The 211,684-nt window shown below is 37.5% G+C and overlaps 14 protein-coding genes across 22 annotated transcripts; 4 read left to right on the top strand and 10 right to left on the bottom strand.

Annotated features, from left to right (window-relative positions):
* Positions 1 to 13,429: 13,429 nt before the first annotated feature.
* On the bottom strand, positions 13,430 to 25,973 carry LOC306844044 (protein sel-1 homolog 1-like). Of its 2 annotated transcripts, none has more exons than XM_079375884.1 (21): positions 25,355 to 25,973; positions 25,178 to 25,221; positions 24,612 to 24,783; positions 24,106 to 24,273; positions 23,715 to 23,820; positions 22,038 to 22,200; positions 21,761 to 21,814; positions 21,610 to 21,669; positions 21,198 to 21,279; positions 20,690 to 20,844; positions 20,508 to 20,564; positions 20,346 to 20,414; positions 20,155 to 20,232; positions 20,004 to 20,066; positions 19,838 to 19,925; positions 18,874 to 19,022; positions 18,629 to 18,794; positions 16,852 to 16,926; positions 16,190 to 16,362; positions 15,533 to 15,661; positions 13,430 to 15,429 (listed from the first exon to the last, which is right to left on the bottom strand). In XM_079375884.1, the coding sequence occupies exons 1-21, from the start codon at positions 25,425 to 25,427 to the stop codon at positions 15,223 to 15,225; spliced, it is 2,331 nt and encodes a 776-aa protein (XP_079232010.1). In that variant the 5' UTR covers positions 25,428 to 25,973; the 3' UTR covers positions 13,430 to 15,222. The 2 variants fall into 2 exon arrangements, with proteins under 2 accessions (XP_079232010.1, XP_079232011.1); XM_079375885.1 differs by having other exon boundaries at positions 13,605 to 15,429; positions 25,178 to 25,218; positions 25,355 to 25,562.
* A 282-nt stretch (positions 25,974 to 26,255) lies between these two features.
* LOC306843753 (activator of 90 kDa heat shock protein ATPase homolog 1-like) lies at positions 26,256 to 31,529 on the bottom strand. The gene is made up of 9 exons (XM_079375405.1): positions 31,028 to 31,529; positions 28,527 to 28,717; positions 28,178 to 28,260; positions 27,974 to 28,091; positions 27,795 to 27,886; positions 27,474 to 27,599; positions 27,237 to 27,338; positions 27,070 to 27,121; positions 26,256 to 26,823 (listed from the first exon to the last, which is right to left on the bottom strand). Exons 1-9 carry the CDS (start codon positions 31,105 to 31,107, stop codon positions 26,660 to 26,662), a joined length of 1,008 nt encoding a protein of 335 aa, XP_079231531.1. The 5' UTR covers positions 31,108 to 31,529; the 3' UTR covers positions 26,256 to 26,659.
* A 2,544-nt stretch (positions 31,530 to 34,073) lies between these two features.
* Positions 34,074 to 43,862, bottom strand: LOC306844021 (SERTA domain-containing protein 2-like). 2 transcript variants are annotated; one of them, XM_079375843.1, is made up of 2 exons: positions 43,330 to 43,862; positions 34,074 to 38,039 (listed from the first exon to the last, which is right to left on the bottom strand). In XM_079375843.1, exons 1-2 carry the CDS (start codon positions 43,479 to 43,481, stop codon positions 37,334 to 37,336), a joined length of 858 nt encoding a protein of 285 aa, XP_079231969.1. In that variant the 5' UTR covers positions 43,482 to 43,862; the 3' UTR covers positions 34,074 to 37,333. The 2 variants fall into 2 exon arrangements, with proteins under 2 accessions (XP_079231969.1, XP_079231970.1); XM_079375844.1 differs by lacking the exon at positions 43,330 to 43,862 and adding an exon at positions 39,229 to 39,361.
* Positions 43,863 to 44,640: 778 nt separating this feature from the next.
* On the bottom strand, positions 44,641 to 49,788 carry LOC306843979 (cell division cycle-associated protein 4-like). 4 transcript variants are annotated; one of them, XM_079375755.1, is made up of 4 exons: positions 49,681 to 49,782; positions 48,152 to 48,176; positions 47,590 to 47,676; positions 44,641 to 46,873 (listed from the first exon to the last, which is right to left on the bottom strand). In XM_079375755.1, the coding sequence occupies exon 4, from the start codon at positions 46,864 to 46,866 to the stop codon at positions 46,000 to 46,002; it is 867 nt and encodes a 288-aa protein (XP_079231881.1). In that variant the 5' UTR covers positions 46,867 to 46,873; positions 47,590 to 47,676; positions 48,152 to 48,176; positions 49,681 to 49,782; the 3' UTR covers positions 44,641 to 45,999. The 4 variants fall into 4 exon arrangements, with proteins under 4 accessions (XP_079231881.1, XP_079231880.1, XP_079231879.1 ...); XM_079375754.1 differs by lacking the exon at positions 48,152 to 48,176 and having other exon boundaries at positions 49,681 to 49,788; XM_079375753.1 differs by having other exon boundaries at positions 47,590 to 48,176.
* A 1,299-nt stretch (positions 49,789 to 51,087) lies between these two features.
* Positions 51,088 to 59,534, top strand: LOC306843634 (uncharacterized protein). The gene is made up of 14 exons (XM_079375217.1): positions 51,088 to 51,351; positions 51,500 to 52,188; positions 53,409 to 53,504; positions 53,624 to 53,857; positions 53,985 to 54,144; positions 54,236 to 54,367; positions 54,556 to 54,651; positions 54,764 to 54,892; positions 54,998 to 55,099; positions 57,051 to 57,170; positions 57,310 to 57,405; positions 58,395 to 58,499; positions 58,753 to 58,842; positions 58,935 to 59,534. Exons 2-14 carry the CDS (start codon positions 51,616 to 51,618, stop codon positions 58,958 to 58,960), a joined length of 1,959 nt encoding a protein of 652 aa, XP_079231343.1. The 5' UTR covers positions 51,088 to 51,351; positions 51,500 to 51,615; the 3' UTR covers positions 58,961 to 59,534.
* A 168-nt stretch (positions 59,535 to 59,702) lies between these two features.
* Positions 59,703 to 65,031, top strand: LOC306843779 (E3 ubiquitin/ISG15 ligase TRIM25-like). Of its 2 annotated transcripts, XM_079375446.1 has the most exons (12): positions 59,703 to 60,564; positions 60,676 to 60,771; positions 60,891 to 61,124; positions 61,467 to 61,626; positions 61,708 to 61,842; positions 61,940 to 62,038; positions 62,254 to 62,373; positions 62,506 to 62,598; positions 62,921 to 63,037; positions 63,114 to 63,209; positions 63,824 to 63,931; positions 64,114 to 65,031. In XM_079375446.1, the coding sequence occupies exons 1-12, from the start codon at positions 59,992 to 59,994 to the stop codon at positions 64,197 to 64,199; spliced, it is 1,917 nt and encodes a 638-aa protein (XP_079231572.1). In that variant the 5' UTR covers positions 59,703 to 59,991; the 3' UTR covers positions 64,200 to 65,031. The 2 variants fall into 2 exon arrangements, with proteins under 2 accessions (XP_079231572.1, XP_079231573.1); XM_079375447.1 differs by lacking the exon at positions 61,940 to 62,038 and having other exon boundaries at positions 61,708 to 61,761.
* A 1,476-nt stretch (positions 65,032 to 66,507) lies between these two features.
* Positions 66,508 to 75,407, bottom strand: LOC306844232 (leukocyte elastase inhibitor A-like; the record flags this gene model as incomplete). Its single annotated transcript, XM_079376203.1, has 6 exons — positions 66,508 to 66,915; positions 67,690 to 67,741; positions 68,519 to 68,592; positions 68,872 to 69,009; positions 74,681 to 74,800; positions 75,270 to 75,407. 6 exons carry the CDS (start codon positions 75,405 to 75,407, stop codon positions 66,508 to 66,510), a joined length of 930 nt encoding a protein of 309 aa, XP_079232329.1.
* Positions 75,408 to 76,594: 1,187 nt separating this feature from the next.
* LOC306843833 (leukocyte elastase inhibitor-like) lies at positions 76,595 to 78,786 on the bottom strand. Its single transcript, XM_079375517.1, has 7 exons — positions 78,550 to 78,786; positions 78,284 to 78,462; positions 78,019 to 78,156; positions 77,819 to 77,936; positions 77,537 to 77,679; positions 77,197 to 77,364; positions 76,595 to 77,087 (listed from the first exon to the last, which is right to left on the bottom strand). Coding segments are annotated over exons 1-7 (1,161 nt in total). The 5' UTR covers positions 78,551 to 78,786; the 3' UTR covers positions 76,595 to 76,673.
* Positions 78,787 to 80,563: 1,777 nt separating this feature from the next.
* LOC306843834 (leukocyte elastase inhibitor-like) lies at positions 80,564 to 84,255 on the bottom strand. The gene is made up of 7 exons (XM_079375518.1): positions 84,065 to 84,255; positions 83,486 to 83,664; positions 81,959 to 82,096; positions 81,697 to 81,814; positions 81,432 to 81,574; positions 81,132 to 81,299; positions 80,564 to 81,039 (listed from the first exon to the last, which is right to left on the bottom strand). The coding sequence occupies exons 2-7, from the start codon at positions 83,651 to 83,653 to the stop codon at positions 80,632 to 80,634; spliced, it is 1,143 nt and encodes a 380-aa protein (XP_079231644.1). The 5' UTR covers positions 83,654 to 83,664; positions 84,065 to 84,255; the 3' UTR covers positions 80,564 to 80,631.
* A 7,905-nt stretch (positions 84,256 to 92,160) lies between these two features.
* LOC306843786 (myosin light chain kinase family member 4-like) lies at positions 92,161 to 115,490 on the top strand. 2 transcript variants are annotated; one of them, XM_079375458.1, is made up of 14 exons: positions 92,161 to 92,392; positions 107,705 to 107,792; positions 107,964 to 108,321; positions 110,720 to 110,952; positions 111,035 to 111,140; positions 111,407 to 111,500; positions 113,327 to 113,436; positions 113,546 to 113,687; positions 113,781 to 113,851; positions 113,934 to 114,062; positions 114,142 to 114,294; positions 114,392 to 114,470; positions 114,621 to 114,669; positions 114,986 to 115,480. In XM_079375458.1, exons 1-13 carry the CDS (start codon positions 92,261 to 92,263, stop codon positions 114,663 to 114,665), a joined length of 1,740 nt encoding a protein of 579 aa, XP_079231584.1. In that variant the 5' UTR covers positions 92,161 to 92,260; the 3' UTR covers positions 114,666 to 114,669; positions 114,986 to 115,480. The 2 variants fall into 2 exon arrangements, with proteins under 2 accessions (XP_079231584.1, XP_079231583.1); XM_079375457.1 differs by lacking the exon at positions 92,161 to 92,392 and adding an exon at positions 106,189 to 106,831 and having other exon boundaries at positions 114,986 to 115,490.
* A 6,360-nt stretch (positions 115,491 to 121,850) lies between these two features.
* On the top strand, positions 121,851 to 189,341 carry LOC306843927 (GDP-mannose 4,6 dehydratase-like). Its single transcript, XM_079375664.1, has 11 exons — positions 121,851 to 122,101; positions 127,734 to 127,778; positions 129,949 to 130,036; positions 130,961 to 131,070; positions 144,196 to 144,388; positions 144,476 to 144,580; positions 151,201 to 151,328; positions 177,615 to 177,733; positions 177,967 to 178,063; positions 188,100 to 188,168; positions 188,262 to 189,341. Exons 1-11 carry the CDS (start codon positions 122,009 to 122,011, stop codon positions 188,322 to 188,324), a joined length of 1,110 nt encoding a protein of 369 aa, XP_079231790.1. The 5' UTR covers positions 121,851 to 122,008; the 3' UTR covers positions 188,325 to 189,341.
* Positions 189,342 to 192,146: 2,805 nt separating this feature from the next.
* On the bottom strand, positions 192,147 to 195,260 carry LOC306843789 (forkhead box C1-B-like). 2 transcript variants are annotated; one of them, XM_079375462.1, is made up of 2 exons: positions 195,070 to 195,260; positions 192,147 to 194,972 (listed from the first exon to the last, which is right to left on the bottom strand). In XM_079375462.1, the coding sequence occupies exon 2, from the start codon at positions 194,946 to 194,948 to the stop codon at positions 193,647 to 193,649; it is 1,302 nt and encodes a 433-aa protein (XP_079231588.1). In that variant the 5' UTR covers positions 194,949 to 194,972; positions 195,070 to 195,260; the 3' UTR covers positions 192,147 to 193,646. The 2 variants fall into 2 exon arrangements, with proteins under 2 accessions (XP_079231588.1, XP_079231587.1); XM_079375461.1 differs by having other exon boundaries at positions 192,147 to 194,975; positions 195,070 to 195,239.
* A 5,778-nt stretch (positions 195,261 to 201,038) lies between these two features.
* On the bottom strand, positions 201,039 to 203,712 carry LOC306843799 (forkhead box protein F2-like). The gene is made up of 2 exons (XM_079375473.1): positions 202,368 to 203,712; positions 201,039 to 201,525 (listed from the first exon to the last, which is right to left on the bottom strand). The coding sequence occupies exons 1-2, from the start codon at positions 203,320 to 203,322 to the stop codon at positions 201,359 to 201,361; spliced, it is 1,122 nt and encodes a 373-aa protein (XP_079231599.1). The 5' UTR covers positions 203,323 to 203,712; the 3' UTR covers positions 201,039 to 201,358.
* A 5,264-nt stretch (positions 203,713 to 208,976) lies between these two features.
* On the bottom strand, positions 208,977 to 210,462 carry LOC306843811 (forkhead box protein Q1-like). Its single transcript, XM_079375485.1, has one exon. It carries the CDS (start codon positions 210,304 to 210,306, stop codon positions 209,404 to 209,406), a length of 903 nt encoding a protein of 300 aa, XP_079231611.1. The 5' UTR covers positions 210,307 to 210,462; the 3' UTR covers positions 208,977 to 209,403.
* Between the last annotated feature and the right edge of the window lie 1,222 nt (positions 210,463 to 211,684).

Here is a 211,684-nt window from a genome sequence, read left to right as displayed (position 1 = left end):
TTTTTTTTTTTTTTTTCCTTTTAATTCAAAAATTATAATCTAGGACGTGTCTAAAATATAATAGGGGTCAAATCTCCATTGGTAAACTGACATTACTCACATAAATCATCCACACAGATGTCTTCTTAGTTATGAGGTTCCTTCAAGATCCCATGCATTACTCAAATAAAAATGGCTTTGAGCACAAGTAGATCATGATTTCCACTAAAATATCTGTACAGTAAAATATTAAAGTAAAAAACATCAAATTGTAGTAATTTAGTCCCTAATAAAGCAAAATGAATGGCAGGCTGTTTGGCATGAATCTTTGTGTTGAATACCAAACAGAAGTCGGTCAGTAGTGCCTGCTATTCAAAACATAAAGTAATTCAATTAGAAAGGGACTCCATTAAACATTGGCATAGACAGTAAATGATGGACCTCAGGGGAACCATATGTGATTATCCCACCAACTAATTTATTGAGCACAGTAAAGATGCATTAGAAAGAGAGTGGCAAGGGATGAAAGAGAGTGAATGTGAGAAGGAAGCAGATTATTAGATGTGGGAGAGCATCATGCAATTACGTACTACGCAACATTCACTACAGCTCCTCTAAATGTTGTGTAGGCTTTCAGTTCACATGCAAAAATGTGATCAAATGTTTCTGCTTAATTATTTGTTCACCACTTATTCTTTTATGTTTTAATAGGGTGCTTTGATGGAAATATGCTCTCTTTGTTAATTGCAATACGTGAATAAATATCCTTGTAGCTCATGAAAACAATATATCAGCCACTCATTGTGTGTCTCAACAAACCATTCAGACTTCATTTATCATATTATTCGTAGGTGACACAGAAAACAAGGCTCTACCCTAGTGGGCTCTGATAATGTGCACGTTAGAGGCAGCTGTTTACACATTTTACCCCTGTTGGAGAAAAATATATTGAGTTAAACAGATACATTACAGAAAAGCAAGACATTCGAGGCGGCAGATATGTTGACCATTGATTTCTAATGAGAAGATAATGCTATTTCTCTATTCTGGACACACTAAAATTGAATGCAAATCGAACAGTCAGTAGGAGTACGAGTACGTGCTTGTGATGTATTGCATCTAATTTCCTTCAGAGAGGAAACAATGTATGGTTTCCTGTTTGTATCAGTTTGAAATGGACATAAAAAAACGTACCATACATCACATTTGCTCCTGAGTTTTGCAATAATTTTTTTTCCCCAAGTAATTAAGTTCTATTAAAATGCATAAATTCTACTTTTTGTCCCTGTGGAAATATATGCAAAACTGTACGGTGCTGTTTTATTCAGTCATGCATGGAAATCAGATTTATTTTATAATGTACATGGTTGAACAAAATGAGCAATTTGCTTAACTACTTTCCCAGAAATGCCCAGAGGACAACATACTTATGTGGAACTAAAATGTTCCATTCATCTACCAAAACCCTGTAAGAATGATAATAATAAAAAGTTCAAATTTTTCAAATAAATGCTTATTTTTGTGATCGAGTTCAATTATTTCGGATCATGATAATAAGTTAGCCATGAAAAGCAGTTTCTCAGAGCTGAGTTAGGCAATTACTTTTTAAATGTAAAAAACTCCAATCAAAAGAACTCCCAGTGTGCAATAAATAAATAAAAAATAAATAAATAACCTCATATTCTGAGACATCTTCATTATTGGTATTGATCAAGGCAATAGCTTTGTATTAGCTGTCAGTACAGGAAAGTAAATAAATCTATAGTATATGTACAACACAAAGCTCCAAAAATATTAGTCCTCCTAAACGACAGTGCTTAACTGCGAATTGGTTAAAGGTAAACTGATAGGGTATTCACAAATAAGCCTTCAATTCACTTGTGATCTCAGGGATAGAAAAAAACAACAACCGAGTGAATTAATGATAGACATTACGTCCTGTGGCAAAATATAAACACCTGCATGTTAGTTTCTTTGTTGTGTACTTATTTTTAGAAAGGCTTTTAAATAGAAAAACAGGCTAATATTAGCAATTCACTGACAGTTCTGAGGTATAAAGTGGGTCAAAGCACATCCACTTTGAATGATAATAATACTAATGAATATGCAGCACTCAGCTAAGTTTGGACAAATGCAGGCAGAATCAAAGAGACTGACAAAACATGAACATATTTATTACATAAATGTGAAGAAACTACCAATATAATTGCATCGCTATAATTAATTTAACTTATGCTTGTTTAGTTGTTTCCAAGAACCCATAGGAGCTGCTAATTACAACTATAAAGATGGCTTCTTTGATTGGTAATAGGATAATTAATAAAAAATAAAAAATAAAAACACAAAGAACCTTTAGCTGTGTAGAAAAAGCATATCTTGAATGAAAATTACTTTCAAAGAAAAAATAGAAGGAAAACAGGTAAGTGCCCCTTCTGAAAGCTTTATTTGAGAAGACCAAAAGCACTTCTCATGTTGCAGCATCCAAAGCAATTATCTGATTACTGTGGACATTAAGAAGCTCTCAAACTGTTTACTTTTCACCATACTCTCAGAAGCAAAACAGCTGTTCTCAGTCAACATTCAGTTCTAGGCTTAATGAGTTTATGGTATAACCTCTGGCCGTTTTTTTTCAAACCATCCAGAATTAGCTTACACAGTTACCTTTCATACCTAAATTAATTATAGCAGCATTACGCCGAGCTAAAAGTGGCTTTGTACCTGCTCTTGTGCTATTTTGGTTGGGTATATCAGAAAAGGTCATCACATTAGCATATATTTTTCTATTCTGAGGTTTTAACATTACCATTTCCATTGCATAAACTCTACAGAGCAATTACACATGATATTGACTCTAACCAAGTCTTCATATTTTGCCAACTCCAATTTCCTGTTCATTTTTGATAACTTATTTATCTTTTACTCCCTCGTTATCAGTTTCATCATAGATCATCCTGCAGTGGCTCAAGTCTCAGAATAGATCCTCAATGGATCAAAGCAATGATATTAAGCCCAAGTGGAACATCGGGTGGGCAGACATGATGTACCATGATACTCCATATGGATGTCCTACAAGGAGGCCAGATTAACAGCCAACCACAGTGAAAGGAAAGCCAAGATGAGGTGGAGAACAATTAGTCTGATGCCAGCTGACTGGGGCATCTCAGGAAGTGATGTGCCTGACTTTGCAGCACTGGGTCTGGTGTAAATGTAAGGATGACTCTGGGATTTGTCAGTTTGAGCAGGAAAGATACATATTAAAGCACATATTAATGGAATTAGCAAGAAAATCCAACACATCATATAGTGACATAATGGCATAATAAAATTACACTAATAATAATTTCTTACCACAGGGGGGCAAATGAGCTCAATAGGGTTTGAAAAGCTCTCCACCATGAACTTCTCCCCCTCAGGTTGAAACTTGCCACACGAGAAATGAGAGAAAATATTTGATTTTAAAATGACATACTATGCCTGTATGTGACGTATAATCAGAGATTGTACTGGTAAAATACCTCAAATGTGCTGCACTGCACAACAAAATTCAATATTTTTTTTTATTCTTTAATATTTTATTTAATTATTCAGTTTTCTTTTCTATTCTCTTTTATTATTTTTCTTTTCTTTTCTTTAATTTCCATTTTATTTTAATATTCTAAATATGTTAAATTATTTGTATATTTTATTTTATTTTATTATTTTATTTTGGAGCTTTGTGAATTTCTTCAGAGTTAAAGTTGTTACCATGTTGTTCCACAGTCCCTTGGCTAACTCCTCATGCCCTTTCATGGTGAAGTGGAAACAGTCCGGAGTAAAAAAGCTCATATCAATCTTCCCATTCTAAGCAGAGACAAATATAAAGGAACTAATTCTGAACAGCACATTTAATGGAACATTTACCATTTAAACCTTCATGCAAAACTAGCAGCAAAGTGCCATAAATTACATAATTAATAAACAGTCAGTGGTCACTACTCACAGGGAGTCTTGGAGGATCTGCGTGTTTCAGGAATGGCTGCAAAACTACAGCAAAGTCATTCTTAAAGAAGCGGTCAGTGTGCAAGAGCTGCTCCAGTGCTTTCTAAGACAAAAGCAATGTCATTCAGCATCTGCAAATTACAGATTGATAATATAACTGCGTAGATATCTGTGAAAACAAACACACCTGGAATTCTAGATTGACTCCAACCAGTTCCTTCAGATCAGCAGATCCTGCAGCTGGCTTAACCAGACAGGAGCAGAATGACCTGGAAAGATCAGAGCATAGGATAGGATATGAGAGAAATTATCCTGTAGCACTGAATGAATAAAGATGACATGCCAACCATCTTGAGCAAAACAGGTTGAATGTTGTTACACATGAACATTTAAAGAAAGTTTTGATTTAATGATTCTAAAAAAGTAACTAAATATGCATTTTCCATGTGCAATCATCATCGATGACACCCCTTTCTCTCTTTGCTCGATAAAGCTTGATAAGAGCTCGATTTCATTTCCTGTACCTTTGGAGCAGACATCCTGGCGTGGGCTTCTGTACTTCCCTCAGGGTCTCCATCGGCAGTATCTGGACCACGTTCACTATCAATCGAGGAACCTGCAAAGGTAAATTAAAAGAAAATGTTCAAAAATATACTACAATGCAAAATAAGTTTATTCCTTGTTAATATATTTTAAAATGTAATTAATTATTCCAGTATTCAGTGTCACATTATTCTTTAGAAATAATTATAATATGCTAATTTGGTGCTCAAGAAACATTTCTTATTATTATCATTAATGATGGAAACATTTGTGCTGCTTAACTTAAATACATTTGTTTTCAGGACTCTTTGAATAATAGAAAGTTAAAAAGAACAGCATTTATTTGAAACATTTTTTGTAACAGTATAAAAGTCTAACTTTTACTTTTGACCAATTTAATATATGTTATAGTACATTCAGTTCCATAAATTTACAAAAAAAAAAAAAAAATGGATGAGAAAATAAATCATATTTTGAAAATAATTTTTCTGATCAATTCTCAGAAATTACCTCATTCATCAGCATTTCCAAGGACACAGTCATGTAATGGACAAAGTTCTCCACCGAAAACAGGGACTGTGTGTATAAATAGAGAACATAAATTTAGAGGCTCCAAAAACGCACTCCTACAGGACAATGTCTGAATACAGAATACACCGACTCTTTAAAGGTCACTTCAGCACTTTGACTAGCCTAGAACTGCCGTTTCTTAAAAAGCAAACACATTTCAAAGCACTAGGACAACTTCTCATGAGAACAATGAGACATGCTATTAATGATAATCTTCACAAGCATATATATGTTCACAATCAATTTAACGTTTATTTAAGCCTCCTCTAGTTTCTGCTTTGTCATTGTGAACAAAATTTGTCAATACTGTAGAAGAATCTTCTGTCTGTTGTTTGCCAAAGAAACAGCTTTGTAAGTAATGCCTTGTCTTTGCAGTAATCACAGATGTCATTCATCCCAATTAGAATGGTCAACAGTTTCCAGTCCTCATCAAAGTCAATATCCTATAGCAAAACATGGGGAACATAATCACAATAATGCCAAGATTTCACCATCTGTATTTGTAGGAAACAGCATATTCAAAAGCACTGTAACAAAATAATACACTTACCTCGTATGTTTTCAGTGTATCAATCAAATGCCTGACTTGTTCAGGAAGATTACTAGGAAGACAGCAAAATTCATATCATCAGCTGATAAAATGAAAAATATAGTTAAAGTAAAAATATCTTGATGGCATATTTTCAAGTGTTTTATCTTTAATAATCATTTATGCAGAATGACTATTGATGTACTGGCATTTACAAGGTGTTGTGTCCCGTTACAGCCAGGTTAAATCCAGTCTCGCAGAGGGGAGCCGGGGTCCCATGGACCGTCTTAGTTGGGGCAGGTCCCACTAAATGGGGGTTGAAGAGTCGAATGATGTCTAAATCATAAGCACAGAACAGTCTGGGTCACCAATGCTGTATGCTTTGGTTTGTATGGTTTGTAAGTGCAGAATATGACTGACATTAATGCAAAACTACATACTTGCCAGTGTAATGACATCTTGAAAGGTTCCATAGCCACCAATGCTGTTAAAATAAGAAATAATCACAATAAAAATTTATTGGCAAATAAGTCACTTTATTTCTAAAAGTAGTAGTCAAAGAAATCAAAAGCAATGTTAATATTAGTAGTACTATTACCTCCATAATATTAGTAATACTATTACCTCCAAGACACGTGACGAAATTCAATAGGTATGCCAAGAACTGTGGTTGCATTTGCACCAATTGCTGTCTACAAGTGAGAGAATTACTATTATTAGAGATTATTATTATTATAACTTTATTCACCACACACCTGTATTATCAGTAACTGCATTAGTTATAAATGTGTTCTTATTTTGCTATCTGCTTAAAGGGGTCATGAACTGCCTTTGATTATTTTGTACTCTGAGGTCCACTTATAATGTTATCAAGATTTTTGCATCAAAAAACATCATTTAGAAGTAATAGGCTAAACAGTTAACGATGTAGAATTGGTGGGCGGGGCTAAACTGTTAATGTAAAATTAGTGGGCGGGGCAAAGCAGGCAGCACTGTAGAAGCAGGTGTTGATCTGCACAGGCAATGTTTAGCCACACTATTACGTAATAGAGTGGTACATTCCACAAGCTGTCGTTTTGGCAGGCTGGCTTCAATATAAACTGTTTTTAGACTAACAAAAACGTTTTGAGTTCTGAAACTTACAGGATGTTTTTATAGCACAATGACCTCTTGTATGTCAAAAGATCAAGGGAATTTTGGTTTCTCAGTTCATGACCCCTTTAAAGGGATACTTCACACAAAAATAAAAAATCCATCATAATTTACACACCATCATGTAATTTCAAACCTGACTTTTTTTTTTCTGTTGAACATAAGATATTTTGAGAAATAGTTTTTTTGTCCAAACAATTAAAGTCATGGTAAAGTCAATGGAAACCAAAACTGTTTTTATATTCCACAGAAGAAAGTAAGTCATACAGGTTTGGAACGACATAAAATGATAACAGAATTGACAGTTTTGGGTGAACTATCCCTGATGTTAGTTTTTGTCCCATGATTTTGCCTCATGAGTGAATGTGATTAAATATAGTGTATAATTAATTCTGTTGTCAGCTAACTAATGAACAGTGGTCTTTAAAACTGAAAAGGAAAGAACCAATAATCACACTCACCGTCAATGAATCCCCAAGGGCAGCGATAACTTTAATATCTGCAGCCTTCACCAGCTCAACTACAATAGAGATACAGCGAATCAGAAGATCAGATACCAAAACATGTTCTAAAGATTCTGCTGTAATTAAGTTTGCATGTGGTACAACAAGAGCTAACATTTATCACCAATGATAAACATCAGCATCTAGGTAAAAATGCCCTCACAGCCTCAAAGAAAATCTGAAAAATCTAATTAAAAAACTGTCCCATTCCTGACTAATTCTAGCAGCATGAATAATCAAGTTTGACCGTATTGACTTTAGATCAGAAGTCTGCATTCATCACACAATGAAGCACTGACCCTAGACCAGCCTACCTGAGGTGGGCACAGAAAAGGAGGGGCTCATGTCAGGACATGTGAAAGGTGGGTGTTTGAAACTGATTGGCCTGGTCTTCTCAGGAAACTCCTGTAACAAAATAACATGCTGGTTACTGTGAGGTCACAACTAAAACATCATTCAGGCCACGGACCACACGATAGACCAAACGGATACAATGTTTACATTATGATTTATAACAGATAAACCAAATGGAATGTTGTAGCCTCATTGAGACTGTCAGCCCAAATCCGATTTTTGTGCAAATCCGACTGAAATCCGATCATATTTAAATAGTCTGACCGGCAACGAACTACATGAAATCCGATTTGTGCAAATCCGTTTCAAGCTACATTCGTATGTGGTTTGGAATCCTAAAAGCCTCGTTCAGACTGTCAGCCCAAATCTGATTTTTGTGCAAATCCGATTGAAATCCGATCATATTTAGATAGTCTGAACAACAACGAACTGCATGAAATCCGATTTATGCAAATCCGTTTCGAGAACACAAGATCAAGGGGGCGTGGTTGGATCTAGATCCAACTCCACCCACCTTACATATACCTAAACCTACCCGTCTCCACCCCCTGATCCCTGAACCCACCCCTAAACCTACCCATCTCCACCCCTAGATGTGGATCCAACCCCGCCCCCTGGATCTTTGTTCTGCAGTGAGGGGCTACTGTTGCGTGACGTTACCAGGTGCTGTCCATGGCGGTGGTGCTGAATTGGTTGATATCAATGGCTCGAGAATCGATTATTCATTCTATGCACGGGCTGCTTCAGTGCGTTATGTGAGAAAGCGGTGTTCTTTATAAAAGAAGTGTTGATTTTAAATAAATACACGGAACTCTTTGTTGTCAGAACGCAATAAACTTGTTTAAGTTTTACTTTGCAACATACACCACGTCAGGGAAGAAAACCAAGAAAGAAAAATATATTAAATAAAATATATTCCATCACACCACATAAAATACTAGCGGAAAAAAACTTACATGGGACACTGCTTAATAATTTGACAGCTTTTAACAAAAGAAAAAAAAACATTCTGGTGAGAGTGCTTTCCAACAAGAAGCACTTCAGAATAGTTGAAATTTCCTTTACCAGGACTCATGGGATCTTGTAAAAAATTATCCAAATTGCAAACTAAATCTAACCCTGATATTTTATATAACTTTGAAATGAGTACGAGAACCGGCAACCTCACGTCCAAACGTATCATGTGTATCACTAAATGGCTATTTTTAAGGCTAAATTATATTATCAAAATATATTTTCCACAGTGTCTTAATTTATTCTACAACCAGGGGTGATTGCCCAGCAGCTGCATCATTTCATTGGTATAAATCACTAATACCGCAACACAACAAACACTCACTTAAAGGATTATTACGAACACCATACTAATACTGTGTTTGACCCCCTTTCGCCTTCAGAACTGCCTTATTCCAAGTGGCATTGATTTAACAAGGTGCTGAAAGCATTCTTTAGAAATGTTTGCCCATATTGATAGGATAGCATCTTGCAGTTGATGGAAATTTGTGGGATGCACATCCAGGGCACGAAGCTCCCGTTCCACCACATCCCAAAGATGCTCTATTGGGTTGAGATCTGGTGACTGTGGGGGCCATTTTAGTACAGTGAACTCATTGTCATGTTCAAGAAACCAATTTGAAATTATTCGAGCTTTGTGACATGGTGCATTATCCTGCTGGAAGTAGCCATCAGAGGATGGGTACATGGTGGTCATAAAGGGATGGATATGGTCAGAAACAATGCTCAGGTAGGCCGTGGCATTTAAACGATGCCCAATTGGCACTAAGGGGCCTAAAGTGTGCCAAGAAAACATCCCCCACACCATTACACCACCACCACCAGCCTGCACAGTGGTAACAATGCATGATGGATCCATGTTCTCATTCTGTTTACGCCAAATTCTGACTCTACCATCTGAATGTCTCAACAGAAATCGAGACTCATCAGACCAGGCAACATTTTTCCAGTCTTCAAACGTCCAATTTTGGTGAGCTCGTGCAAATTGTAGCCTCTTTTTCCTATTTGTAGTGGAGATGAGTGGTACCCGGTGGGGTCTTCTGCTGTTGTAGCCCATCCGCCTCAAGGTTGTGCGTGTTGTGGCTTCACAAATGCTTTGCTGCATACCTCGGTTGTAACGAGTGGTTATTTCAGTCAAAGTTTCTCTTCTATCAGCTTGAATCAGTCGGCCCATTCTCCTCTGACCTCTAGCATCAACAAGGCATTTTCGCCCACAGGACTGCCGCATACTGGATGTTTTTCCCGTTTCACACCATTCTTTGTAAACCCTAGAAATGGTTGTGCGTGAAAATCCCAATAACTGAGTAGATTGTGAAATACTCAGACCGTCCCGTCTGGCACCAACAACCATGCCATGCTCAAAATTGCTTAAATCACCTTTCTTTCCCATTCTGACATTCAGTTTGGAGTTCAGGAGATTGTCTTGACCAGGACCACACCCCTAAATGCATTGAAGCAACTGCCATGTGATTGGTTGATTAGATAAATGCATTAATGAGAAATTGAACAGGTGTTCCTAATAATCCTTTAGGTGAGTGTATATGATTGTGGCAGGAGGGGCGAGTTTTCTTGCGTCATTGCTGTTTGCGGTTTTAGCCTATTGCCAGCGCCCCTGGGCTATAAAAACGGGAACATACGTGCTACCTGGGATGCGTCACTTGGTGAACCGCTGCGTCGTACGAGAGGTACACTCTCTGTCTAACGTATGTTTCAGAAACGCAGATTTGTTTTGAGAGTGATTCTGTCTTGACTCTATGAGTTTTATTGCCGTGCCACTCGTTACTGTCTATACCAACCGAGTAAAGACTCTGGAGAAGGTAGGGAGAATGTTCTGTTAAATTCTCATTAACTGTTTTAATCGTGATATACGCATTCTGGAAACGTTGGTTGATTTGGGAACGTTGTTAACTCGCTCCCTTTCTCAGCTGTGAGAATCTGACGGAGTTGCTGGATCGTTGTTTTTCTGCACTGGCCTTTGTCGGAAAGGCTACAGTTTTGTTGGCTCTTGATAAAGCATTAATCCCCTCGACGATCTGAAGGTATTCGTTTATGCACGTACACATTGCGATGGGAGAGAAATCTAACAGAGTAACACTCTCGCTTTGTTCATAGGTTTGGTGACGGCCTGTAACTGCATTCCAGTCGGGGTGCTCTGCATTCGTTTACAACTGCAGTGCTGTCCTGTTTCCAAATTTCATTTTTGTTAACTTTTCTCCTTTGTTTTAGTGTTTCTGCTTGCTCTTTTCAGTTGTAATTAGGGCCCGAGCACTGGTGTGAGGACCCTAATGGAATTGCACCGTTTATTATTATTATTCCGCTTCTTCTCCAAAGTGAATCACACTTTTGAGGGCCTAAACATGCTCCAAAACTCATGAAACTTTGCACACGCATCAGGCGAAAATTGACATCTGATATGCGTTTCAGAAGTGCCTGTGGCAAAATGGCTCGATAGCGCCACCTATTAAATTTCAACGAAGTGCACCTCGAGCTACGTTTCACGTACACGTACGAAACTCGGTATACACATGTAACATACCAGTACTTACAAAAAAGTCTCCTGGTTCAATATCCCAAACCCAACAGGAAGTCCGTTATTTTGAATTTCCTGTATGATTTTTGTATGTCATTTTCAGGCCTCGTACTTTAATGAACTCCTCCTACAGTTTTAATCGGATCATCTTCAAATTTGCTGAGTGTAATCATAAGGCCTTTGTGATGCTAAACTGCAAAGATCTTGAGTTTTTGTCAAGGGGCGTGTCCCTGGCGGCCTGACAAATTTCGATTTTTCGCCATGAAACAGGAAGTTGCTGTAACTCAGGCAATCAATGTCTGATCTGCCCCAAACTTCACACGTTTGATAGGTGTTCTGTCCTGAACACATACCCATGTCCATATTCAGATATAGTCATAGTACCACCTGCTGGCAACAGGAAGTGACGTGTTTAACACTGTAATGGACTCCTTGGAGCATATTAAAAAGTGTCAGCAAGTGTTAAATATGCTGGCAACATGCTAGAAACATACTAGCAACACTTAGCTAAGTGCTAAAGCATGCTATTAATGCAGTGAAAGAGGAAGTTGCTGTAACTCAGGCATGGAGTGTTCAATCTGCCCCAAATTTAACAAATTTGATAAGACTCCTGTTCTGAACACATCTAAAGGCCAATATTCAGTTATAATCATACCGCCACCTATTGGCAGCAGGAAATTTGGCATATATAAATGACTTTCACATATTCCTCCTATATTTACCACTCTAAAAGCATATTGCCCGCTGTTCTCTGTTTTCCTATGGCCACGTAATGGCGGTGAGCCTGGGTGCGAGGGCCCTTTCATCGCTGCTTGCAGCTTTAATATATTTTTGTTTTTAGAGTTTGAATCGTTTATTTTCTCTTTTTCTTTCAATTTTGATGATACTTTTGTGATCTATATAATTTGTCTATATAATTAGTTATAAAGTTTGTATTTTGTTTTCTTTGATTTTCCTTTATATATTTGTATTTTGTTGGAATTGTGGTTTCGTTTCAGTAATTATTTATTTGTCGAGTCATTGGTTGCAAAATTGTATTTATTTGGTTGTTTTTAACTGGTTGATTGAGCTCGTAAACCAACCCAGTTCCCAGAGTGTTTATTTGACGTGTATCCTCTTTGTTGTGGCAGGGCCTGAGCACCAGGGGCAGAGGACTGATTCTATTCTAGGTGGTGGTATCTTCCTCACAGTGAGCAGTGACCATCTCACCATGTGTTGTGACTTGTCTTAATATTTGTCTGTGTGTGTGTACACAGTGGAGTGCAGTGATTCACCTGCGGGTAGTGTGGCCTAATTATCCACCTCTACTGGTAAGTCCCTGGCCCTTGACATGTTTCAAAACTCTGAGTGGCCAAAACTCTGAAACGAATGTTTCAGCATTTGTTTTAACATTGTTTTTACTCAAGATTTGTCAGTAAAGAGATCATTTTTGTCCGGACCAACCTTACGAAAGTATGACTTAAGAAGGTATACTTAAGAACGTTTCGAGAAACACGTATTAACGATAAGGTACAGCTTAAGGTATAGCTTAAGAACGACGTAGCGTTAAGAAGGTTTCGGGAAATGCAGCCTTGGTTTTTTCACGATCGGATAGCTATCCGATCAGAAAAAACACATGAAGTGTAAACAGCCCCTCAGTTATTCAAATCAAATTCCATCTGGATATGCACAAAATCGGATTTGGGCCGACAGTCTGAATGAGGCGTATGGCCTCATGTGACATTCCAACATGAAAACATCCTTGATGGTCAAAACATTTCCATTACAAATACACAAACGCACCTTTCTTAGCGCTTCCTCACTATAGTGACTGAGTCCTTCTTCATATTCCAGCCTCCACTCGTCACCTTGGGAAAAATATTAAGATCTATAAGCACTTTAGACTTAATAAATGTTGAAATATAACAGTCCGGCTTCCACTGACTAGCATGGAGGCCTTAACATAGGTCCAAGCAAACGTCTTGTTCCTTCATCCCAGGCCAATCTCACACGTAACGTGGACCCTGCGCTCCAGCTTATCTTCCCAGCTCTGGATGCTTCTAGCACTTACCTTTGACAGGACAGAGGGCTAGCAAGTAGGTTGCCACGGCAATGAAAAGCCACTCCATGGTGGAGCGTTTCCAAGCGGGTCAGCACAATGGATGTGCGTGCAGAGAGAACGGGGCCATTATATCAGTGCCCCTTTATCTCCCCCACCCAAAATAGCTGAGTGACGAAGTTCAGGCCCACCAACATAAAGCATGATCCAGGCACACATGCAACTGCCAGAGGACTGGTGACCATTCACAACTTTAGAGAGCTTTAATAGAAACCGTGTCGCACTGGGGCCTGGCAGAACCAGACCCGCAGCTCAATGCAGATCTGGACCAGGAGAGATGTTGTGCACACTGGATTTGTGTTTGGACTGAACAACATCTGTAGGTCTAATTATATTAAGAAAACCAATTACATTCAGCTGTGAACCCATTGATTTTTATTAGTTATTAAGAAATATTGCCATTTGAAATTTGAATTTGCCATTGAAAATGTAATTATTTCCTTTTTAAGTCTCATCCATTGTTATCTCAGTATTATGAGCGGTTTGATTGACATGGAACAGAGGAATCTGTTATATTACTTTCAAAGCGTCAAACCATTGCTGAATTGTGAGAACTCTGCAAAAACAAACTAATGCTCTGGTGAATCTTCACAAGAAAAACTTCTTTACAGCCTATTCACATACATATGCTTACATTACAGATTTTTATTTTTTTTTACTCACCAAAAGTTGTGGTATTGCTATATTACCTGAAACGACAGACACCATTGCCAAATAATCAATAGATATTCTAGACATGCTCACAATTTAAATTATCTGAAATATTTTTCCTCTGAAAAAGAACCTAAAACTGAGATTTAGCACACAAACGGCCACATCCCAAAACAAATGGATCAACTTCAGGAATTCACAGAGCTACAGATCTTACACGCAGATCATCAAAAATATTTCAGAGCGCCTTCAATGTATTGATCTTCAAATAAAAAAAAGGTGTCTTGTAATACCAAAAACCGAGCATTATAGCCATAAAGAAACCCATTCATCAATTCAAATATTTTTCATGTATGCAGAGGAATTTAAATCCCATTTTGAAAACTTTTGGAAAGGTTGAATGACTAATGATGAATGAGGTTTGAGGTAACTAGAGCTTCAAAAATCTGAAACATACTGGACACCAGCCATAATTGCACTAAATTAGTATCATAAACACCCTACAGAGACACTTTTGTAACAATGAAAGGAAGTCAAGGGCAGTAGTCATCTGAATGATTCAACATTTGGCAAGGTGAGCGTTTATGGCAATAAAAAGCCTTATGAAAAATTTCTAACCTTTTATTACCGTTTAGTTTATTCATATGTAACTGTGCACATTTGAATTGAGACAGTGAAATCTACATCTATGTGCTGGTGAAAACTACTTTTGTCCAAATACTGACATTATAAATAATTTCTGGACTTCTGGAAAAAAATCTGCTAGCAAGCCACTTAAATGAAAGCATGCTGAGTATGAACTTTTTACACATCGAATTCAGAGCACAGTCCACCTCGCACTCTGCGTCTCAAAGAGGCATGGTGTCCAAGTTTGAATTTGTACCAAACTTAAAAAATAAATAAAAAAAAAAAAATCTGAATGGGTTGCACAAAATAGGTTCGACCCTTGGCTTTTAGCACAGTGGCAAGCAAAAGCAGAAACAACTAATGGAGTTCATTCAGCAATGTTGACGTTTTCCCCCCCACATAGTGAGTGTTGATTTGCACAAATGTTATTTCACCTGGCAAAACCCTGAGGCGCACATTTAAGATATTGTAGAAGTTCATCTAGCTTATCCCCAAGCCACAGTTAAAAGACAAAGGAAGGGCTGGACAGGGCAACAAGAGTCCTGAAAGCTCTTTTGGGGTTAACAGGATTAAAGACCACAGCAGGTGAAGGTGTCAGCGGCTGTCCCAGGGAGAAAGAGACTCTATTGGGCCTCAATTCGTTCTCCTGTAATCCTTGTCCCATTTGGTCACCTCCACTCCGATTCCTGCTCTCTCATTGTTCCTCAGGCTCTCCAGCTGGCTGCTCAGGCTGGGCTGGTGGTCTAGGGGGCGCTGGAGGGGCTCTGGGTACGGCTTGGTGCTGTCTCTGCCGATATGCGATTACTGTGCCCAAGAGCAGAGCAATGACAGTCATGAGGTAGAGATCCCACTCTGGACCCAGTAACTGGTCAAGATCCACCTGAGATATAAGCTCCTTCAGCTTAAGAAAAAAGAAAAAAAGATTAATGTTATTGGTTAGTCCTTGACTTGAGGCAAATCAGATTTCAGGTGGATTCTCACTGATGGTCACGGATGTGACTTACATTAAGATCTTGCAGATACTGTAGTGCATAAATAAGGCCCAGCTTGCACAGGGCCAGGAACACAGGAACTTGGGCGTCAGGGCTGGCTTCTGCAGCCATGTCATAGAAACGTTTAGCCAGATGAATGTCCTGTGGAGGAACAATTAAAAAAATTAGAGCACTGTATACATTACAGATTAAATGTGGTCAGTAAAGAAAGTTTTTAGAAAGAAATTAATACTTTTATTCAGCAAGGATGCATTAAATTGATCAAAAGTGGCAGGGAAGACATTTATGATGTTACAAAAGTTTCCAATTCAAATAAAGGCTGTTCTTTTGAACTTTCTTTTTACAAAGAATCCTAAAAAAGTGCATCTCAGTTTCCACAAAAATGCTAAAAAACAAAATGTGTTTCAAGACTGATAATAAGTTTCTTTAGCACCAAATTGACATGCTGGAATGATGATTGATTTCTGAAGGATCATGTGACACTGAAGACTTGAGACTTTGCAGTCACAGGAATAAATACATTTTAAAATATATTAGAATTTTTTTTTGTAATTATGTTACAATTTCCTGGTGCATAAAAGACTTCCTTCAAAACATCTCACAGACCTAAAATTTTTGAACGGTAGTGTGCATGTATTGGTTGTACATAGTTATGCATGAATATTTCACCTGTTTAATACCAAGGCCCTTCTCATGCATATAGCCTAGGTTGAACATGGCCTGTGCACTGTGCTGTTGCTCAGAGGCCAGACGATAATGAATGACTGCAGTCTCATAGTCCACATCAGTGCCATAGCCATAGAAATGATAGTCACCCAGCTTGATTCTGGCCACTGTGTAACCTGATAACAAAACAAAATGTAAACCAGATACTGTTACAGAGGTCCTGGGTGTTCAACAGCTTCATAGAGCCTCAAACTATTTTTAACAATATGTTATAAAAAAAAAAAAAGTTTTATTTTTGCAACAATGATTGTCTGACTTTACATTATCCTGCTTATTACTTAGATATGTACCAAGTGAGTAAATAAATGGGCATGATATATAGTAAAATTGCATATTTGATCAATATGTAATCAATTTTCTATAAAGAGTGATATGAAAGTAATACGAGTATGACAAAGATTGGTTGCCAGAGACAACAATAAAATAGCAGCAATGATACTGGAATGTGAGCCAGCAGGATGCTGTGAATGACCAATCAGAATCAAGTATTTGAGGGAGCCATGTAGTAAGCAGTTATATTTGTCTCACTATAATGGTTGTAAGGTCATCAAAGCACTTTGGCATTTTGCTAGAGTGACTGTGTGGGTTGAAGAGAACAATCTAACCTTGAGCAGCTGCTCTGGTCCAGTGGAGCAAAGCCCGTGGGAATGTTTCATTCTCATTGAAAATCTGTGATCCCTCTGAAAGACACAGAGTCAGATTTATTATTACAATGTGAAATGACTTAATTTAGCTGGGTTTCAATCTGCCAAGGGACAATAAACATGAAGGGAACATCTTTATACGTAGTCTCTCAGGCTTTCTGTGCAGAAAGTTCTACCTTCACAAAGATTCTGTGACCTTCTTTTAAGTGTTTCCACATATTTAGACATGAATTTCAATAACTTTTTTCCCAGTCATTTAAGATCACTAATAATTACGCATTAAAGAGGTCATGAACTGAGAAATCCCTTGATCTTTTGAAATATAAGAGGTCATTGAACTATAAAAACATCCTGTAAATTTCAGAACTCAAAACTTTCTTGTTAGTCTAAAAACATCTTATATTGAAGGCAGTCTGCCAAAACGACAGCTTGTGGACTGTACCATTTAATGATGTAATCGTGTGGCTAAACACCACCTCTGCAGAAGGTGATCCACACCTGCTTCAACATCGCTGCCTGTTTGGCCCTGCCTACCGATTCACGCGCATATTGTAAAAAGCAAGAGAGAGGTGAACTCAGGTCTATGCAGATGTCCAACAATAAAGATGGCTCTGAAGGCAACAAGGCACTGTGCTGTGCCACGCTGTGGTGAAAACAGTCTTTGCATTGCCTGCCTTCCTTCTGATCATGACATTCGGAAAGAGTGGATGAACTTTATTTTTAATGAAGATCCAGACCGCGTCAGTAAGAACTTGGTCCTTTGTTCACTTCATTTTACCATGGATTGGTTTACAAACAAGGCACACTTCAACACAGGATTTTCAGAAAGACTGAAACTAAAAGACAATGCTGTGCTGGCTATATTGGATCCGACACTAATGATGTCACACCACAACTGTTTTTTATTACATGGGCACTCTTGCTTTGTCTGTTATTATTACAGATCATTTGATATGTACTGAGTATTTATGCGTTTTTAACCTAAAACACAGCAGTGTCTATGAAAGATGTGTGCTGTCAAACATACACAACTATTAGCCAATCATAGCAGTGGGTGTTTACTTCAGAGTCTACAATCCATCACGCCTATTCAAACAGAACGGTCCGATGAGGGGGGTTAAAAACAGGGGAGAAAACAGCCTATTACTCTTAAATTATTCAATTTGATGTAAAAATCTTAAGAACATAATAAGGGGACCTCAGAGTACAGTACAAAGTAATATAAAAAGGCAGCTCATGACCCCTTTAAAACATTTTTTTAAAAATCATACAGATGTCTATGGCAGTTTTTCCATTAGCATGTCAGTGACAAAACATTCATTTTAATTGTAATAATTTCTTAAAAGTAACATCTAGCTGATTAACTAGCAAAATCATTTGAATATTTTGGAGCAGAACAGGAAATAATAATTATATTCTCTTTAGAAATACATCCATGACTTTTCCAGGCCTAACAATTTTTCAAATTTTCCAGCTTTTCATGACTATAGGTGGGAAATCTGTTCTTTAGTACAAATTTCAGATTATTTTCAGGGCAGAATGGGAAGGTACAATATACATAGTTTTTTTTATCATTAATTTTTTTAAACAATGATGTTTTAAAAACAAAATTCAGATTAAAAGGCAGATGCTGACTAACTAGTCTCAGACCAACTTTTGGCCTAATACCACAATTAATATGCATTCAGGTGTTGGAGGATTGGCGCCCTCTGGTGATAGTGGCAAATCACTGACTCACTTTGATCAAGGATGAAGGCCACATTGCTCTGGGCGACCTCATAGCCCTGTTCGGCCAGCAGTAGATACTGTACTACAGCAGAGTCCACGTCGCCCTCCTTAAAGCTTCCATATGCTGCCATGAGTCTTTCAGACCAGCGGCCTCGCTCACACACGTTCTTGAAGAGCTGGTCTCACACACGTACATGGTAAGCTACCAGAAATGTTTTTTTGAAAAATGCTATGCATGATAAAATAGTGTCTCACCTCCACTGCAGTGTGGCAGGAGCGCATGACCCCAGTCCCTGTGGCATGCATCTGAGCTAGATTATAGAAGGCTAGGATGTGACCCGCTTGAGATGCCAGGTTAAAGAATTTAAGAGCCTGCTTATAGTCACGCTTCACCCCGATTCCATCTAAAATATGAAGAAAGTGAAATTCATAAATACACTTTCATACTCTCAACACCCACCAGCTGAAATGACTAACACACTTTTCAGTCCGCAATGTTCGTCAAGATCATGTCAAAGCAGAATGCAGGTGGGAGTTTGTCATGGCAACAATCACCTAGGCAACCAAACCAAAAGGAGTTAGCTGTGATTTAAGATCAAAATAAGATAAATCGCTATTGAAGTGGTGGAAGAGTGAGCTAGACAGGCAAGTAGAAAAAGGGAAAAGAAAAACAGAAATATATCCTGAAGCAATATTTTCAGAGCAGAGCTTGAAAAATTCACAATATAAATTTTCATGGCTTTTCCATACTTTTCAAATTTTATTTTAAAAATGTCTAAAATAAATACATAAAATATCCGTAATATTTGTTGTTATATTGTGAAATGTGTAATGTCAATAATAATAATAGTGCTTCCCAGTTCTATATTATGAGGCATGTGCAGTGTAATTGTTGGTAATATGCACACTTCTGTATTTGCAATAAAAATATGAGTATTAAACTTCTTTTGCAAATTAATGCATTATTTAAACTGTCAAAAATATGTATATATCAAATTTACCTCAAATTATGTTTTCTGGTGTTGTGGAATTTGCTGTATTCTGTGGGAAAATATTCCATGGCCTTTTCTGGCTCAATAAAACCTGTTCCTTTGTGTCAAAAATGGCTGCCTATTTTTCCTTTTGCAGTAACGGCAGGTAAATTAAAGCAGCAGAAGTGAAGGGGAAAAAAGAAAGCAAATTATTTCACAAGCAATCTCTCTGTCTGACACACACTTACTGTAGTACATGGTTCCCAGCTGCAACTGTCCATCCACCCAGCCTTGCTCTGCAGCCTTCTGAAAATACTTCAGTGCCAGGTCATAGTTCTGCAGGATCGAGAAGAAACAATGACTCAAAAGATCTTTGAGTGACTGCATAATGTTCATCTCATCTAGGAAACTCACCACAGGAACACCCCTTCCATATAGGTAAGCCATACCGAGGCCACTCTGGCCAACTGGATTTCCCTAAAAAGATGCCAACAGTTGGAGATTAGAGAACATTTGACAATTAACAGTTTCTGAATCTTGACAGGAAAGAAAAAAAAATTCTCACCAAATCGGCAGCCTTTTTGAAATAATGCAGGGCGGTGTCATTGTTCTGAGGCACATACTCACTGCCTTCAGAGTACATCTGAGACAACAGAATGAGAGTTAGAGAAAGAAAAATGGACACAGAGGTTGAACAACAGTGAGATCATTTAGCTACAGTCCAGGAAAAAAATAAGGTACTTATTAAGTCTATACCTTTCCAAGGAAGGCCATTGCATGCGTGTTCCCTGCATTTGCTGCTTGGTTAAAGTACTCATATGCTCGCTGAAAATGACAAATAGAAAGTAACTATAAAATCATTATTTCAAATTATTAGAAGAAATGCACATAAAATGGCAAAGTAAAAAAAAAAGCTACCTGATGATTCTGTTCCACACCTCGTCCTCCATGTAAGTGTAACTGGCCCAGACCCACCTAAACATTTAAATGTGATAGTAATAATCAAAAATACAAGTACATAAGGCCAAAAACTGCGGCAGTGATACAGTCCATGTTCAAAGGGTGAAAATCTTCTTACAGACAAATTAGTTTTATTCTACCTGTGCCTGCACATCTCCTTTCTCAGCCAAGAACTGGTAGTACTGGATTAAATCCTCCTCTAGCATTCCACTGCTAGAACCAGGATTTTCTACTTCATCTAAGAGCCGGATCCGCTGTACTGCACTGCCCCCTGTCAGGGATACATCACTGGCCACTAATAAAAAGAACAAAAATCTTAGGTTACATTGATATTTTGACATTAAGACTTAATCCTCAATTAGTTCAGATATGGATAGAGTGAGAATAACTGAGCAGTACCAGTGATTATTCATGAGCAGTATGAGTGTAATTCAAACCAAAAATAAATTTCTACAGACATTTCATAGTTTTATGGTCACACTGCACTGCTCACGTGTAGGATTTAAGTCACTAAACATTTCCTTATACAGACTGGGAAAAAAGGCGAGTGGCGACCAGGGATCCAGATAGCATCTTTTAAAAGATGCTGTGCTTAAATTCGATATGTTTAGACATATGAGGACTGCATATAAATGTGACAAGATTTACCTTGATTGGCCACTAGTCTGTAGTGAGTGAGCGCAGATTCACAGCTCTGAGGAACCCCAACACCTCCCCAGTATCTGTAGCCCTGAAAAAAAATTATGGCATTTAGCAGACGGCATAGCCAGGAAATGCAGGCTAAACACAATCCTACAAAGCACCAATGCATTAAGAAAGTAGTCATGGATAAATTATGGTGCCACAGGATCTGAGGTTTCAACTTTGCTTCATGTAACTGAGCCAACGTGTCGGTCAGAACTTCAATAGATCCGGAGGTTTGTTTAGACACTCAACTTGATATATGCAAAGTCAAATAAAGACTTGATACATACGATAAGCAAGCCATCAAGTCTAACTTCCTGCGTGGAACAAGATCCTCCATTGTTTAAAATACAGGACAGAGAATCATTCTTCTTACCAGAATCATATGTGCTACTAGGTTTCCACCCAAAGCTCCAAAGGTGTAGTACACCAATGCCTGTAATTATATGAAAAACAGCATTTTCATTAAACATTCACATTTAAATTAAGCAGGCTGTGCTTTCTAGATAAATGTCATTACAGAATACCTTTGCTTGACTTGAGTTCACCCCTAATCCTGCAGCATATAGGAAACCAAGTGCCTGTGCGAACACAAATTGAAAATTGGTTCTCAATGTAAAAAGAAAAAAGAAAGTAATGATATAAAAAGGAATAAACTTTTCCTGATGCAATAGTACAGCAGTGATATAACCCCACACAAAGCTGCTATTCTTAAGAAATGGCTTGAAATGAGTCACAGGACAAAAAAAAGCATCAGTATTAACATAGAAATATGACACTTAGTTAATAAACAGTTGCTATTACAGTCTGGGCTTTAGGGGAGCCCTCCAGTGCCAGCTTCTCAAAGATCTCCTTCGCCTGAGTAATGCTCTGAGGTAAGTAGTCTCCAAACAGCATGGCATATGCCACCTTCTCCATGGCCTTGGCATGACCCATCTCTGCAACTTTCAGGAGTCTGTCATACAACCTGTAATGCAGAAATAAATAGAAATATGAATATACACTACTGTTTAAAATTGTGTGGTTGGCATGTCTCTTATGCTCACCAAGGAAGCAATTATTTGATTAAAACACTTTAAAACCGTAACATTGTAAAATATTGCTACAACTTTTGTTACAATACTTTTTTACTATTTTAATGAATTTTATAAAATATTTTTTACTCTATGACAAAGCTAAATAAATTTTCAGCAGCCATTACACTAAGGAAACTGTTCTAATATGCAGATTTGGTGCTCAAGAAAACTCTCGTCGTCATCATTAATTTTAAATACAGTACTTTTTAATATTTTTGTGGATACAAGTTATTTCTCAAGTTCAAAATTAATTATTTGATATAGAAATCTTTTAACATTAGAAATTCCATTAATGTGATTAGTTTAAGAATCCTCAATAAAAAAATTTTTTTTTTTAAAGTATACCTTAGTTCAATTGTACACGTTAATACTTTTGACTCCAATACAGAAACCAAAACTGTCCTACACGGTAAGTAAATCTAAAAAAAAAAAATAGCAAAAACTGTACCTTCAAACCCATTCACACCAACAACAATAATAACAATGATAACTATAAAGGTATAGTTTAAATTAGTGGTCGACCGATATGTCACCAAGGCCGATATTTGACATTTTTGAAATATCGGCAGATAAGTTTTTCTGTTTGGCCGATGCGTTCGACGCGGTACCTTTATTCTGATGGTGCTGAGAGCAGCAGCGCCTGAGCACACAGCTCTCACATTCTCTCTGACTCCCTCTCCCTAGCTGTGTTGTTAACAGTTCTGTCTAACACAGATAGAAGTCTGTCTAATAATCAGATAGAACTGTTAAACAAAGGAATTAAATGTATACAAAAAGTATTATAACCATTGCTTTTAAATTATTAGTAACAAAGGCAAACATTATACTTTCTCGTTTGCCGACAGCATTCCGCAAATACACATTTATATCGTTTTAACAAATCTTTGAATGACTAATGGACATTTAATTTCACAAACCTTGCAAACTTAATAGAATCCAGTTGTGAGAACTTATAAAGTGTGCATTTGTATCCTGCGTGATCGCGTGTGGTCTGCGTGTGTGATCGACAAACTTTAAACTCGCGATTTCACATCCTGTTGGAATTACTTTAACAACAATTTTTTCCAACCAATGAATGATAAAAATTAACAGAAAACCACAATCAAAATCGGCCAATCAGAATCACAGCCTACTTGACTATTTAAAGCAGCAGATGACAGAACTGCAGCTTGCGCTTGTCATAAATAACTTCCTTGTTGTGAATGGGCCTTTAAGGTGCAAATATTCACACTTTAGGTGAAGGTAAGATACAGAAGTGTATCATTGAGGGTACTGCACAGGCTACAGACTTAAAGTACAGTTTTTGCACATTTCTTCAAATAGTGTAGGTTTAAGACATAGAAATAATAGGAAAACTGTTGAAATAGCACTGCATGAAAAATATACATGGCTCCAGAGCACTCACTCTTTCTTCTGGCTCCTTCTGTTGGTGCTGTTAATCATCTTAATTGCATCCTGATACTGTTCTTCGGCCTCTTCCACCAACCGCCTCTGCTCTGCTTGCTCTTCCGCTGTGAGGACAGATACATTACACATGCATCTGGTGTAACAACTGAAAGTGCTAAAAATCACAATTAATTTATAGTGCAGGTAAAGTTAGCATTGATCTTTTCATATCTAGGCAACTAATGCAGAAGAGTAAGAGTAGTAAAAACATCTTTCAACTAACATACCAAGAACTCTTCCGCTTTTGACTCAAGTAGTATCATATTTTGTGTAGACCGTAGAGTCACAATATGGAACAATATGATTCATTTTTACAATATAAAGTACGCTACCAATAACAGCTCACTCACTTTCACAGAAGCCCCATTTCTTATCAGTGTTGTAGTTGTATGTTGTGGCACACCACAGCCTCCCATCTCCTCTGCCTTCAGTAGTGCACTCCGCATACTCTTTCTCTTGGAAAAGAAAAGGAAAGATGCAGGGCTCCCCAGAGGCTGTTCCACCAATTGCCACTGGAACTATGATGAACACCAATGAGAAAATGACACAATAACCAGATACTTTCACAGGAAACACACTACACACTTGTGAACGCATGGGCAAGCAGGTTTCTTTTCTCAATAAACAGCAAGCTGTGATGCGGAGCGCAACAAAGAAAGATCTTGTGCTGTAAAACCCTAAACTAAGTGACATAACAGTATCAAAACCTTGAATGTGTGAGCAAAAGATTAGCTACAAGCTACTAGTATAGACATTAATAAAATAAAATGCTAAACGTACAGAGAAATCTATAGACAAAACCTGAATACTATATCTTATTCAAGAAGCAGCTGCAGACCCATCTGGATCTACTCACCTTCTTTATGACTCTCCACTGGTGGAGGAGGTTGACTCGGAAGGTCTTCCTGTTCAACACCCTCAACCTCACTCTCTACTCCAGTGTCTGTTGTACTGCTGTCGGCCTGGGCATCTTTAGTGACATACGCATGTCCCACCACAATTTTGGAGCCATCATTGTTATCTGTGCTCTGACCAGACAGAAAACATGGAATAATTAGTAGATAAATAAAATAGTTTAAAATAAAATAAATGAGTGAGTATGTATATATATTTTTTTTACTTTTTTTTATGTATGTATGTATGTATGTATGTATGTATGTATGTGTGTGTGTTAGAGAGAGATCTTTTTGTACATGAATGTATACACACAATTAGTCAATATCTCTCAATATTTCCAATATTTGTGTGTATACGGTGATGTTGCAAAAAAAAAAAAACACATTTTAAATTTTACATTGAGAACATGGAATCTAATTTCTTTTCTCAAAATGCAATACCATGAATCACTAACACAAAACACTTCTACCCAACTGTATATTAAATGGCTCTGATAATATGTCATGTGTTTAAACGCTGTATTACCTGAGACTCACCACCCTCTGCAACTCCATCATCTTGAAGTACTTCTGCAATCAAAATGCCAACTCATATACACTTTATTCACAACACGTTAACATATTAAATGTAAATGTTAAACAGCTTCGTTAACGTCTAAATAAACACATTTTCCTAATAATTGAAAAAGAGCCTCTGACTCACCACCAGCTGTCACTTCCAAAGTCACAGCTAAAGCCAGAATAAGGACCAGACAAGACTTCTTAGTGGGATTCATGTTGCCAGAGTGTGCAAAACGCAATGGACTAAAAATCTGACTTAATTAAACCTGCACACTAACTTAACTGTCTGTTGTCCTAGCTAGCCATTTAACTTAGCTATATAAATCTGTCAGTGAACTACACCTGACTGCATAACCGACTAGCTATAGAACTTGACCAGCGAGCCAGTCAACCAGAAACTTCTCCCAAGAACAAAAATGGTTTATAATAAAGCAACCCATTCGCATATACGTGACATTAACACCCTTACCAAAGCATTTTGAGCTAGCAGCTCAATGTAACTAACTCAGTGACAGCCTGTCTAACACAGCTAGCACAGCTAAACACACAACACTTCCCAGAGACGAATGCCGTGTCGGCGCGGACCATGAAAACATTCCCAGACGACTTGCGGAGCTATGTTTCCAAGGCACCAGCAACGTTTATAAAATTCAACAACACAAAACAGTTTACCCGTCGTTAGGGTTTCTCGTGTTACAGAATAGCTATTTCTGTTCACTAACCGACCCCCTATTTCCTAATCCGCTGCTGCTTCACCAATCAGGAGACGGCATCGCAGATAACAGCCAATCGCTGTGCTCCAAGAGTCAGTTGACCAATCAGATGCGCACACACAAGAGTATCACGGCGCCTGAGATACGAGAATGGAGCAGAAGTGTACACGACAGTTTGCAGGATGCGGAAACGCCTTTGAACAGCTGACTCTCTCTCAGCCGAGTGTGAAATAAACAGTATGGGAGCTATCAAATATTATATTATTGTTAGAAATAAATATATTAAATAGTCTACAAATATTTGTATATAGTCCACACTCTTAAGCTATAATGGTTCTTATAAGTTAAAACATTTATTGTTTTATTACAACACAGATTTGACAAGGTATCATGAATATATAATCAATTCGCTTCATCACAGACAAACATATCTTCACTTATAAAATACTCAGTTTTAAATAGTTCATTTTCTATATCTGGAATGCCCAGACATAAAATTCAAACATACATATTACATTCAAACATGACAAGCTCTAATGCAAATTTAATAGCAAAAAAAATTAATTCAAGCACCTATTTTTCACTGTAAAGGCACAGATGTTTGTGGGAATCCTGCAGTTAACTAGTGCAGGCAGGAAATACAACAAGTGTTCACAGGTGTTTTTTTTTTTTATCTATTTGTATTATGTCCCAAGTTTCTGGCATGGCACAACATGAGCTTTGGCTTAACAGAGTCATGCTCCATAACCAAACGTCTGTTTAATGGCATCAAAGTAGTATCTCTGCCAGCCCTCTTTCATTCTTTCCTCCTCATTGCTGGGAACTCCTCTGGCCTCCACAATCAGCTCGGTCTCACTACCTTGATTTACAAAGTTTAAAATGAGAGTTGCTGCATGTCCTGAAAGAGAGTTAGAAAGAAATAATAACTCAGATTAAGAAAACCGATCCAACAACAGTGATGAACATTGGCCATAAACAACCAACAATGAGCAAAACATTGCATAGACTTTCCTTAATATACAAAACAAATAATATTTAAAAATAATAATAATAATATAGAAAAATATTATGATTACTACTATTAAAGTAGCATGTGGGTTCATAAAAAAAATACTATATTAATATATACAATAATAAACCATACCAGCTGGCCAACTTGAAAACCTCCATTTCATGCCAATTTTCTGGTCTGGAATCTGAAAGAGAAAATTTTGTGTCAATATAAAAAGTGGAATTCTCACCAGATAAATCAAATTAAACCAAATTAATTGATTTAACAGTTAAAAATCATTATAAGAGGTTCATTCATACCAGTTCTTCAAACTGCCCATAAACATTTCCTTCCAGCAGCCGGAATTTGCCACCTGAGCACCCATCCACAAAGGCAGCAAGGTGTGTAAATGCTTGTACCATCTACATACATGGAAAAGGAGCAAGTGAGTTCAGCATCAAATAATCTATGCATAAAGAACACCTGGATACATACACATTTATTGTTTCAACTGCATTTGTATGGACTGACAGGACAAGAGAGGAGTTTATTCTGACCTCTTGGTTTAGGAAAACCCTGTACAACTCTTCTGGTGAGATAAGAAAGGTGTCTTTCATAGTCAAAGATACTGTTGAAATTTTAACTCCAGTGTTGGGAGCATTTTTTGTTGTGGATGATCCAATCTGTGGGGGGATCAAAACATATATACTCAATTTTGATACAGAGCCAAAATATTAATGGGTATTAAATATCATTTTCCAAAAACAAGCATGAAAATGTGTGTGTGATTGCAACTGGCATGAAATACAGGGTGAATGTATGACCAGCATACTGACTAGTATATATTTATGTTACCAGAAAAATTAACAAGAACTTACTTGGGTTTTGTCTAGTTTGACCTTGGCTTGTGTCTCCTGATTCTGTTTGTTGAGTGTGTTTTCTGTTGGTAAAATCATACCCTGAGAGAACTCTGTAAAAACAAGTTACGAGAATGTGATGACCAGCACAAATAAAACAAAGCAGAAATTACTAATAGATGACAATTTAGATCCATCACCTGTTTTGAGATGTTTGACATAGTTGCCCAGTGCCATTCTGATTTTCTTGACTCCCTCCTTCCTCATGAGGTCAGTCAGAGGTGTGTTTGGCTGGTCTTTACAAAGTCTAACACAAATCTGTACAAACAAACATAAGTTAGATTTTCATTTAACATGCTGACTCGTATAGAAAGAGTCTGTAATTGGGAGAGAGGTTCACTTACATCTAAGTCATCCATGTCATTTTCATCAGAGAGATTCGGTATTTCCACAGTGCCTTTATATTTAATTCCCATTTTATTTGTACCTACAGTTAAGAAAAAAACATGTCTTTCATTTCACCTTTACATTCATGCATTTAGCAGACGCTTTTATCCAAAGCAACTTACATTGCATTCAAGTTACAGTCTTTACATTTTTTCAGCTCTTGCTTTCCCTGGGAATCGAACCCATGACCTTAGCGTTGCTAGTGCCATGCTCTACTATTTGAGCTACAGGAAAGCTCAAATAGTAGAGCATTCAATTATTATGTTCAATTATTATGTTGTGTGTGCAAACAGAACTTTGACTCACCAGTCCATGAGGCTTTAACAACCCACTCATAGAAGTAGATGAGTTTCCCTTTGCGGTTGTTGATAGAGGCCTCACCATCTATATTGGTGATGTCTGTGATCTCACATGAGCCTTCTTCACCCTCTACACAAAGCCCAAGAAGGAGGCTATTTATTGCATCTTGAGACCAGCTTGTGACATCTCTCTCTGTCCTGTGGTATACGATTAAGAAAAACAAACATTTATAAATAGTTTATTTGATAGAATTAGCATATAATTCACATTTCAAAAGAGAACTATGCAACTACTAATTATTACAGTTTCGCCAAATTGTACAGGGGAGTAACACAATTTTATTTTGGATGCGATTAATCGCAATTAATCATTTGACAGCACTAATATATATATATATATATATATACACTGAACAAAATTATAAACGCCACATTTTTCATGAGCTGAACTCAAAGATCTAAGACTTTTTCTATGTACACAAAAGGCCTATTTCTCTCAAATATTGTTCACAAATCTGTCTAAATCTGTGTTAGTGAGCACTTTTCCTTTGTCGAGATAATCCATCCACCTCACAGGTGTGGCATATCAAGATGCTGATTAGACAGCATGATTATTGCACAGGTGTGCCTTAGGCTGGCCACAATAAAAGGCCACTCTAAAAGGCCCCCCCAATACAAACTCGCTGTCGTATGCGCCGATCTAGAGCATCCCAAAAATGCTCAATGGGTGACATGTCCAGTGAGTATGCCGGCCATGCAAGAACTGGGATGTTTTCAGCTTCCAGGAATTGTGTACTGATCCTTGCATCATGGGGCCGTGCATTATCATGCTGCAACATGAGGTGATGGTCGTGGATGAATGGCACAACAATGGGCCTCAGGATCTCGTCACGGATCTCTGTACATTCAAAATGCCATCAATAAAATGCACCTGTGTTCGTTGTCCATAACATACGCCTGCCCATACCATAACCCCACCACCACCATGGGCCACTCGATCCACAACGTTGACATCAGCAAACCGCTCACCCACACGACGCCATGCACGCTGTCTGCCATCTGCCCTGTACAGTGAAAACCGGGATTCATCCGTGAAGAGAACACCTCTCCAAAGTGCCAGACGCCATCAAATGTGTGCATTTGCTCACTTAAGTCGGTTACGACGACGAACTGCAGTCAGGTCAAGACCCCGATGAGGACGACGAGCATTCAGACGAGCTTCCCTGAGATGGTTTCTGACAGTTTGTGCAGAAATTCTTTGGTTATGCAAAGAAATTGTTGCAGCAGCTGTCCGGGTGGCTGGTCTCAGACGATCTTGGAGGTGAAGATGCTGGATGTGGAGGTCCTGGGCTGGTGTGGTTACACGTGGTCTGCGGTTGTGAGGCCGGTTGGATGTACTGCCAAATTCTCTGAAACGCCTTTGGAGATAGCTTATGGTAGAGAAATGAACATTCAATTCACAAGCAACAGCTCTGGTTGACATTCCTGCAGTCAGCGTGCCAATTGCACGCTCCCTCAAAATCTGTGGCATTGCACTGTGTGATAAAACTGCACATTTTAGAGTGGCCTTTTATTGTGGCCAGCCTAAGGCACACCTGTGCAATAATCATACTGTCTAATCAGCATCTTGATATGCCACACCTGTGAGGTGGATGGATTATCTCGGCAAAGGAGAAGTGCTCACTAACACAGATTTAGACAGATTTGTGAACAATATTTGAGAGAAATAGGTCTTTTGTGTACATAGAAAAAGTCTTAGATCTTTGAGGTCAGCTCATGAAAAATGGGGCAAAAACAAAAGTGTTGAGTTTATAATTTTGTTCAGTAAATAGTTATCTATATTAACACTCTGTCTCACACATGTGTGTGCATTTGAGAGAGCAAGAGATAATAAAGATAACTATAATATAGATAATTATATAATATAGATTACTTATTCAGATAAGTAACATTTTACACATTTCAAATGGGACAATTCAAAAGTCATACTCAGTTTGCTTTTCATCAGAACACCCTAAGTCTAATTCTGTCTCACATTCATGTACTTCCAAAAATAGACTGTGCCAACCCCTCACATTCAACTACAGGACATTCCAGAGGCTTCTGCAAACACTGGAAAAACTAACCTAATGGCTGTAAGAATCAGACGTAGGCACTATTTGTAAAATATAAAACAGTTTTTACGTTTTCTGTGAGGTGATATGCCATTCTCGATTCAGTCATTTCTAAATCTGTTTTTATACACAGTGTTTGGCAGCACATTGAGACAAAAATAGTTTAAAATGATCAAGTTAAAATGGTCATAATACTGAAATATGTAATCAATAACATAATACCCCCCCCCCCCCCCATTCATGTATGCATTTTAACCCAACATCTAGATTAATAAATATGAAGTTGGAAAACAGAATTTCATCTATTAAGAGACACTTCATACAGCTCTTTTAACACAAAGGGCGAAATAACTTGTGGTTTACACGCTGTTGCCGACATGCACGTGTTACATACCAGTGCCAGTTATTGACATTTGTCGCATCTGCTCTTTCTTCCACAATCCAGCGTGGGTCTCCCTCTCCCCATTTGGCCATGACAGAATTTAGGTGATTTAAAAGAATTGAGATGTTCCGATAAACTGCGGATGCGGGACAGTACCGCAGGGACTGACAGACATAAATTCGTGAATTACACAATAAACGTGTGCTGTAGGAGCTCAGCTGATTTGCTGCGTCGATGGAGTAGAATAATTCATGAGATTATGTACAGGACCAGTGAGTGAAGCACCGAACGAGTATACGCACAAAACAAGTCTCTTAAGGAACTCTGAAGGAGGCAGGGAGAAAAGATTCAAAGAGCAGTCGAGAGGTTAGTTGTCCGCTTAACTAGCCCCCTAGACCTTTATTAAGCCCCCATAGAAAGTCCCAGAACCGGAACTGGGTGAAGAAGCTTCCTTTAGAAACCAGAAACTTGCGGACCTTCTTGGCCAGAGATCTTCATTACCTAAGTAAAAAAATCTCAACTTTCGACTACCAACCATCTCATTTCTCTATTGGCCTGAGCGCTTAATTGTTTTGAATGTGCATTTATATAGTTTAGCTACTTTATATCTTAAAAGTATAGGCTATATGAAAAACAACTGTACTTCAGCTGTAGGCTACTACACGTGTACTTTATTATCCTTATAACTGAGTACTTGGTCATAATTTTAATTACAGTGTTTTTTGATATTGCGCATTACAGTTAATACATTTTAAATGTTGGCCTACTAAACTGTAGCTTCATTACAAATCCGTAATTATAAATATATTCAAATACATATCATAAAGGATTTAATAGAAATGAGATGACTAGACTTCCCCATAAATAGCCATTCATATTTAGCAAGATTGTACAAGCTTACCATTGTAATAAAGAGCTACCAATGGTTTTATATATGATTACTTTGGTTTTAATACACATACGACAATTAAACTTGTTACTATGCACAAACTATGGTAAATATTCCTAGGGAAATTAAACACTGAAACCATTACCTTACTTCAAAATTGATCTGTTTTCTTTTTAAAATGTTCTGGTATAAGAAGATCCCAATACAAGTGTGAAAATGAGATGTGTGGGCACTGTGGGAAGAATACAGTCTGTATGATACTGAGATTTTTCACTTTTAGCCGTCAGTACATGAGTATGTCCAGCAGGTGGAGTCGACTTAAAGAGAGCTGACTGATCTTTGATCCTCTGGCCTTCAATAAGACATGCTGTTGTATTAGAAAATGCATTGATTCTTTAATTAATGGCATTTGACTGTCATTAACACACACTGTAATCAAATTAGAGATCTTGCTTTTGATGCTGTCAAAGGAACATGCCTGATCACCCTTTGGAGTAAATGGCCTTTCAATACAAATCTGGCCTTAAACTACAAAAAAGATATAATAGAAATGAGATGACTAGACTTAGTCTGCTATTTTTTCCATGGATCTATTTGTAAAACATTAGAATTCATACTCTAAGATGGCTATCTGGAGGCTGTCTGCACTTGGATCGAATTGCTCGCAACAAACAGATGCATTTTTTATTTTGCAATTTTGATGCTATTAATACATGCTTTTTTTTCTTCTTTTTTTTTACTGAACTGACAAGTTTGACATATCAGAAATAGTTTAGTCTTAGTTTAGGCTACTATGGTTATATGATTATTTTATAACCCTAACACTCCTGTTCTGATACTTGAGGTGTAAATCTAAAATATCTTTAAAAGTCTTGATATTATATGTTGTTTAAGGGTTTGCCATATTTTCTATATATTGTTTTGCCAGGAAATGTATTGTGTAAATTAAAAGTACAAGACAAAATACCTACCTAAATTGTTTAAATGAATATAAACAGAGTATAAACAGTATAGGCAAAGACTATTCTTGATTCCTTTTGAACTTTCTGGAAGTAAATAGCCAACGTAGGAAATCAAATGAATTATTCAGAGCAAACTGACAGGTGAGCATCTCATGCACTCCATCAGATCTGCTAAAGAGGAAAAACGTGTGTAGTTCTGCTTTGTGTGCAACATTATGTTGTAAAATGAATACATGAAATAATGTATAGCCTTGGCACATTGTATAAAAATCAATCATGCTCATAATTGTTCAAATGAATATAATTATTAAAAATAAACAATTTTTTAATCAAATGAGACAAAAAAAATGTTTTTACAAAATTTGTCAGCCAGCCAACATTATAAAATAAACTCTAATCCAATAAAAAAGGCCTACTATCAGATGTGCATCACATTTACTTCACAATCATGTTGCCATACCACAACGAGGAAGATTTTGAGAGCCATATTGGTGTTTTCCTGTGTCAGTCAAATTTGTCTCCCACCCCTCTGCTGACTTTGTTGTTCTGGGCAGTTACTATCAAGCATAGCAAACTGCAGTGATATCCCAGGAGGAGTGCAGCTCTGTACCCACCAAACATACAGACGGAGGGGCACACAGTATGAAGAAGAACCTGGCATTTGAAATGCTTAAGCACTTTTAAACACCAGCTGTTTGAGAGAGAAAAAAAATAAGAAGAGAAATATGTCTGAGACTCTCTATGGGGTGGAGAGCAGATTTCTTCATACATGTTGCATTATTAATGCATCTGTTTGCTGCAAGCAATTCGATCCAAGTGCAGACGGCCTCCAGATAGCCATCTTAGAGTTGGAATTCTAATGTGTTACAAATAGATCCACGGAAAGAAAATCATTTTTAAGTTGCATCATGGTTGAAAATCTCATCTTTAATGCAAAGTTGCTTGTTTATATGAGGCTTAAGTGATAGCCTTTGTATCACACTTTGATATACCATTTATGTTTGTGCAGTATCTGAAAGATTGTATATAGTTCAGAGAAAATAAGTCGCTCTTCATATGCATTTCGCCTGTAGGGGGCGATATATGTTCGTATTTTATATATTTTTAACTGCCTTGTTTACTCCATATTGACTGTCCGTTTTATTTCACTTAAAATGTGTGTTTGACTGGTTGTAGATCTCGAGTAAATACATAACACGCTTCCATTTCCATTTTTTATTTGACATACTGACCTGCTACAATGTATTGCATAGAATATGACTGCAAAAGAAAATGCTTTATTTACAGACCTCACAAAAATCTGCGGTCAAAACAGATCAAAGGACAGTTTCTGGGGAAGAAGAAAACGTAGGGTGTAAAGTCGTCATTAGAAGAAAAAAAAAACCTCCAGCCATTTATTCATTCAAAGATATATAGGCCTACTACATTGTATCATTTGCAATTAGGCAAGACAGCACTTATGCTCATATTTTCATATTGCACTTGGGACAAAGTGACATTTTGAGGTTTCATTACAATTTCATTAGGATCATTCAAATAAAAAAGGTTCTCTTAAAAAATAAATAATTGCCAAATTAACAAGATGAGGTGACGTTTAAAGCTTGCTGTTTTGTGCCTCACAACCAACAAATTTGAGAAGGACCATGATGATACAAATTCTTGCTGCTTTTTGTATTCTCTGTGCAACCGGTACATCAAACGTACCATACATTATTGGAGTAAGCCGTTCACACGTTTACAACACAGTGTAAACCACTTTTCATTGCTGCTCTATGATATTACTGCAATACATGCTCCTAGACTAAAGCATAATGAACGTTAGTTTAAAACCACAGGCTCCTGGGGCTGATTATTGTGAAACAAATGTCCTTCAGGAGACTGAAACTCAAGCAGCAGGAGACATTACATTTAAATGAGGCCGACAACTGAAAGCTCTCCTCCTCAACCACTTTAGCATAAAAACGGTTTAAAAGCTGCCTAAATAACTGCCTGGTCCAAAGACAAGTGAACACACCGTAAAGAAGATCCCATCGTGGTCATAGTCAGCACAGATCAAAACCTTTACAAATAATTCTAATGATAAACATCTCTCATAATTCTGCATTATATATGTACACATTATTACTAAGAAGAGGAGGTGAAGTACAATTCACACTTCAAAAAACAAATAAAACCTCCTAAAGACCGAAGTCTACTGATCGTATCTCACTCTTAAATAAAAGCAATATATTATCTCATGATCAGTAAACAAAAAACCATCAAAACGCAAGTAAAATATATAAATACAAATATATATACACACACACACAACATGAATAAACAGGAAAAGAAACAAACTGATCAAGCCTAAAAAGTTACACTCATTAGATCCACAGCTTTCAGCATTAAAAACAGGTGCTGTTGTAACACCGATGGTCTCGCCGTACAATCTCTCTGATTTATGGTTACCATCTTACACGAGCACGTTTCCTAAAATCTGAGTGTAAACTTTGCAAGTATCAGGTTTTCTCATGTGTTTTGTGAGCGGGATAGGCAGGGTGAGGCGTCTGCGAGTCTGAGTATGAGTGTAAAGTGGTACGAGCACGTTAGTTTCGACCAAAACACAAAAAAGCACTTCTCTGCTGCCAACTCTAATGCTGTAGTTAGTATTTTCTTAAATTATATAATTCTCATTTATTTTAGTTGGAATGTTTAAATTTAACTCAAATTCGGACCATAATTGTTTCAAGCCACTAATGATTAAAGTGAGCTATCCATAGGCAAGGGAAGACATTCCACCATGAGCTAACAGACCAAACTGAACCGCTTCCACTTGTTATTCTTTTCCACATAAAACAGAGAGAGAATAAAGCTCCTCCCTTACACTAAAACGATTGGTCGGGAGGAGCTCAAAGCCCCTTGGGGCCTCACTGGGGGCGGAGCTTGTTGTGAGCGCACCAATGCGAGAGCACACATACCAGCTGTTGTCAAACTCTCAATGTAGCGTTCACCACTAGCACGGCTCTCCACGTGACAGGAGCTGTTTGCTTTAACCCCCACCCCCTTAATCTGGCTCTCTGGTTCTTCCCCTCCCCCTGTTTCTGCCCAGTCTTAATGGAGACAGCAGCTTGTGGCTCTTTCGCATTCAATTGCAGCAACTTAAATGTTCAGTGGATGTTAATACAGGTCAAAAACCAAGGGCCTCGCTCTGGTCTACCACTGCACACATTTGAGTAGTAACTAATAACTAAGTTGTAGTGGAAATGGCTAGTGATGAAGGAAAAAAGTAAGCAGCTGAGACATCAGTTCTGCTCCACATGAGTAAGCTTGGACATTCAGAAATGGTCCTCGAGACATCACTAGAGGCATCCACAGACATCCACGATCAGCTTTTTGCAGTGTAGATCACAATGAAGGACAGTAGAGAGATGTGGACCCACATTCGGGTAATGGCTTCTTTAGAGGACAGAGGATCGTGCTAAACGCTCCAAAAAGTGGCAAACAACCCACTTCAGAAGCGTCATGGGCGTAGAGCAGGAAACTCAGGCAAGTCTATATGCGGGTCCACAGTGTGCAGTTCATCGTCGGCAGTCTTCATTCTCCGTTGTAGGCACTATGTTCATAAGAGGGATTCGACAGTGGCCGTGTGTCTGACAATCATGTACGTGAAAAGTAGAAATAGCATTAAATTCCAAGTGATTAGAAAATATAGATCACTTTTTACGCAAGCAACAGCTCGTTCTGAAACCAGAAACATTTCAAAAAGAAAGTTTTGAATAGAAAGATATAGACAAAAGCCTTTCTACTACAGCTATAGCTTTGGACTGAATCCTAACATTTGAGGAGAGGCCTTCCTGTGAACAGAGAGCCATACATAAAACAATCAGCAGTTTTGAAAGTTATTGGAGAGAAACCATTAAAATACAGTTGTAACAACGACAGTCTTTGTATAGAGAAAGAGCTCTTGGTATCTTGAGAGGTAGTGTGAGTGCTGCATGTGCATGACATGATCTGATAATAATAATTACCGACAGTAAATGTAATGCTTCAGAATACAGTGGAGATCACAAAAAATAAATGTCTTTTAGCTCATCAAAAGCTACGGAGCATCCGTCACGATCCACTTTTCTTCAATCTCATCCTTGTTTTAAATACAACTGAGTCACGATCCAACATAAATAAGCGTCAATGGTAATACTTTGTATTTGTTTCCGAAGTCCCTGCATATTCATATCTTAGTTTACTTAAATATGAAGGATGGCAGCGTAAGCTCGACCATCTGTAAAGTCTTAAAAATGTGCATTTATCCTACAGTGAGAGTGTGTCAGGCAGTTTCCTTTTATTATATATAAATATATCAGTCCTTCGTATAAAAATAGATAAAATACTTGTTTGTTTTTTTTTTAAAAAGAAAACCCATTGTATTATTCATTTCCCATAGAAAACATTGGGATGGCTGAATGAGGACACTGTGGTGCGAGCCGTGGTTCAGGAGCGCACCAGGATCTCCATGATGTGGTCCAGGTCGTTGATGTCTGAGAGACAGAGCTGTAGGCTGCTGTTGGATGTGCAGCTGGAAAGGGTCTTGAGGCCATCGTCCACCCCGCTGCTTCTCTGCACAGGAAACGCCAGGACAGAAATGTCAGAGGAGTCGTACATCGACGTGTCGATGTCTTCAAAGATGTCATCCAACGGCAAGTCTGTCAAGTAGCTGGTGGAATTAGTAATCTCAAAAGAGCCGAAAAGCGAATCCGACGACCTTGTGTCGTCCTCACCAGCGAGGGATGGCAAATGTGTCTCGTTTTCAGTGCCGCCCAACTGGACCTCCTCATCCTCAGCCGTCGTGAAGGGGAATGAAGGGGAGAGTGGTCCGGTTAGGGGTGGAGGACAATCTAAGGGCACAGGTGGCACGTCGGGGAAGTGGCGTGGGGTGGAGGCGTGAGGGAGCGAGGGGCCGAGCAGGACTGGTGGCACACAGGTTTCCCCCTCCTGTCTCATCTCCTGCTGAATCTGGCGGAGGGTGTTGGCCAGCAGGACCGAACGGTGCAGGCTGGGTTCAGCTCGCTGCTGGCAGCATTGTAGCTTGTCTAGACACAAGTCCAGCACCAGCTGCCTCTGCTGAGGGTATGGCAAGTCCTGGGCAGGGTCCTCACATGTGCTTAGCTTACGTTTCACCCCCCGGCCCAACATGTACCTAGAGATGAGAAAAAGAAAGGGAAGTTCAGAAAAACAGAACAGGAATGTTTCACCTTGCAGTGAAATGAAATATTATTTAAGGGTGCATGATATTACTCGTATTTCAAGCTAGGGCTTGTTGTTCACTGTCACCTTGTTCACTGACAAGCTACGCAATGTCACGTTCATAATCGCAGATGAATCGCCACAATGATAAAAAGGGTGTGGGAAAAAAAAATAGTGTGTTTAATGGATTATAATGTTGTTTAGCTGACAAAATGTTAATACTTGACATGTTTCTGCATGTTGCCTGGATGACATGAGACTGCATCCATGTTCTACTGATTCCTGCAAAGTTCACTGTGCGGTCAGCTCCAGTTGTTAACATTGCATAGACTAAACCAATTGCAAATTTAACAGCACCATGACCATCGTCTGTGCACACAAGAGACTATTGCTGCACTCTGTTCTTGACAAATACTTTCGCCTTGAAATTTGACTGTTATCGGATACTTGACTGATAACGTGAAGCTTTAACTTGACAGCTCTTTCTCCTCCGACACCCTAAGCGGGACTTCCTGAGAGGTGGATGCATTAGCTCAAGCTCCTCCTGGCTGCGACTGCAGTACACTTGAGAATAAGCTCATGCTTCGTTAGCGCTCCCTTCTCACAGCGGAGGAGGATATGCAGCACAGGAGCGCTATGCTTACTGCTGCAGCTTCTATCCCGATTCTTACAAGCAAAGAAACCTCCTTCAAGATACACTTTTAAATTCCTAAAAGGGGTTTTTGCAAAAATTCTATTGAAGAACCTTTTAGTGAACAGTTCTTAAAAAAAACTTTTTTTTTCTTAGCGTGAAGAACAACTTTAATAATCTAGAGAACCTTTTTCACTATAAAGAACTTTGTGCAATGGAAATGTTCTTTGTGGAACTATGGACCCGTCAATTCTAAACAGTAAAAGGAAGTAGCCATTTTTGAGCACTGACAAATGGTTTTCTAAAGCATGCAATCCCATAGTCAAAGCTACTATTCCAAGCCACAAATTTTGTTTGGGCCATACGTTCATGCACAAACAAAAGCGAAATGTGGCTTGTGGGCGCATGATTTGAATCCCGACCATAACTGCTCTGTCAGATAGTCGCCTCGGATCTGGAGAGCTGGAGTTTGAGTGGAAAGGGCTGTAAATGTGAGAGACTGTCTATCCACCTCTGCGCTCTCTGTGGTGTAGGCGCCCCCCTCCCTACATCCATCACTCTGAACGAAGGCAGACATCCCCCGCAGGTCTGGTCACTGACTGCTCTTCTCTACTGCAGGGTGCACAGGAAGCTGCAGGAGCAAAGAAGAGCCTCTCGTGTTCAGAAATGAGACAGATGCATTAGATTGTGTAGTCTCAATCCCACCATGTACAAAAATGTGCAGTGTGTTAAGTCTTAGTTTAAAGCAATAGATACCACATTCAGTCATGAACCTAACTAAAGCATGAAGGGAAGAACTTCTTTAATCAAAGAACAACTAACACCATTTGCATCAAAGCAAGTTTGATTAAACACTTTTAATGCCCGAAAACAGCCTTAATGCGTGTGTGTGTGCATGCATGGGCTGCAGCGCTCAAGTGTGTCACGCTGGGCTAGCGGTTATATAATCATGCACGCTAGCAGAGCGCACTGGGCTCATTCCTGCTCAGCCCTATAGGTGCCGTTCCCACAAAGCAGTCACAAGGCTTCAAAAGGGACATTTTGTATTCCTGCAGATTTCACAGCTGAATTCCAGCAAGAGCACATGTACGCTTGGAAGAGGGTCTGCAGCCTGTCTCTGTCAGTAACAGAAAGCTATAAATGGAATGCGAGCGAGCAAACCACCACGACTACGAAAAAACAATATAATCAAGAAGACTATGACATGGAAGAGTTCATATTACATATGGTTTATCATGCTTATGACATCAAACAAGTGTTAAAGCTCGAGAAAATGGTCACTGACTAATTTATGCATTCAAATGTGCATTATAAAGCTTTTTTGAAAGAAGGCAAGCTGAACAACTTCCAATTTGAGTTGGTCACTATAAAGTCTTGCAGCTTTAAAGCAGCAAGGCATGATTTAAATTGGGCCCCTCTGGTTAGACTGGCCTCTGTGGTCTGCTTGCCATGGCAACAGCGGTGGATGAGAGGCTGGCGCTTGAGTGGCACACATAGTCTGCTGCTCAAAGACAATAAGCACAACTACGGAGACGACCATCAAAGTGGGAGAACACAATGGGATCCATAGAAGAGGCAGCATTGCAGTAGAGTATGCTGCGTTGCATCACTTCAGGTCTGCACATATACATGATGGTACTTCAGTTTGTTTTTCCCCTGGTGACTCAAAGTGAGGCGGACCATGGCAAAACAATGATACCAAATTTTATGAGCAAAACCAATGTGTAGAACTGATTTTTAATAATTGTTATACAACTGCTGTTTGACACAACTACTTAAGATTTAAACAATATTTAATTTGCTAAATTAAATCAAATATTTGTTTCTTACTTATTTTGAGGTGCTGACTCCAAAAATATTGCCTGTTTTGCTTTAGCATGTCACACTCCCTCACAAAATATATGCATTTCTTAACATTTTTGCTTTTAAAAACCAATTGTAAGGTGAAGAACATTCAACATGAATATACAATATTAGATTGTGTACTATGCATTAATACAACATTAGATTTCAAAGTTAGAATTATGACCCAGGATTTTTCCTACATCTGTAGGAGTTTACTACATTTAGTGACAGAAAATTACAGATTTTGTGGAAAGTTCTTAATTGAGTATTTGAACATTTTTCCACTCCTTTACAGACTAAGTTAAATTATGTTTTGAATACTTTTGTCATTAAACCTTTTGAAACCTGACAGCTTTATTATTTTAGCAAGTGGAAGTTTTTATTTTGTGGGAAAGAAAAAAAAAACTGTATATGATGGTGTACAGTACATGATGATGACGACATTTTTTAACTCAGCATCATCAAATTAGGTAATATTAGGCCTTTTTGAAAATCAGCAGACACTCTTAAAGATGCAGTGCTTTGTAATAATAATAATAATAATAATAATGATAATAATAATAATAATAATAATAATAATATGTAAATAATTTAATACATTTGATAAGTAAACCTTATTAAACTTATCATATATTTTTATTAGTGTAAAGTGTTGTATCAATAACAGACGGTTACACTTCTATAATGAAGGCGCTATGTGCATAAGTGTTAACATTAAGTGTTTTACAGACCGTCAAGTTATCATTCATACTATCTGTGCAACACACATAAGAGGCTGAACAACTAAGAAGTGACTTTATAGTGCTGCTTTCACTTACAGCAGCACAGCACCGCACTGAATAGCAGCCTAGCTCCACACAAACAGATACATCAGTTTCACTGAAGGTAGAGAGATAAGGACTTAATTTCCATCACTGTGTGGTTAGTACATAAAAAAAAATGAATAGAAGAATACAAAGTGACAGACAGCACTGAAATTATCTTTAGTCACACTCTGAGGACAAGATAAGAGTTGCTTCAACTCATAAGCCAGCTTAAGTTATGATACTTCCTGCACGAGAGCAAACCAAACTGACGTGGTTGAGTCATTTTTCCATCTTTTTCTCTTCCGGTTTCCCTCCCACTGCCCCAGAGGAGGCAGTCACGATAAAGAGGACAACAGGAAAGTCTTTTTTTTTTTTTTTTAATTAAAAAAAAAAAAGCCAGGAAAGAGAGAGGGTGTACATGAGCCAGAGCAAGCAGGAGCATCAAGAAAGGTTAGTCTGCGAGAGAAAGTGGGAGGAGAAGGAGAGATTGAGTTGAGGAGTGTAAGAAAGAGCACAGGGGACTGATAGAGTAGGAGGGAGGGAGTAGGAGGTGAATGCCATTGACAAGCCGACTAAGTCTCGAATAATGAACCACTGGGTAGACAGGCCGGATGTCTTAGTTTGGGCAGCTTTGTAACTGGGCGGCTCCAACAGACTGACGAAGTGACTCAGGGTGTTAGTCATGCTGACAGACGTGAACACACGCTCATATGAAGCCCTCTTGTCTTATCAGTCTTTGAGTCAGTGGTGAAACCTCAGTCTAGTATAAGATTCAGATTAATTTTATTCATTTAATCGGAATACTTGCATGTATTACATGCTAATTATTTTCTTAGTAGTCAAGCTGCTGACAACCCTGCTTTACATTTGATTACAGGCCTCTAATGAGCCATTAACTCTTTCAAGAAAAAAAAAACAAAAACAAAAAAAACAACGGTTAACCTCTTTTCAAGAAGTTAACTGACTGTTTGACAGCTATGAGAGAGCAGAACCTAGTTTAGGCACTACTGACTTTCTGTTTACTGCAGAAACCGACAGTTATCATCTGCAGAAGTCAAATACATATCACAAACCTGTACATTTCTTTAAAAACCTAAAGGTGACACTTGTTATTGTTCAAGTGAATTATCCACAAAATACACAGAAGTAACCATACTACACTTCAACTCTTACAACGTAATATATCACAACCAAATAAAGTTTGTCATTTTTTAAACTCCACATACCTGCTCCTATCAATAAAAACAATGGCTTTCGCTTTCCGAAAGGCAGCTGAAACTGCGCATATCTTTAAATCACTCCTCGAATTTTTCACATCCTATGAAACACATACTCATAAAGATTCATGTAAAATTACACATTCATTCGAATTATGAAACTTTTTAGTAAAACAGAAACCTGCATTCATGCACTCTTGGCTTTCACTGTTGCTTTAGTTAGACATGTTTGGGAAAAGACGACTGAAATATCCTAACGACATACTATAGTATATGTATGTATATATGTATATATATATATATATATATATATATTTTTTTTTTTTTTATAACAGGTTTGCTAGAAAACCATCCAGTCACATATTACGAATGTACCCAGAACGTTAGTTGGGTCCAAACATCAGTGTGGCAAAATCGATCCCGTTACGCAACCGAGACCACGTACGACCTACAGGAGAAAACGCAAGGTACCAAAGTTTCTGTTTATAGTCTCACACACAATGTTCCAGATATAAAACTATACATTATTTTTGCTAGGACTGCTCCAGTTGTAAATAAACTGGTGTGAACGGAGTAACAGCTAACGTTACACAAGTTCAAGTATCGTCAACATAAACTCTAGTTGTTAACGTACGTAAAGCGGGACCGTAGTGAAATGTCAAAAAACAGAATAACTAAAAGGTCTTCTACCAAGCTCAAACGACATCCAAATAACAGTCTGTGACTAAAAGTAACGTTAGTTACCTTAACGAGGAAAGGGCACCATCTCCTCCGGCGGGCTCAACTTCCTTCTTCACAACAGCGGACTCCACATCCAGTCGACACATAGAGACGGTGGGAACTCCGTTTTTTCTTTTCATGGACGCCTCGAACGCTGTGATGTCCCCTTGACCCATACCATTATGTTTGGCTCAACCAGTTGCTTCGTTGTTTAGCGTTTATTACAACCAACTACTCTCGCAGACATGCGCGCGCACCGCTAGCCTCCGCGGCTAAAAGCTCACCGTGATCCGCAATGAATTAGCAGTTAGCTAGTTTGTACTTGGTAAAGTGCTGGCTCTGTCTATATGGAACTACGAAATTAAATTACCCAAGATCCTCGAATGACCGCTACATTCTCTTGACTGATAAAAGTAAGATGCACGGTTGTTTAAATCGGCCGCCGAACTTCGCGTTGAGCTTCTGGTCCAAATTCTGAACATAATTTTGCGCAAAACTACGCGACCGATCGCGTCTGTACGCAGGCACGAGAGGAGAACTCGCTATACTGTAGAATCAACGGGAAAAGAACTCAGCTGATTGACGGTCGTCAGGTGGGAAGGCTGTGATTGGTCGAACGCGATCTCAGACCCGCCTAGTAACTGCCCCTGATTGGTGGAACGCGTCTCTGCCCCCTCCTCTCTAGTCTATCACATTTGTCCCCCTAACACGCCCACAGACCGAAAACGTGACCGTTTGGAGCACCGGCTACAGGACTACGGCACAAACTGCACGTTTGTGGCATTTCATATCTTTTTTGCCAAGCATCCCGTGTCTATTTTAAGAAAACCAACAAGCATCTGAATACTACAGATGCTAGACTTACATTTACTGTAGAATTTTTCTAAACGATGCTTTGCAAAGCTGATTTTAGTGGAGTCTGATATAATAGAAAATAAAACCTCCTCACAACGAGGCATAATACAATATTTTCTGACATCTAATAATATCTGCGCGCAAGCGGAGGGATTTAAACATTGACGTTCATTTGAGTCACATCTGCTGACGTCACGTGTGTTAGATTTCGCTACGTGCAGAATGAAACCTTGACACGGATTTAAGAAGTGGAGGTCTTACTGTACGTTTGCTCTCTCTGGTAACATTTGAAGTTTTGTGCATGTTTCCCTGGCATTATTAATAATTAATTGGTTTTCTTGCTGTATCAATTCTTCACTAAAATGGAAACAATATAGCATGAGCATTTATAGAGATTGATGACCAAATTTGATGACAGCTGATTTCCTTGCATAGTTGATTGCAGGAGTAAAAAAAAACACACACACAATTTCATAAGTTGTACCTTTTATTAAAAAACGTTATAAAAAAAGCTACAATGCTCATATAAAATGTTTATACTCTATACTAGTTTAAGATCATACAATAAACAACATCCTCTTAGAATTTAAGTGTGAGACGATGTTGAAGAAAACCATTATCAAAATGTAATAACCTATAATTTGCACAAACATAGTTTATGCAAAAATTTAGACAAAACCAAATAATATATATATGTAACAACTGGGGGAAAATGTTGAGCAAAATAAATCCGTCTCTTGTTGACTGATTCTTTAGTATAAAAAAAGAATACTGTACTAAATGCATTTTAAACACTTCATACGTATAAAGTGTGTTATGACACTCAATGCATAGAACTAGACAAATGCCTTCTCGTTACAAGGGGTCTAGAGGACTAATAGACTGATATACTTAAGCCAATCACCAATATTAAAACAGTTAACTTATTTAAAATCAATACTTTAACCAGTAATTGGTGCAAAACAACTTAAAGCACTAATTCTGTGACCGATTTACTATGTGCAAAAGGATTTTGTGAATCAGGCCTATTAAGTCCTCTAGAGTTAAAAACCCACCCTGAGTTTGACCACAGCCAACACTCACCGTTTGCAGTAAATAAATTAAATAAATTAAGTCACAATATAAAATGGGTTGGCCCCATTATACTTCATTTGTTGATAAGACAAAATATAAGAACTTTGACATCTAACAACAAACAAAACCTACGGCTGAGCTGATTGACAGCCAACTGCAATCAAACCTTGAGAGGAAAAGAAAAAAATACTTTGTGCAAATGAGCACATAAATGTAAAACATGCATCATCGTATGTATACTTGGTGCCTTTTGTATATTGTAGTACTGAATTAAGTTCCTTCGATTTATGGATTTTGATAAACAGAAAACTTGAGTTGTTGCACATAAGAATCTAATCTCTTCAGTTAAAATCAATTTGTAGATCATGTACACAATGTACAGTAACATATTACAAGAAGACTCTATTGTAAAAAATATATAATTTATATACACATTTAGACAATCTTTTGTCTCCTTATGAAAATATCCCAAGCTTTACAACTTTTGTATACATCTTGTTCTGCTCTCTGTAGTGTCATGAGTATAACAAATAAATTAAATTAAAAAACAGCATGTCTGGACAGACAAATATAGAAAAAAATCATTAAAACATACAAAGGGTATGCAAATAAGATGACTATGGTCAGCTCATAAAGTCAAGGCCATCCTTCAAAAGACATCAACTCTTTTCCCTGAAAGGACTCCAGACTTTACTTGCTTTCCATAAGGAACAGAAAAGCCAGTAATATTAAGACAAGCGTGTAAGTCTCTGAATAAGGTCGAACCTAAGAACCCACAATGATTTCCATGATGTGATCCAGTTCATTGAGATCAGAACGACAGTTCGGGGTGGATACTATGGAAGGGGAACTGTGTGATGTTGCCAAGCTGTCAAGGAGGTCATAAGGACCCATCTTGGGTGCGCTCTGCATGCCGGTCAGCATGGTGTCCAGATCATAGTAGGAGGTGTCCACATCAGAGAACAGCTCCTCAAGAGCAGAGTCTGGACCCGGGGAACCGTTTTTTATTTCAAATGTTCCAAAAACTTGTCCAATGGTCTTTGGACTCTCTGTAGAAGCCCCATCCTCAGTGTCTATCTCCTCATCTTCTCCTGAACCAAGTCTAGAGACTTCAAGGGCCTCTTCATCACTCTCTACACCACTGAGCTCACTCTTCTCCCAGCACTGGCCCATACGCCCTGCCAGGCACACATTAGAGACAGGATCGCTAACTGAAACAGAGCACAGTGTCTCATCAGCTACCACCTCCTCTTCACAGCAACCTTCGTAGCTGATGACAGAAAAGAGTTTAGGTTCTGCATCCTGCTCTCGCGACCTGCAAAGGACCTCAGTGGCCACCAAGCGCTCAGAGGGACTCTGGCCTGGACCGCAGAACGCTTCAGTGACCATATGCCAGCTGCCATCGTGGGTCATCTCCTCCTGAATCTGCCTGACTGTGTTGGCAATGAGAACTGAGCGGCAGAGGTTGGGCTCCACAAGCATGTGGCATAACTGCAGCTTAATAAGGGACATGTCCAGCAGCGACTGCCGTTGCAAGCTGTACGAAGATGCCACCCTGGCACCTACCAGGCTTTCTTCGGATATCTCTTCATCACCATCGGAAAACTTACGCTTGGTGCCCTTGGAGAACATGTTTAGCCTACAGAAAAGAAAAAAGGCATAGCGGTGGTCAGTTCACATTCATCCAGTTCAGTTCAAAATCAAAGTCAATCCTGACCCTGTTTCTTAGATCTGTAAAAATTCTCTTTACATATATTTAAAATGATAAATTGTTGCGATATTGGAACTAGAATATAAAACCAATAGAAATGTTAATGACAAAGAATGAATTGAAGGAAAATCCTTCTATGAAAGTACATTTGAGTGCTTTCAGCCTAACAAAAACAACAAATTCAGTTAAATTATTCTTTTAGAACATTTAAACTATATAAAATGTGTGCCATGAATGTCTACGTATATATTTAAAAATAAAATGGATAATTAACTATGATGATTACTATGACATTTTAAATGCTATAATGGACCTTAGTAATAGTCTAATATGATTGACTATGGATCAAAAAATGCTTAAGTCTAATTGAAAATTATTTCAGCAGGAACAATAAACTCCTACGCTTCAGAACATCAGAATATTTTTGAGGCCAAAGATCACATCTTACATTCATAGTCAATCCACAACCACCTAAAGTATGCATAAATGCATTTTAAATGTAGATCTTTGCACATGACGGGAATTTGAAGATTATTAGTCTACTTTAACTCACACTATATCAAATGACTGATTTAGCTAATAAAATGTTGGAATTGTGCTTCAAGCCTTTGAATATAGATAAAAATGGAGGTGAAAGTAGATACCCCAAACAGAAAGTCTAATGTGGAGAGCCACAGTACTGAGACGAGGACTCCCTGTCTCCGTGGCCAGCCAACCAGGGTTACAGGAGCCTAAAAGTAACAAACATGCATCCAATATAGGAAAAACACATGACACCAACCAGCATGACAAAGCACATTATCTGTCATCACACTAGCTCTTGACCGACTGAGTGTTTGTGAGGGTGTATGCGACTGTGTGTGTATGTATGTTGGGAGGAGTAGGGAGGGGGCACAGGGACCTCTGATCGGCTACATATACTGGTGGGTAGGTGAAAGGTGGGGAAGACATAAGACGATATCTAAACAATGGTAATGAATTACATTTTACACATCAAACTCTATGCAAAACAAGCAAACCAACAAATCCATTGAGTGCAAGCACACAAAAAACCACCACATGTATTGCAAAGTCATTTCATGTTAAGAGGGATGACTTAACATAATGGAGATGATTTGCTTGACAGTTAACCAAGATCACACACAATAACTTTAAACCCATAACCACACTGTTAACCAGATATTAAGGGCATGGTGGTGTGCCTACCTGAAGCATGGGTGACATCCCAGCACTGTTGAAAAAGAGACCAGAGTGCAAGCTGACACACATCCGCTGCAACTAAAACTACAACCAACATTTCGTACACCAGCACTGCATTCAGTTAATAATAGAGTGCCGCAAGAAATTAGTCCTAAAACCGGGAAACGAGATTTTTGAACCTCGGGTGCCGTCATCCCGAAGTCAGTGGGTTTTTGATTAAACACCTGAAATAAAGTCTGTGGTTAACACAAGCTCAACATATTTCACGTTTTATTTTGCAACATAAAATCCCACTCATTTTTTTTTTAACTTGAAAAGCTCTAAATGGAACTTCAGAGGCATTAACGGTATTAAGGCGAATATCTACTTACAAGGCTACTTTTACAGCCTTGTTGTGTTTATACTTGCGCTCTTGAAAAATATTCTAACTTTCCAAATTGTTGCCTTTAAAGATGAAAAGATTTGGCAGAAACTCACTGGTGGTGACTGAAGTCCTGCGGCCGTGGTGTAGTTTGTTTATATAGATTTCTATTTCGGCAAAGTTGTTAATTTGTGATTATTATTAAAGATTATAATAATGAGCAAAACATATGAGAATCATAAACTTTCATTGTTCATATAGCTTATTTTTTGCAAGTACCCAGAAGTCTGTGCGGAAAATAGTTTTGGCTTTTTTTTTTCAAGGGAACAAGTATGATGCTAACTTCTAGATTGGCCTACAAAAATATGTCATTCCTGCAGCACTCTATATCAGAGATTTTTATGAGATCTCCATGTGCTCTTATAACAGTTTGATGAATTTGATGAAATTAGAATTCTACATTGCAAGTGGTGGCACAGAAATAATCAAAAGAAATGAATGAAGATGATGAAAAAAATCAGTAAACAAATCTTCCAGTAGCTGGAGTCTAAATAATCAAAGTTACAGAGAAGGGGTAATGGATAATTCATCCACAGTGAACGAATCATACAGGCTCCACCCAGACTCCACCACTTCCCCTCCCCCACCGCACTGACGTGGTCAAAAAGTGCGCTACTGGGTAAGTAACAAAATAAATAAAAACCAGTGAAATAAACACCCAAACTCTTCATTCGAAGGTTCGATGGACAATAATCCACTAGATAAATATAAAAAGGAGGTTACTCACAGACTCCCTGACATGCGAGACGGGGAAAAAAAGGTATAAACCTCTCTGTTGAGACGACAAAGATGGAAGCCATTTTGATTTTTCAAACGGGTCCGCTGGCTAGTCAACTTCGCCAACCCCAAACAGCATCTTCAACTGTTCCGAACGCTTACCGTGTCGAAAAATGCACGTGAGAGCGAAATATAATTTGGAAACACACACATGACATGTAAAGGCAAATAACAGGGGCGGCTAAACATGGACCGCACTATCACTTCCGCAAACATGCCGCTTTTCGAAATCGACCGCGCTGCGATTTAACCATCGCGGATCGAGATCATCTTAAGCGGAGCGACTACATAATACAGATAGTATTCAAATCGCACATGCCAGTACACTTAGACTTACCTCGTGTTATTAGTGTTCTTTGGTGGCGAGCGTCATAAGCGTCTGTCGGCCGGGTTTAACACTGAAGCTGCAGCTGCTTCGGCCTCCAGCACAGATTGCAGTGAGAGCAGACGCTGAGCAGCTGCAGCAGTGAAAGGGCCGAAGGGGGCGGACGCTTGCTTCTTGATCGACAGCAGGCCTTCGCAGGAACGGGGAGCCCCGAACAAAAGCGTCTGTGATTCTACCCTGGGCCCCAACTTCAACAATGCACATCTTGTTTTGGAGGCATCTTAAAAATCAAATGGACACGCACGAATTTATGATTTCTCTAAGTAGCTACACACGGAGTTATTTAGCGGTCCGATTTCTCAGCCGTTGCCCAAAGAAGAGTTTAATGGATTACATGCAGAAAATCATTCATATTTGAAAGATTCACATTTTATTCAAAGTGAGTTATACTGATGGCAGTGTCAGATATTAACGTTGTTATTAAGTGGCAGTGTTTGCGCCTGATTTTTATAGGTCATTTTTTACATTTATGACTGTTTTCTTTTTATGTCCTGTAACTAATAAGAGCACAGTATGTTAATTGTGTTAATTCAAACCTTGAAATTGTTTCTGTATGCTGGGGTTTACAGACATTTGAGAAGCAGTAGGTGATGTTGGAGGAGATACAAACTGTAAAACTATAAAAAAAAACTGTAAAAAAATAAAATTATTATTAAAATATTTTTTTGGTGTGTTTGTTTTTTAAAGAAAAACAACTGTAGGCATATTATTATGCGTTGGAAAAAAGATGGAGATTTTCTGACTTTATTTTGTCATTTATGTAAAATTTCAAGACAATCAGATTAGATTATATAATAATTTTTGATTCAGTCACTTTTACAGTTCAGTTACCAGGAGTGTAGTAAATTATTTTTTTTCAAATAAGCTTAAAAAGATTATAGTGTAAACAAATTGTGAATTTGAATTCTGGAAAAATAAAAAGATTCTAAGTTTTCTTAGGATGTGAGATGTTTCATTGCTATAATACTGTGGAGTTGGTATCCGATACCTCTGCCTTAAATGGGGTCAAGTCCTATCAGTTGGACTTTTTTCAGCAGTTTGGGGAATTTTTGTTTCTCTGACCCTAAACTGCGGTGTCCCCTGGGCTCCATTTTGCTGACAACAGGCAATAGTACAGGCCACTTAAATCAAATGACATTCACTTAAATTTCTCTTTTAGACCTACCTAGAAAACATTAAATCATGGTGGGAGAGAATTCATCTCCGGACTTAATGAGGCTGTCAGTGCATCTACACGCATTTGATTTAATCTGATTATTCGACACTAAAAATCTGTTATATACTTTGACAGAGGAAGAATGTTCATGGTCACATGAAACTGAATCAATATTCATTATACTCTGTTCAGTGCCTCCATCTAGTGGCTAAATTAAAAGACGGATACGCGCTCAGGTCTTCGTTTACTCATTATCCCCGAATTTTATTCTTTTTACTGCACTAGGAGTTTTCTTTCTTCATTTTTATGTGTGCACTTAAAACTGTACCTCAATATTTGATACACAATTACATTACGACGAGCATGTACTTTGAACAAACAATTAAAGCCAGAAAAAGATCAAAGGTCAAAATTCCGCAGACGCTTCCTGTCACCTCGTTATGACGCACGCAACGAATTGTCACCAGGTAAATACACATTTTTCTTCAGTTCTTCGCATAAAACTGTATTTATGTGTTGTTTCTATATTTCAGAATTATTATTAGCCTATTATTTTAGCTTTGAATCATAGTATTTGACCAATTATTTTCTTTCACTTTCACTCTCTCTTTTTAGATTACACAACGCATAACTTTTCTAACCAGAGCGGGTCCTTTGATAAACACCCTTTTGTGGAACGACAACATCAGGACAAATCTTTTTTTAGTTTCTTAACCAGTGTTGGCAGCAAAATGGCAGAGGCCATACTCGGAGATCACGACCAGTACAGCTGCTCAATATGTTTGGAGTTGTTGAGGGATCCCGTGACAATTCCGTGCGGACATAGTTACTGCATGAACTGTATCAATGAGTGCTGGAATACAAATGATCAGAAAGGGACCTATAAATGTCCACAATGCAGACAGACCTTCAATTCAAAGCCTCCACTCAACAGAAGTACAGTGCTTGCCGAAATAATGGAGAAACTGAGGAGCACAAAGCTGCCAGAGTCTGCTCAAAGTCTTGCTGGACCTGGAGAGATTGCGTGTGATTTCTGTTCTGGTGAGATGATCAAAGCTGTCAAGTCTTGTCTGGAGTGTCAAGCCTCTTACTGTGAAACACATGTACAGCACCACTATAATGTCCCTGCCCTGAAGAAACACAAGCTGGTGAAAGCTGCAGTCATTCCAGTATGCCCCAAACACAACAAGCTCCTTGAGGTTTACTGTCGAACGGACCAGAAATGTGTCTGCATGCACTGCTTATTGGATGACCACAAGGGCCATGACACAGTACCATCTACAATAGAGCGCAACGAGAAACAGGTGAAGATGTCTATCATTTTATTTTTTCTTTAATGACTGGTAAGGGCTGTCAGTAGTTTAAAACAGGGGTCACCAGACTTGGTCCTGGAGGGTCGGTGTCCTGCAGACTTTAGCTCCAACTTGCCTCAACAAGTTTGAGTAGGGTTGGAGCTAAACTCTGCAGGACACTGGCCCTCCAGGACCAAGTTTGGTGACCCCTGGTTTAAAATTTTTTATTGCAATTAATCACACCTTTTTTGCATTGAATCGCTATTAATCGCACTCGTTTCAAGAAAATAAGCATAGGCCAATAGTTTAGCACATTCATTTTGTCATCATTCGTTATATCCAGCAAAGTAAGCCATCAGATTGAAAGGTGATTCACACAAAAATGTATTTTCTGTAAGCTTTTTTCAAAGTAAATGTAGGTGTCTTTACAAAAAAGTACTCTTAAAGACATTAAAAGGACACCAAATTACCAAGTGATATAAGGAGGCCTGTAATTCATAAATTTATGCATACTAAAGCACACATGGACCATTACAGACATTCACAGTGTATAGTAGGCCATGCGTACAGTGCAACAGCAAAGTGCTGTTCACATTTTGGACAAGTCCAATTGCGATCCCGAACATAAAGATGTCAAAAAAATAAAAAAAAAACGTTACTGACTTGACCTGACCGTATATATCTAGTACATGGATCCATTCAGAATGACTAAACACAGCAACATACACATGATCAATCAAAATATAATCCTGAATGTGTGTGTGGAAACAACGTGAATGTAAAATGCGTTTGCGCATAAATACCATGTGTGTACAGAGCTCACATACATGGTTTGTTTGCACATCAATATTACAGACTTGTGTCCATCCTTACAATACAGCACCCGGTACGTCATCACAATCGTCCTTACCTTGATTACAGTCTTCATTCTGCAAAACTTTACTAGTGAGATGCTGGTCTGCTTTATCCAGCCTAGAAGTTTGTGTATCATTTGGCCATAGAGCGGTGGGATGTTTTGACATTCAGTTCAGTCTCTGTTTCACACGGAGTGTGAAATTATGTAATGTAACTATATTTTGAATCCTTACTGCATAAGTCGCTTTATTGCTTTATCGCATTGCATAATGCATTAACTTAGACAGCCCTACTCATAACATAAAGTAGTTACAAAATACATTTGACAAATGTTTTCAGTAAGATTTAACAGACTGTGACTTGTGATTTTCCCTTAGATAAAACTCACACACTCTCAAACAAAAGTCAAGCAGACAATCCAGGCAAAAGAAAAAGAGCTGCAGAAGATGAAAATGGACATCACGTCCCATTCAGTAAGTTCTGATGTAAAACAAATAGCTTTCACAGTTATACAGAATGACTTGGTTAATCACTGCCATGTTGGATCTTGTAATTGTAAACAACATTTTTGTTTTGCTTTGGTTCTCCTCAGGATTCTGCAAAGAAGGCAGTGGAGAACAGTAAGAAAGTCTTCAGTGAATTAGTCAAACTTATTGAGAAAAGAAGCAATGAGGTGATTGAAGAAATAAAAGCTCAAGAAAAGGCTGATCTGGATCAAGGCACAAAGCTACAAAAGAAGCTAGAGGGGGAAATTACTGAGCTGAAGAAGAAGGAAGGAGTTCAAGAGGATCTTATACAGACAGAAGACAACATCCAATTTCTTCAGGTACAAGCACTATAAGTAATACGATTATATATTAGAAGCAAGAATTATGAGACATAACATACTGTTCAAATATTGCCAGTTCTTCTGAAAGTTATATGACTTAGTCCTTATATATTTTCCCCCACAGAATTACGAGTCTGTGTCCTCTTCATCTGGATCTGACGAGTTGCAGAGTTTCTCATTTCAGCCATACTGCTCTTTTGAGGATGTAAGAAAACTTATATGTGAACTTACTGGGAGACTTGAGACTACTTGCACGCAGGAAATAAGCAAAACAATTAATAAAGGTAAAGTAACAATGATTACCATTTAATGACTTCTTTCATCTAATCTTATTTGTGAGTGATGAAATGGTTCAATGTAATCTCTTACTTTTAGTTTCAGATTTGTCCGCAAAGAGGCCTCCATTTGACATTGTAGTTGGAGACAGAGTCCGTGTGAAGCCATCTGTTGTTACTCCAATGCATAAATGGGGATCGGTTACTCACTCAAGTGTTGGTGTTGTGAAAAGTGAGAAAACTGACAGATATTGATTTGTATTGATATAAGGCATGACAATTCCTGTTATTTACCACAATAAGTGAAATTATACACACACAAATATATAAAACTGTAATCTCACTTAACGGTTACAGTACCACAGAGTGAGAAAATGTGATGGTTTACATTACTGATTTTTTTTGGTTATGCTTCTGCAGAAATTCAGGGTGATTTGTTGACTGTAGATTTCCCCGAACAAAGAAACTGGACTGGTGCAGTTTCAGAAATGGAGAATGTAACCGGTGCCAGTTCAGGTAATCTACCGTATTCATCAAACAAAAACATGCTAAAAATATTTAGAACATCTAACTGTTAGAATATTACACATTGCATCTGAGCAGTTTTTTTACATTTTACTTGTTTCAGATTTGTCAAACAAAAATGGTCCATGTGACATAAATGTTGGAGACAGAGTTAGAGTGAAGCCTTCCATTACCACCCCAAAACATAACTGGGGTAGAAACGTCACTCATAAGAGCGTGGGTGTGGTGAAAGGCAAGATCTGATTTTTTTTCCCCACACATACTACAAGTAACTTGTTATCAAGCAATTTCTCACTAAAGTATACGTGTTACAATATGAACTTGTTTTTTTTTTTAGACATTAAAGATGATGACAGTGTGGTTGTTGACTTCCCTGGACATGCCGACTGGAAAGGGATTCTCTCTGAAATGGAGCTAGTAACTAATGATGATGAGATTGGTAAATAAATGTTTTACCATTTAAGTAAATATTTTAAGCTTCAGCAGAAACGCTCTTAAAAATAAAGGTTCCAAAATATTCTGCAGTGAAGATTCCATGAATATTAACTGTTCTTCATGGAACCATCAATGCCAACTTTTATTTTTAAGTGTGAATATGACTTAAAGCAGTACATACAGTGCCCTCCAAGTATTGGAACAGTAAAGACAAAATTGCTCTGTTGGCTGTGGAGTCAAGACATTTACAAATATGATTAAAAGATGAATATGAGACAAAACTACAGAATGTCACATTTTATTATTGGGTGATTCAACACATAGATGTTTTACCAGCTAAGAAGATCGGCACTTTTAGAGTTTAATCCCTCTATCTGACGTGAGCATAAGTATTTGAACAGTTGCCTCACAGGTCTTTCTAAGTGATCAGCTGTGTCCTGTTGCATAAATTCTTCAGATATTAAAAGCAGGGAATGTGTCGTATCAGTTATATCCATTACTTCTGCATTCTGAATCTTGCATTCGATGATGACACACACAAACCAGGATGAAGATGAGGGAGCTGACTTTGAGAGAAAAGCAAGCAATTTGGATGCTAAAAGAAAAGAGGAAGTCAATTAGAGCTATAGCAAAAATAAAGGGCATGGAGAAATCAAGAGTTTGGAAACCACCAGCAACCAACAACTACCTGATCGGCTGAGAAAACAACAGTAGTTGATGACAGACAAATCATAAAAACTGTGAAAATGAACCATAAAAGACGTGTCTGTAAAATCACCAACAACTTCCAGAAAGCTGGGGTGATGCTCTGACAATCTACTGTCCTCAGGAGACTTTGACACAGAATTACAGATGTTACACAGCAAGATGCAAACCTCTGACCAGCACCAAAAATAGAAAGGCAAGATTAGAGTTTGCAAAAAAGCACAAAGGTGAGCCAGAAGAGTTTTGGAACTGTATTTATGGGCCGTTGAAACAAAGATGAACCTTTATCTAAGTGATGGGAAAGCAAAAAGGTGGAGAAAAAAAAGGGAACTGCAAATGATCCCAAGCATACAGCCTCATCTGTAAAGCATGGTGGAGGTGGTATCATGGCATGGGCATGCATGACTGTCTCTGGAACAGGCCCTCTCAAATTTACTGATGACTTAATGTATGATGACAGTAGCAGAATGAATTTGGAAGGGTACAAAACCATCTTGCCAACGGTTACCATTATTCAAGAAAATGCCACCAGATTCATTGGGAAGTTCTTCATATTGCATCAGGACAATGACCCAAAACACCCTGCCAGTTCAGTCAAGGAATTTATAAGGGCAAAGAAATGGAAAGTCTTAGATTGCCCAAGTCAATCTCCAGATTTAAATCCGATTGAACATGAATTTCACCAGCTGAAGAGGAGAGTAAAGGCAGAAACTCCCCAAAACAAACAACAATTGGAATTGGCTGCATTAAAGGCTGGGAAAAGTATTTCAAAGGATGAGACCAAGAGTCTGGTGATGTCTATGGGTCACAGACTCACTGCTGTGATTGTGTGCAAGGGATCTGCAACTAAATAATAGCTTTTAATCTTTTATATCTGTCTTATGTTCAACTATCCCAATATTTATGCTCACATCAATGAGTGGGATGAACTCTAAAAGTGCTGTTCTTATTATTTGGTAAAACATATGTGTTGAAACGGCTAATAATAAAATGTGACATTCTGTAGTTTTGTCTCATATTCATCTTTTAATCATATTTGCAAATGTCTCGACTCCACAGCCAACATAGCAATTTTGTCTTTACTGTTCCAATACTTATGGAGGGCACTGTATCTATACTTTAACAAAACAGTTATCTGTCTGTTGAATGAGGCACAAAGTGTTTAAAACAACTACACTTGATCCATGATAAAATAATCTATAAGAGTCTTTCATCAAACACTCATCTTGGACCTCCATGTGATATTTCAGGACCTTCAAGTCTGGACTGCATTATTAAGATTGGAGACAAAGTTCATGTGAAGCCGTCTGTTGTTACTCCTACCCACAAATGGGGAGCAGTCACTCACAAAAGCATTGGTGTTGTTAAAAGTAGGAGCACTAAATTTAATAACTTCTATTAGTCATACAAATTATGAAAGTTGAAAGAAAATTATTATTGTCTCCCTGAATGTAATAGAAATAGCAGCATACTTTACATTAATGATTTGTTGTTTTTTTGCGTTTGCAGAAGTTCAGGGTGACTCTTTGACTGTCGATTTCCCTGAGCAAAAAAACTGGACTGGTATAGTTTCAGAAATGGAGATTGTGGCCAGCGCTGTTTTAGGTAATTTTTACTGTATTTTAAGACATGGCCATTTAAATAATTGCAGACAGTTTCTTAGCTGCAGCTTAAATGTTGTGTTGTGCACTTAAGTAAAATATTACAGTAAGCATTTTCGCATTTGTTTCAAATTTGTCAACAATAAATGCTTCAGTAGACATTAAGGTTGGAGACGAAGTCACAGTGAAACCTTCAATTAGCACCCCAAAACCTAACTGGGGTGCTGATGTCACACACAAGAGTGTGGGTGTGGTAAAAGGCAAGATTAGTTTTTCCTCAAATAAATGATCTGTTATCACAAGCAATCCGCACTCAAGTACAAGCCTTAAAATATGAACTTGTTCTCTATTTAGACATTAAATATGATGACAGTCAGATTGTTGATTTACTTGAACATGCAAATTGGAAGGGAATTCTCTCTGAAATGGAACTAGTAACCAATAATGACGAGTTTGGTAATTATTTTCAGTATTACAGTATTTCCATGACATTTAAGTAGCAGCTATTCAGCAGAACTCTTCTTTCAGACGTTCGTGACGCTCCTTGCATTTCAGGATCTTCTAGTCTGGACTCCAATATTAAGATTGGTGACCAAGTTCGCGTGAAGCCATCTGTTGTTACACCAACGCACAAATGGGGAGCAGTCACTCACAATAGCATTGGTGTTGTTCAAAGTGAGAGCAGTAACTGACATAGATTTCATTACTAATATTAGGCATCCTATCTTCATGCATTGTGCTTTTTACCAGAATAAATGAAACGATGCAAGATTTTTTGTAGGCTCAGTGTGTGCCACAGAAATTCAGGATGAGTCTTTGATTGTGGATTTTCCTGAGCATAAAAAATGGACTGGTTTAGTTTCAGAAATGGAGATTGTTACCAGTGCTGATTTAGGTCATTTCCCCATGCATTTTTTTTATCTGTTTGTACTTTGTAAGTGAACATGCTTTCTGTATCTTAATTTTCATATTTGTTAACAAAAAATTTTTCAGTCGACATTAAGGTTGGAGACCGAGTCAGAGTGAAATCTTCCATAATTACTCCAAAACATAACTGGGGTGGACATATCACACACAAGAGTGTTGGTGTTGTAAAAGGCAAGATTTGTGTATTTTTTCTCAAAGAAGAGGCTTGAGGAGACATGAGATTGGAATAATTAAGATTTGTTTGTAATAAAAGCTACATTTATTTGATCAAAAATACAGTAATATTGTGAAATATTTTTACAATTTAAAATAACTTTTCTATGTGAATATACAGTATTTTATTGCACACAGTATATGTACATTTAGTATACATAGAGTTGCTATTGGAAATTATTTTAAGTGGTTGTCCTTCTCATCTGTCTAGATATCAAATCTGAGGATGTGATTGTGGATTTTACGAATCACAAAAGCTGGAAAGGCATTCTCTCCGAGATGGAGTTGGTAAACCACACAGGTCAGTTACTTAAAGATGTTTTTTTTCCTGAATTAGTTTTTGTTTGCCACCAACATGCAATCAAAATCTTAAGCCTTTCTGTTTTCCTACAGACGCTGACATTTCAGGATCCTCCTAGATTGCGAGGATGTGACTGTGGACATTTCTGCTTACCTTTTGCTTTTGTGAATGAATTTTTATCACTGAAACTTGTCTATGTATTTATTTGTAAGTTCGTAGTCATGTGAACATGAAAAATGCCTTACACTTATGGATTCAGCCTGACGGTTTTCATACTGGTCTCCTTCACAGTACAGGAGAGTTATTTTATTAGACAGAAGCTTACATAAAAGGTTCATTAATTCAGGTGTTTCAACTTCATTTGCAATAGCAACATTTAGTTTGACTCATGTATGATTGCATTTTGTAACTCATTTGCTAGCAAGGGTGTTGCAATTAGAAGGAATGTTTCTATACTATAGACATTGATTTTTTTATTAACTGAAATCTATTTTAGCTCTGGGAATGAGCGCATACTCCAAATTACGTTTCAGTCTCGCTTTAATAAAAAAATCTAAAATAATTCATTCTCAATTTAATAGTAATAAATTGCAAATATCCTGTCAAAATACAATACACACAAATACACATTTTGTTGTTAAAGTAGTCATTTTTGTCTTTTGATTTAATTAAACTGCTTGTTTTGTATATTTCTTCCTAGCTGAGGTTGTCAATTAAGGAATCATGACAAGCTAATTCTTATTACAGATAAATTAGTTGTGTTGACCACACAGTTTAGTTTGTATGCCCTGCTGATTTTCATGTTTGACAAAACTACATTTCCCACCACCCTTTGTGGCTGCAAGACAAAAATGCTTCCTGTTTCTGCCAGGAAGAGTATCCTAGGTGTCGCCATCTAATGTTGATACTGAAAACCCCTAAAGATCATAATTCAAAGATCTACGACCATTACTTACAGCACAACGGTCTCTGTTATGAGGAGAATACAGAACACGTTATTTTTTACTTTTCCCAAATCGCACGAGCTCCTATATATTTAGCTCTGTATTTGTACAAGTATTACGATTCCTTGCTTTCACTTTCATTCTCGCGCTTCCACATTCGCTTGCGTCTATGGTTCTCTTCTAACACAAGTAGGTTTTAGCAGACATGGCAGAGGCTATACTCGGAGATCACGACCAGTACAGCTGCTCAATATGTTTGGAGTTGTTGAGGGATCCCGTGACAATTCCGTGCGGACATAGTTACTGCATGAGCTGTATCAATGAGTGCTGGAATACAAATGATCAGAAAGGGACCTATAAATGTCCACAATGCAGACAGACCTTCAATTCAAAGCCTCCACTCAACAGAAGTACAGTGCTTGCCGAAATAATGGAGAAACTGAGGAGCACAAAGCTGCCAGAGTCTGCTCAAAGTCTTGTTGGACCTGGAGAGATTGCGTGTGATTTCTGTTCTGGAGAGATGATCAAAGCTGTCAAGTCTTGTCTGGAGTGTCAAGCCTCTTACTGTGAAACACATGTACAGCACCACTATAATGTTCCTGCCCTGAAGAAACACAAGCTGGTGAAAGCTGCAGTCATTCCAGTATGCCCCAAACACAACAAGCTCCTTGAGGTTTACTGTCGAACGGACCAGAAATGTGTCTGCATGCACTGCTTATTGGATGACCACAAGGGCCATGACACAGTACCATCTACAATAGAGCTCAACGAGAAACAGGTGAAGATGTCCATCGTTTTTTTTTCTTTGACCCTTAACCAAATTACAAAATGCTATTGACAATTTTTTTCAGTAAGATTTAACAGACTGTGACTTGTGATTTTCCCTTAGATAAAACTCACACACTCTCAGACAAAAGTCAAGCAGACAATCCAGGCAAAAGAAAAAGAGCTGCAGAAGATGAAAATGGACATCACGTCCCATTCAGTAAGTTCTGATGTAAAACAAATAGCTTTCACAGTTATACAGAATGACTTGGTTAATCACTGCCATGTTGGATCTTGTAATTGTAAACAACATTTTTGTTTTGCTTTGGTTCTCCTCAGGATTCTGCAAAGAAGGCAGTGGAGAACAGTAAGAAAGTCTTCAGTGAATTAGTCAAACTTATTGAGAAAAGAAGCAATGAGGTGATTGAAAAGATAGAAGCTCAGGAAAAGGCTGATCTGGATCAAGGCACAAAGCTACAAAAGAAGCTAGAGGGGGAAATTACTGAGCTGAAGAAGAGGGAAGGAGTTCTAGAGGATCTTATACAGACAGAAGACAACATCCAATTTCTTCAGGTACACTGCTTTAAGCAAAAGTTTTATGACTGCTTATCAAGAGTTATATATTATTACACACTTTCTGAAGTACTTTGACTCTGATTAGTCTATGGTAGCATTCATTGGTGAGATATTTCCTAATATTTGCTGTCGATTATGGCAATGCTGTATATCAGTCCGCTTATCTGAAACAGATGTTACTTTCATGTCTCTCGTATCACACTATGGACCCGCTTTCTCTATTTTCCACTCAAACACAACTGCCATCTTTTGTCTCAGTTATCAATAGTAATGAAAATGACCTTGGAATACTTCATTATTATTATTACTGTAATATTAATGTTGAATATTTTTCTGCAGAATTCTGAGACTCTGTCCTCTTCTTCTGGGTCCGATGGCTTCCACAGTCATTCTTTTAAGCCTTGCTGCTGTTATCCGGATGTAAACAAACTGGTCTGTGAACTTAAAGTGCAACTCGAGAATATTTTCAACCAGAAAATAAGTGAAACTGTTCAAAAAGGTAAAACTACTATGAGTTACTTTCACTGGTTGTATTTGATTGTATCTCTGAGTGATGAAATAAACTTAAATGTTTTACCAGTTTCAGATCTGGTCATAAAGAACCATCCAGTCTGCATTAAGGTTGGAGACCGAGGTAGAGTGAAACCTTCTATTAAAACCCCAAAATATGGTTGGGGTGTAGGTGTCACACATAAGAGAGTGGGTGTGGTAAAAGGCAAGACATGTAGTATTCTCATAAACATAAATGATACATTATGTTGCAAAGCATCACAAATGAGCATGTGCAACACACTCACATGTTCTTCTTTCAGATATTAAAAGTGATCAGAGTTTGGTCATTGACTTTCCTGAATGTACAAGCTGGAAAGGATTTGTTTTGGAAATGGAGCCAGTAACTGATGATGAGTGTGGTAAATACACAGAACAGGAATAGAATGTTTTCGCATCTAATTAGTAGCTACCCAGCAATAATCGAATAAGGAGAGCATTTCTGCTACAGAAATGTGACATTTACATACTTGAGGATACTATATTGTTTTAAGCCAGCTGTTTATCTACAAAGTGAGACATTTGAGACTGCCACATCAGTAAATCATAAGATTCCGTACTATTCACTGTATTTCAGGATCTTCAACTCTCAACTGTAATATTAAAATAGGAGACAAGGTCTGTGTGAAGCCGCCTGTTGAAACTCCAAAATATCTGTGGGGTTCAGTCAGCCACAAAAGCATTGGCAGTGTCATAAGTAAGGACATCATCTACTGTCATTAATCTGACAGACTGACACAGTTATTGTTGAAAACCTTCAGCTATTATTTACAATCAATCATATACAGTATTTGGCTTTTTAAAATAATAAATGTTTTCTTCTCTCTAGATGTGCAGAGAGAAACTGTGACAGTAGATTTCCCTGAGCAGGAAGGCTGGATTGGTGAAGTTTCAGAAATGGATCTTGTCGGTGCTGATTTAGGTATTATTAACAGAACAATTAAATCAATAGTAAAATTTATATAACACGTATATTTTTAGATGCCTGTATATGTTGATTTGTTATATAGAATTTAAATACTTTAACCACTCAGTGTGTGTCATTCCACACAGTTAAGTACATGGTTTTATTAAGAAAACCCATGCACTGGTATTTATATATACAGTATACGAGCAAATATTTCCTTTTTCTAATATTTATTTATTTTGTTAAGTTTTATAAGCATTTTTCACACTTGAATATTTTAATCTAGTTGTAATGTAATAGCCTAACTCTATGCCTAACTAGTAACACTACTTCTTAGGGTCTCCCAGTCATGCCTGCTTCAAGATAGGAAACAGAGTCAGTGTGAAGTCTTCAGTGAAAGATCCAAAACATGGATGGGGATCAGTCACTCAGAACAGCATCGGTGTCATTAAAAGTAAATACACTCCGCATATGTCCCTGATTTGACTAAATTCTAATGGGGTTATTAATGACTTTCTGATTTTCGGCAGGAATTCAGGGCGAGTCTTTGACTGTGGATTTCCCTGAGCAAACAGATTGGACTGGTTTCGCTTCAGAAATGGAACTCATAAACAGTGATGTTTCAGGTAATCTGAAGGATATTAGGACATTATTAAACAAATACCTGTAAAAAAAAACAAATGCCATCAAAGCAGAAGGATAGCATATTATTATATGTTTATTTCAGACAAAATTAGCCAGTTAACCCTTTAAACGTATCGCTTCATATGTAATGCCGTAGTTAAGGGTTAATTCATTATCAACCTGCTATGGTTAACTGACTCTGTTGCTGTGATGTTTATTGTCTCTATACAAGCCATTGGATTTATTCTAGTGCTATTTTAGTATCATAAACATACCATTAGAGTTTTTATTAATATTTTGAAAGAGTTTTTTTCTGGTTTGCATTTCATTTTAGTTAATGTTTTAGTAATTTTGTCGTTGTTTGTGTTTTCTTTATAGGTTTTATTGTTTTGATTTTAGTTTTAGTTACTTTAGTTGTTCAGCTAAATTAGGAATGTTGCCTTGGCAATTGTATGAATTATATGAAACTTCATTTAAGTTAATGTATATTTAATTTCATGTTACTAACATTTTTTATGGATTTCATTTCTGTTTTCATTTTAGTTTAATGTAAAAACCCTGAGCCATTCCTCCATGTCTTTTAAATTGACATTGCAAATATTCCTTTATAATTCAGAAGTGCTCATTTTAAGGCCTGGAGTGAGGGTCCGTGTTAATCCCACCATCAGCACTCCAACACACGACTGGGGAAGTGTCACCAAGCACAGCATTGGAGTGGTTGTAGGCAAGTGTTATTAACCTGTTAGAATCAGCTAAAGAATTACAGTATTTAAGTCACAGCTAGCATTTCCTATGTTTCGTAAGAGTCAGTGGCACTTTTTGGAATATAGACAATAGATAATCACCAAATACAGAAATGTCAAAGGATATCGGTAACAATGTCTTTCTTCGCAATATCTTTAACAGCTATAGATGGAACCAAAGTGACTGTGAACTTCCCTGAGCAGTCTAACTGGACTGGCATCGTCTCAGAGATGGACGTTGTACCTTAATGATGATACGAAGCATCCAGGAGCTGTTCACTACATTTACACTGTGCAAGGGTTTAAATAAATGTTTAGGGGTAACGAGGTTGCGCTTAACATCAGGGTTTAATGCACAGATTAATAATGCCCACTGGGACCCACGATGACCTGACCCTTACGGTCTCAAAGAACCTATTTTAACTGTGAAACAGTTATTACATAAACATTTTTAATTCACATTGCATGAAAAAGTTATATTGACATAATATATGCTAATATGTATGCTTTTATGTTTTTTTTTGTTAATTATTTTAGAAATTTCATGCTTCTTCAACTGTCCGTTCATGTTGCATTCCCCTTTCTGCTACACTTAAATAGGGGTTCATAACAATGTGCTTTTGTAAAGCCATTCCTGTATGTTTTAAAGATATAAAAACTCTTGTCCTGTTTGTCACCTCTGTTCTAGGTTTTGTTTCGGTTCATTCTTCTATTTTGTAAATTGTCACAGGGTGTGTCACAGTCAGCTCCCTAGCATGTGAATCAGTATATTGTGTACATGAATCCGGTCACTGAGAAGGACCCTGGCTCGCTACACCTTGGGACAGTGATTACTCAATTTCCAGCAACATGACTACAACTATGTAGCCTATAACGTTGTAAAACATCACTGCTGTTATTAATCAACATCAAGCAGGACCTATATCTTCTTGATATTATTTCTATGCTCTTTAAACACATTGTTCCGTTACGTATCCTTTAGCTGAATATTAATTATAAATTGTAAACTAGATGTGTTCAATAATGTCTAGCAATGTGTTTATGCTGATATATAATAAAAAGTTTGTCTTTTAAAATCTTCTATTGTGCATCGTTACATTTCGTTACAAATGGTTGCTTTTAACCCAGCATTTTTTAGTGTATTAAGTTCCATATTGACTACAAAGTATTGCTACTTGCTTACAAGGCCCATTTGTTTTTCTGCTTCTACATCAGGATACCCAAGGCAATTAGAGAATATGGAAGCTCCAGTCTAGCATCTGAGAAGAGATTATGCAAACCTCTGCAAGGACCTTAGATTTTCCTTACATAATCAGATTACTTTTTTGAAGTAACTAGCAAAGTAATGTATTACTTTTAAATGAACAAGAAAATATCTGAGTTACTTTTTCAAATACATAACGCAAGTTACTGTGTTTTCCTATTGATTTACTGACACCTTTCCTGTCCCCATATTGAGAGAAATTGGGAGTAAGTACAGAGGCATTTTCTTCAGCCTGAGGCTTATTAATTTCATTCTTGGTGTGAAAAGGGCCTTTACGGTCACCAAAAATATAACTTGATTTTTCTGTTATTAAAAATACATAAGCAAGCCCAGCCCAGGTGACAAAAAGTAATGCAAAAGTAACAATGCATTACTTTCCATAAAAAGTAACACAATTAGTTATTTTTTTTATGAAGTAACGCAATATTGTAATGCATTACTTTTAAAAGTAACTTTCCCCAACACTGATCATTGCTTTAATCGAGTTTCATTACTCCTGCATAAATAAATGCATGATTTTGTTTCAATATTTTTATTAAACAGATTCTAAAATGACAATATATGCATGCCATACATGATAAACAACACAACCTGTAATTTTCTTTTTTATAAATGCATGATTTGTAGCATCCTAGAACTGTACATTTCTGCCATATGGACATTACATTAACAGTCACCTCTGATAACAGATTACTCTAAATTGAAATTGAAACATTTTCTGCATAGCTGCTTTGAAATGTGTATTGTGAATGCACTAAATAAACATGAATTGATTTCTGAAAGATCATGTGACACTGAAGACTGTATTATGAAAAATGCTGCTTTGCATAACATAATTTTTTTTACTGTATTTTTGATCAAATAAATGCAGACATGAGCATAAGAAACTAAAACTAAAACAAAAAAATTCTACATTATTCTAAGCATTTGACCATTGTTGTTTATATTTTCTGAAACAGAAAAATACACAGAGAACTCTCTTTTTGTGCACTACTTGTGTTCTGAGTCTGTCAGCTCTACATGGATTCAGCTGCACAAAGTGAAGTGAAAAGGGGATGACTCATTGTAAAAGACAATACCCAGCCTATATTTTTCCCTAATTTAAGGTAAACATACAACTGAAAGGGTCATGCTCAAAACCAAAATGCATGGCTCTAAAATTACATTACAATAAATGATCTGGATGATCTGATATGCCATTTGTGAACACAAAAACAAATGAAAATTGTATTATTTTGTTTGCTTATATATATATATATATATATATATATAGAAATTCTTAATTAAAAAAAATTAGGATGGGCCTCTCAATCTGCCAAGGAAGAGGATGCTGTTAGTGGGGTTGTGCCTGATGAAGAACATGAACGGATGATCTGCTGTGAAACTTTCTGAACTGCGGCCACAAAAATATGTAAAGCCTGCAGTGGCTGCTGCTGCCTCAGTGCCTTCCTCATTCACCTCAATAAAAGCTTTGTGAACCACTGCTGAAATGAAGAGACCACCTTTACTGCTCATGCCTGTCAGATCAGCCTTTGTTTCCTGGAACACAGATATCATACCCATCTCTTGCAGTATTTCTGATAGGGAGCTCTCAATCTCCAGCTTGAACTTTGGCAAATGGACTCTGATATCCATCCATGTGCCCATTTTGTCTCTTCTGGTCCAGTCAAGCAGCTTGTCAAGGGTCAACTCGCTCTCCAGCTGTTAAACACACAGACATACAAACGTGGTCAGAATTGTTAGTACCATTGGTAAATATGTTCAAAGAAAATAAACCCGCATTATAAATCTGAAAATAAACCCACATTATAAATCCTTTTGAACTTTTATTAAAAAAAAATAAATCTAACATTTCATTGAACTTAAACAATTGAAAATGGGGGAAATCTCATTATGAAATGTTTCTCAAATACATGTTGGACACGATTATTGGCACCCCTAGAAATTATTACAAGTAAAATATCTCTGAAGTATATTCCCATTCATATTTACAATTTTGAGCACTCCAGGGGGATTATGAACGTGAAATTATCCAGCCATGGCTTCCTGTTTCACAGAAATATAAATAGGAGGGAAAACAAAGTCCAAATTCCCTTAATCATCCATCACAATGAGAAAAACCAAAGAATATATTTCTGATGTGCAGCAAAAGATAATTGACCTTCACAAATTAGTGAAGTGGCTTTAAGAAAATTCCACATTTTCACCATCCGGGCAATAATTAAGAATTTCCAATCAACACAAAATGTTACGAAACTGCCTGGAAGAGGACGTGTGTCTATATCGTCCTAATGCACGGTGAGGAGGAGACTTTGTGTGGCTAAAGACTTTAAGGACCACAGTTGGAGAATTGCAGAAAATAGTCTCGGGGTCAAAAAACCTTATTTGATCAAAAAATGATCAAACAGCACCTACATCACATGTTGTTTGGGAGGGCTCCAAGAAAAATTCTACTAGCTCATCAAAAAAACTAACTCCAGCATATTCAGTTATCAGACACGACTGGGACTTCAAAAGGGACTGGCTTCTATGGTCGGATGAACCTAAAAAAATGAGCTTTTTAGCAGCAAACACTCAAGATGGGTTTGGTGCACACAGGGATAAAAAGTACCCCATGTGTACAATGAAATATACTGCTGTATTTGTGATGTTGTGGGCCTATATTTCTGCTGGAGGTCCTGGACATCTTGTTTAGACACATGGCATCATAGATTCTATCAAATACCAACAGATAAAAAAAAAATCTAAATGTGACTGACTCAGTTAGAAATCTTATAATGTTTGGATCTTCCAACTGGACAATAATCCAAAAACAAACTGAGCACAAAACCAAGCTTCTGCTATGGCCATTCCAGTTCCCTGACCTGCACCCCATAGAAAATGAGTGAGGTGAACTGAAAAGAGGCACCACCAACATAGAGCTGGGATTCTAAAGGGTCTGGAGTGATTCTGGATACATGCTGAAAATTATCATGCCGTCTAATCAGCATCTTGATATGCCACACCTGTGAGGTGGATGGATTCTCTCGGCAAATAAGTGCTCACTAGCACAGATTTGTGAACAGTATTTGAGAGAAATAGGCCTTTTGAGTACATAGAAAAAGTCTTAGATCTTTGAGTTCAGCTCATGACAAATGGGGGCAAAAACAAAAGTGTTGCGTTTATAATTTTGTTTAGTGTATAAAGCAAATAAAGCTGAATGTGATTACCCTATTATTCCCATCCACATTCTGATAGATTTGACGTTACTAAATTCTCACTCTCTGTCTGCTCTTCCACCCATTTGTTAATGAGCTGTCATTACTTGTCAAATGCTCCAATGAAGTTCACAGCCTGAAGGTCAGCGTGGTACAGCTTCAGAGTGGAGTCCAAATACTCCTGCAAAATACACACAATAAAAACAGAGTATGCATGAAAATGTCACATTATTACAGGCAGAATAGAGCACCCTCTAATGAGCAAGACTGGAGAACAATACAATGATTGTTGTTGAATTTGATTATAAATAAAATATTTGATATTCTATTGATGTAATTTAATTAATGTGGTTTGCATGGTTCTCTGAGGCCCTCATTGCATGTGCAAAATAAAAATTATTCACCTAAACCGCAGAAGCCCTTGTCAAAATGTTATTCCACATCTATGAAATGGACTCACAGGTAAGAAGGTGAAGGTTTTCTCTCCATAGAGGCGGTTGGCCAGTTTGAGGATACAGGATGCTGATGGTTTGTTGATATTTGAGGTGAGGGTCTCAAAATGAGAATGAACATCAGAGACAGAACTGAAGGACAAAACCTGAAAAATACATTTTACAAAACCCCTCAAAAACCTGTGACACTGTCACAAAAGGTCACATTTCATATTCAATTACAAGGTCACAACGTATTCAATTACATAATTACATTTTAAATACCCAGTCATACAAGTAACACCTAATAATATGAAGAATACAAATAAAAATTATTTCAGAAATAAAAAATATCCACAGTTTTCACGTTATTAAATTTGTACATTATTCCTCTATATCATACTGATATTCGTATTTAATGCCACAGTTTAATGGGTAAATTATTTTATCAGAGAAATTCAACAAACACACACACACACACACACACAGTCAGGCTTTTATTTGTGCACGTAACAAGAGTCAATCTATGTGGAATGTGTTGATCTCGACTCGTCCGACAGAGCGTCTTTCACAGGGTTTTGGCTGCTTTATGCTTTACGAACCACCAGATGGCCTTGTTTTCGACACGCGAAGCTTTGAATCTTTTCCCGGAACAGTCAGAGGAAAGCTTTTTTTTTTTTTTTTTGATGAAAGGAATCATGAGTTTAATCAATCATTACTTGAAGCAAATACAAATAATAAGTACAAGTGAGACCAAATGAGAATGAGATATTTTTCTTTGCTGACTTATAAGAGCCAAAGCATTTCAAGAGATGAGGAGGAGTAGTGGAAGAGCACAACAAAACTGTTTACCACACTGATCTGTGAAACTCTTCCCACATTTATCACATGACATGCATATGGCTTCTTTCCAGTGTGGATCCCCATGAGTCTCTTAAGGTCCATTTCTATTCTAACCCTAATCAAACACACCTGAGCATGATAATCAGTGTCTTCAGAATCATTAGAAAATCACAGGTAGGTGAATTTTATCAGGGTTCGAGTTAAACTCTGCAGCGCATTGGCCCTCCAGGGCAATATTTGAGGAACCCTGGTCTATTTTTTCTTGAAGCTCTTTCCGCACTGATCACATGTGAACGGCGAGTGAATGTGCATTTACTGCACTGATCACATGTGAACGGCGAGTGAATGTGCATTTACTGCTGTTTGTTTTTTTGCATTGGTCTGACCAGATTAATCTCATGTGACAGTCGTGTTGGTGTGAACAAGAGTTAAAAGATACCAATCAACCACTGTCCTGTCACTCATCATTGGTTTCTTGAGCTGCAGATGTGGTAAGATGCATTGTTTACCTTGCTGTGTTTCAAGAGTGCATCAGGCGCGAGTAGTGAAAATACGGAATGGAGTTTAATTTATATGGACTCTTAATGAGCCAAGTGGAATGGATTTGAGGAGGCAGCAGCGTGGAAGTCAAGGCTGCAGCTAAAATGCGGAATGGATTAATTTGGGCATTCCTTAAGTGGAATTGATTTGACTGACGGCGCTCTGGGAAGTAAAAAGACATTACGCCGCTGATTAAAGACGGTAAAAGTGAGTGGGTACAATTTCATCGAAATTAAATTTGGGTGGGTCTCGTCTCAGTAGTTATGTTAAGGTATAGGGTAGTGTTCACACCTGTCCTGGAGGACCCCCTGCCCTGCACATTCTTGCAGTCGCTACTAACGAGCTCATGAGTGGAGTCGGGTGTGTTAGATGAGGGAGACATACAAAAGGTGCAGGGCAGGGGGGCCTCCAGGTTTGGGAACCTCTGATCTAGAGTATGGTCATACAGAATAAGGCTTCAATATGTGCTTCATAAATTCTAATAAGCAGCCAATATATAGTAATATGCATAATAATAAAGAACTAGTTAATAGTGAATTGTGTTCCCTAATCTTAAGTGTTATCATATATTTGATATACTAGTAGTTATTCATTGTGAAATAGTACTTTTTTAGTAGGTCTCAAACTCCATTCCTGGAGGGAATTTGCAAATTAATACAGCAATAGTCAGGGTTACTGTGAATAGGAATCATATAGAAAGAACGAGCAAACCTATAAAGGAAACATTTTTATGAGTGTTTGAAAATGGGACATGGTGTTGAAGTGATGCTTAGATGCTTGGGGTGAATTTGCTTTTCATTTTCTCAAACTATACAGTAAAAATATTTGAATACAACAATAGTCAGGGTGACCGTGAATTGGAATCAATTGAAAGAACGAGCAAACCTATAAAGCAAAGATTTTTATAAGTGTTTGAAAATGAGATGCAATGTAAAAGCCATATCCACAGCCATATCGCACCTGCAGCCCAAGACCGGTTGCCCACTGAAGCTAAGCAGGGTTGAGCCTGGGTCAGTACCTGGATGGGTGATCTCCTGGGAAAACTAGGTGGCTGTTGGAAGAGGTGTTAGTGAGGCCAGCTGGGGGTGCTCACCCTGTGGTCTTTGTGGGTCTTAACACCCCAGTATAGTGACGGGGGCACTATACTGTGAAAAGCACCATCTTTCAGATGAGACGTTAAACTGAGGTCCTGACTCTCTGTGGTCACTAAAAAATCCCATGGCACTTCTCGTAAAGAGTAGGGGTGTAACCCCGGTGTCCTGGCCAAAATTCCCTCCACTGGCCCTTATCAATCATGGCCTCCTAGTAATCCCCATCCACTTGATTGGCTCTATCACTCTCTCCTCTCCACCTGTAGCTGGTGTGTGGTGAGCGCACTGGCACCGTTGTACTGTGGCTGCCGTCGCATCATCCAAGTGAATGCTGCACACTGGTGGTGGTTGAGGAGAGACCCCCATATGATTGTAAAGCGCTTTTGGTGTATGGCAATACACAAATGCGCTATATAAATGCATCATTCATTCATTCATTCATTCATTCATTCAAAAGTGCTTATGCACTTTTATGGGACGTGATTTAAAAGTGCAAGGATACACTTGGATGCTTGCAGTGACTTTTCCATTAATTTTCTCCAAAACTATACAGTAAAAATATTTAAAAATTATTACAGTAATAGTCAGGGTCACTGTGAATAGGAATCAATCGATAAAACGAGCAAAAATGGGTAATGGTGCAACTGCTATAATGCACTTTGTGTTTTGGATTGATTTTGCCATTTATTTTCTCCAAAACCTGTGGTGGCTTCTGCCAGTGCTATGAGGAATCATTCTCAGAGTCTTGGGGTTTTGATGCCAGAATTTAGATTTTATTATCAGAGACAATGAAACCGAGAGACCCTGCAGTGAATCTCCCGAATCTGTGTTTGTTCCCTCTTAAATACAGTTTTTGCCCTAAGGCGGGTTCTATACATTTCCTATATCGTTATTGTTATTAGGAAACAGTCTCCATCTGCAGACAATAGGCCCCAATTTATGTTACGTTAAAGGAAGAGACCCTATCATGTCAAAACAGGATGTGCAGCTTTACCTTACACCATACGTCTGCACATTCCATTCTTCTGCAGGCCTCTACACATACAGGCAGATACAATTTTTTAGTAGTAGAATAAGTTGATACATAAATGGCTATTTTCACATTGATTACACTTGATTAATTTGTATTTTGATTAATAAAACTCTTCGACAAACCATACAGTAAAAAGACTTGACAATTCATACAGTAATAGTCAGGGTGACTGTGAACAGGAATCAACTGAAAGAACGAGCAAACCTATAAAAGAAACACTTTTATGAGTGTTTGAAAATGGGACATGATGTAAAAGTGCAAGGATACACAGATGCTTGTGGTGAATTTGCCTTTCATTTTCTCCAAAACTATACAGTAAAAATATTTTAAAACTATTTCAGTAATAGTCAGGGTCACTGTTAACAGGAATCAGTTGGAAGAATGAGCAAACCTATTAAGGAAAGCTTTTTACGAATAAGTGCTTATGAGAAAGTGTGAGAATGCACATTGAGTTTTGGAGTGATTTGCCATTAATTTGTACAAAAATCATACAGTAGATTTAATTTGAAAATCAATACAGTAATAGTCACTGTAAACAAGTATCAGTTGAAAGGTACACACACAGCCTATAGTAACATTGATAAATTATGTATATTAATAAATGTACAATACAAATGTTAATGTACAAAAAATTATGTATTCCGAAACATTAATCCAATGTTCAAGTCATTAAAAAAATCGTGAAATTGTATTGTCATATTATAAAATAGCAATAAATACATATTCTGATGTCGCTTTATGGTCTTTTTAGGGTTCAATTAAGTTTGATGTAGACATATTTTGGGTCAACCTGAACAGCAATCTATTGAAAATATGAGCAAAAGTACAAAGGAAACGCCGTTATGACAGCTTCTTTATACTCATTTTGACCGCTCCCTGCATCCTTGACCGCAGTGTCATACGATATCTTGCATGGGTTTGACTAGCCCATCCAACACTCATCAGAATGAGGAAGAAAAATTTATTTTCACAGAAATGTACTATAGGCTACAGAGAGTCGTGTTGGTAAATAGCTTGGCAGCAATCTCAATCATTTTACACTACAAAAGATGCATGGGCATTCATATACACACACACTGAATTCCCCTCAGCATCCATTTTTATCTGGTGTAAAAAAAAAAAAAATAATAATAATAATGGAGTTGCTTCCCAGATAAAGGTAAAGTAAACGGCCCAACAATTTCTTAAAGTCACCAACAGAGGTCACTCAACCGTCATTGAACAAAACACACCCTGATATATGCACGTTGGTCACTTATACAGTTGTCAAATCCTGGTTTGGTTTTGTTCAGTCTTTGTGGGATCAGAAGATCATCGTGATGGTCTGCCATTTAGCATGCATTAGCATACTGGCAAATCATACAACCTAGTGAAATATTGATTTGAGATGCTATTAAACATGTCCTCTAAATCTAACTTATAAAGATGAACCATTCAGTTTAAATATCAAGCCAAAGTATAATGGAAAGTAATAGGAAATTAATGAGAGGTAGATAAGGATTAGCACCAGTGTATGCCTTATGTGACAATGATAAAGCAAAAAATGGAGAACAGCAACCCACACACACGTACAAATTATGGAACTCTAATTAGTGCAGTTTTAATACAAATATCATGGGCAAACAATTTTTAGTGTAGCAAAACCAAGGTTAATTTGTGGTTACCATGGTTAGCCATGTTTTTTTTGTTTTGTTTGTTTTTTTTATAGTAAAACCATGGGTAATTTTCATAAGGGTTTGCCTGTTATACATTCCACTTTCTGAAACAAACATTCAGCTCATACTTAAAAATTTGACTCTATAAAGGAATAGCCTATTACTACAAGTAATCTAGAATGTGGAAACAAAAACAAATAGTGTGAATTATTTCATAAAATATTCAGAGCAAAAACAGATTTTTTTTTTTAACCTATTTTTATGCATACACTATATGAATTCCGTCATCAGCACAGTGTCTACTAACTCGCAGTTTGCACATGCATTTTTATTTTTTGGCACGAAGTAGTGAAAAAACAGAGGATTGATGAGTGCTTGTGTGAGGGGAATGCCTGCAACTCAAAGATCAATTTTATCGTTCAAAACTTCTGAAGAGAAATAGTGCTGACACTGGACAAGCCTTTCTAAAGCACATGTGTCAAGTGCATGTCTTCACAAAGGCTATCAAAGACTTTGGGGTTAAACAGAGAAAAACACTATCTTTCTAGGATGGGCCTCTGAATCTGCCAACAAAGTGGATGCTGTTACTGGGGTTGTGCCTGATGAAGAACAAGACGGGGTGATCTGCTATGAAATGCTGAAATTCTAGTCAAATGGCACAGGCAAAAACACAGACTGCAGTGGCTGCCGCTGCCTCAGTGCCGTCCTCATTGACGTCAATAAAAGCCTTGTGGATCACTGCTGAAATGGAGAGACCATCCTGACTGCTCATGCCTGTCAGATCAGCCTTTGTTTCCTGAAACACAGAGCTCATACCCATCTCTTGCAAAACTACTGATAGGGAGCTCCTGACCTCCAGCTTGAACTTTGGCAAATGGACTCTGATATCCATCCGTGTCACCATTTCAGAATCAGAATGAGCTTTTTTGGCCAAGTGTGTTTACACATACAAGGAATTTGTTGTAGTGACAGAAGCTCCACAGTGCAACAGAAAGACAGCAACAGGACAGGACACAGATAATAAAAGAATAACAACAATTAGCCAAAAGGCAATGTACAAAGCAGCAAAAACACAATATATATAATATAGACAACTAATATAATATAGACAACTAAAATTTTGTCTCTTCTGGTCCAGTCAAGCAGCTTGTCAAGGGTCAACTCGCTCTCCAGCTGTCAAACACACACCCACACATATGCTGAAAAATAACAGCACCAAACTAGTCTAAAGCATCATCAAAACTATCCATGGCACTTTTGCTGACCTTCAGAAGAGGGTCAGAGCCATCCTGAGTTTCGTTTGGAAGAAGGATCAACATGCTGAGCTCCTCCTGTTTATATGGCAACTCCTGCAGTTCATACTCTGGGATGTAGCTGTATGGAAACTTTTTCTCCTGGTACATCATTTGCACAGGCTGGCGCTCATTTTTATTGAAGACAAATGCAGTCATTTCATTTTATTGCCTATTTTGGGCTGGGTAAGAACATTGTGTAAAAAAACAGTGACCTTCAGTTTGCATATGCTTTTGCACTACTGACACAAAGTGCAGATCACACCTGGTTTATTTTAAATGGCATTTCTCATGTGTCCTGCTTTAAATGTGCATCCAGTCCCCATTGAAGTAGATGGCATTAACCAGAACTAGTCGGTGTGCTCATTTACCACACAAGCCTGAAGACAATCTTTAATTTTATCTGGAACAAAAAAATATTTTGTTGTTTCATTATTCATATTGTTATGAACATTGGCATTAAATCATAAGCTTTTGTGTTTCTCACAGTTGAAGGGGCAGTATGTAATATTGGCAACAAGAGGTTAAAATAGGTACTGCAGTCCACATTCAAATTATTGAAGAAATTTTTTTTCCGCCCCCTCTTCATCAGAGTCAGACTGAGGACACATAACAGGAACAAGCGCAATTGACAAAAGAAGGCGACAAGCCTAATACACTGTAAGTTGTGGCCTAATGGTTAGAAAGTTGGACTTGTAACCTGAAGATCGTGGGTTCGAGTCTCAGGTCCAGCAGGGATTGTAGGTGGGGGGAGTGAATAACCAACACTCTCAATACCAAAACTTGTTTTTCAGAGAAACAAGTATATGAACTTATGTTTCTTAAATATCTGTGAAATATTATATTTTTAAACTTTAGTGCAGTAAAAAAAAAACTGCACTATTTCTGCATTAAAGTCATGACTTTCATGAAATATTTCATATATTACATGTAGAGTACCTACATCAATTCTTTATCACACCTAAAGAATAAAGGTAATGCTAATCTTAAACATTGCCATCCACATAATTTTACATTCACACTGATGTGATGAGGGTTCATGTTATTAAACCCCTCACTCTCTGTCTGCTCTTCCACCCATTTGGTAAAAGAGGTAGTTATTCTTTTACTTAATTTTAATGGGAAAATACAACACATTTTGTGCATTACTTGTGTGTTGTTTTGCCAATTTTTAAAACTTACAGCTTCCTTAAGACAAATATACAATTCAAAGATCATTTTCAAAACACTGATGTGATTAAAGGGAGATTCCCTGACTTTCCTAATGCCATGTGTGAAGACAAGAACAAACGCATATTGTGAAGTTTATTGATTGAAGTTTATTTATTTGATAAAACATTCACAGAAAAACATAATTCTTCAGTTGGGTGCACATTTCTAGAATGGACCTCTGAATCTGCCAAGGAAGAGGATGCTGTTAGTGGGGTTGTGCCTGATGAAGAACATGAAGGGATGATCTGCTATGAAACTCTGAAATTCTAGTCGAAGGGCACAGTTACGCACACAGATTGCAGTGGCTGCTGCTGCCTCAGTGCCTTCCTCATTGACGTCAACAAACGCTTTGTGAATCACTGCTGAAATGAAGAGACCATGCTGACTGCTCATGCCTGTCAGATCAGCCTTTCTTTCCTGGAACACAGATATCATACCCATCTCTTGCAGTATTTCTGATAGGGAGCTCTCAACCTCCAGCTTGAACTTTGGCAAATGGACTCTGATATCCATCCGTGTTGCCATTTTGTCTCTTTCAGTCCAGTCAAGCAGCTTGTCAAGGGTCAACTCGCTCTCCAACTGTTAAACACACACACACACACACATGAAAAATAACATACACAGAACCAGAACTATTCGACAGGATCAAAACTATTAATCTTTTCTGGATCAAGGCAATTTTGCTCACTTTCAGAAGAGGGTCGGAGCCATCCTGAGTTTCGTCTGGAAGAAGGATCAACATGCTGAGCTCCTCCTGTTCATATGGTAACTCCAGCACCTGCAGTTTAGACTCTGGGATGCACCTGAAGGGGAACTTTTTATTCTGGTACATCATTTGCACAGGCCGGCTCTCATTCTGATTGAAGACAAATTTCATTAAATCAAGATATGCATATAAAATTGGTTGGTTATATAAAAAAGTGCATGTGTGGGTGTTGGAAGAGTTACTTAGAAGTAACTCTTGCAACAGTGGGTAAGCACTATCAGTTGCCTTATGCTGTTCCACTCCAAAAAAAGGTGGAAAGTACCTGGTTTATTTTAAATGGCATTTCTTTAGTTTTTCTTGCTTTAAATTTGTGCATCCAGTTCCCTTTGAAGTAGATGGCATTAACCAAAACTAGTCGAGTCATTCCAGTCACCATTCCTGGCATGAGAAGATCTTTGATTTTATCTAAAAAACACAAGTTTTGTAGCTCATTTTATATCTGTTTTTTTTTTTTTAATATGTATACACGTATCAAGTCCAAAATTATTCTTTCAAATCTAATTTTATTTATTTGTAGAAGAGCTGATGGAGCTGATCTTCTCACTCTCTGTCTGCTCTTCCACCCATTTGTTAATGAGCTGTCGTGACTCGTCAGATGCTCCAATGAAGTCCACAGCCTGAAGGTCAGCGTGGTACAGCTTCAGAGTGGAGTCCAAATACTCCTGCATGACAAAATAAAGGTGGTGTCTCAGAGCACACAGACAGCTTCAGAGTGTCTCATTACTGATGGCAGAATGGACTCACGGGTAAGAAGCTGAAGGTTTTCTCTCCATAGAGGCGGTTGGCCAGTTTGAGGATATAGGAAGCTGATGGACTGTTGATAGTTGAGGTGAGGGTCTCGAAATGAGAGTGAACATCAGAGACCGAACTAAAGGACAACACCTGCAAAGAGAAAGACAGATAGGTAGATCTAAAAAACATTATTTCATTTTTAAGTTAATTAATGTACTGAAAACTAAAACAAAATTAAAATTAATAGCACCAATGGTAACGTATTTATTCCTCATACCTTTGCCATTTCGTCAGATGTCTCTCCTCGAGCTGCTAAGTAGACCATGCTGAGCGCCGCGCTGATGCTCAGAGGAGAAAAGAACATGTTTCCCTCAGCATTGATCTCGCTCAGAGCCCGATAGAGATCCAGAGCGAAGAGACTGTTAGCACGAGAGAGACCCTCCATGACTGATGACACTGCAAGAAACACCAAAACAACAATTGTGAGTATCATACTTTATGCAACCTTCTATCAAGTCACTAAATATAAATGTAGTATTTTACTTTCTATAAACTATGTCCTTTCGGCGTAATTCAGTTGTCCTCTTTGTTGGTTCGACAGCTTCCACTGCATACGTTTGTAGACAGCGCGTTCAAAATATTAATTTGATGTTGTAAAAGACTGTAATTATATTGAAAATGTTAAATAAGAATGCGTTTAATAGTGCGCTGCACTGATTTGGTGTTGTTGCTGCTGTATGTTGGGTTGAGTGCTGACTCCGTGTGCTTTTATGATGTCTGCAGAAAACAGGGCGTTTCTCAATCAGTAGGCGTTTTTCAACCGCGATAGGTGCTATTTATTTTTCTGTGCAAATAGCATATTTTTTAGCGATAGATACTATTTACACTAAGTGCAAATAGCAATGGATTCTATTTACACTGTTACAATAGCAAAATGTTCTGCTATTTATACTAGTTATTGCAAATAGTGGCAATTATGTATCTGCACCTCAGTATTGTAGTAGCTACATTTTAAAACAGTATGCAATAATACGCAATAATAACGTATTGAGTGTAAATTATAGTTCAAATTATTAAATGGATGCCACCTTATTGGAGATTGAGGTCTCTGCAGAGTAAAAGAGGGCGTTTCTGAATTTGTGGGTGTTTTCAAACTGCTGGGAGTTTCTCAATCATACAAACAAAATGATCTCCTTTACCTAACCCCACCCCTAAACCTACCATCACTATGACGTCAGCCAATCAGGACACATGGTCTAAAAACGCCCCGATCTGGTAACTCCCATTACTTTGCTGCAGAGACCTATACTTGCCTTATTGGGACAATTAAAGCCCTCCCTCCCTACACCCATACCCGATACTTTTATTTTCAACATTTTGATTATTTCCTTAATTTTTATTGAAATTTAAATGCCTTTCTGATGCGTTATGAGATTTGAAAAGGGAGAAAAAAAAAGTTAGGTAAAAGGCGGGTTGGAACTCGAGTCTATCGCGTCAAAAAGCACGCGCCTTACCATCTATGCCACTAAAACAAATGTGAAATAAGCGTCTTTTTTCTTTTTTTAAGTGTTGACTTTCCCAATCACACGTTAGTGTGCGGAGTTAGTGTAAATAGCCTTTGCCAACAAGGTGGGCTATTTGCACTTAGTGTTAAAATGAACCCTCAGTGGGTAACTTGGAGCAAACTGGATAAAGCGGTTGAAAAACGCCTATAGTTGTTCGAAATCGGCTAGGATTATCTGTAACATTCTATAGATACACAGCCTGCCCTAAACCTTGCCACCTTTGCGTTTGACCACTTCTCACATGAAGTATTTCCATTGTTTGGCCCAAATGTTCAAATAGGCTCAAAACGACAAGTGTGTGTGGGTCGAATTTTTGCTTACCTGATGGGACAAACTTGTAGTGTTGTATAATCGCAAGTAAGGTTTATAAGCATTTTTTTTACGTTTTTTATTTGTATATATATATTTTTACACATTTTGATTTTTAAAATGTTGCACTTCACAACACTTATAAACGTTTGTTTAGTAGACCCCATCTAACCGATTATGTGATGTACTAGTTGTAGTGCTTATAACTGATAAAAAGCAGTGGCAAATATTTTTATTAAAAATACATAGGCTATTCATCATCTCTGTAACAATACAATATGCAACACTTTTCATTTTACTACCAAATTAGGCTATATATTAATTTAACTTAGCTACACATTCCTCGACATCACACGATTTTTGGGCATGTGAGTTCCTGAACATGATAAATGTTGGGATATGCTGTTGATTTAGTGTGTTAACAGCTGTGTTATATCTATTCTTTAGCAGACAGCCTTGAGATGTCAGCCTGCCTAATGACTGCACTGAATTCTGATTTACTTTTTTGTCCTTTGCAAAATATATTTTGTGATAGTCAATAAAAGCATTATCAAAAATGTGTTGCATTATGTGCCATAATTTTCCACGAAATTTTTCATCTCAATCCAAATCCAAGAAATTATTTTTGTGTTGCAGTGCACTTAAAAACAAACAAACAAACTGAAAAAAATAATACAAAATGTGAATTATTGACATCTAAATACTAGTATTTATTGTTTATTTTAGTGTTAGATAGACAAACATCACATATTTAAGAAGGGCCTCTGAATCTGCCGAAGAAGAGGATGCTGTTGGTGGGATTGTGCCTGATGAAGAACAAGAAGGGGTGATCTGCCATGAAGTGCTCCTCTCGTAACATACATAATGCCACAATGGCTGCCGTAGCGGCTGCTGCCTCTGTGCCTTCTTCATTTACATCCACAAAGGCCTTGTGGGCCACTGCTGAAAGGAAGAGGCCACCCTGACTGCTCATGCCTGTCAGATCAGCCTTTGGACCCTGAAACACAGAGGTCATCCCCAAACCCATCAATATGTCTGCTAAGGAGCTCTCAACCTCCAGCTTGAACTTTGGCAAGTGGACTATGATCTCTGTATGGGTGTCCATATTGTTTCTGTTGGTCCATTCATGCAGCTTATCGAGGGTCAGCTCGCTCTCCAGCTGTCAAACACACATGGACATGAGTCTCTGAATGTACACAAGATTACAATATTTTCAAGTCAAGCAAATCAGTATGAAATCTTTTTGCTGACCTTATGAAGAGGGTCAGAGCCATCCTGACTTTCCTCAGGAAGAAGGATCAACATGCTGAGCTCCTCCTTTACGTATGGCAACTCCAGCACTTGCAAGCAGTGGTCACAAATATAGTTGAAGGGGAACTTTTTCTTCTGGTACATCATTTGCACTGGCTGGCGCTCATTCTGATGGAAGACAAATATACATACCAGTGAGAAAGTGAACATGAAAAAGAGTATGACCCTCTATCAAGTATATATGATTTTGTATAGTATAAGGACAAACCACTATATTTGTACAATATTTTACAAACAGACCTGGTTCATTTTAAATGGCATTTCTTTAGTGTCTTGAGCATTAAATTTCTGTAGCCAGTTCCCTTTGAAATAGATGGCATTAACCAGAGCTAGTCGGGTCATTCCAGTTACCATTCCCGGCTTGATAAGGTCTTTGATTTTATCTGAAAAACACAAGTGTGTGTTTCTGACTTCACATCTGTAAACTTAATAAAGATATTCTATCAATAGGTTCAAACCGATTCATTAATCTGAAATAGAACTGTTTATGAACTGATCTTCTCACTCTCTGTCTGCTCTTCCACCCATTTGTTAATGAGCTGTCGTGACTCGTCAGATGCTCCAATGAAGTTCACAGCCTGAAGGTCAGCGTGGTACAGCTTCAGAGTGGAGTCCAAATACTCCTGCAGGACACATGACAACAATCAGCAAAAAAGACCTCAAGAAAGACCTATAAATTGTGAAGTTAAACAATAATGGATGGAAAAGAATATATGTCTAGGGTTTAGCTTCCAAATGTCTTTTTGTTAAAGGCAGAATAAACTCACAGGTAAGAAGCTGAAGGTTTTCTCTCCATAGAGGCGGTTGGCCAGTCTGAGGATATAGGAAGCTGATGGGCTGTTGATTGCTGTGGTGAGGCTCTCAAAATGAGAATGAACATCAGAGACAGAATTGAAGGACAAAACCTAAAAAGAGAAAGAGAAGTAAACATATTAACTGTACTTGTTTACAAAGGAGAGACTTTACTAAGAGTTTTACAAAATTTACCATATATTCATTATATATTTCTCTTTTATTCAAAAGTTAAAAAAACGATCAGAAACATACAGAAAAAGCTAAGGGTGTGCACTGAAGAGCCTGTTCTGAGCACATTTATTACAAGGAGTAAGCTAAATGTTGTCAGAGACTGAAGTCTGTTGTCCAGACAAGCATTTACATACATTATCTAGATGAGTCTGAAATTAAAACAAATGATGGCAGCAAAAGCAAAAAAAATTTTGTGGCTAAAATTTGGAATGTCTTCTAGTTGTTTTCAGTTGTTTAGATCTGGATGTATTTGACTGTTTATAAGCTCCTTCTAATAGAGCAGCTTGAAAGAGTGAGAAAGAGAGGTATGTGCAGCTGTGATCATTTGTTTACACTACTCCAGCTCTCCCTCTCTCTGTTGAGTCAGTTGCTCTCTGGTTGTACTCGTACCACAGTCTGCATGTGCTCTTTGGCTAATCAAATCTCCTGCTATGTCTAGGTCATCAATAAATGTCAAATGCTTTGCATTTGATTTCAGTCTAAGCTTGCAAATATACTTTCTAAGATGATGTATGGTTGAAGTCAGCATATAGCACTGCAGTGTTTATGCAACTTGGAACATTTTCATCACGTCTATATGTTAGTTAATATGTAACCGCTGTGGCTATACACAATACTGTAAGCTATAGTTTTGCTATGGTATTCACCAGAGTACTGAATGACAATAGATTATTCTGAATGAGAGCACATTTTCTGCAGTAAAAAAAACGCTTTGGGAATTTTCTTGAATTGGCCTCATCCATGGATAATTAACTGAAATGACAGGAAGAATTCACTGAATGATAATGTCAACTCAGACCTTCACAGTTACCCAACAAGAGTCATTTCAAGACAAGTCGAGACATAAATAACTGCAACATTAATTTTTAGTTACATCTATATTTTCTCAACCCTAAATTGTATTAGGCCTAATTTATTAACAAAAGCATTCTCGACTAAACTCAAAGAATGCGATGACACTGTGAACGAAAGGTATTTTTTCCACTAAATCTTGCTTAAATGAACTTGCCAGGCAAAAACTCATAACTGTGCTATTGTTTGGCTGTGATAAATGTATCTCAGTATTAAGCTCATACTATGAGCAAATATTTACCCTTTTGACATCTGGGCCTCACCCTATTTTTCTCTTTCTGGTTTTGGGTTATGGTTTTGTTTTCTAGTTGGATTTCCCAATCAAGGATTACTGTAAGTGTGCAGAATGTAGCCTATGTGTAGATTCACAACTGACAAAAAAAAAAAAAAAAAAAAATGCTTATTATACCTCATACCTTTTCCATTTCTTTGGCAGTGTCTCCTCGGGCTCCTAAGTAGACCATGCTGAGCGCCGCGCTGATGCTCAGAGGAGAAAAGAACATGTTTTCCTCAGCATTGATCTCGCTCAGAGCCCGATAGAGATCCAGAGCGAAGAGACTGTTAGCACGAGACAGATCCTCCATGACTGATGACACTGCGAAAAAAGATCCGCATAGTTTATGCAACCATCGTGAAAATCCATATAGCCAAGCGCAATATTTTCACAAAAAGCAGCAAAGGGTATTGAGCAGATCTGGAGTATAAACAACTGATATGGTTTATTAATGTCCCGCGTTAGTAGCCTATACAAAAATATCTTTAGACTGCTGTCCGTTCTGATAATATAATGTCCTTTTGTTTTAACATATAACAAATATGGCCTATAGCCTAATAATATGCTGTAAATATTTCCCTCGCGCGCAGAAGTTTGGTTACACGTCAGAGAATAGCTGAGAGAAACACGGAAGTTGCACGTATATTGGCGTTTATTCCAATGGGAAACGACACTCCAGTTCTGAGCACCTGTTTTTGAGAACAGATTAAGTATCACCTACCTTTTATAAAAGATGCTTGTCCCAAAAGAACGTCTGAGTGAAAGACAAACCTGCCCTAGAGTCATGCAATATAAATGGACCAGCAACGCCCATAAAGCGCAGAACAAGCTAGACAGGCAAACTGCATTAGTTTGACATATCACAGGTGAGTCAGTCTCACACTCCCCCACCCTTTTATTACCTTTTCATGTGCTTCCCTTATTTTACTGCATAAATGTGCAACTTTTTAAGCAGATAAATTCAAAAGCGAGTGAAACAATTGTTGGAATGTTTGAGTGTGCTTTCTATGAGACAGAGAGAGAGAGTGGACAATAGGAAATACACTTTGTTTTGTCAGCAACACAAGGCAGATGCATTGAATGAATGTGACCGCTCGGGACTAATCAGTTGGACTTTGTGCATAAAGGCTGAGTCACACTGTTGGATCAGAGGTTCTGCCAATAAAACCTTGTCAATGGCCTTTCACAATAGGGGCTGTGTTTGTGGAGGAAGTGTTTGTCTGAAATGCTTCTTTAGTTCTGTAAATGCATCAAAAGGTTCCTTTTTTCTTGATTGATATATTGAGCATATAGAGTGTATTGATTTCTTCAGGTTACATGAAGTTGCTACCTTAAGAGATAACACCAATAAATTGGCATGATAAGGAATTATGAATGAATAAATCAGCTACCTCACTATCAATGTCAGTATCATCTAATTGCACATTAAGTAGTACAGATTCAGCAATCAGCTGAAACTTGGAACTTGAAAGTTGCTCCTACACACACACACACACACACACACACACAACATTTCTTATTATTATCAATGTTGAAAACAGTTATGCTATTTTGTGTAATATTTTCTCAGGATACGTTGTCGAACAGAAAGCTCAAAAGAGCAACATTTATTTGAAATAGAAATCTTTTGGATCATTATTATAAATGGCTTTACTGTCACTTTTGATCAACTGATGTGTCCCTGCTGAATAAAGTATTAATTTAAATTTTAAAAATCTTACATTGCGTAACTGCGCTCGCAGTGACCCGAGTTCAGTTCTCGTCTCGAAGTCCTTTCTCGATCCTGCTTCCCTCTCTCCTCCCAGTGCTTTCCTGTCGTCTCGCTATAAAAGGCATAAAAAGCCCATAAAAATAACTAAATAAACTTTACATTATTAAGCATTTATAGTCTAAACTAAACCACAGATTTTTTTCCTGAACATTATTTTTAAGAGCTGATCGAGTGCTGTAAGTATACACATACATTTAACATTTAATATTAAATAAAAAAAAATTAGGGTTAGTCCAACCTGAAATTAAACCTTTTATAGCTCTCATATCTGATTCTCCATTCCTCTTATTTTAACAAGCGAGCCTGTGGTCAGTTACAACACTAGCATTTAGTATGGACCTGGAGAGGCACGTCAATGCACCATTTTGAGAAATCTGAACATTGACATAACAGGGTTATGCAATAATATCTTTTTTAGAATCACAGGGTTCAACATTTAGGAGCACTGTTTAAAGGCCCCTGCACAATGACATTTGTGAACCACTAGATGGCAGAATTATTCATGTTTTGTAGCATGCAGGCATATATATACTAAAAAGGTTTTTTTAAAAATGAGTCACAAAACATTTTCTCCTTTCATTTTTAATTTTACTGTCATAAGAACTTGTTTTTACTAGTTTATTGCATAAGCAATAAACTAGAGGTTTACTCTTGGTTCTGTGTGTAGGATACTATGTTTTCAAGTTCAAGTTGAGCTTTATTGTCATTCTGCTACATGTGTGGACATATAGTGGAACGAAATGTCGTGTCTCGCAGGACCACGGTGCTACATACTAGTTAAACATAAGATAAACATAACAACAATGCAAGTATAAGAAAAAAAAAAAACAATAGAGCATCTGACTATAGACAAAAATAGACCATCTGACTATACATATACTATAAATACTATAACTACTATACTTAGTTGCCTAGACATACGCAAACTGAGACTGTACAAGAACTTTACATATATATTGTACATGAAATTGTGGGGAAAAAAAATTGTATATATATTTCGTACATTAAATTGTTGTGCAGATTAAAGAGAGATTATGTGGGAACACAGACAGACAATCACTCACAGACACACATTCAAACACACGCCATTGCTGCTCTTGAATTACACACAGACAGCAGCACTTACATGTCATATTGAGGTTTAAATAAAACTCTTCATGTCAGCACCATGGTTTGCTGTTTCCACACCTCACACTGCATGCATACTTTAACCAGAGTGTGTGTGTGTGTGTGTTTGGTGTTTGGTGTTAATTAGCTCTAGTATGTCCCCAGAAGTTAGTTAAACCTGACAACCTCCCTTTGGGGACATATGGGGACACCCCCAACTGGTAATTTAATTCATAAAGCAAATAGCATTTTTGACTAATAATACAAAATGCAAATGTTTTCTGTAAGAGTTAGGGCTTGGAAAATGAGCATTGTGTAACAATTAGCTTCATATAAGGCAATGGAAATCTATGGTATGCCCTCATTTAGATACCTAACTAAATGTGCGAGTATGTGTATATAAGAGGACAGAGAAGGAGGGACTAAAGATCATAATGTGGCTCTCTGGAAGTAAGAAGGGAATGGTTGGCTATGAAAATACTGTGTGTAACATTGCTCTGTGGCTGACAGACAAGCAGGCACACACACAGCTTCCTGAGTGTACCAAACATCTGCAAATGTACTGAAACACTTGCCCCACCAACACACAGACAGACAGAGATACACTCAGACACATGCACTTTCCTTGACCTCCAAACAACCAAAGAAGTGATGTTGCAAGCATAAAGAATGTGTAAATAAATACAAAACAACATTAATATTAATAATAATAATAATTATAAATTAAACATTTTAAAAGATGACTTTTTGTTACGTGACCATAAAAAGTCAGAACCCTTTAAAATGTATTACATGCTCATACAAGTTTATGAAAAGACAAGAGCAGCTGCAGTTTGGCTTTGATCCTGCTATTTTCAATGAGAACACAATCCATCATATATACAACACAAGTGCCAGCCCATAGCATAGCTAACCTATATTTCAACACAATAAAGGAATCTTTATAGCTTTAACTACAGGGACACAGAGTGAGAAGAGATAATCACCTGTTGAACTGACTCAAATAAGCCAAGGAGAACAGAATTTGACCCGGTTCTTCTTTCTGGTGGTCTGTCCCACTAGATTTGCCATTCTCAGTGGCACTAGTAGATCAATTGTTATTCATCTACAGATGTGGATTCGCCATTTTGCCTACATTTGACCTCTACCTCGAACATCATTATTGAAACAGCACTGTTGCAAAAATAGGGCACATTTAAGTCTTAAAGACTTAGTCCATGAGGTGGTTTCTCACTGACGGTTCAATCACAGCTGAAGGCTATAAATAAGATGAGTGACAAGACAAAGGTTTATTAGACTTCAAAAGTCAGGGAGTGGGCGCTTCAGACTGAATTATCTGAATTATATATAGGAAAATATTCTTTCCAAATATTTCAATTAATATTTAAAACAATCTTAAAACAATTTTAACCTTGAAATATCAGTTTTAAAATCATTTTAATGGTACACTGACTTATAGTCATGACTGTTTTGGGAGTGAACGGGTATGAAATTCTGCAAAAAGGTCAGATTGCTTTATGGCAATAACACTTGTAAGGCTATTCACTGTAATTACGACAGTGATACATTTACGACAGGGAATTTCACTTAACTGTAGGGAAACTAACAATAAATAAAATGTTATGCCCATTAGATTATGTTTTATTAACGTCTACACCTACCCCAATCCTAAACCTACCCCTTACAATAATGCAAAATCAGTAATTTATTGTTATTGTTGTTATTATTGTTGTACAGTGTGACAAAAATCACGCAATATTGAAGTGCGCATGCCCAGTAACCACAGCCTTCTAGCCTTAACCAACTGTAAGGGGCTCCAAAAAAACAAACAAAAAAACAATATATATATATATATATATATAGATAGATAGATAGATAGATAGATAGATAGATAGATAGATAATATGTACACACACACACAAAACAGTTGCTTTAAAGATGTGTATTGACTCAGCTAACTTAAGTTCTGGTCAGTAAATTCCTCCCCAACCATCCTCATGCTATTTGATTAATAAAAATAAAAAAAAACATTTATGGGATTTTTTTTTAACTGACATGTTTTTAAATCTGTTTTATAGTAAGTACCGGTAGATACAGAATTTTGTATAATTTCGTAGAAAGATTTTGTTGGTTTTTACAATCATGATTTCCCTTTACTCTCCACATAAACACATACATATACACAGGAAAGGGGAACACATGGCACTGAAATTCCACACCCTCTACAATAATATGTTTAACCCCCCTCCCACTCCCTGCGCTTCTCACCCCCCCCCCCCCCCCCCACACACACATCCCTCCATCCCCACGACACATTTACACTTGACTCGTCTCTGACTCTGCTGATCCATTCCCACATCCCACAGACTCTCTCTCTCTCTCTCTCTCTCTCTCTATCTCTCTCCTTGCTTATTTGACCGTGTGCCACTTACACAGTGTATACTATGCACACAAGACACCATGTCTGAGGCTGACTGCAGATTTATGGCTCAACATCCTTGATACAGACTGTGTTTTACAGCAAAAGGAAGATAAAAGGGAAAACCTCAATTGGAAGGACTTGCCTACCCGCTTAATTGAATGTAAGTGGAAACCAAATTACATATCACAGTATGGTATTATAAATATGCTACAAAACACTATAGTAAGATGTACTGCAATCATATCTGCTTTTATTGAACGTAACAGCTGCTATGGTGTTGCATTAATACTTTAACTGTATCAAGATACATGTGTGTTGGTAAATGTTTGTGCTGAATCTAGTAAAAAGTACATTGAAGTATGTATAATTTTTCATTGCACTGCTATTACCATTAGGCAGCTGCAAAAGTGATGGTGTGTTGAAGATCAGAGATTAAATGTTCCCTGGTGCGTCTGTGTATGAGTATAAAATAGCTCAGCAAGCTTTATAGTCATTGTATTTAATTTCATTTTACAACATCATTCGTCAAGAAAATTTCAACCCATGTGTAAGATTTAAACCCATATGAAATATATTTTATTTAGGCAGAGCTTTAAGGTGATCTTTCCTAGCTTCCAAACTCAAATGTTTCCTCTGCCATGTGTTAGCAAGTGAAAACTGTCAGTCAAAAATAATTAAGCTGAAGTGACGTCAAAGAAGTGACGTTCCAAGAAACAAGCTGCCAAAATCTCACTGAGTTCTTGGCTAGGGGTCCAACGTAATGATATATTCTCTTAGGGCCCTATCAAAGGAACATCCTAACCCTAGAATCACATCTAATCTGTTTAGTTACCATGTCCATTTCATTTAGTACCTAATTTAAGACAAAATCTGTTCATTTCTACACAGATCAAAAAATTTACTTAATGTCCTGTTAAGTGATGCCAGTTGATACATTTTGGACATTTCCAAACTCATAAAAACGGATTCAATAACATCTATCATATTTTTCCCATATATGGACTCCCTGCTGAAAAATCGCTAAGCTGATTACAAAGCAGAAAGGCTCTCAAAAACTTCTGATTGGATACAAAACAAATCTGACTGCAGCCAGCAAATACTTGTTATTTTACTGATTAGAGAGACTAGGGTGGTTATAAAGATTATGTATGTCTCCAAGCAAAGTCTACAAGGAGAAGGGAAAATGACAGATTCAGTAATATAACCATAATCAACGCTGGCTTTTTAGAGGCGGTAAGAACTGAAGAGATTTGAAAGGATTTAAAACCGACTCAGAAATGACTTCTTACAGTAAGATATTTTATTTAACCAATAGCTAGCCATGTAGCCATATAACAGTAGTATGAGTTCATTACATAGGGTTAGCTATTGTAAATGGTCATTTCATTATGGATTGTGTAAATTATAAACCATATGGGTCGCCAAAATTAACGTCTTCAGCTGTAAAAATAGTGCACATTCCACTTAAACTGATTCTCTTAAACCTGTGTCTTGGTTGCATTTCATCCACAGAGGTGCAGAGCTAATAAACTGTAAACTTTTGTAGTGTAATTAAAAAAAAAAAAATCAATGTTTACAATTACTCAAGACTTACCCACTCAGATGACATCTTTGGGTACATCAGTGCCGCAAACTACATTCATTTGTGCAGAGCCGTAATAAATGCTGGCACTGATAATCCAGGCACAAACATTTTATTTTGTTTGATAACTGAGATTGTCTTGGGATGTGCGGACAGAAAGTCAAAGAGTTTGCCTTTCATAACTGTAGCATAAGCCATTCAAAGCCCTTTAATTGAGACTCTGTAACACTGCACCAGAGAATATAACAACAAGGCCAGATCACAGTACATAGTCACGCACCTATTGCACCATACCGGAAAAAAAAATCGCTATTATGTTCGCTATTAAGATGAATGGAAATAAAGTTGAAAAATACAATTTTAGATTTTCCTCCTGCAAATCACAAATATTTCATAGGATTTGTTCACTGCTCTACATCAAAATATTTGTGTCTGGAATTATGGAAAGAGACCTAACGTGAACCTAAAATACAGTGTGATAAAAGGTCTCCAAAACTAACAGAGAGGAACCGACATTCTTATGTCATTATAGGGAATGATGCTTCACCACAGGCGCCAGAGCTGATTGAGGCTTGTGTCTGGTTTGAAAATAGAGCGCTGTTCTTGTTGCTGGGGTGTCCCTGCCCCAAGAGGATCACTCCACTCTAGGACTTTCTGTTACCCCAGGGCATGCAGATGGATCAATGTGCTATGCACAGAATGGCATCTCAACTGATCCCTTGGAAAGAGAACAACACACTTAGTTCTTATGAGAGTAGGTTGAGGTAGAGCTGATGTCTAAATGCAGCCTAGATCATTGGTGACAGATTAGGTGCATAAATTGTAGGATGAGTTATGGGAAACGACAAGCTTTTTTGTTACAAGTGACATTTAAAAAAAAAAATATCATATTGCAATCTATCTATATTTTTAGTTTGATCATCTTTTTGAGTCCCACTACCTTTTTTTATATTTTTTATACACATTCATGATTCATCCATCACTCACAATCACACTGTAGTCACACTTTTAAACAAGGTATAATAATTATTTTCTCCACATATGTAGAATAGTCTTTCAAATTGAGGGTCACCACCTGGCCTGAGTGTGTAAATCTAAAAGCACAAAATGACCACCTGACCCCCATAAAACTGCTTATAGCTGCTAACCTCAACCCACTCCAGACGTCAGCACTGACCTGCACCTGCTCACTGACCCAGCACACGTAACCATGGTACTCATACACAAATAGTGTTATACATTTATTACCAATCTGTTCATGTGCGTAATGTAGTCCAGCAAAATAACTTTTTACCATTATATCTAAAGCAAGACTAGATGGACAGAGACTTTTAGATGTAGATTATTATCCATGCTCCTGGACCTGACTTTTCCTATATATATTCTAAAAACAAATAAAGTTTTGTCACGTTCAATAAATGATGTCTCCGTTTCCATGTTAGTCTGTATATTACTCTTTCTGCAGTTACATCGTTACGCCAGTAGGTGAGGGCAAACCTAATCATTCACTCACACATTTAACATTTAACCCAAAACAAATGCTGATTCATTATGAAACAAAACTAGTGACTTGCTGAATTTAAGCTACTCATTATTAACTTGATGTTTATTGAAGTGTTGTATCCGGAGTCATTAACGGTTCAAAACAGTGTGTTATGCTGCTTGATATTGCAAGCTAGTTTTTGTTATCATTATAAGTGTTTATTGAACTTTCTTAATCTTCTAGTCATTTAATCTACCTGCACTATAGGCTATTAATGTATTGAAAATCTTACATATTAACAGAAGTTACGCCTTGCAAAATAAGGTGGATAAAAGCAATATCAATCTAATAAAGCTTGTGTATCAGGATCAGCTGGCTTTAAGGCCTATTGAGTTTTCCCCCATATTGACTGATTGGTTGATTTTTAATATTTTCTCAATTTTTAGCTCAGAAGACAATACCAAGTTTACTGCAGACAAGAAGAGGAAGTGTGCCACATCTAGTAAAACAGCTGCTGCCCATCCATGTCCTGCATTTAATAACAACAGAGCCATGGAGGGAGAGGAATCACGGGTCAAGGACCTTGGCATGGGTCGACTTGCAATTTTTGGCCACCTTGAACGAGTAGAAAGAATGCGTTGCTACTGGGAACTCAAACATGTCCAACTAAAGACCCTGGAGCAGGTAACTCTCCAAAAGAAAAAAGATACTGACAGACATGCTCATTCATTCATTCATTAAAAAAAAAAAAAAACCTTCTGGAGGTTAATTTGAATGAACAGATATTTTGGTTAGAAGCCAATCCTGTGTTGTGCATCAGAATGTGTACACTACTGTTCAAAAGGTTGGGGTCAGAAATATTTTTTATTAATATTAAAGAAATACTTTTATTCAGCAAGGCATATTAAATGGATCAAAATGCTGTTCTTTTGAACTTTTTATTCATCAAAAAAATTCCACAAGCATATTACATGGCACATCTGTTTTCAGCATTGATAATAATAAGAAATGTCTCTATACACACTAAATCGGCATATTAGAATGATTAGGTTGACATTTTAAACATATTCAAATACAAAACAGGTATTTTTTGCAATAATATTTCACAATACTCTCAAAAATATTAAGAAATCTACCAACCCCAAAAGTTTTAACTATAAGTTGTACATTATTTGAAGCTAGTTGTGTTTTTTAAATAGGCCCATAGAGGGAGCTGTATTATCATGAATCACTCCCATTATAACTGAAGACATTTCTTGTTTGTTTTTGCAAACTGAGGACATGATTGTATGTGGTATGTGACAGCATATCACAATTAATTTGAAAATAAGTAGAAAATTATTTCAAGTTCAACTTTCTGTTGAAACGTTTAGCCTATAGCCTACTTTCTTCACTTACAAGCTATGCCATACTTCTGGTTATTTTTATAAAGATTGCACATGCACACATTAACACGCAGTCTAACATACACATGCCAGCACACCCAAAAACATTTATCAACTTTCAAAAAAGTAGCAAGGTCATGTATCATAAACGTGCTGTGGCACACTGTGTATGTTTACTGGCCGTCCAGGAGGGGGCGCCAGGTCATTTAATATTTTACTACTTCCTGACTCAATAGGGCTTACAAAACTAACAACAGTATGTTTTATGACTACACCTGTGGCATTTTTATATTATATTATAGTGGGAATATCCCTTTTAAAATACAATGCATATATCCACTTGTTGTTTTACATAATTTGCTGTATATTATGTATTTAAAGTTTTTTGTGGGTGATTTGACATCCGTTTTCACAAATTTTCTCTGTATCTGAGCATAGTTAAGGGAAACTTAAAGAGAATGTGTGTATAATTAATATGAATTATTTTATTTTTTTTAATTCATTTCTTGTTTTTCTATATTACTGTATTTTTTATATTACTGTGTATTGTGACTGTGTGCCAGGTGAACAAAGTCAGAAAGTAACTCAAGAACAGCAGTCTATCTAAATCAGATCGCTACTGTTACGGTTTGACCCCCAACATATCTCTTATTGCTTTGTGAGTGTGATTACACAGCTTGGTGTTTTGAATAGCTGTGACTGTGTGTTTGAATGTCATCGTGCACGTGCACATATCTCTAGTCTGATTATAGTAGTCACACATACTGAGAATCTATGACAAGTTGCCATTTCTCTTTAAAATGCTCTCGAGTATCAGTGTACCTTAGATATGCTGAGTATGCTGCTCGCATATGGATGTGTCAGATTATACAGACCATGTGCCATTCTCCCCATTGTGTGTGTGTGTGTGTGTGTGTGTGTGTGTGTGAGAGAGAGAGAGAGAGAGAGAGAGAGAGAGAGAGAGAGAGAGCACTTTAAGTGCTGTGTCTAACGTTAAAGGATACATCGAGTTCTGCTAACTGCCCTCCGTTTCCTGTGGAGCTAGAGATCCACCTGTCCAACTCTTGTCTCACTGACTGACAGATATTTTGCTCCTTATACGGAGGGGAGATAGAGAGGTAGACAGACTGCTAAAACAAACTTAAGGAAAGTTAAAAAGAAAAGGCTGCAGTTGTGAAGAGGCTTGCTGGGTATGAATGTAGGTGCCATGGCGAACTTCTTGCAGGATAAGGACCTTTGGATTGTGGGAAGTGTGTGCTTGGTTGCATCAATCCTATGGAGACGATTTTGGAATTTATTTACATACAAGAGGAAAAGAGACAGTTCACCAGAAAGTGCATCTATTGACATTCAGGTACAATAATAATGTCCTTATGAATAAAAAATAATTATAGTTAATTAAGTTTTACAGAGAAAATCCATTTTTAGACTGGGGGTTTATCTGAGAGTTTGGTTGAAAACACCTGCAATGCATGGATAGCTATTGATGTGCAGAAGAAAGATTTAAAAGCGAAATATAATGATGCTATTGAGGATTTGGCCAATTTCAAAGACTCCTCTTAGATATATAGAGGTGTAAATTTTGTTTTGATATGAAATTGGTTATCTTTGCACTTTTTCACAAAGCAGACAGTTTTGATGACATTGATTAGAATTCACAGGTGATTTAACGTGATATATAGAATCCAAGTGCATAATGTGTGCTTAATATTGACTCAATGTGTTTTATAAGTTTTTATTTTTTTCCATGATATGAAAAGTAAATAAACTAGACTTATCATAGAACAAGTGATGTAATGACATAGGCCTAACACAACTAGTCACATAACAAAATTCAAAGAAAGACTTCTTACTAAGAACACTTGACCCATGATTTTCGGTATCCAGCTATGCTTAATAAATCAATTAATAGATTTCTAAATTGTCACAATTATAATAGCAATATTTTGAAAATGAAATGACTAAACTAGACTGCTAATATAGAGTGAAATGCAGCAAATTCATAGAAACATAAAGGCTGTAAAAAGAGTGAAGGTGTACTGTGATTCACTGTCTTCCTTCTCTCGTGTTAGTTTTGACACCATTGTAATTTCAATGATCTGCCATCCTACCCAAGTGGCATTCAGAGCAACATGTGTCTCAACCACAAATATTGGTGTTGCTTTTATAGAGCATGAGGTAATTATAACTGACTCATTATTGGTAGTCATAAAGTCCTGCTAGCTGATTGCTTTGCACATTTTACAGTCTTTTTAAAAATTAATAAAGGGGATTGATAATTTACTTGACTTCCCGTCATACACTTGAAATGAGGTCATTTCTTAGATATCACAATTTTGAAAGCATAGTTCACCCTAGGGTGAATAGGGATAGCGATATGACCAAACTCTTACGTCACGATATGAGTATTTTTATTACACGTTAATGATATATAGTTGTTTTTTCTTAAAATAAGGTCTTTATGATATCCACATTTTTGATACCATAGAAATTTCATAAATCTTGTCACCAGTGTCAATATCACAAAAAAAAGAAAAAAACAAACAAAAAAAAACCTCAAGCTCACTGTAGACAAATAATCAGTCAGTGATTACATAAGATGCTAAACACATAAGAACAAAAAAAGAAAAGAAATGCTACATTGTATAAAGTAATCAAATGTACTGTATAAAAACACTGCATGTTCTTCACTGTGTAAATATATATTTCTTCTTATTAAAGTTACAAAAGTGATTTAGTCTTGATTTAGTGAGAGTTTTTCTCTCCTTTGTTGTTTGATTAACATTAATGACAAACAGCAGGAATATATACTGCTGTCACTTTAAGAGCTGCCCGGATCCAATATACTGTTACACATGTGTTTTATTTCTCAGCTGTTTGCTTTCACTTAAGGCCTAAATTACTGTCTTTATGAGGATGCTTGCAAAGACGGGCATTTTGATACAAATGTGTGTATTTAGGTGATCAGTTCAAGGCATATAAAGTGGCAAAAATAACTATGAACACCGTCTTTATATAGTGAAATGAGTTCTCTTTCATTGCTGATTGCGCTTCAACAGCTTAAAGTCCCTTTTTTTAAAACTGCAATGTTTATAACGCATGCAAACGATAAGTGTTTTTGACCACGTAGCACAGAAACATAACCGCAATAGAGACGATAGTCCAAAATCTCTACAGCTGACACATTTCTACTGGTTAATCATGTTTACAGGAATGTTGACCAGCCCTAGTTCACACACAAATTACATCTACCCACATCTACTTATCCTCAAGTTGTTCGAAACCTATATTCTGAAGAAACTATAACCAAACTGTTGAATCTAAGCATGGACTTGGATAGTATAGATAAAAATTAAAATAGAAGTCAATGGCTACCAGCTGTTTGGTAACCAACATTCTTCAAATTATCTTTTGTGTTTTACAGAAGAAAGAAACTCGTATTGGTTTGGAACAACTTGAGGATGTCTAAATTATGGCTTTTGGGTGAACTTTTAGGAACTTAAAGAGGAGGACAATCAAGCAATAACAAGATTCTTGTTTGCATGCACAATATAGGATACAGATAAATATTTGGAATTTAAATATTACAAAATAAAAATCTACTTTATAGACATTTGATGTTTAAAACTAGATGGATGACTAATTTTGTGATCATATATATATATATATATATATATACAGTTGTGGTCAGAATTATTGGAACCCTTGGTAAATATGATCAAAGAAGACTGTGAAAATTAACCTGCTTTGTTAATCCTTTTGACCTTTTATTTAAAAAATTCACAAAAAGCTAACCTTTCATTGGATAATAAGAATTTAAAATGGGGGGAAATATCATTATGAAATAAATGTTTTTCTCAAACACACGTTGGACACAATTATTGGCACCTTTTTATTCAATACTTTTTGAAGCCTCCATTTGTCAGTTTAACAGCTCTAAATCTTCTCTTATAATGCCTGATGAGGTTAGAGAACACCTGACAAGAGATCAGAGACCATTCCTTCATCCAGAATCACTCCAGATCCTTTAGATTCTCAGCTCCACATTGGTGCTTCTTCTCTTCAGTTCACCTCACTCATTTTCTACAGGGTTCAGGTCAGAGGACTGGAATGGCCAGCAGAAGCTTGGTTTTGTGCTCAGTGACCCATTTTTGTGTTGTTTTTGAGGTTTGTGTTTGGATTATTGTACGGTTGGAAGATCCAAACATGGCCCATTATAAGATTTCTAATAGAATCAGTCACTTATTGATTTTTTATCTGTTGGTATTTGATAGAATCCATGATGTCATGTGTCTGAACAAGATGTCCAGGACCTCCAGCAGAAATATAGGCCCACAACATCACAAATACAGCAGTATATTTCATTGTACACATGGGGTACTTTTTATCCCTGTGTTCACCAAACCCATCTTGAGTGTTTGCTGCTAAAAAGCTCATTTTTTAGTTTCATCTGACCATAGAAGCCAGTCCCATTTGAAGTGCCAGTCCTGTCTGATAACTGAATATGCTGGAGTTTGTTTTTGGATGAGCTAGGAGAATTTTTCTTGAAATCCTCCCAAACAACATGTGGTGATGTAGGGGCTGTTTGACAATTTTTTTTAAGGTTTTCTGACCCCGAGACTCAACTATTTTCTGCAATTCTCCAGCTGTGATCCTTGAAGAGTCTTTAGCCACTCAAACGCTCCTTCTCACCGTGCATTAGGACGATATAGACACACGTCCTCTTCCAGGCAGTTTCATTACATTTTCTGTTGATTGGAAATTCTTAATTATTGCCCTGATGGTGGAAATGGGGATTTTCACTGCTCTAGCTCTTTTCTTAAAGCCACTTCACTAATTTGTGAAGCTCAATTATCTTTTGCTGCACATCAGAAATATATTCTTTGTTTTTTCTCATTGTGATGGATGATTAAGGGAATTTGGGCTTTGTTTTCCCTCCTATTGATATTTCTGTGAAACAGGAAGCCATGGCTGGATAATTTCATGTTCATAATCACCCTAGAGTGCTCAAAATTGTGAATATGAATGGGAGTATACTTCAGAGATATATTACTCTTAAGAATTTCTAGGGGTGCCAATAATTGTGTCCAACATGTGTTTGAGAAAAACATTTATTTCATAATGATATTTCCCCCCATTTTAAATTCTTATTATCCAATGAAAGGTTAGCTTTTTGTGAATTTTTTAAATAAAAGATCAAAAGGATTAACAAAGCAGGTTAATTTTCACAGTCTTATTTGATCATATTTACCAAGGGTTCCAATAATTCTGACCACAACTGTATATATATATATATATATATATATATATAAGATACATTTAGGATTTGTGCCTTTAATGCGTAAAAATTCTGAGAAGTGTACTTTATACAGTATGTGAAAATCTCTGCTACTCTGATCGGGTCTTTCAGAGGATTTCACTCACAACCCCCCAAAAAATCTATTTTACTTGAATGTAATGTTTCCCGTAAAAAATGAAGTAAAGATAAGCATCGACGTGTTAGGAAATGCTCAGAAAATATAGTGTTACTCCTGAAATAATCTGTCCCTTGGTTTAGAACGGCATGTGCTAATGTGAAAATTCTGGCTTAACTCAAGTTCCCAACTTCTTGTCTTCGCATCTGATTTAGAGGTGTCTGAGGAGGTGAAGAGGGAGGGAGGTTCATATGGACAGCTCTGCATTATGAAAGACTGCAAACTTGTTAGTTAAGTGTTAGGTGTCACCATGCGACCATGTACATATTGAGAGACATCTGCCATCTTTTAGGCCTGAGTTTAAGATTTGTGTATTTGATTTGCATATATAAAAATGTTCATTCATTTGGGTTGCACAGTTTTAACAATAATTTAAAAATCTAATAAACTGCATACAATACACTGCAAATACTTGTTAGTCATGGATGAAATGGGGAAAGTCTCTGTACTAATAAACTAAATGTGTTTAAATGCAAATTAACCAAGTTTATATATTTATCAATAAATCCAATTTGTTTTAACCTCATACATTTAATTAAAAATCTCTTGTTCTACAGCTAGCCATAGTTTAACCATGCTCATACCATGAATACATTGTTTTACAATGAACAGATTTATGCTAAATATAAGCAATTTGAATACATGCATTTAGAAAATATGACTTGTGTCATCTGTGATTCAACACAGCAGCATCAACTGCATTCATTTAACATCTTTTTAACTATATTACTAGATTTTATTATCTTACCTAAGTCATAAGCTGCAGGTAATTGTATTAAATTATGGATTTCTTTGACTTTAGGTTTTTGCACCTTTATCATGTTATTCATTGCATAAAACTTTAAATGGAGTTGTATTCTGAAATAACATGAAACCAAGCTTTATTTTATTTAGCTGTCTGCTGTTAATACTGGTGATGGTTCAATTGCTTAAAATAAGGTTATTAATCAATATTTTTTGTATTACATATAATATCACCCCATATCTTGAATTAAGTTGGCCACATTGTTTTTTTAGACATAAACCTTAAGTTTATTAACTTAAGAAACAATTGCCAAGTGGATAACTTGGGTAATGAAAATATTATATTAATTATATTATAATATTAAGTGAATATATGGTCACTAAAAACATGTCTTAATATCTAAGTAATTTTGCTTCTAAAGTACATATTTAGCAAATGTTTACTTGTAAATCTTAGCATCTGTAGGGATATTTTACTGCAAAATAAGACAAAAATGCAGTGTACTCTTATTATTGAAATCCTATTTTATGACAGAAATTATGGAAATTGGTCATGAAATGGAGTCAGGAGGGTCTGTTGGATCCTCTTTAAATGCACGTGAGGCAAAGCTGTTGTCGTCACCTGAAGTGAGTTCATCAGTTTCCCTGGGACTCCCTCACGTCAACATGTGCGCACGCTCAGCCAGTCCCAACCACACTGAGAGAACAGGGGGAGGGGAACCCATCAGTGACCTTCCTGGGATGGCAAGTTTGAAGCGAAAGAGAGGGAGGGGAGAGAGGATGGGGGGCATTTTGTTACCTCCCACCCTGAAATAGCCTCCTGCGCATGCTCTTTCTATATATGCATACATTGACATTGAGATGCAGCAAACACACTCTTGTGGTACATGTACACATATATGCACACCCACACAGTTTTAAAGTTCTCTGCTTGCAGTTTCTAGTAAGGACTGCATTGTTGGTTACTGTCACACCTGTACATTTGTTCTCTATCACACACGCAAATGCACATTCTATGGCCATTGCAGACATTTCCTTTTGCTTGTGCCAGCATGACGAATCTAACACATTTATAAGGGGATTAGTTTTGAGGCATTAAAGAGGTGATTGACACTCAGTCTCTTCAGGTAGTTAAAGAGGTATTCAGCAGCAGTCTGATTTTATGGGCTGTCATCACCTTCAGACCGGTTGTTCTGGAAGCACAGCTGTCATTCAAAGACAGAAAAACAGTGTGTTGTTATTTAGTTGAATTGTTGTTATAAAAGCATGAATCGATATTGTATATGCATCCTTGAGGTTTCTATTAGGTTCCTACAAAGTAGATTTCTGGCATACAGCTGTATGCAATTTCTGCCCCCTTGTGGTTTATCACATTAACTGTTACCGGGATAGTTCACGTTAAATGAAGCATTTACAGCACTTTCCTTCAAGTTGTTCCCAACCTGTATGACTTTATTTCTTCTGTTGAACACAAAAGAAGATATTTCAAGAATGTTGGTAACAGATCAGTTTACAGAAGCCATTGACTTCCATAGTATTTGTTTTCTACTAATGATTACCCTAAATATACTAAAATTAATTTGAAATACATTTATTTCATGCTAAGTTTACTACAAATACATTAGCATATTTATGTGCTTAATAAAAAATACTTTGCAATTGTACTTTTGGAATAATAATCTGATTTAAAGTCAACTAATGTTGTGTTTAATGCACTTTAATTGTTTGGAAGTAGTGCTGAGGTCCAACTAAAGATATACTGAAGTATATTTGATTGCGCTAAAGTGGATCAATTGCAAGTATACTTTAGGTACAATTTAAATATAAAGACAGATATTGTTCAAAGTTCATACAATCTTCATCACTAGTGACATTAAAACACATGTTATGCTTAATATTAAGAATTGTGCATTGTGCACAAGTGATACTCCAAATAAAGTTTAATTATAATTTGTATATCAATAAGTCTCAATTGATCTGTCAATATAAATGTTAATAGATTTGAACTATACTTAGTATAAAAATAAATATATTTGAACTATATTACTTTTTTACTAGGGTACCGTCAACTCTTTGGCTACCAACATTTATGTTTGGAATACACTGCATGACTTTTGGACAGATTTTTGCCCTGATTTACAGTCTGGATGGACTAGAGTTTATATATTTCACATACTGTAGTATATTATGGACACAGACTCACACTGTGATTTTTTAACTTCACACAATGATTCCATTCAGTTACAGAATATCACGTTTAATATTTTAGAAACAAGGCAGTTTGTTGTGTTCAGTTATGTCCTTAATTGCTTATTGTATGATGCCCGGATGATGCTGGTTAGTTACCAGTCCTAGGGATGGCAAAATGCAATTTAGGTTTGCGTGAGAAGAACCAAAATTACTGACGGAGTTTCCTTTAAAAATCTGACCCCTTCGTATGTTGTTTAATAATTCCCTAGTAGTTGACTTTATTACAGATACAGCAGTTGTATTTGATATTTTGATTAATGAAACATTGGATGTATTTGACTTCATGTTTTGTTATAAATGTAACTGTTGTTTAATGAATGTAAAAAAATATCTGTACAGTGCTTATGAAGGTCTAAACCTATTTTACCAAACCTAAAATCATGGTGAAACACTAATGTGATTATCATATCATATGATAATGTGTTTTTAAGATCCGTTCGTGTATTTCTCAGATGTTTAACATCTTTTGTTGCAGCACTGAAGTTATGTGACATCTGCTGTGACTGTCAGACAGTTTATACAATCAGGCTGCAGCTGCTAAAGTGCATATTATGTCTCTGTGTGAGTCCTGTTTGTCATTCTACACATATTCTACATGCTATATAATCCCTTGCGCTTTGCCCATCTGTGATCATCTCTTCAGGCCCGTCATATCATGTTACCCCATTATGTAACACATGCCATGCCATTACCTTTTATTCCCTCTTGTTAAATTTCTGTTTGTTTATCAGCCTCTTTCCAAGACATTAAGGAAACATGAGTGCCATACACCGCCCGTTAATATAAGAAATATCAGCAAGTCTGAATATATTTGCAAAAATACAGTAAAAACAGGAAATATTGCAATTCAAAAATAACTATTTTCTGTATGAATCCATTTTAAAATGTAATCTGTGACGGCAAATATAAATTTTCAGCAACCATTAGCAGTCTTCAGTGTCACATGATCCTTCGCAAATCATTCTAATATGTTGATTTGATCGTGTAGATTTATGCTAAATCTTTCCAATGGATAAAAGTCATGGGTGAGTGACAGTCCCTCTGATTGAACCCATGCGCTTTATGCAGCGAAATGCATTTCTATTGCAAAACACATTCCAATATAATCATGTCTTCATAAATGACACCTCATTCCATCTCCATGTGAGACTAGATGGTTTTGTAAGCAGTAATTAAATCACAAATACACACAGTCTGGCATGTACATACAAACTCTCTCCATCACACAAAGGAATGTGAGCACTTAGTCCCTTTTTAAAAGCTCTTGTTGTCAGAACGGTGGAGCTCACGTCACATTATCAAGTTCCCATACCAAAGGCGCCACCAATCCTCTCGAGATTACTGTTCAGCGGCTAGCTATTAATACATCAGCCAATCAGAAAACAAACCATTACTTCTTCAAGCAATCAAGGCCTATCACATACAGTGTGACACACAACGATCCAGGCTAAAATAAGATTATTGTATGCTTAGATATGTTATCAGTCTCTCTGCCTAGCTGTTTTGTTAATATTTACAAGCTATGGGGTTACAGTGTAGCGTGTGAAAAGGGCATTTAGCAGGACTATATCTATCTGTTTATGCTAAAAGTATACTGTAGCACCTGTCTGTGGATTGTCTTAGCTTACTGTCATTCTCTTTACTTGTGTGAATGATTTTAGCTGATCCTTTATTAAATTCATATTCCTTATCGGTGTCAATGTGACTAAAAGAATGGGTAGACGTCAGATTTCTGTATATGACGAACAGGAAGGTGTTGTGAAAAGGTTGGCAACTATTGGACAGTTCATTGCTGACAGGCTGAAAGATTAGTGTGGAAAAGGTTTTGCATGTGTTATGTGAGCTAGAGGGGCGCTGGAATGATTTTAAAGGAAAATTCCTCGTTAGATATTAAGTTAAGCTCTGTTGACAGCATCTGTGGAGCACTGTTAATTGCCACAGAAAATGATTTCTACTCACTCTTTATATATTTTTTTTCATTACTATGGTTTTTGATTTTTAAGGATTTAAAAAAAAAACATTTGATATTACATTTTTGAACAATAATTTATATCTAATGAAGTATTTTAAGCTGAGCATAATTATTTGGTAATACCTTTCAATAAGGTCCCATTAGTATATGCATTAACAAACAATAACTTTATTGAATTTATTGATCTTTGTTAACATAGGTTAATAATAGTCCAATTGTTCATTGTTAGTTCGTTAGTTCAGGTCCATTAAATAATATTAACAGATAATATTAACTTTTTATTTTAATAATGAATTAGTAAATGTTGAAATTAACTAAGATTAATAATGTTCATGTTAACTAATGCATTAGACAACAAATGGAACCTTATTGTAAAGTGTTACCAAATATGTATAGTGATTGTAGAAATATCCATGATTTTATTCAGGATTTTCCAAGTTTTTTAAACTTTTCCATTTGTTGATGCTAAAAAGCATTTTATAAATATTACATTTACAAGGAGTAATTTTAGTCAATTAAATATTTTGAGCTGAATATAACTTAAATTTAGAAGAAATATTAAATCATTTATTTATTCTAGAACAAATAATAAATAACTGGAATAAATAGCCACTAGAAACTGTAGACTGTTTTAAATGTAATAATTTCTGGGACTTTTTAGATTTTTGGAAATCACAGTTTTAAAATTACTTGATAATATATTATGTATAACTGAACAAACATCACAGCAAACATTTGAATTTCTGTCAACATTTTTGGTGTTGAAACTGGTTTGAGTTTTCTCTCAGAAATTGCTATAGTAATCCTCACAATTAAATAAAAAGAAACGGCAAATAATACATTAAATTGATTAAAGGGGTCATTGGATGCCCATTTTCCACAAGTTGATATGATTCTTTAGGGTCTTAATGAAAAGTCTATAACATACTTTGGTTAATGAAGTATGTTATAGAAAAATATAGGGCAGTCGTGGCCTAATGGATAGAGAGTTGAATTTGTAACCCGAAGGTCGTGGGTTTGAGTCTCAGGTCCGGCAGGGACTGTAGGTGGGGGAGTGAATAACTAACACTCTCTCCACCCTCAATGGAGATGACCCACGACTGAGGTGAGACCCTTGAGCAAGGCACCAAACCCCCAACTGCTCCCCGGACGCCGCAGCATTGGCTGCCCACTGTTCCGGGTGTATGTTCACTACTGTATGTACACTTGCACTACTGTATGTACACTTACACATACATTGTACACTGTATGTACAATAGCAGAGCACAAATTCTGAGTGTGTGGCCATACTTAGCCACACACCATTTCCCCCCTTTAAAATTTCTGTAAAACAACACCCTTTTTACCCTGTCAAAATCAGCTGTTTTCAGCAAGCCATTTTAGTCCATGTTCCTTTAAATGCTAATGAGCTCTGCTGACCCTGCCCCTCTCTTCTGTGGGGTGACTAGCCGTTCACATGATACTGTTTACTTTAGCCGCGGAACTTGCTGACTGGCACATTATTAGGAAAGGCGATTTGCAAAGAACCACTTCTTCTGTAGGTGAGGCTGGATCGCGAATGATTCGCACGAACTTAAACGCATTTAGGTAGATCAGGGGGCTCATTACCTTCAAAAACAAAGGTAATCCATTGTGTCTTCAGTGGCTCAGATGTCGGGAGTAAATGGCGACTGCTATGTTCAATATTACATCCAACATCAGAACACCTCAATTACTTAGGAGCCATTCTTGTCTACATCTGCTCCGGGGTCGAAACAATGGTGGACTGTCGACAGCTCACTCAGTGTGGGTTAAGGTAAAACACTAGTGCCAGTCAACAATCATGGGAGGCATCTGAGAATGGCTTGATATGAGAAAGGGGAAATGATTTAACGAGATAAAAAAAAAAAACCACTGGGTGGATCTTTATCATTATAGATTGGTTGTGTACACACACTGCCAACACACATTTCAGTTCAAACATCTTGTAAAAGTGCATGTAGCATGCGATGACCCCTTTAAACATGAAATTTTGAAGTAGAAAGACAAATAGTCTTTGCTTATATAACATACTCTACAAAACATAGTCTTTGTTTTATTTACAAGTTTAAAAGCATTTTTCTCATGCAGTTCAAATTCAGGCTCATGTAGATCTTCGTAGAACAACAAGACAGTGGAACCATGTTGAAAATAGTAGTCTGAGCCATTTCAATATCCCAACAGCTATTCTTTCCCAGTTTTTCAATAGACTCAGCTGTGTGCACCTGCTCTTGTTCAATCACACATCTGCACTTGGCTCATTGTGGCTCATGGCGTTCTGGAACAAAGGGATCAGAGTTCCATTCAGTAACATATGAACATAGTCCCTTCATCAGGGGTGTTGATTGTCAGGAGAAATTGTCATTGATCAGGAGAAATCTACTGGTTTAACAGTCTTTACATTTAAAAGATCTGTCAGTGCCGTCGATATATATCACTCTTTGAGTCAATCAGGCTCTTTTTCTCGCACCCACTCTGGTTTCAATGTTTTCACACCTGGCTCTAGGATTCACACTCTAATCGCACACCACAGCCCCTCCTCCAGAAGATAACAGCGACATTACATTGACCACTCACACACCGGCCAATAAGAAGAAGCATGCTGACCCCTATAAAAAGCATCGGCTTTGAAGCTGAAGTCACCAGACAGAGAGATAGCAAGGGAATGAGAAGGGGAACAATTGAACTGTAGGTTGGGAAGCATTTTCAAGAGGACGTGAAGAAAATAAGCGAAACTTCTATTTGTTTTAACTTGTTTTAAAGTGTCATCATGAGCTCTAATCTTGTGAAGTCTCTTGCTCGGGTTTATGACCCCAAACCACTTCATGCTCAGAAACGATCGAACGGTGGAAGAGCCACAGCAAGAAGAGCTTCGCTTTATACCTCAAACAAACATCCATCTTCATCGACTTCTGATCAGCCTTCATCAAAATCCTCCTCGACTTCTGCTCTCGTCCATATTGAAGGACAAGTCAATGATCTGAGTGATAAGATGGACAAACTTCTCGTCCTGCAGGAAGCGTCTCTGAAAAGACTGGATAACATCAGTCAAGATCAAGGCACAGCTGCAGGTGGACGAGGCATGGAGCAGATGTTGTGCGATGTGCGTGTTCTTATAGAAGCTGTTCGAGAGAAGGAGGAACAACAGGATCAGCGATTTGATGCTTTGGAGCAACTGGTCAGCGGCATTCAGCAGGTTGTCAGTTTTGTTGCTGAAGTGTTGAAACACTCAAGATTGGCCGATCTCTTGAAAAACACACACTCAAAATCCAGCGGCAGGGTGAGTTTAGTGTTTGAAATGACTCATTTGGATACATATCTCAAGTACAGTTTAAAACATTTACAAACTACAGTGAATGAATGAGCCAAACACATGAACAAAAACAAATTTTTTCAGTATACAAACAATTATGTGCAAAATTAGCATTAGTAAAATCTGTGAAGCAGCTGACCTAAGGAATTAAAAAGAGGTTATTGTTGCACAAATGTGGACTTATGTACAAGAGAGGAAATGTTTGCTACTTTCTTTTTTTGTTTGTCTGTTTATCTTACCCATGAATTGTTCCCATTTGCTTTTTATGTCTGTGAAGTTTGTTCTTTATCTTTGCATAAATATTGAAAACAAAAAAGTTGGATGCATATACAGGCTACATTAAATGTTCTTTTTTTCTTTCTTTATTGTCCAAATTATTTCTTTGTCTAGCTGTGCTGCATTTCCACCAGGGGCTTTTCTAGAACATGCGTTGCCAGGTTCATTGTCCTCGTCATTGGCTTGAGCCATTTATATAACAGATTGACTGATGACATGATGAGTGATTCTCAGTAGCAGCTCAAGGACGCAACTGTGCATTCAACTCATAGCAGATGATTGTGTGGGATCAGAAATATCAGATTCATTGCGCGTTAACAGCTCAGAGCATTTGAATACATGTACATGTCACAGAAAGCAGGTATTTTTATTTAAAGGTGTGTTAATAAATTATAGTCTTGTTTTTTTTTCTAACACTGGTTAGACTGTAACACTGTATTATTGTGACACCTCACTTGTGGCCATATGCTTATACTTTTCATAGATGCCTTTGTCTTTTGATCATATTTTCTAATAAATTTTCTCCTCTTTCTTTCTCTGCTGTTGTTTTTTCTCTCTCTCTAGTTTAGAGAAAAGGATGGGAAGGAGAAATCTAAAGTGTACCAAAAAGGTTTAAAAACCCAGAAGAAAAAGAAACCACTGGATGCATCAGGTGAGAAAAAACATACAGTAGAGTTTAAGAGCCATTGAAGATCACATTGAAAATCTAATTGTAATCTGTAAATAAACAGAATGTTTTTGCATTTTGTCAGATTTAAAACAAAGACACATTTGACATGAAATGAAGAAGATTCTTTGTTCTTTTTACTAATTTATTTTCAAGACTTAGTCCAGCCTGCTTTTGAAGAAGTGCAGAAGCTCAACCAACAGAACAATCAGCTTTCTCAATGCACGGCAGAGACAGCAGTCAGCACAGCTGCACATCTGGATCTTATTGAAGAAGAGCAAGAAGGAGAGAAATATAGGGAAAGAAAAGATGACAAACAACAGGATGCAGTGGAAGAAGAGGCAAGAGAGCAAGAAATTGTTGCTGAATTATTACAGATAAAAGAGGAGGATAAAAAGGAGGAAGATGAAAGGTTAAAACAAGAGGAGGCTTTATGGTTATCTGAAGAAAGCCAGCTAGCTGCTCTGAACTCATCTGGCCAGAGAGATGAAAGCATTACAGTCACACCAGAAAGGTATGTCCTGGATATTTTGTTCAGCAAATGATTTTCAGATGTGAATTTGGTTAAAATAAATTGTTAATATGCTACGACTAAATTGTTTCGTGAATGTAAGACAAATTTTTAAATTTTAAATTTTTTTAAATAGGTATCTTATTCTCACAAACGCAGCATTTACTTGATCAAAATACAGTAAAAATAATAATATTGTCAGTCCTCTGTTATGTGTGTCATGTGTTCCTGCCTCATGGTTCCTTATTTGGTTTGTTGCCCTGCCTTGTTTGGAGTCATTAAAGACTGTTATTTGAGTTTACATCCTCATCCTCATCCTCATCTCCATGTTCCTGTATCCTCCTCGTGTGTACACCGTAACCAGTCCAAAACTGTAAGCGGCGCCCCTTCACCTCGTTTTGTTTTGTTCGTTTTTGGAAAGTTCTTTTGTTTTGTTCCTGTTCGTCAGTCAAGTTCATCGGTTGCCGCTCCCTCAAGCCCGACGGCCACCGCTTACTGAAGCCCGCCGGCCATTCTGATGTCAAGTCTGCCGGCTGCGGCTCTAACAAGCCCGCCACTGTCCGCGGCTCCCTCCTTCACGCCGCCGTCCGTCCTTCACCCAAGCCCGCTGCTCGCGGGAGATTGGCGCCGCCGTCCATGGCTCACCCAAGCCCACCGTTCGTGGGAGATCGCTACCCGCCGTCTGCGGCTCTCCCAAGCCCGCCGTTCGTGGGAGATCGCCGCCGCCGTCTGCGGCTCTCCCAAGCCCGCCGTTCGTGAGAGATTGATGCCGCCGTTCGTGTAAAATCGCCGCCGCCGTCCGCGGCTCACCCAAGCCCGCCTGCAGGTCTTGTGGCAAGCCTGCCTGGAGTTAATGTGGCAAGCCCGCTGCTGACTCAAGCCCGCCGGCCGCCGCCATGAATCCAGTTCCCTAATCACGCCCAGGAAGGCCGTTCCCAGGTCCCATTGATCCAGTTCCCTAATCTCGGCCAGGAGTGCCGTTCCCAGGTCCCGTGGATCCAGTCCACATGTCACGGCCAGGAGTAGCGCTTTTAAGTCTTGTTGTGCCCACAGGAACATTTTAATCACCTTGTCATGTCAGTCTTGTTTTGTCCACGGAGACTGCCCCTCCTGTCGCAGAAGTGGAGGCGGTTCCTGAGGGGACCCTGTGAGGGCCCCTGAAGTCACGTCATGCCCAGAATGGACCTCAGCTTCCAAGCTTAGCCCAGGAGGGTTTCCTCTTCCTGTGGGCTGTCCTGTCCTGTTCTGTCCTGTTTGTTTAGCCCTGAAGGGTTCCGGCTGGAGTGGCCTGGCCGAGATACGAGGCCACGGCCACAATCTCCACCTGCCATGGCCTCCAGAGCTCCCTGCACCGCCATGGCCTCCAGAGCTCCCAGCTCCGCCATAGCCTCCGTTCTGTCTGTTCCGCTCTGGAGGTCCCGTCCTGTGATCCTGTCCATGTCTGTCCTGAGGGGCTTCCAGAGCGCCCACCCCTCCTCCCCGGTGGAACTGTTACGGCGCGGTACGCGCCTTCCGCGTTATGTCAGTCCTCTGTCATGTGTTCCCACCTCATGTTTCCTTATTTGGTTTGTTTCCTGTCCTTGTTTAATGTGATTATTAGTTTATTCTGTTCAGCTGTGTTTTAGTCATTAACCTGTGTATTTAAGTTCCTGCCTGTTCAGTTTCGTGTCGTCTGGTCAACTCGTTACTCCCCGGTATTCCTATCTGTGTCAGCCTTGCCTTGTCTTGCCCTGCCTTGTTTGGAGTCATTAAAGACTGTTATTTCCTGTATCCTCCTCGTGTGTGCACCGTGACAAATATTGTGTACTGTTATTACAATTTAACTTTTTCTGTTTGAATATATTTTAAAATGTCATGTATTTCTATGATGGCAAAGCTCAATTTTCAGGAATCATCCTAATACGCTGATTTCAAGAAACATTTCTTGCTATTACCAATGTTGAGACAGTTTTGTGTAATATTGTTGTAGAAACTAATACATTTTTTCATACACTTTGATAAATAGAAAGTTCAAAATTGATTTTACAGCATTTATTTGAAATTTAAATCTTTTTTAAACATTGCTTTTAATGTCACTGTAATTTTTGATCAATTTAATGTGTCCTTGTTGAATAAAACTTCTTTTAAATGAAAAGAAAATTACGTTAAAACTTCTTTAAAATTAAAACTTCTTTAATTTCTTAAAAGTCTCACTCCTCCCAAACTTTTGGCGGGTAATTAAATAGTGTAATTAAATAAAAAAAATAAAAAAGTATGCCACAATATACATATTACATTTAAAATTTTAAAACTTCAAAATATGATGGATTTATATAATGAATTATATTTTAAAATATAATATGATACTAACATAAGTGATTTTATATTTTATACCTCTCTTTTAATTTATATATTCATGTAGCTGTGAGGAGAATCTGGAAATAACTTACAGTACTAAGAGGCATGTTACTGACGAGAATCTGACTGATGAACTTAAAAAAAGAGTGGAAGAGGCGCCGGAGGAAGAAGATAAAGAATTGAAGGAGGAAGAGGAAGCAGGACTTGAAGCTGCAGAGGCAGGACCAGAGAGACCAGAGGAGGGGACTGAAGAGGAGAAGAAAAATGCAGGACCAGTAACTAACGAATATGTCATTGGTAAGAAAATGGTTGTAAAGTGTAAGAATAACTGTAAATATATTTCCCTTTTAGTAGTTACATTTCCTAATCTTTTCTGCAGATTCTTCCGCTCCTCCTCCTGCACCATTTGAGCACCGTCTAGTGACAACCAAAACCCACCAGATTACAAGTTACTACACTATCAATAAAGAGGAAGTACTTGGAGGGTGAGTTAGTATTTATGTTGCATCATATTATATTAGATTGTTTTTACATCAAAGGAATTTTTAAAGTAGGATGCCTGTGACATTAAACCCATGATTGCTAAACATTTTAAGAGCTTACAGGACACATGAGAGGGGAGAGGGTGGGATAAATACCTAGACAGTAAATACCTAGAGACAGGAGGAGATTACAGTAAATTTCCTTTGTGGTATTAAAAAGAATGTGTAAATTTAAAGTGTTTTTTATTGTCTTGTTTTGATTTCAATAGAGGACGCTTTGGTATGGTGCACAAATGTGTTGAGAAATCTTCTGGCCTTATATTAGCAGCCAAGATCATCAAAGCCAGGAGTCAGAAAGAGAAGGTAAATGCCTGTGTCTATTTTAAGACATCATTATTGTTTTTTTTTTTTTTTTTAAATCACCCAGTTAACTTGTGGACCACTTGGTGTCCCACAACAGTGATGTATACTATTATAGTATTGATTAATATTTTGAATTAGCTTTTATTTTTGGAAAGACAAAAAAAATTCCAGGGTGCTCAGGGAGTTCAATGAGATATTTGAAGGTGCTCTTTAGGGAATTCAAATGGATGTAAAAAAGAGAAATCCAAGGCACTCTTCTTCAAAATTATTTAAAAAGCCTTTATTATACTGACTATTTCATGATAGAAAATTTAAAAGACATGGGAAGAAGCAACCCACGCGTAGCAGCGCAAAACGCCTTCTTCAGGGTGTGCTTCCCAGACAAACAGTTTCCCCTTTTGTGTAAACTAGTTAGAAACACCTGAGTGACATGGTAAATTACCACATGAAGCATATCAAAACAATCCACTAGGTGGCTGGCTGTGAATGTTCACATACAAAGAGTCCACTAGGTCAAGTAGGTGGCTACATTGTAAATTAAGCCCAAAGAAATATAGATATATACAGAGAAAATGATCACAAGAAAGGACTGAAATCTATTTCTTCATTCAACTCAGGGTACACTGTGGCCTGTAAATCGTATATATAAAATGTATATATAAAATGTTTCTCTCTGTAAAAGTCATTTTAATCGATCACCACCCCGAATGTTCTTTTTGATGTTTCTAAACCCTCAACCATTAGGCCTTCTGGATTACTATTGTGCACATTTTGAAAGTGTTTTGCCATAGGATAATCCAAATTGGCTTTTCTAATGCCATTTTTGCGCTCCAATATTCTGTCTTTGAGACGTCTCTTGGTCTGGCCTACGTAAAAGCATCCACATTTACATGATAACCTATATACCACAAAAGTAGTGTTACAATTAATGAATGCTTTTATGTCGTGCATCTTATTAGTCTTGAAATCACAAAATTGTTTGCATTCTTTAATGTTGGAACAATGATTGCACGACCCACATTGTAAGTACCTTTTAACTGTCTGTGAAGCCAAGTAATCTGTTTTTTGCCAGGAAGATGACTTTGTGCTAACCTATCACGTAATGTGGGAGCCCTCTTAAAGCTAATTTTTGGAGGTGCAGAAAACACTTCTCTAAGCACAGGGTCACTCTTAATAAGATTTCAATTTGAGTGTATTATCCTTTTTGTGGGATTGGCCAAAGAGCTATATTTTGTAACAAAATTTTGTTACAAGCCTGGTTTTGTTTCGTTTTTTCTTTTTCTGGAGTAGCTCTGATCTAGGAATGGACTGGGCTTTCCTGTAAGCATTATGTACAATTTAATGTTAAACATGACTTTGGCTTGCACTTCATATTCATTGTAGGTATCACAAATACGTCTAAGACGTTGGAACAGGCCAAAAGCTATACTGTTTTTAAGCCAATTTACGCATGGGTTGTTCTTCCCATGTCTTTTAAATTTTCTATCATGAAATAGTCAGTATAATAAAGGCTTTTTAAATTATTTTGAAGAAGAGTGCCTTGAATTTCTCTTTTTTTAGCTTTTATTTTTGTTTTTTTCAGTTTTAATTTTAGTTTACGTTTTAGTCGTTTTAGTACATTTAGTAGGATTTTTTTAAATATTTCAGTTTTAGTTATTTCCTTATTTTCTATTTTTTAATTTAAATGTTTCATCTATATTGTTAATTTTATTAACATTTTTTCATAGTTTTAATTTAGTTTAGTTAATATCAACACTGGTCCTCGAACCACTGCTTTAAGACCATTATAAATGTATTGGGATTTTCATACAAATTTGTGTTGTCAGGAGGTAGTAAAGTGTGAGATTGAAGTGATGAACCAGTTAAATCATGCCAATCTGATCCAGCTCTACGCCGCCTTTGAATCTCGGCATGAAATTATTCTAGTGATGGAGTAGTAAGTTACATTCGCAAACACATCGAAGTTTCACACACAGACATCCTCTCTCACTGACTGAATCTCATTCATGCTTTGTGTATTTTTGTGTACCCTATGTACCCCCTAGTGTTGATGGTGGAGAGCTGTTTGACCGGATCATAGATGAGAACTACAAGCTGACCGAGTTGGACACAGTGCTGTTCATCAGACAGATCAGTGAAGGGCTTCAGTATATGCACAAGATGTACATATTACACCTTGACCTAAAGGTACCAAACACATTCTTGTTAATAAAATGCATTTTAACAGCTGCATAAAAAAGGACAAGAAGTTTGAAAGGCCTGTGTTTACTCTGTTGACAGCCTGAAAATATTCTCTGTGTCAGTCGACAAACAAACAAGGTGAAGATAATTGACTTTGGGCTTGCAAGGAGGTTAGTATTTGTTTCTGTGTTTACACTGTGTCATGTATCTACTGCTTTTATCATGCCAATTTGTTCTTCATCTTCCTTTCAGATATAAACCCAGGGAAAAGTTGAGGGTGAACTTTGGCACACCTGAGTTCCTAGCTCCTGAAGTCATCAACTATGAATTTGTCTCATTCCCAACTGATATGTGGAGTTTAGGTGTCATCACTTACATGCTGTGAGTCCATAAACATCGATGAACAATCATATAATACCAAAAGGAGAGAGATTTGTAAAACTTGTGTTTGCATGTGTAGGCTCAGTGGCTTGTCTCCGTTCCTGGGTGAGGATGATAATGAGACACTTAATAACATCCTGGCATGTCAGTGGAGTTTTGAAGAAGCAGAGTTTGCCGACATCTCTGAGGAGGCCAAAGACTTTATCTCACGCCTGCTTGTGAAGAGCAAAAGGTTTGTGTGTCCTCAGAAGTTGTCTAAGTCTGACAAATCCTCTATATTTAATTCTGAAAAGTGTTTGTGTTTTAATGCAAGTCTCTTTTTTGTGCAGTTGGAGAATGAGTGCATCCCAGTCCCTGAAACACCCATGGCTTTCAGACCCAGCGCTTCACTACCGTCTACACCATAAAGTTAATAACAGCTTTGAGTTTAAGGCTAAATGAGTGCAGTAGTAAAATAATGCACATTAAAATATTATATATATATATATATATATATATATATTATATTATATTATATTAAAATGCAAATTATAATTAATCAACCTGTTTTTCTCACAGAAAAACAAGTGTCACTCTTCTCATGCGCCTCCTCCAGAGGGATAAACAGGTAAGATGCAACTTGAAATATGTATGGATAGTTCACCCAAAAATGAAAATTCTGTCATCGTTTACTCACACTCATGTCATTCCGATCCTGTATGCCATTCTACTTCAAAACACAAAAGAAGATATTTTGAATGTCCGTTGATAACAGTTTCCTGTCCCACCCTTTTTTTGTATTCCAACATTCTTTAAAAATAACTTCTTTTGTGTGCTGCAGAAGAAAGGAAGTCATAAGGAATGGTAAATGATGACAGAATTTCTTTAAATGTTAAAGTAATAAACATTCTGTTGTCATATCCTTAATTTAATGTTTTCTGCAGAAGTGATCGTTGGCTCTCTTGATGCCTTGGTGACACACTGGACCAATACTGTTGTACCTGAACAACAACACATCTGTTTAATATTAATGGCTCTATGACAAAATTGCCCTGTTCTCCAGTCCTGGTTTAAGTGGGTTTTACACTGACCAAAATGATAAAATGCAACACTTTTGTTTTTGCCCCCATTTTTCATGAGCTGAACTCAAAGATCTAAGACTTTTTCTATGTACACAAAAGGCCTATTTCTCTCAAATATTGTTCACAAATCTGTCTAAATCTGTGTTAGTGAGCACTTCTCCTTTGCCGAGATAATCCATCCACCTCACAGGTGTGGCATATTAAGAGGCTGATTAGACAGTATGATTATTGCACAGGTGTGCCTTAGGCAAGGCAAGGCAAGTTTATTTATATAGCACATTTCATACACAGTGGTAATTCAAAGTGCCTTACATAAAAGAAAGTTAAATAGTCATTAAAAATAATAATCACAGCAATAAAAACAAGGAATTAAAAATAATAATAAAAATAAGACATTTTAAAATGATATAGAAATTCATTTAAAATTAATTTAAAACAGTTAGAATAGAAATGATTATACATAAAATGCAGTGCAGTCAGTTCGGACGTAGCACACAGTGCTCATTCAACAAATGCACAGCTAAACAGATGAGTTTTGAGTCTGGATTTAAATGTGGCTAATGTTTTAGCACATCTGATCTCTTCTGGAAGCTGGTTCCAACTGCGCGGCATAATAGCTAAAAGCGGACTCCTCTTGTTTTGTGTGAACCCTTGGTATTTCTAACTGACTCAATACTAATGATCTGAGTGGTCTGTTAGATTTATATTCAGTGAGCATATCAGCAATGTATTTAGGTCATAGGCCATTGAGTGACTTATAAATGAGTAAACGTACTTTAAAATCAATCCTAAATGTAACTGGAAGCCAGTTTAAGGACCTGAGGACTGGTGTGATATGCTCAGATTTTCTGGTTCTAGTCAGAATCCTGGCAACAGCATTCTGGTTGAGCTGCAGCTGTCTAATGGTCTTCTTTGGAAGGCCGGTGAGGAGACCATTACAATAATCCACCCTGCTGGTGAAAAAAGCATGAACAAGTTTCTCCAAGTCTTGACTGGAAACAAAACATCTAATTCTTGCAATGTTTTTGAGATGATAGTATGCTGATTTAGTTGCTGCTTTGACATGACTACTAAAACTAAGGTCTGTCTCCAGAATCACCCCAAGATTTTTGACTTGATTTTTAGTTGTTTGACCCCTAGAGTCAAGGTATGCATTCACCTTGAGAACTTAATCTTTGTTTCCAAATGCAATGACTTCAGTTTTCTCCTTGTTTAACTGAAGAAAGTTTTGGCACATCCAACTATTAATTTCATCAATGCATTGGCAGAGGGAGTCAATGGGGCTATAGTCATTTGGAGATAAGGCTAGGTAAATCTGGGTATCATCAGCATAGCTGTAATAGACAATTTGGTTCTTCCTCATTATCTGATTTAGTGGGAGCATATACAAGCTAAACAAGAGCGGTGCAAGAATTGAGTCTTGTGGGACTCCGCATGTTATGGTCGTCCACTTAGACTTATGCTCTCCTATACTCACATAATAACCTCTCCCTTCTAAGTATGACCTGAACCATTTGAGTGCCAACCCAGAAAGCCCGACCCAGTTTTCCAGTCTCTCTAGATTAATGCATCTCTTTCTGACAGAGACCGATCTAGATTCAGTGGTGACAGAGATCAATAGATCAAAGAAAATACAGAAGTGATCAGACAGTGCCACATCCTTAATAACAATGGATGAAATGTTTAGACCTCTACTGATGAGTAAATCTAGAGTGGGTCCATGCACATGCTGACTCAGGTCAAAAGTGTGTAAAATAGTTATAATTTCTTTTGTAGTTTTGATTTATGCATTATCTATGTGAATATTAAAATACCCTGCAATAGCAAAACAGTCAAACTCTGAGAAAATCATTGATAACAGTTCTGTGAGCTCTTCAACAAAGGCCGGAGAATATTTTGGAGGCCTGTAAATAATGATAAACAGAGTGCGTGGAGCTCCTTTCAGCACAATACATAGGTATTCAAAAGACAAATATTGACCAAATGACACTTGCTTGCATTGATAAACATCTTCAAACAGAGCAGCTACACCTCCACCTCTCCTAACAGTTCTGCAGACACTTCTAAAATTGAAGTTAGGAGGGGCTGTTTCAGTGAGGACTGTTGCATTGCAGCTGTCTTCTAGCCATGTTTCATTTAGAAACATAAAGTCCAAGTTGTTTGTTGTTATTAAATCATCGATCAGAAATTATTAATTTTTTTAGTGAGCGAATGTTTAAAAATGCTAACTTGATGGAATTACATTTTGTCTCTAGAGCAATCTTAGATTGATGCATTATAGGTCGCAGATTAGATGGGTCAGCCGTACGGCTTGAAAAAGCCTTAGACTTTCTATCACGTGATAAAACAGAAATAGAGGAGGCTACAGGTACACTGGGTTCCCGCTTGTTCTGTAAACATTTGTGAATGTTGCTGCTAATATAGCGGGGGCCCGAAACATATCACTGAGAGCTGTTATCAGTTGTTTTTTGTTCACCTACACCAGATGGAGGAGGGTTTGGGCCCTGGCGTTGTGGCAGCGGCCGGAGAGCTCTCACAGGAGGAGGAGGGAGAGCTGGGCCTGCAGTCTTTGGTGGTTGGGGGGCCCGCTGTTTTTTAGTTGATATCTGGGGGCTTGCAGCGAAAGAGTGGGAGAGTTTGGTCCCAGCATACACTAGTTCCTCTATTTTCTGTGAGAAGCTTAGAAGTAGAGATGCTGGAGAGAGGGATGATGTGTCTGGTGAGATGGGCTCTGGCTCTGGTGTTTCCGGTGGATGTGATATGTTGTCCTGGCTTCCCTGGCTGTTTTCCAGAAAGTCGTCATTGGGTGCTGAGTCTTGGAGCTCTTGTAATACATCACAGTCTGCATGTGATGAGCTCTGTGGGCAGGTGGTTGTTTTGTCTGCGTGGTGTTATCAGTGTCCTTGTGGGATGTGTCAACCACATGATGACTCGAAAGCTGATATGAAGTCCTGTGGTCACTAATATTCTGTCCAGGTGTGTGTGTGCCATTCAGGCTGAGTGGATTGACACACACTACTGAAGGATGACGGAGGGAGAAATAGATATTGTACTTTAGCACTCTTGCACCAAGTTTGTTTCGGTGGAGGCCATCCAGTTTAAACAGTTACCTGTGGCCCCAAAAAAGATTGAAGTTGTCGATGAAGTTGACTCCTTTTATACTGCAGGTTCTTTGTAACCATGTATTCAGCCCAAGCAGCTGTGAAAACATGTTAGTTCCCCTTGCTGGGAGTGGTCCACTGATGAACGACTGAACTTTGAAACTGAGTTTCAAAGAGTTCACTGAAATCCTTCTTAAGGAGTTCTGACTGCTCTTTCCGAATATCATTCTTCCCCACATGGATGATGACTCGATTTGCAGTCTTGTGCTTCATTAATGCTTCAAATCTGTTCTCAAGATGTATAGGGGGTGGTAGAATACCAGCGTTTACAAGTCTTATCATAGCCATATCTGGGGTAGAGGATGCTACGGCAGCAATACGAGATATTCGTGACAATCTGATGTCTCGAGTGCCTATGGGTCTTGCTCCCTGTTTGTGCCATCGATTAGTCTGTCGATCAGTTTTGGCTTGTTCCTCTAAACTTTGTTTAAACTGTTGAGATTCACTAGATTCACAGGACTCACCGGCTGTATGTTGAGGGGGTCAGTGATGACAATCTGCTGTGTATTCCGCCTGTTTTGGAAGTCCAGCAAGTAACTTTGTTTCAAGAACCGCAATCTTTGTAGAAGTCTGTGGCAGTTCATGCAGCAAGTAGATTCCACGAGAGATTCCATTTTCTCTCGTCTCGGCTGGCCACAATAAAAGGCCACTCTAAAATGTGCAGTTTCACTGTATTGGGGGGTCCGAAAACCAGTCAGTATCTGGTGTGACCACCATTTGCCTCACGCAGTGCAACACATCTCCTTCGCATAGAGTTGATCAGGTTGTTGATTGTGGCCTGTGGAATGTTGGTCCACTCCTCTTCAATGGCTGTGCGAAGTTGCTGGATATTGGTAGGAACTGGAACACGCTGTTGTATACGCCGATCCAGAGCATCCCAAACATGCTCAATGGGTGACAAGTCCGGTGAGTATGCTGGCCATGCAAGAACTGGGATGTTTTCAGCTTCCAGGAATTGTGTACTGATCCTTGCATCATGGGGCCGTGCATTATCATGCTGCAACATGAGGTGATGGTCGTGGATGAATGGCACAACAATGGGTCTCAGGATCTCGTCACGGATCTCTGTACATTCAAAATGCCATCAATAAAATGCACCTGTGTTCGTTGTCCATAACATACGCCTGCCCATACCATAACCCCACCGCCACCATGGGCCACTCGATCCACAACGTTGACATCAGCAAACCGCTCACCCACACGACGCCATACTCGCTGTCTGCCATCTGCCCTGTACAGTGAAAACTGGGATTCATCCGTGAAGAGAGCACCTCTCCAAAGTGCCAGACGCCATCGAATGTGAGCATTTGCCCACTTAAGTCTGTTACAACGACGAACTGCAGTCAGGTTGAGAACCTGATGAGGACGACGAGCATGCAGATGAGCTTCCCTGAGACGGTTTCTGACAGTTTGTGCAGAAATTCTTTGGTTATGCAAACTGATTGTTGCAGCAGCTGTCCGGGTGGCTGGTCTCAGACGATTTTGGAGGTGAAGATGCTGGATGTGGAGGTCCTGGGCTGGTGTGGTTACATGTGGTCTGCGGTTGTGAGGCCAGTTGGATGTACTGCCAAATTCTCTGAAACTCCTTTGGAGATGGCTTATGGTAGAGAAATGAACATTCAATTCACAGGCAACAGCTCTGGTCGACATTCCTGCAGTCAGCGTGCCAATTGCACGCTCCCTCAAAATTTGCGACAGCTGTGGCATTGTGTTATGTGATACAACTCTACATTTTAGAGTGCCCTTTTATTGTGGCCAGCCTAAGGCACACCTGTGCAATAATCATGCCGTCTAATCAGCCTCTTAATATGCCACACCTGTGAGGTGGATGGATTATCTTGGCAAAGGAGAAGCGCTCACTAACACAGATTTAGACAGATTTGTGAACAATATTTGAGAGAAATGGGCCTTTTGTGTACATAGAAAAAGTCTTAGATCTTTGAGTTCAGCTCATGACAAATGGGGGCAAAAACAAAATTGTTGTGTTTATAATTTTGGTCAGTGTAACTGTCTGGTGGCTGTCGTCTTATGAAAAATTACTACGTACAGGTAATACTACAGTGAGTTGGTCTTGTATGTGCACTTTATAATAGGCCAGGACTGGAGAAAGTATGTAAATGACTAAGAGTGCAACAGAAATCATCATTCATACTCTATACGCACAAATATATCGAGTCTTATGGTAATATTCTGTACATCACTGGTTTATGGTAACATTTCATTCACGTAATGTTTGTGAAGGCATTAGAATTCACACAGGAAAAGGTACTGTATTTTACACTTGAAACTCTAGCACCCTATAATGTCAAAATCCTGCAAATTATCATTTTTTAATATCATGTAATTTCTGCTGATTTTCAGGAAGATGTCAAAATGTCAGAGTTTGGAGTTTGTTTGTATGTGTGCATGTATCTACTGTTATCTGATACAAATAACCATGACCCAAATACAGCTCTCACTTACAACATTTTATTCAATAATGTCATTTAGAATGTCATTTAGAGGGTTTCCCATAGGGCAAATGTATTGTGCAGAATGCTTAGGTAATGCTGCTGATCTCTCACAAGTTAGAAATTTGAGACTGGGACACTAGCTTAAAGACTGGCTGTTTTTGGTCTTGCTCACTCACTCTTTTTTGGTAGATGTCTCACCTTCCATGAAGGCAAAAAAGAAAAAGAAAGAAAAAAACAGAGCACTACCTACAATTGTATTGTGTGTTTTTGTGTGGTTCTATATATAAAGATACTATTTTGTTTTGATCATCTTTTCTGATGTTTACTTGAAATGCTTTCACAGAATATTAAATGGAGTGAAATATATTGTACATCAGCTGATGGCTTACAAAGTAGTTTTTAGACACTAGGATTCTAAGTGAAAGCTGAAAAACCAGGACTATCACTTCATGACGTCTAAGCATTAATAAAATATTTATTTATTTTTATGTTTTGATTTCAGTTTCTATGTATGCCATAACTGGATTGAGGAAAGCTGAAATATAATGGCTCATAAACTACTGGGAAAATACAGTAGATATAAAAAGATATATTGTTGTACTTGTAAGTGCTTTATGTTGTGTACATGCTTTAGAATTTTAAATATTATTTAAATTAAAATATATTTTGAACAAACGTTTGATTGTCTTGTTAATTCATTTTATCTCTTCTTGGAGCAACGACATTTAAGAAGGTTTTTTTTTTTTTTATCTACAGCTGTGGCACAATTAATCATGTAAAAATGATGTGAGCCTAAAAAAAACCCTTTAGTGACTAAAACCAGCTAACAGTCTGGCTTGACCAGACTGAGATAACAGCAAAGATCAGAAAAACAGCGTAGACTAGTTGAAGCCTTTTTTCAGTAGTGATTTAGTCCAAGGATTTATTATATAATGTAGGCATATTATTTAATGCTAACAATTATTATTAGGTATGTAATAATAAAGTGAGAACGTAAAAAGTGGTTTGTTTCATTCCTCCTGAATCTTGATTCCTTTAGTGGGCGCTGTGACACATTTACACCCCAAGCCTTCAGGATTTCTCTCCTCTTTGTTTTGTGGTGGGTACGTCACTGTCGCTCTGCTCTGTGATTGGCTGCTGAGTGCAGGTTCCTGGTGTGTCGTTCAAGCAGCTGGAGTTTCGGATGTATTTGCATTAGTTTATGACAAACGATCGCGCATAGTGGATCCAAACCTCACAGATACACTCCGAACCGAAACCAGCTCCGGAAAATGGCTCAATGTGCGGCGGCGGCCAGTGGCGATGCGAACGGAGACGGCAAGACGAAGAGGAAAGTGGCCATCATTACAGGCATAACCGGTCAGGTAATGTTACCGTGAAAAATCGTCTCAACATATGCGACGCGATGGTATATACGGAGAGTTCAGTTAGAAATCAAAAGTCTGTCATGTTTAACGTTACTCACCTTTATTCTGTTTCAAATGCGTATGACATTCTTTGTTCTGTGGAAAACAAAGGACAATGACAGCCTCAGTCACCATTCATTTATATTAACTTAGAGGAAAAGAGATGTGAATAAGTGACCGAGGCTGTCAGTCCCTTGCAAGAGAGTGAGTAAATGTTGAGAGACTTTTATGAGACAGTTTCATCCAGTTTTATCCTTGACACCTTTGCTCACTTGCTTTGTGGTTTTTGGTAAGGTTAACCATTACAACGGTAGTTTTTGCTAAAATACCACACGTAACGTTAGTTGTCTCTATAAAAAAATAAGTAAATAAAAATATTATAAGTAGGCTATAGAAGTTGTTTTTTTATGTCACGTGGTTATTTCCGGACTTACAAGTAACTGACAACTAAGCTTAGCGTACAAGGTGCATAGCATAGTGCTATGATTATGCTATGAGTAACACGGGTGTATCTAGGCATCCAGACCATTATACTTGGTAACGTTATTCAGGGCCCGTATTCATAAAGATTCTAAGAATCCTCTCAGAGAGCTCCTATTTTAGGGCACAGCCCGCGACGCCCCTTGGCACCGGCCCTGCATACTTACCGTGTTTTATAGGAAATGAACAGAGACATATACGCCTAATAAGTGCTGTAACAGACCCAAATCATCACTGCTGCATAGTTGCATTTTTCCAGTTGCCAAATATGTTAATGTAGTGATTTCTGGCGCTATGGCAATTCAGCGCGGTGTCGGAGATGTTAACAAAGCAGGTTAATTTTCACAGTCTTCTTTGATCATATTTACCAAGGGTTCCAATAATTCTGACCACAACTGTAGATTTTCAGGTAGCTTTGCAGGTAGGTTTCTTGAAGCATCTTGAAGACATTGCCACAGTTCTTCTGGATTTAGTCTGTCTCAGTTTGTTCTGTTTCTTCATGTCATTCCAGACAGGGGTGCGTTTCCCAAACGCATCGTTAGCTAACTATGGTGGTAGGTCCCATTGAACTCTATTGGTAACGACGGAACTTAACCATAGTTGGCTAATGATGCTTTTGGGAAACACACCCCAGACTGGATAATGATGAGATCAGGGCCCGTATTCAAGAATTCATATTTAATTCATATTTACCTACATTTCACTGCTGGTTATACCCTGTATAATTGTGTATGTGACAAATAAAAATCTTAGTGCTAAGAGTTGCTCCTAGTAACAAAATTCTAAGAAAATTCTTAGAAATGTGGATGTTTCCTCTTAAAATTAAAGAAAAGATCCTAGTAAAGAAAAAAGTAATTCAGAAAGCATCTTAACCCTTAAAAGAGGTCTTAAGGTCCAAAATTGTTAGGAGTACGGACGAGGACTTTTAAGGGGCTTAAGAGTTTCTTTAGCAGCGGAGAAAATGGACGAAACATGAAGAGGGAGAAGAAATGTGTTGCACACAATGCATGACAGTGAGTTAATAAGACGCTACACATTAGATCGTGCAGGGATCATGTTTGTGACCGATCTTATTAAAGACATGCTAACATCTCCGACACCGCCCAGAAATGCCATAGCGCCAGAGATGGACGTAATCACTACATTAACATATTTGGCAACTGGAAAAATGCAACTATGCAGCAGTGATGATTTGGGTCTGTTACAGCACTTATTAGGTCTCTGTTCATTTCCTATAAAATATGGTAAGTATAACAGCATGGTAAATAAAGAATATATATACATATATAATGTGTGTGTGTGTGTGTGTGTGTGTGTGACAGAGAGAGAGAGCGAGAGAGAGTACGGTAAAACAGGAAAAACCACCTGTAATTTCAAAGTGAAGGCTTATAATATACCCTACTCTTAAAAGCGCTCTTTTATTTCCTTCTTGACAACCAACCAATCACAGTCTTCAAAAGAATGTGTCATAGCTAGCAACGGGGTCAGCAACACCTCCTCACTAAGATAAAAGTTTTTATCTTTTCCTCGTTCAGAGTTGCTCTCAGATTGTTCCTGAATCACTTTTAAGATAAGACTCCTAGTTAGAAATTTTTAAGCTAAATTAGGAGCTCTCTAAAAGGATTCTTAGAATCTTTAGGAATACCGGCCCAGATGCCTGTGTGGAGCACCTGTGTGGACTCCTTTTGCAAACCAAAATCTCACTGGATTGTTAAAATTAATGACAAAATGAATGTTTGGAAAAGTAAACTAATATTTCCTACTGACACACTACAGCAAAAGATAGAGATAAATGACTTAAAACCATTTTTTAGCTGCTGAAAATACTAGTGTTCTAATGATTTTGACCACCACTGTATATATATGTTACAGACACACCCTAATGAAATGAAAATTATATTTTCATTTCATGTCGCGGTGTACATTCCCCCATGTGCAAACGCTAAAGACGCGCTTCGTGAACTGTACAGCGCCATCAGCGAACAACAAACAAATAAACCTGACGGCTTTTTCATCATAGCCAGTGACTTCAACCATGCAAACATAAAGACAGTTTTACCAAAGTTCTACCAACATGTGAACTTTGCAACAAGGGGAAACAACACACTGGACTTTGTTTATACAACAGAGAAAAAGGCATACAAAGCTGAACCCCACCTCGGGCACTCGGACCACACCTCTGTTATGCTAATACCGACATACAGACCACTTCTCAAACTCGCCAAACCGGTTCAAAAGCAGATCACAGTATGGCCAGACAATGCCATCTCAGCACTGCAGGGCTGCTTCCAGGACACAGACTGGAACATGTTTAAAGAGGCAGCCACTTATAATAACCACACAGACCTGCAGGAGTACACTGAAACTGTGAATCAAAAAGTGCATAGATTATGTGACAGTCACCAAGACCATTACCACACGTGCCAACCAGAAGCCATGGATGACAGCATAGGTTCGTCGGCTGCTAAAGACCAGAGATGAAGCATTCAGATCAGGAGACAAAGCAGCCCTCAAAACAGCAAGAGGCAATCTGTCTCATGGCATCAAGAAGGCAAAACATCAATATGCTAAAAAAATCCAAACAAGCCTGGTTTATTTCAGTTAACTGAGCATTACATTCGCGAGTCAAAAGCTTATTACAACAATTTACACTTAACTAAGAATAATGGTCAAATTTATAACTGTTAATATTCTAAAATAAGATCTTCTTTATGATGTATGCAGCCTACAAATGCGACCTCCGGAGGATGCAGCCTTCCGTTTGAGAAACGGCCAGAAAGTTTAATGTGGGCAGAGCGCAAGGGTAATTTGACGGGTGCAGTTTGCTTGTTGAACAGCAGAGGGCGGTCGAATGACAAAAATCGTCCAGACGGTGTTAACAAGCACGTTCTTGGCAGACGCTTCCTGTGCAACGCATTGACCAAAATCATATTGATTGATATTGTTAGCATTTAGTTTTTATGAACACAGTTTAGAAAATAGTAGATTATAAAGCTTTCCAAGTTATTGTTGGAGTTTTATACTTTTATCATAATATGTTTACAAAAGTCAATGGCAAAAAATATCAGACGTGTAATTTTTGGTAATCCTTTTATTTTAGACAGATGAAAATAAATAAACAAACATTGTCTGATGTACCCAGTGCATCTTCGGTTATTATGGAAGCAGTTTTAGATTATGATTTTGTGTAGGTCTGTCACCATAAAACCCTTACTGGACACAACAATATATTTCAAAGGCAGTTGCCATAACCAAAATGAATAGGAAAATGCATTAATTGTGTGTATTTTTGTTGATGTGTGCAGTTAGTTTTGTTAAAGTTGTTGCGCCCACTTGTGGTTCATTAAGGAACACAGCCGTTTGTTTGGATTTGTGCTTTGAGGTGGTAAACAGAGAAAGACTGCTTTACTGCGGTCAAGAGCAAATGTAAGGGACCTATTTTCACACAGACAAATCGACACGCAGTACACACACAGAGATAATACATCACAGTCCGAGAGACTGTTTTGGTTGGGCAAGTTAAGTGGGCTTATTTGATTAGTTTTCAGTCTTTCCTTTACCATTCTGGTTTTCTCAGCATAAATGCATCCACAGATTGCCATTAGCAGTCAGTCTGTGTCTCGTGCAGAGGTCTGAAGGCCTATAGATTTATCTTTATGTGGTGCACAAGGGTGATTGTATTTGCAATGGAAAGTTTTTCCAAATTAATCAGCATTTCTGAGATGTTTCACACATGTGGTTTGACTCAAAATATGAGATGATTAAGAATTAAAAAGTGATTTATTTTAAAGATTTTATAATTCAGACAGAAAGTGATTGGTGGCTTAAGGTAGGCCAGTGTGTGCGTATGCACAGACTGGTTGGAATGTCATGTCCGTCTAGGTTTCCTGTCTATGAACATAATCTGCGGGAAACAGGCAACGTTTCCCAACAGTCTCAGCATAGTGATAAGCTACTTTTTATCAGGGTTATGAGTCTGCGCTGCAGTTGGCACTGGTTGTGTCCCACACATATACACACACAGAGAGCCTCAGGTGGTCAGACATTGAATGGGTTTTATGTAAATGGAGAGTGAACGGTGTGAAATGGAAACAGAAATGTATCTTTAAGCACATCTTTTCCTCTGCGGACATATACATATATATATACTTATATACAGGCACACGCATGGCTGCTGGAGCTTCTCATTTTTTCCCAAAGGTCTTTGGGACTGTGCCTATATCACCCCAGCAGGAAGTAGGGGGCGGAATGCCATGGCCGGGGCGGAATGTTCCAAAGTTCTAGAATGTGCGGTCGGGAAGTATGAGAGGGGAAAAAGAGAGAACGAGAAGGAGATGAGAATAAGAATGAAAGAGACTCGAAAGTTGTTTATGTCTTAGGTTAAAATGTGTCTTTAGGGTATGGCCGTGTCACTTTTTGACAGTCATGTGGATTCAGAGGCTTAAACTAAGCTGTCAGGCTTTCACTGACTGACACGATGACCTTGTTTGCACGATTAATACTCTTTTGTCTGTCTTTGTGTGTGTGTGTGATGCACTCGGATGATTCAGTAAACTTGTATTACACTGTCTTACGGAGTGTGTGTTGTAGCCGTAGGCACTCCTTACTTATTTGTTGGCTGTCTTGGCGACTGTTTTCTTTGCATTCTTTGCAGACTATGTATGGAGCTCTTTTTAGTGAGGGGATTTTTAGTTCTTTGCTGTTAAAGGGATAGCTCGCGCAAAAATAACAATTCTGTCATCATATATTCAGCCTCATGTCGTTTCAAACCTATTTGACTTTCTCTCTTTTCTGTTAAACACAAAAGAAGATACTTAGAAAAAATGTATTTTTTGTCCGTATAATTGGATCCATTGGGGCAAAAATAGTTGTTGCATGAAATAAATAAATTCATACAGCTTTGGAAAGATGCAAGAGGGAGTTTCGACACAAGCGTGTGTGTACGTGTACAAAAACACGTTTGTATAATGTAGGTGTGAATTTGCTGCGGTCTGGCTCATGAACTTCTGAAAGAAATTGTCATTGTGTTGAATACTCTCTTGGGTAATGCTTGCCGTAAATGCGTGTGTTTCTCAAAACCCAAAATAATTCTCCCTCTATGTGGTTTCAGGATGGGTCGTATCTGGCTGAGTTTCTGGTGGATAAAGGTTATAAGGTGGGTAAGCCAATGTAACCCTTAAAGACAGAGCCCGAACCCGTCAGAAATCATTCCCACATTGATCTGATGCAAATACAGGTCCTTTTCAAAAAATTAGCATATTGTGATAAAGTTCATTATTTTCTGTAATGTACTGATAAACATTAGACTTGCATATATTTTAGATTCATTACAACACAACTGAAGTAGTTCAAGCCTTTTATTGTTTTAATATTGATGATTTTGGCATACAGTTCATGAAAACCCAAAATTCCTATCTCAAACAATTAGCATATTTCATCCGACCAATAAAAGAAAAGTGTTTTTAATACAAAAAAAGTCAACCTTCAAATAATTATGTTCAGTTATGCACTCAATACTTGGTCGGGAATCCTTTTGCAGAAATGACTGCTTCAATGCGGCGTGGCATGGAGGCAATCAGCCTGTGGCACTGCTGAGGTGTTATGGAGGCCCAGGATGCTTCGATAGCGGCCTTAAGCTCATCCAGAGTGTTGGGTCTTGCGTCTCTCAACTTTCTCTTCACAATATCCCACAGATTCTCTATGGGGTTCAGGTCAGGAGAGTTGGCAGGCCAATTGAGCACAGTAATACCATGGTCAGTAAACCATTTACCAGTGGTTTTGGCACTGTGAGCAGGTGCCAGGTCGTGCTGAAAAATTAAATCTTCATCTCCATAAAGCTTTTCAGCAGATGGAAGCATGAAGTGCTCCAAAATCTCCTGATAGCTAGCTGCATTGACCCTGCCCTTGATAAAACACAGTGGACCAACACCAGCAGCTGACATGGCACCCCAGACCATCACTGACTGTGGGTACTTGACACTGGACTTCAGGCATTTTGGCATTTTCCTCTCCCCAGTCTTCCTCCAGACTCTGGCACCTTGATTTCCGAATGACATGCAAAATTTGCTTTCATCCGAAAAAAGTACTTTGGACCACTGAGCAACAGTCCAGTGCTGCTTCTCTGTAGCCCAGGTCAGGCGCTTCTGCCGCTGTTTCTGGTTCAAAAGTGGCTTGACCTGGGGAATGCGGCACCTGTAGCCCATTTCCTGCACACGCCTGTACACGGTGGCTCTGGATGTTTCTACTCCAGACTCAGTCCACTGCTTCCGCAGGTCCCCCAAGGTCTGGAATCGGTCCTTCTCCACAATCTTCCTCAGGGTCCGGTCACCTCTTCTCGTTGTGCTGCGTTTTCTGCCACACTTTTTCCTTCCCACAGACTTCCCACTGAGGTGCCTTGATACAGCACTCTGGGAACAGCCTATTCGTTCAGAAATTTCTTTCTGTGTCTTACCCTCTTGCTTGAGGGTGTCAATGATGGCCTTCTGGACAGCAGTCAGGTCGGCAGTCTTACCCATGATTGCGGTTTTGAGTAATGAACCAGGCTGGGAGTTTTTAAAAGCCTCAGGAATCTTTTGCAGGTGTTTAGAGTTAATTAGTTGATTCAGATGATTAGGTTAATAGCTCGTTTAGAGAACCTTTTCATGATATGCTAATTTTTTGAGATAGGAATTTTGGGTTTTCATGAGCTGTATGCCAAAATCATCAATATTAAAACAATAAAAGGCTTGAACTACTTCAGTTGTGTTGTAATGAATCTAAAATATATGAAAGTCTAATGTTTATCAGTACATTACAGAAAATAATGAACTTTATCACAATATGCTAATGTTTTGAAAAGGACCTGTATCTCACTGTCTGTTAATAATCAAATATGAAAGTCGTATTTTCATAAGATTTCAATTTAAATGGGTTGCATCTCATTTAAAGCTTTAACAGATAAAGAAATATTTGATTGTTCAGAGGTTTGGGTCATTTTTTTTAAAGAAGTCTTATTAGCTATGCTGCATTTATTTGATCAAGAGTACAGTAAAAACAGTAATATTGTGAAATATTATTACAATTTAAAGTACCATTTTAGGTAATTGTTTCAGGATTCTTTGATCAATAGTTCAAAAGAACAGCTTTTATTTAAAACAAATTTTTTATAGCATTATAAATATCATTGCTGTCATGTTTGATCAGTTTAATGGTTCCTTGCTAAAGTATTAGTTTCTTAATAAAAAATCTTAGTGATCCCAAACCTTTGAACAGTAGTGTACATAAATTCAGTTTAAAATCCTATATACTTAAAAGACTGGAACTTTTTTTGTTTTTGTTTTGGACAGGTTCACGGTATCATCCGCAGGTCCAGTTCTTTTAACACAGGCCGGATTGAGCACCTTTATCATAACCCTCAAACACACACAGAAGGAAGTGAGTTTCACATCCACACACCTGGTTGTGATATGCATGATTTATTGTTATGTTTTATTGTAAATGCATAAATGTCTTCTAACCTGTGTAAAATATCACTAGGCATTGGATCTACTGGTGTTGTAAGTTGTTAATTCAGTATTTGTTTTTGTTTTATTTTTTTATTTTAAGGTATTTTCCTTTATGGTTGCAATCCAAATATTACTAACCAAGTAGTTTGGACTAGTTATTTCTTTTGGGTGAAGTCTGAGAAAATAATTGGTATGCCTCCTCTGTGATAAAATGGCAGGCAATTATAGTGCCCTACAATGGGAAAATGCAGTAAATACAGCTGAAATAGGCCAAACGTGTCACAGGTTTGGAGGTGACTGCTGTACAGAAAGTTAGTTGGTTAGTTTACGGAAACCAGCTTCCTTTGTTCCAAAATATCAAAATTCTAATGATAAAAGTGTCAATTTGGGGCCAGTTCATCCATATGAACTGATTCATCCATATAAAATGACCTAATTTAATCTGACCAGGAATTTTCTCCTGGATTTCATTGAAATTGTAAAAAAAGTCACTTACTAGTCCCTGTATAACACATTTGGCATTCTAATAGGTCTTTCAGTTTGTCTGTTTTTTTAAAGCAAATTAAATAATATTAAATTCAAAGTTTTGCACAAAAATCTAGTAATAGACTCTTGCTTATGTCTCTCCGGTTGATCTGGTGATTGGCAGCTTTTAACTTTTTCCCTCTGTAAACAAATTAAATTAAACATTTCAGACATGGATATGATCTCTTTGTTTTGGGTCTGGTTGTTTTCGCTTAATCTTTATACTTGAGTCGATGTGGAGGAAAAAATGTTTTAACTTGAAACATTTCAGATTGCTCTGTCATATTTAAGGGGAATGTTATCCATTCTTTTATTCTGTGCCTTATAGACATGAAGTTGCACTATGGAGACTTGACTGACAGCACGTGCTTGGTAAAGATTATCAACGAAGTCAAACCCACTGAAATATACAACCTTGGAGCACAGAGTCATGTCAAGGTGAAACTTTCTCATTCTCCCAACTTCTAGCTTCCTTTCTCTATATTTCTCAGTCACACAGATGCTCTTTGTCTGTCGACTCTCAAACCCCTCCTGGACAGACACAAACTGTTTCATAATGACTTTGGTTTCTTTCTTGGTGTCTGTGAGGTGAACAAATGGCCCCATCCAAGTAATACTTTGGAAAGAAAAAAACTCTTAACCAAGTACAGAAGACTTTCTTTCACTCTGTGTTCCTTTACCCACACCCCTTATGTCTAGTCATTTGGGAGGAGGTCAGGGGGATGTTAGTCAGAGAGTTGGCCATCATGGTGTGTGTGAACTTCTGTGTGGGTGCTCCACAGGGTAATTTATGGGAAACAAGCACAAACGGCAGTTAAAGTGAGGGAGAGGAAGGGAGAGAGGAAGATGACGGAATAAGAAGATCAAAAGCAGAATAGGGACGAGATAATTCAGAGGGATACGAATGAGACATTTCTATTGATATCAATTCCTTCAGCTACTCGTGAGTTCAGTCACAGGAAAAACCAATTAAATCTGCTCAACTGGGTATCAGAGAGAAACAACTGTCATGTTTCAACCACACAAAGAAAACAACTGAATGCTCCATAAAACACGTTCTTTGGAATAATCACACTGACCGGGAATTAAAAGATTTGTTCATCCAAAAAATAAATTCTGTCACCGTTTACTCACCATCTTCTGTAAAGTCATGTGGCTTTGGTACAACATTAGAGTGAGAAAACGATGACTGAAGTTTAATTTTTGGGTGAACTATTCCTTGAAAGACGTGACACTTTTTTTCGCAAACAATTTATCTTCCATTACGTGGTGTATTTCCAAATGAAACAGGAGTTGGGATTTGACTGAATTGTAACAGACAAGTGATTATATTGTTGGTTAATATTATTTTACCCCACTCATGTGGCATTTGTTACGTAAGAAGAATGAAAGTAATTTTGGAAGCAGGAAAAGTTATTACGCCTGATGAGAGATCATGGAAACTTTTATAGAACAACATGCACTGATGAATCATCCATAATAAGACCAGATACGTTTTATTAAGAAAGTGAATAGAGTCAGTTTTGATTTCCTGCTGTCAAGCTCAATCAGAAACATACAAAGGGGCCATTCACACAGAATGCGTTTTTGACAGACATGTTTTGCTTCCATCTCACGTCTTTTGCAGTATATCACACATGACACAGCCCTCTTTTTGTTAAATCCTTCTTTAGACTGTGCTTTTTTTTTTACTCCACCCCTCTGCAGCTCTCGTTTTTAAACACAAAAACGTACCTTGTGTGAACAGCCCCTGAAGTTATTCTTACACAATTTAATTACCACTTGTGTTTGATAACTACAGTGGCTAATTTGGACAATCAAGTCATTTATTAAAAGTATCACCACTTTTTTTGATCCAGTTTTGGTGGATAAATGTTAGCGTTTTTGGTAACACTTTAGAATAGGGAATGCTTATTCACTATTAACTACGAATTGCTGCTTATTAATAGTTAGTAAGGTAGTTAAGTTTAGGTATTGGGTAGGACTTGGGATGTAGAATAAGGCATTAATATGTGCTTTATTAGTACTAATAAATGGCTTATATTGTAGTAATACGCATGCTAATAAGCAACTAGTTAAGAGACCCTGTTTTTGAGCTGTATTTCTTTAAAACAAATGTGACATGGTTTGATATTTTGTTATATAATGGCAATACATTCATACATTTTTAAAAAACAACATGCAACATGGGGTGGTGATGGCGCAGTGGATAAGACACATGCCTTTGGTGTGAGAGACCCGGGTTCGAATCCACTGTGAGACACCAATGTGTCCCTGAGCAAGACACTTAACCCCTAGTTGCTCCAGAGGCGTGCGACCTCTGACATATATAGCAATTGTAAGTCGCTTTGGATAAAAGCGTCAGCTAAATGAATAAATGAAAATGAAATGAAATTAAAAAATGGCTGAACTGTTCAAATACTCTTTGGAGCGACAGTTTGTCTATAGATTGTTTGTAAGTCAGTAGGATGGAAAGATCCAGACTGCACCTGCGGGCTGAAAATGTACTGTTAAATACAGCAGCTGCCGTAATATGGAACTAAATAATTCAGGTGGAAACTCACAGCGAAACATTGGCCAAAAGACATGTCTTTCCGTCTGACATGCGAGGTGTTCTGGGTGTCCCATCAGGAGGATCATCTGCTGTGATGACAGATAACGGCAGGATGTTCACGGTCACAACAAATTTTGTACCGCTGTGGCTCCTCAACATACAGAATAAAAAGTACTTTAAGCATAGATATAGGACTAAGGGAGAGTAGTTCATATTTAAAGATTGCTGTCATACTACAACAACCGCAATCAGGATTGCTATGTGTAAAAATAAACAAGCTTGATTTAATTACACCATCAGTTTATGCTTGTGTGTGCGTTTTCAGGATTGTTCATTAAAGATAGGCGTTTCAATCAGTGCCCGCAGTAATGAAGTGGTAGATCACTGCGACTCTTGATTGTAGTTTACATTTTTTACTCACCGCACTTTGTTTGGATATGGCAGAAAGAGTGGCAGAGAAAACGCATACACACACATGCTTGGTTTCCAGTTTTTACACACAGGGGTCAGCAAAGTGCTATTTAGTTTGAGAGTACCGCTTGGTGGTTTTTGTAGGATATTCGTTTATGCTTAAAGGAATGTTTCAGGAAGAAAGTGATGTGTTTTTTTCCCCTCCATGCACATTCTGGCTTTGCCTGTGAGCATTTATAGTCTTGTTTATAAGTTATTCAAATAAATCAGATGGATAAATGACAGAAGGACGACAAGCATAAAGACTGTAATGAACTGTGATTGAGTTGAAATAAAGTCATGGGGTATTCAGGTCTAATGTTGCATAACAACGTTTGAACGTTTGATTTTCTTCTAAGATCTCAGTCACTCTCTGTAATTATGACCAATTAAAATGGGAACGTGTGTGTGTGTGTGTTAAAGTTACACTTTAAAATGTATTCCAATAGAAAACGGTTATTTAAATTGTAGTAATAATTCATAATATTACTGTTTTTACCATATTTTCAATCAAATAAATGCAGCCTTGCTGAGCATAAGAGACTACTGTCAGAAACATTAAAACAATCTTACCGACCCCAAACCTTTTAACGGTGGTGTATATTTGTTTTTTAAAAGAAGTTTGTACTAATGATTCTGCTTTGATATGTGCCTGAATAACATCTTTAAATCTAATAATTAATTTAAAATTTAAAAAACTAAAATGGAAAACTTGCAGGGCAGCACCTGTTAGATATGCAGAACAGCATGAAATGTAAGGTAATAACAATAATACAAGTACTGAATTATTAAGGTGGGATATACCAGCTCCAGGAGGTCCGTGTGTGCAAACACAATGGAGAGATAAAGGTGTCTATTTACATGTGAATGCGTACTGTTCCGACTGTCATGTCAGGACCTTGTCTCCAACAACACGTTTGGCGATGACAGGAACAGTAAAAGAAAAGCTGTAAACTATAATGTCAGTTCAATGTCAGCATGCGATCACAGCTTTACTACAAAAAGAGCACAGTGTACTTTACATGCTGATGTTTGTACAAGTTTAAACCTTGCGGTTATTATCAAATAACCACTAATGGAGCTGCCTTGTGGGATAGCACACTGCAATTAGTCACGTTTGACCACATCAAACTTGGATCACATGATAAACTGAGTTGAAGTGCCACTTTTTTTAGGCTGAGATTTGAGAGCCAAGTAACATACATACACACACACACACTCAGACGGTTGCAAAGTGAATTTTTATGCAAAAAATCCATAAAGTAATGGACCCTATTTAATTAGAAGAGCTTGGTTTATTTTATTTTTTTTATTGAATTTTGACTTTTTTTCTTTAATGTTGAAGTATTAATGAATGTTAAAGTAGTTCAGATTAAATTAAAGAAACTGAGAACACAAAATAACATCTGTGGTATTTGGGCGAGTATTGTTCTGTTTTGACCTTTCCGTTACCTCTAAACGATTAGTATGTTTCTCTTTGACTGAAAGTCTGTTTTTGTGTTTGCATGGATATCGCTTAGCACCGGCAGAATTCGTTTGCTCATAGTTTTATGTACAGTAGGGTGTGAGTGGCTTAAGCTTTGTCTTTGCGTTTGGATTAGTACAGATCTTTTGCTAATATGCAGTTGTTGGACTGGAACGTTGCAGTATGTATCATGTTTTGTGTTCGTTTGCGAACATGTTTGATGTGTAACGTAACTGTTGTCTTGGGAAGACTTTGGCATTGTGTGCTTGTTTATAGATGGATGTAACACAGCAAACATGCAAGGAGATGCAGGATTGACACGCTGAAAGATAATTCGACTTTGGTCAAGTGTAGCACAAAAATCCTTTCTGCTAATGGCGACAAAATATTTGAATAAGGTCACGCTTGCAGTGTAGGAGACTTTGTGTCGCTCTGAGCCTAAGTTTCCTTGTTGGCTAATTGGGTGTCTAGAGGACGTAGGTGTTCTCGCATTCACACAGATACTTCCAGTTAATTGCTTGTGTAAATCATTCCACTCTTGTTACCTGCAACGACTGACGTCACCACCAACAAACAGGCCTTTATTCAGTGGAGTTACATCACTTTAAAAACATGATTTTGATTGATCTAAATGACAGCGCCTGTGAAGTAAGTGATTAATTATAAGAGAGGAAAAATCTCTGCATTGTCATCTCTGTCACTCATTAAAGGGTGGGAATGCAGATGCATTTTAAACCTGTTTGCTTGTGTGGTAGACGGGTTGTAGAACATGCTCATTCAGACACTGGAATTGGTAGAACCATTATAATCATTATTTAAAGTTTTTAATGAATTATTTTTATTTGGATATTTACAGTGCATTACTTTATTTATTTATTTTTTATTTTATTATTATAATTTATAATTATTATATTTCTTTATTTTTTCTTTTCCTTTAATCAACACTTTATTTTTAAACTAATTCATTTTATATCAACATTTTCTTTATTTATTCTAAATTACTTTATTTATTAATCCTGTTTTATATTATTTGTTCATTATTTTATATTCATTTATTTATTGATTTATAATAATGTATATTCTTTATTTTAATTTGTTATGTTTAATGGATCCCCAATGATAATTAGTAAGTGTGTACACTGAGTTGGCCAGTTTTAGACATTGACATAGTTTGTGAATGGCAACCAGGGCCGTAGCTGGGGTTTGCGGGGCCCCGGTGCAGGTTGTTCCAGTGGGCCCTGTTTGAAATTGTTTAATTTGTATATTTGTTCTATTTATTTATTTGTGCTATTTACACAATGTTTAATTTTTTTTTAATAATAATCAAATGTAAAATAGCACTGCATAGTCTTTACTGTAAAAATTAAATATACAGTCAAACCAAAATTTATTCAGACACCTTCAACATTTCTCACATTATCACAGTTTATTTGCCATAGTTTAGAATATGGTAATAAAATATGACAATAACTCCGAGTTAAACTGTGTCAGAACAAATGAATCTTGTTAATGTCAGATAACTTTGATAGAAAGGTATGTAATGGATTGCAATCAACCAAAAATTCAGACTGTTAGTATGACAATATTTACAATATTTAACTGCTGTCTAAATAATTTTTGGTTTGACTGTGGATTAATTATTGTTAAAACTACAAAGTAATTCAGTCAAGAGCAATGAGTGAATTTCTTTTTCTTTTTCTTGGATTAACATTAAGGACACCGACAGCAGCTAGTAAATTTGGCGCGGTCACTTTAAGAGACAATACATCCATTATTATGATACACATCCAATTTCTTTCTCCACTGTTTACTTTCACTTAAAACATAACTGACGTTTTTTTCCGAGGATACTCTCCAAGACGGGTATTTTGACATAATTTTGTAGAAGAGGCAAATTCAGTGTTTAAGCGAGACGCGTCTCTCTTTGTGCGCCCTGTGTGCACAGAACACCGCGTGCGGGTGCTGAATTGGGCTCATTCACATCTTTTTCTGTTTGCATGTTTAAACTGCGATTTTGTAATTGTTCGTTCAGGTGCAGGAGGAGGCTCTCTGCGTGTGCACCGAACACGGCATGTGAGTACTCACTTCAGCGTTTCCGCGTCTTGTGTTTGAATGCTTTAAACTCTTTTGAATGTTTAAATTGGCAAGGCTTAAAAACGCGTGCAAATGATAAGCTTTCGTGACGACGCGCAGCAGTGACCCATCAACTGTCCTGAGCATCTTTTTAGGCTTGCCTCAGCCAGTCAGTTGAGATTGCTGGGGGCTCCCCCTCAGCCGTGGGCCCCTATTAATGTCACCAACTTTCACCCCACTAGCGACAGCCCTGATGGCAACACAGTTGTGTTGATGCTCTTATTTGAGTATGAGTCACTCAGCTTTGAAAAGAAAGGGACCCAACAAATGTGACACCTTTGGCAAGTGGCAACATAAAGCGCATCAAGCAGTCACGGCATTAATCCAGGGATTAAAACAGCATTAAACTTGTCAAAAAAACTAAATCAGTTACCTTACGTAAGCCTTGACTGCTCCACATTAGACAGACATAAGAAAGATATGTCCTATGGTACACCTTGTCTTTTTTTAGGAATATTCAGTCCTAGAAAATGGGTTAAGATGGCTTGACTTATCAATGTCGAGCTCCTTTAAAATTTTGTCTGAATAATATGCCAGTCTTTGTGAATTCGCTAGCACAAGCATTCAACGCTTGATTGAGAGGTGGAAAATAGCCGTTTACAGGATAAAAGCAGGTATTGCAATGAACAATTCATCCTTTGTGTGGTGTAAACGGACACATTCCTGTCTCATGCCCTGCCCTAAGGGAGTTAACATTAATCGAGAAGCATTTAGTGTTTAGTTTTATTAGCTTTTAGTTTTTATTGTTATTTATTATTATCATTATTATCATTGCCATTTCATCAGGTAATGACCTTGGCAAAGATGTTGAACAGAAGTAAGGAAGGAATGAATGAATGAATATAAAGGATGGTAGTTTGGATCATAGCATTACCAGAGATGTTGGCTCAAGTGATTGGAAGACTAGGATAGGGGTGGGCGATATGGGAAAAATATCATATCACGGTTTTTTATAGAAATATCACGATTCACGATTTTTATCACGATTCTTTGTTAGTTTTACTATTTTGGTTTTACAAGTTGTCTGAGCATTACAGCCAAACTAGAAAGACAAAGATGCATGGCAGATATTTAGGCCAAAGTGGGCGAAGATAAAAAATCTTTGTCATTATTTTATCTTTCTTATTAAAAAATAAGAACAAAGATACACATTACAAATACACATAATATACAAATAAAACAAACAGTGCTTTATTTCCAGGTACAATAGGTGTATTTAGCAGAGCATTCAATTAAATTGAATGAACAAATATAAAAATAAAACACTAGATAGACTGATTCCTAAAGCAACTGTATTAAAGTTTTTCAGTCAAGAATAGTGAGTGATTTTTCTCTTTTGCGTTTTGTTGTTTTGTTAACGTTAAATGAATAGTTCCCCCACAAATTAATATTCTGTCATCTGTCTGTCAATTCTGTCATAATGTTGTATTTTTATATCATCATTTACTCAAAAGTTGTTTTAAACCTGAATGAGTTTCTTTCTTCTGCTGAACATAAATGCTATTTTGAAGAAGGTGGAAAACCAAACAGTTGCTGGTCCTCAGTGACTTCCATAGGATTTTTCTTTCCTACTATCAAAGTCAATGTAGACCAGCAACTGTTTGGTTTTCCACTGAGTAAATAATGACAGAAATTAAATTTTAGGGTGAACTATCCCTTTAATGACAGTCGACAGCATGTTTAGTGTCCTGTCCCTTTAAGAGCTGCACGCATCTAATATACAGTACAGGCACGCATCCGTTTCTCTCTTAACTATTTACTTTCATTTTAGAGATAACCAACTCAGTCTGTATGTAAACCTTGTGTGTTTTGACAGTATTAGCGCAAAATATAACTTAGTTGAGTAATCAGGCGCTGTTAGACAGGCGTTTTAGTGCGCGTGCTTCAGGTGTATGCACTCAGAACAAGCGCACGTCAGACCAGCGCGCGAATTAAACATTTAACCAGCAAGGCTTGTGTGCAAATAATGTACTTTTGCGATCGCGAATAAGTGCAGTGTCCTGTCTGAGTAACTCTACTGCTGTATGTCGTGTTGTACAGTACATAGAGATGGCGGCGCCAGAACTGTATTTGACAATGTGCGCGGTAGCGCGATACTACGATATTTCTTAAAAAGCAGATCGTGGAGACATTTTTATCGTCCACGATCAAAAATCGTCATATCGCACACCCCTAGACTAGGATCAAGAAATATTCAGCTGCAGATTAGTATCATAGTGTGTGATTCCAAAGTAAACTCGGAAAATGATTAATGATGTTTAAGATTATGATTAATGTAAAGTAGGATGCAAGAGAAGAACTTCAAAAACATAAGATTCCAGTTATCATGTAATACAGAGAAATGGTATTAAGCCTCAAGGTTTGTATTTCCATCTTTTGTTTCATGCAAATTGGTGGAAATATCTCAAAAGCTCCACATTTATGCTTTCTTATTTAAAGTAGAAACCTCTCTGGTTCCCTTTTTTGCTGTGCAAGTCATTGCATTCTCTCTGTAGTCAACGGCGGTGCCACATGACCTTTAGATATGTACTCTCTAAGTCTGAGATACAAGTAGGGCTCAACAATAAGTATATATTTTTTTCCTAGTCAGGCCAGCAATTACAATATGAGCAGCGCTGCCAATATTCACAGGCCCCACCATATAAAATTATTATTCATTTTATTTTTAAGAAATTTGTGTCTGATAAATTTACATTTTATTTTATTTTAATTCTTATTACACAGCTACTTGCCAAATAAATGAACATTAAATACAGATCTGAGTAAAAACTTTATTTATTAGTGCCTCTTATACAAGAGACTATTAGTTGCCTTGGACAGCAGTCAGTTTTGTGAGAATTATGGATAAATCAGACCAATCAGAGTCAAATATTTTACAGTGCTGTGTAATAATTTTAATTTGTTTGCTGTTTCAAGACTGCCACAAGTCATTATCCTCCTCTAAAGCTCATCTATGTTGGCCAGCTAAGTAACATTACATATTTCATTCAGAATTTGCAACAACAATGTTCAATAATACAAAAAAAATAAAAATCCATAAAAGAAATGGCTAAGGTTCGCTGATTGGACAAGTGACCGTCATTCTGAGATTGTGAGCTGGACTGTTTTAGACAGGTTAGCGGATGGCATATAATGACAACACAAACATTTGACAAAAAAATTATATGGAAATGAATTTGGTCTGCAGAGAGACCTACTAGACACTAGAGTATATAATTACAACTATTTATAACTTGGAAGCATTCATCATCTTCTCTCAAAATAAACAAGCAGGTCAAGCAGTCATATTTGATATTTTTATGTTAATCTGAAGCACATTGTGCTCATTGCTTTTAACAAAACTGAGGTGGATGCACAGCGTTGCAGATCTTGGCATATCAGTTTGTACATTGTCAGCGTTTCAACAGTCTGTAGGCTTCTTGACGTACAGATAGGCACACACAATAGCTCACATCATTCTTTCGAGCTCCTAAATGACAGCACCTGTCAACTGTGATGACACATGTGCTGTGTGTGTCAGAGAGTTGGTTCAGTCAGAGACCACTCACATGTGGTAGTTGTTGGTTGCTGTCAGCACAAGGTTAACTGTCAGGAGCTGAACAGAACCTTGTGTGTGACTGCGCTGTTCTCAAGCAAATGAAATGGCATGATGAAAAACGTTTCGCCGGATTATATGGACTACACTATACTCTTCTTTCAGAAGTGTTTGCACAAAGCCCAGACCTGAAAACCTTAGGGATGAATTTTGAAAGCCTACTGTTAGCCAGACCCAACATCAGCGTCTGACCTCACTGATGCTCCACTCTCTGAATGGGTGCAAATCCAAAATTCATGTTCCAAAATCTTATGGAAGACCTTCCTGGAAGAGATTTTAAATTAAATGTTAAGCAAGACACAAGCATCGGTGAGGTCAGGCACTGGTGATTGGTGATGGGGACTGGCCCGTTCCTCCAGTTCATCCTAGAGGTTTTCAAAAGGGGGTTCAGGGCTAGACTTTGCAGGCTGGTGAAGCTCTTCAACACCGTAATTATTTAATTAAAAAAAACAACAACAGAAAAACAGAAAAAAAACAAGAAAGAAAAAACTATTTTTATTTTGTCAAGATTAGTTTTTATTGTGTGTTTTGTAAAGTTTTGTTTTGCATGTGTTTTGTTTTTTGTTTAGTTTCTTTCTTTTTATTTCTTTTTGTTTGTTTAGCTGTTTTCTTAGTAAATGAGTAAATACATTTAAAAAATATAAATAAAAAAATACATAAAATATATCTTTATTTTAATTTAATTATTTCCTTTATAATTAATACATTTAAAATGAATAAAATAAATATTTCTATTTAATGTTTTTAACTAGAAAATTAAACAAATCTTTAGTTTTCAATTAATTATTCATTTAACTTTGTTTATTTATTTATTTTAATTAAGATTCATTTAAATTGTTAAATAAAATAAATTCTAATTCAATAAATAAATTAAATAAAATCTCTAATTTGGAGTCAATAAAGGGGGGTAGGTTCCTGAGCCCTACTGATGGAGCTGTGGGGATACATGAGACGAAAAATGGCGAGAAATTATGTCTTCTGGAAACATAAGATGTGGTAAAAATAGAGCTTTGTTTTTACAAGGATGGAGACAGTTTAAGGACATCTGTAACAGGCTAAATGATTCCCTAATTATTCGCAGTCATGGTTTCTCCACTCCCTCCGCTCACACACTCAAGCTTGTATGAGCGCTGCGATTGCTACAGACAACTTGCGCCTGGGGCAACCCCAACCGCAGCCCATAATGATCCAGGCTGTTGCCATGTTTACATGTGTGTTTATGTTTGAGGGAAGGAGTGAATGATGAGGTGAGTGTGTCTGGTTGAGCAGGCAGAAGAGCGAGGGAAGTTGGTGTCATCTCAAGCATAGATTTAATTAGCTGATGAATTCCAATCCTGACGTGCCGAAGCCGTAAGGAGTGTAGGAGAAGTATCGACAGAGGAGGCCAGCTCTATTAGGTAGAGCCGAAAGAGAGAGGGTGTTCGCTTGTGCACGAGTCGCCCCGGGCCACGGGGACTTTCCCGATGTCAGATATAAATCCTGCCCCCCTGACAATTCCAAGTTGCTGTGGAAACACGAAGAAATTGCTTTCGCTGCACAATTTGCTATGAGTCTCCCGCTCACTTTGGATAACGTGTAAAATGTGGCCGTGCTTACATAAACAACAAAATCCCTGTAATTTCCACATCTTTTCTTAGCCTGCAAATGCATAGAGGGAGCAAATTGGAGTTCGCAGCGCACTTACTTGCATCAACGCAATGGCTACTAGTAACAGCTGGAAAGAGCAAATTACGGTATCAGTGTTCCTCTAATAGCACTATTTTGGCATTTTCATGACATTTGAAATCCGCGTCCTGGCTGTTTGTTTGGAGAAAACAATGCCCAAGAAATGAAAATTGCTTGCGGCGTGGCAAGATGCCGTGAAAGCTCTCCACACAATTTGAAGACATAAATCTACTTGTACCTGACAGAAACATGTCTCTCTTAGTTTGAACTGGTATGATTGAATGTTTTGGCTCACATTTAAGAGCGTGTTTGCACAGTCCAAAAAACTTCAAGCTAATTATCCCAGCAACGGTAATGATAGCTATTGGACGAGTGCCAAGCAACACAACTGAAGTCAGTCCGTTGCCGCATTATAAGGATTATTTTGAAAGTGCTGCGAATTTGCGTTGCGAAGACACTTAAATATCATTTCAGTCTCACGATAATCAGCTGTCAGCCGCTTTTGTTTTCTCTCTGAGGTGTGGTTATAGATGCGCACTAGGGTATTTCGGGATCAATTCAGATTGTGCCTGTTGCCGAGGGTTTGTCTCGATGGAAAAAAACGTGTTGGTGCGATTCTGAGAAGCGTATGTCAAATTTGAGGAACAGGTTAGATGAGTTGTCTCTCCCTCTCTTTCTCCTGCTCAGTTCCTGTCTGTCTTTCTGTTTCTTGCTTTCTCTCCCTATCTTTAACATCTCAGTTTCAGTCAGGGATTCCCCGACTCTCTCGTGTTTGGGAATTGAGTATGTCTGAACTCGTTAAATTAGAGCAGAGATCTTCTTGCTCAGAAACACTGTGCAAAAATTCAGTTGCATGATGTAGCACCTCAAATTATTTGCAATGTTAAAGGAATAGCTCCTCCAAAAATTAACATTTATTTACTCACATTCATTCTGTGTACATGACTGAATACTACATACCTTTTGTCCATATAAATACAATTAACTTAAAGTTTTCAAAAGGATGCAAAGGCACAATGAAAGTGTTATAGAAGTTCATACGTCTTCTAAAGTCGTAGGATAGCAATTCATTAGGAACAGGCTGAAATTAAAATCATTGTCACTGAAAATCTTGCCGTCCATGCTTGTTCTCTTTCCTGCATTCATGAGAGATGTAACAATGACTGATTTGTGAACAAATTGTTGTTTTACATCTAATCTTTTTAGTGAATCAGTTAACAAAATCCTTTAAGGTTCAGATTTTTGGTTGATAGTCAGTTTTGTTTGTATAATCGTTTGAAATACACGGCAAAATCAAACTAGAGAGAATGCAACATTGTTAGATAATACTGTGTTTGATGGCTTGCAAATTATATGCAGTTATCCATATACAACATTTAGCTGTTTGACCCAGTTTACATGAGCTAGAAGACAAATCGTTTGATGCTCTGTGATTTCCAGTAACAGCAGAGCATTCAGCTCTATGCAAACAAAGACACTTGATATCAACCAAAGAGAAGATTCCTTCCCTCAGTTTAGAGCATTTTGCACTGAGTTTTATTACCAGGCAGTTACTTGTTTTCATATTTCCTTAAATTATGTTTATGTTGGCAACTTCTTGGCTTATGTTATTGAGTTATGTCATAAGACTGAATTGCATTTAGCCATTTACTTGTATACTTTGCATTTAAGTCTTACGCATAAATGCCTTGTGTTTGTCAGATCTCCTTTGACCTGGCTGAGTACACCGCAGACGTTGACGGGGTGGGGACCCTACGGCTGCTGGATGCAGTGAAGACCTGCGGTTTAACTGACACCGTTCGCTTCTACCAGGCCTCCACCAGCGAGCTCTACGGGAAAGTACAGGAAATTCCCCAGAAGGAGACCACACCATTTTACCCACGATCTCCTTATGGTCAGCATGCACACATCTAAAAACATGTTGTGTCTTTATATTTTTACGTTGTTATATTATTAATAATGCATATCTTTTTTCTCACAGGTGCTGCTAAACTCTATGCATACTGGATAGTGGTAAACTTCAGGGAAGCCTATAACCTCTTTGCTGTGAATGGGATCTTGTTCAATCATGAGAGTCCTAGAAGAGGTCAGATACACACCACAAACTTTCTTTTTCTTTTTTATTTATTTGGTTCTTCTAGTGCAGAGATACTGAGATTAATTTGCTTGGGGGCCTCTTTCTGGTAAAAGTATGCCTTATGTGCTTTAATTTTCATTTGGTTTTGAAAAATGTGCAGTAACCAACAGCCACTGCTATGAGTTAGACCTCATAATTTCTGTCACCTCATTCATCAAAATGGGCATAAGTTCTGGTCCGGTTTAACAACTCAACCTCCTTTTAATTTTCATAACAAAATAAAGAGTAATGAAGAGTAATTAATGAGTTTAAAAATGTAAATCTTGCATACAAATGCATTTATAATTCTTAAATGCTTCTAGTATGTTACAGGTTCACTCATAAAACAAAATTCTGTCATAATTTACTCACCCTCATGTCGAATGTTTGAATTTATTTCTTTTGTGGTACACAAAAGAAAGTATTTTAAATACCTTTCAAAAGGTATTCTTCCATTTGAAAAATTCAAAAGGTATTCTTCCATCCCATTCAAAAGTTTGGGGTCAGTAAGATTTGTTTTTGTGTTTGAAAGAAGTCTCTTATTCTCAACAGGGCTGTATTTATTTGAACAAAAATACAGTAAATACAGCAATGTTATGATATCTTAATGCAGTTTAAAAGAACAGATTTTTATTTTTATTATACTTTAAAAGTAATTTTAAGTTACCTGAATCAGCAGCCATTATTCCAGTCTTCAATGTCACGTGATCCTTTGGAAAATGCAGGTTTGCTGCTCAGGAAACATTTCTTCTTATTAAAGTTGAAATATAGACAGCTAAATTAAGTGTGGAAATCATGATTCAGTGTTTTTTTAGGATTCTTTGATAAACAGACTTATTTAATGCAGAGCAAGTCTTTTGTAGCAACATAAATGGTTTTGCTGACATTATAAAAGAATCAGTTTCTTTCAAAAGAAAACCTTACTGACCCCAAACTTTTCAACATAATGCAAAAAAAGTCAGCATAACACAGTGCTCACTACACATGCAAATATGTATTTTAAAGGGGTCATCGGATGCCCATTTTCCACAAGTTATGTTTTTTTTTAGGGTCTTAATGAAAAGTCTGTAACATAGTTTGGTTAGAATTACTCAATGGTAGGGTAAAACAACACCACTTTTTAACCTGTCAAAAACAGCTCTTTTCAGGGCAAGCTGTTTTCTTGCATGCGGCTTTAAATGCAGATGAGCTCGCCCCGCCCCTCTCTTCCGAGCCGCTCTCTGAGAGATGGTAAACTTTAGCCGCATTCATCGTGAAACTTGCTAAGTAGCACGTTATTAGGAAAGATGATTTGCAAAGATTCATTAAAAAAACCTTACACTCACTTATTCTGGAGGTGAAGCGGGATCACGAATGATTTGTGCGAAGATTCGTACACTTTGAGGTAGATTGGGGGTGCATTCCCTTCACAAACAAACGTAATCCACTGCGTCTTCAGGTGTCGGGAGTAAAGGATAACTGCTATGTTCATTATTACATCCAACAACAGAAAACCTCAATCGCTTAGGAGCCATTCTTGTCTACATATGCTCCGGCGGTGAAACAATATCGGACTGATGAAAACTCATTCAGGGCAGGTTTTAGGTAAGACACCAGTCCAATCTGTGCTGAAACGCTACTGTCAATCAAACAGTCGTGGGAGGGGCCTGTCTGTGTGACGTCACACAGACAGGCATCTGAGATCAGTTCGATTTGAGAAAGGGGAAATAATTTTATAAATAAAACAAAAAAAACACTTGGTAGATCTTTATCATTATAGGGTGGTTGTGTACACACATTGCCAACACACATTTCAGTTCAAACAGTTTGTAAAAGTGCATGTTGCATCCGATGACCCTTTTAAGGAAACAAATTTCAACTCATTTGTAGACTCCTCCACAACCAAAGGATGGATAACTGTAAAACAAATTCACCAGTCCTTTTTAGGCGTGAAGCTTTCATAGTTTGCGTAAATGACAAATATTTACTACTAGATTGAACCTCTGGAGTGTGAATGTTCCTCAAACGGTCTGTCAGTGCCTTGATGGCAATCTTGGCATGACAGAACTGTTTATGTTACAAGTGCATGGCCTGACACAGCAACTAGATCGCTCCCATTATAAGCGCTTAAAGTGTAGATATTTTCAGTGATTGTTTAATCACGTGACACCACAAAACTGTTACTCCCATTACAGTTTAATTTAATTTCTTATTCAGACAGAATCTGACTTATCTAGATGTCAAGATGGCTCACTAGGTTATGAGACATACAATAACAGCTCTGCAGACTACACTAAAGGAAGTGATGTAAGAGTTCAGGGAGCATGTTGTATGTGTGGCTAGACCCATTGTGATTGGTTTACGGGGGAGTATCATGACACAACATTTGGTAAAGGGTGCAGCCATGACATCTTCTCAACAACAAGAGTGTTGTTCTGTGCCCCCACCCACAATCCCAGAGCACAGGAAGAGCGGTTGTATCATTAGTGGCGTGGATTTTTAAGTCGGTGACACAAACATAGCCAACTAGACCGTAATCGCGTGTATAAATTGAAGGAAGACGATAAAAGAAGGGGGTACAGGGCTGGAGGAGGGTTAGAGATAGCTAGACAGGGAGAGAGATGGATGGGATGGTGTGAATAAAGCCAACTTCATTTCCTGTCCGATCTCAGTGGTAGCCTCCTCTCATTGGGCGGGCCGGCGATGATGAGTTAATCTGGTTTGGAATTCACTTTGGAATTTCAGCCGGTGTCCACTTTCACCAATAAACAAACTCACTCTGAAAGAGTTTACGAAATATGAGAAAAGAAAAATAATCTGTTGCAAATCTGCCACAGAGACGTCTTGGGTGTGTGCGCATATGAAAGCAGTTACACTTTGACACCTATTCAGATTCGTACGTCTAATAACAGTGTGTATTTGTAGACGAGAGAAACGGTCGTGCCAGTCAATCAGACGACTTCTGAGGGCTCCTCCATTACACGCTCATCTCTCGTCTTTTTGTTCGCTCACGTTCTCTCTTTCCTGTTGAAAGACGGGCGTTTTAAGAAGTTAAACCTCTCCAGGTGAGAAGGGCTGCACCTGTATGAAGGTGTCGATGGACCTCTAACCTATCGCAGACACACACACGCAAATTTGCACACTGCTGGATGAGCCGTGAGATGTTTTGCTCTTTCAGTCCTCGTCTACCCGCCTCACACACCTGTGTTTGTGTTGTCATGTTGTCACGGCAACAAAGAAGAGAAGTGAATGAGATGCTCCTTTAAAGTCTCAAATTAAACGTCACTCCTCACCTTGTATCTCTCTTGCTTTCTCTTTCTGTCCCCACATGCGCTCCCAAAAGCTGACATGGTTCGTTACTAGGGGCTCAATAAAAGTGTTTTCTGATTGCCTGTTTGGGCCAATAGTTCAGATTTCTACTTACTTGCCCATACATAATTATTTGTATTATGTTTTTATTTCATAAAAAATATTTTAAGACAAAATCCTTCTGTACACTACTTAAACCTGCAAACCATGATCAAAAAATTATTTGCAACATTAGTTTATCACATTTATTTATTTAAATTTTTTTAAATTTATTTTATAATATAATTTATTTATTTTATAATATCTTGTCTTATGTAACAACCCATGATTTTTCTGGTGTGCAGGGTTCAATGATTTTTTTTTTTTAAAGATAAAAAAAATTATATCATGTAATATATTATATAAAATAACTGTTATATTATATATTGTATTAAGAATATCATTATATATTTTACATTAATAATTTTTTTTACATGTATTTCAATTTATTTTACAATTTCGTATTAAAATATTTTTAAAAATATAATCAAACATTTTTTCCGGAATATAAATGTATTTTTTCATTAAGTGTACATTTTTCTTTACAAAGAAAAGTTTGAATAATATCTGGAAGTTATATTTTTATATCTTGGAGTTTTCTGTATGTAACTATTAGGGATGATGAGATTCAGTGATTCGCATCGGTGCATCGGCATAAAAGTTTGCGATGCATCGATTTTAAAAAAGTGCATTGGATACAAGTTGGCATTTGTATCGCAGTGCATTGTTTCTAACATATTTGCATCGGTAAAAAAACTATTTATTTATATATATTATTAGTAGATGCAATATACTTTTATTATTAAGAAAGTGACCGATGTTTTATATGTAGATTGATTTCTCCTCTCTAAACTGTTTCTCAAGCGCATTCTCTAATCACCACTGCTGCTATGAATATGATCACAACACTATGGAGACCGAGGAGTTAGAAGTCAGAAGGCACTTAAGTTAATTTATGATTTGCTGTCTGTCTGAACCAAATAAATAAATCCAAACTATCTGTACCATATTGAATTGCATCTTTTTTTTTTTTCATTACATCGTATTGCATTGAATCGCATTGTTGCAAATCGAAATCGGATCACACTGCATCGTAATAGGAGTGAATCATATCGAATTACATCTCTAGCTGCTTCATATGCATCTTGAGGCTATGTATCGAGATGCGTATCACATCGGCCTCAGCTATGGAGATGCACATCCCTAGTAACCATATTAAAAAACTCGTAAGATATAGCACTAAGAGATCGAGATAGCACTAACTTGTAAGATATCAGCAGGCCAACCATATTATTGAGCGCTCCTACTGTTTTTCAGGTTTGACACTGCAGCTTTGCCAGTTCTGAAAGAGAGCAGGGTGCTGTATGTTTTTGTCATTCATTTAAATGAACGTGGCAATCCGATGGTTGCGTGTACATCTGCATGAATGTGTGTTCAGACATGCGTCAAGAAACAGGAACAGGGCCTTGTACTGACAGTCGTTTTTTCACGTGCTGGAAATATCTGAGTGTCAGTGACTGATAGACCAGACATCTTGACTGCACTTTTTTTCCACCTGGTTTGGCAAGGCGTCTTTCCATCCATTAGAAATTTCGTCTAGATACTCAACGTTACCCTCGCTCATTATTCTTAAAATGTGCATTGACAGCGCCCGGGCACCTTCCGCTGCCAACACGCACACCTGCAGGTCTGCCGTGATCCCGTCTGCATAATCACGGTCTAAACCTGCCCTAAACTGGGTTGTTTTAGACTTGATGAGAGCGAGCTGCGGTCGACTTCCTGCGACTCTGCTCCTCGTCACAGCTTCCCACCGTGTGCTAAGAGACGGCCTAATTACACTCCGACTGGAAACAGGAGCCGGTGTGCGGAAATGGCCTGTCTTGGACTTTTAAACACACTTGCACACAGACGCATAGCCGACCCATTATTGTGGACCACGGTTTGGTCAATCGGCTTCGATGTACTTTTTTCCTCTCTTTTTTTCAAACGAGTGAACCTAAATCAGATCCTCGGGTCCCCCCCTGTGGCTTGTCTGTGACGACGGATTGACCTGGCTGTTTACAGTGTGGTATTTTAAACCGTTCTTCTCGTGCCAAGCTCACGCACCTGGTCATGAGCTGTGTTTAATACGGATTAGAAAGAGCCCTTTGTGATAGCAGCAAGCCTGCGCACGGGGGGCCCATGATGGACATCCTGTAAGTGGAAAGTGTCCACTTATGATTTTTTTTTTTTTTTTTTTTTTTATACACGTTTCAGTTCAGGTTACATTGCAGATCAGGGCTTAGCAATAAGATGACCCACTGGCCTAGGGCCACTGTTTTGGATAAGTGCTACAGTATATCTTACTTTTTTATTTTTTCAATCATGTACAAAAAATTTTATGCCTCAAACATAAACATTTTCTATGACATTTGGCAGACGGTTTTATTTGAAGTGAGTTATAGACATGTCATCAGTTCAGGTATTCTTTGGGAATCGAACCCATAACCATTTGCTGTTTAAGCTATGGGAACTAAATATTAAACCTTACAGCAGTTGTATATTTCTGATATATTTACAGTTATAAATGAACATGAAATGATAAATTAATGGGCGCAGAGCAAGAAATCTAGCCTTGCAGGGCAAGCAGAAAAAAAGTTTACGAAAGGTTTACGACCGCCCCAATTTTGTAGTTGACTTTTGTTTTGCAATTATAGGGCATGATCTTCCCGGCATTGCTGATTCTCTCCAGACAGTTTTTATAGCCAAAATCGCACACACATGCAGGCTTCAGCCCAAGTCAAGAGCGTAATAGTGGTCGTTCACTTATACACTTAAAGTAAGTGTGTTCCTGCTCTGACCCGGGCCTGATATTATAGACGGTGGAAGTTTTTGTCTAGAACTCCCACCTCTGTCTGATTCAAGCTATAGCACAACCCAGCAGGACATGAGAGCGTCCAAGGTTTCCCACAGATGAAGCATGTGTGTGTGTGCGTGTGTGTGTCTGGCAGCTCAGTAGGACTTTTTGGACGGGCTTACAGATTCTCTGGGGTGGTCCAGTGACTAGACAAGAGTCTGATTTTATCCCTGTGTGTGACTGTTAGTGTGTGTTTCTGCCTGTGTGTGTGCGAGAAGGACAGAGGGGGAGTGGGATCAAAAATGAATGAAATGGACGGGTACAAGAAAAGAATAAAGGACGAAAAAAATGAGAGCAAAAAAGAATGACAAGGCAGAATTAATGCTTCATACTAATTTTTAAAATCTGTGTATGCATGTTTTTCCAGGTTCGAATTTTGTAACTAGGAAGATCAGTCGCTCTGTGGCGAAGATCCATCTTGGGCAGTTGCAGTGCTTCAGTCTGGGAAATCTGGACTCCAAGCGAGACTGGGGCCATGCCAAAGATTATGTGGAGGTACTTGAACACACTCGTACATTTTGGTTCAATTCTGTTGAGGACGTACATACACATACGCTGTTTGCTTCCATGGTACATGTTGTACCAACCCATTGCCACGTTGTCTCTATGAGAGTGAACGCTACATTGAAATTTCAGCCCTGTATTTTGTTTTGAAATGTCAGGCCACTTTCAGAACTCTGAAACATCTACACCAAAGCTGATTTAGAATCACTTTAATTTAAACTAATCAGTTATTTTAACTTAATATTGATGATCAACATACTCTTTCAGCATAAGTTTAAAATAGGAAAATATATATATATATATTTATTTATTTTATTTTTATAAAATATCATATACAAATTATATATGTGTGTGTGTATGTATGTATGTGTGTATATATATGTGTGTGTGTGTGTGTATGTGTGTATGTATGTGTGTATATATGTTTGTGTGTGTGTGTGTGTGTGTGTGTGTGTATACACACACATATATATATATATATATATATATATATATATATATATATATATATATATATATATATATATATCCCAAATTGTTCTGTTGGCTGTGGAGTCAAGACATTTACAAATATGATTAAAAGATGAATATGAGACAAAACTACAGAATGTCACATTTTATTATTGAGTGATTCAACACACAGATGTTTTACCAGCTAAGAAGATCGGCACTTTTAGAGTTTCATCCCTCTATCTGACGTGAGCATAAGTATTTGAACAGTTGCCTCACAGGTCTTTCTAAGTGATCAGCTGTGTCCTGTTGCATTAATTCTTCAGATATTAAAAGCAGGGAATGTGTCGTATTAGTTATATCCATTACTTCTGCATTCTGAATCTTGCATTCGATGAAGATACACACAAACCAGGATGAAGATGAAGGAGCTGACTTTGAGAGAAAAGCAAGCAATTTGGATGCTAAAAGAAAAGAGGAAGTCAATTAGAGCTATAGCAAAAATAAAGGGCATGGAGAAATCAAGAGTTTGGAAACCACCAGCGACACCAGCAACCAACAACGACCTGATCGGCTGAGAAAACAACAGTAGTTGATGACAGACAAATCATAAAAGCTGTGAAAATTAACCATAAAAGACGACATGTCTGTAAAATCACCAACAACTTCCAGAAAGCTAGGGTGATGCTCTGACAATCTACTGTCCTCAGGAGAATTTGACACAGAATTACAGATGCTACACAGTAAGATGCAAAGCTCTGACCAACACCAAAAATAGAAAGGCAAGATTAGAGTTTGCAAAAAAGCACAAAGGTGAGCCAGAAGAGTTTTGGAACTGTGTTTATGGACCGATGAGACAAAGATGAACCTTTATCTAAGTGATGGGAAAGCAAAAATGTGGAGAAAAAAAGGGAACTGCAAATGATCCCAAGCATACAGCCTCATCTGTAAAGCATGGTGGAGGTGGTGTCATGGCATGGGCATGCATGACTGTCTCTGGAACAGGCCCTCTCAAATTTACTGATGACTTAATGTATGATGACAGTATCAGAATGAATTTGGAAGGGTACAAAACCATCTTGCCTACCAGTATTCAAGAAAATGCCACCAGATTCATTGGGAAGTGCTTCATATTGCATCAGGACAATGACCCAAAACACCCTGCCAGTTCAGTCAAGGAATTTATAAGGGCAAAGAAATGGAAAGTCTTAGATTGCCCAAGTCAATCTCCAGATTTAAATCCGATTGAACATGAATTTCACCAGCTGAAGAGGAGAGTAAAGGCAGAAACTCCCCAAAACAAACAACAATTGGAATTGGCTGCATTAAAGGCTGGGAAAAGTATTTCAAAGGATGAGACCAAGAGTCTGGTGATGTCTATGGGTCACAGACTCACTGCTGTGATTGTGCGCAAGGGATCTGCAACTAAATAATAGCTCACATCAATGAGTGGGATGAACTCTAAAAGTGCTGTTCTTTTTATTTGGTAAAACATGTATGTGTTGAATGGAAAGCCCATTTATTCAGCTTTCAGATTATGTATAAATCTCAATTTTGAAAAATTGTCACTTATGACTGGTTTTGTGGTCCAGGGTCACACATGTATATGTATATACATACATACGTACATACAGTTGTCAACATTTGAAGTGGATCAAATCCTTTCATTAAAGTTTCATTAAAGTCCTAAAACCAAAATGCATTCTTGTCTAAGGACAACTTTGATTAACTGTTTTGATCCACTTCAAATAATGTTGACTACTGTATATATATATATATATATATATATATATATATTGTTATTATATACATTTAATTATGGTTTAATTAATTCATATTATAATTAGTAATGACTGTATGTAAAATCTGATAAACCCTGAAAATCTCCATAAAATTATTCTAATTGTATGAAAACAGTACACATGCTTTGTATTAGTTGCATTGCAATAACACAATTATTCAAAATATGAGGTAGTTTTTTGTTTTGTTGACTCACCCTACTTTAAAAAGCTTAGTTGTGTGTGAGAATTCATTGCATTGGGGCTGCTGGATTGCATAATTACTTTCTTTTTCTCTGTTTATTTTTGTTTCTGTTGATGCAATGTGCATTCCTGTCTAATGGTGTGTCTGCGTTCTTAGTTTTTCCAAGCATTCCTATTTGTGGTAATGACAGATACAAAGTGTACATCAATTCCGGTGTCTTCTGTTGGTCCATTGGTCACATGTTATTGCTCCATAAACATGTCAACATGATGAAGATCTCAAAGTTCCTGATAAACTAAAGTCCAGAATGAGAGTGAAAGTGCATGAAATCATCAGCATCCTATTGACAAATGATTATTTCTGTCTAGAGGAGTAGCAATTTGCAGCTGCACTTCCGCCATTGCTGTCTGTTTATGCTGTTGTTATCTAAAATTAGTTTCACCTATTAAATCAAGTCCAACAAGGATCCCAAAGCAATTCCATTGGTATTAGATTGTGAAAATAAATGTTTTTCAATCATATTTTCATGATTTCTGTAGGATCATGTGACACTTAAGCCTTGAAAATTCAGCTTTGCCATCACAGGAATAAATTACATAAAAAATATATTGAATTCAAAACCAGGTATTTTAAATTGTAATAATATTTCACAATATTACAGTTTTACTCTATTTTTGGTGAGCCAAAGTGTTATCTTTCAAAAACATTTAAAATTCAAGCTGTGAGAGTTTTGGAGACTATGATTTGCACAGCTGTCAAGGCATTTTGCATATATCTTACAAAATTTAAGTAATGATAAAAGCATGCCTACTGTTTAAATTAAATATAGAAACAAGTTTGTTCATTAGTTTGCCTGAGTATGAAATTCTATGTTCTCATTTACAACTATTACAATAACTATTTATAACTATATATTCGGTTTGGCCTGCCATATGTAATATGGGTATTTTGACCTTGCACTTTCTTTTCAATTTGCTTGTAATTATCCTCTGAGTGCACAGCCGTGCTGTCGTGTTTATCCTGGATTAGAGAGACCTGTGTTCCTTTAGGTTTTTGCCAGAGTGGGAGCTTTAGGTTTGTGTGTGTGTGTGTGTGTGTGTGTGTGTGTGTGCACTCATGTGTGAGCTGCTTCAGGTTTCCTGTGGGAACGCTGGTATTCCAGGCGGCTGAATCATGCAGCCAGGTTTATGTGGCTCAGGACTGGGGCAGATTTCGGGAAATAGGACCAAAGCTGTGAGCTTGTGTATATTTGTGAGAGTTGTGCGTGTGTGTGTGGAGATGGAGTAGATCAGTGTGGTTCGCTACAGAAACAGTCCATGTACTCTACTTCATGTATTTTACCTCCAGGCAAAGTACAAAAATGTAAAAATCCTTTTGTGAGATCCATAGGTTTACATTTTTCCAGACAGACAGTATGTCAATCATCATTTGTTCGCATTGTTGATCTCTGTCCTGCACCTCTTGAAGGCCTCAACTCCATGATTCCTCCACATGCTATTTCAGTCAGTGAGAGACATGTTTCAAAGTGTGGGTTTTTTTGCCGTACACAGTGTAGATATGTTTTTGAACATGTCAAGCGCCATCAGTCACTCTTACGGTTTTAACTCGTGTAGCATTTTAACTTCAAAAGTATGATTTTTTTTTTTTTTTTTTATGTAATAATAAATAACTTTATTTAGCAATAATGATTTAAATCGATCAAAAGTTACAGTAAAGACATTTAAAATGTTTTCCTGTTCTTTTGAACTTTCTGTTGAATCCTGAAAACATTTTATTACTTTTTTCACAAAAATATTTAGCGGCACAACTTTTTTTATCATAGTAAATGATTATGCACCAAATAATAATATTAGAATGCTTTCTAAAGGATTGTGTGACACTGAAGAATGGAGTAATGGCTGCTAAAAATTCTATTGGCAGGAATAAATTACATTTTAAAATACATTAAAATAGAGAACAGCTATTTTAAATTATAATATTTCAGAGTATTAGTGTTTTTACTGTATTTTTGATCAAGCAAATGCAGCCTTGCTGAGTATAAAAGACTTCTTCCAAAAACATTAATAACAGCTCAAACTTTTGAACGGTAGTTTGTGAGATCAAAGCCTTTTCTATGCATGTCTCTGCTTTTTAGTTATAAGCGTACAGATACGACTCCATATAGTCGAGGCAGTGGGAGATCAACACTGTATGTTTGTGTAAACTCTTGAACCCGCGCACAGTTTTAATTGGTTCGCTGTTTGTATGACTTAATAAGCTGTTTGAAACTTGAAGCTTTATAGTTTTATGGAATTCAGACTTTCAGGCCTCCACTAAAAACATGCATAAAATCAGGGCGCAAATGAAGTGAAGTTCAAAGATTCCTGTGAAAACAGGCTGAGCTGATAGCACGTAACTCTCAATGGGGTCTTAGAGGTTGCTGATGTTTTTGTTATTTTTTAGACGATTTCACCTCAGATCACTTTGTTTCTCTAGCAACAAAATGAATTTGTCCTCATTCTCACCCCACGCATCCATCTGCATCGCCGACCAATCGTGTACTAAAGAGAACTTGGAGATGAATCAACTGGTCTTTATGAGAACCCAACGGCCAATCAAATCACTCATTAGCTCGGTGACCAAATGTACCTGCAATGACCCGTCACTGTGAGAGACTCTTATTTCATGGCCGTAATGCTTTGTGTGAAGACTGCGTAGCATTTTCCAAAAAGATTGTTTTCGGAGGGGACTGGGAAACCAGCTGGAACTTTTCGACCAATAGGACTTTCTCATTTTGTAGCACTTACACAATCTTTGGGTTTTAATGTGTTATGGGGACTTTCCATAAAAGTTATGATTTGTACAAACTGTAAATTTTGTCCCCTAAACCCAAGGAAATCATTGTACATTTTTACAACAACAAAAAAAGTAAAAATAATTTGGTGTGATTTCTAATCCGTTTTCCTCATTAGGACCAAAAAATGCGAACTTTGGTCCCCACAATGTAGGGTTTTCCTGGACCACACACACAAAAAACATATACATACATAGACACACACACACACACACATACTTGCTTGCAAATGTGATAATATTGCTACATTTCTAAAGTAAATTGAAATTTAAAGTATTTAAATAAATGCAGCCTTTTTGTAGAATTAGACATGTGTATATGTGTGTATATGTATGTGTGTGTGTGTGTGTGTGTATATATATATCTATATATATATATATATATATATATATATATATATATATATATATATATATATATATATATATATATATATATATATATATATATATATCAGAAAAAAAGTTATTATTAGTATAGTTTAATTTTAAGAGTAAAACCAAAGTCCAGTAGCAATGGCTCTAATATCTGTGTGAGTCAGGTATGTTTTGTGATTGATGATGGGTGTTGTAGGGGTTGGTAGGATTTGGAGGGGTATTTGGTATGAAGTGGCTGGTTTTGTGTATGAGTTTTTTTTTTTGTTTTTTTTTTGTTTTTTTTGGGTGGGGGTATGAGGTGAGGGCCTTAAACTCCAGTGGCCAGCATCCAGCAGAATAAATAAACACAGCTGCAAGCTGAGACCACCTTAATGTGTGTTTGTTTGTGTGTGTGTGTTTGCATGTGCGTGTGTGCGTTCATTCCCTCATTTCATGTGGGAGAACTTGGACTACAAGCATTAAAATCTGCTAACACACAGATACACGCACGTACACACACCCACAATATGTAAGGTGATATAGGGAAAGCGCTGATTTTAAGGTTGATTTAGCAGAGCATTTAACACAGGGCATTCCTGAACTTGTGTAAAGCTCTCTGTGCAGAGACGAGGTCATACGTGTCTGTGAGTGACTATTAGACTCCTCAATGTGTGTGAGACAGTGGCTTTGTGATGATGAATGTGAGTTTATTCCAATGTAAGACGTGTGTGTGTGTGTGTGTGTGTGTGTGTGTATGTGTATGTGTGTGTGTTTGTGCATCCGTGTGTGTGTGTGGCAGCTGGCTGTCTGTCTGATTGACATGGCTGAGCTCTTCCCCGCTGTGTTGAGGATGAAAGCAGATGCTCTCATTTCGTTCTGTCCCTTTTTTCTCCCCTCTTCACATGCCCTCTGTAACCAGAATCCTCAACTTTCAGCCTCTCACCGAGCTGAAGTTATGAGGGAGAGAGGGAGAGGGTGAGGGGAGATAAGGAAGGGAGGAAAAGAATTATTGAGTGGAGGAGAATCTTAGAAAGTGGATGAAAGAGATAAATTTTATCACATTGTTCTGTTATCATGCCTGTGTTTTGGCAGTGCAGTGCAGAAAATGAACATGCCAATACATCCTCAGTGAGTTAAGAAGCTCTTCTCTCTTTGGCTTTCTGTTGCTCATATGCATTCGGTCTATCAGGGTGTTTTTATCTTTTTAGTGGCTTTGTTCCACTAAAGGAATTTTAAGGCATCTTAGCCATGTTCCCGACTCGAAGGTTGTTACAAAAGGTTGTTTCCTAAACGCGATTCATCCTAAGACACTGAATTTTGTTCAAATTCTATGGTGGCTTTACATTTAAGGGCAGGAATCAACGGGGATTATATCATGAGAATGAGGCAATGAAAAATGTTTAGTGTAATTGTTAGTAATTCAAAACGATATTATTTTTTTTACTCACACTTTCACCTGTATTAGACTTTAGTGCTTTTTTCCACATAAATATTAGTCAAAAACATAACTAAACTAACTTAACTAAACTTTTTTTAAAAAAGAAGGCGATCTCAGAATGCATTGTGACAATTTCAGTTAAAAAATAAATCAAATATTAAGTGTTTTATTTATTTATTTTTGTCTTTTACGCTCACCAAGGCTGCATTTATTTGATCAAAAATACATTTTAGTTTATTTTAAAATGTACTTTATTTCTGTTTTGGCAAAGCTGAATTTCCAGCATCATTACTCCAGTCTTCAGCGTCACATGATCTTTCAGAAATCATTATAATATGCTGACTTGCTGCTCAAGAAACGTTTCTTATGCACAGTTAAAAGCAGTTGTGCTGCTAAATATGTTTCTGGAAAACATAATGCAATATTTTTAGGATTATTTGAATATAAAATTTAACAGAACAACATTTATTTGAAAATAAAAATCATAAATGCATTGTTTCTCAATTTTGATCAATTTAATGCATCTATTAATTTCTTTAAAAAAACAACTTTTGAATGCTAGTGTATATACAATAAAAATGTCAAAAATAATTGAAATTTAAAATGCAATATTTGTTTTGGTTGTTTATCATTATGCTTATCTATTTCATAATTAGCTTAGCAACATGCTAACGTCAAACTCTTAATTATAAGTCTAGTGGCCTGTGTGGAGTGCTATTTGTGTACTGCCCTTCTGCCTATGCAGAGCGTTCCAAATCGGTCATTTCTGAGGTTCCATTACAGTTAGAATGCTGCCTACATAGGCGGTAGGCAGAGAGACAGCTCACTAGGTTTTGGAATAAAACTTACACACGCACCGTTTCATTTGGAATTAATGGCTCCAGGGACGTATCCAGTCTAATGGTCTGCGGTCTGCTCATTCTCTGGAATAGATATGAAGACTCACCACGTCCATAATGCCTCTGTAATATCAGGCTCCCTCAGCTAACGTCTGTTTTCTCTTAGCATGGAGTCACACCCACACTCTCTCCATCCCAGACCTGGCTGACCCCTCAGTCACCTCTCACCTTGTCTTTTCTCACTGAGTTACAGACCTCCTATGTCGCTCCATTTTCTGTCCATTTCATTATTCTCTTGCGTAGTCAGCAGCCAAAGTCTGTCATTACAGTGGAGACACTGACACACGTACACACATGCATATTTATTCACACTCCATCATTCAGTGGAGTCACATATTTCCCCTGACAGCTTCTATATTAAGCACCCGAGTTTTTGTCTTTTGCAACATCGAGTCCAAATAAGTAAATCTAACCCTCTGTTGACTCACCACAGAAAGTAACGAGGGGTGTGTGCATGTGTGTTGGGCCATTCATGACTGTACCATGGTTTGCAACAGCCCACATTTTCCCACTTTCCTCCATGTTAGCACACCAGTTTTCCACACGGCCGGGTATAACCGTCACACAACATTACCGCAACGTTAATCCTCACAAAAAAGCTGCGTTAAACTTTCTGTGTTTTTGCTTTGTGTTCGCTGTCAAACAAAGTTACCCAGTTTTTGCTCTAACGGCAGATTGTAATAATAATACACACTGCTGTGACTACAGTTAAAGGGCTGTTTTAACCAAAAATTTAATTCTGTCATTGTTTTCAAACCCTAGTTCTTCTGTGGAAGTTTTGTCTATACAATGAAAGTTAGTGTAATGCTGTTGTTTTGGACCCCATTGACTTTCATTGAATGAACAGAAACACAAAGTCAAAAAGTTTTGGCATGACATCGTTTAAGTCTGTACGTGAGTTTTAAAATAATTTCTTCATATTTCTAAAGTCTGTATTATTTACGACTGTGCCGATGACAGTCATGTTCATACTGTGTTCCAGTATCATTGTCAGGGGAATTAGACATTAAAAGGGCAACAAGAGTGACTTGAAACATGTTTAAATAAGTCAAGTCCCACAGCAGTGCAGGTGTGAGTGTGTGTTTGTGTGTGAGACTCGAGACTCAAGACAGACCTTGTTTGTCCATTAGAGCGTGAGAGGAAGTCCAGACCACACCATCTCAAGTGATGCAAAGCTCTGATGTGTAAATGTGTGTGTGTGTGTTTGTGAGTTGAATTTACTTACTGGAAATGAAAATATCCCACATCTGTCACGTTATTCCACTCATAAATAATTAGTATTTGCTTTGTCTCTCACTTTCTCTCTCTCTTTTTTTTTTTTGCTTCTGTCTTCTGTCATGTTTCAGTATCTGTCACACCTGTTTCATGATTTATTTATCTAGAGTCACAAGTGCACACACACTTTCTTTTATATCTGTCATGAATTTTTAATAAGCAGGAAAGACCATTTATGCTGTACGTTATTGGGTGGAAAATTATTAGTGCACACAGGCACTTTTCTTTTGTAATGTTGGGGTTTGCCAGTAAAAACAACGGTTGTTAGGGCAGCATATGTCACATGGACACACATACACACTAAGTCACTCTTACTGAGTTTTGCTTTAAAAAGACTGGGGAAGAAGTGACACAGAAGAGAGATCCTGTGTGTTTGTGGTCAAGAGAAAAAGACCGTTTGCCAAATGGCATCTGTATGCAGAGAACAGTGTACCACTGTAACACATCATTTTGGAAACACTGAAGGAAAATAGTGTGTGTGTGTCCTGAGCGCTTGACCTGTCTTCTGTTGAATGGAAGATAAGTGTACTGCTTACTGTGTATATGCAGTGTATACTACATACTACTTTTTTAAAATAGTATATGAAATTAGTTCATAAAGTAGTATTTATCAATACTACTTTCTTTATAAACAATGATTAATATAGTCTACCATTCAAAAGTTTTGTCCGTAAGTTTAAAAAAATATATATAATATTTTAATAAGTCTGCAAGGATACATCAAATTGTTCAAAAGTTACAGTAAAGACATATAGTGTTGCAAATGTTTTCTCTTTCAATTAAATCCTGTTCTTTTGAACTTTCTAATTAGTATCTTGAAGTGTCTTGTATTAGTATCTTGATTTAATATCATAGTATCTTGAAAACAATGCAACACGGTTTCCACAAAAATAATTAAGCAGCATAACTGTTTTCAAAACTGAAAATAGCACCAAATGAACATATTTGAATGATTTCTGTAGGGTCATGTGACACTGAAGACTGTAATAGCTGCTAAATATTCAGCTGTCATCACATCAATAAATTACATTTTAACATATATGAAAATAGTAAAAAGATATTTTAAATTGTAAAACTATTTTAGCATATTACTTATTACAGTTTTTTATTAATCAAATTAAATCCAGCATTAGCAGTATGTATATATTATATTATATTATTATATTAAACAAAATAAATACCATAACAAACATGCGAGTTACCCAGAGCTGTGTGCATGTTTAATTTCTATAATCTGGTGAACAAATGTAGAATGTAATAAAACCTGTAGTAGCTCCTGCTGATCAGCCCACACTCACCGAAACAGGACAGCTCAGCTTTCTCCTTTGAGAGTGTGTGTGTGTGCTGTCCACATTTACACAGTCTGCTGTTGGGTCATCAGTCAGCTGTGGTAATCTTTGTGATGACAGGCACTGGCTTTAGCAAAGAATAGAGTTTCCATAGCAATACGTGACCACGTTAGCTATTTATCCAAAAATCTGATGGTGTGACGGACACAGGCGGCCATCAAACTATAGTGTCACGTTGGAGGAGGGAGACTTGTGGAGTCTCGGCATGCTATGTGTGTATTTGCGTTTGTGTGTGTGTAAACGTGTTTGTGCGCAAATGTATTTAGACATGTGGGTAATATCATTGCTCTGCTTTATGTCTGTCAGTGTGCCCGCCTCGAGAATTCAAAAGCATCCCTTCGGTTATCACAGGCTAATGTAACTGGCCATCCTTTGAGTGCCCGTGTGTGTATGTAAGGAAGTGATAAGTGACTTAATGAGTTTTCTTACCTTCTCACCCGTTGTATCTAATGGAGCATCTCACACACTTAACTGACATGTTTTAAATGATGCTTTCAGGACCCTGTCATCTTTCGTCACCTTTGTGTGTGCGTATAGGTTGTTAGGAGTGTGTTGCACGTCTGGGTTCAATAGTCCTCATGGAGTTGCTTGGGAAGTGAACATGATAGCCTTACTATATGAGCATGCACACAAACACACATTCACACACGTACGTCCTTACCCAACCCGATCTGACCTGGCCGATCCAGTCACCTCATCATCTGGTTCTGCTTTACCCCTCCCTTAGGGACAGGAAATAGTTGAAGAGCCATGTGTTTCCCTGGGGGCCACATTTCACAGGTGCACCACTGTTTGTCTCTTGCCTTTTACATTTGCCTTAAATAATAGAAATAACAAATATGGCCCTACCCGGAGAAACAGGACCCACACAGAGCTCCACACAGACCCCTGAACCTCCGCATTCAATCATGCATGTACTAGGGATGGGTATCGTTCAAAAATTTTCGATATCGATACTGATACAGATACCTTCAGTTCGATACAGGTTCCTAAACGATACTTTTTTCGATACCAATTTTATGAAATCAGTTTTAACAAGATTACATTATCTCAAAAAAACTTTTCTTTTCAGCTTGTTGACATTTATACAGACTCAAAGCCTCATCTCCTCAGCCACCGCACAAGGGAACAAAATATATCCAACACAATAAATCAGTGCAAATAATTTTAAGAAAGTTCAAATAGTTTTCAGTTTACACTTGTGCGTGCTCGTTTTAAAACGCATAGCTCAGACAGAATCATCATTTCTATTCATTTATTCTAGGTTGTTAAAGACTTCAAGAAATTGAAAATCTTTATCCACCCCATAAGTGGGTGTCTTATTTTCTTTCACCATGTGTTTTATTGTTATTAAATTATGGTGTACTATGTCTAATTATTTGAATGCATTAAAACAACTTATTTTATTCAAATGTATTCTAAAAATGTTTTATTTATTTATTTAATAGTTTTTTATTCTGAGTTATGTATTTGGTTTTCAAATGAAGGCATAAAAAAATTATTTAATTTATCTTTAAATTATTGAAAATCAAAGTTTATTTATTTATTTTGGCAAACAAAGGGGGTTTACTATTAAAATTAAAACATGGAAGATATGTTGTGTGATCATTACAAAAAAAAAAAAAAGTTTTAATAATTTTAATGGTAGCCTACAGTAGCAGTATGTACTGTCTGCTGAACAATAGTAATATATTTCGGCCGCGGTGTCTTCCAAGTTAAACCGAACTTTTATTTTGATGGGTTGCTGTAAATACCTTTACAGTTCTGTGTGTAGATGATATTACGCTAGTTTTACTCAAATCAAATGGTAAAATGTTCATGAAGTGACTCTCAGAGCAGTTCTGGAGATGTTGTTCATGTGTTTATGTCCTCATTTAGTGAGACGGCAGACGCTGAAATCACTGCGAGCGTCACACGCGTTTCAGTTTGTGTGATAAACAAAACGACGCGATATAGAGTACGCTTTCTAATCGCTCTCGCGGATGTCAAACACTGATCAATCTGCGTGTCCATCGTGTCGCTGTTTCTAGTCGAACACACCTAGTGCTGCAGGATTATTGGCTCACTGACGGTGATGAGATTAACCCCTTAGGTATCGAAATTTGGTACCGAACGACAAGACGTTTTTCGATACTCTGTGGTATCGAGGCAATTCGGTCGGTGCCTAAAAGTATCGAACTCGATACCCAGCCCTAGCATGCACACACACTTACTTCTGCACATCTGTCTGTCTGTCCATCTAAATATTTGTATAGCTTTCTGTCTGTCTGTCTGTGTATCTCGCTATTCGTTTGTCTGCCTAGCTGTTTCTGTTCTCTCTATCAGTTTGTCCATGTTCTATCTGTTTGTCCATCTATCTGTCTTATCTCTCTATTCACATACGTTTGTCTAGACGTTTGTCTGTCTGTCTCTCAATCCATTTGTTCATGTAATTCTGTCTATCGATCTATCGAGCTGGGTAGATTACTTAAAATTGCAGTCCATTACAGATTACATAATGAAAAATGTAGTTAGTAATGTAATCCAGATGACTTATTTTAAGTAATGTATTCTGACTACATTTTAGATTACTTTTTTTTTTTATCAAACTTATTTTAAACTTTCCATTAAATGTACCATGTTGATATAAAAAAAAAGCAAAGAGAAAGAAAATATATTCAATTTTTTGACACAAAATAAAAAGTGTTTCCAAATCTGGGCTTAATGTAGGAACTGCAGTGGGTTTGAGAGCTGATAAAAAGCTAATAATTAAATCATAAAAATGTGAACTAAATTATTTAAACACTCAAGCACTAAAAAGAGAAATATTTAATTTGTTTACCTGCATGTCAACATGACCATTCAGTGACATCAAATTGTAAACGTGAATGCGTTCTTATTGAAATATTAACTTCCTCAGAGATCGTAACGTGCACAATTATTTGTTTCATACATGGTCTAATTGCATAAGAGGTGTTTTCCCCCCAAATTCAGAAGCTTGATTTACAAATGTATTTACACAACATTTGTTAAAATAGTTAAAGCTAAATGGTATGATACACAGTAGGATTTTCAGAGAGGAAAATTTAAAAGAAGAATTAATAATACACTGCCATTGTGTGAATATGTAATCATGAAATCCATAAAAAGTAACTGCAATCTGATAAATGAGCATTATAAAATGTATTATACTGTAATTACACGTGCTTGATTCTTGGAATCTGAGTACGTAGTCCAGATTTTTCTTTTTTTGTCTTTGTATAATTCCTTTTTTTTTTCTTTTTTTTTTTTCTTTTTTTCACATACACACAGACATTGAATGAAAAGCAGTTCATCCACACACACACACACACACACACACACACACACTACACAGTAGTTTGAAGGGTCTGGTTGAGCCAGTGAAACTAGAGCACTATTTCATGTCACGTTTAAACATCTTAATGACACTGCAGTCTGCCATGCACCCCCCGCATTAATCATCTCTGCACTCTTACGTTACACACTTGCACGCACACACACAAACACACACTCATGCAGTATCCAGATGTGCGCGCTGATGCATTTGATTGGATAATAGGCTTGGAGGGACTGTTTAATGGTCAAAGTTTCTGCTTTAGGGTTTAGGGGTGAAAGGTCAAACACTGCTCTGCCCATTAAACCTGACCGGTGGGTGTGGGGGCGTGGGTGTGCACATCGGTGGGTGGCAGGATCCTCGATTCCTTGTAAATTCACCCACAGAGCAGGTTAAAGAACCCCTATTTTATTACACAATTAAACATTTTCATAGTTTGTAGCTTTACAGACAACCACACTCTGTATTTCTCTCTCATAATCCTTGCCATATTGATTTAACATCATATTATATTTGAACTGCCAAAAATTAGGTTCATGCGATATGAATACTCTCATACACATACGTAATCTGGACATTATCAGATATGACATGAGGGAAATAGAATGTTGTTTTTCTGTGGGTTTGTTGGGATGTTGACTAATGTCCCTCTTCTGGAGGAAGATAAAGTAGTTATTGAATCGTTGTTTGACAGGAGTGTTGTCACGCCAATACACTTCATTATTCTGTAAAAGTGTGTGTGACAGAGAGAGGGAGTGAGAGAATGCTAACATTTGTGTAAATGGCCTGAATGGTTCCTCTGTTTAAATCTCAGGAAATCAGTAGACACTGGCTGTTTGACTGAGTGAGTGCTTCCTGTCTCTACAGGAAGTGCTGGCTTTTAGAAGGAGGAGAGGTAATTTAAAACAAGAGTGTGAGTGTTTGTGTGAATGTGTTATCTGGATATCTTCGTGAGTGTGTGTGTATATATATGAGCTATGGGGGAGTGGGGTAAACTAAGCCACATTTCACTTAAGCTGTTCTCTAGGCAAGAAGGGAGAGGCAAAACTTGCATAACTAATTATAGTTCAGGATGTCTGCTTTCAACTGAAATTTGAAGAAAGCTCTCAACATAGGACCTCAACATAAAGTCGAGTCACACAACCTGTCCTGTCATGGGATAAATATGAAGATAAAGCCAATTTAATAAAAAAAATCATAATCTCCTTTCCAAAATTTTGCTTGCAATTATTTTATATTTTTATAAACCAACCAGGTAGAAGTTTTCATATTTAGAATATTTCAATGTAGTGAAACTTTTTTTTTTTTTTTTTTTTTTATCAGTTTGAAATAATGTTTGTTATTAGTAAAAGTATTTATTGCATTTGGAGTCAAAGCTCAGTATAAATATTACTGCCGTCTGACACACTTTACCCCACAGCTACTATTTTGGGGTGGGTGTTATTATTTCGTGGCTTATATTTAAATGATTAATACATTTTCAACATGCATGAGATATATTTTTTAGACCTGATTACATTTGCTTTGACAGAAAATTATTTTTACTTGCCATATAGAATATTTACTTTGCAAATGCAGTTTTATTTCACAGGCAGCTGTACATGATGGCCACTTTTTAAATATGTAATCACATGACACAAAATATACACAATTTATCAGAATAAGGGGGTGATAGCCTTTCGCACATCTTACCCCACTCTCCCCTACTTATCCATTTTTGTCTTGTGATCTTTTCCCAGAAAATTTCCAGATATTTTATTTGTTATTATTATTATTTGCAAATATACACTTTGGGCTTTTTCATTGCAGAAAATCCATATGTTTTGTGGATTTATTGCATGTTTGTTATCATTATCATCAGAATAAGTTTCTCCATAATAGCTCTGTTCATTATGTTCTATGGCCTTTTTTTCTTTGCAATGTTTAATCAAAAAGTCATTTGCCTCATTTCAGGCTCGTGCAGCCAAACACAATCAAAACCTGATCACACAAACCATGTGGGGTGTGCAGGAAGCTTGAGCGCGCTCTGTACACACACACACACACACACACACACACACACACACAGCTGGGTCTTGTTATAATCTTTACAGTAGCTGACTCTCACTCTATGTTATTAGAATTGTGTTGTACTGCTGCTGTAGCTCAGAATTTATGCAGTACAGGTGTTGAAGAATCACACACACCATCACACTTATGATCTATAACCTCTACTATGCGTACAGTCTGGTATTTCTCCTCCTACCCTTCACACACACACACACTGTCTGAATACTGACTCACACACACCTCCCTACAGGTTGAACATATCACAGTCTGTCTCCCTGAAATTGCAACATATGATTCTGATTTCAGGGCCTTCAAATCCAATATGAAAAAAATGTATTTCATTATAACTTCACATATTTCTAACTGAAGTCTGTGCGTTTTTGTGCGCACATGCATGTCACTGTATGTTCAAGAGGTTGGATGTTTCATTGAATATGTTTGTTTATGTCTCACTATGTGAATAGAGAGTGGTGGGTTTGTGTGTGTGTGTGTGTTAGTGTTGGTAGATATGGAATGTGAGTTTAAATGGCTCCACAACGTCAGAACATTTCGGGAACAGACTTTCAGTGCTGTGACCAAACTTCCTCTCTTTAGGAATTTTAATGGTTATTTGGCATTAACAACTATTTTCAGAAAAAATCTTAAATCAGAGTTTCAAACCAAAGCTGAAAGTTTCATGTAGTTTGTACTTTTTTGGCAGCCTTTTTAAATAAACGCGTCTTGTGGTATTACCTGTTGACTTTAGAAATGTTTTCAATGAAAGCGAAGATAAAATCATTTGTTTTAAATTGCGATCTAAAAAAAAATTAATATTGAATTTTATTAGTCATACATGGGCTTCTGAGATATGCACACACAGGGAATATAGAATAACTGTATCCCAGCTTTCCATGACCAACAGCGATATAAAAGTGGAGGGTCAAATTTTACCCAGCATTCCTGACACACAACCTCATAGTTCACATATATTCACATTCTCACAAACGGGTATTCATTAAGGATATACAATATATCCATATAAATAGTTATTAACTTTTATCACAATTTTATTATCATTATCATTGTCTTTATTTTTTACATTCAAGCAGTTAGCTTTTTTTTCGCAAACAATAAAAGATCCATGTTTTCCATCTTTTCTTAAAATTTTAAGGTTTTAATGCCTGATTTTATTTTGAAGCACAATTTTATGGGATGAATGGCAAAATGAGTTCTGCCGATTCTTTTTGTTTTTGACCTTTTAATATAAAAATAATTTCTATCAGTTTTTTTTTTGTTTTTTTTCTAGTTTATTCTTATCACTCACACACACACACACACACATTTTGAGGAATAACCTTGAGGTGCTTTGCAAAGCGGTGTGTTTGACACTGATGATTATCTGTGGTAATGGTTAACAGCCGATTCTCTTTGATGATCTCCATTTTGTTTAAATGGTCAGATGCCATCAAACCCACACACACATGCATGTTTCATTAATGTCTGTCATCATTTTTGAAAAGACTTTTTAAAAATGGTGTATCTAACAAAATGATGAGTTAGACTGAAATATGTTCCTTGTGGTCCACAAACACACACACACTAAGCTGCTACGTTCACATAAACACACCACAAATTTCCCTGATGACTCACTTTCACATTTTAATACACACGACGATCTCAGAGGTGGTCTGAGTGACCCTGGGAATTGTCAGCATATTTTACGAAAACACCTCCAGAGAAGAGCTCTTTCTTATGGTTTGTTTTGTTTCTTTTTAGTTCTCCGATTTCATTGGAGTCTGCAGGAGTCCAGAGAAGCAGCCATACTTGTGCGCGCATAACTTATTTTAGTTTGCGCTGTTCTTTTCCCAGGCTAATAAGGTTTTAATTAGGTTTTAAGCTGTATATTTGAAATAGACTGACAAGAGGTTAAACCATCCCAGATCAGGTGTCTAACTCCACCCATCTTCCTCAAATGAAATCAGATCTAGTATAGAACCGCTGCAGATATTAAAGCTGAATTAAACAAACAGGTATCCGAGGTTCAGGCAGTGCTGATCTTTAACAGTTATCAAAACAGCACATTCTGTACATACCTCCACCGCTGCCAGCACCTCGGGCCAAGCGCAAAACACTGACGAGGCTTTTGTCCTCTCTTCCTTATTCTTCAGACCAAGAATTTGACAGTTTATTGGTTGGTGACGTGGTTTGGCCTCTTTTATGAGTCTGTTTCAAACATGCAGCAGGAACTGGTTTCCTCTCTACCCGCATAAACACCTGAAACCAACACCTTTAATTCTCTCCTCTTATTTCTTTTAGAGGGCTTCCTTTTGTGTTGTGAATATCGCTGCTAATCTGTAGATTAGAGGTTCGATCTTGTGGATGTGTGCCGATGTTTGTTTAAGCCTGATTTTTGGTAAAGTGGCATGATTGTACTGTCTGTACGTGTATGTTTAGATGAACGGTTTAATTGTGCCTTAAAAAGATTACAAAGTTTAATGGCCACACACTCACCGCCTTGCATTCATTTAGCCTGATATAGACACGTGCCAGCTTGCAAATTAATTAATTCATTATACAAACTCCCACATCATCATAATCATCACATCAGTTGGATTGGCTCTAGCTTCATTGATAGCACTAGACAGGAGGAAGTTTTATCTTGTTAGGCAAAAATTACAGAAATTTAAGGAAAAGTGCATATAGGTGAAGCATTACGATCTTTCCTCACTGTATTGTTGTTTACGTTTTTCCTTCTGTGGATATAACTCTTCCAAATCTTGAAGTTAGATATATTGATATAGATGATAGATAGATATAGATATAGATGTATATGTGTATGGGTGTTTTAATAGGAAAAAATACAACATTCTGACTAGATGTGCAAAATAAAAATGTAATCTGACAATTAAATTGTCTTGAAATTTGATGTTGTCAATTTTTATTGACATTCATTGCGTTCATTTTTTAATTTAATTGCACAGTATGCTAAAATTTTCTACGATGCATCTCTAAATTCCCATTTAAAGCAAAGTAAAGAAATCTTTCTCATTAATTGACTTGTTGCTTAGTGGACAACTAGTTGACCATCCTGACCTATCTGTAATTTTGACTTTATTTTTGCTCTTCCTTCTTTGTTTTGAGATAGTTTCTTGGTTCATATCAGATTTCCAATCTTTTGCTTCACTGCTTTTTAATCCACATTTAAAGAGACCTCTATGCTGCGGGACTGATTTTTCTGCACCTCTGACCAAGTGAAGGCAGATCCTTCTGTATGTCTTTGTGACTGTGCTAAGACAGGCAAGAAAAGAAGCGATACACATACACACACCTCTCTTTGTTCATTGTACTCCAGGCAGTAAAAACTCACCTGGGGAAAGCATCAGCAGTAAGATTCGCCAACACGGCATGCCTCCACAAATACAACTGTCATCACTCTGTCTCACACACAGAGTGTTCATTGGGCAGAAGTCTTGGCCACGTGAATGTTTATTCTATCTGTCTCGCGCACACACACAAATACAATTAAAAGAGCCCTAATGTGTGAGAAAATTCCCAAGTGTTAGAGCTTGATCTTTCACTTTTATATGACCACACAAAATGAAGCCACCTGTGAAACAGACAGAAGAGGACGTGTGTGAGTGTGTGCATGACGTCGCATCTGTGTTTATTGCGAACATTTATAGAAGGCATTGTTGAACTCTTCTGTTTTCCCGCTTGCAGAGTTTCTGTGGTCACAGAAGTTGTGTGCACTGCTAATGGATGTGTATGGGAGTGTGTTTCCCCGCTCACACACCTGTTCCTCATTTTCCAATTTGTAACCAATCTGCTCTCAACGAGGGGCTAAACGGCCCTGATAACCATCTTGACTGCTCTCTCTTTCTCTTTCTCTTTCTCTCACACAAACACACACACACGTCAAATATAAAATAAAAATTATAAAAAATTTTATATAAAATAAAAATACTGTTAATTAAGATGTTAAATCTAAATTAATATTAAGTTAGAGTTAAAAGAACACATTTCTAGTGTCAATAAAGAGTACTTAGGCCTTGCTAGTCATCCATGTTTCTTATTAGGGCTGTCAACTTTAATGCATTAACGCATGTGATTAAACTAAAAATTTTAAGGCGTTAATATTTTTTTTTACGCAAATTAATCGTTTGATAAGTTTTGACCCCAACTTCTTGGCGTCATCGCAGCATGGAAGGTAATCATTGCCTGCGTCCCAATGTGCACACTATCCATCCTAAATTCTATGTGATTATTAGTCATTTTCAATACTATTTAGGGCAGATAGGGTGGATAGTATGCACATTGGGACGCAGGGGTTGTGTGATTATTATGAGGCGCCGGGCTAGATGAAAGTGAAGTGAACGCGTAGAGAGAGAGAGAGCGACAGTGCGTAAGAGTTATGTATACTCATATGTGATAAGGGTACAGCGAGCCGGTGTTGCCAGGGATGCGGTTTTCCCGCACAATGGGCTATTTTGAACATACAGTCACGGGAAAAATTACAGAACCGTGGGTTGCGTTTTTTTTGGGCTACTTTTATAATGTACCACGGCTGCCCAAAGTGTATATATACACATATGAACGCAAAAGGAAGTTATTACCAACTCTCGATGGTGGTTTAAAGTGAGTTCTGAGTAAAAGTGTACTATTAATCTCATAAATATCTTATGTAGCATGATGCTAATGTTAGCTCTAATGCAATTCTTCTTCATAATGCATTTTATCATAATACTTCATGTAAGGTCGCAAGAAAATGTTTTGTTGTATTTATTTAGAAATACTTTTGATAATAGTTGGGTAAATGTGTACCGGGATTGAAGCGATGTGGCTTGGTAAACGTTTTATTGCCAGTATAAAGGCTGATAATGGCTGAATAAAAACAAAAGAATAATAAGGATTGTCTCATTCCTGCGGAGATGTCAAAGGTTATGTTTCCTTAAACTAGTTTGTCATGTATTTCTTTATTTCAACACATTTACAAGTAAATCCTAGTATTTTAAATTGTGCGATTAATCGTGATTAATCATAGTCCATGACTGTCATTAACGCGATTCAAATTTTTTTATCATCGATTGACAGCGCACATTTTTATCCAAATTTTGGGATGGAAACACTGCTTTATCTTTTTTTTTTTTTTTTTGATATTCCAATTTTGTGTTATTTAAATTCATGAAAATTTGGATGGAGGGGGGACAAATAAAGTTTTTTGACGAAATGTCGCTTTAGGAGATGATATGGTTCTGATATGGACCATCGAACACATCCAGTCATGCATCAGCTCAGATGGTCTGACTGGAACTATGCCATGTTTTTAATGTGTGTGTAACGGTGAACTCTGTGTATCAGTCTTGTGCATTTGTATTGGCCGGCACAAGTAACGTGAGCTGTGTGGAAAAGTCCATTTAAAATAGCATTAATGAAGTAACCAGGTGATCCGCGGTCAAAAACACACTCTCATCGTCTCTCTCACTCAGTCATTTAGTGGTCAGTGCTAAGTCTCTCTCTTTGTCTGCTCATTCACACTCTCGCCCTCTTTCTCGTTCAGTGTGTGTGAGCAAGTGTCACCATATGACAGCCTGTCTCTGCCTAATTCAAACCACCTGCCTTAAACAGAGTACTTCTGTGCTCCATACAAAAAAAGACTGTGTCTGTGTGTGTGTGTTGTGGTGGGTAGAGGGGAGTATTTAAACTTTCAGCAGCTCCAAAAATAAAAATAGGCTTTTAAATACAGACACCCTTCTAAACCAATGACTCCTGGAGCTATAGAGTCAGTTCCAGGCTGTGTGTGTGTGTGTGTGTGTGTGTGTGTGTCCTTCCCGGTGGATAGTTATGAATAGTTGTATTATTACACGTCAAGATCTACCTGAAAGACTCGTACAGTTCTAATGTGAGGAATTCTTCACATGGCATAAAGCGAGCTGGAGTGTGTGGGCACTTTGTTTTTTACTTTTTTGTGTTGCAATCGTAAATGCATGTTTGGTTGAATTGTATTCAGTGTTGCAGAGAGAACTGCAGGTGTGTTTATTGCATAGTAACAAACTTAAAACAAATGTAAATAGCCAAAAGGTTACATCATATATGAGAGGAATTTGTTTTTTGTTTTTTTTAAGAAAGAATATTTTTTTTTTCCTTTTGAATAATAATAAAACAAGTAAACTTTTTATCAAATGTTTTGTTTTTACTTTGGTTTTTACGTTACAATTGAAGTAAAAAAATTAATTAAACTTTTGTTTATAATATTTTTATCTTAACTTTTAACTTTAGTTTTACCTTTTTTCATCACAATTATGACTATGAGTATGCATATATTTTTATTGGCTACTAGTCCAAAATTTGCACACGCTTTTTAAGCAGTTTTTGGCTAAATTGGTTACTCATTATCTTAAAATAATTTGATCTAAAGGCCTAGTTTTCATTTAATTTTTGCCTACGTATGTATTTCTTTACAAAACAGCCCATTTATTTAAATGCATGACATGATCTAGATCGGATGGCTACTTTGAAGAAGATTAAAATTATAATTGGTTTTACTACATAATTCCCATACTTCAATTAGTGCTGTATCATAGTTTTGACAATTTTCTCAGGTTTTTATAAACTGCGGTAAAAACAGTAATAAAGAAGAATGTGTAGGAGTGTTCAGAATATTGACTTACGTAAACGTTCATAACATTTCCCCTTGGAAAATTAGCCACCCAGGTAATGTAAATTTGTTTGAAAATTGTGATTGGATGCATATGGTCATATGACCAGTGATTGCATAATATGTCATAATTTGCCATTCCAAAGCTTAAGATGATTTGAATATTTCAAGATACTTCATTCAAAAGTGCCTCCGGGGAAATATAATCACTCACACCCAGATGCATAAAAACAAAAGAGCCATTGAGGCCGAGAAGAGGATGTCATCAGTTCATCCTTTGTTTTCTCTTTCACCTTCTTTTAAACTCACCTCTCTCATCCAAGTTTATGTTTGTCTGTATGGACAGATGGCAGGAGGAACACTGACACAGATTCAAAACAAACTGGTGCACATGTAATTTTTTGGAAAGCTGAGAGACGCCTTGATCCACCAGAGAAGGAAACTGCCCTTGAACCTCATTTTGCTCTACCTCTGTGACCCTTCCACCCAGCTTTAAAGTGATCATTTAAACAGATGTATGTGTGTGTTTACCGATCCATGCATGGGTCCTGGATCAGATGGTAATTTTTGTGTTAGGCCAGTGTTAAAGGGAAGTGACCTAAGCCCTGGCGCTGGACTGAACAAGCCTGTATAACCTTCTTTTTTTTTTCTCTGAAACACAAAAAATATATATTTTTTTCTACATACAATAAAGGTCAGTTGAGTCCAGTGTTGTTTTTGACCTCATAGACATTCATAATGTAGGCAAAACAGTTTAAACATTCTTCAAAATATCTTGTTTTATGTTTCACAGGTTTGGAACGACATGAGGGCAGTAAAAAAAAAAAAGATTCATTTCATTTTCTGTGAACTGTGCCTTTAAGGCAGAATATTATTTTATTTAATTTTTTTTAATTGTATTGAGGGTTTTTCATAGGTTACTTTTTCTAGTCAGATCAAATCACATTAATTTTTACAGCAATTTAAGATCAAGCAGATCAGTTTTTGTTTCAGTGATAGTATTAGTAAATATTGAAAATATTTAAATTGTGTAAACTGTTCCTTTAAGATGGGATTTAAAATCATTAGTAGAAGGAGAGGATCTAATATGGGGCGGCAAGCTATTCTGTGACCAGTTATGAGGAGTGGGCCGCAACAGAGAGGCACGATCATCTTGCAACCGGCAACAAGTTATTGGAAGACCTTAGAGGCCTAGGAGTATATTGTGGGACAAAAACACATAAGAGTTACGGAAGCATGTACACAAATGATGAAAGCATCTTACTTTTTATTTTTTATATACAAAGTTTGCACATTTGGGGCTGAAATGGCCAGAGAGTCCGTCCAGACCCCTCCCATAACGCCAGGAGAGAGTGTGTGTGAACAGGAAGGAAGGGGAAGGGAGTTGTGCTGCAGGCCTCTCAGCTGTCTCTCACAACGCTAATGATCCTTGGAGAGAGGCGTGAGGGAGGAATGGAGAGAAAAGGACGGAAAGCAAGGGATGTTAAGACCGATACAGTATGAGCTGGGTTTCACTTCAGAAGATTTTTCCTGTTGGATACATTTACAGTGGCGCTAAACCTCCTCACATTTCACAGAAGTCCTTGCTGACAAATCCAGAAAGTTGCTGAATAATAATGACTGTTAAAGCAAACCGAACACAATGGAGAAGGTTTCAGAAATGAATCCGTTACAGTGCTTCACTTTGCCATCAGTGTGAGAGAGAGAGAGAGAAACAAAAGAGTGAAAAATCTGTGACTAAAATGAGATTAGAGAATGTTGCAGACCATTTCCTCCCTTCACTTGACCACTATGTCTGTCCCTCTTGTTTTCTCTTCAGTCTTTCTCCCTCACACATAGACACAATGTTACCTCTGTTACATGTAGGTTTCATCATTTAGAAGCTGTATTGGTGAAGATCGAAAGCTTTGTCTTGACCTTTGACCTTACTTGCTTCATGGTGTCATCATGGTCATTATTACATATTTTATGTGTGTAGCCTATACTCTGACACCAACTGACAGTAAAACCTTTGTATTACTTGCCAATAAGCTGGTACTTTAATTAGGAATTGCAACATTTTTATTAGGAATTGCAACATCGTATGGTTTATGTCAAACTGTAAGAAGTCTGACCCCAGCTTGATGTCAGTGACGCGTGTCTTCTAAAGAAAACATCTGTCGCTACTAACAACTTTTCCCTTCAGGGGAAAACGTACTGTCAGACATTCATCTTCTCCAGAACTCTGTCACAACACATACACAGATATTCCTCAACAAAAATATGAGGAACAATATTGCAGTGTGTTGTCTTCATGTTTTTGTGACACATGCTGAAAGCTGTCAGTGACACAGTGACTTGAGCTATTTGTCACAAATATGTTTAAAAAGCATTGTCATTGGGACAAAATACATATTTTAAACAAATTGCAAAGACAGAAGAAAAAATTCTGCTTGCACAGACTTCAATATTTAATAAAGCCACAACATTGCTGAATTAGGCATTTTTAAATGGATGCACTTGCCTGCAAACATTCAGGTATGTGAGGGGTGTTTATGTATTGCACTCAATAAAATAATGCGAAATAACAGTTTATTGGTCAGTGAAATATGTATATTTATGGCTAATAAACAGATGTTCTCACTTATGAGTTGGTGAACTTGATGTTCACCAAAAAATCAATTTTAGATCTCTTCATCTCTGCGTTGAGGGAATTTCTACATTTCAGACTAGACTAAATCAAAAAGAGCAGCTCTGAACAAGATCTTTATCCTTCATAGTGCGTGTTTAGTGGTTTGTGATGTAGAACAGTCATTTTTAATTAACCCACAGATGTTTAAAATACAGTTTGATTGCTTAGACTTTGTAAAGCTGTATTCATCACAATGCAGTGTGAGTTCCCTCAGTGTTTCATTTTATGCTTTTCTCTTTCTGTCTGTCTGTCTGTTATCTCGTTTGAGAGGTTTTTTAAGTGAGTGCAGCAGGAGTGAAATATGAATGAGTTGGGCAGCCAAGTGCGGCGCTCCCACTGCAGCTTATAAAACGTGCTGATGGGGTCTTTATCCCTCCATCAAGCTGAGGGGAAGAAAAGAGCACAGTCCTGTCAAGGGAACGGGGCGATTCTCCGGCCAACTGGCTAAACGCTGAAGCCCTGGAGTCAGAAAATGTGTATGAGAGAGAGAAAGAGGGAGCTAGTCAGAGAAAAAAGACAAAAGACTATCACCCGTTGACCTCTTGGCAAGCATTCTTGTTTTAAGTATCTCACCATTTATTTCTCCAAAAGCACTCTCTCTTTCATCTAGATCACTATTTAGATATAGTCTGTGGGTTTATGTCATTGTGTAGTGGTTGTATAGACTTGGGAACTCTGTGCTTTATTCCCACAATTGACATCCCATGAGGCCTAGTGTTGACGTCAGGACGGGGATGGCCGTGTGTGTTGGGGTGTGTGTAAGATCATAACCACATAAAAGCACATCCTACTGGGAGCAGATGTGTCTGCGTTGAATCTGTGTCGTGTGTATGCGGGGGAGTTTTGATACTTGATCTCAAATGTGAACCTGAGAAAAAAAAGCTGTTTTGATACCGTTATATGAGGTCATCATATTGATATTATATCATCAATCACATATGTGTCTTCTGAAATGGAACATGCTTCATAATAATGATATCGATCTTGTTGTTTCTGTTTGTTTTAGGCGATGTGGCTGATGTTGCAGCATCAGGAGCCTATCGATTTTGTCATTGCGACGGGGGAAGTGCACAGTGTACGGGAGTTTGTGGAGAAGGCCTTCAAACACGTGGGCAAAACCATTGTGTGAGAGCACGCGTACACACGCACACACACACACACACACATCTACCTCAAATTAAGCCCATCTGGTTAATCTGGCACATCTGATGTTGATTCGCCGACAGGCTGTACAAGACCGCAAAACAACATGCAAACACACCATAAATATTGTAAATATGTAACACATATGCTGACAGCTGAATTGGAAAACAAATAAAATGAAAGAATGGGTTCAAAGCTCTTGTTCTCGTACTTAGGTGGGAGGGGAAGAATGAGGAGGAGGTGGGCCGATGTCAGGAGACGGGAGAGATTCATGTGAAGGTGGATCCGAAGTACTATCGGCCAACTGAAGTGGTAAGTCACTGCTAGTATCTTCCCATGTATTAAAATATCAGAACATCCAAGGTGCCCTTAGGAGGTGAGACATTACAAAATATCATACACAGACTACCGTACAATAAGTGTTGACATATGTGGTGAGAATATGTTTTCTTTGTTTATTTATCATTAGACAGCTATTTGTTTCAATATTGTTCATTGTGACTTACACTCCATTAAATCAGCAACATTAAAATCTCTAGAGAGGATTAGAGGGCGTTCACATAGGACACGTTCTTTCTTTCAAAAAAACAGCTAGGCATTGCATTACTCAATGGAAGGGGTCTTGAGACTTTTTGGAAGAACTTTTTAACTTGGCAGAACATCTTAAATATGTGTCGCTTAACATACAACGATTCCCCAAATAAGACAGACCCAGTGTGTTGGCCAAATATGCTATGTTGTTTATATACACTGCCATTAAAAATTTGGGGTCAGTAAAAATAATACTTTTATTCAGCAAGGATTATTCAGTTTCCCCAAATATATTAAGCAGCAAAACAACATTGATGATAATTAAAATGTTACTTGAGCACCACATCATCAATGATTCCCGAAGGATCATGTGACACTGAAGACTAGAATAGATTACATTTCAAAATGTATTAAAATAGATACGATAAGTTCATTTAAATTGTAATAACATTTCACATAATTACTGTTTTAACTGTTTTTGATCAAATAAATGCAATCTTGGTGAGACAAAAAAATCTTACTAATCGCAAACTTTTAGACAGCAGTGTATGTGCGTAGTTCAACAATTAAAAAAAAAAAGTATTTTTCTATGAAGTACTCAAGTAGACAAGATAATTAAAATGTCCATGCTTACCTGACATGTAGATGTCAGATTGTGTGTGTGGTGGGTGGTCATTCAGGAATGAGAAAGGCCACTAAATCTGTAAAGAAAACACGCACATGAAATGATTGTTGACAGATCAGAGGTTTTCTCCAAGACACATGTGTACTGCGTATGGGTCAGAGGGGTGTTTCCAAAGAGCTTTTTCAGTTAGAAGAAAAAATAACATAAAGGTAAGACAGAAAGAAGTGCAGAAAGACAGAAATCTGTTATTAGGGTATAAAACTGTTCAGTATTTTTAATATCAGGTTTTTGATGACCTCCCAATGCTGTTACATAATATCAGCCCAGGATACTTAAAGACACTCTAAAAGGCATAAACCGAACAGACCATCCATCAACACAGAGGCGAAATGGGAATTTGACCTTTAACCTCTGTGATAGAAAGTAAATCACAGCATTTCCACAGGAGGCAGTAGTGTCAGTACGGGAGGCAGGTCACTTACAAGGATGAATGAAAGCGTGTGTATTTGTGATAGATTTACAAATGCGTTGTCCACAGGCTACATGTGAACATGTTTTAAAATCTGTTGGATGAAGCCTACGATCAATCAAATCACTTATTCTGGCAGAAACGGAATAGAAAAGGATCTTACTTCAATTTCAAATGCGTAATTATGTTTTTGCTCCTCTTTGCCAGCACACACACACACACACACACACATACACTTGCGTCTCCTGAGGGAGTAACTGGATGAAATGCACACCTATTAATAGAAAAGCAGTGGGCTGAATACACTACCTGTTTATCCAAAGAGACCATCATCAATTGTCACAGGAACTGCTGTGTTTTTGAGCCATCCTAATCTATTTTCGTTCGTACTACACCTGCATGATTTATGAAAGCATAATTACTGACAGATAAAAATCTTCTGGCTGAAAGATCCCACGTTAACGTTAAAAATAACTGTCACACCCAAAACTGCTGTTAGATGAATGGCTCTATGCATTATTATCATTCCCAAAATCAACATGTGAAGCCTCTGAGTGATGGCTATCATACCAGACGTAACTTGTGGTTCGATGTGCGTAAATTGCGAGCGAATGATGAAACTCAAATCGGCCATCTTTATTTGCATAACCTTTATAGATCTCATAACGAGTGTATGCGTGCGTAGGGGAGGATTTCATCCGTGGCTTTGCTGCAAATACAACCTGTATCTCTCTTTCACTGGATGTGTTCTTTCAGTCGACACACACTCGCTCACATTCCTTCAGGAGGTATGCGTAGCTTTAGCTTCACAATGAGAAAAGCAGGTAATGCGCTTGGCCTTGTCTGTCCATCACACGCCATCTACTCAGACAAAGAAAGCGTGTGTGCGTGTTGAAATAATATGCTAACTTCCCTTTAAGGCCTGAAATACCACGATTTAAATGAAGCTTGAAATATTAGAGCGAATTTCGGTAACTTTTTTACGATTTGCAGCAGGAGAGCCATTCTTTTATTTCTCTCTCTCTCTCGCATACTTTTATTCTCTCATTTGCTCTTACACAAGGACACAGCGAATTGGGTGCAATAATGAACACATCAAAACCAAGCGCTCTGTCTTTTAGCTGATTGGGGGGGTTTTTAATAGCGAAGGCTCGAGCTGATGAATGTGGCCCTCAGACGGCCGCTGAAGCCCGCTGCGTGAACCCTGCGGTCCCTGCTCTGCCTTTCAGCAAATATGATTTTGCACATCCATTTCATTCTTTCGGATGCTGATTTAAACCATTTTTATGAGGCACTTTGGGGAAGGAGGACCAAAGTTAGCCAAAGGCTTTTTTTTTCTTTTTCACTTTTTATTTTCCAGACAGTCCCCAGGAAACCCTCATGGTTTTTTTCTTTTCGTTTTTCATTTTGAAAGAGAGAGAGAAAGGAGCACGAGAGAGGGCATAATGAAAGCAAAAAGCTTTGATTTATGCAACGAATTCCACAAACGCTGAGTTTGCAGCAGTCGCTTGGTTTAGTAACTCGGGCCTTTTATGAATGTCTTACCCTGCTGAACTTATGTGCACATCTCAAAGTTGTTTTTGGTGAACTAGGCTGTAGTTATTTTGTTATGTGGTATAATTTCAGATGACTAAATTGTTTTCTAATTGCCTTTTTACAAGATTTGAGGGTCTTATGCGGCAAGGATTACAGAAAATAAGTAGCGAAATGTATATGAATGTGTATGAATGCTTTCAGAATGTGTCTGCCAGGAATATAAATGTAAGTAAGTGTAAGTGTGAGCATGCATGCTGATGATAGACAAAACACACAAGCTGCACTGACTGCAGTTCACCATGTGTGTATTTCATCAAATCAACTCACAGACTTGATGTGACCCTGAGGAATTGCCACAACATAATGATGAAATTATGTGGATTATCAGAGATTAGGGCTCTCTGGTACATATGTCAATATGATTCCTCCAGCAACTCAAAGACAAATTACACATGTCTTTCTTACAGATTTAAATTTGAGACAGTGGTTCTTTTGTGGAATATTGTGTATTTTTAGAGTAGTAAATGCACAAATTTTAGTAAATTTATCTTATTTTGTTATTGTTGCTGTTGTAATTTATAAGAATACTATAATAGAGAATACTTTTGTGAATTTATTATGATTTTTGAGTGTTTGATCCCAGTAATGGTAATAATATATACTTTAATAATAATAATAATAATATTATGAAAAAAAAACATTTAATTCATTTTCTTTCAGTTTATTCTCTTATAACTGCTTCTTTTTCATAATAATATTAATAATAATAATAATACTTTGATAGAATATCCTGAAATTATTTGTTTATTTTTGTTATTTTATTATTGTTGCTGTTGTAATTAATAATTATACTATAATAGAAAATACTTTTGTGATGATAAAATGTTTCTTAACTTTTTAATTTGTATTATTTGTATTATACTTATTTCTCTCTTATTTTCTGTAATGTTGATGATAATAATCATAAATTGCATTGTTTTGACAGTTTAGCATTGAACGCTGTTTATGATGGTTCGATGTTTAGAGAATGGACAGCCAGTGTTTCCATAGCCTTATACTTACTAAACTACTTCAGACATTTACATTAATGCATTTATCCAAAGCAAATTGCAATGCATTTAGGGTATATCAGTATGTGTCTTCCATGCAAATCAAACATATGACTGTGATGTTGCTTCAGAGTTTACATAATTACATTATAAGTAGCCAGACAGTATAATTGACACGTGTAATATTACGATGTATAGATCTGTTGTGCTGTGTTTACGTAGCATGTAAGCTCATACATGTTTTTTGGTTTCTGTTGGAATGAAAGATGGCTTTGACCTTTCACTCCAAGGATCAGGATGGGGTGATCTTATCTGCTCTGTGGCAGAGGTCAGGAGCGAGATAAAAGCATCCTGTAGTGAGCAGCACACACACACATGGAGGCCCTCACTCTGTGAATGCAGGAGTCTGTCTTATCTGACCCATGTTGAGCGTCATAGTACCAGCATGCAAAACACAGCTGCATCATCACTTACCTGCAGCTTTGCTTTTAATTTGAATGCAAGATCCATTTTATTTCAGGCTTAAGCTTAGTGGCCAAGCGACCTGCATGCTTTTGTGTGTTTTTAGATTTATGTGCTTGTTGAAGGCAGGTCCCCCACCTTAAGCTGAGCTTAAGCCTCTGTTGTCTGTCGCGATGCTTTATGGGTAGTGCAGTCTTCAGGGTTTTCTGGGTATTATAGTTGCTGTGGTTGAGAGGCTGGCTCTTTGTGACAGCTTTACGGTGATATACAGTGTAATAGGTCAGAGTTGTTAAAGTTGAGTGTGAATGATGTTGTAAAGAGTCTGGCCTGGTGCCAAGTAGAACTCAAACCTGCAATAAAGCCACAGTCTTACCGTTCAGCTTTTCCTCATGATGACCGTATATACATCCACGTTTATTTCCATCACACTTTACAGTAGAGCTTAACTCACTTTCATAACGTTACATGGCACTTTTTACCTCGCGCCCCGGGACTTTTTTTTTTACTTTCTTGCACTCTGTTCTTGTCGAGAGAGAGAGAGAGAGAGAGAGAGAGAGAGAGAGAGAGAGAGAGAGAGAACAAGAACAGAACTAAAAAAATAAAGAGGGAGAAGAGGGGTGTATGTTCTCCCCTGGCCTACTCTCTGGTATTTCCTGAAGGACTTTGACTGAGCGGAACCACCCTGGGCCCCAAGGAGGAGAAAGAGAGAGAAAGAGCTTTTAAAAAAGAATGAGAGTTGAGAATATAACACTTCAAAAGCAAGCCAAGTGTAAAGATCCTCAGTAAACAGGTGATTTTTTTTTTTTTTTTTTTTTTTTGTTTAGGGAAGAAAGACATTCCCTTTTGAGCAAAAGCAGTAGAGAATGTGAAGATATTACTTCGCTGGATGTCTTACTAAACTAAAAGTTTGCAACATTTAAAGGGTTCTGTAAAAGTTGAGCTCACTTAACAACATTTGTTGTCTAATGTTGATTGCCTCAAAAAATAAGTCATTTCTGAATGTTCCTCACTTTCTAAATTAAAAAAAAAAAACAAGATTATGGTGAGACATAAAATGACATTTCCAATTTTGGAGGATTTAAAAGCAAAAATATGATGCTTATAATTTTATAAAAGCAGTAAAATTAATTCTTCTGTTAATACTCATGTATTATATAAACTGCAAATCTGTTTAAATAAGGTTTACCATTGTAGAGTTTTAGGTATTACGTTGTTATTGTAATGAAGTTGAAAAATTGGAAAGGTTTTTTTCTTCCCAGCAGGTGTTTTGACTGTGTAAATGGGAAAAAGTGTTAACTTGTGTACCAGTGTTGGGTTTGTTTGTGCCATGTGTCATAATTACCTCATGGGTGTGTGCGCATGTTCGCACTTTCACGGCTGTGTGTAGTGGGAGAGGGGAGGTTAATTGTGGGCTGCCCTCTGTAAATGGCATGTCCCAGGCTCGTTATCTTGATTGAGTAATTAACTCTGGCTCTCGGCACTCTTACTCACACTGTCAGACTGCTGAACTCCTGACACCTCGCATTCCTCGCTCCCTCTCCCTCACGCTTTCTCCTGTCTCGCTCTTTAACTTTCACACAGCTCGTCTCTTCGAGCTTTCAATTTATCATCATTTTCCCTTCTCTCCATGTCATTCCTGTCTCCGTCCTCTCTCTCCTCCTCTTCTCTCACTCACGATCACTCCAGACAAGACCGTTTTTTTATTACACGTATGAGTTACAAATGTGAAGGAGCTCATGATGATAATTCTAGTAGTGTTAAAGTTATAGTTCACTCAAAATTAAAAATTCTCTCATCATCTACTCACCCTCATGTTGTTGCAAAACCGTTTGTCTTTCTTCTATAGAACACACAAGTTGTTTACTTATTTTTTTTGTACATACAATGAAAGTCAGTGCATTCCAATATTGTTTTGGAGCCCAATATCAACTTTTGTGTTCTGCAGCAGAGGAAAAAGTCCAGTGAGGACAGGATTTTTATTTTTGGGTGAAACTCTTTAATTGAGCTAAATATGTGTATTGTGCTTTTCAGGTACAGTTCAGTTAAGTGAAACTTACAATAAAAAAATTCCAGCTGTGGTTTAACTTTACCTTAAAATATAGTAGGATGGTAATATTTTAGGTTTTACAAATTTAAATTTAATTTACAGTAATATTTAATTATGTAATTAACTGATATAGTATTAATATACCAACCTACTGAGGTAGTAATAAAATCCGTTTTGCATCTTTATAATGCAAACAACCACCAAATACACTGGTGGTAAAGAGAAAACCACATGTAGAATATACATACGTACACAAAATACATATACCACTTAACAACATCAGGTGTCACAAAATCTGAATTTTATTTGAAAAATAAAGAAACTAAGAAAGAGTTACTTCAATGATAAATAAAAGTGTGTGTATATATATATATATAGCTAAGAAAATATATACAGCTAAGAAAAACTAGGTAGAAACCATCAAATGTGCATGTCACAGGAAATTCTGGGAATGACAATCCGTTTTTCACTGTAAATTATATTTTTTACTCCAAACAATTGTAAATTTAACTTTATTTTACTGTCCCAAGAGATATATATATATATATATATATAAATTATTTTTTTTGTGTGTGTGCATAGAAAGGGAACTTACTGTAACCAGTTAGCAGGTTTTTATCATAGCATTTTTGCTATTTTTACCATTACAATTATGATTTTTTTTTTACTGTGTAGTTCTTTATCTCCCCCCACCCACAGTGAAAGTGCAATAAAAGGAGGTGAGATGAAAATTGAAAAGGTATCTGGGTCATTTGAATGAGGGGAATCATGTTCACGCTGACAGGCAGGACTCTTGTATGCTCTTGTACTCTTGCACTGCTTGAAAATACACAGCTCTCTGAGGCTTGTAAACACACAAACACACTGCCAATACCACATGTAAGCATACACAGATCCTCAGTAATAAACACACCGTTGAGTATGTGTAACTCATACTGATGCTTTCATGCTGCAATCTTGTCATTCAAGTCTGGTTTTTAACACATTGACACTAGGTTGTATAGATTCACATGTACTTTTGCACTCAGTCTTTTGGTTTCTCTCTGTTGTTTTTCTGCTCTGTGATTGGCTGTTGTTTGAAATGGGAAATCATTAGAGTCTTTGATCCCTCCTAAACATCCTGCATCAAATAACACAGCTCTCACACACACAAAACTGCACGGGACATAGCGAAGTCTGTCGAACAGCCGTGGATTTCTCGTTTTGTTTCGCCATGTACTTTCGAGGGTGCAGTTGGATTCATCTCGCACTTGTGTCTCTTACATACGCATGCATTTAAAGTGTCAGACACTTAGGGTCTGTGTCTCTTTGCTGGAGAGGGTTTACATGATTTTATAAATATTTATTAAACATTTGAAACAAGAATCTGAGATCGAGACATTCTCCCCGGTGTTGATTCAGATTTTCGGCATTGTACTCAGTCTCTTTTACACATGAAAAGATCAAATTAATTTTTTGTTCTGATATCTATACATTTTATATATACAAAACCATTCAAAAATGTTGGGATCAGTAAAATGTTTCATAAAGATGTCTCTTAGGCTCACCAAAGCTACATTGATTTGACAGTACAGTATACAGTACAGAACAGTTAAAACAGTAATATTGTGAAAAATTATTACAATTTAAAATATCGGTTTTCTTTTTGAATATATTTTAAAATGTAATTTTTTTTTTTATGATGGCAAAGCTGAATTGTCAACATCATTACTCCAGACTTTAGTGTCACATGATCCTTCAGAAATCATTAGAATATGATAATTTGGTACTTATGTTATGAAATGTTGCTTATTATCAGCGTTGGAACTGAAATGTTTTGCTGCCAAATATAAATATACAGAGATTTCAGGATTCTTTGATAAATGGAAAGCTTAAAAAAACTGCATTTATTTGAAATAGAAAAAAGTCTTTATCAGTTTTGATCAATGTAATGCATCCTTACTAAATAAAATAATTAATTAGTTTAAAAATCTTACTGACCCCAAACTTTTTTTTCTGTGTGGGTCTATGTGTGTATAAAAGTATAATTTATTTTTCCACAACAAAAAATTGTATGCTGTCTAATGTTTTTATTTATATGTAGATATGTTGATAAATTGGAATCTAGATTTAAGTAAAACCATACACTGTGGAAGAAGCAGTAAAGACTGATTTAAACATGTTTACGAACAATACAGACATAAATATCCAGGGATTTGTTGATCAAAAGAAGTTTGACCCTTCCTTTTGTCGATCTGGTCATATTGCTTTTGTGGATTTGACCTCTGACATGAGACCATTGCTCTGTCTGTATGTGCCTGTTTTTACTGATGCATGTCTCAGAGATATTAAAACTCACTGAAACATGCATGCATATAGTAATTTTAGAGTCTCACATGTCATGTGTGGCCATGCTGTAAGTTCACAAAAATCGCTTGATGTTTGTGAAGGTCTGTCTTTTCAATAGTCCTGAATTCCTTTACGTTAAGTGCTCGGTCACACACAATAAAACTGCACCCAGATGATGACTATCACTTTAATTTATTGTTTACTTCCATTTTATTTACCATACATGCAGGTGTGGCTTCTGTTTTATACCCTGACACATGTAGATATCTTCTTTAAACAAGCATAAACAGCCAGTGTTTGAAACTTAAATCTGCTTATGAACTTCCACTGTGCCTTTGATTTGTCTTGACTTGCTGACTTTCTATTTAATAGCAAGAGCTATTGCACACAGTGCATGATTCACATGCACACGCAGTGCTTCGGTTTCATCGAATTAGGTTTCCTTCCTCGCAAATACTTTGTAAACTTACATTGTCAGGACACAGTACCGTAGTTGTTTGCATGTGAAGACTTGGATGGGTGACAGAAACAGCTGATGTTAATTTAGCTTTCAGAAAAGTGAAGACTAATTATGATTAATATGCCGCATTAATACGTATCTTGATTATGATGGTTGCATGCTGTTTCGTATGTTGATGAATGAATGCTATTTTTCTAATTAGTCTTTAAAATATGGTTATGTCATTTAAATGATTTAATTGGAGCTAAAATGGAACCATGAGTTAGTGACTGTAACTTCTCAGGGTTCAACATAAAAATATGGGCTTTTGGAACAAGAGCTCTCATTTGTCAAAGGCACAGAAGTGCCGTTGTGAGTGAGTGTGTGTGTGTGTGTGTGTGTGTGTGTGTGTGTGTTCTGGCTCCTAGTGTAATCAGATCAGCAGCAAGGACACCCTCAAACTCTTTACTGCCACCCTGAGAAGCACCTTTAAATGTGTGTGTGTGGGTGGGTGTGAGTTTTGCCATCCCAGCAGGAGAGCAGAAGGGGTTAGGCCACGAGAGTCACATAATCCATCATGCTCTGGCACTGAGAGAGGGCTGGAAAAGAGGGGGTGCTGGATGGATGGCCTGCCTTGGCCCTCACCTTCCCCCTGAGACATGGAGCTTGACACCTGTGTGTGTGGTGCTGGCGATTGTATGTGGGTGTGTGAGAGTGAAGAAGAGTGTGTGTGGGGTGGGGGGGGGTACAGGTTGGGAGGTCCAGTTAATAAAGAAGGACTAAACCACCCCTTTGCATTTTTTTTTCTTCTTCTTCCACATCATTGCTTTTCCCCATCTCACTCTCTCTCTGTCTTTTCTAGGACTTCTTACAGGGAGACGGTTCCAAAGCCTTAAAGATCCTGGGCTGGAAACCACGTGTGACGTTCGAGGTAAGCGTTCCTGTAAAAAATCAAAGCGGTTCACTTCCAGTGCACTGGAGATTGAGAAATAATCGGTGTGTGTGTATGTGTGTATTCCAACAGGAGCTTGTTAAAGAAATGGTGGACACGGACATCGAGCTCATGCGGAACAACCCAAATGCCTAAGCCCACACGCCTTCATCTCCATGCCAAAGAGGCGGTTGTCATGTGTTTGTGTGTGTGATCACTGGAAGAAGCATTCATCTGCAGTTCTGTTCCTCCTTCTGTCGTTTTCTCTGCTGCTTCAGCTTTCTGATCTCAGCCCTCTGTTTTGAGGGTCCCCACTGTTGCCTTTCTCTGTTTCTTAATACTGTCATATGTAAGATTGTGTATGGATTTTTAGTTTGTGTTCTGTCTAAATGATTTTTATCCATTTTTATAATGCAGTTTTTATTCACAATCATGAAAAAATGTATAAATTAGGAATTAAATGTTTGTAGAGCTTTTTAAAGCTGTTTGCTGTTTTATTTATGCGATTCCTTAAACTGAAGTGATGACATTAATTGGTTGGAACTTTAAAAATTGTTTCCTGATTATTTAAAATGCAAATACAAATTGTGAAGTTTTAAAATTCAGTAAATTCTCCAAAGAGTCATTTGAGTGTGTTTGTTTGTGGTTCTCAACCTTTTTGACTCCAAGTTCCCCTCATTGTCCAAGACAATATAGCCTATGTGGTGGTAAGTTATTATAGAACTGCTTGTTTTCAAACTTTTACTAAAATATTATGAAAAAAAATATGAAAGAATATGATCAACTGCAAATAATAGGCTATTGTAATTTCATGTTTCAAATACTTCTTTATTTCAATAAAAAATGTTTGTGGAGGGGGAGGGGCAGATTAACATAAATATGTAGGTTTACGTGTTCATTATAGCTTTAGTATTTTATTCACGTATTTTAAGTCACTCTTTTCTTGTGAACATGTTGAAAGGTTCGGTTCTCCGAGTAGATTTGTAATGTTAAGCTTTTATTTTGGGTGATAACAGCGTTGTTGTTGTTTTACTTTGTTTCCTTTAGGCTAATTTAGTCTACTGGATTAAACAGAACAACATTAGAGATAGAAATAGTATAGAACACTAGCTAATATTGCTGACTCGGTAAGAAAAAGCTTGAACATGGTTAAAGTCAGTAAACATCATTTTGAAAACAACTGTCAGCTTTTCAGTTTCATGCTTTCTCGCCTCAGAAGTTAAATATACAGTGAAATGCGTCAGAAAGCGGCTCGTGCCAGCTCTCGCGGGTTGCCCGGCGGTCACCGAGCCCCTCGCTCCGAGCACAAGCGCTCTCTTGTATTCGTCGGGAAACGGGCGTCCTCGAGGCCTCGCGCTCCTTCATTCCAGATGCTCGAGCGCGGCCCAGGGAGCAGTAATTCGGTCTTGTAAAGCAGCTCATGTTTAATCACCTCTGACGTCGGGCGCAGCTGGGCCACTGACCCCTGACAGTGAAGACATTTCGCTGTGTGCGAAAATCCTCCACCGTGTTTATTTGTAATGGCTACACGGTTGTCCTCATCAAAGTAACAACGGCTTCAAGAGACCTCTGTCAGCGTAAGTGTCCTCAAGCGAGGAGAGAGAGAGACCCGGTAAAATCAAGTTTCTTTTAAACAACTCAAGAGGCCACGGGTATTCTGGTCTATTCGACGTGCCAAATGAAGGTCATTTGACACCGGCGTCCAAGAAAGTGGGGTCTTTGAGACCCTCGTAAGACAGGCAATAGTGGGGGCGGCTGATGTATGTGTATTTTTTGTTTTTGAGACGGCATCTCGAGCCAGTGGAGTGCCATTTAAGCGCCTCAAACAGCGCAGTAGTGTGAGCGCGCGGGCCTGATTGGAACCAGAAGGTGGCTCGTCGGTCCGCGAGCGTAAAAAGCACTTTTCCACTGGCCTGGGTCGCGAGCTCTACCGCACACAGGTGCACAGGCCGCGAGCAGCCACTAACTACCTTGTATATTCCAACGAATTTATATTTTACGCTTGAGCGGGGAAATTTCTGCTGTTTTGTTTGACTACTCTGCTGATGTTCCCGTGAAAGCAGTAGGAAACGTGAAATTCAATTGGACTAACTTATTAAAGTATAATAGCCTACAAATTTAAGGGACGTGGAAAACCTCTAAGAATTTAATATAATGTTTTATTTATATTCTGTGTTGGGAACTGTCAGTTATCTCAAAAGATTTGTAGGCGAATTAATGCACGGAACTCATATCCTCTCTGCGACAACTGGTTTGCTCACTGCTTAAATTAAGTTTATTGACGGGTTTTAATCATTAAATATTATATAAAAATATGTCTATATATGGTTTTAAATGTTTAATAATGAAATATTATTTTTTTGTTTAAATGATAGCAATATGGAGAATTTTATGTCTATTCTATCGTTAATTTATGTTCTCTCATAATTTATTGTAGGCTATAATTATATTTTATGCTGTTATATATATTGCATTTATATTGTTTTTATATTTCAGTCAACTTGCATAGTATTCTAATTAGTCTCACCCTTTGTTCGGTATTATTTATTTGTTTCTGTATTATATCTTGGAACATCAGGAATTATTTGCTTTGTCAGTGGCAAGCATTTGGATTTCACGGATAAGGAAGTTTCGCTCACAATTTCTCGTCTCACAATTTTATCCTTTGGCATTTCTGCAACGCAGAAGAAAATCATTTTGTTTAAATCCACTCTGTCAAGGTAAACTCGTGTCTATTTTTCTTGTGTTTGTTTTTCATCGTCAAGCAGATAATCCGTGATAAGCCTCTGGAACTTTTCTCACAGTCCACGCATTGTGTTTACTAAAGTTTTATTTGCAATTCCGTTTTTTGTCCGTGAGAAAAATAATTGTATATAATTATTATTAATGTCCAAGATTTAAACGTTTAACATTTAAAAGCAATCTCCTTCGTGAGGTGTGCTGCAACAAATTAGGAGTAGCCTATATTTTATTGTTATAGCATATGTTAACAAGGGTCTGAATTAAGTATTTAATTTTTATATAAATATGTAGGAAATATTAAGAACATTTTTAATGTGGCAGTGGCATTTAAAGTAGCTAACATGTATCATAACACTAAAGATTTTTCTTCACGGACGTGTTTATTGCTGCTTTTATTCAGTGCAGATTGTGAGGAAAAAAAGTGAAATAAAACACGTAAGAGGTTCATTTATATGCTGTAACTTAATTGCTAACATTTAGCAAATATGTTTACTACCAACACAATTGTTCACATTAAATGTGATTTAGGCCGAGGTAAATCAGGCCTAAGAGTTCAGTTTGATGTTTGCCCGATCAAACCATTTTTTACTTTTACATGGTTGAATATAAATAGCTTATATTTCATTCATCTTTTTAATTTTATAAATACTGTTTTGTTTTATTATTTTTGTTGTTGTTATAATACATCGATAGGCTATTTCTACTTAGCCTAGTAGCCTATTATTATTATAATGCACAACGAACTGTTTATTATAATAAAAACTTGAATTAGTCTATAAATAAATAAGCAGCACCTGGCAAAACGCACTTAAACACTATTGAAAATTAATTGGACAGATTGTCCTACATTTATCTAATTTAAAGAGCCCGCAAAATGTATCAGGAAATGGTCAAATATACCGATCACATCACGCACGATACACATCGGTTTAAAATAAAGACGTTTCGGGCATGTTATGAGATCTGCATCTGGTTAAAACGTGCCACGTTAATACCAGAAGGCTCTCTCTGCTGTATCATATTCCCCTCGCGCACAACTCAACCCTGAAACACGCAGCTGATCACAACAAAGACACCTTTTCATTGGCACGAGCCCCTAACACTGCCCGCGCGCACCTGTAATGCATTTGCCACTTAAGCCCTTCATACAAAGTCAAATCGCCTCGAGCTGACCTTGCTACGATACTTAGACGTAAAGCTTATTCACACTTTTTCTTTTCTTTCTTTCTTGCTTTCTTACTGTCTTTTTCATCTTTCTTCCTGTTTCTCCTCATTTGTTTCTCTTGATTTACATTTGAGGCCTATTCAAACCCTATATGTGAATCATGCGCAACCCTTATTTAATCACAGCGTTTATATAATCACAAAACACCAGATCAGTTACGGGGCCAATTATATACCAAATAAATACAAACGCTGCAGAAATCGACAAAGCATTCACATACCGACTAAAATGCTTTTGTTTGGAGGTTCTGGCTGAATTAATCATTTGATTTATCAAGTCCATATTTTACATGGCTGGCTCAACATGTCTGGCCTACAGCAATTCTTTCATCTGCTGTTTATCTGCTTTTTAATCTATTATGTGTTTACAAATGAAAACTTCTATCAAAGACAATGGTCTACATTCCGCAAGATTGCAAAAGTGCATTTCACTCCAGTGTGCCAACAATATAAAAAGAGAAAACAGCAAAAACGCTCAACTAAATAGTCTGGCATAAATAAAACAAGACTGCAAAATATATCCCAGTAAAATATTTTTTTCTCATATTAAAACTAGAAACATATTTATTCCCTATAAATACATATTTCTCTGAAGTAGTTGAGAAACAAATTATACATGGGAATACATAGGACGTTAATCAAGTTGTAAAAATTAGGAACATTACTCGTTTAGGAGATTTGTGGATAAACGAGGGACAAAGTTCTGTCAAATAAAGTGCTCGATTATTTTTAATTTACATAAAATAATTGTAGCCTATAACGCTGAATTGATAATTGAAATTTTGTCAAGTGTTTATAATAGTTATTATTAAATATAGTTTTTTTGTTGATAGTAAATGCATTTTTAGGTTAGGAACAATTTAAAGACTCCTTGCACGCGCAAGTGAAAAAAATAATAATTTCCAGATGTTTTTAAACCTTTGACCCCCACCCCCACCCCCTGTCCAAGGAATTCCTTTTTAAGAGCCAAATATTTTTAGGAGGAAAATAGGACAATTGGCAAATATTTGCTAGCCAGCTATGTTTGAACAACGATTTAAAAATTATTCCTTGCTTTTTGTGGCTGCTAATCATAACAAGCTCTGACAGTCATTTAAGTAAATAATGGATTCAACAGGCATTACAAATCGATAAATCACTCGAGAGTTTAACTCCAACAAGACGACAATTTATTAAACAAATAGTAACTTTAGATATTTTCAAAAGGTATAAGAAAAAGCTGTAACTCAGTTGTACACTCGTTACCTTTCTATACTGAATTGATTATAAATACTTAAGACATTTTCTTGGTCCACCTGCTCTTGCATGAAATAAATTAACAAATTGTCTTTTAATCTATCTTGATGGACGAGCAGGGAGAGAATGTTTATGTGCAGCGGAATTATCCTACTTACCAACACAAACTCGCATATCAGCACGAGTTCACTGACCTAAAAGCTTCCTTAAATTACAAACACATGGCAAATAATACAAATATATATTAAACAATTTTGAAATTAATTAAACGTTTGGTCAGAACTTGCTGCAGTCGTATACAAAGGCTCCGGAAGCCCGGTAGAATGGCTGACTGGACGGGAAAGCCATTTGACAGCTATTGCTTCCGGTAACCGGAGAGCTGTTCAGAGCTATCCGCTGCGTCTCGAACATCTCGCGCACCGCGTGAAAGTTCTGCTGCTGGCTGGGATAGCTCGCGCTCAGGTGCCCCAGCTCTCCGGACTGACTGAGGTACCAGGGCGCGAGTCGGTTCTGCTGCAAGTGCTGGGTCTCCTGGCTCGAGCTCTGGTGGGAGTGTGAGATTGAGGAGGCGCTTGTCGTGTTGGTGTATTCCGGTAAAGTGTCATCCCCGTGGCCGCGCTCCCCTGTGTACAGGCTCGTCGCTTGCATGTTGCAGTGGTAAGTGGCGGGCTGGCCGCAGGGTGGACTGTAATGGGCGGGCTGCGGGGACGGTGAGTAGGTCAGAGACACCGAGCCTGGGAGCGCGGCGCGAGAGGCCGGCAGCTCTGCCGCGTGCTGCGGGGAGCCGCGAAGACCGGTCATGATTGTATCCATACTAAAGGCCTGTTGTGTCGTTTGCGACTGAGGACTCCCGCTACACGCACTCCCACCGCTCCTGTCTGGACTCTCCGTTTTAGGCACGGTGCTGAGGGGTGGAGTGTTGTCATGCGGGGGTGTGCAGGCCCCGTTCTCGGTCTTTATATCCCGGAGCTTCACTGGCTGCTGCGCGTCTTGCTCGCACGCTTGTCCCTGGTTGTCTTTGCCCTGCTGGTCCCGCTCCTCTCGGTCCTTCAGCACGTCCTTCTTCTTGAAGCGGCGCCTCCGTCGCAAGAAGCTGCCGTTTTCAAACATGTTATATGAGTCCGGGTCTAGAGTCCAGTAGCTGCCCTTACCTGGCTTCTTATCATCTCTTGGCACCTTGACAAAGCACTCATTGAGCGACAAATTATGCCGTATGCTGTTCTGCCAACCTTGCTTATTGTCCCTGTAAAATGGAAAGCGCTCCATGATAAACTGGTAGATCCCATTTAGCGTGATCTTTTTGTCGACTGAGTTCTGGATGGCCATAGTGATGAGCGCGATGTAGCTATACGGAGGTTTGACCATGTCCTTGGGCTGCTGTGCAGGGGCGTACGGCCCATATGCGCGGGCCATGCCGCTGGGGTACTGCTCGTGCGTTGCGTGAGAGTACATGCTCATAGGCGCAGGCATACCGGTATATCCACCTCCGGCAGCGGCTCGATAAAAGCCTTGATCCCCGGTGATATAAGGCACTACGCCTAGAGGGCTTTGGCTAGACACGGGGTAGCGCGCCTGCATCGTACCCCTCTCTCCAACGCTCTCCTGCTGCGGACGAACAGAGATTAAAAAGGTTAAAATCTAGGTAGACGTCTTAATTCAGTTCGAGAAGAAAATTCATTACAAAGTTCGTCTCTTCCACCTTTTCCTTCAGTGTCTTGTCTCAAAACTTTCATCCAAAGTTTCTTCCCAAGCGGATTTGCAGGTCTTCGCTGTGCAGGCGAAATAGAAGCAAATGTCTTACGAGGAGAAGGCAGTGAATAGGGAAAACCTGTGAACTTCCCGCATCCGTCACTTCACAGAGACTTTTTCACCGAATTACCAATTCTGCCTTTTGGCTGAGCTCAGCGCTCCTCCCTAAACTCATCTCGCCACCAATAAGCGCTCGAGAGCTGTTCGTGGAAAGACTGTACCCGAAGACCTTTTCCCTCTGGGTACAGGCATAGACTACCCTTGAGTTAAGGATAAGGAAGACGCAAACACACGGAAAGAGTAGAAATGTTGACAGAAAACGAGAAAATTCTCATATCATCGGGCTGTTTAAGACGTGAAATAAAACAAATGAATCGCTGACATATGCTGCAGGGTGTAAAATGGCATGTTTTGTATAAAAGTACATGGCCAATATAACAAAAAAAAAAACAGGAGGTAAAACAGATTTAGAATAAAAAAGAATATTTGTAAAGATGTCTCGTGTTTTTACAGAGTTGCAGCCGGTCGAACACGAATGGCTCCCTGTTTTCGTTCAAGTGTCAGGATTCATTTCAATCATTTGGCACTAATAGATGCGCTGGAGGGGTGAAGTAAAGCGGTGTTTGTTTTTCGGAAACAAATGTACTGCTTGGGAGCAAGGCAAAATCTGTGCTGACCAAAAGGTGTCAAGAAGCAATGTGTCCTTTTTAGTGCTATATGGACGAAAAGCCACCAAATTGTGCTTTGCACCTATTCTTTGTTGGTGCAAGTCACTGCGTTTACATTTAAGTGCTGCTTTAATTTTCCTTAACTGAAAGACATGTCGTCTCAGAGTTAATAGCTTTAGGTTTCCATTGAGAGGTCGCACAGCTTATGACATTTTTCTTCATCATGACAATGGAAATGAAGGAAAGCTACTATTGATAGAAAATTGCCATTTTGTTAGATAACTCCACAACGGGCAATATATTTGCTGATCAACTGTGTAACGTGCTTTTGAGTTGTAACGTATTTAATATTACATTTGTTCGTCATTTGCACATACATATAAAATGGAGGAGAAAAGGACAGAAACCAAGTAGGCCTAAAATATTTAAGTAAAATGAGTAAAATTGTTATTCTTTTGGCAAAAAGAGAAGGTAAATCAAATAAATTATAAAAAAAATAAATCAATCATTGCATGAAAAACTAAAACATCAACATCATCAATTCATTATTACTAATGACAACAATAACATCAATATATAGAAATGAAACACCATGATAAATAATTAATATGACATGTTTCATCAACAACGATTGTAATAGACAAAGAAGCGGGTTTTATTCATTTGCATTTTATTTTATTTTTTCTGTTGGGTGTTTGTTTGGCTTTTTACGATAGACTGCGTTCATTGTAGTTCATTTACAAATAGGCTATATTAACATCATATATCGCAGTATTGTTTTAGCAAATTAGATGAAAAGAAAATAGGCTGTGTCACAAAGCATCATTCACTATATCTTTAAAAAATGACAAAATAACTGCATTGACCAAGTGCTTTACTTACTGCTAAAGGAATAAACGTAAATGTAGGCAAATTCACTTTGGAAAACTGTTATTTGCCCAAATTATTATTATTATTTTAATTAAAATCCTTGTTCTTAATGCTATTGTGTTCAAATTAAAAATTGGTTACAATGCCCTGGCTCATATTTTCACTTGGACGTGTTCTTCCTTTTCTTGCTTTATTTATGGCAATTTAAACCCTGAGGAATTAGGCCGATTCAGCGCGGTGCAGTGAGGAGCATTGAAGTGAAGCACAACGCGAGGAGCGCGTCTATTGTAGGTTGGCCAAATTCACCTGCTAAATCTGTGTTTCTGTCTTTGATTGCCCCCTTGTGGCCGTTTTATTAAAGCACCAGTTTTGGCAATTCGTCTCCTAATAACATCCATTTAGTATAGCCTATACTAAATACTAAAAGATTTTAGGTTGCAATGAATATTAATAAGGTAAAATATATAGGCCTATCTTAGAATCTGAAACTGTTTTTCACCATTTTAAACAGTTTTTATTTTTACCTTTACACCTGGTTCATATAACCTTTTTTATATACCGATATTTAATGTTGTTTTTCATATCAACTACCCATATAGCCTACATAACTTGCAAATAAACATGTAAACTACATACAGTAAATAAAAAATATATATATTTGCCGACGGCTATTATTTAACTTAAATATATACAAATGATGTGTAGTCTATAGCCTATATTATGAATAATAATTTCTTGATCCATTAATAAGGTCAGCAATTTGCATAATGGTGCCAAATGAAGCTCTCAATAAGAAATTAATCTCTGGTGTTCTTTTTGCGTTTGAAGAATAGTAACATGGGAGGCTGTACTGGTGCACAGATGTCAGACTGCACGCGAACAGGCAAGACCACACACTAACTTCTTCAAACAATGCGGTTAACTACAGCGAATGGGTTAGGGATGCAATCAGCTAATGCACTAAAAGGAATGTTCCATCGCCAGCTGCATAGAAGTAGCATTATTCATGAGCATGAGGTGCATGAAGCCCCTCATGAGCTGATGTCACAGCTGTCGTCCGCATTCTTTGTAAAGTCTGCTTAACTGAATTTCATTGAAATATAACTGAGATTATGACAGTCGAATTATGTGTCTAGCCAATCAGAAATCCTCCGATGTGTTTGTTGTCTGTCAATCATGAAAAAAAAGAGTGAACCGTAAAGCTTTTCATCGCTGCAAGGGGCTGCCGAGAAAGTGCGTAAAGCGCTTGTTTTGCTTTTGCTTGACAGGTAAAGATGCCATGGTTGAAAAAGGGGGTGTGTTTCATTTGTTGGCAAAGTTTGGCGGAAGCTCTGGAACGGCGAACATCCCTCCTTTAATAGATTGTAGCACTGTAATACTGTGTGAGGGAAATACTGTATTGTTTATTTTTGTTTCTTCATTTGCTTGGGAATGTGATGTACACTAGAGTTTATTGCTGAGCCATGACAACTTTGTTTGCCAGAGGTTTGAGATTGTAATCAGCAGAGTCAGAGATTATCAGTAATAATAACATTTTGTTTCATTCACACTATCCCAAAACTATCTAGCCTTGATATTGTGACCCACTCATTAAGAGTTCATTGCTGAGTCATGACAACTGATTTGCCAGTCTTTAAAGATAGTAATCTGACATGAAATATTAATGTAAATAACAATTTATTTGGTTTTATTTACAAATAAAAAGAAAAAAAAACACGATTTCAGCTTTGGCCGCTAGGGGGAACACTTGTACCACTTTTATTAGTGAAGGCAAACTAAGTATAAAAAGCACACTGAATAAAAGGGAAAGGCTTTTCCTTGCTCTCACTATTACTTTAGCATAATTATGCATTTTTAAAATTACAACGCCGATTTCTTAGTCCAAGCTTATTACATATTTGGCTTGCATGAACTGTTTTAACAACTGGTTATAGTAGTAAATACATTGCTGATTTGCCATCATTTTAGCTTTTTTCTGCTCACCACCACAATACAAGATGATGTCTTGATGAGGTTAATGAACAAAATATGTAATCCTAGAGCTAAAACACATGCCCTGACTCACAATGCTGCAAGTCATCTCTTTAATGAAAGTCATTCTGCTCTTGAATCAACTTTTTTTAATTGCTCCAATGAGAGAGATCCCAGATTATGGTTTCTTTTCATCAACATTTTATCGTGTGCATTAGATAAAGTGTTCTACATGCTTCTCAGAGTGTCTAATAAAATATTTAATATTTATTTAATTGTTTATAATTTTGGAAATGCAAATCTGCAGCTAGAAATACACTGGTACAGCAAGAAAAAAAACACTGAAAACTGATTCCTTAGATTTAAGTTTTGCAAGACTTGAAGGCATCATTTTCAAGGGCAGTGAACTCTATACAGAAACACATCTGGTGCACAGTTTTCATGTAGGAAAAAGAGCATGAAACTCTGCAGACAAAATAAATTCAGCAACCATTTGTTTAACTTTTTCTTTTTCCATTTGACATTATGGTTGTTCAAAGTGCCACCTGAGTGTGCTGTCTCTGTCAGTATCCTTTAGCCATTTTTTCAGTTCAGATAAGGTTGCATCAGTGCATTTCTTTTTCAGTGAGTGGCCACTGATGTTTGACACCTGGGGTCCAGATCCCATCCCATTTTTTGTTTAATATAGGCTACTAATTATTAATATGCAATAATGATTTTATTTTGTAAAGTCAATGTCTTGTTTGCTGAAATAAGATCTGCATATTCCTCTTATTTTTCTGTATTGGGTACCATGCAGCTGTCATCCCCACTTATCCCAAGATTTAATATTGTGATTGGCAACATTGTCATATGAGAACCTCTTTCCTTTATTGCCCAATAGTTTACGAAGTGTGTTTCTAGGTCTATATAAATACCTCCAATATGCTTGAATAAAAAGGCGTTGTGCTTTTTGGAAGATAACGGTGTTTTGAAGACGGGTGCGATTGATGTCGATGAGTGTAGCTGTGAGTATAATCCGTGTTTATTAGTAGCTATAAATGTCTCATTGTAATCCTTTCCAAATATTCGCTCAGGTATGCCGTTTTGTTTATAAAATCAGAAGGAAAACTGGCAATCATCGAGTCTATTTCACAAGCGTCGCGTGAAGGTACATGAAATCACCAATAGATGGCGGTAGATGACCGTCTAAAAGCTCCACTGTCTGCGCCGCAAACAATCACAAGAATAATTTTGTGTAATGAGCTGATGTTTTTGCTTTCTTACAGTGCCACATGTGTCCTTTTACTTTTCAAGATCAAGAAAAAAAAATTTTTTTCGGTTTTATCTTTCGTTACCCTTTCATATGGGTCAAGTTCCCAAGTGCACTGATGGATATAGTTTAAATGAAATTAGAAATATAAAATATGTTCGAAGCGTTGCGACTGGACGAAACTGATTTAAAAGTCATTTAAGAGTTTTTACAATGTTACCAAAACATCCTAAAATATTCAAATAACATGTTGGCCAAAGTGGCGATTAATTTGAAAAATGTTGGGTAGATTAGGCTAAATGTAAATTATGTTTAATAATCATTTGCCTCATTTATTTTTTTCCCCTTTATTTTAAATTGTAGAGTATAGAAGAATAATAATTTACTTCCTCATTATTCACAACAAATACGTTGCTGTATTTCATTTGATCTTTTTCCTGACGCATTTATCATTTCTTTAGGCTAACCTAAACAAATATTTATAATAAACGAGGAAGACCGGGGCTAGTTGTAACCATTGTAACATTTTACTCCAGAAAATAGGCTATTTCACAGAGTAATCTATTTATTATTATTATTTTAAATGTCAAATGTCTGTAAAGGCATAACGTTACGGCACCAAAATTTCCATTTCTAAAAAAATAAATTGACTTTTTGACCGAGAGCATGTTGTAACTATGAAACCTGCCATTAAAAGAATTCAATTTCACAATGAAATTGTGAAACACGAAACAATTAATGAAACCGCACAAATGTAGGCCTGAAAATTTTCATTAAAATAATAAGAATAATATAGGCTAATAATAGTAATGTGATTACAACTTACAAGAAACATCTTGCCTCAACCAGAATATGTGAGAAGTATCTTTAAACCTCGGTTAAAAATAGGCTACCTTCATTATAAAACTGACTTATTATATATTGTTCGCTTGTTTGCACAACCGCTATTACAAAAATATGATGCATGAATTTAAGTTTGAACGGCAGAATTTATTCTGATGTTGGAGGGTTTTAAACTATAGATGTTTGGTATCAACATAAAAAAACACTGATAGGGAAAACACACATTTGGACTTTTGACTCAATAGATCGACAGACAGACAGACATATATATAGCTATAGGGTCTTGGCCTATCGGTCAAGCAAAAACACAACTTTCCTTTGAAATGTTTTATTGCTAACATCACATTGCACTGTACAGATTAAGTGAAATATACTTATATGTGCTTAATTCAAACTCTATTGAAATGTAACCACAAGGCATAAAGTGGCAAGTCCATGACTTCATGAGTTTAACTGATTTATATGCGCTCGGGGCGGTGAGGTCAAGTCATGTCGTCAGGGGCTTTTTCGCTGGTTTTCAAAAATACATTTCCAAGCATCTTGTGAGTGCACAATTATTAATCCTTCATTAATTGTCTTTACCTCACAGCTATCCAAGTGCTTATCTTTGTGCAACTTGCTCCGCAACAAGCGGACTACATCACGCAAGGTTTGACGTCTTGATGCATACTCTGATGGTGGTGATGGTGATGATAATATCCACCAGCAGACGGATGGAAAGAGGTAATTCCGTTAAAATTCAACATGAAGTCCTTCCGTTCTCCGACTGGGGAAGAATGTGTCGGATAGCGCGATATACCTACTGAGGACAGATATATACACAGAGAGATAAATATACACATCATAAACATTGCATAAAATTATATTGCTGTTTTTTTATTTAATTATTTATCATCTCATACATAGGCTATACAATTTGTACCCCCATATACAAGCTTTTACCCCTGTATTTGACAGTAGCCTAAAATATCCCTGTCGCTTCCTTTAAATGTGTAAGCCTATTGTGTAACAAAACAAATTTCTTTTACCATTTTTTTAAGTATCCAATTTGTTTTTCAACAATATTTAATAAAATGTATGAGGTTATTGCATGAGCTTCACACATTTTGTACTTATTATATTTTATACGCTTAGATAAAAGTGGAATGACTCTTAACCCCTATCTGATAATAAACAATAATTCTTATTATTATTTTTATTGTTATTAGTATAATACCATATTTTAAATGCATTTTTCTGTTTCGTACCCAAACTGTTTGAACAAAACAAAAAAACGTAGTCGAACGTAGGCCTAAATAAATCTTTCAGTTGCAAAAGATGTCAACGCTTTTGAGCCATGCTCACAAAGTTGCTATAAGATGAATTTAACAGCTATCAGTTCAAAACATTTTGTGTAGTTTATAGTCATCTTAAGCCTAACATGTTGAAATTTTGACATTCTGAGAGCTTTCTTTTTTTTTATCATGCTTTGGAATTTCAAATTAGTTTTTTAGATTAGATTACATTTTTGTTATAAAATAATGTAGCCTAGTTTAGATAGGCCTAGATTTTACAACGTGATAGCTATAACGTGTATTTCACAGTAAATATAATGTCCTCTAAATGTTTCAAAGATTATATGTAGGCTACGTTATTTGCTTTTACCTGACATGTCTGTGTTGTCTCTCGCGCTTGGCTGCATGTAACCCTGTTCCAGGGAGTAGGTGAATATGCCGGGATGCTGCCCTGTGGACGGCGAATTGCTCGAGACTGTAGTCGGATGTTTTAGGTATGGAGAATTTGAAGAAGAAGCCCATAGTGCTGTTCCCTCTGAATACGGCGAGTGACCCTCAAGCGCACCCGCTATTGCAGGAGAAGACGGGACTGGGCTTGTGTTGCTCTCCGCGCCATAGTCTCCGTTCCCAGGCACTGGACAGCTAGCCATATAACCATGTCTCGAGCTGGGGGACATGTGACCATGGTGCCCGCTGTTTAATGACTCATAACCATTACCAGACAGGTCCAGGTTGTAGCCAGTGCCATGGCACGCAAGTGCGCCGGTGGGAGTTTGGTAATCGAAGCTCTGGGGTAAAATGGCGGAACCGAACCCAAGGCCGTTCATCATTCTGTACATGGGTTTCATGGCCTGACATTTTCTCCTAAATCCTCGTGGTCTTCGCCGAAATGACCCTTCCTCGAACATAAACTGACTGGTGGGGTCTATGGTCCAGTAATGTCCTTTCCCCGGCCGCCCAAGACCTTTTGGCAGTTTAATGAAGCACTCATTCAGAGACAAGTTGTGCCGAACAGAGTTTTTCCAGCCCTGATATGAGCCTCGGAAAAAAGGGAAGCGTGTTTGTAAGAATTGGTAAATCTCACTCAGTGTGAGGCGCTTTGTCGGTGCGCTCTGAATTGCCATCACAATAAGTGCAATGTAAGAGTAGGGCGGTTTCTCCGGGCGTCGCAGTCCTGAGTTAGTCTTTTTAGTCTTGGAAACTGCGCCATGGTCCTCCAAGCTACCTGTCGCGTTCATCAGTCCTGGATGCAGCGCGCTGGACGCTGGACTGGTCCTCATCGGGGGCGTCGAGCTCAGTGGTCCGTGGGAGCTCTCAGTCGTCATCTGTCCCGCGCTGACGTACGAACACAACTGGCTGACAGACGTTGACGTTGAAACAAGAAAAAGCTTAAGCAAAGTCCCAAAGATTGAGATATTCGGTAACCAACAACGAGGTTCAAGAAAACAAAAGTTCCGAGAATAATCACCACGCTTATGCTAATTTAACAAGGCATCATATGAAGACTTAACGGTCTTCTTTTTCTGAATTTAACGTAGTGATCAAAATCCTGTTTTTGGTTAGGGAAAGAATCCAAGTAACGTACGTAATCGTGGTCCTTTTATTAACGTTTTGAAACGGTTCTTTTTCTGCCACGAGCTCCGTTCTGATCCTGGCGGTTGTAGTCCGTTTTTGAGGAAGAAATGGAAAGACTGAGTTCATGCAGCGCCTCAACTAAACAGAACTCGACAGCCAATCACTCAATAACTCTCCCCGGCTTTCTCTCCTCTAATTGCTCCTCCTTCCCCGCCTCACCCACCCCCTCAAACCTCTAGACCCCTACAAACTCAACTCTTTCTCTCTCTCCAGAGCCTCACGCACTGTCCACCAAAATCAACCGACCCTCAATCTATCACTATGCAACCACAAACATCGCGTCTCTCATCATTATCATCATCTTTCTGGCTCAAGCTTGCTTATCCTTTTGGCTTGTTTATAAAATATGCTTTGGTCATTTCGCCTGAATGAGTCAGTCACAGTTGCACGCTTTATGCGAATAAAAAGTTGGGCAGAATATAATTATAATTTTTAATAAAGATTAGCTTAGTTTATCGAGTGAGCAGAGGGCTAACCCTAGGCTTACTTTGTGAAATTCGCATTTGCAACTCGAAATCTAATTGGATGGGTTCCTCTAATGGACTTGGAGGGCTGTCTATAAGAACAAGAACTCAATGAGCGTGAGAGGCCTTAATAAAGCCAGCAGGACTAAAATAAATAAACCATACCATCAAATGAGGGAGACAGTGATCAGCGAGAGACAGACATGGACAAGGGAGGGAGAGAGGAATGACTTTGGCTCGAGTGGAAGCAGGCTGTCTCTGTCGAGAGGTCTGGATACCACACACAGCGCTCCAGGATCAGCTTACAGGCCCGGGGCTACAGCACATCCCTTGAGTCCGGCGTTCATTAACAAAAGAAAAAGCCAATTAGCCATTTGGACGTCGACAGCTTCCGCAAGCAAAGAAGGGTCACAGCAGTCTTAGACCAGTATAGCCTAAATATGAATTTATTTATATAAACGTAAACACGTCTAATGCATATTTCCTTACATTGGTTTGGCTACTACAAAGATTAAGGTAGGACGCCTACTTTTTCAAACATAATTGTTATGCGGATAATTCGTCTGTCATTGCTTTTGTTTTAAATGTTAAAGTTAAAAGGAATATTTATTTTAAAACAGACGAAAGAAAATTGCATTGCTTACAGTAGACAGACCACACACACACACACACACACACACACACACACACACACACTACCAGTCAAAAGGTTTTGGACAATAAGATTTTACTGTTTTTAAATAATTCTCTTCTGCTCACCAAGCCTGCACTTTTTTAATTCAAAATACAGCAAAAGCAGTAATATTGTGAAATATTTTTCCTATTTAAAATAACTGCTTTTTATTTGAATATATTTTAAAATGTAATTAATTCCTGTTATGACAGTGCTAAATTTTCAGCATCAATACTCCAGTCTCCAGGGTCACGTGATCTTTCAGAAATCATTCTAATATACTGATTTGCTGTTCAAGAAACATTTTATTATTATTATTATTATTATCAGTATTTAAAACAGTTGAGTATATTTTTTCAGGATTCTTTGATGAATAGAAAGATCCAAAGATTTCAGCATTTATCTGAAATAAAAAGCTTTTTATAACATTATACACGGTACCGTTCAAAAGCTTGGAGTCAGTATAATTAAATCATTATATATGCATTGCTAAATTATGAAATGATAGAAATTCATGCTTTTTAGTTAGCAAGGATGCATTAAATCGATCAAAAGTGCATGATGATCGTGCAAATTGAGCAGAAGTGCATGAGACATTTATAATGTTACAATATATTCCTATTTCAGATAAATGCTGTTCTTCTGAACTGTCTATTAATCAAAGAAACCTCAAACAATTCTATTTAGATGTTTTCAACAATAGTAATAAATGTTTTTTTGTTTGTTTGTTTTTGGTGGGGTTTTTTAGCAGCAAATCACAGGAATAAATTACTTTTTAATATTCAAAACATTTCACAATATTACTGTTTTTGACGTATTTTGGATCAAATAAATGCAGGCTTGGTGAGCAGAAGAGAATTCATCAAAAATCTTGCTGTCCAAAAATATTTGACTGGTATAGTGTATGGTGGTCTGTCTGCTATTCTGGCAACAACAACAAAAAAGAAAACATAGTATAGACTAGTTATTTTACTGACTGACTTTGTGCATTGAAGTCGATCAGCAGAATATTTTGAATCGAATTTTGAGATCCATCTCTGCATTTGTTTATTATGCATTGTTATTTAATGATTCATTTGATTTGTTTACGGTTTATTATATTATTATTTATGGTGTTATAAATAGCATTATATTTATAGACAACAAATACAGCATTATGGCTCCTGGCTTTTTTCCATAAATGGCACGGGATATGTTATCTCTCGCGCTCTCTTTTTTCCCCTCCCTTTTTAATCACCCAACTCTTTTAAGTGTTCTTTTGAACTAAGCGAATCAACAATCCCTTAGTTTTAGCTTACCGTGAGGATGTGGATAAAAACATGTTCCCGCGCTATATAAGCAGTATTTCGCCGGGTTTCCCCCGCCCGCTGAGCGCCTGACCCCCGCCGAGTCCCGGATACCCGCGGCTGCTCTAGAGGAAACCGAGCTCTGCACGAGACTTTGAACACAGGCCATAGCTATGAGTGCATGTGCGTAAGAAAGCATCGCGCTCCCCTGCGCACATACACGCATCGATCTATTTTCATTACATACCTAATTAAGGCAAACAATATATATGACTTATTCATTGCGCACCAACTATGCGCACCAAAGGCTCCAGTCAACCCTTGATCCGAGACCATTTTATATCAGAAAAATGTAAGTATCCCTTTTAAAGAAAGTAGACTTACACCTGACACACAACCACAATATACAGAAATATTTTAGGGTAAAATTTATTTTTTTATTTTTAGGGTAGGCTACTTATACTTTAAATTATTATAGAAAGAGGGCGCTAACAATTGAAAAGATTTTGAAATATAGGACAGTGATAATATTAATTAACTGACTAATTATTAGAGATTATAACAGTGAAACATGATGCATGATATTTTATCCGTAGATTTTTTATTTTATAATTATTGTATCACAGATGCGCCTTCAGGTCTCATATTGCTCTGTTGAAGAATGGCTTAGGCCTATTATTTAACCCATTAGCTTTATACACTGAAATATTCAACCCACGAGATTTGTAAGATCAGTTTATTTGATGCTTGCAGTTTTGTTTGTTTTTTTGGTGCAAGTTAAATCGATGTAGCCTAAACAAAATCATTATGAATAAATGAAAGCATATTTACTGTGTTTCGATGACAGTGTTTGCACTAGAATGAGTGACACCGGAAGGAATGTATATTTCTTGGTGTAAATAGGCCACATTTATACATGTCTAATTCATTTGGTTTAAACATGCTCTTTTTGTCTTGAATTGATCTCTCTATAGGTAACCCCTCCATTGGTGTGTATGTTTATTTAACGTGGTTTCCAAATAAGCCAGTATATTTATAGCCTACGAATGAGCGTTTATTTGCAGCTGAAGTGATCATGATAGACTTTAATTCTCAGCTAACGGGTTTTACAGACAGGTGTGTCATTCCGCGTCTTCACCTGCAGGTTGCAGCATCGCACTTGAATGGCAAGCATTTAAAAGATGACAACCAGACAGTGCATTACTTGCTGTTTATACGTGCCATAACGACAAAAAGTACATGCAATTGTGAGCTTTCCTTAACTTTGTAATGTTATAGTGCAATAAAGTGCGACCATCCTCGAACGCTTCGAATTCTTTTATCACTTTTATCAGTTTTTATTTATGCCGATTTGCTTTGGCGATTTATACAACAGAATATTCCCTTTATTCGTTAATTAATTAGGCCTAATTAAATAAATAATTAATTCGTTTATTTATTCATTCATTCACTGGGGAGTAGCTTACATAAAAAGTGATATAAGTGAAGCAAGACAAGTCCACGGTTTGCTCTTAAAAAAATGACAGGGCTGTCAACCCAAGGAGATGGCGAGACTAAAGACTAAAACTGAAAAGGAAACGATGGGCCTGATTCAGTACCGCGGACAGCGCAAAATATTTTCATGTTTGAAACAAACTAAATAAAGAAATAAAAAACCCACAATTTATAAAATAAAATGTGCTTTAATAAGAAATGTAAAACGGTTCAGATTTCGTTATATAGCGTTTAATGATTCATGTCTTGCTGTCCAAGTGGTTGTCCTTTTGTCGTGGACTTCAGCCAGGTATGAGACTGCTGAACCGAACATGGCTATGCGTTTTTGTATTTGTATTTCAAACGGAAGTCAGTTCGTCTGCAAACACTGTAGATATGGCTACCCGACCAGTTGTAATAAGCCATGACGTCGAGGTTATTTTGCATTTATGGACGCATTTCCATTTGCTTTGATTATAAATGTATAACTTTTATAGCCTAAATAAAAAATATAAAAAAATAAATCACTGCCTATAGCGATATTATAGATATTAATTTATGATATTAATTATATAAGGGATATTAATTACTGATAAATATAGCATAACGTATAAACTATTGGCCTAGGCTTAAAATTAAATGAAATATAGAAATATTTCTGGATAAACTGGACTTTCTTTTTTTCTTTTATGAACTTGAATGCTTCATTAGACTGAGTTGACTTGTTTGCCAAGAAGTGTCGTTTCCATTAATTCCAACTTTGACAACATTCGACTTGTATTTGGCGCGTGCATGCGTGGCTGCAGCTTCAGTGACTCGAAGGCATATGTGTTGAATTTTCTGCAATCATTTGAAAAGCTGTTTTGGAATCACGAGTTTCCTGAAACGTGGTCTGTTGGTCAGTGAACAGACCTTGTAATTTCACGTTATGAAGAAGTTTTGTATACTTCTCTTTATGGGAAATTTAAGCAGCGTACGAATTATACAAGGGGTCAATTATAGGGCTTCTATCTCCAAAACTGGTTAAATTAACGTTTTTGTGATTATGTGAATCAGTAAATAATTTCTATGTGTGTAACAAGGCATAAAGTGATGCCTAATGATAATAGTCTATGTTTTGTCAAATATGGTCTGATACTTATCCTACCGGAAAATAGGCTACTGGGTGGCATACGGTTGCCATGGTTACCATCTCAAGCGACTGTGATTTCTGTACGCTGTTATATTTGTCGTGATTATGTATTTTGTCACTGTTTAATGCTTAGAAAATGTACATCCATCAAAATTTTCATTTTCAGTGTTTGCGTTGCTGCCTTTGCCTTTGGTAGCACAGATTTCAGAAAGATTCTAAATCAGAATCATTGTAAGAAAAACATGTCAGTGATGAAAACAGGATCTCGTGACCTAATAAGGGACACTCAAAGAAAGAATACGAATGAGTAATGAATGAAAATATTATTCTCTGGCATATTTTCTTTTATTAACGAAAGTACAACTGCATATGTTGTCCAACTGAGCACAGCTCTAAATAAACCATCATATTTACACAGACATAAAACACAGTACAAGTGTAACCCAACACAATATTTCAAAGGAGTAGACTACATTTAAATACATATTCTGTCCATAATTACTGGCATGGTTCTGCCATCGTTTACAAGAAATGAAAATGGAATCAGTAAACACTGTACTGGCGCGACATTGATTCATCTAAGAAGACATCTAAACAGCAGACATGCAGCACTGCAGTACGTATCCTATTGTGCATGGACTTAAATCACGAAAACACAGTCCTAAAACACACCATTAAACAGAGGAAAGTGCACATGACTGGTGTGTCAAACACCAAAGAAATTGCGTTTAAGCGTGAGAATTTCATGACAGCAGAGAGTCTATTCTGAAGGGGTGATATCCAGTCTCTTGTACAGTAGTGTGGGAGTGTGCCAAACCCGGAAGGGAATTTGGTATGTCCGGCATTCGACTGATGTTAGTAATGTCTGCCGAATTACACCTGTAGATCGGAAAGGCACTCGACACCTTAGAACTGACCTGGAATCCGGTCTGCGGCGGATAGCCCATGACGACTGGCAGAAAGTGCGGAGCCGCTGACAACATAAGCCTGGTACCAAAACACGTGTCCTCTGTGCTTTGCTCCCTCCGCGTAAACGGTTTACTGAGGATGCTGTCTATGGCGAAGGAACTGGAAAACTTCGAGGATTCGTCGCGCGCTGGGAGCCGGCTGTCATCCGCAGGCGCGCGCTCTTGACATTCCGAAGTGCTCTTCTTACTGATGCGCTTTCTCCTCCGGCGGAAAACGCCGTCTGCGAAAGTGTATTCACTCTGTGGGTTCAACATCCAGTAGTTGTCTTTTCCCCACGGACGCGAGGGGTCTCGCAGCACTTTTAAAAAGCAGTCGTTTAATGACAAGTTATGCCGTACGGAGTTGCGCCACCCCGTGTAGCTGCCCCGAAAGAACGGGAATTTTTTCATTAAGTACTCGTTTATTTCAGCAAGTGTGAGGCGGCCGGTGTTGGAATCGCGTATGGCCATAGCAATGAGCGCGATGTAGGAGTATGGTGGTTTGGGTCTGCGCGTATATGGTTTCGCTTTCCTGTCCGAAACGGGGGCACTTGGTCCTGGGCTGTTGGCTGAACAGTCTCCATCCGAGCCCAATTCCTCCTCCGTGGACAGCGGTGAAGCCACGTTCACATCCATGTCACTGCACAGGTCCAGCGGCTTGTCCACAAGGCGACTCGCAGAGAAAACCTCCAACTTCATTGTAAGGCGCCTCTGTCACTTTATAGTACTGAGTAGCTCTTTTATTAAAGAGTATTTGTTTTGAGCAACACTTTCGGGAGTGCTCAGTCTTAGTTAATGTCAAAGTCTATTAAAGAAACAAGAGTTATCACTTCCTATCGGTTAAAAAGTCCTCATGGGAGAACGGACTGCACCGGCTGGCATTAATATAATCGCTCGACAGGGACGGCCCACGAGGGCGGGGCTTAGAGTCTAGACCTATCAATCACAAGCGCTTTCACGCGAGTTAAAGGTTTAGAGATGCTCACCTGCCCCCGTAACTGTACGAATAGAGTGTGTGAGGTTTGGAGTCGTAAGGTCAAAATGAATTCTGTATATGTTTGAAGTGGTATTTAAAGTAATTAAATATCTTTCCTGTAGCTCAAATAGTAGAGCATGGCGCTAGCAACGATAAGGTCATGGGTTCGATTCCCAGGGAAAGCAAGAGCTGATAAAATGTCAAAACTGTAACTTGAATGCAATGTAAGTCGCTTTGGATAAAAGCGTCTGCTAAATGCATAAATGTAAATGTAATTAAAAGGCTATTCATTAATTCAATGTTTTGCTTTAAATTTGGTAATATCAACAGGTTTGTGTGAGGTTTAAATTCAAGTGGGTTCTTGTACATTATCAACCTGTAGATGAAAACAAATAAAAAACAGTGGCATGTATGAAATATACTCAGAATTATAGTGAAACCATTGTGTGTGTAGTTTGCCAATACTATATGAGGGACATATTTTAAGAAACGAGGCATAAAAACGACTTGTGACGATATTTTCTCAGTGTTTTGTATTATATATTTGAATGTATTTAGTTTTAAATAACTAAACGATAATCAAGGATACCAAATACCTGAAATTGCGAAAACCATTCATAATGTGATTCACAAAGATTTCTATTATATGTCCTCACCATGATCAAAAAATAAACGTGAATATAGAAGTTTGGCTGTACTTGTGAGAGCCTTTTTTACGTCTTGTTTTTTCATGACCTTTGATTCTAACATCAGAAAAAAAAAGAAAAAGAAAAACATTCTTTAATGGATATGATAAGCAGTTATAGCTGGACTTGAACCAAAGTTGAGTTCTTCATTCTGCTTATTCATTGTTTACAGACGTAAATGCACTGCTAAACAAAGAGAACATGCCTTAATTAATTTGAACTGTGAAATTGGCAAGGTGGCCTCGCCACGGTATGTGGAATGTCACACCTGATTCTGACGCACCCAATACCTGACATCAACGTGTCACTCAGGATCACTCTTTGTAAACTGAGTTTACATGTTTAATGAAACAATTTGCTTGTGGCAGTTGCTGACTTTTGAAAGAATGGGGAAGTTTACTGCATTTATGATGAG

This window comes from Barbus barbus (genome assembly GCF_936440315.1).
Source record: "Barbus barbus genome assembly, chromosome: 24".
Classification (NCBI taxonomy): Eukaryota; Metazoa; Chordata; class Actinopteri; order Cypriniformes; family Cyprinidae; genus Barbus; species Barbus barbus.
This window is presented reverse-complemented; position numbering and strand designations above follow the sequence as displayed.

Coding starts and splice junctions, on each gene's coding strand:
- LOC306843786 (XM_079375457.1), top strand. CDS start 106,322: ATGAGCTCTAATCTTGTGAAGTCTCTTGCTCGGGTTTATGACCCCAAA. Junction 106,832..107,704: donor ACTCAAAATCCAGCGGCAGG/GTGAGTTTAGTG, acceptor CTCTCTCTCTAG/TTTAGAGAAAAGGATGGGAA. Junction 111,141..111,406: donor AAAGAGGAAGTACTTGGAGG/GTGAGTTAGTAT, acceptor TGATTTCAATAG/AGGACGCTTTGGTATGGTGC.
- LOC306843811 (XM_079375485.1), bottom strand. CDS start 210,306: ATGAAGTTGGAGGTTTTCTCTGCGAGTCGCCTTGTGGACAAGCCGCTG.
- LOC306843833 (XM_079375517.1), bottom strand. Junction 78,157..78,283: donor CATCTGACGAAATGGCAAAG/GTATGAGGAATA, acceptor TTCTCTTTGCAG/GTGTTGTCCTTTAGTTCGGT. Junction 77,937..78,018: donor AAACCTTCAGCTTCTTACCC/GTGAGTCCATTC, acceptor TTTGTCATGCAG/GAGTATTTGGACTCCACTCT.
- LOC306844044 (XM_079375884.1), bottom strand. CDS start 25,427: ATGAATCCCACTAAGAAGTCTTGTCTGGTCCTTATTCTGGCTTTAGCT. Junction 24,784..25,177: donor CAGAGGGTGGTGAGTCTCAG/GTAATACAGCGT, acceptor CTGTCTGGTCAG/AGCACAGATAACAATGATGG. Junction 20,067..20,154: donor TCAAAAAGGCTGCCGATTTG/GTGAGAATTTTT, acceptor GCATCTTTTTAG/GGAAATCCAGTTGGCCAGAG.
- LOC306843979 (XM_079375754.1), bottom strand. CDS start 46,866: ATGTTCTCCAAGGGCACCAAGCGTAAGTTTTCCGATGGTGATGAAGAG.
- LOC306844021 (XM_079375843.1), bottom strand. CDS start 43,481: ATGGGTCAAGGGGACATCACAGCGTTCGAGGCGTCCATGAAAAGAAAA. Junction 38,040..43,329: donor GGTGCCCTTTCCTCGTTAAG/GTAACTAACGTT, acceptor TCTCATCTCTAG/GTACATGTTGGGCCGGGGGG.
- LOC306843927 (XM_079375664.1), top strand. CDS start 122,009: ATGGCTCAATGTGCGGCGGCGGCCAGTGGCGATGCGAACGGAGACGGC. Junction 127,779..129,948: donor TGGTGGATAAAGGTTATAAG/GTGGGTAAGCCA, acceptor TGTTTTGGACAG/GTTCACGGTATCATCCGCAG. Junction 130,037..130,960: donor TCAAACACACACAGAAGGAA/GTGAGTTTCACA, acceptor TGTGCCTTATAG/ACATGAAGTTGCACTATGGA.
- LOC306843834 (XM_079375518.1), bottom strand. CDS start 83,653: ATGGAGGATCTGTCTCGTGCTAACAGTCTCTTCGCTCTGGATCTCTAT. Junction 82,097..83,485: donor CTGCCAAAGAAATGGAAAAG/GTATGAGGTATA, acceptor TTCTCTTTTTAG/GTTTTGTCCTTCAATTCTGT. Junction 81,575..81,696: donor GGTGGAAGAGCAGACAGAGA/GTGAGAAGATCA, acceptor TGTGTTTTTCAG/ATAAAATCAAAGACCTTATC.
- LOC306843799 (XM_079375473.1), bottom strand. CDS start 203,322: ATGACGACTGAGAGCTCCCACGGACCACTGAGCTCGACGCCCCCGATG. Junction 201,526..202,367: donor AGACAACACAGACATGTCAG/GTAAAAGCAAAT, acceptor ATCTGTCCTCAG/TAGGTATATCGCGCTATCCG.
- LOC306843634 (XM_079375217.1), top strand. CDS start 51,616: ATGGCAGAGGCCATACTCGGAGATCACGACCAGTACAGCTGCTCAATA. Junction 54,652..54,763: donor TGTAACCGGTGCCAGTTCAG/GTAATCTACCGT, acceptor TACTTGTTTCAG/ATTTGTCAAACAAAAATGGT. Junction 55,100..57,050: donor AACTAATGATGATGAGATTG/GTAAATAAATGT, acceptor GTGATATTTCAG/GACCTTCAAGTCTGGACTGC.
- LOC306843753 (XM_079375405.1), bottom strand. CDS start 31,107: ATGGCCAAATGGGGAGAGGGAGACCCACGCTGGATTGTGGAAGAAAGA. Junction 28,092..28,177: donor ATGACATGGATGACTTAGAT/GTAAGTGAACCT, acceptor TTGTTTGTACAG/ATTTGTGTTAGACTTTGTAA. Junction 27,887..27,973: donor TGTCAAACATCTCAAAACAG/GTGATGGATCTA, acceptor TTGTTTTTACAG/AGTTCTCTCAGGGTATGATT.
- LOC306843779 (XM_079375446.1), top strand. CDS start 59,992: ATGGCAGAGGCTATACTCGGAGATCACGACCAGTACAGCTGCTCAATA. Junction 61,125..61,466: donor ACAACATCCAATTTCTTCAG/GTACACTGCTTT, acceptor ATTTTTCTGCAG/AATTCTGAGACTCTGTCCTC. Junction 62,374..62,505: donor AAGCATTGGCAGTGTCATAA/GTAAGGACATCA, acceptor TCTTCTCTCTAG/ATGTGCAGAGAGAAACTGTG.
- LOC306843789 (XM_079375462.1), bottom strand. CDS start 194,948: ATGCAGGCGCGCTACCCCGTGTCTAGCCAAAGCCCTCTAGGCGTAGTG.